General features: G+C 38.7%; 6 protein-coding genes and 2 long non-coding RNA genes across 14 annotated transcripts; 4 read left to right on the plus strand and 4 right to left on the minus strand.

Annotated features, from left to right (window-relative positions):
* The first annotated feature begins 17,325 nt into the window (after positions 1-17,325).
* LOC117221517 (protein SCAI) lies at positions 17,326-70,770 on the plus strand. 2 transcript variants are annotated; one of them, XR_013033731.1, is made up of 5 exons: positions 17,326-17,666; positions 29,126-29,976; positions 45,978-46,391; positions 57,300-57,617; positions 69,971-70,770. XR_013033731.1 is itself a non-coding variant. In XM_033472548.2 (4 exons), the coding sequence occupies exons 1-4, from the start codon at positions 17,473-17,475 to the stop codon at positions 57,542-57,544; spliced, it is 1,704 nt and encodes a 567-aa protein (XP_033328439.1). In that variant the 5' UTR covers positions 17,326-17,472; the 3' UTR covers positions 57,545-57,876. The 2 variants fall into 2 exon arrangements, 1 of the variants encoding a protein (XP_033328439.1); XM_033472548.2 differs by lacking the exon at positions 69,971-70,770 and having other exon boundaries at positions 57,300-57,876.
* On the minus strand, positions 53,027-74,744 carry LOC117221519 (uncharacterized). 2 transcript variants are annotated; one of them, XR_013033755.1, is made up of 6 exons: positions 74,616-74,744; positions 57,278-57,621; positions 56,533-57,084; positions 55,908-56,001; positions 55,731-55,828; positions 53,027-54,753 (listed from the first exon to the last, which is right to left on the minus strand). It is a non-coding gene; the product is annotated as an uncharacterized LOC117221519 (long non-coding RNA). The 2 variants fall into 2 exon arrangements; XR_004490519.2 differs by lacking the exon at positions 74,616-74,744 and having other exon boundaries at positions 56,540-57,084; positions 57,278-57,417.
* LOC143259734 (uncharacterized) lies at positions 68,790-74,424 on the minus strand. Its single transcript, XR_013033756.1, has 2 exons — positions 74,199-74,424; positions 68,790-70,205 (listed from the first exon to the last, which is right to left on the minus strand). It is a non-coding gene; the product is annotated as an uncharacterized LOC143259734 (long non-coding RNA).
* On the plus strand, positions 74,444-92,926 carry LOC117221516 (uncharacterized). 2 transcript variants are annotated; one of them, XM_033472546.2, is made up of 3 exons: positions 74,444-75,074; positions 79,506-79,851; positions 87,503-92,926. In XM_033472546.2, exons 1-3 carry the CDS (start codon positions 74,899-74,901, stop codon positions 91,781-91,783), a joined length of 4,803 nt encoding a protein of 1,600 aa, XP_033328437.2. In that variant the 5' UTR covers positions 74,444-74,898; the 3' UTR covers positions 91,784-92,926. The 2 variants fall into 2 exon arrangements, with proteins under 2 accessions (XP_033328437.2, XP_033328438.2); XM_033472547.2 differs by lacking the exon at positions 74,444-75,074 and adding an exon at positions 75,472-77,011.
* Nelf-E (negative elongation factor E) lies at positions 92,502-94,839 on the minus strand. The gene is made up of 3 exons (XM_033472551.2): positions 93,577-94,839; positions 92,937-93,430; positions 92,502-92,857 (listed from the first exon to the last, which is right to left on the minus strand). The coding sequence occupies exons 1-3, from the start codon at positions 93,664-93,666 to the stop codon at positions 92,614-92,616; spliced, it is 828 nt and encodes a 275-aa protein (XP_033328442.1). The 5' UTR covers positions 93,667-94,839; the 3' UTR covers positions 92,502-92,613.
* Positions 94,840-96,594: 1,755 nt separating this feature from the next.
* LOC117221493 (peptidoglycan-recognition protein LC) lies at positions 96,595-107,012 on the plus strand. Its single transcript, XM_033472509.2, has 4 exons — positions 96,595-97,394; positions 101,025-101,607; positions 105,557-105,715; positions 105,804-107,012. The coding sequence occupies exons 2-4, from the start codon at positions 101,034-101,036 to the stop codon at positions 106,331-106,333; spliced, it is 1,263 nt and encodes a 420-aa protein (XP_033328400.2). The 5' UTR covers positions 96,595-97,394; positions 101,025-101,033; the 3' UTR covers positions 106,334-107,012.
* A 1,170-nt stretch (positions 107,013-108,182) lies between these two features.
* LOC117221470 (TBP-associated factor 4) lies at positions 108,183-118,884 on the plus strand. Of its 3 annotated transcripts, none has more exons than XM_033472484.2 (10): positions 108,183-109,682; positions 109,905-110,180; positions 112,346-112,462; positions 112,591-112,923; positions 113,097-113,243; positions 113,510-113,772; positions 113,844-114,010; positions 114,117-114,247; positions 114,528-114,710; positions 114,787-118,884. In XM_033472484.2, the coding sequence occupies exons 1-10, from the start codon at positions 108,702-108,704 to the stop codon at positions 115,063-115,065; spliced, it is 2,877 nt and encodes a 958-aa protein (XP_033328375.1). In that variant the 5' UTR covers positions 108,183-108,701; the 3' UTR covers positions 115,066-118,884. The 3 variants fall into 3 exon arrangements, with proteins under 3 accessions (XP_033328375.1, XP_033328374.1, XP_033328376.1); XM_033472483.2 differs by having other exon boundaries at positions 108,184-109,682; positions 113,094-113,243; XM_033472485.2 differs by having other exon boundaries at positions 108,185-109,682; positions 109,905-110,117; positions 113,094-113,243.
* Positions 118,885-125,963: 7,079 nt separating this feature from the next.
* On the minus strand, positions 125,964-218,732 carry twz (BTB/POZ domain-containing protein twz). 2 transcript variants are annotated; one of them, XM_033472537.2, is made up of 5 exons: positions 218,435-218,732; positions 164,619-164,702; positions 162,493-162,696; positions 133,754-133,959; positions 125,964-131,445 (listed from the first exon to the last, which is right to left on the minus strand). In XM_033472537.2, exons 1-5 carry the CDS (start codon positions 218,611-218,613, stop codon positions 130,946-130,948), a joined length of 1,173 nt encoding a protein of 390 aa, XP_033328428.1. In that variant the 5' UTR covers positions 218,614-218,732; the 3' UTR covers positions 125,964-130,945. The 2 variants fall into 2 exon arrangements, with proteins under 2 accessions (XP_033328428.1, XP_076379287.1); XM_076523172.1 differs by lacking the exons at positions 164,619-164,702; positions 218,435-218,732 and adding an exon at positions 163,218-163,318.
* Between the last annotated feature and the right edge of the window lie 49,016 nt (positions 218,733-267,748).

Here is a 267,748-nt window from a genome sequence, read left to right on the forward strand (position 1 = left end):
AGAGATGACATCCGCGGAGGCCACTATAGTGGCGCGTCGTTCTGAAAGATGACATCCGCGGAAGCCACTATAGTGGCGCGTCGTGGTTAAAAGGTTAACTGTGGCGCCTCCTTTTCAGAGCACGCACCTATGTGTGTCGCAAGAATCGAGCGATGACGATTATACTCGTCAAACACAGGTAACTGGTTAAGTTGTTATGATTTGAGTTAGCCTTTCGAAATCAAACGGACCGAAAAAATGAAGTATAAGAGGGATTAACCTCTTGCCATATCATGAAATAACCTTGATGCTCAGATATTAACACTATGCCATCCGGTGGCACCGCGCTGGTGCCATGCAAAAACTATCTGTTGTATGCCGGTGGTACCACATTGGTGCCATTTTAAAAAACTGAAATAACACTTGAACTATATTGCTTGGGTGTTAAAAGGCAGCAAAGAATTAAGTACGAAAATTCTTGGATGACATATCTTAATTTTAGGAATTTATATTACCGCCATCTTCGACATGTTTTTTTAAATCTAAAACTTCCAAGCTATTATGCCGGCGTCGAACAAAAGAATCGTATCTAAGATCTGCGGACGGCATAGTGTTAATAATCAGGAAATGGAATTTTATTCCGATTTGAAAGAATGGAATGATGTTCAGACTTAACAGGTTCAGTACCAGATGTCAAACATCACGAGCCAGACTCGTCAAAAAACGCCAATGGACTAATATCAAAGTAAGAAGAAGATTTCTACAATACTCGTTATCGCTGTTTGCAGGAGATATGTAAATTTTTCCCCCTAGTTTTATTTTCATACCTCGTCGAATTATTCGCAATTGTTCGTTTTCATTTCAAGCGCAGTCTATTAGAAGCGATATAAACAGGGAATACCATAAAAATACCAATTAGATGAACACGCTGCAAGGAAAGTGTATAATTTGAAATGGCTGTTTCTGTCATAATGCTTATTTTGTTGCAGGCAGTAATAAAAGATTAGTCGATACGCACGGGAAACAGTTAAGGCCAGTTGTTGAGGACGATAGATATCGATACGAAAAAGTTACGCTCCTGAACGATCGATTTTATTAACTACTCTTGCGGTTTTCATTATTGCCTCTTATTTTGATTTTTCTTTGGCTTTCGTTGAGCGGAAACCAGGTTTATCGAGGAAACACGCGATCAGAGTTCTCGTATCCGAAGGGAACCTTGAGTATCGAGATAACTGATAGAAGCTTGGCGAGGATTCAAGATGGTGGGATTGACCCCGTGTTGACTTCGCGAGGATACTGGCCGGAGAGAATAATAATAATCAGAATATAACTTTCGCACATTTGTGGCTTGCGTGATCATGCGAAACAAAATTAAAGCTTTAAATTAGATATTATGATATTAAAGCTTTAAAATTAGTTAAATCTAAAGCCGCGTTATACACACATTTTGCATAAAGGAAACCATTTTATTCGAAATATTATCATTGCAGGCTCACAGCGTGTTGCACTAAATCGATGAACTTAACAACTGAAATCATCGGCGACCTTCGAACATTCATGAAAAAGTTTTCTTTCATTTTCTAAAGGAAATTTCACGACAGTGTTGTGTAGAACAACTTGTCGATTTACAGACAAAATTGCTAGTCGTTCTTGAAAAATTGATCGAAAATATTCATCTTTAAACATAATAAAACTACGAAGTCATTCGTTACATTTCAAGTGTAAAAAGTAAAAATGTATAACCGTTCAGTATTTTTCAAAAAGACGGAATAGCAACGAAATCCGAACAGCAAAAAGTGCTCTAAATCTTTGGACTCCATAAATGAGCAAAGAGAAGCTTAATCAAGGACACAAAACGAATTAGCCTTCCCTAGATGATAGGTCAACATCGAAAAACAATCATAATCGTAGTAGAATCTGCTTTGCTTTCAGATTGTCCGAGAGAAAGCATTTCTCTCGGTATCTCGGGTCGACCGTAAATAATCGACTAAGGGGATCAGAATTAAGAACCGGCACCGGGCGAACAATTCTCGTAGCTCGAGCGATCGTTCCCGAAGGGGTCAGTCCGTTTCCTGTGGAAATCATGAGCCATGTCTACCCGTAGCTTCTCGTTCATGCGTGAAGCTTCCGATCGCGTAGAGCAAGGAGCGGTGTCAATCGTGCGAGAAACATCAAACCTTTTGTATCCCGACGGTGAGTGCGTTTTCGTGTCTGGATTCGGTGGATCCGTGCTTCTTCCGGTCACGGCGATCGTGAATCGTTCGCCGGAATCTCTCTATCTCTCTTCCACTCTTCAGTGTTCGTCCGATAATAATTGCAACGATCGTACCGCTAACAGCTGGAAATGAAAAATGAAGAATCGAGGTCGAAAGTGTCGAGTGAGAATTAAGGACGAAACGAACAGCAAAATGGTATCGCTTGATGAGTGTACAGTAGATGTAAAGTAAAATGGACAATTTTGGAAGAGAAGGTACCATTATTTCAGCCTTGCACCTTGTCTTTATAGTTGTTGACAATCGGTACCTCGCGAAATTCGAATTCGCTCTCCTCAATTTTTAGAAATTGAGGAGAGCGCGGTCTTCGATTTTTACAAATTTGTAGTCCCTAATATTGGTAAATTTGCAGTTTCGAAGTTTAGCTCTTAACTAGCTCTTAACTGTTACAAATTTCCCGTTCTGAAATTTTGGGAATTCACAGTTCCCAGTTTTTAGAAATAAAACCTGGAAAATTCAATTTTCGGGAATTCGCAGCCCTCGTTTTTCGCACATTCGTAGTCTTCAACTTCTGGAAATTCACTGTTCACAATGTTTAACAATTCGCAGTCTTCAAGTTTTGCAAATTCCTAGTTCTCAGTTTTTGACATTCTTTGTCCGCCAAATTTTTGTCAGTTTACGGTTCTAACGGGGTCGAACCGAAATAATAGCAAGCAAAATTTTCTGTACCCAGCGTTCTAGAAAAATTGAAAGTTTTCTCAGCGAATATTTGGATTTAAAACTTTAATGCAGTAAATTCTTCCTAATTGACCCTCGGCTTGGAAACAAAAATGGACAATTTGTGAAGAGGAGATACGATTGCTCGAACCTTGCACCTCGTTTTTATAATTGTTGACAATCAGCAAATCCTCCATTTTTCTGTACAAGTTGAGCATCAGTTAGGGAGGATTTACTGTAATCACTATTTTCGTAGTCGAACAATAGTATTGTATTCTTTATGAATTGCAAAACATAGTCACAATGTTTGGAATTCTCCAATCAGTTTCGCTTAAAACAGTTCTAAAAATTAACCATTAAGCTCGAAAGGAATATTTCTGAAACAATCGGCAATACACGTGTGAACAATAAAAAAAATTTATGATCTCACAGTACTCTGGCTGAAAAATTCGAAACTTTGTGTCTATGGTTAGCAATTCATGAGGAATATAATAAAATTATTTTTACTTGAAAATAATGATTATATTGCAGGCCGCAGTGCGTCGAACAATTTACGCGCAACCATAATAACTGCTAGAATGCAAATCTTTATGCACTTCCGATACATAAGGGTCTCCAACATGAATAAAAACGCATACAATCATAAAAGTTAATTTTTTTGTAGCTTTTACCACCGGATACCTCCTATTCTACGAAAGAATAATTTCTTTTCATCGATTCCAACTATCTAAAACAAAAATATAATTAAAAGAAAATAAAAACATTTATCATCTTTATGCATAAGATAATAAAATATATATTACAGAATAAATCAGCGAGAGCTTTTTCAATTCGCTCAAATCATGATATGATTGTAAAATTGCAAGAAAATAAAGCGACATCATAATATATATTCCAGAATAAATCAGCGAGAGCTTTTTTAATTCGCTCAAATCATGATATGATTGTAAAATTGCAAGAAAATACAGCGAGACATCATAATATATATTATAGAATAAATCAGCGAGAGCTTTTTTAATTCGCTCAAATCATGATATGATTGTAAAATTGCAAGAAAATACAGCGACATCATAATATATATTACAGAATAAATCAGCGAGGGCTTTTTTAATTCGCTCAAATCATGATATGATTGTAAAATTGCAAGAAAATAAAGCGACATCATAATATATATTCCAGAATAAATCAGCGAGGGCTTTTTTAATTCGCTCAAATCATGATATGATCGTAAAATTGCAAGAAAATACAGCGAGACATAATAATATATATTCCAGAATAAATCAGCGAGAGCTTTTTTAATTCGCTCAAATCATGATATGATCGTAAAATTGCAAGAAAATACAGCGACATAATTGAAAACTGCAGCAGCCTGTAGCAAGTAGAACAATAGAAGTAGAAATATAAGAAGCAATCGCTTCGACCAACATTCCAATCTCACTGTCACCGAACCAAATGTACTTGTTGTCGGGATCTTTCGTGGTCGTGATTCGGGATTATATCGAATTAAAAATCGCTAGAAACTAGCGGCGGCCACAGAACGCATTGTTACGCGTGCACGCAATACACGTGTCGGGAGATAATATTCCGCCGCGAGGGTTACTCGCGGGACCGCGACGATGATGATGGCGGCCCCGTTTCGCCGGACCCGGCATCGATGGCATCGCGAATTCCCGTCGATCAGTTCGGTTAACGAATACGACGATAACGATATATTGTTATCGCGACGCGTATGAATATACAGCGGCGCGGCTGGCCGCTACCCTTTGGAAACCGTGGCCCCGGCCACGTGTCCGACGTGTCGCGCCCCCGTTGTTACCGCGCGTCCTGGATCAGATAAATTTCGTACAGGGCAGATATAGCCCCGGACGGTGCACCGTGCGGGGCGTACACGCACCGTGACCTTGCATAAAGATCGACCGATACTATTGATATATTAATCGAATGTACCCGACCGCTGTCCTAGGAATATTATTAGCGGCCGCGAATTTCTGTGCGCCGTACCAGTTAGCATTTCTGCTGACCGTACCAGACTTTTTTGGTAACTTTTTGCCGTTTCAACGTTTTTACTGATACAGCAATTTCTCCCGGAAATGCCATATTTCGAGTTGCTGTGAATTTCCGTGTGCTACGTCTGACTAATTTATTGCTACATCGATGCCAAGGATCGGCGTGTGATAATGCAAAATGATCTGTTTAGGTGTGTTAGATAAGAAGAAACGCGTATACGCACCGTAACCTTGTATAAAGATCGACCGATACTATTGATATATTAATCGAATGTACCCGACCGCTGTCCTAGGAATATTATTAGCGGCCGCGAATTTCTGCGCGCCGTACCAGTTAGCATTTCTGCTGACCGTACCAGACTTTTTTGGTAACTTTTTGCCGTTTCAACGTTTTTACTGATACAGCAATTTCTCCCGGAAATGCCATATTTCGAGTTGCTGTGAATTTCCGTGTGCCACGTCTGTGTAATTTATTGCTACGTCGATGCTAAGGATCGGTGTGTGACAATACAAAATGCGTACCAGATTTTTTTGATAACTTTTTGCCGTTTCAACGTCTTTACTTATACAGTAATTTCTCCCGGAAATGCCATATTTTGAATTGCTGTGAATTTCCGTATGCTACGTCTCTGTGTAATTTATTGCTACGTCGATGCTAAGGATCGGTGTGTGACAATACAAAATGCGTACCAGATCTTTTTGATAACTTTTTGCCGTTTCAACGTCTTTACTGATACAGCAATTTCTCCCGGAAATGCCATATTTCGAGTTGCTGTGAATTTCCGTGTGCCACGTCTGTGTAATTTATTGCTACGTCGATGCTAAGGATCGGTGTGTGACAATACAAAATGCGTACCAGATTTTTTTGATAACTTTTTGCCGTTCAACGTCTTTACTGATACAGTAATTTCTCTCGGAAATGCCATATTTTGAGTTGCTGTGAATTTCCGTGTGCTACGTCTGTGTAATTTATTGCTACGTCGATGCTAAGATTGCTAAGTCGATGAATTCTTGCGTTTTTTTAATAACTGTATTATATTTGTATTCTATTATTAGCAAATAAACAATTACAAATTCCAACAGAAAAGACAGAAAGAGGACGCGAGGAGTGATTCGTTTTACAAGAAAAAGATTTTGTTGCACAGTAAAGCGTTAACACGCGAGAACACCGAGTTCGATTTTTTTTCTTTCGTGTGTACACTTGCAATACTCTTCGGGATCTTCCCGGAGCATCCCCTAACATCTGAGAAAGGTTTTTTTGTCGAGTGTAGAACTGTATGTGTGTGTGTGTGTGTAAGAGAAAGAAAAAGAGAGAAAGAGAGAGAGAGAGAGAGAGAGAGAGAGACAGAGAGAGAGAGAGGTAAAAAGGGAAAATCGACGGGGGAGAAGTTCGAAAAGCCTGGAGGGAACGTGGAAGGAAGAAGAAGAAGTAGAAGAAGAAGAAGAAGAAAAAGGAGGAAAGGGAGGGAAAAAGATTGGGGATGGGAAAACTAAAAAGTATGGTAGCGGAGACGACTTTTGATATTTCCTGGCCTTACCATTAGCCAAGCACGGGACTTGAAGCCGGTGAGGGTGGTTCGTTGGATGCGAGGAAAGCCTCAGGAAGCTCTAACTCACGGGCAAAAGGGGGCAGCCCACCCCGTTCAACCGAGCCAGCCCCTGCCATTAACATTAACCGAGCACATACAGGGTGTTTGCAATGGCATTATCGATCGGCCCGCTGAAAAAAGACCAGCGAATCGAGCACTTTGTACGATACGTGCAGGAAACGCCTAGTTTACATTCACGAAACCCGGCTAAATGCCGATAGACTCGTTTTCGGCTTGGTATCCGGACGGATGCCGGCCTGTTTGCGATAGCCACCGAATACCTGCAACTATTTTCTTGCCCGATTACCGGCTTCGTTTCACCCAAGAAGGAACGCTATTCTTTAACGTCGAATCTACCGCGTCGATCAAATTGATCGGTCTCGCATGTTTTTATTCGAAAAATTTTTCAAAATTATTAAAGACTCTTCACAGGCAATAATTTGCACTCTCTGTAGGTTTTGCGTTAAATAAGCCAGGAATCTGCAGTGTTTCGACGAAGATGTTTTTACTAATGAAAGTTCACGAAGTCAAAGTGATTTGATTAATAACGCCCAAATATTAGATAGTTAAACTTTGACGTTAGTTAAACTTAAACGTTGACATCCTACGAATCCTAATTAATAGATTGCGAATCTTCGTGCGAGATCAAAATTTTTTAGTAACTTCGAGATCGAATGATAGTGTTCTCAACTTCTTTTGAAAATCAAAGTTAATGTTAACCAAATTGTATCTTCATTGTATAGTGAATTTTTCTTAAATACCGTTTAAATTGTACACAAAAATGGACAGTTTGGGAAGAGGAAATACGATTATTCGAGCCTTGTCCTTTCGTGTATAATCTGAGCATCAATTAGGGAAAATTTACGGTAGTTAACCCTTTGCACTCGAAGCCAAATCAACGCAAAATTTGAAATAGTTCTTCTGATAGTATTTCCATTTTATATAACATAATGCATTTTGAACGTATGCAATTGAATGTTGTGACTTATGCAACAGTTACGTTTTCAACAGTTCTTTAAGTATAAACAAATTTGATTAATAAAATTATTTTGAAATGTGACAACAATTTTTAATGGCGCCTCGGATCGCCACTCGTGTGCGCAAAAGGTTATATTTTACTCTCAAAATTAGTTTCTTAGGTTATTATTACTATTATTATTATATTATTATTATTATATATATATATATATATATATATATATATACATATATATATATATATATGAAAATGATATAATAATAATATATATATATATTATATATATATATTATATATATATTATTATTATTATTATTATTATTATTATTATTATTATTATTATTATCATATCATTTTACACATTAGGGAATCTTCTAACAATTTATAATATATTTGTAAGATCATCAAGTAACATTGAGATCTGTGGTAGCAACTAGGAGGTACGCGTACTGGGAGGAGCCGAAGAATCTCAGTGGGAAAGCCGAAATGGATCTCGCAGTAGCACATCGGTAAGACTGTTCAATAAATCTTTCTAAAATGTAAATTCCACGAACTATTTTTCACATCTACATTTAAAAAGATCCTACATAGAAATTTCAAACTATGCGTAACGTGAATTAATGTTTCCGGAGTCCCATAGTTCCTCAAATTCCCGTAAAAACCGTTCCTTTAGCCTGTTACAAATTCGCAGTTAATTCTGTAACAATTGATTTATCCTCCAATATTTCTTTTGCCGCTGTACAACATTGCGCAAGGATATAGTGGAGTAAAAGTGATTGAAAAAACTGTTGAATTTGAATATACTCGTCGTTTGAAAACCGTGCGTTTCCTGTTTGTTTCTGTTCCATTGATTTATTCCACGGTTGTAACAGGAGAGAGAGGGGCGGGGGCGGGGAAAAAAGGAGAACTGCAAAAGTGACAAATCGTCCGATTGCGGTTCACGAATTTCCGTGTGTCCCTTTTGTTTCTTTTCCACGGTGGCCGTTCTACCTGCGAGGCCAGAAAGTAATATATTAGAGCGACCTTGATCTACAGCGATCCCGAGCAGCGGTTAACGCGGTTATCATCGGCAACACGATCGTCGGAATGATAAAAAATGTATCTAACTCCGGAGAACAAATGTAATCACTGCTTGTCACGAACACAATGCATTCAACAGGTTAGCGCTGCATATTAAAAAGAGTTTATTCGCATGCTTGTAAATCCCGTCGACGCTCTATCGAGAAGTTCCTTTCAAACCGTCGCCGTTGGCCAGAAATAAAATCGTTCGCGGTAAAACAAAAAAAAACAAAACACAAAAAAAACAGCAAAGTATCCCTGTTTTTTTTCTCTGCGCAGAACAATAAATAATCGCGCGAAATGAAATTCGTGCGCGGACGAAAAATGAGTTCGAGAGGAAACGGGGTGATCGAACATGAAAAAGGAGCTTTTGTGAAGGAAATAATGGGTTTATTTAGAGTGCGCCGAAAAAAAAAACATTGCAGATTCTCATTTATCAGATGTAAAAATTGAGCAATATTTCGCGTCGAATGTCTCTAGAGCTGTCCGAATATATTGGGTTGGCAACTAAGTAATTGCCGATTTGTTCGATGAAATAAAAAATTTTGTTTTTACTTGGAACGAAGTTTAATCTGTAATGTATTTTCCATTTTGTTCGACGACCTTTTGCCATCTCTCCGACAACTTGAAAATTCCACGCTCGTAGAAAGTCTGATCCTTTTCGGCCAAAAACTGAGTTAAGTGAGATTTTACAGCGTCATCGTCATTAAAAGTTTTACCACGAAGGGAGTTGACCAGGGATCGAAATAAGTGGTGATCCGATGGCGCGAGATCAGGGCTATATGGTGGGTGTAACATCAATTCCCAAGCAATATCCATCAATTTTTGCCGAGTGGACAAAGACGTGTGCGGCCTAGCATTGTCCTGCTGGAAAATGACATCTTTACGATCGACCAATCCTGGTCGCTTTTCCTTGACCGCTGCATTCAATTTGTCCAGTTGCTAACATTCACGGATAATAAAAAATAACATAATAATAATAATAATAATTTTATAATATAACATTTACGGATATCATAAAAATGGGAGTGAGAGACATCTATATAACTGAAATCGGCAATTACTTAGTTGCCAACCCAATAGAAATCATGACAAGATATACATAACATAATAATAATAATAATAATAATAATTTTATAATATAACATTTACGGATATCATAAAAATGGGAGTGAGAGAGAGAGAGAGACATATATAACTGAAATCGGCAATTTCTTAGTTACCAACCCAATAGAAATCATGACAAGATATACATAACATAATAATAATAATAATAATTTTATAATATAACATTTACGGATATCATAAAAATGGGAGTGAGATACATCTATAACTGAAATCGGCAATTTCTTAGTTGCCAACCTAATAGAAATCATGACAAGATATAGATAATATAATAATAATAATAATAATAATAATTTTATAATATAACATTTACGGATATCATAAAAATGGGAGTGAGAGAGAGAGACATATATAACTGAAATCGGCAATTACTTAGTTGCCAACCCAATAGAAATCATGACAAGATAATTCTTCTTTTACCCGGACAATTTTGGCTTACGAAGATAGCATGGCAACGTTATTCTTCTTTCAACCAGGCATTATCGTTTAGCGTAGATGCCCGCATAATTTTAGTTTATTCAAGAATCACTGCAAGGTGATTGTTCTGTTATCTGGGCACCTCGTCCGGTTCATCGCAAATTGATTTTTCTTCTACCTACTCAATTCTTGTTTATCTAGGAATCATGCTAAGATGATTTTCTTTTACCCGGGCACCTGATCCAGTTCAGGTGCCCAAGTTGTTTCGACTTATCTAAGAATCATGATATTTTCGTCGAACGTGTATCGGCCCTCCCGGTTCGTTTTCGAAAAATTTCGACCGTGTATCATCGAACATTTTCACGAATATCGCGTGTAACGTCTTTTCGATCGTTGCGACTAAGTTATATTAGACGCTGCGACGGTTCAAACGACTCGATAAAAAGAGACACTTTCATTCGTGGCGCGGTCGTTTTAAAAGCAGTCACATATCTGTCAGAAACTAGAGAGAAAAAAAGAAGATAAAAAGAGGACACACTCTGTACAGCGAGACAAAGAACCAAGGACGCAATGGAAATCTCAGCTAAACCGTTCCGAACGTTCCGAAGAACAATGAATAAGATAATCAGCCGGAGCGAACGTATCGAGCAGAGGGTTCTATCTGGTTCTTTTTGTGTGTGTGTGTGTGTGTGTGTGTCAGAGGCTCGGTCCTATCGGGTACGGGTCGCCTTAATTGGCAACAATAGCCGGTAAAGATAGATTAAAGCGTTGAAAAGGCGTGCACAATCGCGGCACGCTTCGGCCGCTTGTTCATTTCACCCGAGGGAATCGTCGATATCGCGTGATTTAATTTGTTACAATTAGGGCAAGGGTCTCTTCGTCGGCGGAGGGGCGGGGGAGAGAGACAGAGAAAGAGAGGCGAGAGGGAGGAGAGAAACCGGAGAGCGTGAGCACCGAGCTAGTTCACCGCGCCCTGCTATTAATATCAGTTAACGACCCGATATGATCGCTTGTCTATACCCGGACAGGCCACACGACCGGCTGCCACTGGTTGGGTTCGAGTCATGGGCACGGGCCATGTGCACAGGGCACGGTTTCGACTACGATTCACCGACAGCCGATGGTATTTGAGCTGACTCACCGATTGAAATTCATACGCGATTTCCGGTCCCATCGATCCTCCTTGCGATGGGATTCTTTGAGCGAACGAGGCTGATTGCATTTGCAAATAAACCGCCGATCACCGTTCTCTTCTGCTCGACATGCTGCAATTGCGATGCTACGCTGCGGTTGAAACGCCTTTTGTTGCGGTTTATTTTAGTTTCCGCGATTTTACGAACGGTCGATCGTATTCAGCGTGGCGAATAATTATTGTTAAACAATTATCCCGGTGGAGAAATAATTTATGTAAATATTATAAGATTCGACGTCGCTGGTTGTACTTCTTACGAACAGATACACGGCTTTGTTCGGACACCACTGATCCATTCTACATTCCAAATTGGTTGGTAGTTGATTGTTTAATATCTGTTTCGTGTCCTGGAGTGTGTCTTTTATACAAATGTTTTCGAATTTCGTGGCGTCTTTCGCAGCTATAAATAGAAGTACTAATGCCTCAAGATTTTCAGCAATTATTTATCGTCGACGCAACCTGTTGAAAAATAGTCCCATTAACGCAACTTTCGTGCAGAATGAATTATCTAGTCGTAAATCTAGATCGTAGTGTATCAAACTTATGTATCGATCAAATCAGCCATGCTTTTTTGCACGGTGATAGCAAACTTCGTTTGACCTGTGTCTTTAAAGAGGCTCTGGGAAAAGATTGATGCTGCAATTTACCAAATGTCCCGATGATTCCAAAACCTTATCGATCAAAATTCTACAGGTACCAGGATATTAAGAAAAAAGGAAAAGATACGATCTCTGTTGCAAATCCGCTGCTTCCTTCCCAACGAGACCGACACGACCGAGGGATCCGTAACATTTTCGTCGGCCGATTGCTCGCGTAATATGTTTTCTCGTCGGCTCCGTTCGGGCCCGAAAAATTAGGGGCGAGCCGTTGATCGTGTGTAGCCTCGTAGCCGATAGGAAAAGCGGCTTGGGGCACCGGTGCCGATAACAATGGGCGGCGGGGGCCGCGGTCTATCTAGCAGGCATCCGGGCCAACGTCGAAACGAGGCTGCCACCGCGCGCGGATTACCATAAGCATTCATATATGCAGCGGCGCATTATACTTGCATACCCGGCATATAAAGGTGGCCGTGTCGGCGGTCGTATTAGGTAGCGGCGCACAGGTATATCTATGGCCGGCTGGCCGGCTGGCTGGCCAGCGGGCCAGCTACTTACTTACGTGTACCAGCCGCCTTCACGAGTCGCTGGCACGCGAGCCTGATTGACTTGTAGATGAGGCGACACAGTCGATATACGCCGCGAGCCGGCCGTCCGACTCCGAAACACCCCCGTCATGGCTACCAGAGGCCGGTCAATTCTCTCGCTGTCCCCTATCGCACGGCTCTCTATGTCTTGCCGGGGCTATCCAACGGGAGGTGTGAACGTTCAGGTATCTCTGATAGAGAGGACGGCGGGCCGAGATGCTCTCGCAATTGATTCCTTATGGAAACATCCACCCTCCGAGTAAGCGTGGCATTCCAACGCGATTAAGGGAACTGCGTAACGCAGCGTTTCCTGTGAAACGCGCACGGGGATTTTTTACCTTATGTAGTTAGGGTTCTTCGACCAGTTAGCTGTGTTTGACGAGTATACTTGTCATGGAGAATATAACCTTGACATAACCTTGACGAGTATACTCGTCGCGGAGAAGTGGCGTAAAAAAGCTCGTCGTGCGTAACAAGTAGTGACCATTGGCTGAATATTAAATTTAAATTGTAATTTTAGAGAAAACGAAAACATATTCTGAGGTTTCAAGATGTTTCGGATATTTTGAGGCCAGGCCAGAATAAAACGAATAAATAGAAAATATGAATGATTATGTGAATAATTCACGATATCGGTGTTCGACGTGCAAAGTGCCATTATGTATTATTATATTGTATAAAATTGTTAATTTTATAAAATAAAACCGTCTTTTTGAACTAATATTTTCATTCTCGCGACACATTTAGATGCGCGGTCTGAAAAGGAGGCGCCACAGTTAACTGGTTAAATCGGTATGAAAGATTTTTAGTATCTCGAAACTAGTAAATACCAATCTTTCGACAAAAATTAACAACTGATTGAAGATTTATAAATGAATTGAATTCACGGTGTGCAATCTCGTTGACTGCTAAATGACAGAATATATCTATGTCTGACTTCAAAGTTAGATTGCGTTATAGATTGTTAAATAGTAAGGGAATTGTAGTTATTAATTAATTATAGTTATTAATTTCTTAGATGAAAAAGATAATATATACATTTATTGAGTCTCTACAATTACTTGAATGCTTAAATCGGTCTTGTAAGAATAGGACAAAGGGTAATTTCGTACTTCTTATGGACTCGGTGATTAATTTGCGAGAAGACAATCCTTTCTTGTAACACGCTTGAAATTGAATGAAAGAAAACAGTTTTGGTAATTTTCAAATTGTGAAATACACTCGTATCAATGAATAATATATTATATATTATGTTATATTATATTATTATATATATTTCATTATATAATATATTATATAATGAATATATACGAATTCAAGAATGATTATTGTAGCAATTACTCTCCTTAATTTTCAGCTTGTAAACAAAAATGGACAATTTGGGGAGAGAAGATATCGTATCCCCTCTTCCCAAATTATCCATTTTTATTTAAAAGCTGAAGGAAAATTGGGGAGAATTTACTGTATATCGAACTAGCTTCAGGAATTAATTTACAATATATTTGACATTAAATATAACTTGGGGTTTTTGGGAATGAAATCATTCGGGGCCCGAGTAGTATGTAACCTATTTCAACCCTTGGAAGCAATCTTGATTATTATCATCCCAGTGAGGAAATAACTTAATAAATATTCCAAGAATTATCGCCATAAGTTGGACACTTTCTTGATATTACTAGGACAAAATGACGAAGAATTTCACTTGTGACTGTCTCCGAGGGTTCAATCAATTCCGCCCCTAGTTGCGAAGGTACTGGAAAGTGTTCCCAAACTTCCGTCGGCCTGTTCTTGAGCCCATCGCTACTCATGGGGTTCACCGGAATGGTTGCTCGGTCTCCTCTGAACCGTTCCACCCCCCACGGGGGTTGTTCCTCTCTCCGTCCGACCGTGGCCGACCCTCCTCTTTCGACGTTCCCTCGCAGCCACCGAACGTTATCTAGTTAATTAATCTCCGCCGACGGCGGCGGCCGACCAGCAGGGCGGCAAAACTCCCACCGTTTCTGCAGCCGTAACGAGCCACGACAACGAAAGTGTCGAGCGCCACCCCCTTCGTTCACCCCAGATTCGCAACTACCGCTCCCCCCCCCCCCCCACCTTCCTCTCTCGACTATGAAATTTTAATTATTGAGAAAAAGGAACGATACAGGGCCCCTGGACGGTCATTACGGTACAAGAGCTGTCGATGACCGGGGGTGAAAGTGAACGATTTGCTGTAATAGAATTAAACGTGCTTGTAGTACGAATCCGTGTATCATTCTGTGTACACACATTCAATCTTTTGGTTCAGCAGACGAAGATAGCGATAAGGAAAGTCATAATAATCAATACGAATCAGTAATGTCTTACCAATCGACGCTCAGATTGTGCAGAAAAATGGACAATTTGAGAAAAGGAGATACGATTATTCGAGCCTTGCAGTTAGTTTTCATAGTTACCGATTGTCAACAATTATAAAAACGAGTTGTAAAGCTCGAATAATCGTATCTCCTCTACCCAAATTGTCTATTTTTGTGCACAATTTTTTTTGGGCGATAATTAGGGAGACATTACTGTAACTCGAAATATGCAAGAGAGTCTTTTAGTTTCTTAATCTCTCAGGTTACGGAGGAAATTTAAACTTTCCCGTCCTATCGGCCGGGCTGATTTTTTCGTAAGCGGACCCAACATTTTTTATATACCATCGAATTTTTAGGATTAGCTCTGAAGACGGACTGCGCACGTGGCATGTGCACAACACCGATACGTCGACCTCGATACTTCTTTTTTAGTCAATTTTCACTTATGATCTATTTCAAACTCCTTGAAACCCAGGGGACCTATGACGTCTGGTTGAGAATTAAGTCGGACGTCCATCTGAGAGTAAAACTCTCGACAGTTGCTCCATAGTTTCGTATACGCGGGACTCTCCAGGCCCCTTAGCCTTCCCCGCGCCTTGCCTAGCTGTATATGGGAGTCTCGAGGCTCGAGTCGTACTATTGGGTTGGCAACTAAGTAATTGCCGATTTCAGTTATAGATGTCTCTCACTCCCATTTTTATGATATCCGTAAATGTTATATTATAAAATTATTATTATTATTATTATTATGTTATGTATATCTTGTCATGATTTCTATTGGGTTGGCAACTAAGTAATTGCCGATTTCAGTTATAGATATCTCTCACTCCCATTTTTATGATATGCGTAAATGTTATATTATAAAATTATTATTATTATTATGTTATGTATATCTTGTCATGATTTCTATTGGGTTGGCAACTAAGTAATTGCCGATTTCAGTTATAGATGTCACTCTCTCACTCCCATTTTTATGATATCCGTAAATGTTATATTATAAAATTATTATTATTATTATCCGTGAATGTTAGCAACTGGACAAATTGAATGCAGCGGTCAAGGAAAAGCGACCAGAATTGGTCGATCGTAAAGGTGTCATTTTCCAGCAGGACAATGCTAGGCCGCACACGTTTGTCCACTCGGCAAAAATTCATGGATATTGGTTGGGAATCGATGTTACACCCACCATATAGCCCTGATCTCGCGCCATCGGATTACCACTTATTTCGATCCCTGGACAACTCCCTTCGTGGTAAAACTTTTAATGATGACGATGCTGTAAAATCTCACTTAACTCAGTTTTTGGCCGAAAAGGATCAGACTTTCTACGAGCGTGGAATTTTCAAGTTGTCGGAGAGATGGCAAAAGGTCATCGAACAAAATGGAAAATACATTACAGATTAAACTTCATCCCAAGTAAAAAAAAATTTGTTATTCCATTGAACAAATCGGCGATTACTTAGTTTCCAACCCAATAGGACCACTGTCAGATTAACTACTCTCACAAAACGAATCGCTTTCGTACTGTGAGAGTAGCTATTTGACAGTGGCCCCAGTACGACTCGAACCACGAGACCCCATAGCACAGCTAGGCAAGGCGCGGGTAGGGGTAAAGGACCTGGCGGGTCCCGCATATACTAAACTATAGAGCAACTGTCCCTTTTACCAGGTGTTCACCTATTGCCCCCTTTCAATTCATCGAGGTACCAAGGATCCACGCGGCCTTCGATTGGAAATCACAGTTCCAGTCTCATGTCATCAATTCCCATTTGCCCGATTTTCATACGCGACCTTCGGATTCTTCGGATTTACCTTCGAATTTACGAGCACCATTCGAGCCGTTTATTTTGAAAGTGGCACAAGTCACTTTACCGTAATGAAAAGTGGTGATTTTTTTAATGTTTACACGTAATTATTTATATCGAGAAAAATATCAGTATCCTAAGATAACAAATACAAGTAAATCTTCTCGAAAGTTAGCATCCATATTTTGAAACGTGTTAAAACGCAAACCCTCAAATATATCGACTTAAAAACAAAGTGACTTATGCCACTTTCAAAATAAACGGCTCATTTGAGAACCATAGTCATAGTTCGGACCCACTTTACCCAATCTTCTCCCGCAGTCCCCTCCGCGTTCCCTAAAGAAAAAAGCTTCAGAAGCTTCTAACTCCGAAATAGAAGAATCCCACAACCAGACGACGCAAGTTTCAGTGGCGACATCGCAGCCAACCAACCCTCAACCAGCAGCTACCCCTAGCAGCGCGGCGAAATCAACCCCCGATAACCAACCATCCAGGCATCATCCCGCGTTACCTCCCGTCAGGCCTGGCATCGATCGCAACCCCCTAAGCTCGTTGCAAGTCCTTCAGGGTGCCGCACAGATGTCCCCTGCGGACGTTGCGGCGCGTCCGGACGCCGGTGGCGGCGGCGGCGTCGCTCGGCGTCGCTCGGCGGCGTCGGCGGCATCGGGTGGCGCGCACGGTGCGCCCCCTGATGCGGGATGGGCAAGTATTGATTGGGTCGGCGCGGCGCGGCGCGTTCGTCGGCGTCGTGCGGCCACAGAGTGCAAAGAGAGGGTGGCGGAATCGGCAGGCGCCATCACGCGGGGCCACCGCGACCGTCGTCTGAAGGGCCGTCGTCCAGCCAGTGGCCGCGATCTCGATACACCGAAAAGATGGTCATGATGGCTGGCATGGACGACCACGAGCGCAAAGTCGTCCTCGAGTTCTGCCACCTGCTCGAGAAGAGCAAGCAGCTGTTCAACGGGCTACGGGATCTCCCACAGTACGGGCACAAGCAGTGGCAGGGCTACTTCGGGCGCACCTTTGACATCTACACGAAGCTCTGGAAGTTCCAGCAGCAGCACAGGTGAGTCAGAGAAACAGAGATAGCGAGGAGAGAGAAAGAGAGAGAGAGAGAGCAAGAGCGAGCGAGTGAGCGAGCGAGAAAGAGAGAAAAAGAGAGAGAACGGGAGAGAGAAAGAGTGTGAGAGAGAGTCGGCGAGAAAGAGTGCTAGAGAGACAGTGCGAAAGAGAGAGACAGAGAGAGAGAGAGAGAGAGAGAGAGAGCCGAAGGGAAGAGACACAACGGTTAGGGGTGAGTCATCGAGTGGCTGCGCCCCCACGGAGGATCGATTCGCGATCGGCCACGAGGTCCTGTCCGATCCTTCCTCTGGATCCGAGACTCGCCACGGGATGCTGTCCAGCCTTGTCCTCCCCACGCTGCAACCCTCTCGGGATCGCCAGGCTGACGGAGTCCTCGCGCGCCGGAAAAACGCGTGGCTCCTCGCGAGCCTCGCACGCCGGATCATCCCTCTCCGCTCGAGGAATTCCCGATGATCCTCCTCGCGCTCCGGGACACCATGTGACGAGTGGACGGGGACTGTGCGCGCGAGTGAACCATGCACACTGGGTGGAGGGAACGGAGTGAACTACTTGAGACGAACTCGAGTGATGTTCCACGGGGACACCCTTCGGGAGACAAGACCGCGGGAATGTGTTCTCTCGCCGATCGTCGCGGGATCGTGCACGGATCCTCTCCCGTTCACGAGGAGAGGACACCGATCCGCCCAGTGTGCAGTGTCTGCCAGTCGTGCACGCTTCGTGAATGGTCGCTAGTAACGGTGACCGGGAATGCTAGGTCGCCGAGGTGTGTACGGGGATGATCGTTCGAGAGGCATGGATCTTCTTCTCGAAGATTGTGTTCAGTGCCCGAAGCAATCGTGGATATATATTAGGCTTGGAAAGTTTTGTTCGTCGGACGGGTTGTGATTCCGGAGGATGTCGCATTCGGCTGTAGGGGCTCGGATTTGTGGAAGAGGATGCTATTTATAATACTTAAACGGCATTGGGTCGAGGTATATTAATAATTAACCATTATTCCGGGGACGGTTTTTTAGTCGACGCCAGGGATCGCACGGTTCTGTGTTTTATTCGGGAAATGTTTGGCCGCTCCGCGGTTAATCACGTTAAAGTCGTTAAAATCTCGTTATTGTGATACACGTTCAAGCAAATTCATCTCGAATGCTGTTTCAAAGTTCGTGCTTCCCGCATTTTCGGCCCCAGAGCTTTTTGTTCGGCTCGAAAACACCGCCAGGCCGGTGATTAAGCTTTATTAAAATTGTTCGCTTCGTTATATGTTCTTGAAATTTGAATTTTCGCCGGCTAGAAAGTTTACGAACCGTTTTCATTTTCGTGCAACCATTTTTAAAACACGCTTTCGATACACGAGGGACACTTCAAACCGATACAAAATCGTACAAAATTATCTGGTACGAATATGAACAAATTCAACTGACAATTACCATGTATACTCGTTCCACAATTATTAGAATATGCGCAACACAATTATTCCACAATTATCAGAATATGCACAACACAATTATTCCACAATTATTAGAATATGCTCCACAATTATATAATATATACTTGTAACACATACACAAAGCCATTAATCTATAAAACGAACAGTATCGATGCTCGCAAATTATATTATACTAAGCAGACCGTAGATTCTCGTGCAAATGATTTTTCAGCGCGATTTTAGCATCTTTATGAATAAAATACAGAATCCGATAACGAGAACACAGAGCCGACGACAATTAAATTACAAGAATGAACAATTTTTGAACTTGCGCATGATTCATATAATAAAAATAATATAAAATAAATAAATAAAGATAATAATAATATAAAATAAATAATATAATATAAAATATATAACAAAAATAACCTTGGCAGAACCGTGCAGAAAGTTGACAAAACGGTTTGAACATTCGTTTGGGACGTCGAAGGGGCGCGAAGAGGCCGGCGAAATAGTCTCGAATGATACTAAATTGTTACGAGCAAGGTGTACACTTCTGGCGCAAGCTGTACGTATTAGTCACGGTTAACGGTCTGCCAATTCTGCCGATCGATTTTTTGTTATTCTTGTTTCTTCTTTTCCCCGCGTCCGTGTGCAACGGCGGTCAGTTTCTTCGTTAAAATAAAAGTTGGAAAGCGTGCGCTTAATTGCGCGGTCACAGAGATTCTTGGGGGAGGGGGGAGGGGGGGTGGCCACGTGACCGAGCCCTCGTGTACTGCGGACACACGATCCCAGGTTTCCGTACCTCCGTTGAACCGTATCGACGCCCCGTAATTTCACGGCGAGAACCACCCCGTAACACGTTCCGTGTATCGCAGAGAGACACTTAAACGTGTCCCACCACTCTTCCAACGGCAACCATTCGCACCCGCCCCTCGCGCCCCAGCAAAGACTGATCGTGAGACACGAACCGTCACGCCGAAGACGAGACTGGTCGGGGACAATGCTCGAACTTGTTTCACTCGAATATTTAGATTTTTACTACATAATGAACTATGTTATATATAATTTACTGCTATAGTGAACGCGGAGCTTTTGAATGATAAGCTCGGAAAACTACCCTCGAGCCTTTTCTTAAATTAAAATAAAAAGCTATGACTTTGCTAAGTTGCAATGTAATTGAATTTTTTAAATACTTGGTTCGAAATGTCAGCTCTTGGTACTTTTAGGATTGTAATTTAGGATTGTCAGTTCTTGGTACTATTAGATTGAAATATAAATTAATTTTATGAATACTTGACTCGAAACATTGCACTTTAGTCCATCTAGGATTATAATGAAAAATTATGTTTTTATTGCATTCTAACACGATAGAATTTTATAAGTAGTAAACTCGAGAGAACAGCCTCTAGTTCTGCTGGAATTAATATTAGAAGATTAAACTAGGGTTGGACGTTATTGTAAAAAAGACAATAGTATTTTGAGGCAATAATATTCTTATTAGATGAATATTCATAATTTTTACACCTGGCTTTATAGTTTTATAAGTAGTAAACTCAAGAAAACAGCCTCTAGTTCTGCTGGAATTAATATTAGAAGATTAAACTAGGGTTGGACGTTATTGTAAAAAAGACAATAGTATTTTGAGACAATAATATTCTTATTAGATGAATATTCATAATTTTTACATCTGGTTTTATAGTTTTATAAGTAGTAAACTCGAGAAAACAGCCTCTAGTTCTGCTGGAATTAATATTAAAAGATTAAACTAGGGTTGGGCGTTATTGTAAAAAAGACAATAGTATTTTGAGACAATAATATTCTTATTAGATGAATATTCATAATTTTTACATCTGGCTTTATAGTTTTATAAGTAGTAAACTCGAGGAAACAGCCTCTAGTTCTGCTGGAATTAATATTAAAAGATTAAACTAGGGTTGGACGTTATTGTAAAAAAGACAATAGTATTTTGAGACAATAATATTCTTATTAGATGAATATTCATAATTTTTACATCTGGCTTTATAGTTTTATAAGTAGTAAACTCGAGGAAACAGCCTCTAGTTCTGCTAGAATTAATATTAAAAGATTAAACTAGGGTTGGATGTTATTGCAAAAAAAACAATAGCATTCTCATTGGATGAATATTCATAATTTTTACATCTGGCTTTATAGTTTTATGCTTATTGGACTGTGTTATAATCAACATATTGCTAAGACTCTCTGTCGATTGCAAAATCCAACAAATAAGTAGAAGATACTTGATGACTTCGTCGATTTAAAAGGTTTCCATGTTACATTTCTCAAAATCATGTAATAATGATGCAATCTGCGAATAGGATTCACGTTGCCTAATCAGTTTATGTTGCATAAGCATGCGATATGGCTCATTTTGCATTACAATTATTGTCAGTTAAATCACATTCTGCGACAATGTATTGTCTCTCACAATATTCGATGTTAATATATTTAGAATCTCTTACCATTTATAAATCGATACAATTATTTGTACGTAGGGTTCATTAATGCTTTGGGTTCATTAACACTGCAAACACGAGCACTTGACTTCGATCGGTTCACAGAAGTAGAATAAATTAATAATAATTATCCTAATAGTTACCGACATAATGTACAATATTTGCCTTCATGATAAGGGAAACATAGTGTCATTATAATTGTTCCCTTTAATCGATTGAAATACCAAAAATGAATGTTTGATTCTTTGCAAAAGTAAATTGGTTGGATATTTATTTGAAGCAGAAAATTTGCGAATCATTTTCTTCCGGAAGAAGAAACTTGCCATTATCAAAATTGTATAAAAATTGACAAACAATATTCTTCGTGTTCATAAGACTAATTAACAATATATCATATTATCGTGTTCATAGATACATACTACGTTGTCTCAACACGTATACAAAGACAATGGAACCTCCATTGAATGAACCTACGATGCCTGAATTTTTTATTAAGCAGAACCTCAGTGAGTTGTCTATGTATGAACGTCAATTATTCAAACTGATCAGATGGCTTGAATGTTGGTATAATAGGGGAGTTACTTAATTTACAAGGCTAAATGAAACTCTTACCCATGTGTCCAGAAATCGTATCGCATTTGGTTCGTTTTAGATTGAATTATTCACCTGTTCACGTAATAAAAAATGCAGACATCGTAGGTTCGGATAATCGACATTCTATTGTATTAGGTCTACCGGAAAGTTCTGTCCGTTTTTGAATTGAAATATAACACAATTTTCATACATTTAATAATATTTATCGTAGAATATACTTTCCATAGTTGCTTATAACTTCTTGCCAGCGTGATGGCAACTTGTAAATACCATTTTTAAAGAATAGTTGCCGATTGTCAACAATTATAAAACGAGGTGCAAGGCTCAAATCTCCTCTTTCCAAATGGTCCATTTTTGTTTACAAGCTGAAAGAAAATTGAGGAGAATTTACTATATTTGACAATGTTGCTTTTACTATCCATAATGTTCAAAAGAATGAACGCAAAGTAAGTATTGATCTGTAAAAATAACAATTCTTTTCGTATTGTATTTGGCAGAATATTTGATTTGTTGAAGAGAACGTCTCACATATATTAGGTCTACCGGAAAGTTCTGTCCGTTTTTGAATTGAAATGTAACACAATTTTCATACATTTAATAATATTTATCGTAGAATATACTTTCCATCGTTGCTTATGACTTCTTGCCAGCGTGATGGCAACTTGTGAATGCCATTTTTAAAAAATGATTTATTTTTAGAGGCGAAGAACTCGACTAGTGCTTGCTTGACATCAGCTTCGGTTTTGAATTTTTTTTCCTGTAAAAAGTTTTGCAAAGAGAGAAACAAGTGATAATCGGAGGGTGCTAGGTCTGGGGAGTACGGTGGATGCGACAGAATTTCCCAGCCTAGCTCTGCGATTTTCTGACGAGTCGCCAAAGCAGCATGTGGTCCGGCATTATCATCGGTAGCCATGTTTTCACGATCGCGTCTCGCTTAATAATGACACGAGACATCTTTGTTTCAGTTTATTTAGGAGAGTACATGTGTGTAAATGCAATGATAAAGAGAGGTAGTCATATATGTCTCGAATCAACATGTGCATATGGATTGAAACTTGAAGTGACACTATCGAACAGAACTTTCCGGTAGACCTAATACTTGTGTGTAATTCGCCACAGTGTAATATGTATTTTTGAACACGATTATTGGCGGACACCTAGTTTTTATTTATTTTCTGTTTATTTATTTGACGATATCAACGGGGAAAACGCTTTGTTATACAAGACGAAGAAGTAAAATTTTGACTAAACTAATAAACTTAGACTAAGAACTCGATACTAAGACTATTAAAATGTTGAGATAACTCACGAACCGCAGTAAAGTTTCCGAACGAAGTAAAAGCAGTATACCCAAAAATAAGAAAGTTGTCCAATAAATGTTTGAGTAACAACATCAGCTCAGCGATCCAGGTGAGACAGCTCGAACAGGCCTCGAAGATGCGCGACGTTCACTTTCGCCAGGTTGGTCCGGCTCGGTTCGCGGCACATCTTTCATTTACCCATTCGATTCCGTAATCTTCGACCCTTTGTCCCCTTCCTTTTGATGGTAAAGTGGCGTCGGCTGGGTAACTCGACAAAGAGCCGATTGTCTATTCAGGCATTCACGCGGCCGTGTCGTTCGAAACCGCCTCTCGCCCTGCCTCGCATCGCCTCGCATCGGCTCGCCTCGCCTCGCTTCGACTCGCATCAACTTGTATCGGCCTCGCGACACCTGCCTCCTGAAAACGACCTCGCCTCGCGTCCGACTGTTAATAAATATCGGGAACGGACGCGCGGGCTCATTCAGGGGATCGCATCGGTTCCGCGCGCGCGGAAACAATGCGGGCAAAAGTTTTTCGCGGGCTTGTGTACCGTTTGAAAAGTATCGCCGCCCGCGGGACCGCCGCGGCTCCTCTGTGTCTCCTCTATCGCGTTGTCGACATCTGCCGCGGCACAGACAACGACGTCCCCCGCCATTGTTTCCCTCTTCCCGCGGCTTCTTCCAACGCCGCGACACGACGCGGCGCGGCGCGGCGCGGATTCCGCGAGTTTTCACGCGGACGAATTTTATCCCGAGGAAACTCGCCCACGCAGAAATCGTTAAACGTTTTCCGCAGGCACGCATCTCGGCTCCCGTTTCTTCCTTCGCGCCTCTCGCTTATTATCGACACACTAAGGGGATAGAAAGCGCCGAAAAGCGGGAAAAATGTTTTTCTCATCGAAATTACATATTTATGCCGGATTCTTTTTTATTTTTTACGACGAGCCTTTATAACTGTATATATATACTATACTATATACTATATATATACTATACTATATACTATATATATACTATACTATATACTATATATATACTATACTATATACTATATATATACTATACTATATACTATATATATACTATACTATATACTATATACTATACTATATACTATATATATATACTATACTATATACTATATATGTAGTATATATACTATATGTATACTTAAATAAAATTACTTTTTTGATAACACTTATGAACGACAATATAAGCATAAAATGCAAATATTACGCGTGTACAAGAATAAATACGCAGTGTAAAATCTAAATGAATTTTGAGAAAACTTAATTACAGTGTTGCAAGCCATTTTCGTATGAGACTCTTGCACCGATAAAGCGATTTCGATAATTATAAAAATCATTTTAAGCAATCATTAGTATCCAATCACAGTATTCGACATAATGGCACCGATTAAATCATTGAATGCCCTTAATAAATATGTGTTACAAATCAAGAATGAATGTAAAAATAATAAATGACATATCAATCAATAAAAATGAATATTATCAAAATGCATAATATATAATACTTAGTTCCAAGAGTAATTAGTTAAATTAAGTAAATAACAGCACTGTAAATAATCATTTTATGTTTCAGTCATTTTAAGGTGGACTTTTTTGTAATCGTGTAGACGTGTCAATGATTAATTAAAATTATACCACATTTTGAATCGAATGTTCAATTTACCGTCTGTATAACTTTGTTTTTTAATTTGTGGACACTTATGAAACGGAATATTCTTTAATATAATATTCTTTATAATAATATATATTATATAATATTATAATAATGAAACGGAATATTCTTTAATATAATATTCTTTATAATAATACATTATATAATAATATATTATATAATATTCTTTAACGGAATATTCCGCTTTTGGTCAAAATTTGTTAAAAGTTTAAACGTGTCGCTAGGTTCAATCTCGTATGCATAAAATGCAATAAATCATATAACAAGGAAATATTCTAGGTCAGAAAAATTATTTTGTACTTAAAGTTAAAATGGCTACGAGTGCAAAGAGTTAATACTCGAACAGCGAACCTTTTCGACATGTAACTAAGTATTTATGAATGTATTATATGTATCAATTTTTTCAACATATTTTTTAAGGCGTTATTTCTGGGCACGTTAGCTCCTTCGTGGATCCTGACGAATCGTGCGAAAATCAAAATTAATTGTCAGAAACTAGATACTCGAATAACAATGTTTACACGGTGGGTCCAAATGTACCCGAGCCATGCCGTCCAAGTTTTAAGGAAGCCGTGTACACCGGTACACAATACGATGTATTAGAATGATTGTAGATTGCATTGTTGTTGGGCTGCTTCTGCAAGGTTATGTATGCAAATTGTTTGTGCAAAGATAGTTCCTGTCTGTACTGTACGTGTAGCTTTAGTGTTATGAATTAGGCGACATGTAGCAGTCTCTGTCATTGTATAACAGCTTTCATTATTGTATTACATGTTTTTTCTCTTAAATGAATTCGATGTATCCTGAACTCTTGTCGTTTTTCATCCTTTTTTGTATATGAACCAAGTCTCGGCGGAAGTCTTCGTGCAGCTTTACAATGGGGAAATATTATACCGTAGTTTACATATGTATATTTTATGCATTATGTTTTATACAGAGTTAGTACGTAGTTTCGGTACATTGTTCATCGATATATTTATTTGTCTATGTTTACCATTAGCACCGACGAAACAAGCTACAGAAACTAAAGCTTAAAAAGGACAAAATCACCCTCGGAAAATTGCCAACCTCGAGACTCTACCTTTGAAACTATATCACAGCTAAATATAATATATACTTCGTCAAAGTCTTACGATTCGGTATGCATAGTATTGTAATAATCGTAACTTTTTGTTGCGCACAGAAATTAAAATAAAAATCAGGCGAGGGTAGCAACCCTTGTAATGAAGTTCGCTCGTTTATAACTAAAAATAACGTGTATTTAATTCTGAATTGGAGGATATAAATGCCTCTCGTAAGGAATCCTGCGGATATTATGGATAGGTTGGCTGTAATAAATAGGCTGTAGACTATTAATAAAAAATAAAGATCGCGTTATTTCTCGATAGTGCTTTGGATTGAAACGTCTCTAAAAGTATTAGGAAACTGGTTTCTTAATTAAATCTGTCGTGATCTCGAATATTGAAGCTTTCTCTTCATAACGGTCCCTTAAACTTTAATGTATGATTTTGTTCATTGTTTTCTTTTTTGCACCGCACAATCATTTCTGTATCAACGAAGCAACTCAAAAATATCGTATATTAAGGTACCAGAACAATGGTAGCTTCCATTCCGAAAACAATTTCTCAATGTTTCTAGAGACGTTTTACCAACTGCTGTAACATTTCAAGAAACAAAGTGTTTCCCAAATCGATCTATATACAGGGTGTCCCAAAAATGTCTCGCAACCGAAAGTAGGGGATTCCTGAGGTGATTTGAAGCAACTTTCTCCTTAGTGAAAATGCAATTCGCGGCTTCGTTTACGAGTTATTAACGAAAAACAGTGACCAATCAGTGGCGAGATCATTTGGCGCGAGACGGCCGAGCCAAGGAGCGGAACCGTGCATCGTGCACTAGTTGGCTGGGCCGCCGCGCGCCAGCCGAGCTCGCCTCTTATTGGTCAGTGTTTTCCGTTAATAACTCGTAAACGAAGTCTCGGGGAAAATGTTCGCAAAGGAAAAAGTTGCTTCAAATGACCTCGGGAACCTCCCATTTCCGGATTGTGAGACATTTTCGAGACACCCTGTATAATTCTGCATTATGTAAAAGAAGGTACCCGGAATTTCGCATTCTAAAATCTCGCGAAGAATTTATTAAAATTTACCATTAATTTATAGCATTGTGTTTACTTCAGCCGTTTATTTGTTCAGTTGATCTCAAACGTATTCTGCTATTTTTACTATGGGCAAAGCTGTGTCGAGTAAAGAATTTGTCTTTAATTTTTGCATTTATAATGACATTTCTCGAGCCAATTTCTAGTGACCCTGAAATGCCACTTAACTCGTGATGAAACATGAGATGAAATATATAAGAACAACTTGCGAACGCGTCAACAATCGTCGGAACATTTCGATGCTCGCAAAGCTTGCGTTAAAGTCGATCAAAAATCAACGTCATGCTCACTGTTTTCTCCGATTGCAGCGGCGTTGTTCGTTCGAAAAATATTCGTCGGAAGCGGTCAGATCTGTGCAAAGACAATTCGATAATAATGCTCGATCGCACACGTCGAACTTTGTACGCGAATTCTTGGGGAAATCTCGTCAAGGTTTATCAATCTAGCTTCGTATTTACCGGATATGGCCCCGTGTAACATTTTTCTATTTGGCAAGCTGAAATTAGTACAGTAATTTCTGCCAGAAATGTTCATAGATCGGAATCGAAACCGCAGATCTGAGGATACTAAGTCGCGATTCTTCGGGCCTCGCGGCTCGTTTTTATAGAAACTCGGGCCAATCGGCAAAAAAGGCAGCGACCAGCATGCCGGTGTATATTAACACATTGACAGCCGGCGACCTAAGAGACATTTAAAGCCTGAGCGCCGAACGCGGGTCTTATTCGCTTGTTTCTGATCACTGAATATATTTTCGTAAAATAGTACATTTTATGTGCATATTCTTCATATACAAATTAAGGGTAATTAAAAATTTAAACAACATCGAAATTTTTAATTTGTAATTATAAAAAGAATACAGTTTCTCATTTCATGGTAGATTATTACATATATTTATTACAGACTCCGAAATCCGCGTTTTCGCGGGGTCGGCGCTCAAGCGACAGACTCAAAAACCCGCGTTTTCGCGGGGCCGGCTGTCAATGTGTTAACACTAAACCAACCGAGCGGTAATGACGACTAGCATGCATCGACTCATAAGAGTGAAAAGATAGAATTCATTTGGATTTTGTAAAGTTTTAATTACGAGACCTGTTTCAATAATATAATTTGTTCAATCATTTCCTACGAAGAAGTCTCCAAAGTTCGTAGTATCGTAAAATAAAAAATCGGTCATTTTGACCGTGGTAGGTTTAGTGTTAATATACTAGAATTTTATACTTTATTTTATATTTTATACTTTAATTTTCTTATTTCTAATTATCTGCCACGATTCAAAGGCAATTCGGAGGCCACGTGCCGCGATTCGAAGGCAATTCGCAGGCCACATGCCACGATTCTACGGTGACGTACCTAGTACCTACCACATACCTTATAACTTCGCGGTTTTTTCTTATCTGACTCTTACCCAAACAGACCATTTTGTTTTTATCTTCCAAGAATTCATCGACTTAGCAATCTTAGCATCGACGTAGCAATAAATTACATAATCGTGTGTCTAGCACAGGTAAATTCACAGCAGCTCGAAATTCGGCATTTCCGAGAGAAATTACTGTACTTCGAGGAAATCGTTTCGAGCCGAAAAAAGCACGAATTCGCAGGAGTTGAAAGCTGTTACGTACGCGAGAAACTAAGTATCGACGAATAAACAATTAGTTCGTTGAAGAAATTCCGGGTACCTTCGTTCACATGACGTACACCATCGGTCGTTGGAGAATCGAAAAGCGTGCGCGACCTTTCTTTCGCGGGGCCAGCGGATCCCCCGGGTGTGGTCCCGATCTGAAACTCGTTCCCCTACTTTCAGGACGATACTGGACACGAAGTACGGCCTGAAGAGATGGCAGATCGGCGAGATAGCGAGCAAGATCGGCCAGCTCTACTACCACTATTACCTCCGCACGAGCGAGACCAGCTACCTGCACGAGGCCTACTCGTTCTACGCGGCGATCCGTGGCCGCGCGTACTACAGCCGGGCCGCGAAGGAGGACCGTAGCGACCTGATGGTGAAGAAGCTCAGGTACTACGCCCGGTTCATCGTGGTCTGTCTGCTGCTGAATCGCATGAAGCTGGTCCGCGAGCTTGTCCAGGAGCTCGACGCGCAGATCGTCGACTACACGAGCACCTACGAGCCGGACGACCAGCTCGAGTGGAACCTGGTGCTCGACGAGATCAAGGCGTTCGTGAAGGCCGAGTCGGCGGTCGGTGTCGTTCACACGGACTCGAACCCGGTGATACTGACCCACAGGCTCGGCCCGCAGACCTCGCCGCCCGTCGAACGTACGCCACCCATGTGCCTATCACTGCAGGAGATCCTGATCGTCGGGAACTGCGCCGACCAGGTCAAGTTCAGCGAGCTCTCGATGGACATGTTCAGGATGCTGCAGACCCTCGAGAGGGAACCGAGGGACGACCCGAACCACCTGCACGACGCCTCGCCGGCCGGACGGATGCCGTTCAGGCCCGGGCCCTATCCCGGTGCGGAGAACGGCGCCGCGAGACGCGACAATCCACACAAGTACCTGCTGTACAAGCCCACCTACAGCCAGGTGCAGGTGTTCCTCGCGAGCGGGTTCAAGGAGCTGCCCGCGAACGGGGCGCTACTGCTCTACCTGTCCGCGGACGGCTGCTTCTCCACCGTCAAGCATCCGGAAAAAAGTGAGTCTTAGCTTTGATCGTTACCCCAGCCGGCTTCCCGTGATCTTAGAGCCTTGACTGCCAGTCGTCGCTGCGACAAGGGAATCGTGGCGCATAGCCTGGCCTGCCTAAAGTCGGACGAGAGCTCCGTGGTAGTTCGAGGAAGTTTCGGGGAGATCGCGCTGTGACGATGGACGCTTTTTTTCTTCTTTTTGGTATACGATATCGATTTTTGGATTACAGTTGCTCGATTGTTGTGCGAAAAGAAATCACAGCTTTCGAGGGATTGTACTCGGAATAGCGACTGCGAAGCTTGCGTTGATGTTGATTTTTGAGAGTAGATTTCTTTTTCTTAGCACGGAGATGTCAAATTTGGTTATAATAGCTTTGTTTGCTATTTAGCTTTGGCTATAATAGCTGGGGAACATATTTGGCTGACACTGTAGTAGTTTGATTGGACGACAGTTATGGTATAGAATGAAGGGCTCGAAGCGATCTTTTGTCTCCGTAAGCGTAGCTATTAACTTGCACTGGAATAAAAAAGATTAGCGTGTAAAGAACGTGGGAAAACTTTTACCCAATCGAGTGGCAATCTTCCGAAATTTTTTATTAGCCGATCGCAATTATTATAATTCCTGCATAATATTTCCAGGCACTGTGTGTAAAAATGATAAAATCCTACGAGAAAATAAAGCCAAAAAGAATAGAGTCCATTTGAAGCTGTCACAGCAGGGAATCCCCTAAACGCTCGAGCTGTGCAGCTAACAAAAAAGCAGGCCGAATGACAATCGTTCAACGAAATGTAGAATCTTACAAATGTACTCCAATTGTTACATGAAAATATTTGATAAAACATATTTCGTACAAGTTAACTTCGAGGGCTTTTGTCATCTCCTCAACAGAAATGTCGGCGAATTATTCTACCAGAGTTATGCGATTGTCACTTCGGTATGTTTCCCGTTGCTTGTTAGTTGTTCACGCACACTACCACGGACAGAATTGTCCAACTCGAAAATCGTGACATTAACGAAAGTTCGTGTGCATGCAGTTGATTATATGTTGATGTTGAGTCTACCACGATTCCCGAGTCATCGTGTGATCTTGCCTTCAGGTGTGCTGGTCGTAGATTTCTGCGTCGTTGTTGCTCTTAGGCTACTCGTCTTTCTCATTTCTGCTTCGATGGTTGTGAAATATATGGTGTATTGCCCATTTGTCGCTTATTTGGTAACGGTAGATGAGAGATGGCAGTCTTTCGCAGATTGATTAGATCGTCGATCGGTGTATCAAGTAGGATAACGCTGCCTTTCATTTGAACACTGTGTGTTCTGCCATAGATTTGGCATATGCGATACTCATTGAGCGAGGGTTTTTAATCTTTTACCAAAAGTAATGTTTAGACTTGTTAAAAAGTAGAAATAGTTATGCTTTATGTTACAAAACAGTGCGGTAATTGAAATTTCTACCAACTGTTGAATGAGTCGAAATGATTTCTTCCAAATTGTTCATTTTGCAATGATTAAACTCGTTACATCCTCGTGGGAAGCAGATTACAGATAATAAAAGAGAGACAGATAAAATCTGTGCTCTCATTTTTGCCAACACATTTTTACACGATAATCCAGACGGCTGTGATAATCTCTACACGCACTTTCCCCAAGCAAAACGACACAGTCGAATAAACGAAAGCTCGTAAACCAGGAAAAAAGCAACAAGATCAGTGTACATATGCACAAATCGCCGACGCGTCGAGCGTATAACTAAAGGAACTCCTGCAGCAACCCGGTACAACGTCTATCAGAGGGCTGGAAGGGCGTTTAACGGTTTGACTAAATAACTCGGTGTTTTTTGGGGGGAGAAACCGGCTATAGAGACAGTTTTCGATGGCGAGCGAGAACGATCAAAGCCTCGAAACGTTCTTCCACGGTGTGAGACTCCCACGAGAATAGCTCGCTATAAAAATACGCGGATGACGGGGACGCTGAAAGATGGGATCTGGGGGACTGGACAGGAAAGGGGGGTCTGCCAGATGGGCCCGGGGAACGCTGATCGGCCGAAAATTACTTATCACGGTAGAGGGCAGCCACTGATGCACGGATAAACCGAATCACTCGCTCGGTGAAGCCGAAGGCGGACGCGTGTCGGTGTTTTCGGTCAGTTTCCTCGCCGGCCGGGTAATCCGGACGCTTTGCCCGTCGATCTGGGGAACGGGTTTTCCGTGTTCCCTGGATCGGAACAGCCGCCAACAGATAAGCCGATGTCGCAGCGGTGTTACGCGGGCCCGCTACACCGATCGCGGATCCGTGAACGTCCACGGGTCGGGATCTTCCCCGCTAATTGGATCAGAGAGTCGGACTATCGCCTTTCTCCCATAACCCAGCCTCAAGGGCTTCGTGGCCGTGGCTACCCTCCCGGGCTAGCCAAGACTTCTCGCAACCCCTGATACCCTTAACCTTTCAAGTACGGCTGAATTCTGCGCGAGGCTATTTCTCTGGACGACAGAGTCTGATATGTATTGTACAGAGTGTCTGTATATTGTTAACCGTTTGCGTACCAGATGGTTCTGAAAAAGACAGGATCGAAAAGCGCCGAAGAGCGCGATAGCGCTCCTTCGATTATGTGTCAAAAAAAGCCGTAAAATATAAGATAAAACGTTATGAATGAAAATATATATACTATTAATTTAGAATAGGTAACAACAAAATGCAAATTGGATTACTGACAGCGATGCGACGCGCGACGTATACATGCGTCTGAAAGACCGAGCACGTTTCGACAAATTTCGGGTGGGCCGTAAGTCGTCTGTTTCGGCCAAATGCCCTGGCTTTTCTCGACACAAAATCTGAAGAGCGTAAAAGTGGCTCGTGATACGCAAACGGTTAACCAGTTAGCCTTTTAACTAGTTAGTCTTTTCTGCGCGAGGCAATTTCTCTGGACGGCAGAGTCTGATATGTACTATACAAAGTCTGATACTGTATATTCTGTCTGTATATCGTTAAGACTGTTCTAAATCGATGCGAAGACAAAAGAAGTGTGAAAACAATGCATATGAAGACGATTATTTGATTCAAACGATGATCGAGTGAGCTACTAAAGCAAGCCACTATAGTGGCGCGTCGCTCAGAGAGATGACATCCGCGGAGGCCACTATAGTGGCGCGTTGTTCTGAAAGATGACATCCGCGAAAGCCACTATAGTGGCGCGTCGTTCAGAGAGATGACATCCGTGGAAGCCACTATAGTGGCGCGTCGTTCAGAGAGATGACATCCGCGAAAGCCACTATAGTGACGCGTCGTTCAGAGAGATGGCATCCGCGATAGCGACTATAGTGGCGCGTCGTCCAGAGAGATGGCATCCGCGAAAGCTACTATAGTGACGCAACGTTCAGAGAGATGGCATCCGCGAAAGCCACTATAGTGACGCAATGTTCAGAGAGATGGCATCCGCGAAAGCTACTATAGTGACGCGTCGTCCAGAGAGATGGCATCCGCGAAAGCCACTATAGTGACGCGTCGTCCAGAGAGATGGCATCCGCGAAAGCCACTATAGTGACGCGTCGTTCAGAGAGATGACATCCGCGGAAGCCACTATAGTGGCGCGTCGTGCCTAAAAGGTTAAGGGACCATTCTAGCGTGAAACGCGCCTATTCTAGCTTTTCTTCTTTTCCCCCGGGTTCAAAACCTAGAGGTTTCATCATTATCTTCGGAATTGCATTGCGGCACGGCCTTGATCGTCCGAATTAAGCGCTGCGATTTCGTTCGCAGCTGTTGTTTAGCACTTATTCGGTCTCGACACTGTCCCTAAAGGACGAGACGACCTTTGATCGACAGGAAAATACGTTTATACAAGCGAAAAGCGAAGGAGCGAAATAAGCGAAGGGATTTTTTCAATGCTGAACCCACCGTGTCGGTCGAAATGAACGGTTTTCATTTTTGTTTTTGGGCTTGTTGGGATTACGAATACATAATTCGAATTAATCGAATAATTACATACAATATACTCTCCCTAATCGACGCTCAGCTTAGAAATAAAAATGGACAATTTGGGAATAATTGTATTTCCTCTTCTCAAATTGTCCACTTTTGTGTGCAAGCTGAGGCGTCGATTGTGGAGAATTTACTGTAACGAGTAAAAGAGAGTGCAATTGTTTAGTATGATACAAAAATTACGGTTTCCCAACTTGTTCGTATGAAAATTGTTATAACACGTTCCAAAATAAATTTTACCTCATCGGTTCGTATTTAAGAAAAAAAACTGTTGTATTTAAAAAAGAAAATGGGCATAATCGTCGTTCATCGACAGCTCCGTGCGATCTCATAAACCGTACGAAAGTTTAGTGGCCACCCGTCATCCTTCATCGAATCCACTTAAAATACCTTGGCGCTAACAGGTTGATGATATCGGAGTAAACTTTTTAGGGACGTAAGGAGACACTCTTGACGGTTTACCCGCCAGGTTATTTAACCCAACGGCGTACAATTTTGCTTCGAGTATCGAAGGCGGTGTAGTCAGATTTTCGTGGATTTTCAGGTCGTGCCATAAACTGTGCGTGGGCGGATTGAACGTAATTGCGACGAAATGCCGATGTGTATAACGGTGTGCATTACGTGGGCGTATACGTGACGTCGTTCTCTCAAATTCCGCCTACTTCTCCGCTTCGCTCTACCCGTCCAGTAGGGAGCGCGAGTGTGACCTTCGAGTGACCTCGGACTCTAAAATCTTCAAATTAGACTTTTCAAATGATACATATTTTGGTTGAGATTTCACGTTCTAGAGACACTTGTAGGATTGCAGTTGGAAAAGATAATTAGGCGGCGCGTGCATACTCTTTCCTTAATTAGTATGATGCTCTACATTTAATTTTAGTTAATTTTAATAGTAGATAAAATTATGTTTTCACGTGGAGTATTTATAAATGGGGGGGTATTATATAATAATAATTTTATTATTTATTTTTACTATTTTATTATATATTTTTTTATTAATTAAATTATTATGTAATAAATATATGGGGTATTATATAAATTCCATTATTCCGCATTTATCAGATTGTAAACTTTACTTTCACGGTATTCTTTTTATTTCGCTTAAGAAATCAGACAAATGGACAATATGTATACAACAAATTATAAAACGTACATGTATACTTTCTACATTATACTATATGAGCCGTTTATTTTGAAAGTGGCATAAGTCACTTTGTTTTTAAGTCGATAATATCGACTTAATATTATCGACTTAATATTATCGACTTATATTATCGACTTATATTATCGACTTAAAAACAAAGTGACTTATATCACTTTCAAAATATCATATAATATAATGTAGAAAGTATACATGTACGTTTCTTATAATTTATTATATTTTATATATATTATATATTTATTATATATATTTTATATATATTATATATATAATATATATAATATTATATATATATTTATATCATATATATTATATATATTTATATTATATATATTATATATATTTATTATATATATTTATATTATATATATTATATATATTTATTACATATTATATTTATTTTGACTTATGCCACTTTCAAAATAAACGGCTCATATTTACGTTAGTTTCACAGCTTCTGCGAATAGTTTCGACTCCAGAATTTCTCCTGCGCACCATCCTAACGGCCGAGTCAGTTCATTCGCGCGCAGTTCCTTCGCGAAAACCGTGTGTCAGAAATCTGGACGCGATTCCTCCCCCGCGGGATTAGCTTATTGTTCCGCGAAAGAAAGATTTGATAGCGCTAAACTGTGGAGAAACGAATGTTTCTTAATTGGATCCACTAAAAGATCAGTGTCTCGCGCGAGAGCTGCCACGGGATACAGCGCGACTCTCCTTTCTTTCGTTCTCTCTCTTTCTTTTTTTCTTTTTGCTCTCTCCCCTCTTTAATTAGCGGCCATCCTCGTGCAAGTTTCATGCGGATTGAAAGGGGACATCTCGAGAGTGACCTCGCGGGGATGCACTGCTGCGTGACCGTGACCTCTTATCGCGATGGCCGCCGTATTAACTAAACAGAAAATCCAGGTCGTTTAGATGGTTTCCTAATATTCCACGTGTCCCGATATCCGGCCGCCCCCGCAGCGCGCTATCTTTCGATCAATCTCTGATCACTGTCTCCTTCGTTTCACGCGGGGGGGACACAGACGGTTCCCGGGCGGTGCGACATTTATTCGATACTTTTCTGATTACGGAACAGTTGATTCGTGCCGCCGGCGCCGTACGCAGCCTCGCTATCGGCGGCACGGATCATTTAGGTCATAGGGAACGCTCCGAAATGTGAACAACGCTCATAGCGACGCTTGATTAAAAAGCTCCAGCAAACTGTGAATTGCAACGGGAACGAAACAATATTCGGTTAATCCCGTTGATCCCTCCCGTCGAGCCGTGGCTCGTAATGAAGATTTCTGTCGCGTCGAATAAAAATTCCACCTTCCTGTTGTTATCGCTGCGGATGATCGTCGCGCGTTTGTGGCATATATTTGTGACACGAGAGGATGAATCATCGGTAGACCGCGGTTTTCTTTATGCAAATTGTCATTTTTATGAATTCTTTTGTAACAGTCCGGAGAAGGAAATGATTTCTTACATCGACTGGAATATTCGTTATGGTGAACGTAGAATGATAATGCGATTAGTTTTCGTTAATATGCGCGTTTTTAATTGCATTTGAACGACTTGCATGTACCATAAATGCATAAAAATTCGCAGTCTAATAATCAGTTTGTTTGATTTATTTGGAATTTTGTATTCATTTCGGAATCTTATATATTATTATAGCGTGTAGGACATAAAAAATAGGATATAAATAATAGGATATAAAATAGGATATAGGATATAATATTATATTATATTATTATATTACTATATTTTGCTATATATATATTATACTATATATAGTATAAGTATATATAGTATATATAATATAGTAATAATAGGATATAAAAAATAAAAATGATATATAAATTATATAAATTATATTGTTATGTAAATTGTGTAATGATCCATAGTCTAGTTATCAATATTTAGCTATTAGTGTAAATGTAACGCTAGGTTTACGGAGCACTGAAGATAGCTTTTTTATGTTGTTTTATAAAAATAACAAGCATACATTTCTTCAGATTCATTTAGTCATTTTTATTATAACTTCATTTAATAATAATAATTAATATATATATAATATAAGTAATAATATAATAATAAAATAATAATAATATATAAATAATAATATATATATAAACTTTATTTAATAATAAATTCCTGATAAATGAATCTTTATAGTTTCAATCATCATAAATTAAAAAATTATTGCTACCTGTCAAAATGACGTGTTCCGTGAACCTAACATCAATATTAAAAAAGTTACAATCGCCAGAAATAGTAATCTCAGTAAACTGAATCTAAACGGGTCCATAGTTGTCACGTTTTCAATGATTTCTAAGGAGAAGGTCAAATTGAAGTAGCAGGGGTCATCCGCGATGCACCGAAACAAGACTTGTTTCAGCAATGAAATGTCGAAAAAATTTTTCCGCCGCAAATTTTCCGACAATTTCGCGTGGGTAGCACGTGGAGCCGCGGCATCAAACAAAATGTTACGGGCACAATACTGTTTTAAACACTCGAGTTTAACATTGCATGCATCATCCGCTGAAAGCTGGAAATGCAGGGGTTCGAGTGCATACGTGGGCGGCGGTGTGCGCCGGTCGTCTTCCCCGACTGCTTTTTCGTTTCGCGTTGCAGCCTCGCGCGCGATCGCTATATAGCGCTCACTTTCCATTCTTCGTGTTCCATAGTTCACGTTATTATCTCGGACATTGCAGTTCGCGATTTCGGTGCGCGCTGCATCGGGCGACCTTGCCGCTCGAAATTCTTTTTCCGCGTGGAGCGCGACGCGTGGAAGATCGTTTCCCGATGCAAAGGGGACCGAGAACGAAAAGAGGAAAGGATCGGCAAACGGAGGGTGGGGGAGGGGGGTGGGTTCAGGGAAGAAAAGAAAGAAGAAGAATTTCATCGAGACCGAAGGTCGCTGGGCGTTGAAAAATTCACCGGATGACCACCGAAAAGGAACGTTCCCGACCGCTATTCAGAGCGGTGAGGTTACAACCCGGCCGGGACGGCGAAAACGGTCTTTCAACGAAAGTAGAGTAGTGCATCCGTGTCAAGGTCATCCGGCGATAGAGGATTCCAACACGCCGGTGGATTCTAAGTTCGCAATCAATATCGAAATGCGAGCCGCGGGCGTCGATATCGTCGGGACCAGGTGTCTGCGGGCACGTTTCCCTCTTTAAAACCGTTGTCTAGCCTCGTTAGGGTCCCGATACAGTTGCCGAGCGGGACAATGAAATGCCTTTGATCGCGGCAGCGCGTAGAAATCCGCCGCTTAACGCGCTGACGAAACGGTACACGGGCCTCAGACAATCGACTGGCTGGCTCGATCCTACCGGACTCGCAATTTTGTCACTTCTCCACGACGTTTCGGGTCTATGTACAGTAATTTCTCCCGAATTCGCGCACGAAATTGGACAATTTGGGAACAGGGGGTACAATTATCCGAGCCTTGCGTCTCATTTTTGACAATCAAGCAATTGGACATTCAAGCCGCAAAAATCGAATAATCGTGTCTCCTCTTCTCAAATTGTCCATTTTCGTGCGCAATCCGAGCGCGAATTAGGGAGAAATTACTGTGTAGGTGCCAGATCTTTTATTAGGCCTGTATAAAGTTTTTATTTACCACCTTGCCGAGTGAAATTTATTGAATTCTGCAAATCAATTTTTACTTTCTTCTGCATTCGATCCTACTGGACACGCAATTTTGTCACTTTTCCACGATGTTTCGCGTCTATGTACAGTAATTTCTCCCGAATTCGCGCACGAAATTGGACAATTTGGGAAGAGGGGGTACAATTATCCGAGCCTTGCGTCTCATTTTTGACAATCAAGCAATTGGACATTCAAGCCGCAAAAATCGAATAATCGTGTCTCCTCTTCTCAAATTGTCCATTCTCGTGCGCAATCCGAGCGCGAATTAGGGAGAAATTACTGTGTAGGTGCCAGATCTTTTATTAGGCCTGTATAAAGTTTTTATTTACCACCTTGCCGAGTGAAATTTATTGAATTCTGCAAATCAATTTTTACTTTCTTCTGCATTCGATCCTACCGGACACGCAATTTTGTCACTTTTCCACGATGTTTCGGGTCGATGTACAGTAATTTCTCCCTAATTCGCGCTCGAATTGCGCACGAGATTGGACAATTTGGGAAGAGGGAGTACAATTATTCGAGCATTGCGTCTCATTTTTGACAATCAAGCAATTGAACATTCGAGCCGCAAAAATCGAATAATCGTGTCTCCTCTTCTTGAACTTTCTTGGGGTGTTACACCGATTAGTTTACTAAACAATGAGTGCACAAAATTTTACAAAAATTGTTAACGGTTGGAATGATAAATAAAAGTGTTAAAATGATTTCGCGTGAGGCTAAAGACTTAAGACACTGAAATTACGTGAATATGATAATGCAGAAGAAAGTAAAATTTGATTTGCAGAATTCAGTAAATTTCATTCGGCAAGGTGGTAAATAAAAACTTTATACAGGCCTAATAAAAGGTCTGGCACCTACACGGTAATTTCTCCCTAATTCGCGCATAGATTGCGCACAAAAATGGACAATTTGGGAAGAGGGGGTACAATTATTCGAGCATTGCGTTTCATTTTTATAGTTGCTGACTATCGAGCAATTGGACATTCGAGCTGCAAAGATCGAATAATCGTGTCTCCTCTTCTCAAATTGTCCAATTTTGTGCGAGTGTTATCATAATCCAAGAATTGAAGTAAATAAAGAAAGTCAGATATGGGTAACACTAATTCTTAACTGAGTTTTGAAATTCATTTTTATTGTAATATGTTGAACAAACAGAATAGTACTTCTTAAATACAAGAGAATCAATTATTATAATAATAAGAATATATAATATAAGTATAATATTATATAAAAATATATAATATAATATAATATAATAATTATTATATAAAATATAATATATAAGAATCAATTATTATATATAATATTTTCTGTGGTAAATTCTAACTTTTTGGCTTCGGTGTCATTAATTAAATAATTTTAAAAGAATAGCAAAGAATAGCTTTCAACAAGACACATTTTATTAAATTCAATTCAAAATAATTTTGTTTAACAATCGAGTGAAAAGAAACATGAAAAATAATTCTCACACTTCTCCAACGGCGCGTCTAAATGCAAACCCAAACACATTTGGAATTGATGCAATTTCGACTCTTTTAATAATTCTAAAATTCAGCTTACGTTCAAGTAATTTCACAAACAACCTCCGATACCTCTGATACATACGAAGTTCGATTGAATCCAACGCGTAACCCTTCGCCGGTTCTCTCGTAAGTGGATTAAGGTTTTTAGTAGAATATGCTGTCAATGGTCGGACACAAGAATCGAATCGCCAGTGGGGGATGAAAAAAAAAAGGGACGAGTTTATAATCGATCGGGGATCGTAGTCACCTGTGGCGAGCCAGAGAATAATTTCTCGAAGGATGCCGCGAACGATTTTGGTAGCTTTCCAATTTGGTAGCGCCGCCTCGAAAACCGGCACGCTCCGACGAGCTTCTCATTGTTCCGTCGAAGCGGAGCTCGGCTTTCAGCTCGTTCGAGCATGAAGTCGATGCAACCGATCGTCGCTATTCATAGGGAACGTCGGGCGCGAAAATGGACCTAACGAAAGCGCGGGACAATTGACAGGTATCCGCGGATAGTTGCGTTCCTAGCATTATGTAACTAAACAATAAACTGCGCTAACTGAAAATCCCAACCTTAATCGGGTACAATTTATCGTTGAGAAACCTACTTACGATTTCGAGCATTCGACGTCGTTTCCACCGTTGAATTCAACTAATATAATATTAATAATATAATAATAATATATAATAATATAATATTAATAATATCATAATAATAATATATAATAATATAATATTAATAATATCATAATAATAATATATAATAATATAATATTAATAATATAATAATAATGATAATATAATATAATATTATAATAATAATAATATATAATAATATAATAATAATAATATAATATATATATTAATATTAATATATTTATTATATAAATAATACTAATAATTATTAGCTCGCGAAGCCGCTAGATTGCTCGAAACATTTTACACAATATAGTAAATTCTCCCTAATTGATGCTCAGCTTGGAAACAAAAATGGACGATTTAGGAAGAGGATGTACGATTGTTCCAGCTTTACGGCTCGTTTTTATAGTTATTGACAATCGATAACAGTAGAAACGAGTCCAACGAGTTTTGTTTGCAAGCCGAAGGAAAATTAGGGAAAATTTTTACTGTATCTCTTAATTTTTGTTTCTACTCATTTTTCAAATTTGAACAAATGGAGTTCCGGTTGCTATTGTTTAATCGTTTTGCTACCACTTGGAAAAGTGTCCTACGACTTTATCATTTTTTACAATTTCTGCTTCTCATCCGAAAGTCTCAACAGCTATACAACACTAATCTCTGCATAGTCATGATGGTCTATTTTTGTGTTTAAGCTGATTGTCAATTGGGGAGAAATTACTGTAGATATTTTCAGGATATTCTCACTACCAGAACCCTAACAGTGGAATTATAGATTATATATATTATAATATAATTCATATATATTATATTATATTATATTATATATATAAATCTATATCTATTATTATAGATTGTCTATTTTTATTTATATATATAATATAATATATAATATTATATATTATTATATATATATATATATATATATATATATATATATTATATTATATATATAAATAAAAATAGACAATCTATAATAATAATAATAGATAGAATAATATGATAAAAATAATAATAGACAATCTATATATATCATACATATCATATATATATATATATATAGAGAGAGAGAGATATTATACATATAAATGCATTAGCTTCAAGCTTAGGTTCAAAGGCTGGTCGTCGTTTTCATTATCTAAGTGTTGCTTGTGCATCAACTATGTCTTCTTTTCTTCAAACACTCCTTTAAACAGATGAACAAACATTTTTACTCTCGACAACAAGTCAGGCGAGGTCTACATTAAACATTTAGCTGCATGATCTGATTAACGAAGGAAATCTTCAAAAAGTGGCAGTAAGAAGGCTACATTCGAAGCATTTACTTTTGAGAAATTATTGAGACGTTCGGAAAGTTGTTTTGTTCTTTCGCGAGAATATGAAAGACGGTATTTTTTAATGTTTAGAATGAAGAAGAAACCTTTTCGACATTCTCCTGGGAACTTTGAAATCTTATGCTCGTGAAAGCTCTGTTTTTATAAAAAAATCACTTTATCTTCCACGTTATTTTGTGCTAAATTACTTTTGCCTAGAATACGAGATTTTGCTACGCTATTTTTATTGAACTGGTTAATTGAATAGTAAAGCAAACGGTGTTGATGAGAACATAATTGTACGCGTTTCTTGCATATCGTCGAATTGAAAAGATTATACCTGATTATTTTACATGACTATTGTTATTATACGAATCAATGGATATTGAAGCAAGCAATGTTACTTATCGACATAATTTTATGAAATTATTGTAGATAATAAATTATTGTGTTAGTCGGAATTTCGTTCTTCCACAAGAAAATGAAAGACGATTTTTTAACGTTTTAAGTAAACATTATTCAACGATGCATTGTTCTATCACTTGTTGATAGTTTTCTGGTAATTTTGAAATCTTATGCTCGCAGAAGTCCTGTTTCTTATTGGTAAATTACCGAATCAAGTGATTTTTTTTTAACACCGTTGTGAAACGAATTTTTTTATCAAAAGCGAAACAACTTTCCGAAAGGCGCGATATTTTTCATCAAGTGATCTTGTTGACATAAATGTGTGCATTTTTAACTACTCTTTGTAAAGTTTTATTTCAGAATATTGTTAGTTTGAGTAACATAGTTTGAAGATAAAAGGGGAACACTTTTTATAAATACAGAGATATACAGCCCAAATCAAGTTAAATGTATGTATAATTGTAAATAACATTCCTTTCATCATCAACAATTAAATAACAAATACATGTTTATACATGATTATACATATGATATATATGTATATATATTATATTAATAATATATATTAATATAATTAATATTTATATTATAATAATATATATATAATAATAATAATAATATATATGTATATATATTATATTAATAATATTAATAATATATATTAATATAATTAATATTTATATTATAATAATATATATAATAATAATAATAATAATAATATATATATACATTATATACATGATTATACGTATATTACATGTTTTGATGATGTTTTGCATGAGCGGATCTGAGATGCGAATAATCATAATAATTCTCAGTTATGACTCGACCCTACACTAAATCGAGCAAGCTTTTTCGGTCTCGTGCCTTTCGTTATCTATAAAAAAAAAAGTATTCAAAGTAAAGAGCATCTTACCATCTTCTCGAGACACGCGAAGTATTACTATCTTAATTACTATTCATCAAGTGCAATGGTATAACGGTGTACCCTCGGTCCGACATCCGAGCAGTGATGGCTGTGAAAGCATCCCTAAAGCTTCATCTTCGCATTCTTAAAATGACGGGAGATCGCGACAGTTTATAATACAACTTAACACTATGCCGTCCGCAGATCTTAGAAGCACAAACAACCTTCTTTACTTAACCGCCCAACAAAGCTTCCAAGAATACAGTAAATTCTCCCTAATTTCCTTTCAGCTGGTAAACAAAAATAGACAATTTGGTAAGGGGGGATACGATTATTCGAGCTACGCGGCTCGTTTTTATAGTTATCGATTTCCAGCAATTATGATAATGAATAATCTTATCTTATCTTCCCAAAGTGTCCATTTTTGTTTATATGCTGAAGAAAAATTGGGGAGAATTCACTGCATTACAATCGAAATATTAACACTATGCCGTCCGCAGATCTTAGATACGATTCTTTTGTTCGACGCCGGCATAATAGCTTGGAAATTTTAGATTTAACAAAAAATTTCGAAGATGGCGGTAATATAAATTCCTAAAATTAAGATAAGTCATCTAAGAATCTTCGTACTTAATTCTTAGTTAAATAAGCACAATGCTATAGTTAGTTTGCTGCGTTTTAACACCCAAGAAATATAGTTCAAATGTTATTTCAGTTTTTTAAAATGGCACCAAAGTGGTGCCACCGGCATACAACAGATGAGCCGTTTATTTTGAAAGTGGCATAAATCACTTTTTCTTTTCTTTTCTTTTTTTTAAATGAAAAGATACCCTTCAACTGTAATTAGTGTTACCATTAACTCGATTTTTTTGAAAAAGTGACTTATGCCACTTTCGAAATAAACGGCACAGATAGTTTTTGCATGGCACCAGCGTGGTGCCACCGGACGGCATAGTGTTAACATCATCTCATTAACATCTGGTACCTCCAGATCGACGTTTTCCACGTAATCTTCACATCGGAGCTCCTTCAACTCGTCAAACGTTCTGCGTTGAGGAAAAAGCGAAAGAACATACCGATTCACAAATATTCCTATAAAAACATCCTTAATGCAAAACTAAAACTTGCGAACAATTTCACATCTTATCGGTAAACCATCAAATCAAGTGATTTTTCAACACCGTTCCGAAACGAAATTTTGTTGAAAAACGAAAGAACTTTCTAAAAGACGCAACAATTTTCATCCAACGATGAAAACATCCTCTTGGGCCTGCGTCCCCTAGGGTATCGAATATCCCCTAAGTCAGGGGTGTCAAACTCAAAAGCTAACTTGGGCCAAATAAACAATGCTTAACTTTAGGTGGGCCGCAAAAAACAAATCAATTTTCATAGAAACAAATATCTTTATTTTGACTAGCACATTGTAATAAACATATATAAAGTTAAATTATTGTTTACGTCCTGATACTTGACATCTCTTCTCTGACACTATCTTTCCTATTTCGGGAGAAATTTTATTTGGCCGAGACTACTTTCAAAATTTCTAATTCACATTTCTATTTTATTTTTACTTTGCGTCGGATATATTGACTGGGCCGCAAAAAAAATCAATGTTCATAGGAACAAATATTTTTATTTTGACTAGCACATTGTAATAAACATATATAAAGTTAAATTATTGTTTACGTCCTGATACTTGACATCTCTTCTCTGACACTATCTTTCCCATTTCGGGAGAAATTTGATTGGCCGAGACTACTTTCAAAATTTCTAGTTCACATTTCTATTTTATTTTTACTTTGCGTCGGATGTATTGACTGGGCCGCAAAAAAAATCAATGTTCATAGAAACAAATATCTTTATTTTGACTAGCACATTGTAATAAACATATATAAAGATAAATTATTGTTTACGTCCTGATACTTGACATCTCTTCTCTGACACTATTTTTCCTGTTTCGGGAGAAATTTTATTGGCCGAGACTACTTTCAAAATTTCTAATTCACATTTCTATTTTATTTTTACCTTGCGTCGGATATATTGACTGGGCCGCAAAAAAAATCAATGTTCATAGAAACAAATATTTTTATTTTGACTAGTACATTGTAATAAATATATATAAAGTTAAATTATTGTTTACGTCCTGATACTTGACATCTCTTCTCTGACACTATCTTTCCTACTTCGGGAGAAATTTCATTGGCCGAGACTACTTTCAAAATTTCTAGTTCACATTTCTATTTTATTTTTACTTCGCGTCGGATATATTGACTGGACCGCAAAAATCTTCATCTCGGGCCGCGAGTTCGACACCTCTGCCCTAAGTCCTCCATCGAGCGTCCTCCGCGTCCAGTAACCCTGTTCCCAAAGCCAACCGTGTCCCACCACGGCGATTTTTCCAAGGCATCACTGTATCGGAACGATCGGCGAAACCGGAATTGCACGATGTTGATAAACGTTGCGGTGTTCCAGTGGGGTACGACCTGGGCGGCGTGTCGACCTGCAGCAAGAGGGACCCGGAGCACGGGAAGAGGCCGACAGGTGGCAAGGAGCCGCACTGCCTGTACCCAGGCGACCTGTACCCGTTCACCAGGAAACCGCTGTTCGTGGTGGTCGACTCGGACAACAGCTTCGTGTTCCAGCAGATACCGCGCTACTTCGGCCAGCCGTTGATGGTGCTGATGTCGCCGCAGGACACGCCGCCGACCCTACGGGACGTCCGACACGGCGGCAGCCTGTTCACCCTGTTCCTCCACGCCCCCCTCGCCGCCTTCTGCCTTATATGCAACATCGGTAGCCTGGCCGTGCACCACTGGGAGCGGTGCCAGCGTTACATCGAGCGATTCCTCATCGAGGCCTGTCAGCTCGTCACGCGCTCCAGATGTGGTAAGGACTCTAGCACCGTTTGTTCGCGCCTTTCTCCAGCTTTCTTCATCCTTAGCGACGGTAACTAAAATTGCGTTAGGAAACGACGATATATCGTCGTTCCGCACTGTAAGGGTTAACCGCTCGCCACTTCTTGACCCAGTGTAGGTTCGTGAAATGATTTAGTCGCACAGATATATTTCGATATACAGGATGTTCCACAATTATTTTAACAGCCGGAAATGAGGGGTAGCTGAGGTCATTTGAAGTAACTTTTTCCTTTGCGAAAATGCGATCTGCGGCTTTGTTTACGAGTTATTAACGGAAAACGATGACCAATGAGAGGTGACGGCGCGAAGTTCGAGAGCCCGCAGCAACGAGGCCTTGACAGATGGTCGGGACGGACTCGAGCCGCGTTCGAAGTATTGAACAAATCACGAAGCGAGAACTTTCCGGATTTTTTTTTACTACGTGACAGTGATATTTTTAAGAAGAACGCTGTTCGCCTTTACTTTAGAACGTCTGAAGAATATTTACTAATTTTTCGGACACGAAATAGTAAGTGATTTAACCGTGACGGCCGATTTAATTTTCTAGTGTGCATGACACCTTGTGTGTAACATATGAAATTTTTAAGCAAGGTGTACAGTGAAGATTAACAAAGCACGTAAATGATATTTTAATTGAAATAATTCCGTGTCCGAACACAGTTGAACGAATGATTCGGAAAGCTAATTTAATAAAGAATAATCGTGTTAAAGGACGTAAGAGATATGTTTGTTAGAGAAATATGAATTTAGTCGCACAGACATCCAATCCAGACTCTTCTTCGTGTACTAAACCATTTAGTAGTAAGTGGTTTTAGTAGTAGATGGTCTATTAAACCACTGACCGTTTCTAAACCGGCCTTTAACCCTTTGCCGTAATTTGACGAGCCCGACTCGTCGTGAAAGTATCGAGTATAGATGTTGTTCTGTCCGTTAAAATTGGAATAAAATTCTGATCTTTCGTCATCAATATTTAAGCGTTCGAGCAAATTTAGGCACACGATAAACATCAATTTTCTTTCCCTTCTAAGAAATTATTGCAATCGGATAGGGGTTAATGTTCCGATCGTCAATTCTTCGTATTAATAGCGTTTCCTTGGTCTCTTTCGTTTCTCTGAGGCTATCGAATCTGTTATGTGATTTTTTCCTGATAGATACGTAAATTACACTCGTTTCACTGCGTTCTACATTTTACGGTTCAATTACGATTTGTACCAGACTTCGATGAGGGAACTGCGCTGACTTACTGAAATTCTTTAACACGTTCCGTGCCGAGCTTTTTTTACTCGAATCTTCACGCTTTGATATTTTACTAAAACTTGATGTATTACGTGCAATTATTAATTCTCGTACACATAACAACGTAACAAAAACTTATCAACGCCCATTCTTGCGGTGGAAATTGATTCTTCGGTTCTAAATTTCTTGTAAACAATTTGTTCAGTTCACTAAGTAAACATGCAAGCGTGTACCATCGATGGTACACGTGGCACGGAACGTGTTAAGAAAGGAATAAGCTTCCATCTTGGCAGATGCTTCTTGAAACTGCTCCAGAACGTTCCGATTTTTGTAGAATGATCCGCAGTTTCGCGATTGATGGACTGCGGATTCGAGCCTGCAGCTACAAAAATCATGAACCGATTCTGACGAATTCTAAGAGAATCTGATTTCTTCTTTCAGCATTTCCGCCTTTTCTTTCCTTTCGCGCGTCGTTATTTGGATGTCGCAAGGAATCAGTCTCATCGCTATTGTATAGCAAGTTCTTTCTCTCTGTGATAATTTTAATAAATTAAAGGTATTGACGTCTTTTAATTCTCTCAATCTTACTGCTATTTTAAATTGCGACTGCTCAGTCTCGCAATAAATGCGTATATTAATTAATTACACAACAAAATGCGACAAGTGAACACAGTAGATTCTCTGCAGCTACAAAAATCATGAACCGATTCTGACGAATTCTAACGGAATCTGATTTCTTCTTTCAGCATTTCCGCCTTTTCTTTCCTTTCGCGCGTCGTTATTTGGATGTCGCAAGGAATCGGTCTCATCGCTATTGTATAGCAAGTTCTTTCTCTCTGTGATAATTTTAATAAATTAAAGGTATTGACGTCTTTTAATTCTCTCAATCTTACTGCTATTTTAAATTGCGACTGCTCAGTCTCGCAATAAATGCGTATATTAATTACTTACACAACAAAATGCGACAAGTGAACACAGTAGATTCTCTGCAGCTACAAAAATCATGAACCGATTCTGACGAATTCTAACAGAATCTGATCTCATCTTTCAGCATTTCCGCCTTTTCATTTCGCGCGTCGTCATTCGAATGTCTCAAGGAATCAGTCTTATAATCCTGCAATCAATTCGAATGTTACGAGCTGCGTATAATAATGCAATAAACGAACAGCAGAGTCGCTGCATTTAGAGAAAAATCCTAAAGTCTCGGAACGTAACGTAGAAAACAGACGGATTCAAGGACAAAAGTCCGCAGTCTAGTGACACATAGACACGGTGCCTCGTCCAGGCCTGTCGGCTCGTCGCGCGCTCCAGATGCGGTAAGGACTCCTAGCGCCGTTTGTTTTCTCCTTTCGCCTCCTTTCTTTTTTGTCCGACTGTCGTCATTTGAATGTCGCGAGAAGTCCGTCTTCTTAGGCGAGAGAGGGTCGGGGCCGAGAGATCCGGGAGTTCTAATTGGCTCGCGACGACGGTGGGACGAGCGATATCAGAGAGACACGGGATCCGTGTCGGTGAAACTTTCTTGGCTCCGGCATGCTGATTTCGAGGGCTGGTCCAGTTGGAACCGTTTTTTGGAAAGCCCGCGTATTGATCTCGGCGCCGGAAACGGGAACGGCAGCCACGAAAGTCTATCGATTGCTTGGCGGGAAAAATTATTCGGTGTGACCATCGTCGAATCGGTCTTTTCAATATTGACCACGTGTTGCGGGATACCGTGTATAAATAAATGGGCAGCAGGCTCGATATGTTAAACATGAACTGCAGTCGAAGTCAAAGGATTAGTATCACTGAGAGAAAAATAAGTTTTGAAATTGTTAGACGAAACACGGTTTCTAAGTTAATCGTAGAAAACGCAAGGATGTAATGTTTATCGTTGGAAAATTTCCTGCTAAATTGCAATAGCTATTTATATATATTATTGAAATTATATTAATATATATATTATTGCAATATATATTGCACTATAACAATATATATATGTCATTATATATATTTCAATAATATATATTATTGCAATATATATTGCACTATAACAATATATATATATATATATATATATATTTCAATAATATATATTGCACTATAACAATATATATATATATATATATTTCAATAATATATATTGCACTATAACAATATATATATATATATATATATATATATTTCAATAATATATATTGTGTTGTTATAGTGAAATATATATTGCACTATAACAACGAGTCGGATGAAGATTTCATGCATGATCTACTGAATATAAATGTTATTCGTTCTTCCTAAATCGAAAGAAAAGATTCTTTTGTTACCATAGGTCTCGAAGGAAAGTATTGTTTTGACGAGTCCGACTCGCTATAGAAATTTCTAGTAATAACTTATTGAGTATAGATGTTATTCTATCCTTAAAAATTTGAATAAAATTCTAATCTCTTGTCACATCAATATTTAAGCATTCGAGTAAATTTAGGCACACGATAAACATCAATTTTCTTTCTCTTCTAAGAAATTATCGCAATCGAAGAATTTTGAATCGCAGTAACTGCGAAGAAAATGGTACGTTAAGTGATTAATTTTAAAATGTTTGAATTCAATAGTAATTATTGTTATCAGCGCATAAATATTTAAACCTTTCGTTTAAAATTTCGTCAAAATAACCTCAACGAAATAGTATTAGTAAGTGTATTATTAGTATATTATTAGTAAACTGCGATTGTTTATGCAAAATAAAAATTTTCCAAGACCATTGTAAGAAAAAGATATTAAATAAAAATAAATTGTTTCTTTTAATCATTTTGACTAGTTGAACACAACGTAATAATATTATCAAATTCTTCCGATGTCTTCGCTATTTTATGTTTCGGCTACTCATTTTTGCCATAAGTGCATAAAATCCGCTGTCTAGTTATTAAATTTAACGAATCAAAGTAAATGAACACATACAAGGAACAAAAGTTGTCTTATCAGACAAATTATCAGACAAATTATTATATATAATTATTATTATATATAAAGATAAAGATGTTAATTAATGCAATTTTGAAATAAATCCTAGCGCAAGGAGTTAAATAAACACAAATCGGACACACTAGCGAAAAAATTGCTATTACGTAAAAACACAAACTCCAAATTCGTTCTCAGCAAAAAACAGCGATATCATGCATGGGTCTTTCTCCTTATACATCGCCGGGTTATAAGATAGTGCAACCGGTTATAGTGAGGCGACCAATTGCTGTGCCTTTGGTTTGATTTCGGGCATGATTAACTTATATTTATCAAACAAAATATATGAAAATTTTGTATTCTCTTATTCTGTTTATTTCTGAATAAAACGATAACTGAATAAAACTGTAAATATAATATAAAGATAATTACACTCGAAAGTAAGTCGAAGGCACAGCAATTGGTAACCAAACAGTAACCGGCCCAGCGGGGCGACCCTAGTAAGCGATCCTAGTAAGGAGAATGAACCGGACACGCACAAGGCGAGAGAATGAACGTAAGGAAAAGATGCTTTGTCGCAGGGGTTACTACGACGGTTTATATAAAATAATCCGAGAGAGTTTTTCTGGTTTTTATATAACGAGAACTTTAATATAACTTGTAACAAAAGGCGATGAGGTACAGTGTGTAGAAGGTAAAGGTAAACGAGTGACGGATGAGACAGAAATATGGACACGTCGAGAGTCGGAGGAAAACTTGCTAACTGACTTCTCGGTCGAGAGGTCCTCGTATTTATCGGGGAGAACGTATTGAAATTGGTAAGGGAAAGTCCTTGGGAAGGGCGAAGGCCTTTCCCGAAGATTTTCCGACCGGGGTGATCCGGGACCTATGGTCCGAAGCTGTGTCCCAACGTTTTTATTGTTTTATTGCGGTGTGTACGCCTTGCGTCGGGAAAACCCGAAAAAGGCATATGCACACCCCGCTTTTGAAGGACGTGTCTTTTTATGTCTGGTCCGCCACAATGCTCCATCGAGTTGTAAGAAAGAATCGCGTCCCGGTCACCATCTAACGGGACGAAAAGGAGATTCATGATTGCGTTACAACGATAAACAGAGTCTGGCCTAGATCCAGTCCGTGTTTATCGCTGAACCGGCAATCTCGTCTCGTAGACGCGTGATCTAGGGTCGGCCACAAAGGGGCTCCCTATTGTTCCTCCCGCGACAGCGATATGTCGTACGAGTTTTGAACGTACGAGTGGCTCCCTTTGTCGAGTATCTGATAGTGGGGGCCCTCCCTCGCCTCGCCCCTCCCCCCAGGCCCCCTTGAGTAACGCTTCGCGATACGTTTCGAGCCGAGGCTCAAGAAAGTTTCACCGAATCGATCGGAGCGGCCGAACCTCCGGCTAACCGATACGATAATTCGCTTCGGAGAGTGTAGAGAAGAGCGAATCGACGATTTTTGGTCCGATGTTCCGACAATTTTCTAACAATGGCTCGGCAAGCATCGAGGAATTAGGGAGGCTTAGTGATCTCGCGTGAGTATCATCCGATATTTCAAAAGATCGACAATATTCCAATGAGGATGCAAGATGAATGGTTTCTCTTGTTTTACGTGATTGCAACTCTACAGCGATGTTTCAAATGTCAATTTGAACTTGAAAATGTTTGATTAACGCGCCTCATTTTTTGTAAATGAGAATTTTCGTTGAATACTCCTCCCTATAATACATAATACTCCTCCCTAGAATAGTTCTCCCTAATTGACGCTCAGCTTGTAAACAAAAATGGGCAATTTCGGAAGAGGAGATACGATTATTCGAGCCTGTATTTATTTTTATTTCTATTTATTTTTACTTATACTTTATACTTTTTTTATTGTCCATTTTTGTCGTACAATCTGAGCGTCAATTAGGGAGAATTTACTGTACTATGAAAATGAACTAGCTGTTAGGGTAAATGTTTTACTTATTATCTGTGTTTCTGAGTTTCTTACATTAGTTAGCTGACAATGCTGACTTTTCTCCCTAATAACTATGACCGACGCCAATTATATGTGATTAGTGGGCGACTACCTTCGCTATTTTTGCGGCGTACAATTTTGTCCACTGAAGAAAATTTCATCCTGTTCATTAGGTAATCTATTGGGTTGCCAACTAAGTAATTTCCGAGTTCAGTTATAGATGTCTCCCACTCCCATTTTTATGATATCCGTAAATGTTATATTATAAAATTATTATTATTATTATTATTATTTTACACAATGACAGACATCTTTCCCACTTCTTCATTCCGACAAAATTTAACGACGACTGGAATTAGCATAAACATCTTTAACACGTTGGATGCCATGAGGGTCACCGGTGACCGGCACTTAACACTAAACCTACCAAGCAGTAATACTAACTGGCATGGACTGCTTCACAAAAGTAAGAAGACCGAATTTATTTGGAATTTGTAAAGTTTTTATTATAAAACTTGCTTCAATAATATTGGCTTGGCAACTAAGTAATTGCCGATTTCAGTTATAGATGTCTCTCACTCCCATTTTTATGATATCCGTAAATGTTATATTATAAAATTATTATTATTATTATTATTATTATGTTATGTATATCTTGTCATGATTTCTATTGGGTTGCCAACTAAGTAATTGCCGATTTCAGTTATAGATATCTCTCACTCCCATTTTTATGATATGCGTAAATGTTATATTATAAAATTATTATTATTATTATGTTATGTATATCTAGTCATGATTTCTATTGGGTTGGCAACTAAGTAATTGCCGATTTCAGTTATAGATGTCACTCTCTCACTCCCATTTTTATGATATCCGTAAATATTATATTATAAAATTATTATTATTATTATGTTATTTTTTATTATCCGTGAATGTTAGCAACTGGACAAATTGAATGCAGCGGTCAAGGAAAAGCAACCAGAATTGGTCAATCGTAAAGGTGTCATTTTCCAGCAGGACAATGCTAGGCCGCATACGTCTTTGTCCACTCGGCAAAAATTGATGGATATTGGTTGGGAATTGATGTTACACCCACCATATAGCCCTGATCTCGCACCATCGGATCACCACTTATTTCGATCCCTGGACAACTCCCTTCGTGGTAAAACTTTTAATGACGACGACGCTGTAAAATCTCACTTAACTCAGTTTTTGGCCGAAAAGGATCAGACTTTCTACGAGCGTGGAATTTTCAAGTTGTCGGAGAGATGGCGAAAGGTCATCGAACAAAATGGAAAATACATTACAGATTAAACTTCGTTCCAAGTAAAACAAAATTTTTTATTTCATTGAACAAATCGGCAATTACTTAGTTGCCAACCTGATAGTATTACACGACCAGGAAACTTCGCACTGAAATTCACAGTCTATAGCGCAGAAGTTTATGTTTTCGTGTCTATCGCTTTGGTTCCAACTTTCGTCTTATGTTAGGTAACTAATGTGATCAATTATTCCAGAATTCTATAGGTCTTATACGTAGACTTATTCAATGAAATGTTTAGCATCGAAGAAACGTAGAGTTGACCATTTCTCTACTTCTGAGTATCGACTGAACTTTGTCGAGCAGCTAACGTGAAAAGTTCCCTCATTATGTGCACTGGGCGCGACCGAAATAACGACAGAAAAATGTATTGTAGAATAATGAAATATTAGGACAAATATTGTTTTACTCGTCCATTACTATTTTACTCATTACCAGTCCTCGGAATTAGAGTATTCTTGCGCCAAGTAGAAACAGTATGCAGTAGTCAGACGATCCCATTAGATATCCAGGTTTTCAGATCGAGGACTTTCGAGATAAAATTGTCCGAGTTTACTTAACATAAATAAATCTTTCGTCTCGCTTGTTCAGCTATTTCTAAGCCATATCCTATTCACACTCGGATCAGAGTTGTCCCTTCGCCGACAGCTGGAGACGTCAGCCGCCGACAATGATTTCGTTAGGCCGCGGCGAGAGTGTTCGCGAGTCGCAAACTCGCGCGTTTATGCGGCGAGATTCTCGACGCCGCCTCTCGCAAAATCTGGAGCAAGGGTTTATCAACGCTTGCGTAATCTCTGGCAGATTTTGCTCGACCCTTTCGTTGCGACATCGATGCCAGACTTCGAGAGTTATCCATGCTTGTGGCTCGGTTCCATCTTTCAGGCTCCTGAAAAATAGGAAGATCGTTCAAATACGATTTTTATTTTGTATCTTAAAATATTCAAGAGCATTACCATTTTTATTCTTTTCTTTAACTGCCGCATTGAAAAATATACATATATATTGAATGGTATTGCACAATACTGCATATACACATTATGTATCGCATAATTCGTTAATGTTCGTAGCGACCACCTTGATGATTATTATGTTAAAAATTAAAAATGCGACTCTTCCGACCACGAGAACAACATAATATAATTATTAAACACACATTTTACAATGAGGTGAATGCTGTACGATAAATATTTCTCAATGAGAAAATTAATCAAATAAAAACAGTAGTATTCCTCAATATTTTTTAACAGGTAAATAACAAAATATAATAACATAATCAGAATCGTTAATGCTCTGTATATTTTTCTCGACATTTTGTGTAGCCCATGAGATAATATTACAAAAGACCAATTAATTAAAATTATATTTTTCTATTTCACCTTCGGATAACATTAGAGAAAAGTTACGTTACTTATGGTGCAATGTTTAACACGCACACGCGCGCACACACCTTGCTGAATAAAAATTATGCTATCGATCAGTTAATAATTCCTATCTGCCGCACGTATCTCCGATACGAGCGAAGAAAATAATACTTATGTAAACCGTGTAACATACACGTGGCAGTCAACGTGTTAAAGCCCTACTTTTGCGGGAACTGGTTGGTCCGAGTATAACCCCTATAGTCTAACCGCGCTATAGTCTAATCAACGAACGGAGTCGGTGCAGGTAAACAAAACATCGGCGTGCTAAGCACGTGATAGATTCAGCGGCGGTAGCTATTGGTTCTGTCCGACTAATCCGACCTTGTTCCACCTAAATGCTCCGACCAAAATGCTCCCACGAAAGTGTTCATCTCCGTGCATTTGTTTACAACCACTGACTCGACTTACCGTCGTACCGTAGTTGCTATTAAATTGCACCTACCATCAGGAGGTCTAAGCTGACGCCTCGGTAGAGCACTATAGTGCAACCGTAAGCGCGCTTTTCTTCGCCTAATGAAATTTCCCGTCCGATCTACGGAACTGGCGACAAACAGAAATCCAAATTATCACGTGACGGAAAATCATATGCACTCGATAAAAAAGTGAATATTGTTCTTACTTTTGACACGTCGCGTGGTCTTCAATTTTACTTCGTTTCTCTTCAATTTTACTTGAATTCGAAGCAAACAAAGGATGAGCATATTTAGTAAATTCTGTTTGAGAAAAGTTTATAATTACATTGCGGGTTTTTGTGGAAAATAAACATTGACTGTATTAATTGTAAGAGACAGTAGCCAGTTAGAAGCATTATCGTTTCTTCGCGGATCTTGGTAACTTGATAATAATCCTGAGACATTCTCGAATTCCTTGAATATTTCATTATATATTATATATAATATAAATTACATAATTATGGAACACCCTGTAGAACGGTAGAAATATTCAAGGAATTTGAGAATGTCTCAGGATTATTATTATTAAAGTGATTTCACAAATGATTTCAGGAATCATCCCTTTCCGAGTGTTAACATAATTATACTTTATATTTCTTCTACTCACTTTTGTTATAAATGCATAAAATGCGCAATCTAGTAAAAATAACATGGCAATGAAACGATGTTATAGGGTAAGTCACAAAGGCACTAACATTATTAATACATTTGTACGATGTTCCAAAACTGTCTAAAATAATTTCTTTCGACGACACCCGATAAACTATGTCAAATAATTTGTGTAATATGTGCAATTCACTTTTGGTCCAAGTTGGTAGTCGCACGTGTGTGACATTCTTCTTCTTAGACAGACAGGGCCAGCTAGATAGTATATACAGGGTGTCCCAAAAATGTCTCGCAACCCGAAAGTGGCGGGTTCCTCGGGTCATTCGAAGCAACTTTTTCGTTTACAAAAATGTTCTCCGAGGCACCGTTAACGAGTTATTAACGAGAAACAGTGACCAATGAGAGGCGAGCTCGGCTGGCGCGAGGCGACCGAGCCGATGAGCGGAACTGGGCTTCGCGCGCTGGCTGGCTGGGCCGCCGCGCGTCAGCCGTACTCGATTCTTATTGGTCACTGTTTTTCGTTGATAACTCGTTAACGGTGCCTCGGAGAACATTTTTGTAAAGGAAGAAGTTGCTTCAAATGAACCGAGGAACCCGCCATTTCCGGATTGCGAGACATTTTCGGGACACCCTGTACAGATAGCCCTCTATTGAGATCAGGACAGCTTCTCTTCGTTGGCTTCTCTTTCCTAGCTCGTTACAGAGCTAGCACAGTGTTAGTTACACTACCAGAGTGTCCTGAAAGGATTAAGAACACAATAGCGTAATTGTTTTCAAATTGGCTACGTAAATTAACATGTTCACAGACATCTTTCAGAAATCTGTCAGAACAGATCTTTGAAAAATGCGGTAAAAATGGACCCGGGCCTGGGTCATATGGATGATGATCCGGAGTAGGAGACTAATAATAAGTGTTGAGACTGCAGCTAACACTGTTCTCGTTGTGTTGACAGAGACCAGCGTGTTGCAATTCTTCGGTGACGATTTCCTACGGCTGTTGCTGGTGCGCTACGTGTTCTGCGACGTGGTGCTGAACCTGCACCGGTCGTTCAGGGGTCGACAGCAGAGACCCCGGTGCCATCCACCGCTACCCGACGCGGAGGTGCTCGAGCACCCGACGCTCCATCACCTGGTGCTCGACCTGGCCGCGTGTCTCGACTGCCGCGACCACTTCCCGGACAGCAACGAGCTCGCCTGACCCCGGCATCTTCCCTGCCAGGCCACCGAGTCGACGTCCCTGCTGCCGCCGTATGACTACGATTACGATTACTGTAACTATAATTGCAAAAATAGAATCGTTACACTGAGACCTCATTAAAAGAAAAGAAAAAGAAACAAAAAAAGAGAACAAGATCCGCAACGTCTAACGGCGAGTAATCCGCGTGCTCGACGAAACCGAGAACAAGAGAGAAAGAGAGTGAGAGAGAGAGAGAGTGTGTGTGTGCGCGTGTGTGTGTATGTATACGAGTGTGTGAGAGAGAGAGAGAGAACGCAAGAAAAACAAAAGAGAGGAAAACACATAAAAAGGAACTGTCGCTCGATCGAACGCCGCGGGCTTCGACGTACACGTACACGCTTGCACGCGCGTGGCCCCGGGTGCAACGTTGAATTTCCGGCGTCACGTCTATAATGTAGGTGGATCGTCGATTGAGCGAATGCGGAAGTTCTGTTTGCCGGTGATCCGTGTAGGAAACACTTCGCGGTGTTTCATTTGGTAGTCCAATGGTGACGTTTTTCACCTCTTCGGGGACGGTACCCTTTGTGTCCTGAATTATGCCATTTTTCGTTCTCGCCGAGTTCGTTTTAGACACTTTGATGTTTGCTGGGAAACGTGCATGCAACATATGCAAACGGTTTTATATCGTTAATGCACACGTTTTTATTTCGGTCCCTTTTTTTCGGTTTTCTCTGTGCAATTACGTGATAAGCTTGCTGTAAGCTAATCTTATGATGAGAATACTGCATTTTTGCTTTAAAGATTATAGAAACTGTTCCACTTATAATCGGACTGCCTAGTTATCTTCTTCAGTTGCTTCGTTATTTGTCAAGGGTTGTAATTTGTAATTTTTTAAGGTCATTCCTTAATCTTTCTTTCGAGGTAATTCACGACGTCTTATTTATTTACATATTATTGATTTTTATATATTATTATTATTATTATTTTATTATCATTATATATATTATATATTATTATATTATTATAATAATATAATACTAATTAATATAATAATAATATATATACTATTATATTATTATTATATTTTTATTATATATGTATATATATAATAAAATAATATATAAATAATAATATAATAATTTTAGTGATATCATACAATAGAGGAAATTATATTCAATATATATATATTGAATATAATTATATTATATTGTAATTATATATTATTATATATTATATTATATTATATTATAATTATATATATATATATTGAATATAATTTCCTCTATTATATGATATCACTAAAATTATTGTTCACTCATTGATTGCAATAGCATGACCCCAAATCGATCTAAAATTTTGGATCTAAGATTTTTAAATGGCCGAGGATCTTATTTTGCATAAGATTTCAAATTCCAGAACCAGCTTCTGCGTGATTGCAACTAGGATTGATAACTAGGTGGTCTGATTTTGGTGAAACACCCTGTATATCGTTGAGAGAACAATGCTATCTAAATTCTGTTTAAAATCCTCGTCACGATATCATAAGGACAGGGGTTGAAAATTTAAAAATATCTAACCACGTTTAGTTCTCCGCAACATTTCAATGGCATTTCATAATAATTCCAGGTCACGAAGGGTCAATCGTCGTTTCACTAGACGCAGTATCTGCTAATTAATTAATTTGGGCCGAGAAATATTCCAGCTTAACATCCGACGTTCTTCTTAATTAATAGATATTTATCAAGATACTCTTAGTTGCAATAATTTGACATACCGTACATTCAATATTAGATATTAGAGTTCTAATGTTGCGTGCATGGACAATGTCTATTTTGTTCAATTCGTATATATATATTTATATTGTATAAAGTGTAAATAACTGAAACGATCTATCTGTTTCTTAAAATTTCGTTCACGAAGAGGTTGATAACGTGGTAGTAAACGCTAAAACGTCACGCAAAGATCAAGTAACGGAATCGAATGATTTGGTGGAATGAACACTCGATATTGAATGACTAATCTGAGTGAAGAGCTCTTTTTTAAAATCAGATTTACAGTTTTTCAACGACTATAATATTATTCTTTCGGGTGTTACAACTCTTCTTACACTGAAGCATGAAATAATTTGCTGAATTATATTCGAAGAATGAAAATGTTTCAAAACGTTTCTAAATCCATTTTTACATACTTTAACATAATTCTCAAGTTATCACTCCACTATACGCTCTATGCGTTTAAGATAAGAATAATTAAATGATGCATAGAACACTACAGAAAAATTAAGAATTACAAGATATATGTACATTATTTTTGCAATGAATGAGAATGATTAAAGCAAGAGAAAACTTTCTATTCGTTACGATTAATACCGAAAGCGTTTATTTCAGTTCTAATTTCAAATTTTAATGTTGTCATAACGAACATAGAAAAACATAGAATTACAAGATGCATGTACATTATTCTTACAACTCACTAGAATGATTAAAGCAAGAGAAAACTTTCTATTCGTTACGATTAATACCGAAAGCGTTTATTTCAGTTCTAATTCCAAATTTTAATGTTGTCATAACGAACATAGAAAAATGTAGAATTACAAGATGCATGTACATTATTCTTACAACTCACTAGAATGATTAAAGCAAGAGAAAACTTTATATTCGTTATACGATTAATACCGAAAGCGTTTATTTCAGTTCTAATTCCAAATTTTAACGCTATCACAACGAACATCGATAGATAGTTGAAAAATCGTGAACTGTACAGTTTCGAGTAGAGCCACGATGTCTCGAAGGATTGGAAAAAAAAGATCGGGAAATCGAAGATCTCGCTTCGGAAAGAATCATATCGAACTATAGCGCTCCTCCATATCAAATAACTTCTAAGAAACAGAACTTTCGCGGTGTTCAGGCTCGATCCGTTTCGGAGTTTCCGACAGCGCGTTCGTATTCATCGTTCCACCCGGTGTACACGTAACAAGTGGTTAATATAAATGATCGACGCCGTGTCTCAGGGTAACCCGGCGTCGGATGGAGGCGTCAAAAAGAATCTCGCGGCGCCGGGGACGCGTTTCTCCGCGTGAACAGTAAACAAACAAACAAAAATATGGAGAACACAGAATGAATGAGGAGAGAGAGCGAGAGAGCGAGAGAGAACGAGAGAGAGAGAGAGAGAGCGAGAGAGCGAGAGAAAACGGAAGAAAGGAAGAGCGAGAGCGAGAGAAAGAGAGAGAATACTCTGAACATTCTATGTAACCGCGACACACCGCTGCCAGTTTTTTGCTACGGACTAGTAATGAAACACAAGAATAAAAATGAATAAAAGAAGAAAAAAATCTATATGTGTGCACAGTGAGCGACGAAAGTGTTCGAACGTCGGGCCGGGATCAATGGGCCGTTATGTAAAAGTTGTGTGAAGAGAAGCCGTGAATTACTTGAAAACGCGCTGCTCGATCGTAGGAAAACCGAAGCACGTGTGTTTCGACAGTTTCGCGAAAATGAAAAACAAAAAATAGAAAAGAACCGAGCGGGATTGTTGTCTCGAAACGCATCGGAATAACCAGAATATAATAAGAAATTCTCGACGAAGCTCAGTACAGATTCTGTGTTACGCTTTTCTTAACACGAGCACTCTTCTATCGTGATATATACATATGTACATAAGTCTTACTTTAATCGAGGATATTTTGTAACCTTTATGTTAGTATAAACGACTGAAAAATCGATTCTCTGTCCGAGACATCATCTGCCAACTCAACCTGTACTTGCTCCAGAAGAAAAAAAAAAAAGAAAAGTATTCTATACACAGATTACCTGATCTGAATTTTTTATATGCATTTTTAACGGATAGACTGCGAACGCCATTGCCGTGAACGATGTAATAATAATTTCAACCGACGAACGGTTTTTCGTGACGGCGAAAGGAATCTTGCTTTCGACTCTCTGATCTTTGTAGATTGATTTTGCGAAAATTACTATCTGTCCGCATAAAGACACGCGATCTATTTAACAATCGTCCGCTCCGTACCACGTGGTAGGATTCATCGAAGAGCGGTGGCAACGTGGCGTTCAATTTTTGCATAATAAACGTTCGATTGTCCCCTCGTTGGAACACTTCCGTCACTCATTGTACATAAATATAAATATAAATAAATATATATATACAAATATATATATATATATATATAAATATAAATATAAATATAAATATAATATATTCTGTCACTGCGTCGATGGTAATTATACGTATGAAAGAAAGACATTGTGATTCTGCATGTGAACGAGATGATGAGTGATTTGTACGCACTGGTGCTTTGTACGATTTAAGCTTTAGCGTGTTGTTGGTTCGGTTCGACTCGATTCGGTACGGTTCCGGATATCCAACGCAGATAGCACGCTCGATCCCCTATCCCGTTTCCGTTCACGGCGATTGCTCTCGATCACTATACTCGAACTTCTGCAACGCCTCTCGAGCGAATCGAACTGCTGCACTCGTCGCTAAATATTTTCACCGGATACTTTCCACCCCCCCCCGCCCCCTCCCCCAAGTATAACACACGATAGTTATCTTTTCTACTTTTCTATCATAGATCCCCTTTCTGTCAGTGAAACGTTTCGATTGCCCCCTGTACCAAAGACAGTAAGCCGATCATTTTGCTCTCTATAAGTGCAATACTATTGTAAACGAAATTACAATATGTTCCTTTCGTACACAAACGTCTTTTTCACTTCTAGATTCCAATTTTTTTAGTCGATTTATTTCAAGAACGTGAGAGGAGTCGCCGTTATATTTCGTTCGAGCGATCTGTATATAAGCGAGCAAGCTGAAAAAGATGTTCCAAGACAGAAGTACTTAACGACGAGTGTAGAACGATGTCCACAAGGGGCGAGGGCTCGGTGGCAAAACGAATCGTCGAGAGGTCTTGTCCAACGTTCAGCGAACATGGAGGATCGGATGTTGGCACCGACATGCCGGACTCGATCGTACTTTGTTGCGCGCGTCCGTCGGATTTACGCGTTTCTATTTTCGTTGACGCGTCGATTTTCCGGCTCCTCTGCGCTCCGTCTCTCTTTCTCTGATCGTTCCCGCTTGCAATCGGCCGAACGTCACCCACGCACCAAACTCCCACCCACGTCTCACCGTCTTCTCGCTCGATTCTGTTCACCCCCGTTCGCCATGTCTCTCCCGTTCTACAAGGTGATTCATTCGAACTCGACGATCCCGAATTGAACGCGTTACTCGTTCCGTGTCGGGGCTGTTGGTTTCACGGGATATTCGACGCGTACCTGGTTAAATGCTTCTCTTGGTTGCCTGGGTCACCTGTTGAACTAAATTTGTCCGATTATAGAATTACGGTAATTTCATCCCTAATTCGCGCACGGATTGCGTACGAAACTGGGCTTTTTTGGGAAGAGAAGGTAGGATTATTCGAGCCTTGCGTCTTTTGTTTTTATAGTTGTTGATAATTCGGTGACTATGAAAACGGTAAATAATCGTATCTCGTCTTCCCAAATTGACTATTTTTGTGAGCGATCTGGCCGCGAATTAGAAAGAAATTACTCTGGAATATAATGCATAGGGGTATCGAACGGACAAAGACTATCTCTTTAGGGTCTGTTTAGCTAGACGAAAATCATCCGAAAAGAAAAATAATCTTGTCATGATTCTTAGATAAGTCGAAACAACTTGGGCACCTAAACTGGATCAGGTGCCCGGGTAAAAAAATAATCATCTTAGCATGATTCCTAGATAAGCAAGAATTGCGTAGGTAGAAGAAAAATCATTTCGCGGTGATTCCTAGATGGGCAAAATTCACTGGGTACCTGAACCGGACCAGGTGCCTAGGTAACAGAAAAATCACCTATTGCCGTGATTCTTAGATAAACTAAAATTACGCGAGTATCTACGCTAAACGATAATGCCTGGTTGAAAGAAGAATAACGTTGCCATACTATTTTCGTGAGCCAAAATTTCCCGGGTAAAAGAAGAATTATTTTGTCATGATTTCTATTGGGTTGGCAACTAAGTAATTGCCGATATCAATTACAGATGTCTCTCACTCCTATTTTTATGATATCCGTAAATGTTATTTTATAAAATTATTATTATTATTATTATGTTCTGTATATCTTGTCATGATTTCTATTGGGTTGGCAACTAAGTAATTGTCGATTTCAGTTATAGATGTCTCTCACTCCCAATTTTGTGATATCCGTAAATGTTATATTATAAAATTATTCTTATTATTATTATGTTCTGTATATCTTGTCATGATTTCTATTGGGTTGGCAACTAAGTAATCGCCGATTTCAGTTATAGATGTCTCTCACTCCCATTTTTATGATATCCGTAAATGTTATATTATAAAATTATTATTATTATTATTATTATTATTATTATTATTATTATGTTATGTACATCTTGTCATGATTTCTATTGGGTTGGCAACTAAGTAATCGCCGATTTCAGTTATAGATGTCTCTCACTCCCATTTTTATGATATCCGTAAATGTTATATTATAAAATTATTATTATTATTATTATTATTATTATTATTATTATGTTATGTATATCTTGTCATGATTTCTATTGGGTTGACAACTAAGTAATCGCCGATTTCAGTTATAGATGTCTCTCACTCCCATTTTTATGATATCCGTAAATGTTATATTATAAAATTATTATTATTGTTATTATTATGTTATTTTTTATTATCCGTGAATGTTAGCAACTGGACAAATTTAATGCAGCGGTCAAGGAAAAGCGACCAGAATCGGTCGATCGTAAAGGTGTCATTTTCCAGCAGGACAATGCTAGGCCGCACACGTCTTTGTCCACTCGGCAAAAATTCATGGATATTGGTTGGGAATCGATGTTACACCCACCATATAACCCTGATCTCGCGCCATCGGATCACCACTTATTTCGATCCCTGGACAACTCCCTTCGTGGTAAAACTTTTAATGACGATGACGCTGTAAAATCTCGCTTAACTCAGTTTTTGGCCGAAAAGGATCAGACTTTCTACGAGCGTGGAATTTTCAAGTTGTCGGAGAGATGGCGAAAGGTCATCGAACAAAATGGAAAATACATTACAGATTAAACTTCGTTCCAAGTAAAAAGAAATTTTTTATTTCTTTGAACAAATCGGCGATTACTTAGTTGCCAACCCAATAGATAAGCGGACATTAATTTGGACACCCGAACTAGACCAGGTGCCTGGGTAACAGAAACATCGTGTTTGCCACGATGAAACGAGGACCTGGGTCCTAGGTAGACAACAATTCTCTGGGTATCTGGGTCCCAGGTGATTCCAAGGAGGTTGTTCCGATCGTCGTGTCACTGAAAGATGCCCTGTCGAATAGGCAAGATAGATAGTCGGGTATCTTCTCTTAACGTCGACGTATCGCGCTGGTGCCAGACTTAGCCGGGTGTCTCGGAAATCAGCGGCTCTGTTTGATGTACAATGAAACCGTTGAAACGGGAATTAGATAATTTCGAGGGGCGACAGTGCCCGGATTTTCGAAAGTCACTGGTGTATAGCCCCTTGGTCGCGAGAACGTTGTACCTTCTCGCGGGGGGGTCGGAGACGTGTAGGATTCGTGTCTAGATAGGACGAATAGAAGATTTCAGTTGTAAGGGAACGGCGTCGTGACTTTTACAGCGACCCAATATATTGTGATATATTTATTTTTATACACGTAACGTCACGAGATAGAAAAGGGAAACGTACGTCTTAAGTCACTGTACAGTATTAGTTCGTGTGTTTCAATCGTCATTTCGAAGGACAATTATAAATTCATCGTACTTGTTCTATTGTTCATTCGTCGTAGCCGATTAGTTTAGAGATCGGGGAGGCTCGTGCAGCTAGGTTTATCACGCGACGCGGGATCGTCGGGTTGTATCGTCGACGGTGGTTGTATCCGCATATTCGTAGACCCGGAAGCACTTCTGATCAGTTCATGCGATACAGTCAGAGGAACAATATATTTCTATGCAACTGAATGATTCGTATAGACACACCGTCGATCCTTCTACCGTTAGGGGCTGTTAAATTTGCAATTTAAATTGCGAACCGATTAAACGAATTTGAAAATGTCAATGTATTATTTCCAATCTCCTAAAGTTATCTAAAAAAAAAGAAAAAGAAAAAGAAGAAACATACTACATAGCTTCTATTTTTTTGTAAACCGACGTAGACAATTTTCATTTAGCATAAAAGTCCGAATCCGCGATCCGTTAATAAATATTTCAAATATGTCAACTGTTCGAGACGAAAGCATTTACAAAATCGTGAGAGCTATAGTTTGAGGACAGAACGGCTTTCTGTCGAATACGTTGGCTAATGTTACATACGAAAATAAATACTACATACTGACGAATGCTCAGAAAGATGTCATAACATTTTCAAATAAAATCGTCGATATTCATAATTAAATTGTAAGTTTAATTAAATGAAATGAATGTTGCCTTCGACTAGTCAAATGTATAATGTAATCTGACACGCTTCTGAGAACCATTCCGATACTATTCAGACTGTAAAAAATTGCGGGACACAGTCGTCGCGGTCCAAGAACACTGTCACACGTGTCGAATCCAGTGCAACAACTTTTCGCTCCGCTGTATTTCTATGAACGATTTCGGAAAGTGATACGCGTGATCTGGTGCAAGCGATTCGAAAAGACACGAATGCTTCGTAACTGGGCGCAGATGAATCCTCTTGTAGGCCGTCCTCATTATCCTCCAAGTTCCCGTCATTCTCGAAACGCGCCGCCATTTTGCTTGTGAGCCCGTTCCCCCAGCGGTTTGCCGAAGCGTCATAAAGGCCCAACCGAGGCTCGTTTATTTATAAACAAAGAAGAAAAAATGGAACGCTCGCGCGAGCCGGCAGCCGCGTCTCTCATCGACTCCGAGATCACGGATGACGATGTTCGTCGAATTGAACGAAGTTACCCCGTAAAAGAGAAAACGCGCTCGCGACCGCCATTACGTCGGTAATCGGCCCGGCGGTGTGAGGAGAGGCATGATACGAGGACAGACAAACGATCAGACACAAGGAAAAGTATAATAACAACAAAGGATCGAATAAGAGTTCAACTGTGTTCGTGTGTACATACAATACGATTATGTAAAACGTAGTCTTTATAAAAACGAGAAAAAGACAAGGAAGGAACGGAAAGGGGGATACTAAGGTAACGAGAGAGCGGAGTAATCGATTTACAGTATTGTCGGACGAAAGTTCGCGCAGCATCGTTGTTAAGGGATTATCACACGCATTCGTTCAAATCGCGACAATTGTTGTTGGAGGAATACTTGAAGAAATTTTGAGGAACGAGAATATATTTAATGTTTATATATATATTAAATATATATAATGTTTATATATATTTAATGTTTAAGGGATCGGGTTAACATGAAATCAGATACTGTCCAGGAAGACTGTTAACGAAATCGAATGTGCTTTTAAATTGGAAATAAGTTTTCCACGCGGAACCGTATTTTAATTTAGTATAAGTTATTAGTAGACAGCGGATTTTATGCATTCGTGACAAAAATGAGTACAGTAAATTCTCCCTAATTTTGATGGAAAATTCTCCTTAAATCACGGCTCGTTTTTACAGTTGTTGACAACCGGTAACTATAAAAACGAGCCGCAAGGCTCGAATAATCGCATCTCCTAGTCCCAAATTGTCCATTTTTGTGTACAATCTGAGCATGAATTAGGGAGAATTTATTGTAGGACGAATCTAAAATGATAAAAGGAGTAAAGAAAAATTTAAATATGTCAATATATTATTCTATTGATCTATTAGTATCGTTAGCGGCAGAATGAAACTTCTAATTAGCAATTCTTATTTTGCATACAGATGCGCTGTCTGGTTACTAGGAATATATGAGCCGTTTATTTTGAAAGTGGCATAAGTCACTTTGTTTTTAAGTCGATATATTCAAGGATTTACGTTTTAACACGTTTAAAAATATGGATGTTAACTTTCGAGAAGATTTGCTTGTATTTGTTATCTCAGGATACTGATATTTTTCTCAGTATAAATAATATATATTATATTATATATTATTTATTTATATTAATATATATTATATATATTATAATATATATATTGATATATTAATATTTATTTATATTATAAATATATTAATATATATATATATATATTATATAATATTATATAATATATATTATAATATAATATAAAATCACCACTTTTCATTACGGTAAAGTGACTTATGCCACCTTCAAAATAAACGGCTGATATTTTGCGAATATCGTCTCGTTCGTTCAGAATTTCTATCTCTGATGATCTTTACCTTCGAAGTAGCATAAAACTCGGGTGTTCGCCTCGGAAGTGTGATAACCCCTTGAAGAAATTACACGCGGCACAGTGTATTATAACACATGTCCTGTACATTCTCTATGTTTTGTAAGAGCCCGCAATCTTCGAACGCGATAATAATACGCTGTGCGTGACCTAACCATCCGACATCGCGGTTACGCGACGCGTACGCAAGACGATCGTTCTATATTTACTGTTTATAATGTCCAGCGAAGTTATAGTCGGCAGAGGAGACGCAACGAACTCGTCGATCTAGTCCGCAGAGGAGCGTGGATGAGGCTAGATCCGACCGGACCTTGCACTTGCTGCGAGCAAAACCCAGACCTGCATACCTCACATCTGAACCCGTTCTGGGATTCCGAGGATTCTGCTGCGGGTCTTTATGTATTCACTTTCCACGTGATCAGGCGAAAAAACTGCACAGATAAACTATGGATTTTGGGCATTCGCGAGGAAAATTAACAGACAAAATAGAAATCTTTAAAATCGTTAGTAGAGTTCTATCGTAATGTTACTAAAAAAAAAAAAACAAAAGGAGAAATACAGTCACGGACAAATATATGAGCCGTTTATTTTGAAAGTGGCCTAAGTCCATTTATTTGAAAATCCAGATATTTAAGGTTTTTACGTTTTATTAAATTTAAAAATATTAATTATTATAATATTATATTATATTATTATATATTATAATTGATAACTTGATGGTATAATGCTTTTGTGTTCCTAAGGGTCACCGCGTTGCCGACATGAAATTATATGTATAACGTAGAAATGTGAATATTAAAATAGCTAGCTCGGTGTGTTTTTGAAAAATGAACTTAGGCCACTTTCAAAATAAACGGCTCACATATGTGGACAACTTTTCTAAAGTTGAATCAAACGAATCGGATTTTTTCTTGAAATGACAGAAAAGCTAGTTCTCTGGAACAGTGTCAATTTATTTTACATAAATTGCAATCAGGTGGAATGACAACAAAGAAAAGAAAACTTGAACGTCGATTTCGATGCTCGAATAAAAAGTTAGAAAACGTGATTTCCATAATTTTCTTGTCACTCCAACCAATTACAATATTTGCAACAATTTTTTGGACGTTGTCTAGTGAACTAATTCTTAGCGTCCCAAAAAAGACTCAACTCGTTTGATCTAATTGCGAAAGGAAGTTAGACCATTTTGAAGGAGCTGCACACTTCTGTCGAACTTCAAAAAAATCCGCAGTCTATACCATGGACTAACAAACAAAATTTTAAATAAAATCCTCGCTAAAATTTCGTCTTTCTATTAACGTCTAGAGAGCCAAAAGGCAATTATCAGAGACGCGAGGAGCCTGCAAAAAAGGGAATTCGATGAACGAAGCCACGAAACAAATATTCGAAATAGCAATAGAAAATATTCGAAAGAGCTGAAATGTTTATAAATGTGTGCGCGGGGTTCACTGATCACGCGCAAATTGTCTGTGCGAACATTTATAAACGGGTTTTCAAATAGAATGCGTCGGACGAACGGGCAGCCGGGAGGCCGATCGAGGTCGCCGGAAACGAATTAGGCGAGTTCGTTGCGGAATCTTGTCCGTTGATTATAAAACGAGGAAACGCCGACGGAGACGCCGCGGCCGGTGCTCGGAGACCATGCGGCGACTATGGTCGCCGATTCTTAACCGTGACCGATCCGTCCGGCTCGCGGGGGCGTCGCGTCGGCCGTTTCCGGTTCTGGAGTCGATTCCTGGGCCACGTTTCGCCGACGTCTCGAAAGCAATTTTAGTTAGAACCGGGTGAATACAGTTAAGAGACACTTTGTGATATTCTGTCCTCCTCTGGCGCGTTCCCTCGCAGCTCTGCGATCTATAGTCGGATCGAAATATAGCTCAAGGTCACTACCCCCGACGACGTTCACTTGGAATTTTTTATTGACTTGGAAAGATACTTTGAAAAAAGGACAACAGAGGCACTTTGATACAGTTCTTTGGGATATTCTGTTTTTTTTTTGTTACCGCGTGTCGGTCTCTGCGAGCACTCAGATCCATCCATCCCGCCCCACCCGCCCCACACTCTTACGAATCATGCGACATCCGGCGCCCCCGTCTGATTCTGTTCTTTGCAGATTCGCTCGTCACTGCTGGATCATCGTTCATTAACTCCTCCTGCTCCGACTGCGCAACTGTCAAGGTAACATTTTCTCCGTGGTCGATTTAGGGGATGCTGCGTGCTCTCGCGCTGATTAGGGTGGACGCTTGAATCGTCGTTGCGCGTGAAATGTCGAATTCCATTTTCGGTCGGAGCTTGCGAAGAGCTGCCGAAGATCTTCGAGCATCGATCGACGCCCAAGTTTCGGGGATCTAGAAGGTTTCAATGTTTTGATTTGCACCGAAAAATTAGATCGGTCGATATATATATAATTAGCAAAAACGAATTTATATTTTCCGCGAGGTTTTAACGATGTCGCGAGACAACCGATGGAGGACCGATTCGGAATGGAACATTTCACGCGCAGGCAAACGAATGAACATCGTACCAGACGCGGCACACGCGACAACATAGAGGTTTAAACAATCGAGGGGCAGGCTATAGACGACGGAATGAGAAATTCATGGATTCCTTTAGCAACTAAAATTCGAACGCAAGTTGATTCTATAAACGTTGGACAATTATAAATGAATCTCGTTATTTATTATTAGGTCTTTAGCCAATAAAGTTCAATACGTTTTTTCCTAAAGACTCGACGTTCTCTGGAATTGTGATATATATAGAGAAGTGAAGCCGCCGTTCCATTCGATAAAGGGAAACCAAAAGTAATTGTCCTTTGAAGGGAACGCCTCCGTCAGTACAAAGAGTAATTACATTGTAGAAGAGTAACCATAAAAAAAAAAGAAACGGCAAGAGAAATAAATTTTGAAGAACTTATGGACATTCGTTCATTTATTAGCTGTTAAGCGAGCAAACTTCGAAAGTGCTGGAACTGTATATGTTTTCGAAATTCACAAGAGTCTACACGATAGTCACGTCGAAGCGATGAAAAATTTGTTATTCGAACGCGACGCGGTTGCAACAACAAATTTTCCATACTTAAAAATATATCTTTCTGTAGTATACACATCTCGTGTGCTGTGTATCCGTTTGTATCGTTCGAACTAAATAAAATTCAAGATACGCTACTTATTAGCTCTGATTAATAATTGAATCAATGTTCATAAAACGTTCAGAACGATCGCTTATTTTTATTCGAACACGTAGACTGTTGTGACTGTGACTATATTTGATACGATCGCGTTCAAAATCCGCAGTCTAATCGCGAGGGTAGATCGATCAACGAACATCGCCGACGCAGCGTGGCACGATTCGAGAGTCGTGTTTTGTCTAGTCGCGTTGTAAAAAGCTTGTTCGCAATTCGCTTAGGGACGTTAGCCGCGATGCGTTCGGAAACCCGGTCATTCTCTGCTATATTTCGGCCATCGACGGATGATAGCGTTTTCTTGTGGCGCGCCGTGCCGTGTTCGTTGCATGGTCGAGTGCCAAGCCGTGACATAATCGACGAATTCGTGGTCGGTCGAAGTATCCGTTCGGTTCCGCTCGATCGTGCGCTCATCATCCCGAGCAACGTTCTCCCGCTGTTACGTAAACCGATCTAGCAACGAGCAAGGCGTTATGTTCCTATGAACGGCCATCTTGGAGATCCGACGCGGAGGACCGCTTCCGGTGCCAGCTGAAGACGCCATCGATCGCCCCGGATTCCAACGTCCGATGATTTTTAAGCGATACGATTCGATCGGATCGTTGCTGATATAATTAATCATTGGCGATATATAATTAATATAATTAATATAATTATGTAATTAGTCCAACGGGATTAATTATAACTATATAATTATATAATTATAATATAATTATAATATATATTATAATTATATTATATTATATTATATTATATTATATTATATTATATTATATTATATTATACTATATTATATTATATTATATTATATTATATTATATTATATTATATTATATTATATTATATTATATTATATTATATTATATTATATTATATTATATTATATTATATTATATTATATTATATTATATTATATTATATTATATTATATTATATTATAATATAATTATATAATTATAATTAATCCCATTGGCGACAGTTTGTCATTTTTCTATTCATTCGTTCGAGCATTCTCGTGCCCGCTTGTATCGAGATGTTTGTAGAAGTTACGTTTGCATATTTGAATTGTTGTTGAATATTACGGCACTGCGGATCTTTAGGCTCGATAAACGATTTCTTTCGATTCGAGTGTACATAGTAGCGATCATTTCTTGCAGTTTATAAAGTAGTCGTTAATACATAAAGATCCGTGGTCCGATTATTATTATTATTACTATTATTATTTCTATTATTATTATTATTATTGTTATTATTGTTGTTAATTATTAATGTTATTATTATTGTTACTATTATTATTATTATTATTATTATTACTATTACTATGATTATTATTATAGTTATTGATCCTTTTTTCCTGTATTTCTCGACTTCGATCATTTTTAAACACAGTGTAAAAATATAAACAGAGAGAAATATTTATTCTTCCATTCAACTGCGCGTTCTTGCAAGTTACATAACTCTATGAACGATAGAAAGTACGATAGAAAGTATATTCGAAATACTTTGAGAAATTCACGAGTCTTGAACAAATGGAACGCAAGTAAATCAATTATAAAGAGATCTGAATTTTCGGTTTAAGTTCACAAAGGGTTTTATCCGAATTCGGGGCATTGCACCTCAATGTAAACAGTCCTGAATCGATTTCGCGATTAAAATAGACGCAGTCTCGCAGGAAAATCAACGGCTCGAAATTTTCTCCGTTCTCTACGGGACACGAAAATTCACGCGATTGAAACATCATCGAAATCTCTAATTTATTGCACGCTTTATTGAATATGTTACACGTTCAAATATGCAATGTCTACGCGAATCTTCGATAACGATGAGCGTTCGACACTTTTGGAAGGCAATCTAAATTCCGTGAAATCAGAATAATTTATCGAATAAATCTGTACGATCTTATAAATACTTTCTCAACCTTCTTCGTAGAACCTAATAGAACACGGCACACTGAATACAACAGCGCAAAAGTCTCTAAATCTGGCTAAACTATTCCGCCCGTCAAACAAAACCGTTAACCCCTGGCCATCTACATAAAAGCGTTTCGAAAAGCTTCTGATGTATTGTTGGCGCCTATCGGTGTCCGGTAAATTTAAGCGAATTTTTGGCGCCTACAGAGAGACTGGTTCGAACATGCCCAGCAATTTGATAGAATAGCGAGTAATTTAGTAACTTTCTGCGCGTGAGTAATATGCGAGTAGACAGCTAGTCTAACAGTTTATTAAAATAATTTAGTCAAGCAGATCCATTCCGATAGATCAACTGATTACTAATTCGGACACTTCTGTATGCAGTGAGTCATTTAGTAGTGAGTATTCGCTACTAAAATACAGTAAATTCTCCCTAACTGACACTTAGATTGTGCACAGAAATAGTCTAACAGTTTATTAAAATAATTTAGTCAAGCAGATCCATTCCGATAGATCAACTAATTACTAATTCGGACACTTCTGTATGCATTAATCATCATTTAGTAGTGAGCATTCATTACTAAAATACAGTAAATTCTCCCTAATTGACACCTAGATTGTGCACAGAAATAGTCTAGCAGTTTATTAAAATAATTTAGTCAAGCAGATCCATTCCGATAGATCAGCTGTACTAATTCGGACACTTCTATATGCATTAAGCCATTTAGTAGTGAGTATTCGCTACTAAAATATAGTAAATTCTCCCTAATTGACACTTAGATTGCGCACAGAAATGGACAGTTTGGGAAGGCTCGAATAATCGAATCTTCTCTTCCCAAATTGTCCACTTTTTGTGTATAATCTGAGCATCGATTAGGGAGAATTTACAGCAGCCACTGGCCACTACTATATATATATATACTATACTAAAGTGCTGAGCATGTCTGAACCGGCCTTAAGCGGCAAATTTTATCAGAAACTATTATTATTATTATTATATTTTATTTTTATCATTGTTATTATTATATTTTATCATTATGATTATTATTATATACTACCGAAAGTGTGTGAGACAGTTCATTGTCTCAACCATTTCGGTGTAGATCTGAAAAACACACGACCCCCGTTCGTCATACGCCTAAAATCGACCGTAAAAAAGAATCTACCGTATCCAGTCTAAAATCCACCGTAGCCAAAGGTTTAGAGCAGCAACATCCAATTACCGGAGCACGATGTCGAACGAAGATTACCTTGTGCTATGATATCGCGGCGTCAAATAATACCACGTCGAGTGCCTCTGGAAACGAGAGAGGCACGGTTATCGCGCCGATACGGAACAAAAATCGAAGATTCCCGCCCTATCGCACCCCGTCGCGTCGCGCCGCGCGGCGCCGCGCCGTTTCGCCAAGCACGCGGCCAGGTGGTGCGAGGATCCGGCGTCGCAGCGGCAGGTGAGACGGAATTCTGGCCGGCACGGTCTCGATACGCGGCCGACACGAAAACTTTCTATAAATAATCCGATGTCCGGTCCGGTTCGGTCTTGTGCACGGCCAGAGGGTAGAGAGTCGGCTAGAAGTCGCTGCAGCGGGCTGCTCTCTCGGACCGAATCTCTCCTCTCGCTCTCTCTCTCGCTCACTCTCTCTCCCTCTCTCTCTCTCTTTCTCTACCTTTCGGTTTCTCTGGGGTCGTCGGGAGCTTGCGTTGCAACGTGGTCGGTTCACGGAGCTCGTGGAACTGCGACGACGACGAAGACGAAAGCAACGAAGACGACAGCAACGAGAACCGCAACAACAACGACAACGACGACGACGACGACGACGACGACGGAGGAACGACGGCTGACACTGGAGGAGGGAACGACGCGATCGTGAATATAGCCGACGTGGTCCCGTCAGGTAGGCAGAGGAAGAGGAGACTGGAGGTGGACAAGTGGAATCTAGGGGGGTGGGGATGGAGTCGGATCAACGAGGACGCGCTTCGCGAGCCTCGTCGACGTCGAGCCTCGGCCGCGAGGTCCGTTGCGGCTGTCAGTACTACCAGAGCGACTCGCTTCTGCCGGAACGACGTGCTCTCATCAGTAGGCCGCCGTCCAGGACGATGCAGCAGCCACCTGCGGTCCGCTGCAGGTCAGTAATCACCGGTAGCTAGACCCTCCGCCTTTATCGCCGCGCGTCCTCTCGCTCCGAATCCGTCGATTCGCGCCCTACTTTGGCACCCTATTTTAACGCGATCCACTACCACCCGGTGCCGTCGACCTTCGCCGCTCGAGGATCGCGTAGACAGAGCCCCGATCGAACCTTTAATTCGCTAGCTGGCTCGCAACCCGGCTTTAATCCGCAGTGCCACGCTAATCCGCCAGAAGATGCGACATCTGCGCCGTGCAAGGTAGTATAGGTTACGCGGCTCGAACTATGCTCGCGGACTGCCGCAGCTATTTAAGGTTCGCCCGGCTGGCTATACATAGAATCCTCGGTCAGCTCGCTCGGTTCCGCGTCCAGACATCCGAACGCGGACGCGACACACGATGCTTTCTCGCCGGTGTGAATGTGTTTGTCGCGCACCGCCGCGTGGGAACGCCTGATCGGCGTGGGCGGGGGTGGGAATGATCGACCGTGGCGCTCGCGCTGCCGTGTCGCCTCCCTTTAGGGAGGAGGGAAGGATGGTAAAAGTTTATGGGTGGACGAGGGAGAAAGTGATGGGAGATGGAAGAGGACGGAGCATCGGGGAGAGTGAGAGGGAAATCGTTAGGGAGACGAAAGAGGATGGATCATTGTGGAGGGTGAAAGAGAGAGAGAACGTTTGGTGGTATGAGTGGGAAAGTGAGAGCGAGATGTAGGAGAGATACGATGTTCATGAGAGAGAAAGTGAGTGGAAGATGAAACGCGGTGGAGCATTTTTTGGGGAGCATTTTTGGGGATGAGACGGAAAGATAGAGTGAGAGAAAGCGGGAAGGGAAAGAGAATGTTTGGGAGAGTGAGGGAAAGTGAGTGGAAGATGAATCGCAATGGAGCATTTTTGGGGATGAGACGGAAAGATAGAGTGAGAGAAAGCGGAAAGGAAAAGAGAATATTTGGGAGAGTGAGAGAAAGTGAGTGGAAAATGAAACGCGATGGAGCATTTTAGGGGATGAGACTGAGAGATAGAGTGAGGAAGGAAAAGGGAATATTTGGGAGAGTGGGAGAAAGTGAGTGGAAAATGAAACGCGATGGAGCATTTTAGGGGATGAGACTGAGAGATAGAGCGAGGAAGAAAAAGGGAATATTTGGAAGTGTGAGAGAAAGTGAGTGGAAGATGAAACGCGATGGAGCATTTTTTGGAGAGCATTTTTTGGGATGAGATGGAAAGATAGAGTGAGAAAGCGGAAATGAAAAGAGAATATTTGGGAGAGTGGGAGAAAGTGAGTGGAAGATGAATCGCGATGGAGCATTTTAGGGGATGAGACTGAGAGATAGAGCGAGGAAGAAAAAGGAATATTTGAAAGTGTGAGAGAAACTGAGTGGAAGATGCAAAGTGATGACGCGATTAAGGGATCAGGGAGAAGGAGCTGGACTGAGATGGAACGAGAGGGAGAAGCAGCATTTGGAAGAGCAAGGGAAAATGAGTGGAAGATGAAAGGTGATGGAGCGTTTTAGGCGATGAGAGGGGGAAGAAGGGTGACATAGAACGAGATAATGAGAGAGAGAGAGAGAGAGAGAGAGAGAGAGAGAGGAGAGAGTGAGATAGAGGGAACATTCGGAAAAGAGCGAGAGAAAAAGTAAAGAGGACAGAGAGCATCGAGGAGGGCGAGGGAGAAAGTGGGGAGGGGTGAAAGTAAAAGGGCGAAGGAGGAGAGGCCGAAGATAGAAAGGGACGACGAGAGAACGAAGAGAGCGAGAGTGAGGCGAGAGAGAAAGTGAAAGAAAGAGGGAGAGAAAGTGAACGGACGGATAGGCACGATCGAGTGAGCATGTTATTGTATCGCGATAATGGGAACACCGGTGTCGATGATCGACGCTCGGCGATCGGGGATGATGACGGCGACCGGCGCTGAGTGGGCTGCGAGGATTCTTAAGATTGATCGAGGGTAGTCGCTCGTAGATCGTTGTCTTCGTTCGTTAACCCCAGTGCAACGCGTTACGACGAGAAATGAAACGTTGCGAATTAATAAGCTTCTAGTCTGTGTTATGCACGGCGTCTGTTCATAATTCACGCTTCTTGTAGATAATAGGATGTTTGTGAATTATTAAAACATTAAGTTTATTACTCGGTCATCTTTGAATGCGTTGCGGAATCCTCTCTAGACTGCGGAGATTTTGTGCATTTACAATAGAAATGAACAACTCAGAATTGTAACGAGATTATGAGAATTTAAGGATATTGTTGCAGTGTCTACGATTAGTTACGATTATTAAAACCAAGAAAAATGAATAACTCACATGCAGAACTGTAACGAGATCAGAAGAATTTAAGGATATCGTTACAGTGTCTTCGATTAATAACGATTATTAAAAATGAAAAGACATTTCCAAGTAATTTAGATTTCTTGCGATTAACGTGAGCAATTTTTATTTTCCGCAAAGATCCACAGTCTATTCCTGTCCTACCAAAAATAACAGTTGATACATGACTGCTCAATCTGTTCTTTAGTACGTTCACTGTCTTTATGCATCGCCACGCACGGTACATTGTTTTTTGGAATAATATTGATTCAGAATGAAGCTTGTATTCGCAATGAAACAACGTCGTCGGATAATAATTTCGAATTGCTAAAGCGATTATTTTAATGTTCTATACAATAACGATAACGTGGACAATGAACGTATTCACTATACGTTATATACTATATATACTATATATGGAATATAATATTTATTCATAATGAAGCTTGTATTCGCAACGAAGAAACGTCGTCGGATAATAATTATGAATTGCTAAGAAACGAATATTTTAATGTTCTATACAATAACGATAACGTGGACAATGAACGTATTCACTATACGTTATATACTATATATACTATATATGGAATATAATATTGATTCAGAATGAAGCTTGTATTCGCAACGAAGAAACGTCGTCAGATAATAATTTCGAAATGCTAAAGCGATTATTTTAATGTTCTATACAATAACGATAACGTGGACAATGAACGTATTCACTATACGTTATATACTATATATACTATATATGGAATATAATATTTATTCAGAATGAAGCTTGTATTCGCAACGAAGAAACGTCGTCGGATAATAATTTCGAATTGCTAAAGCGATTATTTTAATGTTCTATACAATAACGATAACGTGGACAATGAACGTATTCACTATACCCCGATATTAGCCGCCTCTTTATTTTAGTTTTGCAACCAATGTAATTGTCAGTAGCCTGTTAAAAAATTAATCAATTTTTAACATTGGAACAGTACTCCACTAGGACCAGAGAAACTTACGCGAACAATGGAAGCTGAAACTTTGTCTTCCTCGAACACTGCCCTCCCGTTACGCCGTCTTCAAACTAACAATGCGTCCAGACAGCAAAAGACTAACCTGCTAATATCATCGATGAAACACCGCTGGAGTCCCCGTCCGACTAATGCCTGCTTTCTCTACTGAAACGTCCGACTCCGGTGATACGATCACGCGACGATCAGCCACTTGTCATGGCTGCTGGATCATGATCCCGTATGATCGCGTCGGGATACTATCCCTAGATCGACAATAACGATTGTTCCGATTGTTCAAAATATCGAAATATCATTCGAGCCACTTAACGTGTTGGCCGGAGTGGTCCGCGATGACCTTGACTTGTCAGTGACTATTGGAGGTCACCGGTGACCGGTAAACAAAAAATTAGTCTACACGATTCGATCATTTTATATGTCTCGTTAGTGGTAAAGAAGTCCGAAACATAATCTATTAGATCGCGGACGCACGATTTTTACTATATTGTTACGTTACTATCACTTGGGTTGTGATTGACAAGACTGCAAAAAGAACTGGTTGTATTAGACTGAATCGCGCAGAACGAGCAAATCGAGCATTTTATCAAGAGCTCAAAATTCGAATCGCGATCGACGAGATTACTACATAATTGATTAGTTAAGTTATCATTTATAAGACTGAATGAAGAATCGGCATTACTCGAGTACAGTCGAGCATTAATCTTCGACACTAAGTCGCGAATAAGAAGACTGAGACCATAACGATCGGTTGATAAGACGCCGCGAAATCGAGAACTCTGCACAAAGTTGAACCCTTGACTTAATTGTCATTAACAAATGGCGCAAGATATCCGCGAAACTGTTGAAAGCACGGAACGCTTCCACGATCGCACATCGGAAAATGTACGTAACTAACAATGTTCCCAAAACTAACGACGCTAGTCAATTCTCCCGCCATCAGTAACCTACTGACGAAGATCAAACACGGCACCTTGAACGTGCGGGATCGCTGGCACAGGCGGACCTTCCTCCGATTTTTGACTAAGATAGCTAACAAAGGCACGTTGAAAGAAGACGGACTAACCGAGACGGAAATGCCGGTCAGAGCGAGAAAGAAACGGGTGACTTTTTACAACAGCGAGCACGAGTACGAACCGATCGCGGCGCCGTCGCCGAAACCGGCGGTGGCACCGGTCGTCCGGATCACCGACACGGATGTGGTGCCCGTCGCTGACAGCGACGACAGCATCGACGACCGAGGACGATTGCCGCCTGAGCTGACACAGGCCGGCGATGTCCGGCTGCCCTTGGACGGCAAGATCGAGGACAGCGCGATGGAGGGCCGGGAACTCGTCGAGACCGGCGACACCTCCGAGGAGATCGAGACCCCGCAGCAGCTGCAGGATCGGCTGGAGGAACGATTCCTCAGCACTGCCACGCCTGGTGCCGAGTCGAGGACCGACGCCGAGGTTAACACTAGTCAGGTGAGATCTTTGAAGATTTATTTTCGTTGTATTGGGTTGGCAACTAAGTAATTGCCGATTTGTTCGATGAAATAACAAATTTTTTTTTACTTGGAACGAAGTTCAATCTGTAACGTATTTTCCATTTTGTTCGATGACCTTTTGCCATCTCTCTATTATTCCAACGTTCATGCTCTCGTAATTAATTCGTATAACGATGGATCTATCGTAATTCTAAATAAAAGTAAGAAATAGAAATGGAAAAAATTATATGAAGATTATATAAATTATATGAAAAATTATGAATTATTAATCTATTTCCACATCAAGACCAAAAGTTAATACGAAGACTAGCCTTAGAACGTAATCAAAAGATCCAAAAGACTCTATGTTAACCGTAAAAGACAACTAACAAGATCAAACGAAACAATTAACCATCTCGATTTTAATCACCGCGATGCATCGCAGCGAATGCAAACCCGCAACCAGGCACCATCTTTTTCATTCGACTCGCTATTGACTACGAAACAGGGTAAACAACCGCCGCGTACCAAACAGAATCGAACCATTGCTGATTGAAAAAACAGGGCTTCTGGTGTTTCGCCATAACATAATAATAATAATAATAATCATTTTATAATATAACATTTACGGATATCATAAAAATGGGAGTGAAAGACATCTATAACTGAAATCGGCAATTACTTAGTTGCCAACCCAATAGAAATCATGACAAGATATACATAACATAATAATAATAATAATAATTTTATAATATAACATTTACGCATCAACCCAATACAATAGAACCTCGTTTCGCCGAACAGGTCGGAGAACAAGGCAGTTCGGATAACCGAGGTGCAGTAAATTTTCCTCAATTTTCTTTCGGCTTGTAAACAAAAATGGACAATTTGGGAAGAGGAGATACGATTATTCGAGTCTTGCACCTTGTTTTTATAATTGTTGACAATCACATAAACATTATTTATTTAATGGTGGTAGCTTTGTAGCATGGTTTTCTGGTAGCTTCGAAATCTTATGCTCGTGGAAGACCTGTTTCTTATTGGCAAACTACTGAACCAAGTGATTTTTGACAGCCATACAGAACGAATTTTTTTTTTGGAAGAACGAAATTACTTTCTAAATAAACTTTCTTTCTATTTTCGAGAAATTACTTTCCATAGTACCTGTAGATACTAATCATTAGATCGTTAAGTATGAAATGCATACTTCGCTCTATACTATAAAATCTCTGCGTTTTATACTTAATGATACTGGCAAGTACAGTAAATTCTGCCTAATTTTCCTTCAGTTTGTAAATAAAAATGGACAATTTGGGAAAAGAAGATACGATGATTCCCGAGCCTTGCGGTTCATTTTTGTGTCAACAATATCGTAGAAACGAGATGCGAGGCTCAAATAATCATATCATCTGTTCCCAAATTCTCCATTTTTGTTTATAAGCTGAAGAAAGATTAGGGAGAATTTACTGTATTCCGATAATAAAGGTTCACTAATCATCTCTACCACCGTGTTTCTACTGGTCTGAATGATCGAGGCTGCAGATCGGATAACCGAAATTTAAACGTTGCGTAAAACAGTTCGAATAATGCCCAATTCTGCTTCCTTCCAATGGTCCTCGCAATTCTGCGAAAGCTCTTCATTCCGAAATATTTTCATAAGTTCAAACATTGTTCAACTTATCCATTCCTTATTCCCATATACCACATTCATCATCGAAAAATCCACGACACGGGCGTTCAGCGGAATGAAACCAGATCCGGGCAGTTATTTTCACGCGTTGCGTGTCACTCGCCTCGGGTAGACAATCGCGGGAGTACGAGAACATAATTTGGAGCACATTCGCAAAATAAACTTCAGAGATCACCGAAGTTATTTCATTGTCGCGCGGCGCGCAGAAGAGATTCTTCGATCGTATTTCGTTGTTCCTGTTGCAATCGCGAAGTATATCGGATCGCGCGTACCGTTCGGACGGAAAAAACTGGCAAGGTGTACGTTCCTGGGACGCCGCGCGATGCTTAATCAAGGTGGCGGCTGAACAGTCGGATGACAACATTGTACAAAAACGAACGGGGAGAACCATTGGCGGCGGTTGCACGTAGCGCGAGGCGTTTTCCGTTTGTTGCCCACCGGGCCTATATTTAGCAAAACGCGCGTATAAAAAGCATTGGAGCCAACGTGTCACTGTCCGGAGGGATTGTGCAACCGCGTCGCAACGTTCCAGAATGCTCCCGGGCTTTTCCCATCGATTGCACCACACCCTCGAAAATATCCGATCCCTGTGGAAACGGCGATCGGCCGTGAACTGAGCGCGAGCGATCGATCCAGGAGGATCGTTGGATCGATCGGCGCTCGCGTTACACGTAAACCCATGAAAAGTCGAACCCGGCTCGGCTGTACCGCTCGCGAAAAAAAACAGGTAATACACTGGCATAAGTAATCGATGGAGAGCAATCCGCGGCTATTTCTGGCCACGATGCTTTCGTGGCGGGCACAACCGGCCGCAGAAGTGTCGCTCTGGCCCATTAAACTCTGCGCCGCTTGCGATACACCCGATGCTTCTGCGAAATCTAGATCATGCTCCTAATCACGTCTTTCTGACTACAAGTCGAATCACCGACACCGCCGAACCACCGAAACCCAGCTTTCGCCGCTTAATTTTGTCGTGGCTCGGAAGAAAATACGGTTTCTCGGATGCGTACACGTGATTTATTTGTGCTGTTTGTTGTCCGACATTGTTTGGGCGTGCAGTAAATTCTCCCGAATTTCCCAACAGCTTGTGAATGAAAATGGACAATTTGGGAGGAGAAGATGCGATTGTTCGAGGCTACGCGGCTCGTTTTTATAGTTGCCGATTGTCAAACGAGGTTCGCCGACGATTGTAAAAACGAGGCGCAAGGCTCGAATAATTGTACCTTCTCTTTTCAAATTGTCCATTTTTGTGTACAATCTGGAGGAAAATTAGGGAGAATTTACTGCGCTCATTTTTTTTTGTCATAAACACATAAAATCCGCTGTCTACTAATAACTTATCCTAAATTAAAATGTTGTTCTGTGGGAAACTTATTCCTAAATTAAAAGTTATATTTCCTTTGTCGCATTCAATTTCGTTAACAGTCTTCCTGGACAGTATCTTTGGAAATTCAAGCTCAATTTCACGTTAACCCGATCCCTTGGACGTTAAATATAACAATATTCTCGTTCTTCATTTCTGTTTACAAGCTGAAGGAAAATTAGGGAGAATTTACTGTATTTAGACGGATAGGAGATCCATGAAAGCGACAATCTTCGCGATCCTAATTTAGGTGAACGAAGTTTATTGGAATAATAAATTGGAATAAAATCCGCTGTCTACTAATAACTCATCCTAAATTAAAATGTTGTTCTGTGGGAAACTTATTCCCAAATTAAAAGTTATATTTCCTTTGTCACATTCAATTTCGTTAACAGTCTTCCTGGACAGTATCTTTGGAAGTTCAAGCCCGATTTCACGTTAACCCGATCCCTTGAACGTTAAATATAACAATATTCTCGTTCCTCATTTCTGTTTACAAGCTGAAGGAAAATTAGGGAGAATTTACTGCATTTAGACGGATAGGAGATCCATGAAAGCGACAATCTTCGCGATCCTAATTTAGGTGAACGAAGTTTATTGGAACGCATTTGTCTTTCCATTACTTCGGATAGCGAAGGCTTCACGGCGTTCATTTAGGACATTTATTTCTGCAAAATCTTAGCCAAGTGAGACCTCGATTATCCGGGTTTAGCAGAGTAACATGAACTTTCGGGCGATGAAACAGTTACTTGCAGTGAGAAATGTTATCTTTATCGATTTATAACGTAAATCGTTCTGCATATGGATTACCCAAAATTCGGCTGATCATACATGTAATGTATTTGGACAATAGAAAAATCTTAAATTGGAGGACTTGATAATCGCGGTTCTACTGTATCTACAAATATAATTCCACGTGGAAAAATGAACCGAAACGGAAAATTTTATCGAATACCTAAAGAATAATCCTTTCCACGCGAATGGCGACTCTGTGTCGCCACTAAAAAATTGCCACATCATTTTTGAAAGTAATGCTTACATTATTAAATTTATTTATATTTAAAGAGTCGTTAAAATTGTATGTACTGTACGTGCAAATGAGCCCAATTTCATATGCATGCCATACGAAAATGATCCAAATGAAAATACTGTACTGTTGAAAGAAATATATTAACCCTTTGCACTCGAAGCTATATTAACTGTAAATATAAAATCATTTTTCGAACTTATAGTATTTCTACTATACGTGACAAAATGCATGTTATGCGCATGAAACTGACTCTTGGGACTCGCGCAATAATTGCACTCTTAGCAATCTTTTAAATCTGAAGTTTGTTAATTACAAATAATCTTGAAACATGATATAACAAATTTTAGTGGTGCCTCAGAGTCACCACTCGAGCGCAAAGGGTTAAAGTCGAAAAATAGCTTCGTGTGCAAGGTAGATAATCTGTATACATAATCTGTAAATAAAAAAGATTAATCATGAAGTTCTACTGTGATCATTCCGTGATGTTGTACAAGATCAAAGGTCATCCCTAAATATACATATATGTATACATGCAATGCCAGTGTGCTAGTTCTGTTTAGTGTTTTTGGAATCTGGAATCTCAGTTGATACTATTAACCCTTTGCACTCGAGTGGTGACTCTGAGGCACCACTAAAATTGTTCTATCGCGTTCCAAGATAATTTTTATATTATCAAAGTTTAGATTTTAAACATTATCGAAAGTGTAACCGTTGTACGAATCACGAGACTAAATTTCGTACGCATAAAATGCGCTTTATCTTGTAAAACGAAATAACTGTAAATCAGAAAAATGATCTTAGATTTACAGTCGAAATGGCTTCGAGTGCAAAGGGTTAAGCGATTTTCGCCGATGACTTTATCTTAATTTATCTTAATTAGTTAATACTTCAACTCTAACTATCGACTTTTCTATTGTTTCCTTATTTTGGAGGCGAAACTCTGAACAATAAGCCTACGGTATAGATCTTTCTATTGTACCGTGCTAAACAATTTACGGTTTACTTATAACGAATAAAAGAAGAAAACTGTAAAAAAGAATTAAATATCTAGAATCTCAAACTGTGCGACTCCCTACATTTTTCCTAACGACGAGCACCTCCGTGGCTACTGTAATGGACAAAAACTGCCGATATAGCATTTGTAGAATATTTTTGCATTGAGCACGCAATAACCGCGCGGCGTAAATCAAGATAGTAATACATATCAGCTGACCTACTCTGTATACATTTGTGACACGAAATGCTCGCGGATGGGATGAGACGCTAATGACTCGAGGCTGACAAACGGAATGCTTTATTGCTCGCGTCGCATCTGTGTTCTCCTCCGTCCAAAAATAAAGGCACGTATTGTCGAAAATCGATTGTTTCATGGTAGCCAAGTACGACGCGCATTCCTCTGTATTGTTCAGGTCTCGGCTGACAACCGCACACGTTATGCACCGAGAGTGTAAAAATAAATGTAACACAGCGAGCACGTTTACGTGGTTCTCTCTCTCGTAAATGGGTGACCACTTTGAAGTTGAGTATACAGAATGCTCCGCGTCGGACAATAGGATCAAGTATCTTCGGCATTTCTGGATGCAGGGAAAAATTGTTTGGAGCGTGGAACAGTGTTCTAAAAATCCACAATTTTAGGGAGCGAGGTCTTGCTGCTTGCAAGTAGATAAACTTTCCATTAGGATGTTAACAATTTTTCATTTTCTTTACTGAATTGCACAGAAAAATACTGTAAAAAAAGATTAGCATACTAATATTACATGTATATTAGGCGATGATCTCTGATCTTGTACAACACCAGAGAATGATCTCAATAGAACGACTGTTCATGATTAATTCGTTCTATTTGTACTGATTATCTACTTTGCACTCGCAGCTATTTTTCAACTTTAATATATTTTTTTCAATGTACGGTATTTTCATTTGGATCATTTTCGTATCGCATGCATATGAAATTGGGCTCATTTGCACGTACAGTACATACAATTTTAACGACTCTTTAAATATAAATAAATTTAATAATGTAAGCATTACTTTCAAAAATGATGTGGCAATTTTTTAGTGGCGACACAGAGTTGCCATTCGCGTGGAAAGGATTATTCTTTAGGTATTCGATAAAATTTCCCGTTTCGGTTCATTTTTCCACGTGGAATTATATTTGCAGATACAGTAGAACCGCGATTATCAAGTCCTCCAATTTAAGATTTTTCTATTGTCCAAATACGTTACATGTATGATCAGCCAAATTTTGGGTGATCCATATGCAGAACGATTTACGTTATAAATCGATGAAGATAACATTTCTCACTGTAAGTAACTGTTTCATCGTCCGAACGTTCATGTTACTCTGCTAAACCCGGATAATCGAGGTCTCACTTGGCTAAGATTTTGCAGAAATAAATGTCCTAAATGAACACCGTGAAGCCTTCGCTATCCGAAGTAATGGAAAGACAAATGCGTTCCAATAAACTTCGTTCACCTAAATTAGGATCGCGAAGATTGTCGCTTTCATGGATCTCCTATCCGTCTAAATGCAGTAAATTCTCCCTAATTTTCCTTCAGCTTGTAAACAGAAATGAGGAACGAGAATATTGTTATATTTAACGTTCAAGGGATCGGATTAACGTGAAACCAGGCTTGAACTTCCAAAGATACTGTCCAGGAAGACTGTTAACGAAATTGAATGTGACAAAGGAAATATAACTTTTAATTTAGGAATAAGTTTTCCACAGAACAACATTTTAATTTAGGATAAGTTATTAGTAGACAGCGGATTTTATGTGTTTATGAGAAAAAAAACGAGAGCAGTAAATTCTCCCTAATTTTCCTTCAGTTCGTAAACAGAAATGAGGAACGAGAATATTGTTATATTTAACGTTCAAGGGATCGGGTTAACGTGAAATCGGGCTTGAACTTCCAAAGATACTGTCCATGAAGACTGTTAACGAAATTGAATGTGACAGAGGAAATATAACTTTTAATTTAGGAATAAGTTTCCCACAGAACAACATTTTAATTTAGGATGAGTTATTAGTAGACAGCGGATTTTATTCCAATAAACTTCGTTCACCTAAATTAGGATCACGAAGATTGTCGCTTTCATGGATCTCTTATCCGTCTAAATACAGTAAATTCTCCCTAATTTTCCTTCAGCTTTCCTCAGCTCCATTGTCCAAATACGTTACACAATCAGCTGAATTTTGATTAACCCATATGCAAAACAATTTGCGTTATAAATCGATAAAGATGAAATCTCATTTATTCTCGTTCCTTCCTATTATTCAATCCAAAAATGGTCAACGTTGCAATAACATTTCTGTTCGCCGTAATCGATGAAAAAAAGAATGTCTGTTCCGAATTTAAGATCCACAGTTTCGGAGCGATACCTCTATCTAGCAGACGCGAGCGCGCAAAGAAACAAACAAACCGTCTCGTGACTGCCGAAGCCATTTAGAAAGCACCTTTGTTATGTTACGAACCGCGTTCCTTCCTCGTATAATTAACCAGCGATGATCCACGTATGTCAGCGACGCTCACCGAATTGATCCATGCCAATTCTTTTATTTCAGGTAGACTCGTTGGCATTGGAAGAGCTGCCGCTGCGCCGCGGTGCTCGCGGTCTGCCTCAGCGGTTGAAGTCGCAGGCCGGCAAGCTGCGTTCACGTTTGAAGAACATTCATCGGCCGTCGTTCCCATTCGCGGACCGACCGAAGCCCGAGAAAGTCAAATCATCTGTCAGCAGCCGATCGGACAGGTCGCGATCCGAGAGGAGACCGAGCCGTATGGAGCGCATCAGATCGTCGTTCTCGGAACGTCCGAGATTCTCGTTGCCGGATCGCCCGAGATTCTCGTTGCCGGACCGGTCCGCGTTCCATCTACCGGAACGACCGAAGTTCAATATAAAGAAACCGAACATACGTCTGCCGAACGCTCTGACGCGCGCGAAGAAGACGCCGTCCGACGAGCAGCCGTCGACGGAGTCGGCCGGTTCCCGCAAGAACATCTTCCACTTCGCCACGTATCCGCGCATCTTCGACAAGAAATCGAAGGCCAAGCCCGAGTATGCGACATCGACGCCGAAGGACTCGCGGGCGCAATCCGCGGAAAACGCGACGTTCCCCAGAACGCGGAAGAGGCGGCCGAGCTGGGCGCAAAGGTTCGAGGAGACCACGCCGTACATCGACGACGACGATGACCGACCGAACACGGAGACGGCTGTGCAGAGGTCGCGCCCTTGGCGGCACCCTTCGATCGAAGACCCCAGACTGTCCATCAGTATGACGGAGGAGGGACTGGCCGGGTTGCCCTGGGAAGAGAAGCGCAGATTGGAGCAAATCCGGTACATGGACTACGAAGAATCCACAGAGAGATCCGACCGGCAGGATGCTCCGCGATCGGAGACACCTAGAACCGAGGAAGAGTCCTACGAAAGAGAACGAGCCGAGCTGGAGCAGAGATACAAGGACACGAAGAAGGATATCGAGGAAGAGGTCGAGGAGGATTGGATACCGGAGGAAGAGCCGATCGAAGAGTTCAAACCCATTCCACGGTCACGGTCGTTGGAAGAGATGATGCGGGCCCGGCAGGACGGTCGTTTCGAAGGCTTCGCGACGGTCGACCCGAGGCGGTACGGGGTGCACAAGACACCGTCGGAGGAGGAGGAGGAAGAGTACGACGACGAGATGGAGGAAGAAGAAGAGCCGGAGGCTTCGTCCGCTCAGTCGGACCGGGAGCAGCAGCACTCGAGCGGCAGCTCCTGCGACCGGCGGCGTCGCGGGGTCATCGAGGAGATCGACTTCGACGTGTACTTCGTCCAAGCTGGGGGAATCAGACCGGAGGATTTGAACCTGCGCAAGTATCTGACGCACGAGATCAGAGACGATCTCGGAGCTGGCGCCGGGAACGCGCTAGCGGACGAAGACCTGGTGCCCGTTCCCCCGGCGCGTCTTAACCGGAACAGAGCGCTGCGGAAGCGACTGAAGGAGGAGTTCTTCGAGGAGAAGCCGCCGGTCAGGCCGGAAAGGGACCCGAACAGAGTGCGCAGAAGCGAGTCCGCGGACGAGCAGTTCCGCGAACGGACCCGAAGCGACTCCCGACACCGCATAGTGTACCAAGCGGAGGGCCTGCAAGATGTTCCGCTCGAGCCGTTGGACGACATCGTGGTGGTGAAGCCGGTACGCAGGAAGTCGAAGTCCTCTCAACGCAGCCAGTCCCAGGGGCCACTGGAGCCCCCACGACCTCCTTCGCCTACGCCGCCTCCGCCGGTGGTCCCCACTCGTCGGAAACGTTCGCGCAAGGACCCGTTCGCTACCGAGGAACGGATAAACGGCGAGCCGATTTGCAACGGTCACAGAGAATGGGCCGAAGCGGACGGAGCACGCGGAAAGTCGCTGCCGCCTGTATCCACCGAGCACCTGCTGGCCGAGGAGGAGGTGTACACTGCTGAAGAGATCCTAGCAGCCAGCGTGGACAATATCGAAATGCGTCTGCGAGAGGAGGAGGAGTACATACCACCGGTCCCGGTTCCGCCGAAGAGAAGGTCCAGGTCTAGAGGGACCTCCGTGGCTCAGGACGAGGACAGAACCTCGCACGGGGCTGAATCGCTGCCGGAAGCCGGCTACGTGGAAGAGGACATCCCGCCGGACGACATGGACTACGGGCGAGACTTGTCTGGCTACGCGATCATCGAGAAGCGCGAGAAACCACCCAGACCTCCGCCACCGAGGCGGAAAAAGGACAAGTTTGCCACCGCGCCGAAACCTGTTCCTCCGAAACGACCTCTACGCGCTTATAGTACACTGGGTCCTGGGAGGACCAAAGACACCGAGATGCTGTCGGAGACCTTTGTCGTGGGCCTGGAGCCAACCGAGTCCGCGCCCTACATCGAGATAGACTCCGACGGCGGGGAGCACAAGGACCTGCGCAGCACAGAGGTGCTCAGCAAGATGCAAAGGCGACCTTTGCCCGCTCCGCCAAGGCCCCCTAGAACCAGGAAAGAGAAATCGCTCGATCGGTCCGTGCCCCTCAGTCAAGACTTCTCCATGGAGACCACGACGGCCACGCAGACGGACCCATTGCCCGACGACATGATCATCGAGGAGGAGGTCACGCAGGCGAAGCTGGTCGTCGCGCCGTCCAGCTCCGGCTCCCAGATCATGGTGTCCACCGAAAGAATACCAACCCCTTTGAGCATAACCGCTCCGCCTGTTCCTCCGTTGCCGTTGCCACAACGCTCGCGCAAAGAGGACATACCCAGTTCCGGCTTCGAGACCGTTTCGTTGAAGGCCCCATCCCCCGCGAGAGAGCTGGAGAGCTTAGAGGACAGACACTTGTCCGCGCCGGATCTGGAACCAAGTCGCGAGACAATGACGAGGGACGAAGAGGCGCTGATACGGTCGATCCGCTCTGCTTTACTGTCCGACGAGCCTGTCAGGATCAGCAACCTCGAGGTGGGTGACTTGCGAGTGGATCGACTGAGCGTGTCGCAGATTGACGCGGGCAAGATCGTCGCGTCCGAGGTGGACGCGTTGGTGGTCACCACCTCCGAGTTGAAGAACATCGGGGCTGGGCTGGAGGAGAGCTTGTCCCCGTCGATCGTGAAGGAACTGATCGCCATAAGAAGCCACTTGGAGACCGTGGCGGCAGCTCGGGCCCAGGAGGACTCGGTAGAGAGGAAAACGGCCGTGGCAGAGGCCAAGGCAGACATTCCCGTTACAGAGAGGCAGAGCGCTCCTCGGGAACCGGAGGACCCGGCGAGCATCCGTCAGCGGAGCCCCGAGGACGCCGACAGACCGGCGTCGATCGAGGATCAAAAGGTTGTTAACAGAGAGATAGTCGAGCCAGGGGACAGCATGTCATCCATAACACATACACTAACGGTCGCGCAGGTAGAGGTCAGGGAGTTGCCGGTAACACATCATACATTGACAGTCTCTCGTGTAGGACCGAGGGACGGAGCCATCCATACTCCTAGCTCACAATCACCCCAAGCCCTAGAGAACGTCGAAGATAAGCAGTTACGAATTTCTGATTCAGAAACCCCCCTTTCTTTGAGCTCGGCCACAGCCAAGCAACCCACCGTGGAAGAATCCCGCCCGCCCCCCCTCTCGTCCACAGAGACCACGGGAGAGAAGACCTGGGAGGAGCGAGTCGAAGCAACGGATTCGGTGCCGCCCCCGGAATTCGAGAGACTGGACGCGGAACCCAAGGACAAGGAGGGCTCTCCCGACCTGATACAGCCGAAGCGCCGCAAGTCCAGGTCGCGGTCACCGTCTCCCATCAGTATCTCCCGGACCAGGCAGACCGCGTCACCCGTGAGGTCCCTCCCACCTGCCATTTCCGTCACACCCGACACACCGGACACCGTGACGAGTCATGGTCACGGTCATGGCATATCGAGCAACGAGGTGCAACCGCAACGCGCCGTCATCTCTTACTCCTCCTACAGGGAGCTTTCCGACAGGGAAAGCCACAGAGAGTCCTCCATGTCCCCCACACCCTCGTTCCCGTTAGGCGGCACCCATCTGATAGCGTTCCCGGTGTCGGACGTCCCGGCCCACTTTCTTTCTCTGACGAATCACCGGCAATCGAGTGTCGAGCCCAGTGTTACCGACAGCGTAAGACAATTGATCAGAGTCCTCCGTGTGGCGGTCTTGAAATGGACCAGGCGATTCGTGGATCATTTGTCGTCCGTGGTGGGCGTCGACGAGGCCAGGGAGAAAGTTCGCGAGTTAGAGCTGGTGTTGTGCGCTCTGATGGTCCTGATCGCGGGCATGCTGATATTCTTCTTCAGCAACACGAGATCGGTCACCCATCATCATCACTGGGATTACTTCAATCCGCCCAAATAGCAGGAGTAATATGGGAATTACCGCGGACGTTTCACGCGATCTCCAGGAACCGATGGGAGATTAGTGTCCCCAACGAACGACAAATGTGGATGACATTGCCGACAGTATATTATGGATATAAAGTAGCCGTGAATAGCTCTACGTTCTATATTTATTGAAATTCCTTATTCTTGTAAATCGATTTTATATATTCACGATTCAAGCTCCGAGAGAAAGTGTAATACGTAGAACTAGGACCATGGTAAAATGGTGACGATTAAGCACGTCTGAAATTGAATAGATTCTTGACGAACAAATGGGAACAGTCAATTGTTGAACATCTTATCACACCGTTGACGATCAAGGAACACTTGATAATGCTACACATGACGACGAGAGTGACTGATATCGGTGAGAACATGATTTCGAATATAATTTGTTACGAGAATACTTGTACTTAATGATTAAGAGCCAAATATGTATAAAAACAGTATGTTAATTACAAGTACCTAATACCGAAACCACAGACATATGGATCGTTTTTCTTTCTTTCTTTTTTTTTTTGTATACGATCGAAACGTTACGCTGTCCAACGCATATTTAATGTTAGAACGTGCCAGAAAAGTTATAAGCGACACAATAATCTGCACCAATCGACTACACGACTAGATTACGAATGCACGATACTAACGCAGTATCGTAAGGTTTACATAATGCGAAAAGAATATTTTTTGAATCGTTATAAACATTAAAGACTATGTATAATTTATTTTGGAAGGAGACTTAAATGTTACAACTGGATAATAACAACATCCATCAACAAGAACTATAGGACTGAAAAAATATTGTGTTCACACAAAAAGATCTTCTTCGTATACTTTTAGGTCTCTCCTGTCTTTGTGTGCACTTTTTTGGGAGTAATTCGCTGCAATAGGCGACCACATCGAGCTGGATGTAACATCGTTCATAGGTTCTATTATAGGTTGTCTCCTTGCTAAAGACACTTTCAACTGAACAGAGGACACCATACTACCATCCATTTCACTTATCGCCCTTTCAGCTGCTTCAGATTTCTCAAATGTCACAAATCCTCTACTAAAAAAGTGAATTTACACATTGTTACATCTCTGTATTGTCATATCCAGTAAATTATTTGTACCCTAAGTATACATACTTTTTCTCCGCTTCCATTGAAATATTAATTATATTTCCAAACGTTGCAAAATGCTTCTTCAAGAAATCCTCGGATATTTTATAACCGCAGACAAATATCGTGTTCCCAGCACGTGGTTTCGTTTCTGGTTTTAATGGTGATTGTACATCGCCGCTAGCACGATCTTCTGTGTCCTGTGCACTTACAAAACTATCGTACAAATCTTTAACTCTTGGTCGCACAGTTTCTGTCTCTTCCTCTTCCATTTGTGTCGCAGAGAATGGCTGATAAGAGCTAACCGTTTTCTCCGTGCTATTTAACTTTCTCACTAAACCACGTGGCCTTTTAAACGATTGTTCTGGTCTTTTGGGAGTCTTCGGAGCCGTGATTACTCCAGATTTTATCAATTTTTTAGCAACTTCTCTGGCATCCCTTGCCTCTGTTGGTCGTTTCGGTGCTTGCGGTATCCTTTCGACTTCTTGTTTCGGTGCTTTCAGATCTTGCAGAGCCTTTTTCTTGAGAAATTAAAGAGGAGAAGTTAATGAAAGTTATGAAAAAAGTAATAATCTATGATAATAATCTAGATATATAACTTTTAAATTCGGTAATTAATGCAGTCTCATCAACATATCCATTTTTGTAAACATAACCTTCCGCTTACCTTTCTTTTGAGTTTGTTGTACTTCGCTTGTAACATCAACTCCTCCTCTGTTAAATTCGACGGGAAGTGTAAGTACACCATGTTTTGCATGTAACGAAAGCAAGTATATAAATCTCTTCTTTCCTCTACAAATATATCACAGAAACATTCACACTTTATGTTTACGTACACTTCGACGCTTCAACACGCCTCGTAACATATATACACAGCAACACTTCCCATTACCAAACACAGTTTAACATTAATCACAATGTTTATAATATAGACTCTAAAACTGTTTATACACAACTTTTATGCGTAAAATAAATACTACGATGCCTGTTATGTACTTTTGTAAACAAGGTAGTGATCACAGCGCTGCACGGTGAGATCGTACTGGAAGAAAGAGTGACGCGACGCGTACAAAAAGATGAAATTCTCTTGGAAGGGGAAGGAAGGAGAGGTCCGTGCGAGTCGAGATGTGCGAAGGTTCGGGTAATTGTTTTATTGGGGGTGCTTTTAAGGGGGTTTCTCGAGGGTTAGGGAAGGACAGGAGTTCCGATGCACATTTGTTGTTTATTAGGGCTGTCGTAAAGGTGAAGTTTACGAGAGAACATTAGGAAGGTAAATGATTCATTGCTAGCGGCCGCGCTCAGGTAGCTGGTGGGCAGTGGCGAGCGATGCGACGCTGCACAGCTGTTAGCTCGGTATCATCCTCGACTGAAAACTCATTGCAATTCGCAAAATTTTCTGAACCGAGGATGATACCGATATTGCCCAGGTCTCGCTGCGAGATCAAAGTTAATTAATTTTCTATTTAATTCGAATCACAATGCGAATTTCCAAGTGGTTTTCAATAATTTCTAAATCTTTAAAATTATTATTAGTAGTTATTTGGCAAAATTGTATCTCTAATCACAATGCGAATTTCCAAGTGGTTTTCAATCATTTCTAAATCTTTAAAATTATTATTAGTAGTTATTTGGCAAAATTGTATCTCTAATCACAATGCGAATTTCCAAGTGGTTTTCAATCATTTCTAAATCTTTTCCAAATGCAAATTAATATTTTCGATTAAAGTCTTAAATCGGACCTGATGTCCGAGTTATGGAAACTTGTGCACTTCTTACTGTTGCTTCCTTTCTCCTACTGCTGTCTTCTTTTGCTGCTGCTGTTGCTGCTCCTCTCCAACTTTCGTTTATTTCTTCCTACTACAATGCCTACTACAGTGCCTTTTGCTCTGATTCATTTTGGTCCCCATGAATCAGAGACTTCTTCTTTGATCATCCACTTTGGTCCGCAAATAGTGCGTGACATATGAACCGTTTATTTTGAAAGTGGCATAAGTCACTTTGTTTTTAATATAATATATAATATATAATATATAATATATAATATATAATACATAATATATAATATATAATATATAATATATAATATATAATATATAATATAATATTTAATATATAATATATATATAATAATATATAATATAATATTTAATATTTAAGGGTTTGCGTTTTAACACGTTTAAAAATATGGATGCTAACTTTCGAGAAGATTTACTTGTATTTGTTATCTCAGGATACTGATATTTTTCTCGGTATAAATAATTTCGTACAAACATTAAAAAAATCACCACTTTTCATTACGGTAAAGTGACCTCAAATGTCACTGCATTTCTCGATCCGGAGAATATATTTGAATTGAGTTTCCTAATAGAAAACGCCGGTGGCTCCATCTCGTATTCATCGAACAGCTACGCAGAAATCTGCAGAGCAGATACCGACCAGCTGAATCCGTAAAATCACGTGACTACCCTAGCCCTTTAACATTTCTTTAAAAGACTTTAGTTTCAAAAGTGATCACAAGCATGGGAATAATTATGAAATGGAATACATGTTATTTAGAATAATATTTAATAAATATTTATAATATATATAATATAAATATATATTAATTAATATTATAAATATATAAATATTTATAATATTAAATAAATATTTCGAATAACGTTATTTCAAAAGTGGTAACAGGTCTGGAACTAATTATAAATTAGAATGTACACAGAATAGAATGCACAAATAACGTTATTTCAAATGTGCCCAGGTCTGCTTGCAGTATCTGTATGCATCTTAAGTATGTATTCAATCTGCAAACTTAATACAGATTTAATATAAGTCTGTGAACTTAAGATAAGTGGAATTTACAACGTTTAGTTTGTACACAAGTTCGCACAATCTCGTACCCTCTTTGTTGCTGGACAGATTTAAAAACTATGTGCAATTTCATATAAAAATATTCAATAATAATCTAATAATTTTTCTCGATTTTTAATCTGGAATATAGAATAATAATACATATATAGAATTGTGTTTCGAATTAGAATATAATAATATATAGAATAATAATACATATATAAAATTGTGTTTCGAATTAGAATAATAATATATAGAATAATAATAATATATAAAATAATAACATACCATTACAACATAAATGATCATAAAGCAACATTACAGCACTGCACTCTCGATGGCTATTGCATTAAAATCTGAAACTCAAGTATATAACACACTTTCTGCGGTTTAAATGATATTGCTCATTTCCTGGAAGTTCTTCCCAAGATCTACTATTTCTCATCTGCTTATGCATGCATGCGCATGTACGTATATACATACCGTGCATCGTGCGTTCAGATATAATTTCCCACAAACACTAATGCAATTCTTATCAGTGCGCTACAAACGCTAATCATGACTTCAGAATTCCCCAACTGAACCATCGTTTTTGAACAGCCGATCTGTTTTACAGAAAATTGGGAAAGCCAACGTCGCGCAACCGGAGACGGATCATCGTCGTCTACCATTGCGGTCACAATGAAAGCCGGTGGGATCCCTGGAGCAACAATCAATGTGTTCCGCGACCACGATCGGCGTTACGTTGCAATACTAATCGGCCGATCACGAGCAGAATTTCCAGTTGCATGCGAGGAAAAGCCTGCAGAGTGGGGCGCACAGGATTTCGCGGCATCGTCGTCGCGTAGGCATCAGTCTGCCGCCGCGACGAACCGCGGATAGATAAAATCGTGTCGACCCGATCGCAGTACCCGCGAGAAATTAAAATCCTCTTTATCGCGGATATCGTAGAGGGATAGCTCGCGGGGCGTGTGCCTTTCTCCGAGACAGCGTGTCCCATTTGACTGTCGACTGCGGCGACGACCGATCTCGAACAGATTTCGAGGAATTCTATTTCTTCCTATAGGCGCCAGTCAACAAAGTCTTCCATGAGACTCATCGCACGTCACGGAGTAGTGACGCAGAGTCGACGTGCCACGACGGTGCTCATCGTCCGTGGGGAAACGCTTTTGGAGGATGTTATGGCCGCGGATCGGCCGTTAATTCGCGCGTAATTATCTTTAGCCGCGTCCCCCGGGCGGTTTTCCTCGATTCCAGTTTCTTCGCCGTCAATTTCGTCTTCTTACTTCCAACGCGACGAATTGGCGTCGGAGGAGAGGAAACCAGTTCAGGCTTTGGCAACGACCTTCGCGATGCGCGTTGCCATCGCCGACAGTGCGAGCGACAGTGCCGTCGTGTCGTGATGAAATCGTTAACGTAGATCCCGTGATCGCGTGGTAATAATCCGTCGAACACGACACCCGGTATCGTGTACGCGCTGTGCGCGACCAGTTTCGATAATTGCGGTATTTTTTTTTTAATGATTATCCGAGAGTCTTCTTTCCTGCGAACAACGACGGAGGAGATGCCATGCCCGTAGCCTGATGACCGTCGAACGCTGACGAACTGAATCCAACGAACGAATGCGATGATCCGTGCGAGGTAATTTGTTTCTCGTCGTGTGCATTGTTAATGGAGAAACGCGACCTGGTTGATTAACGTGCTGTGTTTCGTTACGCTTCTTCGTGTCGTTGTTGCGATCATTTTTTTCATCCACGGTATCATCATCTTCGAGGCGTTGTTCGATGCGCGCCGATTTCGTTTCCGAGTTTTCTCGATTTCAGTGTCTAGGCGTGTTCGTTAATCGCGGGGCACACGATGAACTTTAGCCCGTGGAAGCGCGATAAACGTGCTAGACGATACTCGAAATGAGACGAGATCGACGGAGAAGAAAATGGTTTCGATATTCTTGATCGTGGTTTTGTTAAAATTCTAAAGCATGTTGATCGATTTTTAATTCTCGAAACGTTTCAGCTTGTTAACTGAATGCCACGAGCGATTATACCGAACTCCGGCTGAAATTTCTGACTTTCTAAACGAATTCTCCGAATTGAGCACGTTAATGAGTTCCTGGAATATTCCCGACAGTTTACTGAATAAATCAGCGGGGTTTCCTTGATACGCGCGTGTATGTTCGTATAATCTAAATTTTAGTAAAGATAAAAAAGAACACGAAGGTGACGGACGTATTGGAAGTTTTGTGTTTTCACTTTTCTCGTGTTCCGTTGTTTGTTAACAAAGTCATGTCACGTAGCTGTGTAGATACGTAATATGCAAAATAGACGAGAAGATACGCGAAATGTCCTAGAATGCTCGAGTACGGGCTGCACGTAATAGAAGTAATCGTGTAGTTTGCTAAAGGTTAGTAGGAATTATTAGCCTAATATGCCGGAATATCTTATCTCAATGTAAAGGTCCACCGAATTTGAATGAAGTTATATATAATGTTATATATAACTATTTTATATAAGTTATAATTTTATATAAATATTTTATATAAATTATATAGAATTATATAATAATAATAATTATATATATATAATATATAATAATAATAATTATATTTAATTATATATAATAATAATAATTATATATAATTTATATAAAATATTTATATAAAATTGTAACTTATATAAAATAGTTATATAATAATTATATATGATTATATATAATTTTATATATTTTATATATTTTATATATAACTATTTTATAACTCTCTTCTCTCTTCTTATCAAAATTATATATAACTTATTAAAATTACAACTTATTAAAATTATAACTTATTAAAATAACTTATAAAATTATATAATTTATTAAAACTTATAACCTATTAAAATTTGTTTATCATCTAAATTTTGCAAATCATGCATCAAGAAAGTGCATCTATTTGGAATATCGATCACACATAATTAGCTTATGCGTTTATTACAAATCACTTCCAAGTACCGAAATAGCGCTTAGGAAACAATAAAATCAAGTGTACAAAGTAAATGCACTTTATCGTATCTGCAATTTCGTAACTTCTCGTCGTATTTGATTTAAACGCACGTGTACGTACACGTGCTCAAAAGACTGATTATAATTTCTGACAAAGGAGCCCACGCGATCGAATGTTTATATTGAAACAAAAAGTAGCCATTGGAAATTCCCAATGTGAAAGTAAGCAGATACAGGTCAAATAAACGACCGGTATATTTTTTAACTACACGATCAGCGCTTCAATTCGGTTTTAACTCTTAAATTTATTTTTAAAGCGTGCTTAGTACGCCATTAAGCAGTATAAGAATCGTCGAAGAACGGAAATATTGAAATTACAATCGAGTTACACCAGAAAGAATCACGTCAGCTCTTTCAAGTCATATACATCATTTCTACGTTCTAACAATTAACAAATTCTTCATTAGCGAGCTCAAATAATTCATTCATCTAACAGAATAATCTCACGAATCTAATCTTTATTCCATAAATATCTTAATCTTTAATTATTAATTATATATCTTAATAATATATATAATAATATAATAATATATAATATATATATATATTATATTATAATATATTATATTATTATAATATATAATATTATATATAATTATATATTAAATATATATTATATATATATATATATATCTTATATTATATTATATAGATATTATATAAGATAATATCTTAATCTTTAATAATTAATTATTAATTTAATAAATTAATAATAACCTTTATTCCTCTGAGTACCATTTTTGGTACAATTAATTACGTTCAATATTGAGTGTCAATGAATTGGTGTAGGTTCGATTTGATCATCCATTAACAATCCTAACTGGTGAGTTTATAACTTCAATTTTTTAGCGTTGCGTTTTCTGGGTGAACGGTGTCCTTACACACAGCATAACTGCTTCAACGTTTGATCGATAGTAGGATACAATGATTCACTACTGAAAAGTCTCGTTTTTAGTGACACGTGATCACTAGACTACGTATCAGTATACGACACAATAATGTTCGGTATCAATCAGTTACAAGAAACAGAGCCGAGCAAAAATCAATTTCTGTGTTCAAAACAGTATAATGGTACAGTAAATTCTCCCTAATCTTCCTTCAGCTTGTAAACAAAGATGGACGATTTGGGAAGAGAGATTCATTTTTACAGTCGCCGATTATCAACAATTATAAAAACGAGCTGCAAGGCTCGTGTAATCTTATCTTCCTCTTCCGGAATCGTCCGTTTCTATTTACAAGCCGAAGGAAAATTATCGTGAGTTTACTGTACTTCTTAATTTCTGTTTCTACTAATTCTTCAAATTTGAGAAAACGGAGTGCCGGTTGCTATTGTTTAATTGTATTGCCACTACTTGGAAAAGTGTCCTTTGAATTTATCATTTTTTGCAATTTCTCCTTCTCACCCGGAAGTCTCAACAGCTATGCACCAATACTAATCTCTGAATATTGCGCACTAATTTGTAATTATTGCGCACTACAGTAATTTCTCCCTAATTCGCGCTCAGATCGCGCACAGAAAATGGACAATTTGGGAAGAGGAGATGCGATTATTCGTGCCTTGCGTCTCGTTTTTACAGTTGTTCACAATCGGTAACTATAAAAACGAGGTGCAAGGCTCGCGTAATCCTATCTCCACTTCACAAATTTTCTATCTTTTTGTGCGCAATCTGAGCGCGAATTAGGGAGAAATTACTGTAGTTAAAGAAGTATAGTATAAGTTATATATATATATATATATATTATGTATATATTATTATTTTTATTATTATATATATAATAATAAATTATTATTAATTTATTATTATTATTATTATTATTATATATATATAGTATATATATTATTATAAATATTAGGGGGACCGGAAAGTTATGTCATTTGTTTACATTAAATTCAAACAGATAAATTTTTAACTAGTTTTTATTTTCAATCACACACACACAATGATGCAATCACCCTCATTATCCACAACCTTTTTTCATTTAGTATGCAAATTTTTAGTATGCAAAAATTAGTATGCAAAAAAAAGGAGTACTGACATGCGCAGAAACGACATTACTTCCCGGTCCCCCTAATATATATAATATATATATATATATATATTATTATTATATATTATTATATTTATTATTATTATTATTATATATATATATATATATATATATATATATATATATATATATATATCACTATAGTATAAGTTATTTCCGAAGCTGAAGCATTCCTTTCTTGCGCAGCGCGTTGGCATGGTGACATTGGTGCAGCAACATCAGCAAACAGACGGGAACCGGTGCCAAACGGACATCCAGGAGCCGACAAACTGTGATATCGTGATCGAGTACCACGAACCTGAAGATTGCTGCGAGGAGACTACGACCCCGAAAGATATCGCGCTCGTAATCCCTGGGGGTGGTAGCGTCGCCAGTTCCTCTACACAGTGTAGTGAGGTAGGAAACGAGGACGATGAAGAAGAAGAAGCGGATACCGAAGAAGAAACGGACACCGAAGATGACGAGTGGATACCCGAGATATCCGTACCGGTAGTGCTCCAGCAACAGCAGCAAGTGGCCACTGCAGATGGTAACTTGGTGCTGCCAAGTGCTGATCCGTCGAGCTTCGGTGAAGTGCGCGTAAAGAACTCGACCAACGTGCATCTCGGTAACAAAACGTTTTACAAGGGACCGGTGACCATAAAGCAGTTTGTTTACAACAATCCGATTTCAATACAGGAGAATGGCACTTCTTCCAAGTGTAATACTAGTCCAAACGCAAACAACTCGACGGATGCACCTAACGTCACGCTCACCTTGCGCCAGAAAGGTACATAATTATCATTGGTGTCTACTATAAGCTAGGATTTAATACCTTATCGGTGTTGATTTAACGTTTTTTGAAAATCTCAGAGATTAGCGAATCAACTGCGGACGGATTTCGTGTGAGATACAAGTTGCCTGTGCTAAGGCGAAAGAGAGTTTTAAATGTGTTACGAAATTAGAAATGCAGAATACTTAATTTGACAGGAGGATTTTAACATGAATGACATGCACAGTAAATTCCCCCTAATTGACGCTCAGATGGGAAACAAAAATGGGCAATTTGGGAAGAGGAGATACGATTATACTCCAGTCTTGCGGCTCGTTTTTATGATTGTTGACAATTGATAACTATATCGTATCTCTTCTTCCCAAAATGATTCATTTTTGTGTACAAGCTGAGCGTCAATTAGGGAGAATTTACTGTATATTAGGATCACGACAGACCCGAAGTTACAAGTGCAAAAAGATGTGTTTATTTAATTCTAGACAAATGATTTGTATTTTATTCTGAGCTAGCTGTGTAAAATAATAAAAACATAAAAAATGAAACTTTTACTCTGAAATAGAATAGAAATACGATGTTGAGGCACTCGTAGCCCCAACAATTCTCATATAAATTCTTCCGTTATTTGGGTGTCGTGCGTACAGTGTGCGGTCTACTAACAATTACGGGTTTCCCGTAATTGCTATTATATTACATTATATTATATAATATATATTATATTATATTATATTATATTATATTATATTATATTATATTATATTATATTGTATATAATAATAATATAGATAATAATATTATATATATATATATATATATATATATATATATATATATATATAATATATAATAGATAATAATATATATATATATAATATTATTATCTATATTATTATTATATTTAAAAAACTTCTTCTAACAAGCAACTCTGAGGATTCTAACAAGCAAGACTTGTCGATTTACGAATAAAATTGCTATATTATATATAATATATATTATATTATATTATATTATATTGTATATAATAATAATATAGATAATAATATTATATATATATTATTATCTATATTATTATTATATATAATATAATATAATATAATATATATTATATAATATATAATATATTATATATAATATAGCAATTTTATTCGTAAATCGAGAAGTTTTGCTTGTTAGAATCCTCCGAGTTGCTTGTTAGAAGAAGTTTTTTAAATACAACATAATTATTTAAAAAAAGTATAAATCGTCCTCCGATGAGTAAATCATGAATATTTTTGACTAGCTACAAATTGTTTCGAGTCTAGTACTTAAATCTATCTATATAGAGGCTCCTCAGGAATTCGAAGACCTAAGTTTCTCAATAGGTTGAGTACCGTTAGTCGTTTCATGGAATGAGTAAAGCACTGTCTATTTACTGTTATCGGAACGAAATTCTATGTTACATGAAAGCAAAAATTCGACTGCTTGTTTACCGACTCTTATCACATTTACCTTGACTTACCTCGCGGATATTGTATTGGGTTGGCAAAGAAGTAATTTCTGTTTTGAAGCGACAATTACAACGTTCTCTACGCGTGCCAACCAAAAATACTCTCTTGCCTAACCAATAGTTATTAGTTGTGCATTTATGAAGCCTTATCATGAAGATCGTTTTCCAATTACGGACTCGTTAAACTAATTCGATCATTCCCGTTAATCCGTATTATTTCGTGGCGGGCCAGACATAAGAAAGCCACGTCCTCCAAAAGCGGGGTGTGCAGATGCCTTTTTCGGGTTTTCCCGACGCAAGGCGTACACACCGCCATAAAACAATAAAAACGACGAGACACAGAGCTTCGGACCTTAGGTCCCGGATCACCCCGGTCGGAAAATCTTCGGGAAAGGCCTTCGCCCTTCCCAAGGACTTTCCCTTACAGATTTCAATACGCTCTCCCCAATAAATTACGAGGACCTCTCGACCGGGAGACGTTAATTAGCTAGTTTTCCTCCGACCCTCGACGTGTTCGTATTTCTGTCTCATCCGTCACTCGCTTACCTTTACCTTTTACACACTGTACCCCATCGCCTTTTTGTTACAAGTTGTATTAAAGTTCTCGTTATATAAAACCAAACAACTCTCTCTCGGATTATTTCATATAAACCGTCGCAGTAACCCCTGCGACAAAATTTTATGGAGATAATGTAAAACATTCTGTTTAAAAAATATAAATTATAAATTCTAATATATTCTAATCCTAATTCTAATCAAAATAATCAAAATGTAGGTGAATTTTTACGTTTTTACTCGGAGTAAAAATTATAATATAGTTCTTTGAACTTTTTAACAGATATCGATTAAAATATGCATATTAACCCTTTCGCTACTACGGACCACTATAGTGGCTTTCCATATGATGCCACTGAGGTACTACGGACCACTATAGTGGCTTTCCATTTGGTGCCACTGAGGTAATACGGACCACTATAGTGGCTTTCCATAAGATGCATTATATTGCATAATGTTATTTCCTCTCATACTGTAAATTAAAGAGCGCATGCTAAGACGTTATAAAATACCCTGGAATACCCTTTATTTATAAATACCCTTTGGAGAAAAATTTTTTCGTTCGAAAAATTCATTCAATTCAAGCAGCTTAGGTTCTCCGCTGATCGCCGCGGAGTACCGACTTCCGCTGACGATCGCGTAGCGTGCAGTGATGTCGCAGCGCTCGGTTCAGCAGGAGTACCGCGACGGAGAATCCGCCCGTAGTGAAAGGGTTAATAGCACACGTAATAAAATATTTGATTTGCCACGCTCGTGCATGTGATCCAGAATAAATCAATACAGCAAATCTTATCAATCGTGTTCCAACAGCTTGCAGAATATTAGAACGGTTTATCTAGGTCGCTCATTATTGAATCGGCGGATGTAAAACTCCTGGATTTGTGTTAATTAATCTCTTTTCTTATCAAATTCGTAAAGCTTCTGCAATAATTGAATTTTTATCTCGGTATGATTGTTTAATGGAGTCGATAACAGATCAGAGGAAGTATAACGATAGCTAACATCCTCTCTCGAAATCTCTGTGACGAACCATTGATTGATAAAGCCATTAACCACTTGCGCTGGAAGGACGTGCCACGCACGTCGTAATGCTTTCGTCACAGAATCGCCAACAACGTGGTATGTACGTCGTCATGCGATTGTCACAGAAACAAACGACGTGCATGGCACGATGGGTGGGATTGTTTGCCAGAGCACAAATTATCATTGCACAGCATAGCGCACAATTGTCAATATTTAACCCATATTCTAAAATGGAAAATAAATTAGTTTAGAAAATATAAATCTTTTTCCGATTTCTGTGACGCCTCCCAGCAAGTTACACTGGACCGTTCTAGTACACGCGTCGGTGAATTTTTTGCCAGCGCAAGTGGTTAATGTGGCATTTGGTAGTATGTACTGTGCCACGGCTGATGAAGGCAAATGGACGTTTCGGAGAACTCGAAAAAATTTTATTCAGCCTTTAATTGCCTTAATTTTACAAGTTGTATTTTTCGTGCACCAACACAATGTGTTGCAATTACGATTTTTGTATCGGTTGTCTTCGTGTCAGAATAAACCGTACGTATGTTTCACAAATTAATTGTATTTGCATTCGAATATCTAAACAAATTAATCTAAGTTATTCTTACAATCCTTTAATTTAACGATTAAAACTATTTGCACGTATTTTTATTCTGGCACAGATCGGTGGAACTGCGTGAGGCATAATTGCGACACAATAATAGATCTCAATGAGACAAGATATTCAACCGAGACACAAAAAATATCTAAAAAGGGGTTAATATTTCTTTTTATAAAAAGAAATTCTACATATCTTGTACAATTTAACTTGCGACAGATAATTATCTCTATTTAACCTGTATCGCAAATAGTAATTCATTAATTAACGCTGTAACGTTATTTTAGTGCTAAACTGGATATGGAGTTGGAGATGTGCAGCGTTCTCCTGTATTTTAGCCGTATTTATCGTTCTTATTGTGACCACCGCTTGCGTGTACGTCGCGCACAATGCTGCGGGTAACGAGGACATAATCGGCGATAATTCGGACAACTCTGTATCCGAAGGTAATTATATACGTCTATAATATTCCTTACTCAACAATTATCTTTACGATTCGAATTGTTGTCACAAACATTCATGTGTGCATTCAAGGTCCAATAGTGGAGAACATACGGTTCATCGAACGGAACGAATGGGGTGCTCAGCCACCGTCGCACCCGCTGGCTAAATTGACGCTTCCAGTACCGTACGTGATTATCAGTCACACGGCGACCGAGGGATGCATCAAACAATCGGAATGTACGCATCGCGTACGGTTCGCTCAAACTTTTCACATCGAGTCTCGTCATTGGTCGGACATCGCGTACAACTTTCTGGTGGGCGGCGATGGTTACGTGTACATTGGCCGGGACTGGGATCATATCGGCGCCCATGCTTTCGGCTACAACAACATCAGTATAGGCATATCTTTTATCGGCACATTCAATAATATCAAACCGAACAACAGGCAGCTACACGCCGCCAAAAAGTTGATCGAGCTGGGAGTAAAGAAGGGTAAAATAACGAAGAATTATAAATTGCTGGGGCACCGGCAAGTTTCCGCGACCTTGAGCCCGGGCGATGTTTTGTTTAGCATAATTAAAACGTGGCCTCACTGGTCGTCTGATCCGTCAGAATCGTGAACAACATTCGATTACTATTTTGTGATACACTTGAATTTACATATTCTACACTTATGTACTCAATTATTTTTCTTCTCGACTGAAGTCTCGTCTAAACTTTACACAACCATTGGAAGCTACACGAACAAGACATACTTATTTCACAATTTTTATATTTCTTCTGTGTAACAATCGACGTGATTCGTTTAACTCTTGAATTGGCGGAAGTATCTGTTGAAATATAACAAAAAATGACGCTATTATTTGGAATGGAAGGAGAATATTGAGAAAACTGCGATAAAAACTGATCTGTTTTGTAGGTTAGTTTAAGCACGTCATGTAAGGATTTCACATTCTCGATAACAAATGTGATATACAAATATTTTCATAAGATACTGATAATTACTGTACCTCATACCGTGCTAAGTATAATAATTTTGTATGTATATGATTTAACAAATGTTAAAAATAATATTTTATATATTGTAAAGATATAAAAGAAATTATAAGATAGACACGGAAAAAGAACGTGTGATTTTAATAGTCAAATAGAATGCACACTGCGTTTTGAATTTTCTTGAAGATATTATAATTTATATGTACGATAAATGTGTACATAAAAATATTTTGGATGAAAATAGAATTACAGTTCTGTGCACACATATCTGTCTTACATAAAATATACAGTAGTGCCTCCTCATCGTGAGCGGTTTTCTACCTCTTCTTTCCAAGCGTTTTTATCCCCACCATTTTTATGCGCATCCAGCTCGCGCAGTTGATTTAGAAAGAGAACGGGAGATGATCGAGAGAGACAGAACGAAATCAGCCAGCTCTATGTGTGAGTATCCACATAGACGATAAACCTAGGCCGTCTCACTTTACCGTGCTTGCGGTCTCACTCTTTTCGCGCATCCGTACTCCTGACGCCCCATTTGAAACCCGGCGCGATATTCGATATATTATATTCGATTATATATATTATATTATATTATATTATATTATATTATATTTTGTCGCAGAGGTTACTGCGACGGTTTATATGAAATAATACGAGAGAGAGTTGTTTGGTTTTATATAACGAGAACTTTAATACAACTTGTAACAAAAAGGCTGTAAAAGGTAAAGGTAAGCGAGTGACGGATGAGACAGAAATACAAACACGTCGAGAGTCGGAGGAAAACTAGCTAATTAACGTCTCCCGGTCGAGAGGTCCTCGTAATTTATTGGGGAGAGCGTATTGAAATCTGTAAGGGAAGGTCCTTGGGAAGGGCGAAGGCCTTACCCGAAAATTTTCCGGCCGGGGTGATCCGGGACCTATGGTCCGAAGCTGTGTCCCAACGTTTTTATTGTTTTATTGCGGTGTGTACGCCTTGCGTCGGGAAATCCCGAAAAGGGCATATGCACACCGCGTTTTTGAAGGACGTGTCTTTTTATGTCTGGTCCGCCACAATATTATATTATATTCGATATAATATAGTCATTAGATAATACTCTTTAGTTTATGAATCAACAAAATTTTGATAATTTAGCTATCCCAGTACTTATCAACCGAGCTACTTCCTCTCTTCGTCTAAAGCTGTGAGAGCAGCACTGTTTAGCTGTGAAGCGACAACCAATCAGAGGAAAAGAGCAGTTTATCTACTTGTTTCATAATACTAAGTCGGTTGCCCCCGCATGGGCTTATTATGGTGAAGCATTATTTAGTGTAAATAATATGTGCTACGAAACAGAAAGAAGTGTTTAATGCATATTATTCACGCTGGTATAGGGCGCGTTATGTGTTGATCTATATTAAGTTTCGTTTACAACGAGCTCTCGCTATCACTACGATGCGTTGCGGAACACGGCTAACAGTATTAACTCGCATAGTCGGAAATGTAATTGATTGCGGAACACGTATTGCTTAAAGCAACTGTTACTATACGATATCCTTAAAGGAAGCAAACATAAAGCGTACTCAGGAAACGAGGATTTTTACAAATTTTTTAATAATTTTCCGAATTATATGTCAATATGATATCATTGTTAAACATACGAACCGTGCACGAATCTACAGTTTCGAGGATAGCCATTTTGGCGGGTGACGTGTTTGCAAGCCGAGTATTGACAGCCATAACATAAATGACCAACGTTATGCGTAATATGGCGGTAATCGTTTTCTCGATGTTCAGAGAGAAGAGAGCATGGTAATCCGTCGCTTTGGTGAGAGAGGACAGCGAAAAGATTTTTACAATGATGGAAAATATTAATGAATTCGTATACCGCCGGATGGTAAACAGAAGAAAGGCCGCGTATAATTTTCAGCTGCGCTAGGGGGGGCAATGCACCATGGGAACAATTTGCGACAGGCGCATGCGCAGATCAGTTTACAGTTGGAGCTTGGAAGAAAATGGCGTCAGCTAAGTTTCTGGAGGAAGCTCTGAGCACGGACGTCGATGAATCGGCAGTGAACGCGATACTAGGCTCTCTTGAAACGCATCTGGTAACATCGACGCCGGCTGCCTCTGGCCATCAAGTGAGTTCTGCGTCAGTCAGCCAACAGAATCATCAGGTGAACAGTAGTATTTCCAACGGGGGCACCATCACCGCGGTACAGCCACAGAAACATGGGGTTTCGAACGGCGGCGGTGCTACTACAGTGAATAGTCTGATGACTCAAGAAGTTGCGAAGTCCATTACCACGAGCACTCTTCTGCCAGTAAACGTGGTTACCTCAAACACAGTGGCGCCACAGGTTACTACACAACAGCAGCAACAGCATACACAATCAGCAGTCCCCCCTGCTGCTTATATCAATCAAGTTACTACAAATCAGGTGACCAGTAATCAAACAACACATATACCAAGCCTTACTAAAGCACACGAGCCTGTTAAGATTATTTATCCGACTGTTGGCCAAGTAATAGCAACCACGGGGGTGGCAAATGTCAATAATAAACTTTCTTTCCCTGCACAAACTGTTGGGCAACTAGCCAATGGTACTTTGGGAATAACGTCACAGGCAGTGTTACAAACAACATCAAATGTTGTTACCAATGTTAGCTCTGTTAGTGAAACAGGTAGTCAAACAGTGGCTAGTGTGAATAAGCCGACAGGTACAGCTTTAGTGATAAAGACTAGTGTAGCACCCAGTGGCATGGTTTCCGTTCCAATGTCTGTTCCTGTTTCTGTTGCTGGCAATGCTGTCAGCACAGCGTTACAGGGTAAAGCTGGAGTTACATCCACGATAGTACCCAGTAATGTGCAAATTCTTAACGTTAATGCTATGCGTCCTGGCACGCCAGTGGCAGGACAGCAAGGAGGAAAACAAGTTGCATCCAGAGTAGTAATTGGTCAACATATGATAGGAACAAGACCTGGAGCTCCAGGGGTAAGATATCGACAATTTATAGATAAATAAATATGTATACACGTTTCAGAATTATATTATAAATGTATATATCAGCTTATTCGATTAATTTGCTCAATTCCATGGCGATTTAACGTATTTTATCCAAAGTAATTTGTACAGCTGAAATTATTTCCATTACTACGTTAGAATGTAGTATATACATTTTCTTGTTTAATTTGACACACTTTTTAATCTTTTTAGATAACATTACAAACACTACACGGTCTTCAACCTGGAACTCAGGGTCATATATTACTAAAAACAGAAACTGGACAGTATCAACTAATTAGGGTAGGACCGCCTCCAACTGGTGCTCCTGCTGGTACTGCAGTCACACCAAATAGTATAGCAGGAAATGCAGTGGTTGCTGCACCATCTCCAGGCACTACCTATCGCTTAGCCTCAGTGCCGGCTGTAAGTAGGCTGAACACACAGTTCACTGGTCCACCACTCGCCACGTTAAGAAAAACGGTTCAGGTGACGCACTCTTATACCTCTTACAAGACTCGATGTAGTGCTGTAGTAGACTTTAGTTTATGACATTAGTTGGAATGGTGTTATTGGTAAGGCTATGTATTACGTTATATTCTTTTTAGTCTATATTTATTTTCACTCTTATTCAAATTTTCTTTAAATTGTAACTTGATTTTAATGCATACTATTTCTTGTTTGATTTCAAAAATTGCTAATGCGTACTGCACATTTCCTAATATATGCAACAGATACAATTTTGTATTAGTTCTTTCATTATCTTCCAAAATTTTATTGAAATTCTCATATTTAATACTAAACCTTCAGTTGCCACGAATGGATGATGAAGGTTTTCCGTAGTAAACAGAGAGTTTTGTTGTTTTACTGGTTTATTTGCTGTGGGATGCCTTTTTAATGTAGAATTTCTAAGTTTTTTCAAAATTGCAATCGTTTTAAAGTCAATTACTTCATCATATATACACATATTGCATGTTATATTGGTTAAGGGTGCTGTAAAGTAATATTTGAAAAAATTGAGTTTGTATGCATACAATTTGAAATGATAAAATCTCTTTTATGTATCTATAAAATACAAAATGTGAGTATTTAAATCATTGGATATCATGAAAAGTAAACACTTTTTAAGTATTATTTAGCCTGATAAATATTTATTTAAATAATGTGAAAGCAATTGCTTATAATGAATATGATTTTTACATTCTAATTTGCCATTAAGTTTTTAGAAAAACGACAATTTATGTATTGAATGCGTAAGTTGTTAATTTAATACAAATGTTGTCTATAATAAATATGTGACATATTTTATGAAAAAGTGGAAGTTTCAAATTTAAGCAGTTGTTACAAAATGTAAAATATTCCGAGTCTGTACAAGGTACAAGTGCGTCTTTAATGTGTAACATAATTATCAGTTAAAATCAATTTATTATAATTATTAATAATGTCATTGTAATAGTTTATTTTAAATTATTTAAATTGATTCAAAATTGGTTAATACTCAGATTCTTTCTTTAATGAGTCTGAAGTTCAGCATGCATTTAGATTATTTGTAGGTAATCTTATTAGCAGGACTATAGAATTGAATACAAATATGAGTATTCCTAAAAAACATAAAAGAATGCATGTGGGAAAATTATTACTACATTTAGTCGTGTTTGCTTAACATGTTCGCTACCAGACTCTTTGAAACAAATTTCGCACCAAGATCATTTCTGGCTAAAATATATATATTTCAGGATATATTTTTAACATTCCAAGAACGCAGAATAAACAATTAAATGTAAATATCTCCAAATCAAGGCTATCTTACAATCTGATGTATTGTTTTTACCTGGACAATTCAGTCCATTTCCAAATTTGTTAAAATACTGTATCATAAACAAAATAGAACATGTGCCACACGTCTGGGGCGCTGAGCTGAGGATGAGTGGTTTCGGAATGTCGCATATATGGTAGCATACGTGTTAATACTGAGCTTCAGAATTAAGCACAATGTAATTTTCTTTGGCTTTAAATTACACTTGTGATAAGTATTGTCTTTGATGTATCAATATTGTTTATGTCTCTGTTAAGACAATATTTCTTAAGAAGAAGATTACATATATGCAGATAGAGCTATACTGAATATCAGAGTTTTTAAACCCAAACAATTAGAATTATTTATCTTCAAGCGAAAAGCATGGCATAAATTAAATCGTGACTGTCATGTTATCATATAAAATTTGTAGTTTCTATTTTATTTTTGGCAGTGCTGCAAAGTGTTTTTATTTTTGAGTGATATTGCAATTTTATGAGTCATATAAAACACTGTAAAAATAACGGCAATAAAATTTTTCAAGTTTTTAAGAAAATTGTCAAATCATTTTAATCCTTTGCACTCGAGTGGTGACTCTGAGGCACCACTAAAATTTGTTATATCACCTTTTAAGATAATTTTGATATTAACAAAATTTAGATTTTAAAAATTGTTAAGAGTGTAACTGTTGTGCGAGTTCCAAGAGTCAATCTCATATGCATAAAATGCATTTTGTCATATAAAGTAGAAATACTATAAGTTAGAAAAATGATTTTATATTTTTAGTTAAAATAGCTTCAAGTGCAAAGGGTTAAACTTACAGAATGTTTATAACATCCGTTTTTATTTATTGAAACAGACTGTGGCTGCGACTATTACAACAGGAACAACTACACCAGTTACAGTAACTGCTGCTGCCACGACAGCACCTACTCCGCCTGTTTCTACTGTTCAAACATCTCAGACACCTACACCTGTACGTATTATTTATAAATTGTTACTAAACACTGCTAACTTGCAGTAGCTAATAATTGAGCATTCATATAATATCATTACTACTGTGTGCACATATAATATTCGTATGTTCTGCCTTTTCATTTTTAGCGTCAAACTACAGATAATACCAAAGAAAAGTGCCGTAAATTTTTAGCAAACTTATTAGAGTTGTCTAGTCGAGAACCTAAAGCAGTGGAGCGAAATGTTCGAACTTTGATACAAGAGTTAATTGATACTAAAGTCGAACCCGAGGAATTCTGTGATAGACTTGAAAGATTGTTAAATGCGTCACCTCAACCATGCCTGATTGGATTCCTCAAAAAGAGTCTGCCACTTTTACGGCAATCGCTTGTTACAAAAGAATTAGTTATAGAAGGTATAAAACCACCTCCAGCCAACGTTGTTTTCCCTGTAACGGCTGCCACTCCTATCGTTACACAGGTAAGGATAATCGTTTAGTTAAATAACACATTAACATAATGAGTTCACTCGTGTTAGTTCACAATATGTAATAAAGTAATTCGCTTTAACAACGTAGTAAAGAGTAGGCTATATAATTTAGACTATTTGCTAGATATATGTCTCACATAAAATTTTATAACGCTATGTAGCAGAATCAGATTAGACCAACCATTGCTGTGACAGCAGCAACAATCCCTGTAACCGCAGTTACTGCGACTACGCAAATAAGAGTAATGACTCCAATACCTGCAGCTACAACCACTGTCCCTAGACCTGCTCAGCCAGTTCAGCAAAGGCTGGTAAGATACTACAACAATTTTAATCTTACACCGTTATTACGACTATGTTATATTTTCTTTAATGCAATAAGCGACAGAGTAGAATAAAGTATTATTGCAAACAAAGGATGTTTCCAAAGGCTACTGCAAATATATTAACACTTTCAGATAGATAGCGACCGATAGTTTTCATATTTGTAATTGATTCATTAGGGAAACCATTTGCGGCGCCCCTTTTTCCTGTATTGCTTCTGTGACAAGCCATAAAAGATAGCACATGTTTTTAGATACGACCTGTCACAACAGTAGTTCGTAGCCCTGCAGCGTATACCGTGAAGTCAACGGTAGCGGTAAGCGGAATCCGACCTACTGCTCCCACAGTCCAAAAACCACCTGTTACCACAACAGTTGTTAAAACAATTACAACTACAACACAAGGCAAAACAGTTAACACAACCACTACTGTTAATAAAGCCGTAGTGCCTTCTTTTATTCCAAAGCCAACTACAAAGGAGAAAGAGAAAAAGACATTTTCATCTGCAGGATACACGTGAGTATCCTCTCGCAATATAAGTATACAATAATTGTTTTCTATAATTAAAATTGAATATCTGGCGACAGGGGAGATGACGATATTAACGATGTGGCGGCTATGGGTGGTGTTAATCTCGCAGAAGAATCTCAGAGGATTCTCGGGTCTACGGAATTTGTTGGGACACAAATAAGATCCTGTAAAGATGAAGTATTTTTACATATGACACCATTACAGCAAAGAATTAAACAAATTGGTAATTAGTAATTATTTATCCAGCGTTTATCTAATGTGATTTTCCATGTAAACGCATGATAATGTCGTACAATACATCATGTTCAAATCATACGCTTGTTTTGCAGTTTCTAATTATGGGTTAGAGGAACCTAATCAAGAAGTTGCGGCGCTAATTTCACACGCTGCACAAGAAAGGTTAAAGAATTTAGTAGAAAAATTAGCAGTAGTCGCGGAACACAGGATAGATTTGATAAAGGTGAGCTTTTGAAATTGATTTAAAGCAGACTGAACAGAATGTGGATCTTTATGCATTTTCATCATAGAACAAAATAGACAAAATTAATACAGTACAAGATTCCATAGAACTTTAATGTGACTTTACGTTATTTTTAAGTTTGCATCTTATCTTCAGATCATATAAATTTATTCTTGATATTATTAATTCGAATAAATATCCACAGTCGAATCGTCAGAAATATTTCCTAATTGTTGCGTGATATATTGCAGTCTTGTACAATGCGTGATATTGTTTTTAGGTTGATCCGCGTTATGAAGTAACGCAGGATGTCAGGGCACAGTTAAAATTCTTGGAAGATTTAGACAAAGTTGAACGTAGGAGACACGAAGAACAGGAAAGGGAGTTGCTCTTGCGCGCGGCTAAAAGTCGCGCAAAAACCGAAGATCCAGAGCAAGCCAAGCTCAAGGCAAAAGCTAAAGAGGTACATTTTCGAATCCGTAGATCTATATAGTTCTGTTATAGAAACGTAGAGATTATTAGAGAATATTTTATTATAGATGCAGCGTGCTGAAATGGAAGAATTAAGGCAAAGAGAAGCGAACCTAACGGCTTTACAAGCGATCGGTCCACGTAAAAAGCCTAAACTCGACGTAGGAGGATCGGCCAGTAGTCCAGGAAGTAATTCCGGTCTGAACACATCGGCGACTGGTATTAACAGACAAATGCCGATGAGACCTCGGTTGAAGAGGGTGAATTTCAGAGACTTGTTGTTTCTTCTTGAGCAAGAGAAAGAAACGTGTAGGAGCTCAACGCTGTATAAATCGTATTTGAAGTGATGTTCTGTGAAGGGCAGGAACTTCAGTGACCCGCCCGATATCTGGCGCCCTATCTGCATGATGGTCTCCTGTGAGCTGGCCTCAATGGACCTTGATGGATCATGCGACGTCGGTGTACGTTGCTTTGTACAGTGTTTCATAAGTTGCATACAATGAAGTTCATTGCGAATCACGTCGGGATTCCACATACATTCAGAATAAGATTATTTCTACCATGTCGATAAGCTTCCCTACTGTAAATGACTGAAAGTTTTTTAAATGTAATATAAATAGATTGTTCTTTATTTTTCAACACGAAAAAAAAACTACATCATTGAAGATAAGAAGAAAGCAATGTGTATGAGCACATATGCCTGATGTTCAGTCTTTGGGTAGTCTCATTATGGCAAGGATGTCGTGTGACCATATATAAATGTTGTTATATGGTGTGTATGCATGACATGCTGGATGAATGCGTTGTACATTGTCATTTATGTATATGCCCGCTGCATTGTAACACTTGACCTATACTTTTGGACACTGTAGCGCTAGTGTAAAGGAGTGCAGGTTTTGTTATCATAGTAAATCGTATTTTTGCAAATTGTATTGTAATTAATATACTGTGAGAGCACACTGTCCAAAAAGTATGGAATAATTTGTACAATATCTTACACATTAAAGAAAAAAAATACTACTAAATAGTGATAATTTCAATGTTGGTACAACAAAATATAGCTACTCTCCACCATATGATGGAATTGTTATCAGTATATTATGTTGTAATCTACATTTTCAGTGTTTATAAAAGAATTAGCTGTTACGTTTTTTATTAAAGAAATATTTACAAAAGTACAGAATTACGGATATTTTTTCGATCAATGTTAATTTAATTATTTATATTTCCTCGCCGAAATTGGTGCAGTTCTTTGCTGTATGATTATTCAAAGAGAAAAAAAAGAAAGAAAAGAAAGTGTGCTTCGCATATATAAATATATCTATACAAAATTATTTATATATATACACCCAGACGCATGTATATGTATAAATAATCCGATTGAAAGACGAAGAAGAAAGGGGAAAAAATGATGAGAATTCAAAGCGTGTACCTGATTTATATGTGTAAAAGAATTTGCTGCAGATGTACGTGGGTGCCTATTATCGTACAGAGAGTAATAATCGAAATGAAAAAGAAGATAACGATCTTTCCTAATTTGCTCATTACATGAGTATCTATACGTAACACGTGCCCAACAGAGATTTTTTTTCGTTGCAAAAAAGAAACGAGATCAGATATACCACCAACCGTGTACATACCGATTTATAGGGATATCAAAAGTAGCCGAGTATGCGTAAATGTATCATTTATTGCGTTTAGAGTTTCAGTTCTTTTAGTGCAACGTTAGAACAGCTCAGACGATCTTCATTGTAACAGCTTCTGTTTCTTATCTAGGAAATGGCTCGTGTGTGTTTAGTTTCCACGATTTTTCCATACCGAACATCAATCATTCGACTCGCGAGAATAATTCGACAACGGGAGAAGCCACGATCCTCCACCGACCGTTTTTATAGTCTGTAATATAATAAGTCTTGAGAGACAGTGCAAAAAAGAAAACGAAAAAAAAAATCTTTTTCTATTGAAAAAACACCACCGTTGTGGTTCGACCGGAGTTAACAGAAACGATTCGAGAACGAGTTACGGCCATTTATTTTTGCTCGACAGACAGTTGGAAAGTTAACGGGTTACTTCAGATTAATCAATTGTAAAGATAAACAATAGAGGAATGGTAAACGAGTTTTCCGAGAATATATATATATATATATATATAGAGAGAGAGAGAGACGCGTGTCTTCTTGGTAATCTGGATTAACCATCCGTTCGCTGAACGAATTTTTCATTCGTGCTTCCATCGTTCGCTGGAGAGCACGATCAAACGAATTTCCTGACCGGCGTTCGCAATTACTTATTGCACAGGGCACGTACACCTGTGAGTCTTCTGATGTAAATATACTGATGTATATTAAAAGAGCGAGCGAGCGAGCGAGAGAGAGAGAGAGAGAGAGAGAGAGAGTGAGAGAAAGAAAGAAAGAAAGAGAAAAGCAGAGAGAGAGAGAGCGAATCTATGTAACGTTTCAGTTACAAATCACGGTGAGACGTAACAGCTTCAACGGTTCAATATTTAATTCAAAGAAGAAAAAAAGCAGATAGAAAGGAAGAGTTATAAATACGCGCACAAGACTGATGAACATGTAAAAAAAAAAAAAAGAAAAGAAACAGAAAACTATTAAGTTGTACTGAACCTTCTTATCATTGAATATGCGTAGCGTCGATTAATTGCGAGACGAGGGCGGTACAAAACGAAACGGGAATTATTTAATAGGTGCGAGGGTATATTTGCAATATTGATCTCAGCTAGGATTCTATTTGTTATAGCGTGCACCGAGAAGCGATTGCCTTTTTATATAAACGCGATTGATACGATAAGACCCTTTCTTTTCCTTGAAATTAGTAAAATGAGCCTGAGAGAAAAAGACAGTGAGAGAGCGAGAGAGAGAGAGAGAGAGAGAGAGAAAGCGCGCGCGAGAGAGAAAAATGGTAAAAATATTGTAAACGCGGATCGTTGAAGCAAAATTATCGGAGTAAAGTGTAAATACCATTCACTTCTTTTTTTTTTTAGTAGCCGTGTATAATTTCATCGACCGAAAGGCGCACATACCATTACTTGTACCATACTCATTGCCGCGCACTTCATATGTACGAAAAGAAAATTTTTACTTAGCTGCGTGTTCCTCTTCGCGATGATAAGGATGATGATAATGATGATGATGATGGTAATGATGGTGATGATGATGATAATGATATAATGATGATGACGACGAGGACGACGACGACGACGAATAATGACGATCAACGTCATCAGTTCTTTTTTTTTTCTACGAGAACTCGGCGAAAGAAAGCAAATCGAAACGCGAGTTAGGATTTATAACGTTCTCCTTACTGCCACTAGGTGGGATTATTAATATAAATATAAAATAGAGGAATGTGTAAAGAAATGGAAAAAAAATCAACAAGGAAAAAACTAATGGTACATAGCAGTTTTGGTACAGTATGATATTTTTACAAATTGTAATCGGATAAGCCGTAACCGAAAGATAATAAAACAGAAGAATAAGATACACCAAAGAATAGCTCGAATCTGTATTTTTTTTTTTCGTTTAACTTAAATTAATTCTCTTAGGCTTTCTGTTTGTGTTCTTCATTTCGTTCGAGACGTGCGACAACTCGCATTCATTATAAGTTTATTGGTAGCGACCACGTTTCTTTTTGTTCGTTCTATTCCTATCTAGTTCTACGTTAGGCGTAAATCATCGTCACGATACTATCGAGCCCCCGCAAAGTGTCGGGAGGGTAGTGTATCTACAAAATTAAACGATAAAAGTGATGAAAGTAAACGATGTCTCAGTGTGAACGTTATTCCCTGTCGCTTTCTTTTACACCGTGATCCGTTATTGGGCGATACTCGAATTTTCCCGATGAAAACGAAGTTCGAAATATAGATTTTAAACTTGGAAAGTTACATTTTTCCGAACATTCGATATTTCATTTTTATATTTGATCTTTTAATTTTACGTTTGATTTTTTAATTTCAGATTTTTTGATATTTCGTACAAAGAGCCTTTCTCTGATTGTATCAACGATAATGTATCAACGTGTGTATAGGACAGACGTATTTTACGTAGTGATATAAGAATCTATGAGATTAATTTTCTTGTTGGATACTATCTTTTGGTAACGACTGCGTTAATAAAGAAGCAATAACTGGTTTACTTTTATTTAACGAATCAATATATTGTTTTCTTTTCCGAACCGTAAAGATCAAGATAAAATATGCAGACGGAAGTTGTTCATAGAATGGATTACGTAATGGAAGTAGTTTTAGCGGTATCACACTGCGATTGCATATCGTCTGAGCTGCTGCTCCACACGGTAACCGTAACACCCAATTGAACCCGTTTTTTTTTCGATTACAATCAAGCGCAGGAGTTATATTACTTGGAGAAGAAAATAGAAATTCACCGACTAATCGAGTAGAAATCCTCCCCGAATGAGATGCTATAAATTATGTTTTTCGAATGAGATCCATTTGGATCGATCAACTGAGAGAAAAGTTACAAAAGCATGAGATAACATTTATCGTTGTTTAGATTTTATTTTCGTTAACGAATGTTGTTAACAAATCTTGCGAGTAAACCTACTAATTTTTTGTGCATTAGTCTGATATCTAAAACCAAATGCAGTAAATTCTCTCTAACCGACCCTCAGCTTGGATACAAAAATGGACAATTTTGGGAAGAGGAGATACGATTATTCGAGTCTCACGGCTCGCTTTTATCGTTGTTGACAATCGGTAGCCATAAAAGCGAGCCGCTGTGACAAAGGAAATACAGCTTTTAAATTGGATATAAGTTTTCCACAGAACCGTATTTTAATTTAGAATTAAATTAGTAGACAGCGAAAAATTCTCCCTAATTGATGGAAAATTCTCCTTAAATTACGGCTCGCTTTTATAGTTGTTGACAATCGGTAACCATAAAAGCGAGCCGCTGTGACAAAGGAAATACAGCTTTTAAATTGGAAATAAGTTTTCCACAGAACCGTATTTTAATTTAGAATTAAATTAGTAGACAGCGAAAAATTCTCCCTAATTGATGGAAAATTCTCCTTAAATTACGGCTCGCTTTTATAGTTGTAGACAATCGGTAACCATAAAAGCGAGCCGCCGTGACAAAGGAAATACAGCTTTTAAATTGGAAATAAGTTTTCCACAGAACCGTATTTTAATTTAGAATTAAATTAGTAGACAGCGAAAGATTCTCCCTAATTGATGGAAAATTCTCCTTAAATTACGGCTCGCTTTTATAGTTGTTGACAATCGGTAACCATAAAAGCGAGCCGCCGTTACAAAGGAAATACAGCTTTTAAATTGGAAATAAGTTTTCCACAGAACCGTATTTTAATTTAGAATTAAATTAGTAGACAGCGAAAAATTCTCCCTAATTGATGGAAAATTCTCCTTAAATTACGGCTCGCTTTTATAGTTGTTGACAATCGGTAACCATAAAAGCGAGCCGCTGTGACAAAGGAAATACAGCTTTTAAATTGGAAATAAGTTTTCCACAGAACCGTATTTTAATTTAGAATTAAATTAGTAGACAGCGAAAGATTCTCCCTAATTGATGGAAAATTCTCCTTAAATTACGGCTCGCTTTTATAGTTGTTGACAATCGGTAACCATAAAAGCGAGCCGCAAGGGTTGAATAATCGTATCTCCTCGTCCCAAATTGTCCATTTTTGTGTACAATCTGAACATCAATTAGGGAGAATTTATTGTAGGACGAATCTAAAATGATAAAAAGAGTAAAGAAATCTGAATATGTCAATATATTATTCTATTGATCTATTAGTATTGTTAGCGGCAGAATGAAACTTCTAATTAGCAATTCTTACTTTGCATACAGTTGCGCTGCCTGGTTACCAGGAATATATGAGCCGTTTATTTTGAAATTGCGTCTCATTTTTATAGTTGCTGGCAATCAAGCAATTAGACATTCGAGCCGCAAAGATCGAACAATCGTGTCTCCTCTTCCCGAATTGTCCATTTTTGTGTACAAGCTGAATTTATTGTATTTACCAAGAACTCCAGTTTATTTAAATACGCTCGTCTTCTTTCGTAAGTTTCACGATTTCCTTAGTGACCAAAGAAATGTTTTATTTATTTACTACTAAAAACATAGAACTCTTCGGTCAGAACTCGACACGTTCAAATGTGACTGTGGCCTGAAGATATTTTTAAAAAGCTACCATGTGAAATAGCCTTGTAAAAACAAATGCAAGGCCGCATAGATTTGTCTCGAAAGATAAACACCAAGTTTAAAAAAGAAAAGAAAACATGAATCTGAAGAAGATAAATCCGATCTCGCGGATCACCTCGGAGTCTTCACAATCATCTCACGCGTTCCGATTTTAATAACCCCCGGTGCAGCGTGGGCACAAAGGTTGGCCGGTGTCTCAAAAGAAATTTCGCCGGTCGAGTGTTCGCGTAGACAATAGTAGCGTGACGGTGATATCCTCGAATTTCAAGCCCGTCTTCGTTGTTGACGCCAAAGGCTACTTCGTCTCGTGTCGTGTATTGAAGGACCTGGGACCGAGGTGGCCCCGGGGTGATACAGAAATGGAATATAATCAAGCCAGTGCTTGACGGAGACGGAGAATGCGTCGAGAGCCGGGTGGTAAAATGTGCAATAGGGGGGGAAGAAGGAGCAAGAGTGCAGAGAGGGAGGTTTCAGAGACGAATGGACGAGAGAAAGGATGGAAGAAGGAAACTGGGAACGTAGAACAGGCGTAGGAATGGTCGTCTGGTGGCACGAAAAGGTAACAGAAAAGTTCCGACGATTTATTTAACGAAACAGTATTATTCTAAAATTATCAATTTTTACTTATGTATCGGCTGGAAAAGTTTGTTAATCCTGTGCAGTTGAAGCTTGCTTTAAATTCTAGAAATAAAACATTAGTATTTTCGGGCACAAAAAATAGAATTCATAGGATCTATGGAGATACTGTCCATTTGAAATGATTATTATTTAAAAAGTGACAGGCTTGGGAGAATGTTTGAAATGATAAATCTTGGTTTTTTAGTTGATGCTGTGTTAAACAGACTGCTCCCATTTTGTAGCATTTTTGTAACCACAGCAGTTCACATATTAATCTTTATTTTATGAAGATTGATATTAATTAATTATTATATAATAATATTAATATATATAATAATATATATAATATATATAATAATAATAATATTAATTAATTATTAAGATTAATATTAATATTCATTTTATGAAGATTAATATTATTACTATTATTATTATTTTAATAATATAATTATTATATTACTATTACTATTATTATAATTATTAGCTATCATGATTTATAATTATTATCTAACTGCTGTGTTATATTTTTTCTCGGTATTAGGATGCATACTTGAAACATTGTGTGAGTGTTACCTCAGTTTATGAAGCCTCCTTTAACACTAAATTCACCGATGATCGGTCTCACACATTTTATTTGAAGGTTGTTGAAATTGTGAGGAATCTTTCATAGGAAATGATTGAATGAACCTCTTAACACTGGAACTACTGAGCGGTAAACGCAACCAATGTTTTATAACAATGTTTCAAAAAAATGACAAAATTAGATATATCTAAACTTTGGCCGATTACCGTTATAATGTAATGGTTCTATATAACCTGTTGTAATATAAGATAAATCCATATAATAATCTATATTATTATTATTATATATTATATATTGTTATTATATATTATATATTATTATTATATATTATATATTATTATTATATATTATATATTATTATTATATATTATATATTATCATTATATTATTATTATATATATACAATAATCTATATAATAATAAAAGAAAAAATCAGAGATCAGTCGAATTAGAATTCTGATTGGTTTGGTTCTTTCAGTGTTAGTGGGAAAAGTGTGAAAAGTCTAATGAAATGTAGTTTTGAAATTGTTACAAAGCAAGCCACGCCAGTCACCTTTAACGGTCGATTTAGTGCTAATAAAACATCCTTGTCCACAGAGTGTCAACACTTTGTTTATCAGAAGCCTATTAATAGCCTTTTCAACAACTGAACTGTGTTATTAGACACGGCTTATATTTAATACATCGATAATCTTCTTCTAAATAATAATTTCAAAAGCATTGTTCACTTTACATTGAACTAAATAAATAATTTGACGTATTATGGACGAAACATAGTTCGCGCACAATTTTTGCTCTTCGATTTTGAAAGAATGATCGAAAGCCTGCCATAAATAGAGTGTCAAAGAAAGAAAGATCGTCGCAACTTTTGCACCGAGTTACACCGAAACCGTGTCGCTGAAGCGCCGTGTGTTACAAATAACAAATAACAATCAGCGTGTTAATAAATCGCAGAAAATCTCACCCGCGTACACAGCGACGCAATAGAAAAGAGAAGTAGGAAACGATGAGATAGAATGATCCTGGGAAAGAAGCGGAGGGTTGCCGGTGGAAAGAGGCGGTCATAAAGAATATGACGGAAACAATAAGGTAGAAAAGTAGAAAAGATAAAGAGAGAAAGAGTATGGAAGTGCAGAGAGAAAAGAGGGGGAGAGCAAGAGAGAGAGAGAGACAAAGGAGAGGCAGAGAAGAGAGAGGGAGAGAGAGGAGGACGGAATCGGAGCGGCCGACGATTCGCTCGGCAGGTTCGAGGGATGACAGCCCGCGGCCTATGCTAGCCCCGGGCTTCGCGGATATTGAGTTCACGGTAACCATGGAAACGGGGCCCGAGGCAATGACGTTTGTGCGCTTTATCCCTTATTCCCGCGGTTACGTGATCAACGCGGTTCCGAGCTCTTTTGCTCTCTCTCCCTCTCCCCCTCTCCCTCTCTCTTCCTCTCCCTCTCCCCCTCTCCCTCTCTCTTCCTCTCCCTCTCCCTCTCCCTCTCTCTCTCTCTCTCTCTCTCTCTCTCATGTTCTTCCAACCAACCCACCAGCTCTTCCCACCTTTCTTCCTCTTGTCCTTCGTGTATCTACGCTGTACGCTACTTTCTTCCACTTTTTCATCCAGCCTGTAAAGATTTGTTATTAATTAATCCGCCAACTAGTCGACCTTTCGCTTCACTCATTAACCGTTGCGAAGCTTCTCACAATTTCATGGACAGTTCTATTCAAATTTGCAGGGACCAATGTATTTTTACTGTACCTATGGAAGTCTCTCTATGACAGCAACGGTGGTCTTTTTATTCAACGAAATAGAAATAGGAGATGGTTTGTAGTAGGTGATAAAAGAAGTCGGAATTAGAGGCGAGGTTTGTAACTTTGGGTTGAAATGGATACAGTCTGGTCATTCGAGGATCAACCCTTGGTCGACAGAGTGCTTCTTCACTTTAATTTTAGAATTTGTTGTAGTATTATGGAATTCGATTATGTCGAATGTGACATTTGTCACTTTGAAATCTATTTGGAACAGCTGAGAAATATTAGAATTATTCTCACGCACTATGTAATTGCGAGATTATTCACACAAATATAATTGTGTAAATGTTCCATGTAAATTCACAGAATGCGTAACTGTTAGTGCTAAAGTTGATGTCGAGTCTGGCTCGACGTAGGATTACTGAGGGTTGAAGAGTGCAATTACGGTTAATTTAATGAACAGGTTCAAGGTTCTGTCCTAATTCACACAAGTTCTAGAGTAGACATTAGGGCGTTAGGTAAATGTACAGTGGCGAAAGCTTCTCACAAGATGTCTTCCACTGGTTTGACCGATTTAGGGGATAAGGTGGTTGTTGCTTATTCAAGCTTCAAGCTTTGAAATCAATATAATGAACTACGTTGAATAATAAAATTCTATAGAAAAGATATAAATTAAAACAGAGAAATAGTATATAATTACTAAAGTGCAGTTTTTGTGTATTTGACAAAAATATATGACAAAAATGTGTGAATGCAAAACAGTAAACATATTTAAAGATTTTATAGGCACTGCTGTATTCCCTTCAGCTCATTAAAATGATTAAGAAGAGAACTGAATGTGTTTGAAGCAGTCTAATCCGCGGTCTAATAATTATTATTGTACTGTGGATTTTCATGCAAATTCTGGTTTTTGCCTACTATTTGGTAGAAAGAGGAGGAAATCGAATTTCGTCATCAAAAATATTCTCGATCGGTAAAATAAATTAGAGGTGCCATTAATATTTGTTTGAATTGTTTGTAAATTCCAGAAATGCATAAAAATCTGCATTTTATTGCAAACGTGACAATTCAGCACACTTTTTAGTATCAAATTTTTAGAGATCAAAGTACAAAATGGATACTATCGAAGATAGTATTTTGATCAGCCATAATATACAAAATTATGTGGTATTCCTACGAACAAATGAAATCGGTTCGATAATTTTTCGCTGAATTAGATACGATAGTTGGACATCCAACGGTGGAAGAACCGAATGGACGCCGCGAACGTTTCAGTCGAGTTATCGCGAGCGTGGCGATTTTTGTTGTCATCGTTCCTTTCGTGTCTAGGAGGAGATAACGAACTGCCAGCAATTATACGGCTGAGATATGCGATTGCGAAAGTCATCGGAGGGAAAGGTTGTCGGACGGGATGTACGGCTCGCATGCGGCTGACGAGAAAAGTCGAAAGCAGCCGTTGCGTAACTCGTTTCAGGCCTATCAAATTTTTCCGCCGGAAAAACTCGCGGAAACTGCATTGTCCGGCTAATGATTTCATTCCGGCCGTTGCGCGGCAAATTTTATTTCGCGTTCCAGAGTCCTAGCCGAACCGTTCCCGCCCCACGGCGATTGCGTTGTTCTCTTTTGCGTTTTTCGCAAACTGATGCTTCCCCGGAACAATATTTAAACGCGGTCTTCGCTCCGGACCTTTGTCCTAATAACACGAATATTAACGCGCGTCCGCTACCAGCGTTTGCTTCGGAAACAGCCTGTATGGTTTTTTTAATTTTACAAACACTCAACAAATTCGTACAAGTAAAGCGTGTTTATATGATCGAATTAAAATTACGAAAACAACGTTTAAACGATTTAAACGTTTCACGAAGTTGTTACGAAAAGAAATGACACGAAATTAATTTAATCTTCTCCGCGTAAAATAGAAAATCGCGAATGCTAGCAGCGAACGTGCTAGACTTTAATTCCCATCGTAACCAATTATTACTAACATGCGATTTTTTTCTGCATTCCATACTGCGCATTATCTCCGTTTTGACAACTGCTTGCTTGTCGACTGTCTGGTGGAAGGAGCTCGAGACGGTTATGCAAAGAGAAATAACGTTCCCCACTTCGCTTTCAAGTAATAAACATTTTTATTAGATCAATCGAAACGGTACTTATTGTAGCAAGTGTCTTGTGTGATCAGAAACTATCCTTCTTCGTCGAACTCGTACCGCAATCGGAACAGTCACGTCGCTGACAATGAGCGACGGAAGCGGCGCGAGTCGTCCACCGAGCTTCGAATCGGAAGAATCGTTCGAAGGACGTTTCTTATTCGAATGATTTTTCCACGCTCGATCGGTTTGTTTCGTGATTCGTTAGCGATACAACTTTCACACTTTCTTCTTCTATTGGGTTGGCAACTGAGTAATTGCCGATTTCAGTTATAGATGTCTCTCGCTCCCATTTTTATGATATTCGTAAATGTTATATTATAAAATTAATTAATCGTATCTCCTCTTCCCAAATTGTCCATTTTTGTTTACAAGTCAAAAAAAATTGAGGAGAATTTACTTCACCCCTGGTTATCCGAACTGCCTTGTTCTCCGACCTGTTAGGCTAAACGAGGTTCTATTGTATTGAGTTGGCAACTAAGTAATTGCCGATTTCAGTTATAGATGTCTCTCACTCCCATTTTTATGATATCCGTAAATGTTATATTATAAAATTATAATAATAATAATAATTATTATTATTATTATGTTATATTTTATTATCCGTGAATGTTAGCAACTGGACAAATTGAATGCAGCGGTCAAGGAAAAGCGACCAGAATTGGTCGATCGTAAAGGTGTCATTTTCCAGCAGGACAATGCTAGGCCGCACACGTCTTTGTCCACTCGGCAAAAATTGATGGATATTGCTTGGGAATTCATGTTACACCCACCATATTAGCCCTGATCTCGCGCCATCGGATCACCACTTATTTCGATCCCTGGACAACTCCCTTCGTGGTAAAACTTTGAATGACGATGACGCTGTAAAATTTCACTTAACTCAGTTTTTGGCCGAAAAGGATCAGACTTTCTACGGGCGTGGAATTTTCAAGTTGTCGGAGAGATGGCAAAAGGTCATCGAACAAAATGGAAAATACATTACAGATTAAACTTCGTTCCAAGTAAAACAAAATTTTTTATTTCATTGAACAAATCGGCAATTACTTAGTTGCCAACCCAATATTTTCTGTTGTTGTTTTTGTTGTTGTTATTGTTGTTACAGGTGAGATCAACGCGAGTGGTTTTCGTTGATGGTTGCCTCGTATTCGAATGTCGGCGAATTTTAAGTACATAGAATATTTATATTTATATATATATAATATATATAGATATAGATACACGTTTGTTCGCGGTATTTACAGTAATTAGTATGGCATTTAAATACATATAGGTACACCTTATTAAATAAAAGCAAAGTGAAGACCGGCGCACCCGTGCGGCTCTTAAGCAAATGTGGGTCACGAGTGTGCGTAATGATACCGTTCCGACGACACGTACTACGTAACCGCGACGATTATGTTCCGGGATCCAATGTTCGCCGAGATATTGAAACAATTTTAACGGTGATTCTGTAATTACCAATTGCAGACCTTCGCAAATTACGGCGCTTCGGGGACTCGCGCGAATCTCGCGCCGATGTTCTGTATTCGATGCTGCATTCATTTTTCGTTCGTTCCTGCAGACGTAATCTGACTCCTTAAATCTATTTACTTGGTAATCTACTTTATATTTTTTCCGAGGGATTTTATTTTCGAAAGAGGATTTAGAAACTTCCTTCTCCATGGCAGTTTATATTTTACAACAGTTTAGGATGTTAACACTATGCCGTCCGCAGATCTTAGATACGATTCTTTCGTTTGACGCCGGCATAATAGCTTGGAAATTTTAGATTTTAAACAAAATTTCGAAGATGGCGGTAATATAAATTCCTAAAATTAAGATATGTCGTTCAAGAATTTTCGTACTTAATTCTTAGTTAAATAAGCACAATGCTATAGTTAGTTTGCTGCCTTTTAACACCCAAGCAATATAGTTCTGGTGCATGGCACCAGCGTGGTGCCACCGGACGGCATAGTGTTAATTAGCAATGTAGAACAATTGGGTCTGCAATACTTGTAATCATTCGAACGAACAGTGGAGGATCTTTCGAATTCTGAATCGTAGGATGTTTCTTCGTCGTCTTGGTGTTCCCCACGTGCCACGTTTCTGCAGTTCGCTGGAGGTAGCACATCGTCACTCGGACAAACATTTTCGCGTGTAAACGATACTCAAGAACCCAGTCCAAAAAAAGAAGAAAAAACGCAGTAGTTCAATCTGAAAATCAAGCTTCCAAATTGTGGCGTGAACCGTGTAACAAGAGCCGCATAATTGTTTTTCATTGCACCTTCGTGAAAATTGTTTTCCGCGTCTACCGAAAAATAATTAAATAATTTATAATTGATCTTCTCCACTGTTCCAAGAGTGCTCCGCAGCTGCGAGCTAAAGAGATTTCACGAAACGAAATGAGAAGATCCAATTAAAAGAGAGGCGACCAAGTTGGATCGAGTTACGCGGTTCACCCGGCATTCTCTGATTACATTGTCATCTCTTTTACTCTGTCACCGGATAGTTAAACGTTACGGGTAATATAAAAAAATAATTTTATAGCTAACGGGGCTAACAAGAAACGTCTACGAACCTCACAATATCACGAGACGGTATAGTAGAACAAAATACGGGAAATATAATGTAACAATTCGTTTCGCTCCATTCTACGATCAAGATCACGGCGTTGTAAAAAAATGTATACGAAGCTAATGGCGCAAGAAATGTTCGGGAGTTGACACTTCGCGTAGATGCTCTTTCGTACCATTAGTTATCTCACCCTGGTCGTAACGAATGCGGGAATCAAGCGAATCATTACCCACACGACGCGAATGCACGCGAGTTCATGCCACGGTAATGTCGTATCTTAGAATGCAACGAGCTGTCGCCACGAGTAACTAAACTGTTCATTAATAATTCCATAGTAGCTGCATCGTGTTTCTTTTAAATCCTTCCGTATCGTCGATTAACTTTTACAAATATGTCGCAGTTTTTCGAAGTCGATACCGATTATCCAGAATCAAATTGTTGATCTTAAATTAATTAATTTATTTTCATAAGAATGCTCGTAATTATACACAGGAAGCAGAGTACCGGTGTTAGGTCAGGCTTAACCGAATGCTACACCAGGACTTAGTCGAATAAGTCGTTCACGATCGAAAGCCAAATACAGTAATTTCTCCCGGAAATGCCAAATTTCGGGTTGCTGTGAATTTCCCCGTGCTATAATTTTCCCTACGCCTATGGAATTACCGGAAGACAACACAGAATGGTTCGTCGGGTGTGTCAGGTACAAAAATCCGCGGAGTTACAAGATACGTGATAGGTATTAGGTACGCGACCGTCGAATTTTCAATTCCGATCTCCGAAAATCTCTGAGAGAAATTATTGTATAAGTTTACATGTTCCTTACGACCTTGGGTGAGCACCTAAGTTGAACAAGTCTTCGTAACTTCCCCGCATCCAGGAACTGTACAGCTAGCTTCTCGAAACAGCGCGACCCAAAGTACTTCGAGCGCCATGATATTGGGTTGGCAACTAAGTAATTGCCGATTTCAGTTATAGATGTCTCTCAATCCCATTTTTATGATATCCGTAAATGTTATATTATAAAATTATTATTATTATTATTATGTTATTTTTTATTATCCGTGAATGTTAGCAACTGGACAAATTTAATGCAGCGGTTAAGGAAAAGCGACCAGAATTGGTCAATCGTAAAGGTGCCATTTTCCAGCAGGACAATGCTAGGCCGCACACGTCTTTGTCCACTCGGCAAAAATTCATGGATATTGGTTGGGAATTGATGTTACACCCACCATATTAGCCCTGATCTCGCGCCATCGGATTACCACTTATTTCGATCCCTGGACAACTCCCTTCGTGGTAAAACTTTGAATGACGATGACGCTGTAAAATCTCACTTAACTCAGTTTTTGGCCGAAAAGGATTAGACTTTCTACGAGCGTGGAATTTTCAAGTTGTCGGAGAGATGGCGAAAGGTCGTCGAACAAAATGGAAAATACATTACAGATTAAACTTCGTTCCGAGTAAACAAAAATTTTTTATTTCATTGAACAAATCGGCAATTACTTAGTTGCCAACCCAATAGTTGTCCATGTTTCGGTAGCTCGAAGCCCTAGATAATTGAGCGCACGGCTACGATGATCGCAGGTTTTGTACTAAAAATTAGTCTTTTCGCGGATCATATTCACCATTTTCTACTTAAAGCGAATTCTTTTCGTATTTCACGTTAATTCTTTTGCGAATCAATCCATATCCTTTTGCAATCCGAATTGATTCTTTAGTAAATTTACCTTTTCTGCATTCAACATTAGCTCTTTCACGAATCAAATCGCCTTCATGCGAATCCAAATGAATTCTTTCGTACAACGTGCCAATCTTCAGGCGAATCACGTTAACTTTTTTGCAGATTCCGTTCATACTTTTGCAAATCAAACTCAACTTTTTGCAAAAGAAATCAACCCTTTCGCAGATCGTATTTCATACAATTTTCAAATTTAACACGAACTTCTATTACTTATTCATAAAATAATACAAACGTCAGTACAAATAATCGATCGTCCTTCGACAATTATTTACAAAGAACCGTTCAATTTTTATATTCGATCCGAGTTTCGTCGATCGAAGAATTAATTTCAAATGCAAAACCTGCATCGACGTATCCCGCGAAGTCCTCGCTCGGCGAGGCCCGGCTATTCAGAAAATTTTCAGAACCCTACGCCCGAAGCGGGGCGCAGGTTAGAGAGGTTCGAATCAACGCGCTCGACGTACGAAAATCTCCCGAACGATCCTCGGAAGCTGAAGCAGCGCGCGGTGCTCCGCTGGATCAGACGATCATCCGTGACACAGTCTTCGATATTCTTCTCCTGGAGACAACTCACTCGTGGTCCAGATCCTGCTGCAGGCAGCGGACCGTCCTCGAGCTCGTTTTGCGCTGGTGCGCGGTGCTCCGTCAGGTGTTGACGGCCTGTCGCACGAACAGGTACTCCGAGAACTGTTGCTCCTCGACGCCGCCGCCGTTGCTGGCGACCACGCGGAACCCTGCGTTCAGCAGCCTGGTGATCGCCTGCACGGAGTTCAGCTTGCAGAAACCGTTCAACGGGAACCTGATCACGTAGCGGGCGTCCTGCTGGTGCCAGGCGACGCCGGAACGAGCGTCGATCACCGCTTGCGTCGTCTCCGGGAACACCTCGTCCAAAAGCGCGCTACCACCCGACAGCATCACCCGTTCACCCAAGTCCGGGCTGACGTGCAAGGCGACGCACTCGTAGCTGCAGTTGCCCTCGTTGCCCCGCACTTTATCGGAGTCCCGGTTGCAGGGCACCGTCGTGCAACCGGAGCCACGGTTGCTGAACTGGCTGGCTGGAGGCGGACTCGGGGATGACGTCGACGTGGTCGTCGAACCGTTTTTTATACGCTCCTTCTTCATCTGTTCGAGCTGCCTGCACATCGCTGCAACAGGGTCACTGGTTAGATCTAGATCATTGGCTTCGCGAATTTTGGGGCGGGTTCTAACTTTAGCGTTTTTATTACAGTTCGTTTTTATTCTATTCGAATTGCCTTCGAATTGTTTTTATTATAGCATTACTATGTATTCATATTAATATACAGGGTGTCTTAAAAATGTCTCGCAATCCGAAAGTGGCGGGTTCCTCGGGTCATTTGAAGCAACTTTTTGCTTTACAAAAATTTTCTCCGAGGCACCGTTAACGAGTTATTAACGAAAAACAGTGACCAATGAGAGGCGAGCTCGGCTGGCGCGAGGCGATCGAGCCAATGAGCGGAACTGGGCTTCGCGCGCTGGTTGGCTGGGCCGCTTCGCGTTGGCCGTACTCGATTCTTATTGGTCACTGCTTTTTCGTTAATAACTCATCAATGGTTCCTCGGAGAACATTTTTGTAAAGGAAGAAGTTGTTTCGAATGATCCGAGGAACCCGCCATTTCCGGATTGCGAGACATTTTTGGGACACCCTGTATACCGGTATGCTGGCCGCTGCATTTTTTTTGCCGACTGCTCTGAGTTTCTATAGAAACGGTCGCGAAGCTCGAAGAATCGTGTCTTAGCGCGACTTAGCATTCTTAGATCTGCGTGTTTCGATTCCGACTCCAAATATTTCTGGGAGAAATTACTGTACTTTGATTGGACACTCACAGGAGACACTATTTAATTGATGACAAAATCGCACAGATTTCTTTGGCTTGGTCTGACTTTGAGAAATCAATGAAAAAGGAAAGAATGAAAGGATGCTGACTTTTCTTTAGAGTTTAGTTTATTTTTGAGCTGACTTTTATATAATATTATCTATTTGTTATCGTTAACCTCTGTCAATTATTATTTCTGGTCATTTATTAATTTATTATCACTTATGTTGTATAATTTAATTTCGTGTTAAGAAATAGTCACTTTAGCTTCCTTTTCCTCCCATTTCAGTCCAAGTCTTGGTAGCATTTTTAATTTACACTTTTTCTTTAAGTATTTGTAAGTTGTTGACAAATAGAACATTATTGAGAAAACTAACAGTACCGAACTAATATTAACAAAAGATGAAGAATATAAGCAGCGAGGAGGAACAGAGATGACGTCACCATGATGCAACTAACAATAAATCTAGCTTCGCAAATGGCAAATATCAACAAACATGAATCGTTTTAATTTAAATTATATTTTTTCTAAATACAAATTATTTTCTGTACTATCTCCTTACAACATCTCTTCGATTCACTTAATTTAAGTCTTTTCTGCAACTATTTCTGCAACCAAAAATTTTATTCAGAACTTAAATTTATTCTAATTTAAACATATTCAAGCCTAAGATACAGAGCAAAGAGAATAAATAGGTTATCCGAATATTTTTAGCAGTAATGCCTAATAATATTATAATAAAATATATTAAATAAATTAATGTTATAATAAAAATATATTAAATATATTAAAATATATTAAACATATTAAAGCCCAAGATATAGATCAAAGAGAATAAATAGGTTATCCGAATGTTAATGCCTAATAATAGTAATGCCTAATAATATTATAATAAAATATACTAAATAAATTAATATTATAATAAAAATATATTAAACATATTAAAGCCCAAGATACAGAGCAAAGAGAATAAATAGGTTATCTGAATATTTTTAGCAGTAATGCCTAATAATATTATAACAATATTACCGGTATTAACTTATTAAAATTAAGTTTCCAGTTTGTTAAACAATTTCGATAACAATTGAGATTAGCGCGGCAGAAGGTTAAACATACATCGAGGCGAGATAAAGCGATAACGAAGCCAGGAGAGGAATTTTGAGAGGCTCGAGTTTTTCTCGTGTCCCGTGGTTATCAAGATATCGCCGTTTAATGCAGCATAATACGAACTTTCTGCGCTGCCGGTATTGGCAGTTAATGGGAGGAAAAATGATCTGAGGAGAGATTCTGCGGCTCAGATAGCATGATTTATCGTCGATACACGGTGATCTTTCGCCTCGGCACAGAAGCCGGCGAAGAGCTGTCTGTCTGGTGTATTCACGGTGTCCGGCAACCGTTCAGATTTTCGACGGAGATTAAGTAATACCGGCTCTCGTGCATTTCAGTGCCTTCTTCTTGTTTAATTTAACGGTATTGCTTGCTTTCATAATATTGATTAAGAGCCAATAAAAGAGAACCGAGCAAACGGTCCGCGGGAGGTGGGGCAAACGGCACGAAAAATAGACGACAGAGAGAAAGAGTGAGAGAGAGAGAGAGAGAGAGAGATGCATCTCTTACGTGCAATGTCGAAGTATCGCGCTTCCTCTAGCAGCAAATCCAAATCAGCGAAATTATCTGGTATCAGCAGTCGGGAGTTTCTCATAAAATTCAATATGTGTCTGAACATGCCGCCGTCCCTGTCGATGAAATAGTGCTGCTTCAGGGAGTCCAGAACGATGGGGATGTTGCCGTTGAATAATTTCGCTAGCCTCGACTCTGGATACCTGCGAACAGACGATTCAAAAATTCTCGTTTACCCAATCTGAAGTTTCAATCGTTTTCACGAGCTTCTTCACCGCGCCATTCTACAGCTAGCAGTTCGTTCAAGCATTAGTTTGTGATCGTTTTACGTTCCGTTAATACCCGGTTATTATTTTCACCTCGATAAAGGTCCTGAAGGTATAACACGTATATCTCTACTTCCATTCATTTTCTTTTCCAATACTTTCAAACTGTTTTGACTCGAAACGAAGATCGACAGTTTAATCTTGAATCGGTATAATACGTTGTATAGTATAGACATACTATGTCTGACATTAATTTCTTTTATGCGCGAAGATAACGTCTTTCTTCGAGAATGTTAACATGTAACATGAGACAGTCTTCTTTATCATAGTAATTAAGCAAGTTAAATTTTCAATGTTGTTAGCAAGTTTATCAAATTTGGTTACCAAAGTTTATTGAATCGAACACGCGGCATGCCTGAAATACAGTTTTGCTTATTATGTCATTAATTTTTAAGATATTTTTATTCAGAAATTTTTGTTAATTTCTTTCGGTCCCTTTAGATTGAGAAGATTATTTTTGTCGCGAAATACTCAAATGCGATTTATGTAATTTGAGATTAATATATGTATAATATTAGAATGCATAAAAAAACAGTACTATATGTTACCAATATATATGTATACCGATCTTATATTATTTTGTTACACTGTTGAACTGAATTATTAAACTACACTGTTGTGTAGTTATTATTATATTATATATATTATATTATATATATATATATATATATATATATATATATATATATATTATATTTTATATATAATTATATTATAATATATATATAATATAATAATAACTAATAAAGTAATATACTATAATAATAACTACACAACAGTGTAGTTTAATAATTCAGTTTAACAGTGCAGTTTAATAATAACTATTATATTAATAATAACTATATAATATAGTATTATAATAAATATATATATATATATATTATAGTATTATATAATATAGTATTATAATAAATATATATGTTATAATACTATATTATATAGTTATTATTAAACTGCACTGTCAAACTAAATTAAAAATAAAGCGGATAAATGCGGGAAAAACACATCGACGCTGCTCACTCTTATAATAAAAGCAACGGACAATTCGAACGTTTCAAATTAGGATTAGACAGGTCGTCTAGATTTTTTATTATCTTATTCGAAATGAATCGATTGTCAGATCCGAGCAAGTAATTCAAGTCGCTCACGTATGTCAATAGGTACCGACGATGTTGGCACGCGAAAATCGATACCGGTAATTGCGTCGACGTCGTTTTTACAGTTCTTCAAACAAACCGATATTCATTGACGAGCTTGTACGCCTGTCGGGCTTTCTGTATCTTCTTTAAATCTCGCTGATCGATTCGCCCGATGAATCGTTAAGCAGTTCGCTCGCCCGGGATCAGATATACATATATATATTCGGCGGTAGCGACATTATAAACTAGGCGGCGTTATCGACGAGACTCTCGTTGGTTTCGAGCAGGTGTCGATGCTCCCGGTCACCTGCCAAAATCGCTTCGAGTTACCCGCACACCGTCGCAGCTGTTCCGGCGAACCGAAATTTCTTTAACGAAGTCACCGTATACGCTCCGGCCCGCTTTAATTGACGATCACCGACGCGCCGGATCGATTAACGTCACGTCGTAAATGCACATTTTGTCGTGACCCGACGCGCCGCTAAGTAGAGGGTATGCACGGGCCGCCCCGTCGCCTTATTATTTTATTAGATTAATGGAAATCTAATGGAAATTTCTTCAGGGAACCGAGCAGTGTTCGCGGCACTGTCGTAAACCGGATATCATCGTTCGAGTCACGGTCTCCACCTGTGCGAGACGTTTCGTTGCCGTTCTTTTTCTTTCTTTTCTTCAGCCGATTCAGTGGCGAACACACCGTGGCATTACTAATATTATTACGATCACCGTTATTACCAGTATACTTCGGTATATTCGAAAATATGCGAATATTGATTAAAATAGCAATTTTTTCGACGCCGCGAGAAGATGTAATCCGTAATAATTGTACCGAGTATGGTAATAATTTTGGTAACTCTTTCAAAACGCCGGAGAAAATGACGGTGCAATTGTGCGCGCCCCTTCCGCCCGCCAACTTGGGCAGCGGTACACACCGATCGGTAGAAATAATGTTAATGATTACATCGACGTTTTAGAAGTAACGGAACGATGTTACATTGTGGCAGCCTTATTGCAGACACACGAAAATCACTCGCGACCGAACATTCGATAATTGTGCACTGACAAATTCGATAATCGCTTATATTCGATTAACCGTTTACAAATGTTTTTATCTATAATGTTTCATATCAGACCTTTGAAATTATTAAACTTCTTTTTACTTGATTGTGAGAAGATAATTGACGTCATTCGATTCCCTAGTGGCAGAAGCTCGCGCGCGTGCGTAGAAAATGAAACGTAGCTTCGAATTTAATTAATTTTATACGGTTTAAAATTATTCTATTATTATTCTCTATTATATTTTAAAATTAAAATTATTCTCTAATATATATATATATATATATACATAACTTTAACATAGAATAATAATATTATATTATAACAATATATAATATATAATATATAATATATAATATATAATATATAATATATAATATATAATATATAATATATAATATATAATATATAATATATAATATATAATATATAATATATAATATATAATATATAATAAATAATATTATAATATTATAATATTATTTATATATTATATATAATGTTAACTTAGGCTGTTTTGTTTCTAGACTCTTTTGCCTCAGACTTTATTCTAATTTTCGATCTGATTCTTGATATCGAAAACATTGATTTTACCATACTATAATTTCATGATTCGATAAAACGTAGATTTTTGTGCCAGTTGCCTCGCGATTCAATAAAATACGATGATCGAACAATTTCGAAGAACGCTGGGGTCGAGAATAAAGACACAAAATGAAACATAGCTTCGAATTTAATTAATTTTATACGCTTTAAAATCATTCTACGTTAACTTAGGCTGTTGTTTTGTTTCTAGACTCTTTTGCCTCAGACTTTATTCTGATTTTCCGTCTGATTCTTGACATCGAAAACATTGATTTTACCATACTATAATTTCATGATTCGATAGAACGTAGATTTTTGTGCCAGTTGCCTCGCGATTCAATAAAATACGATCGTCGAACAACGTCGAAGAGCGCTGGGGTCGAGAATGAAGACACAAAATGGACCGCTAGATACGATCAGCCGGTGCACGCACAACTATTGCATTAAAATAACTTCGCAGCGTCGCTTATTACGCGGCCGATTTCGATCGCTCAATTCCGTGGCAACGATCGATTATCGTCATCGCCGGCTTCGAATTTCATCGCTTTATTGTAGCTACTATGCCGCAGGAGAGGCGCGGCCGCTATCATTTTCGTGAAAGCCGGATGCCTTCTGGAGGATCGAAGGCGGAAAAAGGATCGGCGCCAGAAATAAGGAGAAACGCTCGCGGAACCAGAACGTATTAATCGAAACTACATTGGTTTCACTTTGCTAAATTATTCAAGGAACTACAGTGAATTTTCCCTAATTTTCCTGCAGCTTGTAAACAAAAATGAACCGTTTGGGAAGAGGAGATGCGATTGTTCGAGCATTGTACTTCATTTTTATAATTGTTGACAATCGACAGTTCTGAAAATGAGTCGCGAATAATTGTATCTCCTCTTCCCAAATTGTCCATTTTTGTTTAGAAGTTGAAGGAAAATCGGGAGAATTTGCTGTAATTGGCTCCTGTGTTTCTGCAATTCATGCAAACAATTTTTATTTATTTTATTCTCGAACAAGTTACGACAACTGCTTCTTCAAAGTGCGTGAAAAGGTACAAAATTTGATATCGTACTCAAAAATATTGCACACAGAAAATGGTACTATTTTTTACTATACAAAGCTGCTTCCATTGGAATTTTTCGAATATTATTAATATTATTATTATTATTATTATTATTATTATTATTATTACTATTATTATTATTATTATTACTATTATTATTAATATTATTAATATTATTATTAATATTATTATTAATATAGTGAGAAATTTAAGTAAATTGATTCTTCGTCAAAATACGTGAGAAATTTAAGTAAATTGATTCTTATCATCGTTCTATGGTGACACATATCAGACACTTTTAAACTAAACAGCACGTTTAATGTTAAAAAAGTTTCCAATATTTTTATATTACATCAATTTTCGCGTACGCTATTTGCAAATGAGATAAAACTGATACGAAACGAAACTACGGTTGATCCTTGTGTTTTCCATAGTCATTGTTCCTTGCGGGTAGACATTAGAGATTGTAAAGACGTGCCGTTACCTTTAGAAACGCGTTGTACGAGCAGTTTTGAAGAATCCGGAACAGAAATCACGGTCGAAACGTGCCGGTAACATAATTCAAGCCTCAAAGGGATAAAGTCGTGTCCGATTGAAAGCGATTACGATCGGCGAGCAAATAAGTGGTTGTTCGACGACGAAATCCAACGGATACGGATATGTAGATGACCGTCGTTAAACGGTGCCACCTTTTCCGGCTCCATTAGAAAGTGCTCGTGACATTTCCATGCACGTTTCGTGTCACGTTGCATCGCCGATCGAACCCGGCTGGTCTTCATAAACAACGTTCACTTGAACCCGACACGTCGTCGTGTGTCGCGAAGAAATAGCGGCTGAATATTGTCTTCGGATAAACACGGTAAATTCTCCCTAATCTTTTTTTTTCAGCTTTGAAAACCAAAATGGACAATTTGGGAAGAGAGAGGCTCGTTTTTATAGTTGCCGATTGTCAACAATTATAAGAACGAGGTGCAAGGCTGAAATAATCGTATCTCTGCTTTCTAAATTGTCCATTTTTATTTAGAAGTTGGAGGAACATTAGGGAGAATTTACTGTACACATATGAGCCGTTTATTTTGAAAGTGGCATAAGTCACTTTATCGTAATGAAAATTGGTGATTTTTTAATGTTTATACGAAATTATTTATACCGAGAAAAATATCAGTATCCTGTTGAAGACTACAAATATGCGAAAAATAAGGGCTGCGAATTCTCCAAAATTGAATTTTCCAGGTTTTATTTCTAAAAATTGGGAACTGTGAATTCCGAAAATTTCAAAACGGGAAATTTGTAACAGTTAAGAGCTAGGAGTTGTTAAAACTTCGAAACTGCAAATTTACAAATATTAGGGACCACAAATTTGCAACGATCGAAGACTGCGAATTTCTAAAAATTGAGGAGAGCGAATTCGAATTTCGCGAGGTATCGATTGTCAACAACTGTAAAGACAAGGTGCAAGGCTGAAATAATCGTACCTTCTCTTCCCAAATTGTCCATTTTACTTTACATTTACTGTATGCTCATCAAGCGATACCATTTTGCTGTTCGTTTCGTCCTTAATTGAGCCGTTTATTTTGAAAGTGGCATAAGTCACTTTACCGTAATGAAAAGTGGTGATTTTTTCAAGTTTATACGAAATTATTTATACCGAGAAAAATATCAGTATCCTGAGATAACAAATACAAGTAAATCTTCTCGAAAGTTAGCATCCATATTTTTAAACGTGTTAAAACGCAAATCCTTAAATATTAAATATTATATTATATATTATTATATTATATTATATATTATATATTTATATATTATATATTATATATTTATATATTATATATTATATATTATATATTATATATTATATATTATATATTAATATCAGTATCCTGAGATAACAAATACAAGTAAATCTTCTCGAAAGTTAGCATCTGTATTTTTAAACGTGTTAAAACGCAAACCCTTAAATATGTCGACTTGAATACAAAGTGACTTATGCCACTTTCAAAATAAACGGTTCATATAATAACGACACGCTTCGGATTTTTTTGAGAAATTCTCTTTTATTTGGATCTTTATCTAAACATATCTAATCGAAACGTATAAGTAAACAATGTTGCGATCGCATGTGATCCTATGTGATCGCATCGATGAAGTCACCGTAATGCAAAACAGCTTTGCGACGATCCACCCATGAGAAATCATAGAAGAGTGACATAGAAGAGTTGATCTGTGTCTAATGTCGGAGACGAAGTATACAGGGTGTCCCAAAAATGTCTCGCAATTCAGAAATAGGGAGTTTCTGAGGTCATTTGAAGTAACTTTTTCCTTAGGAAAAATACAATCCGCGGCTTTGATGACGAGTTATTAACAAAAAAAACACTGACCAATAAGAGGCGAGCTCGGCTGGCACGAGGTGGCCCAGTCAACGAGCGCACGTCTCGCGCCAGCTGATCTCGCCTCTGATTTGTCACCGTTTTTCGTTAATAACTCGCCAACAAAGCCGCGGATTGCATTTTCTCTAAGGAAAAAGTTACCTCAAATGACCTCAGGAACCTCCCATTTCTGGATTGCGAGATACTTTTTGGGCAGCCTGTATAATAGTAACGCATAATTGTACACAATAATGCAATAATGTATCCATAAGCATGCGGATACTTACCATTTCTAACGAACAAATGATATACAATATGAATGAATGCTATAGAACGATGTATGTTGGCAAATTCTATTTCGGAAGACGAATAATTGGTCCTAATTACATTTTTATGCAAGACAATGATCTCGAGCACGCTGCTAGAATATGTCAAAATTATCTACGAAAAGTAAGACAAACTTCTGATGTAAAAACAACGTCGAATGGCAAGCCCAATCTCGCGACTAGAATCCCATAGAGAAACGACAGGATCGTTTAGATAGAGAAGTTAGGAAAAAAGTATCCAAAATCTGAGAACAAGGTGTATGGAATTGTTACAAATTTGAATGGTAGAATAGTTTTTCAGTTGTAATGAAAAGATGGATAACCGCGGTCTAGTAATAACTCCTAGACCCGCTTATGGTAGAAGCAATAAGCAATAAATATGATACAGTAGAGTCTGTCAGACTGCGTGCCCCTCGGTTAAAGGTTAAAGACGCGACGATAATTTAGGGAATCGGTTCGGAAACTTTTCGATTGCATTCCGTGCAACCTCGTTGAACGTTGGTGGAACCGTTCCAGCATCCCGCGATTCCCATGTACCCTTCACCCGGCCGTGTCAATGGTAACGAGGGGAACATATATCGATGCGTCTTTCGATAGAAGGCACGTTCTTCGTGGCCGGTGCCGAAGGTCGTTGTAATTTAGCATATAATAGACGAGTGCCCTGGAAAAAGGACGAGCGGGACAGTGCGGAGGATGAGGAGGAAGAGCCGCTAAAGAGGAAGGCAGCCGAGAGAGGATACAAGCAAGAGCGTAGAGGGAGAGAACAAGAGAACCAACCGGGGAGAGAGAGTCGGTTCTTCGTGTACCTCGACGGTGCGTTATGGCACAACGAGGGGGAAATACCGACGTAGGTATCCGGTGCCCCCTCGGGCCGGTTCCCATACCTTCCACGGCGATAACATATAATAACGACGGCCTCGTGGAGCCCGTGGGCGATCTGACTTCACCGGGGAGAAGAGAAAGAGAAGACACCGCGGGGTAGGTACGACGCTATACGTGTATACAGGTTGCGAGAGGGGATATATCGGCGCCTCTTCCACTTTCGGTCTTCCCGACGGAACCGCGAAAGTCGACCCACACCGAGCCAGAACAGAGACTAAGAGAGATGGGGGAGATCGAGACTAAGAGCGAGAGAGAGAGAGAGAGAGAGAGAGAGAGAGAGAGGGAGAGAGAGAGAGGGAGAGAGAGAGAGAGGGTGTGGGAGAGGGAGAGGGAGAGAGAGAGGGAGGAACCGCGGGCACCGACGAGAAAATGAAAATTCTGCGAATCTCGTTTCGAAAAGCCTCCGCTCTACGAAAACACCGGGGATATTAATTGCCTTCGAGACTGCGCCAGCTGTATTTCCGGTTCGGCCTCGTCCCGTTCATCTTGGGAATAAGATGGAGTTTAATGTTACAGTAAGTATGCGGGGGTGGGAACCAGCACCGCCGATATTAACCTCTTAGCTATGGTACATATTTTATCGATCGCGCTTTGTTTAGGAATGATAGTAAGCTTTCTTAGCACGGTTTACAGTTAAGAACCGCTCAATAAAATGTATTGGGTTGGCAACTAAGTAATTGCCGATTTCAGTTATAGATGTCTCTCACTCCCATTTTTATGATATCCGTAAATGTTATATTATAAAATTATTATTATTATTATTATGTTATTTTTTATTATCCGCGAAAAATGCTATCGAGTAAGAGAGTCCATTAGTCGAATTTAATAGTAACATAATGAGATCTATATGTTTCGTGGGATAATGAAGTAAGTCCAGAATTTGAATTTAAGCCACTATTCCAGATAATACAGTCACTATACAGTAAATTCTACCTAGTTGACGCTCAGATTGTACACAAAAATGGACAATCTGATCGTCAATTAGGGAGAACTGACTATATTTACTACATATTGGGTTGGCAACTAAGTAATTGCTGATTTTAGTTATAGATGTGTCTCACTCCCATTTTTACGATATCCGTAAATGTTATATTATAAAATTATTATTATTATTATTATGTTATTTGTTATTATCCGTGAATGTTAGCAACTGGACTTTCTACGAGCGTGGAATTTTCAAGTTGTCAGAGAGATGGCAAAAGGTCATCGAACAAAATGGAAAATACATTACAGATTAAACTTCGTTCCAAGTAAACAAAATTTTTTATTTCATTGAACAAATCGGCAATTACTTAGTTGCCAACCCAATATTTGATGACTGCGAAATTTGATTTCTGTGTCGATGCATTGAAATTGTTGCTAGCAGAAGTACTTTGTCGTCGATTTTGGATTAGGCTTGAGCTTATAGTTCGCAATGTCGTTTTAATGTCTGGCGAAATTTGCATACGAAGGATGTTTAATCACACTAAGAAGTACAGTATATTTCTTCTGGAAAAGCCAAATTTCGGATAATCAAGTAAAAAAAATTTTTATTTCATTGAACAAATCGACAATTATTTAGTTGCCAACCCAATACAATGGCAATATCAACTTCAATCGAGCGTCAATAAATCAGCCCGGTGACATGAATAATTTTGGTTAGGATTATTATGTGGACGGAGATGTTTACGATTCCTCTTAATATACAGTATAATAATTGAAAATCTTATCCATAGGCTTCCGACAGATAATGTGTTGCTATCAGTAAAGAATTTTCTCATTCTGCACGCTCTGAAAGAAACATATTTCTGTATTAATATTTCCTTCGCGTTTGACGAGCTTCATTATTAAATTGGAAGAACTCGTGCGATAAATATATGAACAATTCAGTTTCGTTCATCGCCCAATTTCATTCATCGTTAACTGTTGCTTAAGCTCTAATCCGAGTAAAATCATGCGCCGTTTGAGTCTTTGTGACCGTATTTTGAAAAGCGCACGAACAATGATCGTCCGATAAAATACTGTCACTGATCAATATTACTATTTAATGTGTACAAATCATTTTTAATTTCTACCTATAATTTCATAAATTCACGCTCACGTAATATTAACTCGTTTAGGACCAACATCGACGTACTAGAACATCGAAACTGTATTTTACGTTTCAGAAGTTGTAGACATGCGATGTGATCATGTTCGCGTCAAATAATCCTATTATTTAATCCCATGCACTATGATTTCTTTCGCAACCGATAACCGAAGAATCTGTTCCGATTTAGAAGAAACGAATAACATTCATATTTAGCCTTAGCTTACGCATGAAATGTGTATAGAGTTAAGTTGATGGTACGTAAATCTGCTTCGTTAAGGAAAATATTCTTGATACTTTACGAAAATCATCGTCCGCTAACGATTAAATGTTACGGTGCCGGGATTTAAGTATTTCAAAAGTAACAATAAGCTTTATCGTTGCTTGCATCGATGCATCGAGCTAACTACAGTAAATTCTCCCTAATTAACTCTCAGATTCTACACAAAAATGGACAATTTGGGAATAGGAGATACGATTATTACGATACATTTTTATAGTTATTATAATTATTATATTATATTACTATATTATAGTTATTATTTTATGTTATTCGCGTCCTATAAATTCAAACAAAATACAATAAATCCTCCTCAATCGTAAATCCTCCAAATTCTCCCAACTATAAAAACGAATCACAAGGCTCGAATAATCGTATCTCCTCTTCCCAAATCGTCCATCTTTGTGCACAATCTGAGCGCCAATTAGGGAGAATTCACTGTAATTAGTCCCGTCGAATCCGGTGTCGTTAACTTTAAGAACACAGAATCGTAAAGACGACTACATCTGCATCTAGTGCAGACCGTAGCTATTTTTACCGAAGATCCGAAGATTCTCGCATCCTCCACGGAGGAACGTCCTCCCTGTCGTTCTAGAGTCTTTATTAGGTCGTTCGCGAAACGATTATTGGAACAGGTTTCGGGTAGAATCGGGCCCCCGTATAGAGACAGTTACGAGCGTGGTTGGTATACATGTGTACGAAAAGCAGAGCAGGAATCTGAGTGATGTGAGCCGATCGTTTAGCGTTTTCCCATAGCGAGCGGATCTGACCCGGGATCGGACCCCGGTCGGTCGGTCGGTGGGCCCAAGAAATCGCCCGGGGTAATCACGGCGCTCGTCCTCCGCCCCTGGTACCGTTTCCTCCCCCGCACACCCACCCTTTTTCGCGCCGGGATGCCCACAAACAACGCGCTGGCCAGTTGCTCGCGAGCATACAATACATACATCCTGCTCTTCTTTCCCTTTTCCCTCCTCGCTTCGTGTGTCTGCTTTCTCGCTTTTTTTTTCGCCTCTCAACGCCTCGCGCCACATCTATCCACCGCCATCGGCTTGCCCTTCTCGTTCCTCTTCTTGTTCTCCTTGTTTCTCGTCATTGAGTTTATTTTCAGAGCACACTTCGATCTCGCTCCGACGGCATTATTTATTGCTCGGCGAGGGGGGACGGGATGATCGATGTCTGATTGTTAACTTGTTAACGGGCCCGATTCTTCGATCGTAAATATTCAAGCGAGCGATTCAAGGCGAGGAACGTTCTTCTCGAAATTCTGACAGTGCAGGTTCCGCTGGAATCTGATTTTGCTTTGTAATACTGTTAGGGAGAGTATGGGTATTGCTGCGGACGTCCCAAATACTGCGTTATTTTATAAAAGTAATCGAATTTATTGTGTGTAATTTTCTGAAAATGAATCTCATTATTTTTTATATGTTTAATATTGATAATTTATGACGCAGTACAAGCAACAGCGATCGCAGTTTTAGTTAATTTATTGACCTTTAATATTCGGATGTTCACTTGGGGACTTGCGCTGGTTAGTATGACCAACCCGAATCTTTCTCACAGGTATAGGGTAGGCGTCGGTATTACTGCGGACGTCCCAAATACTGCGTTATTTTATAAAAGAAATCAAATTTATTGTGTGTAATTTTCTGAAAATGAATCTCATTATTTTTTATATGTTTAATATTGATAATTTATGACGCAGTACAAGCAACAGCGATCGCAGTTTTAGTTAATTTATTGACCTTTGATATTCGGATCTTCACTTGGGGACCTGCGCTGGTTAGTATGACCAACCCGAACCTTTCTCACAGGTATAGGGTAGGCGTGGGTATTACTGCGGACGTCCCAAATACTGCGTTATTTTATAAAAGTAATCAAATTTTTGTGTGTAATCTTCTAAAAATGAATCTCATTATTTTTTTATATGTTTAATATTGATAATTTATGACGCAGTACAAGTAACAGCGATCGCAGTTTTAATTAATTTATTGACCTTTGATATTCGGATCTTCACTTGGGGACCTGCGCTGGTTAGTATGACCAACCCGAACCTTTCTCACAGGTATAGGGTAGGCGTGGGTATTACTGCGGACGTCCCAAATACTGCGTTATTTTATAAAAGTAATCAAATTTTTGTGTGTAATCTTCTAAAAATGAATCTCATTATTTTTTATATGTTTAATATTGATAATTTATGACGCAGTACAAGCAACAGTGATCGCAGTTTTAATTAATTTATTGACCTTTGATATTCGGATCTTCACTTGGGGACCTGCGCTGGTTAGTATGACCAACCCGTTATTTTATAAAAGTATATGATCAATCTTCTGGATCAGTTTTTTCAAAATATACAGAGTGTCCCGAAAATGTCTCACAATCCGAAAATGGCGGGTTCCTCGGATCATTTGAAGCAACTTCTTCCCTTACAAAAATGTTCTCCGAGGCACCGTTAACGAGTTATTAACGAAAAACAGTGACCAATAAGAATCGAGTACGGCCGACGCGAGGCGGCCCAGTCAACCAGCGCGCGAAGCCCAGTTCCGCTCAATTTGGCTCGGTCGCCTCGCGCCAGCCGAGCTCGCCTCTCATTGGTCACTGTTTTTCGTTAATAACTCGTTAACGGTGCCTCGGAGAACATTTTTGTAAAGGAAAAAGTTGCTTCAAACGATCCGAGGAACTCGCCACTTTCGGATATTTTGAAAAAACTGATCCAGAAGATTGATTTACTTCGTTTTAAAGGTGCTATCGTATATCCCGATACAGTCGGCTGCTTCGAATTCGTAGGCCGGCTGCTCCGATCAGCGTAACATTGTTCTCGAATATCGTCTTGGACACAGTTAACGACTCCGGATTGCTCGACTCGGTAATTTCGAGCGCGTAGTTTCCGCACGAGCGATGCATAAAATATACGTCGTTGTACCGTCGCCCCCACCCCCTCCCCACCTCTCTGTGCAACAAAAGATGCGTGTGTGAGAACGGGACGGGCCCGGCCAATACAAAACCGCTTTGTCAGAGTCGGGCAAATTGCACGTGCCGGACTGAAGGGCGAGGAAATGAGGACTCGGGTGGATCTCCGCGGTATACCCGCGGGCTCTTGCTAAGTCTTTGCCCAGGACTCGGTGGCCCGGGCAGGATGATCGACGATGTTTTAGGGATCACGTGATACCGGAAGCACTAACTAATGATCGGCGGGTTACGTCATTCCTGAAAACCTCTCCCGTGGAAAACGCGCGGCGGCGCCCGCGCGCATGATTAATTCCACCGTGGAATTGCTTGAAAAGCCGGTTAATACGATGATTTGACATTGTTGGGTCTTATTAATGGCGTTCGGACGAGCCTCGCGGTCCTTCTCCGTGAAGCAGCACGAAATGAATAGACCGGGAAGCTGCCAACACTGGAATTTTTATCAATGCTCCGCGTTTCTTCGAAACGAATCCCCGTGAGTAATGATTCCCGATGCAATTTGAAATACGGAACATGATATTTGTTCGCAAAAAGGGCAAGGGTTCTTGGCCGTTACACCTTTGCACTCGAATCCATTTCAACTCTGAATCCAAAATTACAATAGTTTTTGTGATCCACGATATTTCCATTTTATATACGGCTTGAAATTGAATCCACCGACTCGTACTTTTTTTTCGAAACTGTAAAAATGATTTTGGAACATGGTATAAATTGATTAACGATTCTATTCCGTCGACCCTTCTTAAAATTCCAAAAGGAATCGGTGAAAACCGATCTGAAAGAAACTTATGAAGTGCTCTCCTTAATACTGTTACGAATTACACCATTTCTCTCGCGTCGCGACAATTTATTTACAATACAGAATATTAACTGTAACACAATTCGATACAATAACAATTCAGATCTTTCAGAAGTGGGATGTTGATCGTTCGACGGTCCGATCTCGACTCTTCGATTGTCCGTTGGTAACACACCTCCGTGGCAACCCCTATCTTCTATTATTCTTTAAGGAGTTGTTCACAACAGGGCAGTTTTACATTACAGCGACTTGATTTGGACAAGTCGCCGTAACAATATTAATGATCATGTTGTTATTGAGGGTTCGTACAAAGATCTTGATTATTTCGAATGTTGTTATAATGCTAGGAAGAAATCATGGTTCAGTAATCCCGTGAAATGATCGCCATGGTTAGCAGGATTAGTTAAAATGATCTATGTAAGATAGCAACTATACGCTTTGTATACTTTCGTAACTGTTTTTGCAAAATAATCTCTTCGTAGAAGTTCAGCTGCTCAAATAAAGAAGAAAATTAAACTGATCCTTGAGATGCATTCGTATTAACATATTTTTATAAAATTATATAAGAACAAAACCGATCAATAATTTATTCACATTATTATTCGAATAATTTTGTGATCTCTATTCGAATAATTTGTTCGAAAAAAATTGCTAGAATAATGTATGATGAATAAAATATACATAATAATGTACATGTATATATGCATATGAATGTATATATACATATATACGTACAATATAAATATACATATATATGTATAAATATACATACGAATGTGTGACGAATAAAATAAATATTCGAATATTTAATAATTTAATATTATATTATATTATATATTATATATTATTATATATTTTTAATATTTAAATTTAAAATAAAATATTCGACTAAAATAATCGATCGAAAAGAATTTATTTGGATAGTTATCTTAGATAAATATTTATTCGAAACAATCCGAATAATACCCAACTCTGTTTCACACTAAACCTACCGTGCCGGTCGTAAAATGGCCGATAACGCACTTTTCATTTTAAAACGATTAATCGAGATTGACCGAGTTGTCTCAATTCAAGTACACACCCTAAAAAAAGAAAAATGGGGGGAGGTCTTTGTTGAGGGGGTTATTTGAAATAAAAGGGTGTAGAATGAGACACACGTAAATAACTATATTTAAGAAAGAAGTGAAGGAGACACGGTGAACAAGCGCACAGTATGAGAGTACGGAAGAATCTGAGAGGCCTGGGCGACAATGCATGTTTTTATACCTGTGTACTCTCAGGTATATGGAAAGCCTGCATTTCAGGATGTGGAGGCTTTCCAAGACTCAAGAAATTACTTCTTGCTTCAACAGTCTTAACCTTCTCAGCTCTGAATACTCCCGGCCGAAACAGTTCGTAGGGACGGAGCGCGGCTATCGCTGACCATCGCTGGGGGCGGAATACTTTTTTGCCACACCGAAGTGACTATTCAAGGCGCAAACAGTAATCAATTATAGTGATTCTTTTGCAGAAGGTTAAATAATTAACCTTCTGATTCAATGTCCGATGATGGTGATTCACTATACTCTATTTCACTGTCGTCCCTTGTGAAATATCCCTCAAGATTTGACATTTTGTAGGGCGTCACGAATAAAAAAAAAATCGAACAAGTTATATTCCGCACTATCGTTGTTGCCGCGAGCGAGACCGTGAGGTTCTTACATTCGCAAGACGATACTGCTGACCGAGTCGTTTCGAGTGCTTCGAGTCGCGAAAAGGCGACAGTGCAGATAATTATTTTGAAATCTAATTGGTTAGAGAGTAGGACATAAAATGGCATTTCCGTTTCGGAAATTCCCGGGGATTTTTATGACCCTAATATTGTCCAACCGCTACCTAAGGAAGGCAAATTACTAACGAGTGCCCCTGTATTAATTTTACACGAAAATAACTGCATACCGATTGAAAAAATCGACAAACGCATATATGCGCCCTTAGTCCAGGCCGACGACTTAGAGAAAACACATAAACGCGGCCTTAGGCTACACGGATGACTTTCGCCAAACGCGTATATGCGTCCATAGAGCTCTAAGGGTTAACACGTTCCGTGCCGAGCTTTTTTTACTCGAATCTTCACACTTTGATATTTTACTAAAACTTGATGTATTACGTGCAATTATTAATTCTCGTACACATAACAACGTAACAAAAACTTATCAACGCCCATTCTTGTGGCGGAAATTGATTCTTCGGTTCTAAATTTCTTGTAAACAATTTGTTCAGTTCACTAAGTAAACATGCAAGCGTGTACCATCGATGGTACACGTGGCACGGAACGTGTTAATGAATTCAGTCTTGCCATTCTCATAAAGCAACACAAGTCGGTTACTTTTAGAGCCCGGTGTGTTCAGCGTAAAGTGCCTCTACTGTTCCTAGTAGAATCTTTCTCTCAGATTTCCGTAAAACGCCGAAAAAAATAATACTCGGCATCCTCTCTGAGGAGTCCGCTGCAACCCTGGTGGTCGCACGGGATCGCAACTTTGCAGAAATCCTCTTATACCGCATTTTATCGCCGGATTCGTTCGTTTCCTCGGAGCAGCTCGAGCGCGACCGACTCTGCAGAGAAATATTTCCGCGGTTGCTTATTCGCGCGGCTCGTTGCCGTCTCTGCCCACGTCACACGATTGCGCGGGCCCACCGTCATTATTATTATTTCTGTCCATTGTCGTTCGTTCCTCGGCAACGGTGTATAAATCCACGTAGGTGTCTCGGCTCGCGGTGCGGTTATCCGCGATGCGATCTCCGCCGATGTTGTTACGCGTCGGCGATGATTTAACCGGCGTAAATCAATTTCGCGAGTAACACGGGTGAACGCGAGGGTTGGGCACCGTTTTCCACCGTTCCGATCTATCGGCCTCCGAGCCCGATACACGGCGCGGCGCCTCTGCTTCTAATTAAATCGACGATTCCTATCGCTCGGGCGAATCGCGCGCGCGATAACCGTCTCTCGCCGCGGAGAACTTATTATTCGCGAGATATCTCGGTCGCCACGGTGATTAGGGACGATTAAATACCGCGCGGCTGCGGCTTGTAAAATTTTCTATTTATTGGCCGGCAGGTCGGTATTCCGAGCTGATTAGACCTCTCGGTGTAATTCAACGGATCCAGTCATGCGAGAACGTCGCTTTAGAGCCCGCGCCCCAACCGTTTCAGATGCAATTTGTTTCGCGTCTATCGGGTGAAAGGTGTAACTCACTTATCATACAATACGTTACACATTGCAATGGTCGCGACGCCATCACTTTTACCACCTTTCTCTAATGCGTGTCTCGCGGGATAGGAGGAAGTGGCTGCTGTTGAGAAATTTGGGTCGTGAAAAATATATCACGGTGTTTCTTTTTTACTTGCAAGAGTGACAGCGGTCTGTACGGAAGGAGCTCGGATATCGGTCGATTTGTAGGCGAGTTTCGTCGAAATCTCGAAGTCTGCACGAAAATATTTGTATAATAATAATATATATATAATAATATATAATATATATATATATACATATATATATAATATAATTATATATTATATTATATAATATATATATACATATATATAATATAATTATATATTATATTATATAATATATATATACATATATAATATAATAATATATTATTATATAATATATAATAATTATATATAAATATATTAAATTAAATAAAAGTAAAAATACACGATTGCTTAAACTCGATTTTGTATCTTACAAATGTAAAAGTAATGCTTATTCATTTTATATCAGGATTTTCTTGACGTACGTTTTTGATAAATGTATCGTTGTCACCATTGTAAATGAAAATAATCTCCACGTCGTATACGAATAGTCTACGATGACAGATTCGCATTACGAGCTGGTATTGTACAATATATTCGCAACATTATCAACTTGTTTGAAATCGAATATTTTCCTTATACCACGTCTATTTCTTAATCTCTCATTCACATTCGTGTTTAAACTACAGACATTTTTACAAGGTCTCCATTGGACAACAATTCCTACAAACTTCTTTAAATAAGTAGAGTTTGAATATTTAATTATTCTTTATTATTCTTTATTATTTACTATTATTTATTATTATATTTATTATTATTTATTGCTCATTAATTACTTATTTATTAACGGGCATGTTGTCCTTTATGTGCATTAACAGTAATAATACAGCGATATATAAGAATACATTAAACATCACAGAGAAGATAACAAGATAACAACAAAATAAGATGTATATATAAATATTATATAAATAAATAATATATATAATATAATAATATAATAATATAATAATATAATATAATAATAATAATAATAATATATATATATATAATATAATATATAAATAAATAAATAAATATATGAATAATGTTATTCCGCAGTCAGACATGTGTTTAATAAATTGCAGAAATTCGGAATATCAAAATCAGAAATTATTACTACTATTCGACAGAGAGCAATTTTCATCAGTCTTTGAAAAACAGAATGTAAATGAATGAATGCACGAAGAACCGCAAATATCTTCATCGTAGATGAAGAACATGGTATAAAAACACGATCACAAGAAATTTTGTAAGCAGCAAAACTGTACCGTGTAACACGGTGGCCGCGGCCGACATGAAATCTTCGCCGACGTCTTCCTATGTCGATTTTCCTCGTGCTCGATCCGATCGAGAGCAGAGATCTGCGGTACAGTAATATCACGATACTTTCGACAAAACAATAAGGTCGACCGTGGGTAATGAGGGAGGAAGGTGCAATCGAGCGTGGCGAAGCAGACAGAGCGGCTGACCAGGCCCGGTTTTCTACAATAACCACGTCGTCGTCTGGTCGTTCTCCTCTTTTATCTTGATACGTTAGCGACACTTACGTGTCCCGTTCTGTTAATCTATTTGCAGTAAAGTTCAACCGAAGCCGAACTGAAATTCAATCGAGATTCTTCTGGTTCGCAATCGTGATTAACACTTTTGTAATGTTATATTGTATATTGTATATATTATATATTGTATATTGTATATATTGTATATATTGTATATATTGTATATATTGTATATTGTATATATTATATATTGTATATTGTATATATTATATATTGTATATTGTATATATTGTATATTGTATGTTATATTGTAACACAATATAATAACATGTGATATAATACAAAGTCATAAAAATAATATGCAATGTAAGTGTTCTACATAATATAAAGTTATAGATTAATATAAAATGCAGATATTTCTTCTATATAATATAAAGTCATGGATTAATATAAAATGTATATATTTCTCCTACATAATATAAAGCCATAAATGAATATGAAAAGTAGATATTTCTTCTACAGAATATAAAGTCATAAATTAGTATAAAAAGTAGTTATTTCTTCTACTATACTTCTTCAATTTCGTCGGGGCACTGAAAGGGATAAATTTATCAAATTGAAAATTACATACACAGAGTTAAGAAATCGCTGCAAACATCATGTTGGGACACACACACATCAGTTTTATAAGAAAAGATGATATTTAACCGAGATTATACAATCTTTCATGGTTTTTTCGTCGAATGCTGGCAAAAACATGTATTTATTACATGTCAGAGTTGTTTACATAATCAATCTTTGAATATATTGTGCCTAGGAATATTAAAAATGTCAGCCGTGTCCGCAGCGTTGCGTAACATCGATTCGGTTCGTCTCTATAGGTCAATTCCATGAATACAATAAGTTTTTATTATATATTGTAGAAATCTCTGCTTCTCCGCTATATGAAGATCGCTGTTACTAGACTGTGAAATTTAGTATTCCTTCTTTGCATACTTTTAATTAAACCAAATCTTAGACAAAAGATTAAATTACACGAATTATTTACCAAAACAATACGAGTTGCCATTATTTAAAAACGAGAAATGTCTTAAAATCGAATACGATGTACATTTTGTAAGTTTAATGGGACGAAACATACGTAATCAACTTTCTAATTTCATTTAAATATACTGTTCTGCATAATTATTAATTATAACTTATTTACCAGCCTATAATAGACACAGTATGTTATTATATTAAGTATCTCATTTATTAAAATAATATTAAAGAAACCCATTCGCTGCTGGATTCCTTATCACTTGCAGGGACTTTCAGCAAATACAGCATGTCCTTCTTTTCAGCGGGTGAACAGAAATTTACTTGATGAAATTACATAATAGAAAAAGGCTATCGCGTAAGAGAGTCCATTAGTCGAATTTAATAGTAACGTAATGAAATCTATACGTTTCGTGGAATAATGAAGTAAGTCCAGAATTTGAACTTAAGCTAATATTCTCCCTAGGTGACGCTCAGATTGTACACAAAAATAGACAATCTGATCGTCAATTAGGGAGAGCCGACTGTATTTACTATGTATTGGGTTGGCAACTAAGTAATTGCCGATTTCTGTTATTTCTATTAGTTCTTGTTGCTAGTTGTAAGCAGTAAAATTGTTATAGGCTTCTACTTTCTCGAATGGTGTAAATTAATTCACGTTCCACTAGGAGAAATGTACGCCGGAGCTAATAGAACATAAAAATCTGCAGCCACTGCAGTTTTTAATTAGTGCTTTGTTAAATGAAATATCCGCATTTTAATATTTAAGAAAAATCAAAAAGAAAATGTAGCGAAAGTTTGCGAAAGGACAGAGAAAAATTTGTAAATGTTTTGTAATTTGTATTGGATTGGCGACTAAGTAATTGCCGATTTCAGTTATAGATATCTCTCACTCCCATTTTTATGATATGCGTAAATGTTATATTATAAAATTATTATTATTATTATGTTATGTATATCTTGTCATGATTTCTATTGGGTTGGCAACTAAGTAATTGCCGATTTCAGTTATAGATGTCACTCTCTCACTCCCATTTTTATGATATCCGTAAATGTTATATTATAAAATTATTATTATTATTATCCGTGAATGTTAGCAACTGTACAAATTGAATGCAGCGGTCAAGGAAAAGCGACCAGAATTGGTCAATCGTAAAGGTGTCATTTTCCAGCAGGACAATGCTAGGCCGCACACGTCTTTGTCCACTCGGCAAAAATTGATGGATATTGCTTGGGAATTGATGTTACACCCACCATATAGCCCTGATCTTGCGCCATCGGATTACCACTTATTTCGATCCCTGGACAATTCCCTTCGTGGTAAAACTTTGAATGACGATGACGCTGTAAAATCTCTCTTAACTCAGTTTTTGGCCGAAAAGGATCAGACTTTCTACGAGCGTGGAATTTTCAAGTTGTCGGATAGATGGCAAAAGGTCATCGAACAAAATGGAAAATACGTTACAGATTAAACTTCGTTCCAAGTAAAAAAAATTTTTTATTTCATTGAACAAATCGGCAATTATTTAGTTGCCAACCCAATAAATCTCACTCTCATTTCATGTCAAGATAAAAGAAAATATTAATTTCCACCATAAACTTTATTTGGCCCGGTCGGTGTAATAAAGCTCTAGCTGGAGAAAGGTTAGATATACCAGAGGCGCTATTAAGCCTCGGAGAGTATCGGAGGAGTTATTTACACGCGGCGTATTTTTCTGAAATTTATCCGTACCATAATGGCGAAATGTCGGGTGAAAGCGCGCGCTCGTGTTAAAATCGAAACGCACGAAGAACGATCGTCAACGGATCTACGGTTCGGTGCCCTCCATTAAACAACAACGTAGACTCTCTGGATAGAGGAATCACAGCGTGCTCCGAACCGTTCGAATCCGCCGCTGTTGCTTTTATCTTCGTACTTTATTAGCCGCATTATCGCGTAATTGATATAAATTGCGGCGAACCGATCGCGGCATAGAGGCGGCTGCTAATTGATTCTAACGCCGGCTGCTAGCCGGCGCAGAACACCCACTGAACTTGTTAGCGCAATTCCAGCGATTCTTACTCGGCGAAGAATGCACGATGTTGCACGATACGTTCTTGTGCAACCTGGACGCTAGATGGTTTATGCGAACGCGAGATACAAATCGAAGGCACGCCGCTGATACTGGAGCTGATACCGTTGGTCTTCGTGAAAAACTGGGAAGCATCCTTGTGCATTCTCTTCCATCGTTTTGTCACCATGAGTTTGTAATACAATAATATATATAATATAATATAATATAATATAATATAATATAATATAATATAATATAATATAATATAATATAATATAATATAATATAATATAATATAATATAATATAATATAATATAATATAATATAATATAATATAATACAATAAATTCTCCTCAATTTTCCTTCAGCTTGTAAACGAAGATGGACAATTCGGGAAGGGGAGATACGATTCTTCGATCCTCGCGGCTTATTTTTGTATAATTTCCGACTGCCAACGATTATAAAAACGAGGTGTAAGGCTCGAATAATCGTATCTTCTCTTCCCAAATTGTCCTTCTTCCTTTACAAGTTAAAGAAAAACTAGGGAGAATTTACTGTACTTGAATTGATCAGGCGGCGCGATCACTAGATTTATATATATATTATTATATATTACATATATATATTATTGTTAGAATTGTTACTTTATCAGAATCTTTGTAAAAATTGTTTACAACAAATATATCTTCCATTATCAAGTCGGATATTCAATGACAGTTAGGCCTCGAAGAATAGCCTGCATCGAATTGCAAGGATGAGGGACGAGCAGTGCTCGATCAGAAATGGCTGACTGCTGACCATCCCCCCCCCCCCCCCGTGAAGATCGTAACAGAGTCGTATTACAGTATTCTATAGTCCGGCGTAGGTGGATCATTGGCGAATGGTTATCTCGCGTTGCTAATCCATTGTTTCGCGCGGTCAGTTCGCCTAACGGGATTCCGGTATAAATCTTCGTAAGCTCGTCGTGCCCGGAAACGAAGCCGATGCCTAACCCAGTGACTCAGTTGGCGATTTCGTTAACGTACGTCGGTAACGGACCTCCGCATGTCAATTAGAATTAGCTTTCCCATGGATGATCTCTGTTCCGCTCACGATCCTCCTGCGATCCTCCCGTGCTGCTAACGATTCTCTTAGCCGTCGGGAGCACCAGATATCCATCCACGTCGAAGTTAGTTAGCGTATGTATGCTCGATGGTAACGAGCACCGGCATGAATATCGTCGGATAGCTAACTGTATCGTTGTGACATTCTGCGTACCGAGGTACGCGAGCCTGCTTGCGGACCTTGCGGTAGCTACCGCGGAGGTTCGCGATGGAAGCTACCGCAGGAGACAAAATGGCTGCTGCTGGTCACGAGCGAGATTGACCTATTAACTACTGAATTTTTTTTCTGAATTTTTCACGGAGATTTTTGTTACGTAAATGCACAAAAAAGTTGTGCAACGATACAATTATATTGAAATTATATTTTGTTGGTAAAATATTTTGTATTATTTAAAACGTGCCAAATGGGGATTGTGATAGATTGCACGAATAAAGAAAAAGAAATAAAATTTTTGTATTGTATGAAATAACAAAAGACTGAGTAAACAACGCATAGCTGTTATAACCTCTAAATTACATATTTATGTATGATATTAAATTATAATATCAATATATTATAATATCATATATATAAAAGCCAAAGCAAAAATATCATTCTTTTTTATTGGAAATATCGAGCTGTATGAATTCATCTATAAAAGAGTATACGATTCTATTTAAAGAAGAGAGTGACTTCGAAAATTATTGTCGACATATTATAGACGTCTTTAATATTAAAATATTTCTGTTAATAAAGTTAAAGACCAAAAGTAACAGAGATATTTCTTTATATATTATAAGGAAAAAAATATTATGTATTATTATAGGAGAAATGTTATATATTATTATATTATATTATATTAATTATATTTCCTTATAATATATAAGGATGTTGAGGACTCATCAGATGGATGACGGAGATCCTCTGAATATTGCACTTGGTGCCGACTACCTCGAAGGACCACCCACTGTAGTGGGACTATTTGTAACGCGCAACCTAACCGTTACGCGTATCTCACTATGTGTTCTGTTCTGTTCTGTACTCTAAGAATGTTCTGTCTGTCTGTACTCTCTGTATGTTCTGTCTATCTGCTGAGAATGTTCTGACTGTACTGTTGAGAATGTTCTGAAGTTGTTCTGTTGAGAATGTTCTGTCTGTACTGTTGAGAATGTTCTATCTGTACTGTTCTGAAGTTCTGTGTGTCTAAGCGTATTCTGTCTATCGCTCTAAGAATGTTCTGTGTTGTAAGAATGTTCTGTGTGTCTAAGAGTGTTCTGTACTTCTGAGAATGTTCTGTCTAACCCTCTAGAGGACCGGAGTCATGTCTCATATCACCTCGGTCCTCCCTACTTCTCTTAACCTAGGGTGGGCGGCAAGGAATTACGGTCCAATCACGGCAATCCCAAATCCAGCGAGACTGCCCCAAAACGGTGGGCCGGGAGTTAGGAGGGAGAGTGACAAAATCTGCTCCTGCGAGACATCCCGCGCTGATGGGCCTACGTGCCCGAACAATGCCAGACCCAACCGTCATTGACTGGACCGTAATCAAGGACCAGGAGACGTTATGACGGTGCCACATGTGCCCGGGAACGGCCCGGGACAGACCCATACCGTCCGGGTACCCAAGCACATGGCCCCTGCCATAAATCCTGGCCACTTGGCCCTAACAAAGGAAATATTATGTATTATTATATTATATTATATTAATTATATTTCCTTATAATATATAAGGAAATATTATGTATTATTATAGAAGAAATATTATATAATATAATATAATAATATATAATTTATATTTCATATATATTATAAGTTCCAATTGTGATGCTGGATCTGTTTGTATATATTATACAAACTGAATTTGTTTATCGACAGAAAAACAGACGTTTCTGTCGACTTCGCACTTAAGATTGATCAGATTTATTTAATGCTACGAGAATTATATTGAATAGTTTCTATGAAATATGTCATTTCATAGCTGAGAGATTTTAACAGCGATAATAACGATATTATTCATTCGCCAATTTACGAAGTATCGGCTATTAAAGATATTAATTGAACTGCCCCACTTTTGAATTTTACTTTGATATTAGATTAGAGTGGATAATCGTCGCTTTAGAAGCATTAGTTCTCTTTGTGTCCAAACCTAACGAAAAAATAACCTAATTAAGACCTAACGTCGGTCGGACGAAAAAAGTCTTGTACAATTTTATTAGTCGATTAATAGAATGGCGAACAGTGATACGGGTATCGATCGGAAGAAAAATGGATACAGTGCTTGGTATAAAGTTTCTAATATCAGTAACGCGGGGAGATATTACTATGGAGGTTTTACCTTTAGCCTTAATAACATTTTAATGTCCCATTATTTCTCTATATGAAAGGGATTTAATTGTCTTCGTTTGAGTAAATTATAACGAGCTCCGTTTCATTTCGGAATCCAAAATGACGTAGGAAACTCATCATTTGAAGCACCGCCGTAGGAAACGGGTAGAACAGATACATCTATGATCTTTTAAATTCGACAGTGCAGGAATTGTATTGTACGATTAAATAATTGATTTAGTAAAAATAGTGTAGCAAAATAAATATGGACGAGCTTCTAAATTCGAGAGTACGCAAGAATTGCAGTGTAAAATTGTCTTGCCAGTAACGTTAAGTGTGACATGCATAGATTTTACAGTGTAAAGTAAAATATGCATTTCATACTTAACAATTTTTAATAGTTAATATTTAGTTAATAATATAATATTTAGTTAATATTATACTTAATTTTTATAATATATAATAGTATAATAATATATATAATTTAGTTAATATTATACGATAATATTTAGTTAATATTATACTGTTGGATTGTCTAGAAAGTAATTTCGTTCTTCCAAGAAAATTTCATTTTGTGTGTTCAAAATCACTTGACACAGTAGTTTGCCGATAAGAAACAGGATTTCCACGAGCATTAGATTTCAAAGCTGCCAGAAAGCCACCAAAAAGTTATAGAACAATACATCATTTGAAACATTAGAATTATTTGGAACATTATTTGAAACATTGAAAAATCGTCTTTCATTTTTCTTTTAAAGAACGAAATTACCTTCCGAATACCCTAATAATTCATTATCTACACCAATTTCACAAAATTACGTTGATAAGTATCATTGTTTGCTCCGATATTCATTGATTCGTATAATAATTTAGCCTTGTAAAACAATCGCGTACGATCTTTCCAATTCGATTATGTTTTCAGTGACATCGTTTGCTTCACTATTCGATTGACCAGTTCAATCAAAATAGCGTGGTGAAACCTCGTCTTCTAGGCAAAAGTAATTCAACACAAAAATAACATGGACGATCGAGCGATCCTTTTTATTTAGAATTCACGCGTTTGCCATTGTTTCCGCAATCGCAGATCCAGAAAATGTCGCCCGGGTGGCTGCGGGGGGATCATTCGCTGAGATTAGAGACTTACCGCGGTGCAAAGTGCAGTTGTGCTTTCACGTTACGTCTCTTTTATGCATAAAGTACACGAGTATACCGCAAATAGCCTTTGGACACTGTCGGGCATGGTAACGGTGTGCCTGATTGCGAGCGATATGTTCTGTGAGATATTGCCCGCTACGAACATCCTGGAGCGTTGTCGATGGTCACGTTTCCGCGATCCGGACATCACGCTCCCTTTCTACTCTCTCGCGTCGAAATTCTTTGCACCGCGAATATATATGCTGTTTCCATGAAAATCTCCGACCTCGTTGCCGGTTCACGCGAACTCGTAAAATTACGTCGCGTATAAACGCACGGCAGACCGTATTCGCGCGACGTTAATCGAGCTTTACGTTTATTTAACGCTCGTGATTAACGAGTTTAATGTCGGACGCGGATCATCAATTTATGACATGCATCTGACAAAAACGACGCGAACGTTCCGGGTCCACCGGTTTCGAAAGAACTTAACCCTTTGCACTCGGATATCCCCTCTCGTGGGACATCGTAATTCTAGCATATCACTCGGATGTCCCCTCTCGCGGGACATTAACCCTTTGCAGTCGAAGCTATTTGAATTCGGAATCTAAAACATGATCTCTGATCTACAGTATTTCTATTTTATATAATTTATTGCAATTTATGCATATGAAATTGAGTCTGTTGGCAAGTACAATGCAATTTTAATAGTTTTTTTTTTAAATATAAACGAGTCTGATGCTCTTAGAATGATTTTGAAAAATAGTATACCAATATTTAGTGGCGCCTCAGAGTCGCCATTCGAGTGCAAAGGGTTAAAGTTTATTAGTGATTACGGGGAATTGAGTTATTTCAGCGCAACTTTTTTAGACATGCATGTTTCCCTGTAGTTTTCTCTTGAAATGGCACAAGAAATCAAATCAAAATATAGTAAAATTACTAAGATATATACAAGAAATGTCAGCGGGTTTCGACGAGAACGTGAGAGGCGTGCTCACGACGATCCGAGCACTTCAAAGGCGCCATTTGAAAAGAGCGATAAGGCAAGTTTGTAGAAGAAAGATCGGTATGCGAACATAGCACGCGCTGTATAGTGAGATTTATAATCGTAAAATCTGGAGGAAAAGATTTTCAAAGCTGAACTCGGTCTGGTTTGAAGCGTCGAGCGGTATAGATAGATCTAACGAGTGAGAAAATCGGAAAAGTGATTCTTCTCTCGGTAAATAAATTGTTTGGTAAAAGTTTTTTCGGTAAATATCATCTTGTGAGTTAGTAATAACAATTAGAAATTTTCAACCTATGTATTTATTCATATTTTTTATTAGAACAATGGCAAAACGTTCAAACACGAATGAGTCTCATGACACAAGTAGTAGCGAAGACGAGCTCCGGATAGACGTTTATACAGATATGTTAGAAAGACTAACTGTAGAAGGTTTTCTTCTACAGTTAGTCTATCGTTTTGATAGCAGCGACAGCAATATCGTCCGAGCAACAAGGCGACGAGAGAAAGAGTTCGCATAGATAGCGATTACAACAACAAAACAAAATTATAAAACAAACAATAACAAAATTATAAAAAATAAAATATTGATTTTTTTGCAAATTTCTCGATTTCAGCCAATTCATATAAGTCCAATATCATTATAATATGTTAGTTAGTTCCAAAACCATACTAAACAATACGAGGATCTGTGAATGCCCGTTTCTGCCGAAAAGTGGCGCCGAATAGCTGGTAGCCAACGTCCAGAATGGTTCGGAGTGCTAATGGTTAATAATCCCGATTCCGCAGCGAACATAAATCAAACGTGAAACACAACACTCTTTCGAAACGGAATTCGTCGTTCGACAGCTTCCACGTCGACGCTTCCACATTTCTCAAGCAAACGGACACAGCGGACAATCTGAACGATCCCGTTGGAATTCCAGCGTGTGTGTCTCGCGTGTCCCGCGACCGGTCGCAAAAATCGCCGATCCTATCTCGCATTCATTATCGTAGATTTCACTTTCCTGCGCATAATAAATTAGAATGACAGTCGCGTGGTCGTTCGCGGAGCAGGATCAACGAGCTTTCCACGGAGCCGCGGAACCGCGTGCGAACTTCTCGCGTCCGCAACAGCGTCCGAATCGGTTTCTCGCGTGCTGTAAACGCATTGCGCGTGCTGTAAACGCATTACACGTGCATCCGCGAGTTGTCGTACTGTTAGACGAATCGGCACGTACTGCTTCACGAAAGTGAGAAGACCGAATTTATTTAGAGTTCGTACAGTTTTTATTATAAAACTTGCTCCAATAATATATAACTTATTCAAGCGTTTTCCACGAAAGAGTCCCGGAACTTTGCAGAATTGCAAAATAAGAAAGCGCGGTCACTTTTGACCGCGGTAGATTTTTAGCGTTGAGTGAAAAATTGGGAAATCTGCTTACTTGGTCAGTGTTTCCAGCGAGGACGTGTATATCGTGCCACCTACGTCGATGTGAACTGGAGCTGTGTACCTGGAAGCAGCGGCCACGCAAGGTATCCCGGTCATCTTCTGATTGTAAGTCGGTGTAGCCGGCGTCGGCGGCGTCGGCGACGAGGAATTCGACATTGTGGGCGACGTGGCCGGCGAACTGCTTGGCGACAGCAATCTGACAGAGATACTTTCGACATTAGCCGTGGTCAGGCACTGTTCCATTCGCGAGGCGGCGAAGTCTACACCTCGATGCTTCGACGCAAGTATTCGTTAACGAAAAACGGAAGATCGGCGAAACTAATGTCCGAGAGCGATTAAATGAAAAATTAAATGAAAAAGCGAAAAATTAATTAAATCAGTTCGTATGAGTAAGTGAACGTGGATTGAGAAACTTTATGCACCTATAGCGAACAAAAGCATCATGAAGGAGTTATAAGATGAAAATTTGATAAAATTTAGTTACTTAAAAGTTACTGTTGAGGACTCATCAGATGGATGACGGAGATCCTCTGAATATTGCACTTGGTGCCGACTACCTCGAAGGACCACCCACTGTAGTGGGACTATTTGTAACGCGCAACCTAACCGTTACGCGTATCTCTCTATGTTTTCTGTTCTATTCTGTCTGTCTGTTCTTTATGTTCTGTCTAGCTGTACTCTAAGACTGTTCTGTGTTTCTGAATGTTCTGTCTATACCTTTGAGAATGTTCTGTGCGTCTAAGAGTGTTCTGTCTGTACTGTTGAGAATGTTCTGTCCCTAGAGGACCGGAGTCATGTCTCATATCACCTCGGTCCTCCCTACTTCTCTTAACTTAGGGTGGGCGGCAAGGAATTACGGTCCAATCACTGCAATCCCAAATCCAGGAGACTGCCCCAAAACGGTGGGCCGGGAGTTAGGAGGGAGAGTGACAAAATAACTCCTGCGAGACATCCCGCGCTGATGGGCCTACGTGCCCGAACAATGCCAGACCCAACCGTCATTGACTGGACCGTAATCAAGGACCAGGAGACGTTATGACGGTGCCACATGTGCCCGGGAACGGCCCGGGACAGACCCATACCGTCCGGGTACCCAAGCACATGGCCCCTGCCATAAATCCTGGCCACTTGGCCCTAACAGTTACTTGTCACAAAAATAGGATTTTATTTGTATTTAATTATCATTCCTTTAATCTTGCAAAATTACCATTTGCCACCGTTCAAATTGATATATATATAATTGATACGATAGTGATTGAATAATATTACATATATATAATATTATTCAATCACTCTATATCGTATCAATTATATATATATATAATTATATAATAATTATATATATAATTATATATATATAATTGATACGATATAGAGTGATTGAATAATATTATATATATGTAATATTATTATTATATATATATTATATTATATATAATATTATATATTATTATTCAATCAATTATATATATATAATTGATACGATAGTGATTGAAATCATGCTTCTTCATTTTGCAACAATTTCGGTCTTTTTTACTTCTTCGCATTTTGGTTTGCACAATCGTTTACGTTCACACGACAAACGCGGAAAGAATTTTCACGTATCATTGAAAATTATTTACGCCGGTCAAACTTCTGTCCAACCGGCAAGGTTATGATAATTAAATTTATTCTTTACTACCTGTTATCAATATTACGTCATTCAGTAATAAACATCATTGGACTCCGGATCTTTATGCAAATATCTATTTTCATAGATTATTTAGAAAAAAGATGGAAGTAGAAACGAACTTTGTTTCGTTGAATACAAATTTCCTTGCATTGCGAATGAAATAGAAATGTAATTACCGCATGATGTCTGCGTTTTCTTGTATTTTACTAATTCACGAACAGCATTAATGCATAAAAATCCTAAACAGTTCAAATGCGACGTTTTTCAATCGAAGTTTTTCCGCAGTCCGCGCAATATGTCGCACTTTTCTATGAAACAAGTGGAACGAAATAAGCGAGTTCCGTTTTGCGGTTACATCGAGGGTCACAAAGAAATACCGCGACTCTTAAGATGTTGCAATACACCTCAGTTTTTTATGAATGTACCGTGAATAAGCCTCTATTTACCTCATTTTAATTTGAGCGCTAGGGAACATATTGCGTTGTGCCAGCTCCGGCTTCGCCTCCTTTCCGTCGGCCTCACATTTCCGTCTGCAATTAAAAGTCCACGTTATCTTGCGCACGTATAATGCAATGCTGCAAAGAAATACATCACATTTCTTTAAATACACAGGTCCCCGTAAAAACACGGATTCTCGTGGAACGTGGGTTCGCGGTAACGTGGTGGACAGTTTCGCGAGAACTACTATATCATTTCATTTCTGTCCGAATCTTATACGTTTATAGTACTACTTTCGTAAAAAGTATCATATAATCTGGGTTACTGAAAAATTTTAATTGTATTTTCATCAGCGTCTAGCAATTCTTCATTAATTCTCTACGTACTGCTGGCAAAAATCCCAAGATCAAATTCAAAATTATGGATTAATTGGAAATTTTATATATATGTGCATTATTTTATTATATTATATCACAATTATTATTATTATTACATTATTATATATATTATATATTATAATATTGTATATATAATATATAAGATAAAGATCAAATTCAAAATTATCGATTAATTAGAAAATTTTATATATATGTACATTATTTTATTATATTATATCACAATTATTATTATTATATTATTATATATATATTGTATATATATAATATAATAATATATTATAATATTATATTATTATATAATATATAATATAATAAATATAATGATATATAATATATATTATACATAATTATATTTATTATATTATATATTATATATATTATATAATAATATTATTATTATATCACAATTTATTGAAATCGCTAACACTCGAAACTGCTACGACAAAAATATAACCGAGCGAGCTTAGAACCATTTATAATTTATGTTTATTAATTTTTTCGACATATTTTTTAATATACTTCTGGACACGTTAGTTTCACTATGAACGTTAATGAAACACGAGAACGTTTAAATGAATTGTCCGAAACCGAACAGCCGAATAATTACATTCATATTCTGATTCGAAAAATATTTTCATCTGACGTTTCGTTTCTCGCAATCAACTCGGCACGATTTTTCTTTTGCACAAAAATCCACAGTGGTATAGTGCCAACAATTCTTGTCACGAACTCGTAAGTCCGTTTAAGAGCATAATTTCAGAAAGCGTTTCACACAATTCCCATTATTCTCTTGATTTATTATTCTCGTTCGTATCTCGCGCGCATAAAGCACGGACCAAACGTCGCCAAAACGGGCTGAACTAATTTCCGTCCGCTTCGGTGGCCGAGATAGAAAAAGGACCCCCAGATCGCGTAACTAACACCTTTCCGGCAGCTTTCTCTGGCGGTATCAGTGTCACGTTCCTCTCCTGTTTCTACGCTCCCCTCGACATCGCGACAATTGGCTTTCCATAGCGTCGCCGATACAACGGTCGCCGGGGAAAGCTCGAACACGCTCGCTGCATAAGAGAGCAATGTTTATACAAATAAGCCGGAGATCACGGCTTGTGATCGAGCACCCGTATTTTTCAGAATTTTTCGTTATCCGTACCGTCGATGTACAGGAAACAGAAAAATCTGGACAAAATTCGTATCTCTGTTGACATCAATTGAATATAATGAATTAAATAATAATAATCATCAAATGAGGGCCTACGTTGTATGTGTCGTAACGCTTTCACTATTCACCGATGAATGAAAAAAGATATGATATAATGAAATATACATATAATATAATGATATAATATAATATAATAATATAATATATATAATATTAATAATATAATAATATAATATATATAATATTAATAATATTAATAATATAATAATATAATATATATAATATTAAGATATTAATAATATAATAATATAATATATATAATATTAATGATATTAATAATATTAATAATATTAATAATATAATAATATAATAATATAATATATATATAGTATAATGAAATATCCAGTGATTGTATTATTAATATGGCTTTAAATTATACGCGTATCATACAGGGTGTCCCAAAATTATTGTACAAGAAAGAAATGAGGGGTTCCCGAGGTCATTTGAAGTAACTTTTTCCTTAGCGAAAATGCAATCTGCGGCTTCGTTTATGAGTTATGAACGAAAAACAGTGACCAATCAGAGGCGAGAACAGTTAGCGCGAGGTGGCTGAGCCAATGAGCGGAATTGGTCTTCGTCCGCTCGTTGGCTCGGTCGCTTGCGCTAGTCGAGCTGACTTCTCATTGGTCACTGTTTTTCGTTGATAACTCTTAAACGAAGCCGCGGATTGCATTTTCGCTAAGGAAAAATTTACTTCAAATGACACCAGGGATTCCTTATTTTCCGCTTGTATACTAATTTTGGGACATTCTGTACGAATAATATAATATATAGTATAATAATATAATATAGTATTATATTATTATACTATAATATTATTATATATTATTATACTATATATTATTATTCTATAATATAATACTATAAAGATAATATAATATTATAATTCATGTAATTCATATAAAACTATAATTTATATTATTAATTTATAATATATACAATATAATATATATATATATATATATAATATATAATAATTATATTATATTATATTATTATATATAATAATAATATAAATAACTATATAATAATTTATAATATATTTATTCATATCTACCTCATATATTCATATAATACAATATTCTATTCATGTTATACAGTTTTTACTGCTCATGGTATAACAATTTTTTTACGAATACCACAAATTATAGAATGTGACTGTGAAATCGGAACTCTGCCAGTTGATTTAGAACAATCATATCGTTCTGAAGAGCTAGCAAAGAGGGTGACAGGACTCGAGAAATTAAGCGCGCGCGATCATTAAAAATGATAGTTGAATACGGAGTTCGAGGTGAAAAGTTCGTTTGTCCATCAACTTCTGGCCCACTTGCATCACCTGGTCCGCCGGACAACACAGTGATCCAGCCGCCATTTATAAGTCAAAACAGTGTTCAGCCACGGCGGCTGACATTAGCGCGGAACTTTCCCCTGTAACGAGGTCGCGCTCGCGCCGATTGAAATCGGCGGGGAGCTCGATTTAATTTATCGATCCTCACAGTTGGTCGCGGGCGACAATAACGCTGATTTAACGGGGCATTGTTTGCGGCCGAGCCGGCGATCCGGAACGGACCGAGCCCGCCCGCGCCCTTTTTCACCATAAGCGGAACATTAACTCGTAATTTTCATATATATTAATAAGCCAATTAACGCCGGGATAATATTTAACGGTTCGGCCCGGGAAGAATGGGGATGCTCGGGCTCGGACAACGGTCTAAAGAGATTCCGGACTCTTTTCCGGACCTGTGTACACACGGCGCTTCCGCGCTTTGTTTCTTCGGCTGGACGGTTACGGCGTTTTCCGGCTCGAATCGCGGGGACGGATTGTTTGGCCAGGCGGATGAATTTAAGCTTGTTTGGAAGAGGAATCGGGAGAATGAATAGGGTACAGGTATCGGACCGTACAATTCAAATAAAGCTTGTCAAATAATCTCTTCAATTTAGGGTACATTGTGTGGCAGCTGCTTTTCTCGACCACTAGGCCGTACTCGCGAATTCTGCTAATTATTCTGGCACTGCGAGAAAACAACCTTCGAATTGAACTTCGAAAGCAACCATCGAAATGAACTCTAAAAATCAACCCTCGAAATGAACATCAAGAATCAATTTTCAAAAGGAATTCTCAAAATCAACATTCGAAATGAACCCTTAAAATGAATTCTCAAAATCAAGGATTTTTGCGATCCTTAAAAATAATTTTACAAAACCTCCCTTTATGGTTTTTTTAAAAATCATTTTCGTTTCGTCGATTGTGTTCCTAATTACTGTCTCATAAAGCGCCACCCAAAAGATCGTAATACACTTTGAAGCCACTATACATATTTATATTAGACGTACTATATGTACTGAAATGCTATTGTATACCATCTGTAATATTGTAAACCATCTACATGGCAAACAAAATTGTAAAAGTCTCTCGAAAGGTGTTCACGTCTTCTCAACAAGATTAGCAATTCATCTTGTCAACCCTTTGCATTCGAGACTCTAATTTAACTCCAAAATGATACCTACAGTATTTCCATTTTGTACGATCGTTTTTATTTAACACATACGAAATTGAGCGCATACGCTTATAGAAGACTTCTATTATTTGATGATTTATCGAACGGAGACGAATTTAATAACGTGAAAATTCTTTTGAAAATGCAGCAATTTTTAGCGTCGCCTCAGAGTCGCCATTCCAGTGCAAAGAGAGAGAATTATATAAATATAATCTAGAGTGTAAGGTAGGAATACCTTAAAAAATTCGTTTGAAAATGCAGCAATTTTTAGCGTCGCCTCAGAGTCGCCATTCCAGTGCAAAGAATTATATAAATATAATATAAATGTAGGAATACCTTAAAAAATGTTTCTAAGATTCGAAATGATCCCAGCATGCTCTCACTTATATTTTTCTGAATAAAATCCGCTATTCATCTTCTTGATCAAGAAGCAACGGGCAACGAATAGCAGTCTTTCTCTTAACTGAGACAACAAAACCGCGAAGTCCGGAATACTTTAAATTCCAGAAGATGTTCCACGTCCGATAAAGGAGCCATTCCCGTGTAGCATACAGATTCGTTACAAGAAAATCGCGAGAGTATCGTTTGATTAGACTCCGGGAGGACGATGTAACCCCCTAAACGGATGCAACCCCGTAACTGCAGCCGCAAACCATCGCGTCGAGGAGACGCGTTGCTCGTCGAGCTCTCTCAGCTCAGCCATGAAAAGAGTTTGCATCGCGTCTCGCGCGGTCCTCACGGCAATCTACGTTGGCGTACCGCGGATCAGGACGGGAAGAAGAAGAAGAAGAAGCAGGAGAAGAAGAACAAGAAGGAGAAGAAGAACAAAAAGAAGAAGAAGAAGAACAACAACAAGAAAACGAAGGAGCCAGCGGTGGAAGAGGGGCAAAGAGAAACCGGAGACCCCCCGTCCGCCTTTCTCCTCCTCGTCGACGTCGCAGGAACTCTGGCTCACAGACTGAAAATAAATATCGCGGCGACCCGACGACGAGAACCTTCTTTCCTTCTCGAGTTTCGTGGTCGATGGTACTTCGGCTTGGTTCTTTAATACCCTCGCGATACACACAGCCGCGTATTTATAGATGTTTATACGGTGGAGGCTAACGTTACCGCGTCCAGAAATGATTTATACCCTCGGCAGATTAACCCTGGCACACGGAACCGATTTCCCGCTGGCCGGCGATCGGACCTTTCGGGTGGGCTTCATTGATTTAGCGCGCTCACTATACATATTGCATGTACATCATCATGCGTGACTCAGAGTGACGATCGGTATTCAACCCCCTCTATATATTGTCTAAATTTTGCGTGCGAGTGTAAAAAGAAGTTGATGTGTAACTCGAAACCAATTTTTGTTTCAAATATTTCGTCTTGAAGGTGCAGAAATTATTAGGTCTACCGGAAAGTTCTGTCCGTTTTTTAATTGAAATGAAACACAATTTTCATAGATTTAATGATATTTATTGTAGAATATACTTTCCATCGTTACTTATGACTTCTTGCCAGCGTGATGGCAACTTGTAAATACCATTTTTAAAGAATAGTTGCCGATTGTCAACAATTATAAAACGAGGTGCAAGGCTCAAATCTCCTCTTTCCAAATTGTCCATTTTCGTTTACAAGCTGAAAGAAAATTGGGGAGACTTTACTATATTTGACAATGTTGCTTTTACTATCCATAATGTTCAAAAGAATGAACGCAAAGTAAGTATTGATCTGTAAAAATAACAATTCTTTTCGTATTGTATTTGGCAGAATATTTGATTTGTTGAAGAGAACGTCTCACATATATTAGGTCTACCGGAAAGTTCTGTCCGTTTTTGAATTGAAATGTGTAATACAATTTTCATACATTTAATGATATTTATTGTAGAATATACTTTCCATCGTTGCTTATGACTTCTTGCCAGCGTGATGGCAACTTGTCAATGCCATTTTTAAAAAATGATTTATTTTTAGAGGCGAAGAACTCAACTAGTGCTTGCTTGACATCAGCTTCGGTTTTGAATTTTTTTCCTGTAAAAAGTTTTGCAAAGAGAGAAAGAAGTGATAATCGGAGGGTGCTAGGTCCGGGGAGTATGGTGGATGCGACAGAATTTCCCAGCCTAGCTCTGCGATTTTCTGACGAGTCGCCAAAGCAGCATGTGGTCTGGCATTATCATCGGTAGCCATGTTTTCACGATCGCGTCTCGCTTAATAATGACACGAGACATCTTCGTTTCAGTTTATTTAGGAGAATACACGTGTGCAAATGCAATGATAAAGAGAGATAGTCATATATGTCTCGAATCAACATGTGCATATGAATTGAAACTTGAAGTGACACTATCGGACAGAACTTTCTGGTAGACCTAATATTTTTCGCTCGTGTCAGTTTCACTCAGGGCTGGTTCTGACCCAGTAAATTCAGCGGGCTAATATAATGCCTTTTTCATAGAAAATCAAATTCTTAATCCGTGTATAGTAGATTATAATAAAAATGACGGCAGGTCTAAATAAATATAGCATTTTCATCGTTGTGAAGCACCATACGTTAGTTACTTTTTGGAAGAATGAAAAGATTAGATTTTTTCTGAGGCGTGAGATAAAAGTTGAAAATCGTGATGCATATTCTCCGCGATTATGCAAGAGAAATAACGGAACAAGATATTTTTGCAACTTCGTGGCTGAGAATTGAATGAGGTCGAAAAATATGATAAACAGATATGCGATTTTACAGTTTCACCGAGACGCAGAGGGTTGATAACGTTCGAATAAAACATGCAAGACTAGTATGATAAATAAAGTCGTATTAGGTCGAGGACGATTAGGTATCGCCTTTCATCGCTTTTTTTCAGAATGTAGAACTTCGATTGTAAAAGCTTAACCCTCGAGTGTCTTCGCTGTTTAGATTTACGTAAGTGGCTTCGTTCGCCGCCGTGAGCCAACCGAGCTGGCCTCTCAATGGTCACTGTTTTTCGTTAATAACTCGTAAACAAAGCCGCGGATTACATTTTCGCTAAGGAAAAAGTTACTTCAAATATCTTCAGGAATCTCTCATTCTTCGGAAGTACCATAACTTTGGGACACCCTGTATATTGTTTTAGGGAAAATAAAAAACTGATTTATTGTAACCGAAATCTTACTTCTCTATCGCAATCTAAATTTTGCAGAGTTTCGAAACTCGTCTAAATTAAGCCTACGTGAGGTAGAAATCTACCCTATGGAACACGAGTGTTTAGATAGTGTATAACTGCAGCGCTAGATTGAACATGCATTGATTAATATAACAATTAATATTATATATAAACCGTCTTAGATATCAGAAATTCGGATAACCGAATTTCTCAAAACGAAAATCAACGGAAGAACATTGACCTGTTGCTAAAGATTCGACATTCCCACAATCTCGAAAGTGCGATCCCGAAAGTGCATTCTTAGAAATCACTGCAATCTTCTCCCCGCTTCCTGTTTACCATAACCTGGACATTGGAAAAACTATATCTAACTACTGCCTGTCCCAGCGGAGTCTAATCAATGGAACCATAAAGGCCGACCCAATTGGCGCGCATCCTAATCCCGGCCGCGAACTGCAACCCGCCTACCGCATCGAATAACTCCGATCTAAATGCACGCGGGAAAACATGTGCGCGGTGAAACGTCTGATAAATAGTCGAATCACGACGACACCGGGCTCAAGGAATCGTCCCGGTAACGATCGTCACGATTCAATCGCCTCCGGGCAATTGAATCGGCGCGCATGCAATGTCTCTCTAATAAAGATCGCACGCGCAATTAACCTGTATCGCGATTGCGCAGTAAACCACGTTCGAAAACGTTCTGAAATAGGTTAATTATCGAAACACGATGCACCAGATTTCATTCGTACACGGCTTCCGGTCTAATGTATTCGAAAGGAGGATTGGATATCGTCTCGCGGCTTCGTACGCATAGAAATTCATTTAACTACTCTTACTTCGTCGACATGCCAATGATATTGGCCGGCTGGCAATAAATTACGAACATGCAGGGGAAAAAAAGAGCGGTCGGAGAAAGTAGAGGAGAATCGCGACGGACTTCGGTAATGGCTGTTGCAGTTTAGCGTTTCGCGTTTCATCGGACTGCTGGCGTTTATGCATTTGTGTTTATATTGGCTTAGCAACTAAGTAATTGCCGATTTCAGTTATAGATGTCTCTCACTCCCATTTTTATGATATCCGTAAATGTTATATTATAAAATTATTATTATTATTATTATGTTATTTTTTATTATTCGCGAAAAATGCTATCGAGTAATGCTAAAGTAAGTAATGCTAATAGTAACATAATGAAATCTATATGTTTCGTTCGATAATGAAGTCCAGAATTTGAATTTAGGCTTTTATTCCAGATAATACAGTCACTATACAGTAAATTCTCCCTAGTTGACGCTCAGATTGTACACAAAAATGGACAATCTGATCGTCAATTAGGGAGAACTGACTATATTTACTATGTACTGGGTTGGCAACTAAGTAATTGCCGATTTCAGTTATAGATGTCTCTCACTCCCATTTTTATGATATCCGTAAATGTTATATTATAAAATTATTATTATTATTATTATGTTATATTTTATTATCTGTGAATGTTAGCAACTGGACAAATTGAATGCAGCGGTCAAGGAAAAGCGACCAGAATTGGTCGATCGTAAAGGTGTCATTTTCCAGCAGGACAATGCTAGGCCGCACACGTCTTTGTCCACTCGGCAAAAATTCATGGATATTGGTTGGGAATCGATGTTACACCCACCATATAGTCCTGATCTCGCGCCATCGGATTACCACTTATTTCGATCCCTGGACAACTCCCTTCGTGGTAAAACTTTGAATGACGATGACGCTGTAAAATCTCACTTAACTCAGTTTTTGGCCGAAAAGGATCAGACTTTTTACGAGCGCGGAATTTTAAAGTTGTCAGAGAGATGGCAAAAGGTCATCGAACAAAATGGAAAATATATTACAGATTAAACTTCGTTCCAAGTAAAAAGAAATTTGTTATTTCATTGGACAAATCGGCAATTACTTAGTTGCCAACCCAATATTTGATGACTGCGAAATTTGATTTCTGTGTCGATGCATTGAAATTGTTGCTAGCAGAAATACTTTGTCGTCGATTTTGGATTAGGCTTGAGCTTATAGTTCGCAATGTTGTTTTAATGTCTGGCGAAATTTGCATACGAAGGATGTTTAATCACACTAAGGAGTACAGTATATTTCTTCTGGAAAAGCCAAATTTCGGATAATCAAGTAAACAAATTTTTTTATTTCATTGGACAAATCGGCAATTACTTAGTTGCCAACCCAATATAATTTGATTTCAAACTGCGGATTTTCCGGCCATGATTCCAGCACCGCCGATCACTGTGCCTGATCGACCTAGCTGGAATAATATTTGTAATGGAACGGTGTTTTCACTCGCGAACCCGCGTCGCAGTCGCAACATTGCCCAGAAAATTGTTTGCCGCGTTTAACCAAGCAGGGAATTATTGAATGGAACCGAACGGGGTTCGACCTGACCGCTGCCGTATTATTATTTATCCTGCGACGTCGGAGCAACTTTGTACTTGCCAAGCACAGCTTTTTAAATGTACATTCTAAAATGTAAAAATACAAACGTCGGTCGAAAGAATAGGAAAACATTTCTTCATTTAAGGCTGTGTTCTCGAGAAAACTGAGTTGGCACATGCGTCAAGTCCGCGAGAATTGTATAATATTATAGTATGACGAGAAGTAGAAATGGTATGTCATGGCCAGACGCGCCACTTGATTCTTATTCAACGGTATTACTTTTCCATCTTAATTTTTCTTCGAAACTGAGTCTCGAACGTAAAAATATTACTCTACATTTTCGTCTTATATTCGAAAAGCACTTGATTCGGCATTTTATAGCGTAGCACAGTAATTTCTCCCAGAAATGTTCGGAGATCAGAATTGAAACCGGCAGATCTGGGAATACTATGTCACGATTCATCGAGCCTCGCGGACAATTACAGAAACTCGGGACAATCGGCAAAAAGGCAACGGCCAGCATGCCGGTGTACATTAACACGTTCCGTGCCGAGCTTTTTTTACTCGAATCTTCACACTTTGATATTTTACTAAAACTTGATGTATTACGTGCAATTATTAATTCTCGTACACATAACAACGTAACAAAAACTTATCAACGCCCATTCTTGCGGTGGAAATTGATTCTTCGGTTCTAAATTTCTTGTAAACAATTTGTTCAGTTCACTAAGTAAACATGCAAGCGTGTACCATCGATGGTACACGTGGCACGGAACGTGTTAATGTGAATACATAGTAATGCTAGAATAAGAACGATACTTAACTTTTTCATTCCTAATTTTTTGCCATGATTCGAAGGCAATTCGGCGGCCACATGCCACGATTCGACGGTCACATGCCTAATACAGTAACGTGTGAAGTCTCTAAGCACAGGAAAATTCACAGCAGCCCGAAATTTGGAATTCCCTGGAGAAATTTCTGTATTTTTCAAGCTACACAAGAGAGAAAAATATCAAGGTTTCTTTTTACTCTGAACATTAAAAAATTGTCCTCAATGCACGCTTCTTTTGTTCCACGAAAGAAGAATTCAGCGAATGTCAGACAGAGTCAACGTTTGCCTCAGTTCCGTCGAATATTCATCACCGCTTAACAAGATTGATTAGCGCCGATGAAATATGCACGAAGTAATATTCGCTTGGACAAAAGGGATCCGCGAAGCCGAGGAGTCCGATGCCCGGAAGCCGGGTCAACCGTATCCGAGGACTCGGCCAATGCTTCAGGGTCAACGTCACACGTGCACGCGAGCCGTTCACACAGGTTTATAAATTCAGGAAACTCGTTCACGTACGGCTCACGCGCGCACACTCGTGCCGGATTCATTGCGGCGGGAATGGTACAAGAAAAGGAGCCGTAGCCCGAGACCACTGAGGACACCGGTGGCCCGCGGCCTCTCCGCGAATGCAAATTCGAAAATGCCTCATTTTCTTTCGCGAATAGTATTATTTAAATCGCCCCGGGCGACGTTAATGCCAGAAGTCGAGACTCCTCGTGGCGGCTACCGTGCTGAAGGCTTTTTTTCGTTGCGAGCACCGAGGATAATCAGCCTGCTCGCTGGCGAGAACACGAGGATCTTCATACCGCCTTTCGGTGTACGGTTGCTCGGCGTTCCTCGCGCGCGTTCATTATTCCTTTTGATCGTAATTAAGTCGTAAAGTCTGCGAAATTTTCGAAATCAAGCCTTCCGGTTGTCGAACTACACTTGAATCGGCCGGTAGTCGTTGATCAATCGACACCGCGGAATTCGTTGGAATGCGTTCATTCTCCAAGTTATACGGCGCACTTGATACTATCGGGTTGGCAACTAAGTAATTGCCGATTTGTTCAATGAAATAAAAAATTTGTTTTTACTTGGCACTGATAATTCTAGAAGAATGCTTAACGGTAGAACTATCGAGCCCTAAACGCGACTAATGTATATTGTTTGACAGCTACAAGATTGAATTTATATAAAATTAGAAGTATAAATAAGATTTCTATATTTTATCCAACAATTTCTAGTATTGGGTTGGCAACTAAGTAATTGCCGATTTGTTCAATGAAATAAAAAATTTCTTTTTACTTGGAACGAAGTTTAATCTGTAATGTATTTTCCATTTTGTTCGACGACCTTTTGCCATCTCTCCGACAGCTTGAAAATTCCACGCTCGTAGAAAGTCTGATCCTTTTCGGCCAAAAACTGAGTTAAGTGAGATTTTACAGCGTCATCGTCATTAAAAGTTTTACCACGAAGGGAGTTGTCCAGGGATCGAAATAAGTGGTGATGGCGCGAGATCAGGGCTATATGGTGGGTGTAACATCGATTTCCAACCAATATCCATCAATTTTTGCCGAGTGGACAAAGACGTGTGCGGCCTAGCATTGTCCTGCTGGAAAATGACACCTTTACGATTGACCAATTCTGCTCGCTTTTCCTTGACCGCTGCATTCAATTTGTCCAGTTGCTAACATTCACGGATAATAAAATATAACATAATAATAATAATAATAATTTTATAATATAACATTTACGGATATCATAAAAATGGGAGTGAGAGACATCTGTAACTGAAATCGGCAATTACTTAGTTGTCAACCCAATAAATCTGCGAAAAGGCCAATTTCGCGTTGTTTCTTCTAAAATTGTTGAAACTGTGAACACTCTTTCATAAGAAATGATTGAGAAAACTTTTTAATTTTTATGCATATATATGCGTATATATATATATTATATTTATATATTATATTATATATTATTATTGTATATTATATTATATATTATTATTATATATTATATTATATTATATATATTATGCGTATTGTGACACAAGCGGAGAACAATCTGAACGAATTCTATCTTGTCGTTCTTCGTAGGAAAACATACGTCGATCGCTTTTAGCATACCCGATAAAATTTTGCGCAAATTCGGAATTGCTTCGCTAACATTTCATTCGGAAGTATTTCTTGATCCTCCGCAAACTTCGCTGGATCTTGCGGACAATCTTAAGCATCGATGTCGGTCGGCGTTTCAAATGTCTTGCGACTAATTCACTGATAAGCTCCTTGTAATTCTTCGCGCGAAGATGTTGTTCCGAATCTTTTCAATTCTAAGCGGTCCACGAACATCCACTCTTTGAGAATTCACCTTCAAGCAGTCGGAAAAGCGTTTACCATGCAAGGTTTAATCTCTTGCATCACAATAACGAGTCAAACTTGTGACAAAAATTTGATAGGGCAATTGTCGGTATTAAGAAAATAAGACCTTTTACGCCAATAAATTGACAACTTGAGCCATACCTATTATTCTTTAACTTGATCATTTACTTTTCTCGAAATATTGGATCTCTGAAAGCATAAATTTCATTGAAAAGCTTCATGTAAAGAATGCGGTTATGTGTCTATCGAAATGAATTAAAACTAGGATTGCTGTTACTTGCATGTCATAAATTATCAATATTAAACGCATACAAAATTATGAGATTCATTTTTAGAAGATTACCCACTACAGAATGTTCGATTTTATTACTCTTATAAAATACCGCAGTAATTGGGGCGTTTGCAGTAACACCCCCACTTACCCTACATGGTATATTAACGTAAACGTTATTCGTTTCTTGTAAATCGAAACGAAATTTGATTCTTCTGTTATCGAAATGTAGAAACGAAAGCAAATGACGACATATAAAAAAACAGAAATCGTCTCGTTCTGTCAGGGGAGATCAATCCTATTAGGATTGATAAAGTCCTGATCACTGTAACAGCGAAGATAATGGTACGCCAAGAGATTAAGGTCGAAGAAGTGTCAATCAACGTACGCCTCTTTAATCATTTCCATGACAGAGAGCAAGACAATTTTTGTTTCTCGTACGCTAATCAACGCAGTACATCTCAGCACAATGAGTTGAAGTACGTTTGAAAGACAAGTGTCTAATTGGATCGTCCAGCAAGAGCCGCGTTTATCTTTCTAGCAGAGAGAGTGTACGAGTGCAAACGAGCTTGTTGTTCGTTCGCTGGGAGCTTAGCGAGGTCCGCGAGGTTCTTTCGAGCCGGCGACGATGGTTCGTTCGTTCGGTTTTCACGCGCAACGACACGTTTTCCGGAAACGCGTAGCCGATCGGCCGACAAGAGGAGCATTTGCATACGACGAGGGCCCCGAGGCGGTCGGTCGAACGTCCACGTAAACTTAGCAGCCGGGACTTCTAGCCCGCGACGTCGTACACGCGCGCTGAGGACACGCGCGTGTCCTCAGAACGTGTTAGACGCCTTCTCGTCGGGCCCCCGGGCGACGCTCATCTCGCCGAGCACACGTGCATGCAGCTGGTCACTTGGAAACACGTTGCTGCACCGCGGCTGTGCACACAACTGTCGCGGGGAACACGACAAAGTGACTGCGACCGGCCTCGCAATAAGAATACTTTAGAATACGCGTTCTTCCGCTACACGCTACTATGTCGCTGGTTGTTCGGTGCCGGCCGCTTCCATTTCCGTGTATCCTAAGGGTCCGCTTTGACCTCGGACACTCGGGCGATCCTCCGAGCAAGGATCGAAAGAGTTGAGAACTTTTTAGCCGATTCTGCTTAGGGCTTAGAGTGCTCCCTAAGTGTAACTTCGACTTTTTGATCAGCCTCTGCTCAACGGGAGAGCTTCAACCTTTTAGGCACGACGCGCCACTATAGTGGCTTTCGCGGATGTCATCTCTCTGAACGACGCGCCACTATAGTGGCTTTCGCGGATGTCATCTCTCTGGACGACGCGCCACTATAGTGGCTTCCGCGGATGTCATATTTCAGACCGACGCGCCACTATAGTGGCTTTCGCGGATGTCATCTCTCTGATCGACGCGCCACTATAGTGGCTTCTGTGGATGTCATCTCTCAGAACGACGCGCCACTATAGTCGCTTACTCTAGTAGCTCATTCGGTCATCGTTTGAATCAAATAATCGTCTTCATATGCATTGTTTGCATATACAGACTTATCTTAACAATATCACTGTTAACGATATAACTGCATCTTAACAATATACAGGCAGAATCTACAGACACTCTGTACAGTACATATCAGACTCCGCCGTCCAGAGAAATAGGCTCGCGCAGAATTCAGCCGTACCTAAAGGATTAAAATATCGAAGCTAATGGCACGCGCTTTTGGGGTTTTTGAGATATTTGACGTCAAAGTTTTCTTCTTGTTTTTTGGAAAAACACGTGTATATAGCTGATTGTTTTAAAGTTACCACTGAATTAAGATTAATAAAAGTAGTATGAAATTTAATAAATTATTGCATGTATTCAGAAATGTTGTACCTAGTTCTATTATAGTTACGAGAAGTGCACGAAACAATATGGTACTTTATTGGTAGGCGATACTTCATTGAGGTTGTTTCGTTGCCAGTAGAGGTGTTAAAGTAGAATCACTTGTCTGAATTACTATTGGGTTGGCAACTAAGTAATTGCCGATTTCAGTTACAGAAGTCTCTCACTCCCATTTTTATGATATTCGTAAATATTATATTATAAAATTATTATTATTATTATGTTATTTTTTATTATCCGCGAAAAATGCTATCGAGTAATGCTAAAGTAAGTAATGCTAATAGTAACATAATGAAATCTATATGTTTCGTGGGATAATGAAGTAAGTCCAGAATTTGAATTTAAGCTTTTATTCCAGATAATACAGTCACTATACAGTAAATTCTCCCTAGTTGACGCTCAGATTGTACACAAAAATGGACAATCTGATCGTCAATTAGGGAGAGCTGACTATATTTACTATGTATTGGGTTGGCAACTAAGTAATTGCCGATTTCAGTTATTTCTATTAGTTCTTGTTGCTAGTTGTAAGCAGTAAAATTGTTATTGGCTTCTACTTTCTCGAATGGTGTAAATTAATTCACATTCCACTAGGAGAAATGTACGCCGGAGCTAATAGAACATAAAAATTTGCAGCCACTGCAGTTTTTAATTAGTGCTTTGTTAAATGAAATATTCTGTTCCGTCACGTAGAACCTCCCGCAGACCTCTCTCGTGAAGGGTTTATGGCACGGACCAGCGTGGGTCATCTGAGGAGACGGAGACCTTTTTTGGCAGCTGCCGAACATCCGGGCAGTATCTCCGTCTTTTCAAATGATCGCGACGTGTCGTAAATCCAAAAGGCCCGAAAAAACCTCCCTCAAAACACTTGAGATTTTTGAACGTGTCTTGGGAAAGTTAGTCCCAACCGTCGCGGGGATGACATCTCAAGGCCCGGAGGACCTCCCCAACCACGCAATTACGTGTCGCACCCCTCTTCAAGACAAGGCCCGTGCAGGACGGTACGAGAGGGTGGTGACGAAACGTTCGGAGGACGCTGATTGGGAAATCGTAATTTTCGAGAAAACCAATCAGCGCATCCAGGCATGGAGGTGGAGGTTCCTTCAAGAATCTCAAGTGGGGAAAAGGGCATAAAAAACGCGAGCAGTCGAGGCGATATATATTCAGTCGTAATTCCATGCGAGTAGTGGTTCAAGAGTGGTTCGGTAGTTTTCAAGCAATATTATTATACATTCTCGATAACGGAGTCTCACCCGTGCGTCGAACAGTCTCAATCGTTCGGAGACTCACTCGTCGCAACCGGAGACTCATTCGACTCGGGAATTCAATCGATCATTCACTCAAAATCGGTCAATCGGACCGATAACCATTACAAAACCGACGCGTCTTCAGATAAGTGAAGCCCGGGCCTTACAACCCCGGTAGGGTTGACGTTCGATCCCCGCGCGTCAAAAAGGCGTCGTAAAACCACGGCGCTACATATTCCCATTTTAATATTTAAGAAAAATCAAAAAGAAACTGTAGCGAAAGTTTGCGAAAGGACAGAGAAAAATTTGTAACTGTTTAGTCATTTGTATTGTACATTTTATTGAGCGGTTCTTAACTGTAAACTGTGCTAAGAAAGCTTACTATCATTCCTAAACAAAGCGCGATCGATAAAATATGTACCATATAATAATAATAATAATAATAATAATAATAATAATAATAATGATGATGATAATAATAATTTTATAATATAACATTTACGGATATCATAAAAATGGGAGTGAGAGACATTTATAACCGAAATCGGCAGTTACTTAGTTGCCAACCCAATATTTTCTATTGTTCTATCAATTCACGCGGAGCCGGACGCGTTACTTTCATCCGGGAACGGTATTGTAAAAACGAGATGAATGCGCCGGCCGATCGATGCATCGCCCTCTCGCTAAATTATGGAGCGTAATTACCTTTGGTTCTTTCATTATTTCCATTCAATGGTATCCGCGAAACGCGCACCGGTAGACATAATTACATACGTACGCAGACGATGTAGTAAAAATTCTGCAGGCTCTGGTACCGTACGTAACTTATAACACCGTTCTTTTTATCAACATGTTAGACGATAGACATAACGATAATGAATTGCTTCCATATACATATTCGGTATCTATTTATGGGAGAGCGAACGGCTAAACGAAGTTAATTAATTCTCCGATGCGTTGAAATGGAATTACTTTGCCGTTTGATCGAAGAGAATAATGGACAATCGACTGAAGCACATGTGATTACGCCAGACTAAGATTCTATAAATATGATTACGTTAAGATTTGTTACGATAACAGAGACAATGAATGGTATTTGAAATATTTTCTCTTCCATATACATATGCGTCCAGGTGTTGACTTTCTGCTATTCTCAGCAATGGAAACGTAACTAGTTACACCGCAAATAATTAATTCAACAATTAAATTGTCCTGTTGTAATTATTACTCGCAATCTAGAGAGGGAGCAGAAGAAAGGGAAAGGAGAAGGAAATCATCGATGCGATAGGTAGTCGCCTATTCCAATCAGTATAATTAAAGGTCTCTCGTATCGAAACACCACGATCATGCATACGCGCGTACAAACGCATCGCAAAAGGGAAGTTAATGAGGCGCGAGGCTATTCTGCTCACCGCGTAGCGTTAAGTACGCGTTTCTGGTTGCTTTACGATCGTCGACCATTAATGAAACTCCATAATGATCAACAGATGCGGTCTTGCCATTGGATACTTCGATTTTAGTAGCCTCAATATCAGCAAACAAAATCACGTGACGTTATATGAATTATAATTAGAGCAACGGCTGGCCAATTGGATACTGGCGAACATGCGTAATTAATTTTATTGCGAAAATATGGGTGTTTCGAACGTCGATAAATCCGTCAATGAATAATCCACACGCGGTTGTGCGTGTCGTGTCCAACTTCGTTTTAATTGAACCCTTTCGATTTTGCGTGAAGTTAATTAGACGCATGCTACTCCGTGTTGACCGAACTCGAGCAGATACTCAAGAATCGTTGTTACATCTTCGTAGAAGAAATCATAGCCAAGCTGCGATTATAATGTTACAGAAACGTACAAGGTTTCTCATTTTCTCTTCTTCCAACGAACTGTGAATATCTGGCGAACGCGTGCCGCATAAGTGGATCAAACATTTTTGATGCGACGGCGCACATACGACCTCGTATTTCTTCGAACGTGCAGCCTCTTACCGACGTCCACGTGAAATTACGCTATTCTGTATTAAGATTCATCACTCATGTTCACCCGTAACTGCGTGGCGCGTGAATTTTACACAGCCATAAACTTTCAAGATGCAGCCAACTGTGCAGTTGGCTATCTGATATACACGCGGAAGCATTAACGATCGAGAGCCGACAGCTTGGTGCCATAACAATTTTTTCAGAGAAACTAGTCCACAGTCCCTGGCTCGATAATACTTAGTCGATCGAGCGTTTCGAATTCGTCAGCGTTGCACGGTAGACTGACATATACAGTACATTCTCCCTAATTGACGTTTTCAGTATTTCGAAATTGAATCTGTATTGATAGCAATGTTTATTGGATCCTGACGTCCACGTAGATGCTCATGGAAACATCGTTTCGTGTAATTCATAAATATTGAAGTCACATGAATTGTACTTATATTAGTTCAATTCGATCGAACAACTATGATTTTTAGGCAAATTCTTTAATTTTTGTATTTTCTTTCGAAGGGATGCAAAATAAGCTTACATTAGTTTGAAGTTATAGTTGAACCTATTCAAACAACCATGATTCAAGACAGACTTGATATTGTTTTGAAGCAATAGTTCAACTTCGCTAAACAATTATAATAATAACATTACGCTTGTTCGATTAATTTGTGCTCTGATTTCAAATCGACAGAATCTATAAATTCCATTTTCGGAAATGAAAAATAATGACAGGATGAAACAAATTCGCTAGCTCTTACGAATTATAAATCGACATACAGGACGCACCTCGGCAAATTTGGCAGACACTGAATATAATTTTGTGATAACAATTGAAGCGTGTGCATTGCAAAAACGATGTCACGCCGAGAAGAGGCTCCCGAGAGATTTTACGATTTATGTCTTCGAAAGAAGACGTTGAAGTTTTCGTTCTAGAATGTCTCGCCTTTCAACTACCACGACTGGACCCGAAAGTTTTAATAATGAAGATAGTTCTTAAGTTAAGCAGAAAAAGCTTCGAAGCTGCTCGTACATTGAAACGGGAAGAAAAAACTTGGAAGCTGGGATGGAACAAGGACGCCGAAGGATTTTCGCAAGCCAGTCTAGTCGCCACGGAAACTAGACCGACCAGATTGAATTGTTTGTATTTTATACGCCTCCATATTGTTCAGCGACGCGTGAAAATGACCGCGATCCTTCCATTTTTATAGTCCTCGATCCCTGTCTCTGTTTCGTCGTCGTCTTTGGAATGCACACCGCCGATTCAAACGAATTTATCGTCTGTTAACCGTACTATCCAACGGCGGCTATATAGGAAACGATCTCGAAAGGATCGAACATTCCGTTCACCGAACGGCGGATTTCTCCTTTTGACTTGCCGTACTCGAAATAATATATAAGTTTATCGTAATAAACTGACTCGTTCGGGCTGTTTAGATTTATTTTTAGGCTCGTTTTATCGGAATTCGTTTTTACGATCTAGGCAGCGCGAGTTTATACGGTGGTTTTTGCAGTTATTCGTATGGCAGCGTTGATATCCGGCATGTCCCTGTTCTACTTCCGTAAGAAGTTCATTAAGAAATTATTTCTGTGTTATATTCAAGTTCGTGGTAAATTCATTAAACTGCGAACATTTCTGCGGATACACATTTGACGATCTTTACAGGCTTGCTTGTATTTAAGACAGTAATTATTCGAGGTTTATCAATGAACGATTCTAGCACGATTTTCCTAATATTATGTTGGAAATAATTATAACTAATTACTCATATAACTACTCGCATAGAACTTCGTATAAAATTGTGTCCGTGCGTACTGTACAATACAAATAATATTATAATATAATAGTATTATACTATTCTATTCTATACTATACTATACTATACTATACTATACTAATTATACTATACTAACTATACTATACTAATTATACTATACTAACTATACTATACTATACTATACTATACTATACTATACTATACTATACTATACTATACTATACTATAGTATTCTATTCTATACTATACTATACTATACTATACTATACTATATAATACACTATAATATTATATTATAATATTATATATTAATATTGTGTTATATAATATTGTGTTATATAATATTAATATATAATATTATAATATAATATTATAGTGTATTATATAGTATAGTATAGTATAGTATAGTATAGTATAGTATAGAATAGTATAGTATAGTATAGTATAGTATAGTATAGTATAGTATAGTATAGTATAGTTAGTATAGTATAGTATAGTTAGTATAGTATAGTATAGTATAGTATAGTATAGTATAGTATAGTATAGTATAGTATAGTATAGTATAGTATAGTATAGTATAGTATAGTATAGTATAGAATAGTATAGTATAGTATAGTATATATAGTATAGTATATATAGTATATATAGTATAGTATATATAATATAGTATATTATAATATAATATAATAATAATAATATTATATAATATAATACAAATATTATCCTAATTATCAGCAGTCTTGTTGCATCTTTTGTAAGGATACATTCGACTGCAAAGGGTTGGATAAACGAAGGACTACAATAAACTATAAACGGTCTTTAAGATTCTTTCATAAGGAAAAAAAATGAATTAGCTATGCAATTTCGTTTGGGATCCTCGAGCTTTTCACAGCTAGTGTATGAAATACGTTGGAAAATTTACGATCGAAAATGGTAAATAAGCACAAAGCATAGCTTAATGAATTACCGATGATGATGATGATGCTGATGATGATGATGATGATGATGATGATGATGGCGAACCTATCGATCGACGAAATAATTTTGAAGAGGAAACACGCGTCGCGCAGGCCGACCTCGTTCTACAATTTATCATCCGGCTGACTACGCTTGTGCGGATGAAACGCGATACGGGCACAAGCATTTTCGTAACGTAATATTCCGCGTTTACATCCTGGCCAATGTGTCGCGGAAAATTAGGTCGATCGGGTAAAATCGATCGCCACGGGACCAGCGGACCAGGCTGCTGCCGGCCGGCCATCCGCCATTTTTCTGGCCGTTCTCCGAGCACGGTACCGCCGAAGAACGTCCTTGGCTAGCAAGAGAGGAGGACACGGCAGTTCCTCCGAGTAACTCGTTAGATCCGGTGATTGAAGATTGGTCGGAGAACGGGCACGGTAGTTATTACCGGGTTTAATAAGCGGCGGTGCTTTCGCGAGATAGATGAAGCCTTCTTGCTCCACCTTAGCGCATGCCAGAAGGATATGGTTTAACGGAGAAGAAGCAGCGGATGGGAATGAAGAAGAACGGGATGGGAGGTAGCTGTCGCGTGTAGGTCGTGATGGTGGGTCCGCGAAGAGAGAGAGGGAGAGGGACTGAGGGACAGAGAGAGACCGAGAGAAAGAGAGATATAGATGCTCGGTGAAAGGGAGAGAGAGAGAGAGAGAGAGAGAGAGAGAGAGAGAGAGAGAAAGAGAGAAGGAGAGAGGGAGAGAGACCGAGAGACAGAGAGAGACCGTGAGAGAGAGAGAGAGACCGAGAGAAAGAGAGGGAAAGATGCTCGGTGAAAGGGAGAGAGAGAGAAGGAGAGAGACAGAGAGAAAGAGAGAGAGAGAGAAGGATGCTCGGTGAAAGGGAGAGAGAGAGAGGGAGAGAGGGGGGGATATAAAACGACGACAACGGTAGTGGTCGGATTAAAGTTATCTTTAGCGAAGTAATTGGACGTAAACTGTCTTCTTGAATTAACGCCGGAAATTTTCGAACCGACGTACTTTGTTAGGATATTTGAAATTATTATAGCAAGAGATGCTGTGCGATTTTGAATGATGCAAGCCCTCGACTAGGCGCGATATAAAGTCCTTCGAAGCGTCCTCATTAGCGATGAGTTATTTCAGAAAATCGATACGGGATCAGAATATATTCGTTATAAGTCACTTCCAAGATGAATTGATAAGCTTCTGTTGCTCATCTCGATGTACTTTCCACCGTTATCGGAACGGTGTGTCCTACACGTTAATTTATAATTTGTAAGAGCTAGCGAAATTTGTTATCCTACCATTATTTTTCATTTCCAAAAGCGGAATTTATAAATTGAAAACAGGGCACAAATTAATTCAACAAACCTGATATGTTATCGAATAAAAATAGGAACGAAGCCTATACTTTATAATATAGCTGACAATTTTGCACATTAACATTATAAACTCATCACGGTCACTTAACCGACTCCTCATTTTACAATTACGAAGATCACAACATATTAGTGGGACCGGAAAGTAATGTCGTTTCTGCGCATATTTATCTGTTCGAATTTAATGTAAACAAACGACATAACTTTCCGGTCTCCCTAATAAATTCGATTTTCTCACTTTTATCAGGCAACGCGCGCCTATTATTACTGCTCGATAGATTCAACGTTGACGTAAGAGTCGCACTGTTCAACCTTGGCGCTTCGAACGTCGTATTTATACTGTTCAAATGTTTGCACCTTCGTTACTTTTGCAAATCCGAGCACAAAAGTTCTCAATCGTAATATTTCGAATCCCACACTGTCGACTCAGGCTGTAAATAATCAACAAATCAACAATGAAAATCATCCTCCAGTGCGAACGTACCATCGCATACCTATCGCAACAAAATTCTGAGGAATGACAATTTTGCATACTAACGGTAAACTCATCACGGTCACTTAACCGACTCCTCATTTTACAATTACGAAGATTACAACATAAATCCGATTTTCTCACTTTTATCAGGCAATGCGCGCCTGTTATTACTTCTTTTTTTAAAACGATTTAACGTTGACGTAAGAGTCGCACTGTTCAATCTTGGCGCTTCAAACTATGTATTTATGTATTTATCATTTAAACTATGTAAACTACGTATTTATACTGTTCAAATGTTTGCACCTTCGTTACTTTTGCAAATCCGAGCACAAAAATTCTCAATCGTAATATTTCGAATCCCACACTGTCGACTCAAGTTATTAAATAAGGGTAAATAAAATAATGTATTTATGTATTAATACAATGAAATATGTATTAAACAATGAAAATCATCCTCGAGTGCAAACGTACCATCGCATACCTATCGCAACAAAATTCTTTAACCCTAGAAAGATAACCATATGACAACGTACGTAAAAGATAACCATACGCTTCAGAGGCGCATGCTTTTCTAAGGCGTCAATGTTATACTAACAATGGATATTTATTTAAGTTAATCTAGTCATTTTAAAGGTTTGGCATTATTGTCAAAATAAAATGCATTTATATTATATTTTTTTATATTTTAAGTAATTTTAAACTTAAATCACTAGACCTCTATGAAAAATTAACAAAAATCAACAGTCTTCGCAGGCGCCTCTGCGACGTAGGTTATCTTTCTCGGGTTAAGGACACAAAATGCGCAACCTACAGCACGATATAAAGCAAAACAGACGGCGCTCAGTACATTAAAGCCCAGAGGAACGTGGAGAAAAAGTTGAACACAAGAGGGGAACACGATGTCACCGAAGGTGTAAGGCAAAGAAACATCACACGGAAGAGGATCGCGTGTTCATTGTCTCTCGGTGAGCCGCGATTGCCTATACGGTTGCGCGAAAAAAGGAAAAAGAATAGACAGTGGCTGTGGCCGACGAGGGAGAGAGTAGGGAGGAAGCAGGCCAGGAGAATAAAAGGAAAAAGCTGCGGAAGAGGAGAGTGGCTCCTTTCTTTGGTGCATGCACGGGCTTCAATAGCGGATGGCCGAAGCGCGTGCCGACCGGTTTGGCTTGCGCTCGCAGTTACCACGAACACTTACGTAGGTAGCCTGAAATTTATCGATGCCGTGGCCTGGCACGTATAGTCCTGGGCGCATCCTTTCAGGGCACCGGGAGTGCTGTCGCTTAATTCTCGTTTAGAGGAGCTTCAATTAAGCGGCGATCCATCACGGTGCGGCTATTCCGCACGGTTTAGCAATCGTTCGCCCGTTAATGACACTCGGAAACCTTCCTTTTAATTGACGCGCCACGAATCCGACACGAAACTTAGCCCTTTGTACGCGAAGCCATTTTAACTGCAAATCCAAAAAATAGTTTCGCTGACCACCGGTGATTTCATTTTATATGATTTACTCGGCCTATTTTATGCATACGAAGTTGAATCTTGTGATCATCCATACAATAGTCACACTTTTAACAGTCTTTTGAATATAAATACATTTGACTTTTTTAGCAATCGTTCGCCCGTTAATGACGCTCGGAAACCTTCCTTTTAATTGACGCGCCACGAATCCGACACGAAAGTTAGCTCTTTGTACGCGAAGCCATTTTAACTCCAAATCCAAAAAATAGTTTCGCTGACCACCGGTGATTTCATTTCATATGATTTACTCGGCCTATTTTATGCATACGAAGTTGAATCTTGTGATCACCCATACAATAGTCACACTTTTAACAGTCTTTTGAATATAAATACATTTGATTTTTTTAGCAATCGTTCGCCCGCTAATGACACTCGGAAACCTTCCTTTTAATTGACGCGCCACGAATCCGACAAGAAAGTTAGCTCTTTGTACGCGAAGCCATTTTAACTCCAAATCCAAAAAATAGTTTCGCTGACCACCGGTGATTTCATTTTATATGATTTACTCGGCTTATTTTATGCATACGAAGTTGAATCTTGTGATCATCCATACAATAGTCACACTTTTAACACAGTCTTTTAAATATAAATACATTTGATTTTTTTAGCAATCGTTCGCCCGTTAATGACACTCGGAAACCTTCCTTTTAATTGACGCGCCACGAATCCGACACGAAACTTAGCCCTTTGTACGCGAAGCCATTTTAACTGCAAATCCAAAAAATAGTTTCGCTGACCACCGGTGATTTCATTTTATATGATTTACTCGGCTTATTTTATGCATACGAAGTTGAATCTTGTGATCATCCATACAATAGTCACACTTTTAACAGTCTTTTGAATATAAATACGTTTGATTTTTTTAGCAATTGTTCGCCCATTAATGACACTCGGAAACCTTCGCTACGAATCCGACACGAAACTTAACCCTTTGTACGCGAAGCCATTTTAACTGCAAATCCAAAAAATAGTTTCGCCGACCACCAGTAATTTCATTTCATATGATTGACTCGGCCTATTTTGTGCATACGAAGTTGAATCTTGTGATGATCCATACAACAGTCGCACTTTTAACAGTCTTTTGAATATAAATACATTTGATTTTTTGTAGGTCTAACCACGAGTTCGAGATCGGCCTTAAACACCGTGTCACCTACGATGCACTTTCTTCCTTTCGATGTAATTTCTCCGTGAAATATTTGGAATTGAAACTGGCAGATCTGAAAATACTAGGTCACAATTCTTCCGACCTCGCGGCTCGTTTTTATAGAAATGCGGGACAGTTGACAAAAAAGGACAGCTACCAGCATGCCGGTATACATTAATATGATTGCATATGAATAATGCTGGAATAAAAACGATAACTCAACTTTTTTATTTCGAATATCTTGTCTGGTTCGAAGGCAATTCGAAGGCCGAATGCCACGATTTCCGGGAGAAATTACTGTGTAATTAACTTTATGTACCAAAAGGTTTATACCTGTTAATAAATAAGTGAATTAATAAATATTAATACCGTAAAAATAAAAACCTGAATATATAAAACTAAAACCTGATATATATATCATTGTTCTATCAGGTTTTATTTATATATATATATAAATAAATAAATATAAATATATATAAATATATAAATAATATATATTTATATAATAATATATATATATATATATATTATTTATATATATTTATATTTATTATATATATATATTTATATATATTATTATATATATTTATATATTTATATATATATAAATATATATAAAATATAAAATATAATAAATAAATAAATAAATAAAAAAAAAATATATATATATATAAATAAAACCTGATATAACAATTTTTAGTGCAGAGGGTTAATCGTATCAATCTTCAAGTCTTGAGCTATACGATATCTGGCGATGCGAATTTTCTTTCCGATGTTGTGCTAAAAGTTTCCCGACGTATCATGTTGTTGACGTTAATAGAGATAAACGGCAAATTGGCGGTTGCAATTAGAGACATAGAGTGTACTATACAGCGCGAGTATGCCTGATTTCTACGAGTTTCTCGTTTCTCTCTGCCAAATGATCTATAGTTATTTTGCATGCAATGATGTAAAGCTGTTACTAGCAACCATAAGCGTATTTATAAAAAAACTGCGAATTTTGTGCACTTACGGCAAAAATCGATAAAATATAAAACAGTGGACAGACTAAAAGAATTCAAGAATGTTGAAATATTGGGCTAAAATTAAAATTAACGAACGAAGATTAGGAAATGTTTGAAAACTGAATAATAATAACAATAAAATCAGGCAACTTAATTATTTGTTCATTTTTGTCTGTTTTAGCTGGGATAATCAGTTCGTCCATCTTCGATTAACGTTCGATACTCGGTACAACAATTTAACACGTTCCGTGCCACGTGTACCATCGATGGTACACGCTTGCATGTTTACTTAGTGAACTGAACAAATTGTTTACAAGAAATTTAGAACCGAAGAATCAATTTCCACCGCAAGAATGGGCGTTGATAAGTTTTTGTTACGTTGTTATGTGTACGAGAATTAATAATTGCACGTAATACATCAAGTTTTAGTAAAATATCAAAATGTGAAGATTCGAGTAAAAAAAGCTCGGCACGGAACGTGTTAATTCAACAGTATCTTCGCACTCATGATTTCTTCCATCGCTGAAACACACAAATGATCGCACCGTGCGCCGCGCACAGATCGAGTGGGAGGAAATGATAAGGATACGTTTAATAATAAGCACATTCACGGTGTTTTCGATGTAACAGCGAAGGCGGTTTAGCAAGTTATACGACTATTAGCACACATGCGTAACCACCAGCGGCCGGAGTTATTTTAATGGCTGGCTGGCTGTGTACGATAAAACAAATTACAACACTCGACCCTTAACTTCCAATGAATTGTTACAAGGTAATTAGATCTCGCCGCGCGAAAGCCGACTTCTCCGAACGATACTTTTACAGCGGAACATTGTTTTCGAGTTTCATTAAACTTTCCAATGTACTGCGCGGTTCCCTGCGTGTTGTACTTCCTCGTACTCCAAAGTATACTTCATTATGTTAACGGAATCGCGTGGCGAAGCATGAAGTTCCACTATTATTAAGTTTACCGTGTAATATAGGCGAAGAGTCGAAGCAATTAGCCGCAACTGATTCGATGAATGTAGTTGAAGTTAAGTCTGCGGAGTTAAAATAGGATTTAAAATAGGAATGAGTGATGAGTAGACTGCTGATTTTTGTGCCTGCATCAATTGTGAAGAAATCGAAACTACGTAAACAGCAAGTTTATTCGTTCTTCAATCATTTCGTTAGATTAAAAATAATACATTGACATTTTTTAATTCTTCTAATCTTTCTACTGTTTTAAATTGCAACCACCCAATTTCGCCAGAAATGCGTAAGTCTAGCGTTGAGACACAAAATTCTATACATTAATATAATATTATATAAATTATATTATAATATAATATTAATTATATATTATATTATAATATAATATTAATTATATATTATATTACATATAATATTATTAATATAATATTTTAATTATATATTATATTACATATAATATTATATAATATATAATCAATTATATATAATTAATATAATATAATATTATTTGCTATTTAACCATTGAATGTTAGAACGAAGCAATACTGTCGATAATTATGGTACTTTCAAATTAAGAAATTTTTGTTTTATAAACTGTGTGCCAAATTCTATTAAACATTCGAACCAGCAAACTTGTCAAAATGACTGGTTTCTGCCTGCTCTTTTTTACAACTCCTGATATCATAAAAATCAATAAAGTTATAATATAAATCGTACGAAGTTTAAATTAATCGAATCTCATCGTTGTTACAAGATAATAGCTCCAGCGTTAAATACAGTAATTATTTGCAACGTTATAGTATCTTATACCGACTTACTACTACCTAACGGATAAACAAATCGCTAAAAAGTGATCAAAAAAAAAAATTGCGCGAGTGCAAAGGTTAAAGCAAAAGATTCTAAAACAGAACAAAATTATCTTTCCTTAATTCCAGTTATTCGCAATCGACGCAGAAAATTTGTTGGAACTTATTGCTACCGCAGATTGCCAACCAAACGTTTCCCGAACAGTTAAACCTCGTGCAGCTATCACGCAATCCAATTGGCTTTAATTTCTTATAATTATAATCCTTCTGCAAATTAGCTGCGCGTCGCAGCACTTTCTAATTCCTGTCGGTCGCATCTCGCACGGCTCAGTGGCGTGTCCTTATCTCGATGTCCTTATCAATTAAAGAGCAACCGGCTAACGGTGTCTCGGACGTTAGCTTCGTTTCGATAAGATCGCCGATGCCCAGATCCCGACGAGAGCCATGAAACCTCCGCACGCACGTACATCAGATTCGCCCGATCCGCCCGCGCGCAAAAACCCGCGACGCCTCCGATAACTTTAATCACGGCGACTTTATCAAACGGTCAGCACTCCCCGATGAAAATTTATCCCCGTCACCGGGGCTCCGTATTTTTGCCCGAAATCCGGCATCCTAACTGTCCGGCTCGCCTACGGGATGTCCATTTTATTGGCGAATAAATTCCACGGGGTCTTCTCTATTTTTCATCGACCACGCACGGGCCGCCATGTGTGCATAAACCGGCCTCGATGTATATCTTTCGACGCGACGACGGTGTCCCGAAGAAACCTTATCCATCGAGAACGTCCGGCGCGTAATTCGTTCGATCCAACGTTTATGCGACGATCTTTAAATGGATTCTGGCTTCGGAACTGTTACCTGATCAACTTGATTAGACGAATTTTAGAACCATTGTGAATTGATGGCAAGCCTATGGCGCTGCTCAAAATAACCGGTTTCACCGTGTTTCGTTTGAAATCGTTGACGGAACGATCCTTTCGCAGGAATTGTTCGAATAAATCAGTTATTTCCAGCATACGCTGTAATTGGACCGAGGATTTTATGCATTTGTGGCGAGAACGAATAGGCGATATACAAGCCAAATTATAATAATTTTAAATTATAATAACAAGCCAAAGTATAATACCAAAAATGTCTCGCGATCCGGAAACGGCGGGTTCCTCGGATCATTTGAAGCAACTTCTTCCTTTACAAAAATTTTCTTCGAGGTACCGTTAACGAGTTATTAACGAAAAACAGTGACCAATAAGAATCGAGTACGGCCGACGCGAGGCGGCCCAGCCAACCAGCGCGCGAAGCCCAGTTCCGCTCATTGGCTCGGTCGCCTCGCGCCAGCTGAGTTCGCCTCTCATTAGTCACTGTTTTTCGTTAATAACTCGTAAATGATGCCTCGGAGAAAATTTTTGTAAAGGAAGAAGTTGCTTCAAATGACCTGAGGAACCCGCCACTTTCAGATTGCGAGAAATTTTTGGGACACCCTTATATTAGGTTGGGAAATAAGTTCGTAGCGTTTTTATGTTTTCTTTTATTTTACAACGATTTTTTGCTATTTGACAAAGTGTATAATATTCATTCGATAGAGCTCTTTCTGCTCTACAAAACTGTGCTAATCGTCTTTTTGAGTAATTTAATTTTTTATTACTTTTGAGGCTTAGAAATGGAATATCCAGGAGGTAAAAAGCAACATTTTCGACACCTTCTCTTCTTCGCTTTTCATCGAGGCCGAAAAGCTGCCGAAGCAGCCCGGGACATTTGTAACGTATACGGAGAAGGTGTCATAGGCGAGTCTACAGCACGGAAATGGTTTGCGAAGTTCAAAAATGGCGATTCTGACGTCGACGACACGCTCCGCAGCGGAAGACCTTCGGAATTCGACGAAGAGCGCCTCAAAGCACTTTCGAAGGAGGACGGTCACGAAACAAGTCGTGAATTGGCCGAAAAAAATGAACTGCGATCATACAACGATTCTCAATCATCTTCATTCAATGGGATTTGCCGAAAAATTGGGAGCCTGGGTGCCTTACGAGCTTAACGAGAACAACGAAGAAAATCGTCCTCGATAAAAACGCTACGAACTTATTCCCCAACCCAATACAAATATAATAACAAGGAAATGCTATGCATTGTAATTAGACTGCGGATTTGATGCGTTTGTGGCGAAAATGGCTAAACAAAGCAGAGAGCAGAGAGGACGTAAGAAGAGTTTCAAAATCCTGTTGCATTACTTTCACTGTATCAACATCGTTAAGACAAGATATACTTCGTCACCTAACTTCTGTTTTATGCGATAATCGACGTGGAAAATTCAACTCAATAAAATAGTGGAAAGATCGAAAGAAACTAAGAACATCGATGTTTCAATTTCAACATAATAAAAATTATTTAACACAAAAAGAAAATGCACTCGTCTCTCATGTCTCGCTATTATCGCACATTTCTCAATTTGCACAAAGATTTGCAGTGTCATTACATACAACACAAACATGAAAAGCGTAAACAAATTTATTTACAATCTATAATAAGAGACCAATGTTTCGCGAACACAGAAGATTCCAATGCCACAACAATTTACCATCATTAATCTGTCACGAAAATAAGGCGCTAAAGGGATTGGATCGCAATTAAATTCCGCCTAAGTGCCTAAGTGGCCAGCACGACCAGAAATCGCGTCGAATGCGCAAAAGGTTAACAGAAACTTTCTCGTTTATAATCGATTAGCAGTGCGCGAAGATCTTCCTGGTGAACGTGCGAATCGCGTTCCAAACCGATGGTTTCTCGGCGGAAACACCGTGTCCGCCGTCGTCCTATAAACTGCGCTAATTATCACGCAATTGTACCGTCTCGCCGAGAACGGAGTTCTCTGCTCCGAGGCAATCCGAGCAATCGAACACACGGTCCCCGCAAGAAGAGAACACATTCCGCGGCGCATACCAACCCCCGCAATGAACTTTATCGCTCGAATCAGGCATAACTCTGGCGAGGAGGAGCGGGTTCTCTCTCTCTCGCGTGCCTAGCCGGCTCACAAAAGCGTCCTAAACGCTTGTCGCGTCCAGCCGTAACGTTCGCTTTTATCGTCGAATAAATCTTGTCGTTCGATTTTTCGTCGTTTAAGGCGCGCGCGCGCGCGCGATACCGGGTCGCGTTCTCTCTTTCACGCGTTCCGAGTCCTCGTGTAAATCTCTCTACGCCCCTGTTATGCCTGGTGGCGATACGTCGCGACGAATCGACTGTGTACAGGCTATACAGGATATACCAGTAATCATGGCACAACCCTGAAGGGGGTGATTTCTAATGCGACCGTGCTGTGGAATGGATGCGCGCCGCTTATGAGAAATCGCCGGCGAACAGTAATCCCGAAGTTTAGGAACGTTAACGAATCGACGATAAGATGTTCCGTGTTTTTCGGTTTTCTGTGAACACAAGCATGAGAGCTGGCTGATCGCTGAGGCAAACGTCTGAACAATCGAGTGAAATCGGAACTATTTATTTAGCTAATTGAAACAGTGTCCCTAGATTTGTTCAATTTCTCAGTTAATTTCTGTAATAGATTTTTGAAATATTGGTGGTTCGTTTTCGGAGCTATTTATTTAGCTAATTGAAACAGTGTCCCTAGATTTGTTCAATTTCTCAGTTAATTCCTGTAATAGATTTTTGAAATATTGCATGATGGTTCGTTTTCACGATCACACGGTTGACGATGTTTATGGTCAATTTTGGCTGTATTCATTAATTTTTTAAGATACTTCTTGTAGGTCAATTAGTGAGAAATATTTGTTTGATTTGACAGTCAAAAAATCGGTAGTTTGCTGAACATTTAAATATACATTGGTTAAAGTGACTTGGTTACTTGAGTCAAATAGTGTACACAATAGTGTACATAACGTGTTGAAGTGGCTGCTAGAAATCAGTATTGAGTTGGGTGTTCGAATGTATGTGAACAACGGGCTCGAAGTCATAGTGGTGTAAGTCACATTTTTCTCATTGTCAGAAACAAGTCCATTGTTTACTAACCAAAAATCTAATGAAATCGTGATAGTTTCGATGAAATAATTTCAAACCTTTTTAACTTTAAAGAATTATAATCATATCTTTATGTATCAAATGAGATTGTTTATCGAAAATAAGTAGATAAATTAGCATAATATTTTTGGAGAGTTCATACCGATGAAAATGTTTGTGACCTCGACGTTGAATTAAGAATTAGATTAAGTGTAGCAGCTTGATTATTAAGTTTGTTCGACTTTTATGCTGATTCGAATGTATGTCAAATTCCTAAAACATGCAATACAAACAAAATGCAAATAATATAGTATATGAACAAAGAAGAAAAAGAAAGCGAAGTATTTGGTTATCACATCATATCGTCGAAAAAGTCACGATATTGATAATAATTCGCGTAAACAGATTTTCTTTACAAATCCTGAAGCGGTAGATCAGTTTTGCGACCGGATTTGAGATCAGAGTGTCACAATTTACGGAAAATATTGTATAAAATATATATTTGTATAACAAAATCGAACTGTACATCGTGTTTGATAAATCACAAATTTGTTGCAATATTTCAAGTTTAAGATCAATTTTCAAGGTTAACGGATGTTCCCACTGTGTTTCCCTTATTCTGCGACATTTCAGCTTTAACCCTTTCGGTACATACACTTTCGGACATATTAGAAACTATTCTAATAACCGTTTGAGTCCCAAGCAGTGCTATCACGCTGTTTTTGGCATTTTTCGACCGTGTTTTCTAAATAATCCCTGGGACTCAAACGGATAAAGTCTTTTCTTACAAGGATTCCAAAAAAAAAACAGCTACAGGTATAATTGTCGTTTGATCTGAATTGATTTAAAAAATTTCAGGTTGTATTTTTCTTCGAAACTTGTTCATAGATTTTAACATATTGTAGGCCCTTTACAGAATGTTTACAGGAAACAAAAGATTTAGAAACGGATTAAGTACAGTCATTACTTAACGCTTAAGAAAATCTTCGTACAAATGTGGGCTGACCCTGCGTTATGTGCTCATTTTCGGCGCGGCACCCCGTACAGTGGGAGTGTCACGGCGGACAACGCGCTCGTACCGAAAGGGTTAACGTGAAAAAAGGAATTGTCGCTTTAGCACATTTCTGATACAGACTTGATCGCTTGTAACACACTATGCGTCGTCCGAGCGTGAACGCGTCCGCGGTACAAAAGAGGGCAGAATCTTGCGAGCGCGATTCCGTCGATAACGAAGCGTGCCGGTCCACGGGGAGATTAGGAGAGCACCCAGTAGATTCAAAGGAACCTGCGAGCTGTTGCACGCGTCGTCGTTACTTAGGCCGGTCGCAGCCAAGTATTCAGGTACGTAGCGGCCCACGTAACACAGCTCGGCCAGAACGGGCTCACGGAGAGCCGAGGAGGCACTCCCGACACGCACCAATGCATGTCTTGCTCCATTTCATCCTTGCCCATTCCCACTTACTCTCACCTACTTACCCTCCGAGACGGAAACTCTGACCGAGACGTGGCGCGTTTTCTATATACGTGTAGAAACGTGGTGCCGGCCGAGATAGGAATTTCATGGGGCGCAACACGTCCGTTGCGACACGCGTGCTCCACCGATATATCTGGGAGGCCAGGTGTGCGCGTTTTCCGCGGCCGATCTCCGACGCTTTTGTTTCGCTGGATTTTCATTCAGACCGTTCCAGCCGTGACACCTACGGTTGCTCGGGCGTTTTCAACATTTCCGCGAACGCGCGCCTTCATCCTCGGACAGCGGATGTTTCTGACGTTTGGGAATTTTTATAGTAACTTTATGTTAATTTTATATTTTTAACCGTTTCCATTCGAAGCCATTTTAAGTCTGAATTCAAAGTAGCTTTTAGCTTGCATTGTTCTCATTTAATATGGCTCAGTGCATTTTATGCAAGTGAAATTAAATCTTGTGTAACAGTATTTATTTATTTATTTATATATTTTATTTATTTATTAACAGGTATCAACCCTTTGGTATATAAAGTTAGTTACACATCATAGGTGATATAATGTTTAATGTTTTTTAACCTCATGCAATTCCTGATTTTATAAAAATGTTTTTATGAGATATTTTTAGATAAACTTCTTGAGATATATATATATATATATATATATATCTTTATTACAGAAATTAAATTAATGCTTGAATCAAGAAGTTTATCTAAAAATATCTCATAAAAACATTTTTATAAAATCAGGAATTGCATGAGGTTGAAAAACATTAAACATTATATCACCATATATATTTATATATATATTTATATATATATAATAAAGATATTTAAATCTGTTGTTTATGACAACTGAATTCTTATGAAATTCTAAGTAAACTCAGAAAAGTGTAAAAATCGTAAAAGAGATCTCGAATAAATGCTGATTTAATGAGGATCGGGTAAGAATAAAATACGATAATAATTGAATTGTTAATTAAATGTAAAAACTGCGTAATTGGAATGCACGATTATCTCCGAGTTGCAATATGACGGTCATGTCCTTGTATGTAGACTTAGTGGAGTAGAAATCTTTATTCAAAGGGAGCGATAAATATGAAAATTGTATTCGAGGACGCTTTCAAGCTGTGCAAAGAGTTAACAGGACTAAAAGTGATTTTTAGTATTATTATACTTCATCTAATCTGAATCGGATAACGGATAACTTCCTGCAGCGGCAGGTGGTACGCCATACCTGAGAATTATTTTCCAATTTCCAGTTATCTTCACAATTTTAGTCAGTAACTATCGGGTTGGCAACTAAGTAATTGCCGATTTCAGTTATAGATGTTTCTCACTCCCATTTTTATGATATCCGTAAATGTTATATTATAAAATTATTATTATTATTATTATTATGTTATTTTTTATTATCCGTGAATGTTAGCAACTGGACGAATTGAATGCAGCGGTCAAGGAAAAGCGACCAGAATTGATCGATCGTAAAGGTGTCATTTTCCAGCAGGACAATGCTAGGCCGCACACGTCTTTGTCCACTCGGCAAAAATTGATGGATATTGGTTGGGAATCGATGTTACACCCACCATATAGTCCTGATCTCGCGCCATCGGATTACCACTTATTTCGATCCCTGGACAACTCCCTTCGTGGTAAAACTTTGAATGACGACGACGCTGTAAAATCTCACTTAACTCAGTTTTTGGCCGAAAAGGATCAGACTTTCCACGAGCGTGGAATTTTCAAGTTGTCGGAGAGATGGCAAAAGGTCATCGAACAAAATGGAAAATACATTACAGATTAAACTTCGTTCCAAGTAAAAAAAATTTTTTATTTCATTGAACAAAGCGGCAATTACTTAGTTGTCAACCCAATACAAGTACTGGTAAATTGTTTTTAAATGATCCATCGCTTTTGTCACTTACTTCTCGCATTTCGAATCAAATGTGTCATTATTATAATGAATTTGTCTCAGTTGTTAATCAAAATAACAATTGCTCTATAACATACGTAAAGTAAAGCTTCACCGTTAATAGCCAATCGGTTAATTTGTCAAGCATGAATCAGAATTCACTCGTCCAGCGTGAACGTACCGATAGAATTTAATTTGTATTGCAACTGCACTTGCATTATGCATTAAGGTTGTTCACCTGGAGGTGGATTAAAGTGATTAAGTAACATGTGCATTATTAATTATTAGGCAAATTACATTATAACTGCACGACAATTGCGTGCAGTAATTTAATTATACCATTTGTATTATATTCTATAAGAGCGCGCGCGCGCGGCTCGCGTGGCCACGTTTCAATTACACCGATTTTAATCGCCGAGTTTAATTAATGCAAGAAGGGAAAATCGAGTCTTGCTGAATCGATAATTTAAAAAAAAAAATGAACGGCAAAATTACGGTTCTTGAACTGTGTGTACTTGTGATATTCCTTGTTACAATCGAAGAACTGTTATTTCTAATTCGTTTTTCTTGGCCAATTATATCGGTCAGTGACGATGCCATAATAGAGATTGCTCAATGTGTCGTTTAATATTCGGAGGATATTTCTTAATCTGTATCATATGTTACATCACTTCTCGCCTCGTCACTAACTGTTCGAATTCTTAATTGGCTGACATGTAATCAGAACTTGTCAGCAGAACGTTTGCATCGATTTCTGAAGTGACAAGACTTTTTTAACTGTCGCGTGCAGCAAAAACATCGATAGAAACAAACGAACAATTAATTATTGATGCAAATAAAGTCAGTTGGACGTTATATAAATATGTAGATAAATATGTAAATATGCAGCCACTAATCAATTATGCATTAGTTTCGACATCTTCGGCGATAAGAATTTGATGAAACGAATCGGTTACGTATCGTTATTGAACTGCAGATTTTATGCATTTATGACAAAGACGAATAGGTCAAATACAAGATATTAAAATATTAGTATTATTAAATATTATATTTATATTTTTATATTTATATTATTTTATATTATATTATCAAATATTAATATTATTAAATACAAAATATTAAAGACATTAGAAAAATCGAAAGATATTGTTACATTATTATCGACTTGTTACAACTATTACAAGAAGTAAGATCTTACGTTTCTTGCAATTAACATAGACAATTTCTGTTTTGCATAAACACTCCCTGTCTAATTACTATAATTACTCTTACATTCAATGTATCGTAGATAAATACGAGCTATAATAGCAAATATTTGCACGAACAATAAATCTAAATGCTATGATAAAACTCCTCGTGTATAAAGTCAATATCAAAATAAAAATCAGTTTACGTACATCTGTTGCAAATGAACGCCTGAGAATCGTAGTTGTGCAAATCATTCTTGATCCTCTGCCATAGCATTTTTCAAATTAACAATTTTTGTTTCATAGAATCTGTATGAATACAATCTTTTGACAAATGTTCTTTCGTCCAACGTTTTATCATTTTATGTTCTTTCGTCCAACGTTTTATCATTTTATGTTCTTTTGTCCAAAGTTTTATCATTTTATGTTCTTTTTTTCTATTGTTACTTACTACTTTGCGAATGAATACGTCCGAGCTTTTGACAAGTGACCCGAGTAAATTCAACGACGTCTAAAAAAGAAACGTAATTAACTCAAACGATACAAATTTTTCACTTGTAACAAGTGAAGGATTAACACTGTGACGACGAAGCTTGGGTCCATTATAACTCCAAGAGTAAACATTGTTATTCGACTGCCTAGTTTCGTGCAATTAACATAAATTTTCATATATTTCATTAAGCTCTATAGAACAACTAACGAGTCTCAGAAAATATATCGAAAAAAATGTACAAACAAATTCATAAATGATTGCAAACACACTCAATCATATTTTCGTCAAATAGATCCACCAATACGAGCGTCGAGAATCGCAGCTCTGTAAATAAATCTAATTAAACGCAGAGAATTCCCGACTCGGGAAGCGTTATCGAGAGAACTCATAAAAATTTGGCCCGGTCTTCAGCTTTTGGTAAAGCAGCGTAAGCGCGGAGGAAGGAAGGCTCGGTACGCGGCTAACGAACACAAGTATAAATTTTTCAATGGGAGATCCATTTCATTTGTAATAACATCTGGAAATTCGCGATAGCGGCCGGCCGGCCGGCCGGCCGAAAATCGGAAAACACCGGAGATGATGGAAAACTTTTGAAACCGGTTACCGGTGTGCGGCGGTTCCCGGCGCTGCGCTGGTCGACGTACACTGATAGCAGAAGAAGGAGGACAGGGTGGAAAGGTGGAGAGAAGAGGAGAGAGAAGAGAGGAGAGAGGAGAGGCGAAGGCAGGGGCGCGCAGAGCGCTGCTAGCATTTCAGAACGGATGTGGAAGGGATGTGGACTCTGTGGAAATTGTGCTGGGGTAGGAAAACGGGGGGGTTGGAAACTGACCCGAGGGATCGCCGGCGGCGCAGACGAGCTCTGCAGTTGCCGTAATTAGAACCGAGCGCCTGGGGCACCTAGCCGACGGCTGACGAGTCTCCTGCGGACCGAAATTATTCATGAAGCCGCGCCACCCACGGCGAAATTTTCCCGTAAATATTTTGCCTTGTCCGAGATATCGGGACCACGGTAGAAACGCGTGTATGGATAGACGCTCGCGATCTATCGGGACGGCTGGATCTCTTTGAAATCATCCCTTAACAGATCGGCTGCCACCCCAGCGCGTCGGATTAAAGGGGCCGCTTGGCGCCCAAGTGCTACGCGCGTGTCCGTTTCACGATGCCTTCGAACTGCGAGAGCTCTCCGTATTATTCGACGTTTCGCATTCATCGATTTCAATTGAAATTAACTTTCCGCCGGTATTACGGCTCGTTTATTTTATTATTTAGGCGAGCATTTCATCGTTTAATCCTTTCGGGGCTGGATAAAGTTAGAAAGTTAGTAATGTATTGGGTTGGCAACTAAGTAATTGCCGATTTCAGTTATCGATGTCTCTCACTTCCATTTTTATGATATCCGTAAATGTTATATTATAAAATTATTATTATTACGTTCCGCATAAAATAGAAAATCGCGAATGCTAGCAGCGAACGTGCTAGACTTTAATTCCCATCGTAACCAATTATTACTAACATGCGATTCTTTTCTGCATTTCATACTGCACATTATCTCCGTTTTGACAACTGCTTGCTTGTCGACTGTCTGGTGGAAGGAGCCCGAGACGGTTATGCAAAGAGAAATAACGTTCCCCACTTCACTTTCAAGTAATAAACATTTTTATTAGATCAAACGAAACGGTACTTATTGTAGCAAGTGTCTTGTGTGATCAGAAACTATCCTTCTTCGTCGAACTCGTACCGCAATCGGAACAGTCACGTCACTGACAATGAGCGACGGAAGCGGCGCGAGTCGTCCACCGAGCTTCGAATCGGAAGAATCGTTCGAAGGACGTTTCTTATTCGAATGATTTTTCCACGCTCGATCGGTTTGTTTCGTGATTCGTTAGCGATACAACTTTCACACTTTCTTCTTCTATTAGGTTGGCAACTGAGTAATTGCCGATTTCAGTTATAGATGTCTCTCGCTCCCATTTTTATGATATCCGTAAATCTTATATTATAAAATTATTATTATTATTATTATTATGTTATTTTTTATTATCCGCGAATGTTAGCAACTGGACAAATTGAATGCAGCGGTCAAGGAAAAGCGACCAGAATTGGTCACACTCCTATTGGATTGGCAACTAAGTAATCGCCGATTTCAGTTATAGATGTCTCTCACTCCCATTTTTATGATATTCGTAAAAGTTATATTATAAAATTATTATTATTATTATTATGTTATTTTTTATTATCCGTGAATGTTAGCAACTGGACAAATTGAATGCAGCGATCAAGGAAAAGCGACCAGAATCGGTCAATCGTAAAGGTGTCATTTTCCAGCAGAACAATGCTAGGCCGCACACGTCTTTGTCCACTCGGCAAAAATTGATGGATATTGCTTGGGAATCTATGTTACACCCACCATATAGCCCTGATCTCGCGCCATCGGATTACCACTTATTTCGATCCCTGGACAACTCCCTTCGTGGTAAAACTTTTAACGACGATGACGCTGTAAAATCTCACTTAACTCAGTTTTTGGCCGAAAAGGATCAGACTTTCTACGATCGTGGAATTTTCAAGTTGTCGGAGAGATGGCAAAAGGTCATCGAACAAAATGGAAAATACATTACAGACTAAACTTCGTTCCAAGTAAAAAAGAATTTTTTATTTCATTGAACAAATCGGCAATTACTTAGTTGCCAACCCAAGGTTGGCAACTAAGTAATTGCCGAAACATGCAATACAAATAAAATGCAAATAATATAGTATATGAACAAAGAAGATAAAGAAAGCGAAGTATTTGGTTATCACATCATATCATCGAAAAAGTCACGATTTTGATAATAATTCGCGTAAACAGATTTTCTTTACAAATCCTGAAGCGGTAGATCAGTTTTGCGACCGGATTTGAGATCAGTGTGTCACAATTTACGGAAAATATTGTATAAAATATATATTTGTATAACAAAATCGAACTGTACATCGTGTTTGATAAATCACAAATTTGTTGCAATATTTCAAGTTTAAGATAAATTTTCAAGGTTAACGGATGTTCGTACTATTGTAGAAGAAATAAACTGTTGCTTCTATTATTTTTATGGCTTGACATTGTATTCGTGTTTTATGAATGTCGCTCGGATTGTACTACTTGTATAATACTTGTATTCGTATCATAAATGATACAAACATAGCGGGTTTCTATTGTATTCGTATTACATGAATGTTACTCAGATCATTGCTCGTACTTATATTGTATTCCTGTTATAAATGTAACGAAGATCGGATCATGGCTTTACATTACATTCATATTATAAACAATCGAAATGTCATCACGTCCACCATTATCGTGAAATTTTGTATTGATCTGGAAATGTTGCGACTATGGAAATAAATGGTAACTCGAGAGAACGGGGAGAGAGGCAGCGGTATAATGCGCAGATACGGACTCGCCAGAGTCCCTTGTATTTGTCTTGTATTTGTCTGGTCCCGTATGCTCGCGGACAATGGCGATGGCGAGCGGGTTTAGGATCAACGGATCATCGATCGTGAATCCACGCGGGCCGCCGGAATACACGTACGTAAGAAGTGAAAGGCGGAATCGAGGGGAACTAGGCTTTGTGTGCCGCGAATGCTGGAATCGTTGCGAACGGAAGTCGCGTCATTTCCCATCGCCGGCTGCTAATTAGAGATCGGGATCCTGTCGCGACGATCATCCGGCAGATGTTTCACCGCCATTCCGACAGGATGACGCAGGATCGAACGCATCGATGAGAAAAAAAAAAGAAATGAGACTGGAGCCGCGCTGACGTTACCGTTACCCTGTCCTTTATTCGCTACCGCGAGCCTTATTTTGCGAAAGTAGCAGTCACTTGTAACTCATTAGAAATACAAGGAAGGAGGAAGCTTATTTCATCGTTCGACGAACTGTACAAAGAAGCAGTGTTGGCGATAGCCATATGATTCATGAAAGACTTAAGAAAGTGTCATTATATCATACATTTAAATTATAATGAAGAAACAGTGGAAGAATATAGAGAATTCGACGACGTCCATGTATGAGCCGTTTATTTTGAAAGTGGCATAAGTCACTTTGTTTTTAAGTCGATATATTTAAGGGTTTGCGTTTTAACACGTTTAAAAATATGGATGCTAACTTTCGAGAAGATTTACTTGTATTTGTTATCTCAGGATACTGATATTTTTCTCGGTATAAATAATTTCGTATAAATATTAAAAAATCACTACTTTTCATTACGGTAAAGTGACTTATGCCACTTTCAAAATAAACGGCTCATATGTGTGGTTATAAAGATGAATAGAGCGCATGCCGCATGTTTTTACTTTCGAGATATTGTCGCCTGAAGTCCTGATCTCACCGATTGTAATCAGTGATCGTGCAGATAATATCGCGACAATATGTATCTCGTTCTACTCTCTTCAGCCTATCCGTATGTTTTTTCTTGATTTGGTCCGATGAATACGTGAATTCTACATTCAACAGCTTAATTATAGCAATATCTTTATACTGGTCGGTTCTTAGCTCCGATGATACTAATCAGATAAATATATTAAATAATATATTTATTATATATGTATATTATTATCTATATATTATTATTATATATATTATTATATATATTATATTATATATATATATATATATATATATATATATTATTATATATATTATATATTATATATATATTAAATAATAATAAATAAATTTCGAAATCGTGACACGCGGCGTTTTCCTTGCCCCAACAGGCAATACTTTCAAGTTAATAAAACCAATTAGAAGAAACGAAACTTGCATTCGGTTCCAGTTTCCTGCAAATGAAGCAGAAAATGTTGCTTAAAAATCTGCCGACTATCTATAAGAAACGATATTCACTTTCTATAAAATATTAGTATCCAGAACCGCGCTGCATACATATATATGTCGACACTTAGCTTGCAAATGAATATCTTTAATGGTCTCTAAATTGTACTTTAACGCCGCAACCAGGGAATAAACAACAATTAGAGATCCCTTATTTGTAACGTTGTACAACCGGTATGCCCTCGAAGCTGCCCTTTTTAACGTTATCTTCTTGATCTTCGAAGATACCGCGATAATCACGAGATTAGAATTAGCGTTTAGTACACTCGAGCGCCGAAGTTTACACGTCCCCGGTCCGCGGAGCTAATAACGTTCGAACAAGCCGACAATTACTTTGAAAAACCAGTCCGTAAACTCGGACACGCCGTGTCGCCAGAAACAAAACCGGATTTTCTCCAATGGAAATGATCTTCCCATGGTTCCAGCTGGAAATTAATCGGTCGGAACGTCGTGTCGTAGAAAAGAACCTGAATTTAATCGCGTTTCCTGGTCGCGAGGATATTAATGGGCGAAGGGACACGCGCGTTGTCCGACGCGGAAACCGCGTCGATCCTCGCGTCGATCCTCGAGTGTCGATCCTCGCGCGTCCGAAGATAAATCGCGTTTCGTCATTTTCTGCGAGGAGGATCAAGAACCGCGTCTCCTTCGCGTGGGCTTCCATCGCGGGACCGTTACCTCGGTTTGTCGCGGTTGCCCGTGTCCGCGGTGACAGGCTAATAATTATATCAGGCGCGCCGTGTCTTAACGAACTGGAACGATCCCGTGGATCGTGTCGATCGTTCGGCGACCCGGTGTCTTGATACGCTTCGATCGTTCCCCTCGTAACTCCCGGCAACGGTCTCACGCGAGAAAATTTAAGAGGCTCGATCCTGCTAAGTAAGTAACTCGCGACGATCACGAAACATTGTCGACGAGCATCGCGAACGATACGAATATCTCACGTCGTCGTCCTTCGTTTCGCTAACAAGCTCTAGAATTTTATCAGCAGTGCGGGATTTTGTACTCTTCTGGAAAATACAGTGAATTTTACATGATCGACGCTCGGATTGTGCGCAGAAATGGATAATTTGGGGAGAGGAGATACGATTATTCGAGTCTCGCGGTTCATTTTTATGGTTGTCGACAATTAATAACTCGCGAAATTCGAATTCGCTCTCCTCAATTTTTGGAAATTCGCAGCCTTCGACTTTTGTAAATTTTTGTAGTCCCTAATGTTTGGAAATTCGCGGTTTCGATGTTTCAACGACTCCCAGTCCTCAACTGTTACAAATTTCCAGTTTTGAATTTTTGGAAATTCACGGTCCTCAGTTTTTAGAGATTTTTCAATTTTTTGGAATTCACGGCCCCCATTTCTCGCATATTTGCAGTCTTCAATTTTTGGAAATTCGCAGCCTTCGACTTTTGTAAATTTTTGTAGTCCCTAATGTTTGGAAATTCGCGGTTTCGACGTTTCAACGACTCCCAGTCCTCAACTGTTACAAATTTCCAGTTTTGAATTTTTGGAAATTCACGGTCCTCAGTTTTTAGAGATTTTCAAATTTTTGGGAATTCACGGCCCCCATTTCTCGCATGTTTGCAGTCTTCAATTTTTGGAAATTCGCAGCCTTCGACTTTTGTAAATTTTTGTAGTCCCTAATGTTTGGAAATTCGCGGTTTCGACGTTTCAACGACTCTCAGTCCTCAACTGTCACAAATTTCCAGTTTTGAATTTTTGGAAATTCACGGTCCTCAGTTTTTAGAGATTTTCAAATTTTTGGGAATTCACGGCCCCCATTTCTCGCATGTTTGCAGTCTTCAATTTTTGGAAATTCGCAGCCTTCGACTTTTGTAAATTTTTGTAGTCCCTAATGTTTGGAAATTCGCGGTTTCGACGTTTCAACGACTCCCAGTCCTCAACTGTCACAAATTTCCAGTTTTGAATTTTTGGAAATTCACGGTCCTCAGTTTTTAGAGATTTTCAAATTTTTGGGAATTCACGGCCCCCATTTCTCGCATGTTTGCAGTCTTCAATTTTTGGAAATTCGCAGCCTTCGACTTTTGTAAATTTTTGTAGTCCCTAATGTTTGGAAATTCGCGGTTTCGACGTTTCAACGACTCCCAGTCCTCAACTGTCACAAATTTCCAGTTTTGAAATTTTGGAAATTCACGATCCTCAGTTTTTAGAGATTTTTCAATTTTTTGGAATTCACGGCCCTCGTTTCTCGCATATTTGCAGTCTTCAATTTTTGGAAATTCGCTGTTCTCTTTGTTTTAGTAAATCAGTAAATTGTCCTTAATCGACGCTCTGATTGCACATACAAATAGACAATTTGGGAAAAGGAGATATTATTATTCGATTTATTTATAGTTACCGATTGTCAACGATTATAAGAACGAGGTGCAAGGCGCGAATAATCGCATCTCCTACGATATCAAATTTTGTACTTTTTCGCGCACTTTGAAGAAGCGGTTCTCATAACTTGTTCGAGAATAAATGCTACCACAGATAAGAATGTAAAATAAAAATTGTTTGCATGAATTGCAGAAACACAGGAGCCAATTACAGCAAATTCTCCTGATTTTCCTTCAACTTCTGAACAAAAATGGACAATTTGGGAAGAGGAGATACGATTATTCGCGACTCATTTTTAGAACTATCGATTGTCAACAATTATAAAAATGAAGTGCAATGCTCGAACAATCGCATCTGCTCTTCCCAAATGGTTCATTTTTGTTTAGAAGCTGCAGGAAAATTAGGGAGAATTTACTGTAGTTCCTTGAATAATTTAGCAAGGTGAAACCAATGTAGTTTCGATTAATACGTTCTGGTTCCGCGAGCGTTTCTCCTTATTTCTGGCGCCGATCCTTTTTCCGTCTTCGATCCTCCAGAAGGCATCCGGCTTTCACGAAAATGATAGCGGCCGCGCCTCTCCTGCGGCATAGTAGCTACAATAAAGCGATGAAATTCTTCCCAAATTGTCCATTTTTGTGCAAAATCTGAGCGTCGATTAGGCAGAATTTACTGTATTTGAAACGTCTGACGAGATTGACTTTCTGAATGCGAGATCAAGCATTGCACGTTTTAACAGCACTGTATATAATTTTATTCCGATTTACTTGATTTCATCGTAAGATAAACGAAGGTCTTTTAAGTTAATGGTATGAGAAATGGAACATGATCATCGAGTTTGTATAGGTACGATAGAGAAACGATATTTTTGTGTAATATATGTGCAGAAAAATGTACATAAAATTAATGTAGGAAATTCGTTTGAAGAGAATGTTAAAATTGATGCAGGAAATTCATTTCATTCGAAAGAATGTCAAAACTGATTTAGGGAATTCAGTTATTTGAAAAGAATGTCAAAGTTGATTCAGGAAATTCATTCGCGACTTTCGTGACATTCCTGTTGGTTTTTTAAACATTTCTTTAACAATTTCGTTCAAAGTAACATTCTGCAATTTCACGAAATTTCAAATTTATAATATTAATTTGGCTCTCCCGTCGCTTGTAAAGGTGGCGTTACATGTACGGTCATTGCAGGAAATCCGGACAAGCCGGGACACGATTTATCCGTGGCATACTCGCGCGCGACAAGAATTGCGCGCCGGGAAGAATGCCGCACCATAATTTCAGAATTACAATGTCTCCAGCGTCTTCTTGGAAAACTGGCATTCAATATTTGTCAAGCGAAGAGGCGACATCGTTGCTAGATACGCCGGGGAATGAAATTATGAGGCACTCTTCGATGACATTTACTGCCCGCAGACTGTCCCAGGAAAAGAATTACTGGCTGTGTAGAGAAATCATGCGCAAGTAAATACGAACTGACACTGTCAATTTGTCGGTGTGCAATAACGATTCTCCTGCGATGAACACCTCAATCTTGAAAACATTTTAATCCTCTGCAGAACTTTATATAACATCGGAGTTACAGTGCTCAATCTATTTAGTTCTGTTCCTTTTGCATTAATGCTGTTCCTTTTACATAAATTCTGGTTCGCAGTATGAACAACCTGTTTCTGTAACAAGTTTGATCTTTAAAACTTTTAAATGTTTTTCATGAAACATCAAAGTCCAAGGGAATAATATGAGATGACAGTAACGAATGAAAGTAAACTGAATAACTAGTTTAGATAAACAAAATTTGTTCGCCTGGAACGCATACTAACTTTCTAAGATAACGAAATGATGGAATTGTAATGATTGGCTGGTGATTTTTATGCAAAGTAAAAGTTGCTTATACGAACCGCAAGGAAAAGAAAGCAAATAGACAATTGCTTCTTCCTTTGGTGATTTTAACAAGCTGAAACTAACACGTTGACAGTCTGAAATACTTTTAATCTGTTCGCTACTTCAAATGGAAACTATTCATTTTTATCGTAAATGCATAAAATTCGCAGTCGAAAAGACTGGTTTCTGAATTTTTGCTTTACAATACTTGATATTACAAAAATGTTTGTATTGGGCTGGCAACTAAGTAATTGCCGATTTCAGTTATAGATGTCTCTCACTCCCATTTTTATGATATCCGTATATAAATATTATACTATATATAATATTATATATTATATACTAATATTATATACTATATACTAATATTATATACTATATATAATATTATATATTATATACTAATATTATATACTATATATAATATTACATATTATATACTAATATTATATACTAATATTACATACTATATATAATATTATATATAATATATTATACTATAATAATATAAAATATAAAAATCTTATTTATACTTCTAATTTTATATAAATTCAATCCTGTAGCTGTCAAACAACATACATTAGTCGCGTTTAGGGCTCGACACAGTTCTACCATTAAACATTCTTCTAGAATTATCAGTGCTCCCATTGTCACGTCACGCGACAAACGGCAGTGCCTCTAAAAAAAGGAAAAAAATCAGAGAAAATAGCTGTTCTGTACAAGGAATGTCATCTTCTGTTAGTCGGAGCACGTTGATTCTCGAAAGCGGATTCCGTGTGTCGCGGCATTATATGTCACCGCGTGCAATAGGAGGTGCATAATTGATCATAAGCATTATTCGATGACGTCGGTATGCAGCCTCGGATTGAGCAATATCATTGTCTTCGAGATTCTGCGAACGCGAGGCCACCGGGGGCGGCCACAAACATTACATGCGAACATCGAGCATGTGCTCTTTTCCCCTGAGCGAGATCGTGCTTTCTGTCAGTTAAACGAGCACTCGTCTCGAATCCGCACAGTACTCTCGATTTTTTTTCTATGCTTTCTTTTCTTTAGTCATCGAGGTATTTTTCAGAAGTCACATGATTATCGTGCGGATACCGTGGAATACAAATTTCATTTGTGTCTGCAGCGAACGCAAGATCCGTCGTCCTCAAGTAAATAATGGCAATCGTACACGCGATTATAGCGACGTTCCCGATGTAATTACGTACGTCTCGTTGTTCGGTTAATATATATACGCGGCCGACTCTTTGCAACCGGCATTTACCATTTAACCTGTTATTACCGGGAACATTTGAAATCCCGAATCACTGTCGAGTTAAGTAGAAAGTATTCCGTTTCCATTTCTATTCTGTTGTAATTCATCTGCGGCGGCCACTTCTGACGCTCGCCAGTAGATGGATACCTTTCCCGCTTCCATTTGACATTCGTCACCGATTCGTATTATACAGGCTGTACCAAAATCACGTTACTTCCGGAAAATGACAGGCTCCCGAGGACGTTCGAAGTAACTTTTTCCTTGGCGAAAATGCAATCCGCGGCATTGTTCACGATTTATTGACGAAAAATTATGTTATTTTTGGGAAATGAAGGGTTCCTGAGATCGTTTGAAGTAACTTTTTCCTTTGCAAAAATTTCTTCCGAGGCATCGATAACGTGTTATTAACGAAAAACACTGACCAATGAGAAACGAGTTCGGCTGGCACAAGTCAGCTGAGTCAACGAGTGGACGAAGTCCAGATCCGCGCATTGGTTCAGGTATGGTTCGGTACAGTATTTTTAGCATAAAGCTGTACAGCTTTGCGTGGAATAAGTTACATACGTCAGCAAGTGTTTTTTTTATGAGTACTCGTACCCATTTATCATGGCAGACGAAGGAGAAGACACTGTTATTTACGAGGAATGCGCGGACGACTTGTCCGACGTTCCAATCGACATTGCGGATTGGGAAGAAGACATTGCAGATCCGACAAATTGAAATCAATTGAAATCAATCCGACGGATTGAAAACTCGCGAGAACTACCGAGTTTGAGATTAGAGAAACTTGAAATTTATCATCTCCCAATAACACCTCAAAAACAGCCGGCGACAAGCGAAGTAACAGAGTTAGCGGTGCCGGCGCCAAGCGAAGAAATGTTTAAAAACAGTGCGGCCGGCGAAGTGTTAACATGTCTAAAAAAGAGAATCTTAAAAATGATGTTTCAAAAAGACGGTCAGTATTCATTGTACGCGCATCGCGATACAGGAATCCTCGTGTGAAACGGGACCTACCTAATGATGATCTTCGCGGTGTCAGAGGTTATACCGGCGTGGCGAAATCCCATATCTACGATACAGAACTATAGTTCTGAATCTTAGGGGTCGAATTCCGGGACGCGCACTCCAATACGTTCGTAGACGTTTGCTGTAGCCATTCCTGTAGTCCAGAGCTGTTCAGCAGCTGCCCTGGGCATAAACAGAACGGCGGGCTGCAAGCCACGTCCTTACGGCCAACGTCGCGTGTATTTGTCACACGGACTGTTGCTATTGGCCGAAGACGGTGATAGAGATCGACTTCGGGTTACGTCGAGATCGAGTGAAATATTGGGTTGGCAACTAAGTAATTGCCGATTTGTTTAATGAAATAAAAAATTTGTTTTTACTTGGCACTGATAATTCTAGAAGAATGCTTAACGGTAGAACTATCGAGCCCTAAACGCGACTAATGTATATTGTTTGACAGCTACAAGATCGAATTTATATAAAATTAGAAGTATAAATAAGATTTCTATATTTTATCCAACAATTTCTAGTATTGGGTTGGCAACTAAGTAATTGCCGATTTGTTCAATGAAATAAACAATTTCTTTTTACTTGGAACGAAGTTTAATCAGTAATGTATTTTCCATTTTGTTCGACGACCTTTTGCCATCTCTCCGACAACTTGAAAATTCCACGCTCGTAGAAAGTCTGATCCTTTTCGGCCAAAAACTGAGTTAAAAGTAAGATTTTACAGCGTCATCGTCATTCAAAGTTTTACCACGATGGGAGTTGTCCAGGGATCGAAATAAGTGGTAATCCGATGGCGCGAGATCAGGGCTATATGGTGGGTGTAACATCGATTCCCAAGCAATATCCATCAATTTTTGCCGAGTGGACAAAGACGTGTGCGGCCTAGCATTGTCCTGCTGGAAAATGACACCTTCACGATTGACCAATTCTGGTTGCTTTTCCTTGACCGCTGCATTCAATTTGTCCAGTTGCTAACATTCACGGATAATAAAAAATAACATAATAATAATAATAATTATTATTATTATTATAATTTTATAATATAACATTTACGGATATCATAAAAATGGGAGTGAGAGACATCTATAACTGAAATCGGCAATTACTTAGTTGCCAACTCAATACAATAGAACCTCGTTTAGCCTAACAGGTCGGAGAACAAGGCAGTTCGGATAACCAGGGGTGTAGTAAATTCTCCTCAATTTTTTTTTGACTTGTAAACAAAAATGGAGACAATTTGGGAAGAGGAGATACGATTAATTAATTTTATAATATAACATTTACAGATATCATAAAAATGGGAGTGAGAGACATCTATAACTGAAATCGGCAATTACTTAGTTGCCAACCCAATAGAAATCATGACAAGATATACATAACGTAATAATAATAATAATAATAATAATAATTTTATAATATAACATTTACGGATATCGTAAAAATGGGAGTGAGAGACATCTATAACTGAAATCGGCAATCACTTAGTTGCCAGCCCAATACAAACATTTTTGTAATATCAAGTATTGTAGAGCAAAAATTCAGAAACCAGTCTTTTCTACTGCGAATTTTATGCATTTACGACAAAAATGAATAGATTCCATTTGAAGTGGCGAACAGATTAAAAGTATTTCAGACTGTCAACGTGTTAGTTTCAGCTTGTTAAAATCACCAAAGGAAGAAGGAATTGTCTATTTGCTTTCTTTTCCTTGCAATTCGTATAAGCAACTTTTACTTTGCATAAAAATCACCAGCCAATCATTACAATTCCATTATTTCGTTGCACTTGTTGTGTCCTGTTAGTACGATGAATTGTACATATTGCTTTCGTCGAATTTGAGCTCTGAACGTCGCGCGGAGGATCCGCAGTTGCTTTATCGCTGTCACGTGTTCCAAGTAATTCCGTCTGTCACTGTTGTTAGTTATAGTACTTTTGTCATTTTTACCCTATGTCCGGTACGAGCCTGCTTATGATGTGTACTTTGACACATCTGGCAGCCAAACTCGCCCGGGTCAATACCGTCTCGCCAGCGAGAGTCCTTGGTTCCTTGGTACCAGACAGCCAGCCACGCAGGATCAAGGAACTTTTCGCTGAACGATTTCGCGTCCAGCGGGTTTTATAAATTTTATTTAAAATACATTACAGATTAAACTTCATTCCAAGTAAAAAAGAATTTTTTATTTCATTGAAGAAATCGGCGATTACTTAGTTGCCAACCCAATATGATTGTAACATGATCAATTCAATTTATCACAATCATCTTTCTCGCAATAAGGGGTAACGTTCCGAAAAGGAACAAATCGAAGTAAAACCGCGGGAAAAGGAAAAACCGTTGTTGTTGCACGCGGATCCGTTGTAAGTTCTGCAATGAATTATTTATAGAAGCGTATATTTGCATAATCATGTTTTGTTTCTGCTCATTGAATATGCTGACACCATTCCGCGGAAGAAACTCGCGGGATGCTGTGTATCGGAGTAGCTCGCTTAATGTAGCGATCTCTGCTGAGACCGGAAGTAGTTTCACGAAGCAGAATCAGCGGATTATATTAAAATCGAGGAATTTTCGAGCCGTGAAAGCTGCGCGTTGCATAAAATTTCACTAAAGACGCGTTTTATCCTGGTTAAACGGGTATTTAAGCTGCTGCGGCTGACGAGGAGAGTGGCACGCACCACGTGTTATCTGCTCGCTGCGTCTAGCCGCGATAAATTGTTCGCCAGCCCGTTAATTACCGTGCGATCGCGCGAAAGTAAAACGACTGATTAGATAAATCATAGAGCGAACGATCGTTCTTGTAACTCTTTTAATTGCATCCATACTTCTTCGAGGTATTCGCAAGTTGCGTTTCGCCTTCTCCGCGAATGTCCGGTTTGACCGCAGAAAATTCACTATACCGTATCCCGTGATACCAGAATGCACCGGGAGAACAAAATCAAAAATTCTATTTCCCGAAAGAATTCTGCTAAAAATTCTTGTAATAATTCTGCTCTTCTGTTTTCGTAATAATGCCGATGTTTGCGATTAAATGAACCGAAATAAAACCGCAAACCGCTGGTTCGGGTTTTTTTCTGACCCAATTCTTCGCGTTAATTACTTGCCATTTACATTTCTAGACGCATGGAACTTCAGGTTCCAAGAATGCGATAAAAAGTTTCGGGATATACTTTTATTTTTAACGAGGTCTTTAAATGGAGCTATACTTGTTATAATGATGTCTCAGTTCTGCTGCATTTAAATCGTGAAAGGTGTTTCGCTCGAGATTCACATCTCGCCTTATTCAACAGATTCATTATCGTAGCTCAATTTCGCGGATCTTTATGCGAAATGAACATTCTCTGCGCTATTTGCAACGGAATGGAAGTTAAACAGAAATTCGTTTTCCTTTTTAATAAATTTTAGAAAGTCGGGAACGCGGTATGGTAGTATTTTTACATTCTCCTGATGTTCTTACAGTGTTTCACCTGTCCGATTTCGTTTTAAACGACACAAGAATAATAATAAACGATCATTAAAATTCATACTTTCATAGTTTAATTGGTAACTTTCCTGTCAACAATTCGCTCAGTCCACTCCGTTAACGAACAAAGTTTACGACACGATGCGGAATTTCTTTCCACGATCAATTATTTTCTATCTATTTCGACAAATTTTTCAACGTGTCATTTTACAGAATTTGTTGATCACGTTCTAACGATCACCATCACCGGCCCACAATTATATTATTAAAATATTTCTATCGATAGAGATCAAAAAGAGATTATTATGACAAGCTCTTATTCTGCAGTTCGATTTCATCGAATTTGCAGTAGCACCTCGACCGTCCGACTTCTCCGACATCTAAATTCGCTATCATTCATACACGTTCATACCTAACAAATAAATCTAAGACAATCCATATGTAACCCTATTTATTGTAAAGTTCAATAAGCATTTCAACTAGCACTGATATCTGGGCAATTGTTCTCTAACCTGAACGGTCGTGTTCTCCAGTTTAATTCATTTTTCAAACTCCGACGTTTTTACTGGAACGATTAGGTTACAGCAGGACCCCTCTTATCCGAATGTCTGAATTCTCGTCATCAAAACACATTTCATATGGCTCGATTTATATCAATCCATTCGCGACACTATTGTACAAAGGATCATGTCCCCTCCATCGATTCCGATAACTCAAGTGTCATGGCACTTTATGGGTTAATAATAGACCGCAGATTCACGCAAAACAAAACCACCAGAAGAAGCGAAGTAACGTGAAATAATCGCTTTTAATGCTCCGTAAATTCGGTGTAAAAAAACCTCGCAGAATCTGTCTGCGACTGGTGATAAGTTTCAATAAACGAGCCGTTTATTTTGAAAGTGGGCATAAGTCACTTTGTTTTTTAGTCGATATATTGAAGGGTTTGCGTTTTAACACGTTCAAAAATATGGATGCTAACTTTCGAGAAGATTTACTTGCATTTGTTATCTCAGGATACTGATATTTTTCTCGGTATAAATAATTTCGTATAAACATTAAAAAATCACTACTTTTCATTACGGTAAAATGACTTATGCCACTTTCAAAATAAACGGTTCAATTGGTTAACGCTGGTCATTGTCAAGTTTGATGATGTGTTTAATTTTGATTTTGTTATGATCTCTAGATAGATATCTCTATGATCTTGTTATTTTTCTCGGTATAAATAATTTCGTATAAACATGAAAAAATCACCACTTTTCATTACGGTCCAGTGACTTATGCCACTTTCAAAATAAACGGCTCAATTGAGTCAAATAGTGTACAAGGGTTGACAGTGGCTGCTCATTACGGTAAAGTGAAAAGTTTAAAGTTTTCTCGGTATAAATAATTTCGTATAAACATTAAAACATCACCCCTTTTCATCACGGTAAAGTGACTTATGCCACTTTCAAAATAAACGGCTCAAACGCAGAGTTTTATAAACCGCGTTCACGGACGTTCCCGTACGAAAAAAAAGAACAATATTAACGACAACTGAACGAAAACACATTTGAAACACTCACACTTCTCGTCATTCATACAAAACGTACCTATTACACACACGCGCGCGTCCCACCGATTATTTTCATCAAGTAGCAAGGAGAACAATTCCCGACACACAGATGGGGAACAAGATAGAAAGACAGATTCGCACTCACCGTTTCTGACACGTGGGCTCCAGGTTGACGGTTGTTTTGGTGTCCACGGTTGACGATTTCGAATCCGCCGAGCGATCACCAGGGAACAGAACACAACTCGGCCCGAGCCAGCGTGAAGCGTTCGCGGGAAAGTTCTCTCGCGTGTGTCGCGCACAGGTGTCCACGTGGTCACCGTTCATGTGTCTTCTTACGAGAGGTGGAAAGAGCGCGAGCCGCGCGCCACCGCAGCCTTAATGGGACTGAAGTGTCTTCTCCGGTGTCAGAGCGTTCGCGCTGGCTGCTACCACCACTACTGGCCTCCGATCACCACACAACCACCGCCGGCTCTGCCACTACCACCACCACCATCGCCCGCTGCCAACTGCCTCGACGTCGCGTCGTCCTTCTCCCCTCCACAATGCCACCTTCCCGGTCTGACAGCTCGCGGCGTTTTGGTAAGCGCCCTGAGCTTGCAATCCTCTTTGCCCAGCCCTCGAGGTCACCCCTCTGTGCCTGTGTGTCAACTGGCTCCAATCCCCATCCCGATGGCCCGCGGCCAATTTGATTCACGTTTATCATCTTCATCGTCATCATCATTATTATTGTTATTTGCAACTGTCCCTTTCCCGATTTTCATTCTTCTTTGTCAACCCGGTCGTTGGCTGCCACACTCTGATACGCACCAAGCATTCGGCTCGAATTTTCATTGTTCCTTTTCTCTGAAAGGACGATGTTCCAGCGATAATTAATTAAATATTAGTTTTTTTAAATTAATCAATTTAACAGCCGAGGATTCGGTAGTTCGTTGGAGATTTAGATATACGTAAAGTGACTTGATTAATTGAGCCGTTTATTTTGAAAGTGGCATAAGTCACTTTGTTTTTAAGTCGATATATTTGAGGGTTTGTGTTTTAACACGTTTAAAAGTATGGATGCTAACTTTCGACTAACCATGAGTCCAGTATCTTACGTATAACTATATCTGAGGACTATATGACTATTTAATAATTAAATGATCGAAAATTGAAGAAAATGATCGGAACCAAAGGTAGATCACTTCTCAATGTCTCTCGAACACCGTAAATACATCTTCGACAATGTGTTGTTTTGATTCAATTAACACTAGAGCTACCAAACCAGTCGAAGTGGTTTCTGATATTTTCTTTTACAATTCCTGATATTATATGAGCCGTTTATTTTGAAAGTGGCATAAGTCACTTTGTTTTTAAGTCGATATATTTAAGGGTTCGCGTTTTAACACGTTTAAAAGTATGGATGCTAACTTTCGAGAAGATTTACTTGTATTTGTTATCTCAGGATATTGATATTTTTCTCGGTATAAATAATTTCGTATAAACATTAAAAAATCACCACTTTTCATTATGGTAAAGTGACTTATGCCACTTTCAAAATAAACGGCTCAATTGGTTAATGCTGGTCATTGCCAAGTTTGACGATGTGTGTGTTTAATTTTTGTCAAATATATTCTCTACGATCCATTGGATTTTATACATCTGTCATGCAAAACGACTAAAAAGATATACTAGATACTGCCAGTTCGTTGAAATTGTTAAGACGAAATGTGCATAATTTGTGAACAACGATGGTGGCGACAGTGTTCAGCGAACTACGAATTTTCAACAAGTCTCAACTTCCGCAAACTTTCTTACGAAAACAGCAGAGATATTAGAATCTCGTTCATTCGCTATTCTCTAAACCAAGTGGATCGTTTATCGTCGCAAAATAACATGAATCATTATTTCGAAAAATAAAATAGAAGATGAATAAAAATGTCTATAATACTTAAATACATCAATCGAAAATTGGTCTGTACGTAAAAATTGGCCTAAACGAAAATCGGACGAGTGGAAATAAATGTTTTCAAGAAATCTGAAACTCCTCCTCGTCTCGTTTTTGCGATATTTCACGAATAGTTTTCTTTAACACACCATCGTAACTGTTGCGACTGCTACGAAAACGAGCGCAATTGAAAACGGTCGACATTGTTTGCAACTCTCTGTTTATTTATCTGTCTATAATACTTAAATACATCTGCATATCTTTAAACGTGTTAAAACGCGAACCCTTAAATATATCGACTTAAAAACAAAGTGACTTGTGCCACTTTCAAAATAAACGGCTCGTTTATTGAAACTTATCACCAGTCGCAGACAGTTTCTGCGAGGTTTTTTACACCGAATTTACGGAGCATTAAAAGCGATTATTTCACGTTACTTCGCTTCTTCTGGTGGTTTTGTTTTGCGTAAATCTGCGGTCTATTATTAACCCATAAAGTGCCATGACACTTGAGTTATCGAAACCGATGGAGGGAACGTGATCCTTTGTACAATAGTGTCGCGTATGGATTGATATAAATCGAGCCATATGAAATGTGTTTTGATGACGAGAATTCAGACATTCGGATAAGAGGGGTCCTGCTGTAACCTAATCGTTCCAGTAAAAACGTTGGAGTTTGAAAAATGAATTAAACTGGAGAACACGAGCGTTCAGGTTAGAGAACAATTGCCCAGATATCAGTGCTAGTTGAAATGCTTATTGAACTTTACAATAAATAGGGTTACATATGGATTGTCTTAGATTTATTTGTTAGGTATGAACGTGTTTGAATGATAGCGAATTTAGATGTCGGAGAAGTCGGACAGTCGAGGTGCTACTGCAAATTCGATGAAATCGAACTGCAGAATAAGAGCTTGTCATAATAATCTCTCTCTGATCTCTGTCGATAGAAATATTTTAATAATATAATTGTGGGCCGGTGATGGTGATCGTTAGAACGTGATCGACAAATTCTGTAAAATGGCACGTTGAAAAATTTGTCGAAATAGATAGAAAAGAATTGATCGTGAAAAGAAATTCCGCATCGTGTCGTAAACTTTGTTCGTTAACGGAGCGGACAGAGCGAATTGTTGACAGGAAAGTTACCAATTGAACTATGAAAGTGTGAATTTTAATGATCGTACATTATTATTCTTGTGTCGTTTAAAACGAAATCGGACAGGTGAAACACTGTAAGAACATCAGGAGAATGTAAAAATACTACCATATCGTCAAAAATGCTAACATGAGCGTTCAGGTTAGAGAACAATTACCCAGATATCGGTGCTAGATGAAATCCTTATTTGTAACAGTGCGATATGTCTGCTCTGTTAGCGACATAAATAGCATTAGCAACATATAGGATTGTTTCAGCGAAAGCCTCCGAAACGTGGCCGCGATTCATGTGAAAAATGACGGCAGGAAGTTAGCGGGGGCGCGTCCGTTCGATTTGCTCGGAACATTTTGCAAGAACTTTTCGCCGGCATCGTGTACGCGTGCAATTTCGATGTTACTCGGCCTCCCTCGGTTGTCTACATAGCTAAGCTAGTGGAGCTAGATCGCCGGGCAACTTTGTTGAAATGCAAATGAAATTTAATCAACGATACAACTTCATCGTTGCCCGCCCGAGGTATCGCGGCATCCCCGATTCGATCCCTTAATCCGATGTCTAGCTTCTTTAATTTAGATTATCACGTTCGTCATCCTCTTCCTCTTTCTATGCCGTTGCACACCGTTGCATCGTCCCGCGGGCTTTTGATAAGCGCCCGGAGCGTCCTTCGGGTTTCTCGGGCGTACGCGAACAGCCTAGATCTTCATCGGCGTGTACGCGTCGGTTTTGCTTCTTTTTCAGCGCGCCGGTTCTCCATTACGTCGGCCTTTTAGATCGCGCGTCACTATTTGCCCTTCGATGACCCTAATTGCCGAAGCACTCGAATTTTTTCACGGATCGACTCTCGCCCGATCCTCCGTTCCCCCCTCTTTTTCCTGGTCGCGTTATCTGCACGCCCACTTCTGAAACGACGAGAAATCAGCTGAAAGTGTTCGATCGAATAAATTATTATATAAATATAAATATAGATATAAATATAAATATAAATATAAATATAAATATAAATATAAATATAAATATAAATATAAATATAAATATAAATATAAATATAAATATAAATATAAATATAAATATAAATATAAATATAAATATAAATATAAATATAAATATAAATATAAATATAAATATAAATATAAATATAAATATAAATATAAATATAAATATAAATATAAATATAAATATAAATATAAATATAAATATAAATATAAATATAAATATAAATATAAATATAAATATAAATATAAATATAAATATAAATATAAATATAAATATAAATATAAATATAAATATAAATATAAATATAAATATAAATATAAATAAATAATAAATATAATAAAAATAATAATAAATATAATATAAATTATTATATAGATTATTTATTATATTAATTATTTATTTATATATTTATTAATAATATAAATATTATTTTGTCAACACGTTCGCTGCTATCAATACATTCGGTGTACGAAATTTCGTTAGGATGTACAAAATGCTTGAGGATCGAGAGAGTATATTCATTGTCATATATTTTAACCCTTTGCACTCGAGTGATGACTCTCAGGCACCGCTAAAATTGTTATATCACGTTCCAAGATCATTTTTGTATTAACAAAGTTTAGATTTTTTAAAAATTGCTAAAAGTGTAACTGCAACTACGGATCACCACAAGACACAATTTCATATGCATAAAATGCACTTTGTCATATAGAACGGAAATACTATATAAGTCAGAGAAATTATTTATGATTTACAGTTGAAGTGGCTTCGAGTGCAAAAGGTTAATGCGTCGATTTTATTTGTACGTTAAATAAATTACTTTGATATAGTAGGAATTTCGAGATTGTTGAATTGACAATCAGAACGTTGATGTCTAGCGAAATTATAAAATTTGTTGTATATAAAGAAAATGTTGTTAGACTGCGGTCGTTTATGCAAAATAAAAATTGCATATATTAACTGCAAAATGCGAGAATTTCGTGGACATTTATTTCTTTTCATTATCATTTTAATGAGTTGACGGTTATACGATAATATTTTCAAATTGTTAAATATTGTTGCCATTTCACCGATTTGTTATTCATTTTCATTCAAATGTTATTCATTTACCTATCTGATTTTGTATTATTTGGGCTTTCGACAAATCTGAAACAGCCAGATGTTTAAACGTTTTTATAATATTATATAAAAATATCTGACAGAGAGGATCTTGAAGAAATCAGAAAAAATTTCAGTAGAAAATATAAATGCAAAATTAATATTTAAAGATACGATTATCCTCAAACGTTTTAGAAATATTTTTGTAGTAATCTAAATCGTTATCTTTATCGTTCGAGGTTGGTATTAAAATTGATCCACTGCTTCGTCATACTGTTTAAGTATTATTATTTTATATTATATTATTATTTTATTATATTATTATTTTATTATATTATTATATTATTATATTATTATATTATTATATTATTATATTATTATATTATTATATTATTATATTATTATATTATTATATTACTATATTACTATATTATTATATTATTATATTATTATATTATTATATTATTATATTATTATATTATTATATTATTATATTATTATATTATTATATTATTATATTATTATACTATTATATTATTATATTATTATTTTATTATATTATTATTTTATTATATTATTTATATGTATTTTCCATTTGATGAAAAAACAAGAGAAATATTTTAACATATACGTAGTATTATATTCGCAATAAATGGTCAAATAAACCTTTTCGATTCTGATCGAATATTTTCCAGGCGCGAGTAGTATTAAACATTCAGTTAGAATTACGATTCCATCAGATTCCACTAGAAATCATTTTCTCGATGAGCGATTTAGATAAACGTCATGCTTACTGCTATAGTAATAACAATGCTCCGTAAGTTCTCGTTCGAATGGACTAGTCGGATGATTAGTATGTACAGTTCGCTGTGGTTTCATACTTTCCCATTTGTCTACCTTTTACATCCTCTATGGGAGCGCTATGTAATTGCGCATTCTATAAATTGTTCAGGTTCAAGAACGAGATTACTGTACTCCCGTAGACAAGCAGCTTTTAATCGAATGCTATAACATCTCAAAGTTATATCAGCTTACCATTCTGTTATGCAAACAGTATGTTTCTTACGTTGAATTGGCGTTCTCTCGCGTCGGATGATTACCGTGAAGCATTCATCGAAGAGTATTGTTTAACCGTTTGCGTGCCACGAGCCACTTTTGCGATCTTCAGATTTTGTGTCGAGAAAAGCCAGGGCATTTGGCCGAAACAGACGACTTACGGCCCACCCGAAATTTGTCGAAACGTGCTCGGTCTTTCGGACGCGTGTATACGTCGCGCGTCGCATCGCTGTCAGTAATCCAATTTGCATTTTGTTGTTACCTATTCTAAATTAATAGTATATATATTTTCATTCATAACGTTTTATTTTATGTTTTACGGCTTTTCTCGACACATAATCGAAGGAGTGCTATTGCGCTCTTCGGCGCTTTTCGACACATAATCGAAGGAGCGCTATTACGCTCTTCGGTTTTTTTCGACACATAATCGAAGGAGCGCTATTGCGCTCTTCGGCTTTTTTCGACACATAATCGAAGAAGCGCTATTGCGCTCTTCGGCTTTCTTCGAAACATAATCGAAGGAGTGCTATTGCGCTCTTCGGCGCTTTTCGACACATAATCGAAGGAGCGCTATTACGCTCTTCGATTTTTTTCGACACATAATCGAAGGAGCGCTATTGCGCTCTTCGGCTTTTTTCGACACGTAATCGAAGGAGCGCTATTGCGCTCTTCGGCGCTTTTCGATCCTGTTTTTTCAGAACCACCTGGTACGCGAACGGTTAAGGTGTGAATCGATTTCAGAAGCAGACGATTCGCTAAAATAAATCTGACCGCAGTGAAGAATTCGGACCAATCGAAAATTGGACAGTACGTAAAAATTGACCTAAACGAAAATCGGACGAATGGAAATAAATGTTTTTAAGAAATCTGAAACTTCTCCTCGTCTCGTTTTTGCGATATTTCACGAATAGTTTTCTTTAACACACCATCGTAACTGTTGCGACTGCTACGAAAACGAGCGCAATTGAAAACGGTCGACATTGTTTGCAACTCTCTGTTTATTTATTGAGATATAACGTCGCAGCTTGACCGGCGAAACCAGATTTTTTCTCTACGCGTTGTCATATCGAAATGTATTCGTGTGTATTGTTAAGCTTGCACATATTTGCACCTCCGCAGATAGAATTCACGTCATCGCTTCGTTTATTTTTTTTTTCACGTCCGTGATTGTGAACGACGTATCTAAAGCATATTTGAAACATGTAAAAGAAAAGCTAATAACAATGCGGGCCAGAGAATGCTTCGAACCGTTAATAATTATAAATTATATATTGCAATAATAATCCATCGATACCTTAACACATTGTAAATACCTCGAATAATTTGAATACATGATAGAATGCTGACTTCGATCCCGTCCAAAAATGGCTAACCAAATGTAGACCGTCTAAAAAGAAAATGGCAAAAGTTTGCGATGCAAACGAGAGCGTTGAAACATATTCTTACTACTAGATTTATCTGCGACAAAAATAAGTAGCTGCAATTAAAAAGGACACGCATTCTATTTTAAGTTATAATGACTATAATTATAGTAGCAATATTAATTATAATTATAGTGCTACTATAATTAGATACATATAATAATAAATATATAAGGAAAAAAATAGCAATATATATATTTATATTATCTATTATATATTTTTTCAATATTGTAAAATTTGCACTTTCGCGTAATATGGCGCAAGAAATTAAGCACAAAATGTAACTTTATTGTAACAAGACAAAGCGAAGGAATAGCAATATATATATATATATATATATATATATATATATATATATATATATATATATATATATATATATGAGATAGCATTATATATATATTAGAAATTAAGTACAAAATGTAACTTTATTGTAACAAGACAAAGCGAAGGAATAGCAATATATATATATGAGATAGCATTATATATATATATATATATATATATATATATATTAGAAATTAAGTACAAAATGTAACTTTATTGTAACAAGCCCGCTTACGATAATCTCGTTCAGGAGCATAAATAACGATAATAATGGCTAATAGCAATATAATTGCTATTCCTTCGCCTTGTCTTGTTACAATAAAGTTACATTTTGTGCTTAATTTCTTGCGCCATATTGCGCGAAAGTGCAAATTCTACAGTATTAAGAAAATGGACTAAATTCTCTTGTCAACTAAGAAAAGCTCGATCGTAAAACAGCCCGCTTACGATGATCTCGTTCAGGAGCATAAATAACGACGATTTCGGCAGGATTGCGGCGTACCAATCGCCGCCGACGCGTCCAATCAGAGTGAAAGAATAACCTCCGTCTCCGTAAAATCCTAATTCCTGAAAAAATACGCGACGAGAGATGGCGACGATAAGTCGCCCAGCCTGGAGGTCCAATCTTTCTAACGCTAAACCTTGTTCCTTTCTCCGGGTGAATCCGAGAAACGAGTCCGTAGGAATGGAAGAAAAACAGAGAACAAATAATCCGCGGGTGGGTCGCGGGACGCGCACGGAGGGCTTTTAATAGTGATTCTCGAGGCGGTCTCCGGCCGCGCGGATCGGAGCGGATCGGAGCGGAGCGCGTCGGCGCGCACCTGGAGCTTTTCCAAACAGTGTCTGCACGTCGCGGCGAGTCTTCGTCCTCGTAAAGTTACAGTTGGTACTTCGCCGATACGATTGGCCATCGGCCATCGAGAATAATGGGGCAGTTGGCGAGGGCCGATATAAAGGGAACCCAAGCCTCGGCTCGGCTTCGGTGTCTGTCGTATTCGAGCCGCCCGGGGCTAAAACGGCCACGGCCGACAACATCGTTCCAGAATGCCCGCGGCACTTCCAAACCCACCGGACGATGCTGCTCGCATACGTAAACGCTAACTTCGTCAGGGACAAAGTGACGCTCGTGTACGTTCGGCCCCGTGTGGTCCGCTGCTCGAGGAGGTGCCCGGCGAGAGGCGAGCAGCCCGGGAGAGAGAGAGGGTTACTTTGCCATTTCGAGGCTCATTTCAAATGTTCGCTGATCAACGTCCCCTGCCCTCGTTTTTGTCGTCGGCTTTTTGCGACCAGCGGCCGGCCCTGATTATCCAGTCACGCGTCTTCCGACCAAGTCCCCGATCAAATTGAACGAATGCATTAAGGGAACCCATGGGCAACTGATTCGCCGTGCCGCGACAGCGACAGCTCGCTCGCTCGCTCGCTCGACGCTCGTACCTGACGGACACCGAGCCGGCGACATTATAATTTTCGATGCTTTTCGTCGCCCACCGTCATTTTCTGAATTGAATGTTCCTTTCCGGAGAGCATACGTAGATCGTTGCGATAAAGTTACATTTTGTGCTGAATTTCTTGCGCCATATTACGCGAAAGTGCAAATTTTACAATATTGAGAAAAGGGACTGAATTCTCTGGTCAACTAAGGAAAGCTCGATTGAGCATAAATAACGATAATAATGGCTAATAGCAATATAATTGCTATTCCTTCGCTTTGTCTTGTTACAATAATGTTACATTTTGTGCTGAATTTCTCGCGCCATATTACGCGAAAGTGCAAATTTTAAGAATATTGAGAAAAGGAACTGAATTCTCTTGTCAACTAAGTGAAGCTCAATTGTAAAATAGCCCGCTTATGATAATCTCGTTCAGAAGCATAAATAACGATAATAATGGCTAATAGCAATATGATTGCTATTCCTTCGCTTTGTCTTGTTACAATAAAGTTACATTTTGTGCTTAATTTCCTGTGCCATATTACGCGAAAGTGCAAATTTTAACAATATTGAGAAAAGGGACTGAATTCTCTTGTGAACTAAGGAAAGCTCAATTGTAAAATGAATTTTGACCCTGTATAAATGAATTTTTAATGGATCAACTCCGATCAACTGTTATCTAAATAAATTTATTCGATAACGCCAAATAAAATTCTATTCGTTAGTCTATATCTTCTTATCCGTCATCCGGATAAAATCTTGCCCAACTCTGTAATGTAGTAGCAATAATAAGTAGCAATAAGTAGTGATAAGTAGCAGTAATAAATTCTGCTACAAAAGATACAATTGCCTTCGAATGAAAGAGTGTCGCTGAATCTATCGAAGTCACGCTGTAAAAAATACTTATAGGAAGGCAACTGATTAGCTTAAGAAGAAGGTTCGTCCTAATCAGATTTCTCCTCGTTATTCCGGCTGAGTCAGTGCGATCCCGCAGCGAATAGTTCGAAGTAGATCTAGCACACTATGAGCAGGCGCAACCGTCTCCCATGTGTCTAATTTTACGAACCGTGAAACGCGCGTCTCATCATCGCCTCACTCGGGTGCTACCTTCGGCGTGATTTCGCTCGATTGATTGATAGCCACGGCCGTAAAAACATACAAACGGCATCAACGGGATAATTTAGTCGTCCGAAATTTCTTCCGCGAGAAAAGACGACCGTGCCTGAAACTATCGACTACTGTCTATAATGAGTCATTATAATGACTAATGGCTTTGTTCCATGACGGATTTCAGTCGCAGATGAAGCAGGGGGGAAAAAAGGAAGACGATGCTCGAGGTCCGGTTGACTGCATCGTGCTTTCACTCCTAGCGTTATCTTTCTAATGGACACGAAAGAACGGCGCTCTCGTCGCCGGTTTAATGGAATCGAGAAAATCCGTGGAGGATTTATTGGACGCTTCGATATTCAGTTTCTTATTTCGATAGATTGCACGTTCTTGGAAACTATCATTTATCTCACGGATCTAACTACACGTGAAACCTTTGGAAAATATCGAAAGCCATTCAAAGAAATTATTTATGGTCCGAAGTTAATGTGCCCGTGGAATCCGTGGTTCTAACGCGACTTGTAGGGAAAGGTCATTGAGATACAAACCTTTGATTGAGAACAATATTATCGAGAAGGTAAGATGGCTAATGCAGACAATACGGTACATAACGGATCTTCTTCAGGAATTGTCTAAAGCCACCAGTTTGTACAAAGTTAATATAATATTGGGTTGGCAACTAAGTAATTGCCGATTTCAGTTATAGATGTCTCTCACTTCCATTTTTATGATATCCGTAAATGTTATATTATACAATTATTATTATTATTATTATGTTATTTTTTATTATCCGCGAATGTTAGCAACTGGACAAATTGAATGCAGCGATCAAGGAAAAGCGACCAGAATCGGTCAATCGTAAAGGTGTCATTTTCCAGTAGAACAATGCTAGGCCGCACACGTCTTTGTCCACTCGGCAAAAATTGATGGGTATTGGTTGGGAATTCATGTTACATCCACCATATTAGCCCTGATCTCGCGCCATCGGATCACCACTTATTTCGATCCCTGGACAACTCCCTTCGTGGTAAAACTTTTAACGATGACGACGCTGTAAAATCTCACTTAACTCAGTTTTTGGCCGAAAAGGATCAGACTTTCTACGAGCGTGGAATTTTCAAGTTGTCGGAGAGATGGCAAAAGGTCATCGAACAAAATGGAAAATACATTACTGATTAAACTTCGTTCCAAGTAAAAAGAAATTTTTTATTTCATTAAACAAATCGGCAATTACTTAGTTGCCAACCCAATATTTGATGACTGCGAAATTTGATTTCTGTGTCGATGCATTGAAATTGTTGCTAGCAGAAATACTTTGTCGTCGATTTTGGATTAGGCTTGAGCTTATAGTTCGCAATGTTGTTTTAATGTCTGGCGAAATTTGCATACGAAGGATGTTTAATCATACTAAGGAGTACAGTATATTTCTTCTGGAAAAGCCAAATTTCGGATAATCAAGTAAACAAATTTTTTTATTTCATTGAACAAATCGGCAATTACTTAGTTGCCAACCCAATACAATGGCAATATCAACTTCAATCGAGTGCCAATAAGTCAGCCCGGTGACATGAATAATTTTGGTTAGGATATTATGTGGACGGAGATGTTTACGATTCCTCTTAATATACAGTACAATAATTGAAAATCTTATCCATAGGCTTCCGACAGATAATGTGTTGCTATCAGTAAAGAATTTTCTCATTCTGCACGCTCTGAAAGAAACATATTTCTGTATTAATATTTCCTTCGCGTTTGACGAGCTTCATTATTAAATTGGAAGAACTCTTACGATAAATATATGAACAATTCAGTTTCGTTCATCGCCCAGTTTCATCCATCGTTAACTGTTGCAAACCCAATACTTCATCAAATGGTAGTTTTCTATAATAGGCTTTCTAGAAGTCGAAAATCAACAGAGAGAGAGAGAGAGAGAGAGAGAGAGAGAGAGAGAGAGAGAGAAGGGAGTTTCTTAAAAATTGATTCTCAAGCGAGAGCAATTACATTTATAATTGAACAAACCACTTTTTCTGAAATTGTTATTTAAAAGAAAATTATCGAGCTTCTTATACGTACAGGCCAGCGATCGATAGGCTTACGGTAAATAAAATGTTAAAAAGATTGTGTAACATCAATTTAATTGTCTCGATCTTTTTAGCTAAAAAGTAGACGTAATTTATCTTCTTCGTCTCGGTATTAGCTGAACTATACTCGCAAGCAACATATGCAACTTATGCATTAAAATGTTTGATGTACCAAAATGTTAAAAAACAAGTAAAATAAATTATAAAGTTACTATAAATTAACTTTTATTTATCAAAAAATTAAGAAAAAACAAAATATTAAGATGAAAAGGCGGAAAGAAAGAAATTGTGTCTATTTCTTACATGGTATTCGTGCTCTTAATTAAAATTGTTGCAACTATCTTCTAACTGTTCCAACATTCATTTTTCTATTTTCATTTAAATTCTTGTTCAAATTAAAATGTTCTATTAAGTCACAATAAAATTGTGTTCTCCCCTCACGAATATATCAGCGTTCAAGTAAACGTTAACAAACAATAAATATAAATTTATTGGATTATATAATTGGATTATATTAACAATATATAACATTATATAACATTATATAATTGGATTATTATATTGTATTATATAACAATAAATATAAATTTTCTTCTTCTTTCAAGAAATTATTACAATTGAAACAATCACGCTCATTGTAACTGTGCATGGTATAAAAAGGGGTTACATTTCGCAGCCCTCTGTCTCAGCTCAAGAAAGCGAAATGCGCATCTGTCGATTTCAAACCAACAACAATCTAACTAAACAGGTAACAATAACACGATATCCGTACAAACGAAATAAAAATTCGTCGATCTGGCGGCCGCTAACGTAACGTCACGCTTCATAATCGACAGCTGGATCGAAACGATTTGCAATTCGATCGTAGTCGCGGTTTCGAGAAAAGGAAGAACGAAAAATAAGGAATTCTCGGAGACACGATCGTCGAAGGTCGTCGGCCACGGGGTCCCTGCATCCACGTGATCCGGCGCTTATGCAAAACCGTTTCTAGAAACCTCGATCTGGCTGCGGAGCCGTTTTAGAAGCGTCTCGTGTCGTGGGCATAATTAATCGGCGCGTTCGCGACGAGCGTTTAACGAATGCGTAACCCGACGATGCTCGTTGGCATCGCGAGCGAATTGGAAGAACGAGACGACCCGGAGAGGAGAGGAGAGAACAAGGAAGGAAGGAAGGAAGGAAGGAAGGAAGAAAGGAAGGAAGGAAGGAAGGAAGAAAGGAAGGAGGCAGAGAAGGAGACCGAGAAAGAGTAGGAAGGTAGGAAGGCATAATGGTGGTCACATGCCCCGAGGGGTTCTCGCTTCGTCCGCGGCGAACAGCAAGAAAAGAGAGGAGGACAGCGGCATCGGCCGCGATCCCGGCTGAACGAAGACGAAAATAATGTGATGTTTTTGTATCATACGATATACAGACTGCCGGCATGGCGGACCAGTATACGCCCGGGGGCGTCCAGCAGGATGTAACGAGGAGAGTCCAAGTGTTGCCCGTGGGTCCACATATTTTAGGGAGAAGACTTTCTCCCTCCTCCCCTTTGCCCTCTGGTTTGGCCCTACGTGTCTTTGAAACGGGTCGTGTCGTGCCCAAGGCGAGAGTCTCGCTTGCCCACTTCTCTCTCTCTCTCTCTCTCTCTCTCTCTCTCACGATCCTTCTCTCTTTGCTTCCCTCCTTTTTTCATCCTCCGTGTCTCTTTTTTCCGTCCTCTCTCGCAGGCAAAGCTTTATTGTGCGAATCGGAGCCAAAGTGATCCGCGAGCTGCGACGATCAACGCGTCCACGGATCTTCACTCGGGGACCTGCGCTGGTTAGTATGACCAACCCGAACCTTTCTCACAGGTATAGGGTAAGCGTGGGTATTACCGCGGACGTCCCAAATATTGCGGTATTTTATAAAAGTAATAATCTCATAATTATTTATATGTTTAATATATAATTATTGCTGCGGACGTCCCAAATACTGCGGTATTTTGTAAAAGTAATAAAATCTAACATTTCATAGCGTGTAATCTTCTAATAATGAATCTCATAATTATTTATATGTTTGATATATAATTATTACTGCGGACGCCTCAAATACTGCGGTATTTTGTAAAAGTAATAAAATCTAACATTTCATAGCGTGTAATTTTCTAATACTGAATCTCATAATTATTTGTATGTTTAATATATAATTATTACTGCGGACGCCCCAAATACTGCGGTATTTGTTAAAAGTAATAAAATATAACATTTCATAGGGTGTAATCTTCTAATAATGAATTTCATAATTATTTATATGTTTAATATATAATTATTGCTGCGGACGCCCCAGATACTGCGGTATTTTATAAAAGTAATAAAATCTTACATTTCATAGCGTGTAATCTTCTAATACTGAATTTCATAATTATTTATATGTTTAATATGTAATTATTACTGCGGACGCCCCAAATACTCTCTCTCTCTCTCTCTCTGCGGTATTTTATAAAAGTAATAAAATCTAACATTTTATAGCGTGTAATCTTCTAATAATGAATCTCATAATTATTTATATGTTTAATATTGATAATTTATGACATGCAAGTAACAGCAATCGCAGTTTCAATTCATCTATTAACTTTTCATATTCGGATGCTTATGAAAACCTTGGGTCTTATGAAATGCTCGTAATGGCAGCTGTGAACACTGATTCGAAGGGCATTTATATTTTGGTAATTAATATATATTATAATAATATATATTAATATATAATATATAATATGTATTATATTATATTATATATTATATTATATATGATATATATTAATATATATTATAATTATAATTAATATATAATATTTTCGTTTTAGCGTTATTTTTAGATGAAGTAATCATTATTTTGATAAAAAATTGACGTACACCGTCGCTATCATCTATCCTCGAATATTATACCTACACTTTTACCCTACAAACAACTTGCTTTTATACGGAACGCATCGAGTGATTCCAATTCAAAATTGGTATGCGAACGATACCCAGAAAAATCGGCCACGTTGGTCAATTTACCAAACAGATCGAGACACGCGATTGTAAAGAGACAAACTTGAACCCACTGTTAACCCTTTGCACTCGAAGCTATTTTAACTGTAAATACAAAATTATTTTTCTAGCTTATAGTGTTTTTATTTTATATGGCAAAATGCATTTTATGCATATGAAATTGTCTCTTGGGAGTCACGCAACAATTACTCTCTTAAATCTCCTAAATCTCTTAAATCTATCTTTTAAATCTAAACTTTGTTCGTATAAAAATTATCTTAAAACGTAATGCAACAAATTTTAGTGGTGCCTCAGAGTCACCACTCGAGTTGCAAAGGGTTAACCCACTTTAACCCACAGAGGCCCGTTGAAACTGATACTTCGGTCGACGCTTGGCGAAGCGTCTTAATGAGACACGGCAGTTGCCTCTACGAGGTTCTGGAGTTACACTGATTGCGCGTCTTACCAAAAAGACGTCGGTAAAAAGCGTAATTGATGATCGCTCATAGGCGAGATTCTTTGTTCCAGCTAAACAGGCAGGTTTGTTACCGCGCCGGTGTACATTACCGCGTCCATCCTCGCCGTTAATTGCGGATTACCGAGTGTCCCACCGCTTCCCGTTTCAATGCCGCATAATGATCGTCATTATTCTCTGATGAAGTTGCTCGATCTCTGAACCCTTGCTCTTCCCCCGACCGAGGAACAGAGTTTAATGTTGCAGCGAAGATGTAATTAAATGGACAGCGATATATGCGTGAAAGTCGTGTGGAAATAGGCGCGATATGCGATGCACGTAAGATGCAACCGATTCATCCGTTCGGACAGGACGATAAATCGCGACTTCCGTTTTAGTCAATTTCTAACGATATTTTTCTGAATTATTTGGTAACACTAGGATCCATTGATTCAAATATAATTATAAGCATAATACGTATTCGAACTTGTTAATTCGATAGTGGTTCACATTCTTACGATACTTGCATTCGTATATTAAATGCTTCGCTTCTTAAAGCAGGGGTGTCAAACTCAAAAGCCAACTTGGGCCGTAATAATAAATAAACAATGCTTAACTTCAGATGGATCGCAAAAAAAATCAATGTTCATAGAAACAAATATTTTTATTTCGACTAGTACATTGTAATAAACACATATATAAAGTTAAATTATTGTTTACGTCCTGACACTTGACATCAAAAATGTTCATCTCGGGCCGCGAGTTTGACACCCCTGTCTTAAAGTATTGGATTTTAAAATCGCATGCGCGCTATCGTAAATGAAAAATGTTACTCAATTACGCTCGAAGAACTTCCGACTTTTCAGTAGAAATTCGCGCAAGATAATGTACAAACACGTGTCGCGTTTCGGTAAATTATTATATTTACGATGGCTATAATTAAAACAAACGTTACTAGTGCTAAAGAATGTCCTTCCGCATGATTCTCCACAGGAAGACCGCGCGTTCATAGAGTAGAATGAGCAATTACAGAAAATGATATTTATTCATATAACAATATTGGTCGATAATGTGGCCGTTCTTAATTTGCATTTCACGATAATTAATTTGAATGTGTATCTGATCGAGCGACCCAGGAGATTAAGCATAAACGTATCGAAACGCATATCGCTTAATAATCCACCGTACTTCCTGTGCACCGACAACCATGGCGACTTATACCGCCGTTCACGAGTACCCAAACAATTTTATAAATTACACAAATATTAATTATAATATATTATTAATATATTATTATAATATATATAATATATATATTATTATTATATATTATATATATTATTATATTATTATATATTATATATTTTATAATTATATTATTATATATTATATATTATTATTATATTATTATATTATTATATATATTTTATTATATTAATATATATATATATATATTAATAATATATATATAATATATATAATAATATATTATTAATTATTAAGATTTGCTTTCACATATGCGATAAACTTCATCGATGCATCTGCCTTAATTTCTCTTCGTTCGTACTCGATTGTCCGCAAAACTGTTCTTTATTGTTTCGACAGATGATTCTAATATTCCTATCTCATTTCCTCTACATTTTCAATTTGTTAATCTCGAAAGCCACGAACTTACACAAATGGACGTGTAAAAAGTTACCGTATGAAATACACTGTGACGAGGAGAAAGAACAGAGTGAGATGAAAAGTCGTTTTCAACAACGTGATCTGTCAGAGAATAATGCTCGTGTCCAACAATGGAACGACACACAGGAAAGGACATATTCACCCACATCCCTGCTTCATTTTTACAGACTCGTTTAACAGTAAATTTCTCCGTTGGGAATGAACATTCAAGATGAAGCGGGACAAGCGTCAACGGAGAGTTATTCGCGTTGTTGTAACAGCGTTGAGTTATTAACAATGTTGAGTTATTGTAACCGCGAAAACTGTGTCAAATCGACACAAGGAACGGAGAAGGATGTTAAGTAAGCGAACGAAGAATTGTCGGCGAGTCGTTTCGTTGGTATCCACGCGTCCGGAAGGTGTAACAATCAATTAGAATTCCGGTCCGCGGCGCGTTTCGCGCATCTTCAGCGAGCGGCGCGATCCAAGTGTCTCGTCGATTTGAATGCAGCAGCCGGGATCGGCGAAGAGGACTCTGCAAGATTCTCGAGTGGAGAGACCCCCTCGAACTCGCCGCGGCATGAATCGCCGTGAACGTAAAGGGGAGAAAAAAAGAGAAAAACCGGGGAATTATACGGGAGAATAATTTCCATGGTTCGAGGATAGCCGGGGTCTCGGGATCACAGGATGCAGCTACCCTTCCTCTTCTTGTCTCCTGGTCTCGTATGTAACGCAGCGTGCTGCACATGCACCGGCCCGCGCATGTATGCCACCGTCGAAGGGAAAGGAAGGGAGGTAAACTCGAACGGTCTTTCTCTTCGCTGGTTACGTGACCTCTTGTGGGTGTATGTTTAACCTTTTCGATGGCAGTCGGCAAAGAGAAGAGTATGGCCGGCGGCCTCCACCTCCGCCACCACCACCTTCCACCACCTACCCACCACCTTCGACCACCTTCCACCTTCCAGCTCGCCCCGCTCTCTCTCTCTCCGCCGTTGGCCACCCCTCGTCCCCGATCCCCCGACGATCACCCACGCAAGCGAATGTAAATTACCGGAGGCTGTGAATCATTTTGAGAAGATTCCAGACAGCCCCCGGGCACCTTCTCTTCGTCTGCGATGCCCGTTTTTCTCTCTTTGGCCCGCGCTTTCTTCCTCTTTCTTCGACGCGATTGTCCTCGTCCCGCCCGATCCCTTCGTCCTTCTTCATCTCGCTCTCGTACGGCCGCTTACGTAAGCCGAGAGAACGCTCCCTGAGAAAGGCAGGCGGCTCCCATAGATGGCCGTGGGATGTGCTCTGGGCCTTAACTCCCACCTAACGCGACCGGGTCCCGCCAATAACGTTTATTAAGCGCCTTCGGGGTCCTTCTGCCTTCACGAAACCCATTGCCTCGGTATCGTTCGCGGGGAAAATCGCGCGCGGTCTATCCTTGGCTGCCCGATCGGAGACCTCCGTCGGGCTACCCGACGGTTAGGCTACGAGCAGTGAAACTAACGAGGGAACCCCGGCGACTGATACGCATTCTTATGGAACATTGCGTAAACGTTCATTGGATCTACCTAAAGGTAGGATTTCCTATAAACGTTCGGGGACGTAAATCACTGGACGTATATGCGTTCGCCGCGTTGCGATTTGGCGAACCGTGCGCACGCATATGATTGTTTCTATTAGCGTCGGAACCGCGCGCGACCGGACGCATGCTTCGCATAAGGTGAAACAGCTTTTTCAGGCCGATCGAAATATACTTGCGCTTTTGTTGCTGTTAACCTTTTAGGCCCGACGCGCCACTATAGTGGCTTCCGCGGATATCATCTTTTAGAACGACACGCCACTATAGTGGCTTTCGCGGATGTCATCTCTCTGGACGATGCGCCACTATAGTGGCTTGTTCTCTAGTAGCTCACTCGCTCATCGTTTGAATCAAATAATCGTCTTCATATGCATTGTTTCACACTTCTTTTGTCTTCACATCGATTTACAACAGTCTACAGGGTGTCCCAGAAATGTCTCGCAATCCGAAAATGGCAGGTTCCTCGGATCATTTGAAGCAATTTCTTCCTTTACAAAAATGTTCTCCGAGGCACCGTTAACGAGTTATTAACGAAAAACAGTGACCAATAAGAATCGAGTACGGCTGACGCGAGGCGGCCCAGCCAACCAGCGCGCGAAGCCCAGTTCCGCTCATCGGCTCGATCGCCTCGCGCAAGCTGAGCTCGCCTCTCATTGGCCACTGTTTTTCGTTAATAACTCGTTAACGGTGCCTCGGAGAAAATTTTTGTAAAGGAAAAAGTTGCTCCAAATGGCCTGAGGAACCCGCCACTTTCGGATTGCGAGACATTTTTGGGTCATCCTGTATATACAGTATCAGACTCTGTACAGTACATATCAGACTAATAGAGGAAGACGACGAAGAAACTGTGCTGAGAATGTTGAAAAAAGGAGAAGGGAAGAATATTAAAGATGTATACAAGAGGAGAGATGAAGAGGGTTATTGTAGCATTTCAATCAGAAAACGTTCACTAAATAACGAGGAGACATGTAGGCAGCTTTTTAGGTCGAGTAAAGAACGAGTAATTTTTATCGTAACTGTCACTGGCAATAATATCATTTTATACGTAAACATTTAAATTAACCACAATGCGTCACGTGTGCAGGAAATTGCGTATAGGATTTCAACGGGGACTTTTCTTGTACCTTTTGTCTGCTGATATTGTTGCACTTTTCTTCGGAAGAATTAGTCTTGCCACTTCGGGAAATAGTTAATTTGTGAGAATGTTGTCGCGAAGGGATTTTTGAAACGTTCTCGACAAGGAAAAACTTCATTTGGTCCACTTTATGCTTCCCCCGAAACTACGTAACTTTACTTGCAGCCATTTTACTCTAAAGATAATAATATGCACGTAAATCAAGACGATAATATCTGGTGACCCATTCTGTATAATAAGAACTAGTGCTCTTGCTCTTCTATAGGAAGTATTATAACCAGATTGCGGATTTATGCGTTCGTGGCTGAAATTGTATAGGTGTAACGTAAAACCGTGAAGACGCACTGTATTTCAGAAAATGATCAAAAGGAGGATTATATTTTTATTTCGTTTCGTCGCCTACTGTCTTCGGCAACTTCGCTACTGTCGCCTACAAATCTACCAAAATAATAGTAGCAAATAAATAGTAGCAAACAAATAGTAACAAATAAATAGTGGTAAACAAATAGTAACAAATAAATAGTAGCAAACAAATAGTAACGAATAAATAGTAGCAAACAAATAGTAGCAAACAAATAGTAGCAAACAAATAGTAACAAATAAATAGTAGCAAACAAATAGTAACAAATAAATAGTAGCAAACAAATAGTAACAAATAAATAGTAGCAAACAAATAGTAACAAATAAATAGTAGCAAACAAATAGTAACAAATAAATAGTAGCAAACAAATAGTAACGAATAAATAGTAGCAAACAAATAGTAACAAATAAATAGTAGCAAACAAATAGTAACGAATAAATAGTAGCAAACAAATAGTAACGAATAAATAGTAGCAAACAAATAGTAACGAATAAATAGTAGCATACAAATAGTAATAAACAAATAGCAGTAGCAAAAAAATGTGCACGATGCTATCGAGATAATGTCAGATCATTGTAAAATGCAAATTGGGCGGATAATTAATTTTTCGGCACTGATCCCATTACCGTTTGGATAGACGAAGAGAGCTGTACATTATTTGTCGGCAGACATTTCTTTTTCCACTCCGCAGAACAAATTTCGCAGAAGTCTCGGGCGGTCACTAGCGTGAGAAATAGTCTCGAGCATTAATCCTAAATGGACACACAGCACGAGATCGTTAAAGTTCGAGCGTTGCAACCGGTTTATGACAGAGCTGTCTACGAGTGGGTCACCTCCCTCACCTTATGCTCCTCCTGCGCATCGTTGCTAATAGAGCGGTAGTCCAGTGGCAGTAGCAACACAGAGAGCCAAGGAGGCAAGGAAATTCAATGATTCTTGTAATTGATATCGACGATTAAGAGAGTAGTATCACTTTTCTATCAATCAAAATAGCTTTAACACTAAAATACCAATGAATGCTTTAACATGTCTTTTATGACAGGTGTTGAACGATAATTAAACTGCGGATGTCTTAAGACAACAAAAATTGTGCGCATAATTTAATATATATATATATATATTCTCTCTCTCTATATATATATAGAGAGAGAGATATATAAGAAAGAATATATAGATATATATAGATCTATATATGTATACATATATTCTCTATATATTCTCTATATATATGTAATTCTTATACATATATCTATCTATATATATATATATATATATATATATATATATATATATATATATATATAGAGAGAGAGAGAGAGAGAGAGAGAGACATATCAATATATATTGATATGTCTCCCAAATTATATACAATTCTTCTTTATATATAATTCTTATACACATATCTCTTAATAAATTATATATATGTATAATTTATTAAGAGATATATGTATAAGAATTATATATATAGAGAAGAATTATATGAAGAATTATATATAATTTGTCAGAGGAAGATACGGTAATCGTCATAAATGTCATAAATTATCTGCAGTATAATATTAATGTATTTCTATTACCGCAATTATGTTTACAAGTTGAAAATATTAGGACAGCATTTTGAAATTCTTCTAATATTTGCGCTGTTTTCTATTTTACGTAATAATCCTTATCATGAATGCATAAAATCCACAATCACTTCTATGTTATAAAACTGTATATCAACTGTAATTATAAATTGGATTTGTGCTTAATGGCTATTAGAAACAGTAAGTATAGTTGAATAATTTGGATTATTTGTTAGTACGTTGTAAACTATTTTTTTAAAATCAAGTTTAATGCTTATTTATAGCTAGACCACGGATTTATATGCATGATAAAAATTATCTATATTAATAGCAAGATAGATTGTACAGATTACACAGACATTTATTTCTTATCGTATCAATTTTAATCGATTAAAAATATTAGAGCCAGCATTTTTCAATTCTTTGGATTATTTTACTGGAGCACATAAAATGTAGCACATAATTGCACATCACCCGCAGTCTATTTACGACAATTAGTTATAAGGTCTTCCAACGCGATCATCTCGAATCATGAGTCGTCGTAAGTTGAAATAATAAAAGGAACGATTCAAATTACGAGTGCAATGAATAGACGAAATATTCAAGTAGGGCAGCAATATTAGGGCAGCATTTTTCAATTCTTTGGATTATTTTACTGGAGCATATAAAATGTAGCACATAATTGCACATCACGTCTATTTACGACAATTAGTTATAAGATCTTCCAACGCGATCATCTCGAATCATGAGTCGTCGTAAGTTGAAATAATAAAAGGAACGATTCAAATTACGAGTGCAATGAATAGACGAAATATTCAAGCGCATACTGGACAAAAACATTGTCTTCTTGGTGCGCGCATGAAATAATGAATAAAATGTTGAAAAACGAGAATCGCCATGAAAATTACGATTCCTGCATCGACAGAAATAACCGTTAATTGAATTCCAATTAAGAAAATAGCCGGCTCGCGAGTGCCTAAGTGGAACTGGTGAACCTTTATAGAGGTCTTATAGTGTTCCAGATGGCCTTTCCACGAACATAAGCGTTATCGTGCAACCAGAAGATTGCTCAACTGTCGAAGGCGCCGTCGCCGTCGCGAATGTGGAATCTGTATGCAGGATTTGAGACACGCCATGAGAAGGGAATGATAATGACCTGTCAAGACGATCATGATTATGCCATTATGCTGGAAGAGAATAATCGTGCTCGATTCTCGAGTTACGGGAGCTCGTGAGGCGCGTGTTCCGAGATAAAAGCGAATCTTGGCTAGCGGAGCGCATGGCTCGCTGACGATCAGCGGGAGTCTATCAAAAATCTCATCGTTTCGATGATCAGCATGGGAGCCTGTTCCTTCTCTCTCACATTCTCGCTCTCTCTCTCTCTTTCTCTCTGCCTCTTTCTCTTTTCGGAGAGAAATCGATCGCTCCTGTTCCGCGAAGAGTCGTCACGATCGACGAGCGCGTCGATTCGATATAAAAATTCGGATCGAAGCTTGCGCACGCGGATCGCCGGAAAGGACCGTATAATTATATTATTATAGCGATCGGGGCGTTCAAAGTATAATCTGCGTGTTTACGAGATTTTTTGTTCGCGCGTCGCATTAACAATTTACCGGCCATTATATAGAACGAATATAAATATAATTGTTCGCGCGGAACCGCGCCGCGCCGCACCGCGCCGCTGCATATTGTTATTCGCATGCAAGGACCGGGGCTAATGACCCCCATGAATTTCAATAACTCCCGTTCGATATCGGCCGCATATTAAGTGACGGCTGCCGCCTGCCGGCTCGATCGAATTTCCAATAATCCACGACGGCATGAGCGCGCGGCCCAGCGCGGAATCACACGAACGACCATCCTCTGCCGCCTGCTGATCCCGTTGTTTCAGCCGGCTTCAAGGGTTAAAGTTACCGGAGAAAGGCAGAAAGTTCGCTCGAGGTCAGACCGTTCGAAAGTCGGGGAGCACCGGTCTTTCTTTCTCTACATTCCAAGGCTTCCACGTTCGATCTTCCGCCGCGAAACTTCCATCGACGTTACTTTCTTCCATGATCCCGATCGCCGATACCGCTACCGATTCGCCGATAAGCTATCGATAACTGGACCGTGGAACTCTGTGCGAAATAATTCGATGGTTTGTGCGACGCAAGAAATACATTTCATTTGGAGAATATTGTTGGATCACCTGTGCGAAGTAGCGAGTAACGAGTAAAACATAAAATGACATAACTGTTGGAAATCGTTACTCTGTTTAAAGAGAATTTGGTATCAAGCTGAATTGGCACAGATTTTGTGCAACAAAAATTTAGTTATTATTGTTGTTTATCGTGTACGGGTAATCAAACCCGTTACTCTTTACAAAGGTACGAATTGTGTTGAACGAAGGTAGCAGAGAAGAAAGAGGTAGAGAAAAAAGAATACATAAAAAGGGAAAGAAGAAAGCAGGAAAAAGAAACAGATATATATAAATATTATATAAATATATATTATATGAATTATATATTTTATTATATATTTTATTTATTATATATTATAAATTATATATTTTATTACATATTTTTATCATATAAATATATATAAATATTACCAGAAGAGCGAGTGGTATAATAAACTTTTTATATAATTTGACTTGAGTCCCCTAACAGAGAACATCCGGATGGAAAGAATCAAGAATGGACAATGAATAATTATCGGTTTCATCTCTAAACCAAAGGGATCGCGCCAGTCATATGATCTACCGAGATCCTTTAAGCTTATTGTTTAAACGGAACTTGTTAAAACCCTTTAACACATGATACAGTTATTGAAAACCTGACTAATAAACTTCCGATAGCTGAAGTGTTAAAAATCGCGATACAGTGAAAACAATAGTACCGTGGTCTCTAACAGAGAAGGCAGAATGACTAATTCCAAATTCGTTATTACGTTTTTCGTGATTTATAATCTTTCATAATTGAGAGCACGAAGAAGCCTGCGGGGAAAATTGCAAAATCGATGGAAGTCTACGTCTCTAGGAGCTCCGTCGAGAGCATCGTTAGTTTCGGAACAGAATGATCCTAATTACCCTTTAATCAACCGCCCCGTTAATCTTAATGCATTGAATCTTGCCCGGCATTATACCAGCAACAGAATTTTCAAATTCATTTCGCGAAATGGCTAACGATTTCACACCCCGCAGCGATAAAAAGAGATCTACGCGGATCCGCAGAGAGGAGCGTGTACCCTTTTGTTTTCAATTTATTCCCGCGGCTCGCTCGAAGCCACTCATGAGTACGGAATGCGCGGCGTTGTGTTTTCCGTACGGGCAGTTTTTCATGAAACCAGAATCAAACGACCCGAAATTATCACGGCGCATTCTTCTGCGTGAACGAACTCCGGCGAGCGGGATGAAACTGCAATAAAATATCAAATGGAACGCTTCTCTCCACTGACACGTTGTCAGCGACTTTCGTCGGTATATTCTGCCGATCTCTGTTGTCCTATCTCTTTTCTGACACTTTTCATTTATTGGGTTGGCAACTAAGTAATTGCCGATTTGTTCAATAAAATAAAAAATTTCTTTTTACTTGGAACGAAGTTTAATCTGTAATGTATTTTCCATTTTGTTCGACGACCTTTTGCCATCTCTCCGACAACTTGAAAATTCCACGCTCGTAGAAAGTCTGATCCTTTTCGGCCAAAAACTGAGTTAAGTGAGATTTTACAGCGTCATCGTCATTAAAAGTTTTACCACGAAGGAAGTTGTCCAGGGATCGAAATAAGTGGCATCCGATGGCGCGAGATCAGGGCTATATGGTGGGTGTAACATCAATTTCCAAGCAATATCCATCAATTTTTGTCGAGCGGACAAAGACGTGTGCGGCCTAGCATTGTCCTGCTGGAAAATGACACCTTTACGATCGACCAATTCTGGTCGCTTTTCCTTGACCGCTGCATTCAATTTGTCCAGTTGCTAACATTCACGGATAATAAAGTAACATAATAATAATAATAATTTTATAATATAACATTTACGGACATCATAAAAATGGGAGTGAGAGACATCTATAACTGAAATCGGCAATTACTTAGTTGCCAAGCCAATAAAAACACGCCCGACTTTCGAACACGCGACGTTATACAAGCCACTTTAACACAACTTTGTTATACATATGCTGAACTATTTGTGGTGTGGAAAAAGGGTCGACCTTAATTACACCACAAACTGTGAATATCCTGATAACTAGACTGCAGATCTTTATGCATTTATGGCATATGCAGATATTTTAAATGCAAAGGATGATATAAATTAACGAGATGTAATAATATTTTTATTTTCTTTACACGATAAGTAACCGTTTAGTTAACAAAGGAAACCTTTGCATACAATTTTTATTTCCGTAAAACATTGTATATAAATGAGAATTTGCATAAATTCGCATGTCTGCTGCAAATCCGCAGTCTGTTGTTGACCAAGGACCTATTTTGTGTAGTGGCGAGTTAAATGTTACAATTATATAACGGTAATTTGAATATAATCAAATTTTAGGTTTAATTTCACCTCTCTGCGTTATAATAATCAATAATCGTAGTAATCAAATCAAATGTAATCGGTGGACATGGTAAGCTCAATTAATCACGAAATGATCACGATTCTCATTACGATGAACACCGAAATTATAAAAATAACATAATTCTAATAATTCTAATAATAATAATTTTATAATATAACATTTACGGATATCATAAAAATGGGAGTGAGAGACATCTATAACTGAAATCGGCGATTACTTAGTTGCCAACCCAATACAAATTACAAAACATTTACAAATTTTTCTCTGTCCTTTCGCAAACTTTCGCTACATTTTCTTTTTGATTTTTCTTAAATATTAAAATGAGAATATTTCATTTAACAAAGCACTAATTAAGAACTGCAATGGCTGCAGATTTTTATGTTCTATTAGAATTCGTAGCTCCGGCGTACATTTCTCCTACTGGAATGTGAATGAATTTACACCATTCGAGAAAGTAGAAGCCTATAACAATTTTACTGTTTACAACTAGCAACAAGAACTAATAGAAATTGTAAAGGCAATTCGAGGTTAATAAAATCATTGATCAACGAATTAAAATCCTATTTGAATCGTTTTTCTATCTCCGTTTACAAAACTGTAAACTGTGTCGAGTGCACATTAGTGGTCTAATTACAATCACGCCGAACCTTTTCTGCAAATCGCTATCTGAAACGCATTTGCATAAATAACCGCGGTGAGGCAATAACAGCGGACACAATTGCGAATGAACGTTTCTACACGAGTAGACGATAATCGTTCCGTCCCGTTCGTTGACATCGATAGAACCGCGCGAACACGCTCGAACAGCTCGATCAGGTCGCGATACCAATTAAATTAACGAGATTGTTGCCGGGAACGTTTGCGCTTTCCTCGGAAGACAGCTAACGGAGTGCAATAATTGCTCGGCGCAACGAGCGTAATTACCGGAGAGGAGCGATTAGAAAAACGCCGAGAAGTGCGGGGGCGTTAACGCGGCGCGAAGCCCCGTGTAATAAGTTGGCAAAACGTTTCTGCCGATTATGATCACCGCAATATTTCTAATGAAATGCAGAATTTCTGTGCTGCGGATCTTTGTGCATTCACCGCGTGTTTAACGCTAAACGTACCATGACCGGTTGTAAACTTTGATTAGAAAATTCGCATAAAATGTTGTCGCTTTTTCACATTTGACTTCGTGAGTTTTTCCATTAAATATATACAAGTAATTTTACAGCATTTACTTTTATTTGTTAAATCTGATAAACACGCGTTGCCCAGCGTTATTTGCTAGGCTAGATCATGTGCACGGCAGGTCATTTGACCGAAAGAAATATTTACTGCTTTAGAAGAGCACCTCGTTCTTATAATTGTTGACAATCGGTAACTATAAATAAATCGAATAATATCTCCTTTTCCCAAATTGTCGATTGATTGTCAATTTACTGATTTACTTAAACAAAGAGAACAGCGAATTTCCAAAAATTGAAGACTGCAAATATGCGAGAAACGAGGGCCGCGAATTCCCAAAAATTGAAAAATCTCTAAAAACTGAGGACCGTAAATTTCCAAAAATTCAAAACTGGAAATTTGTAAAAGTTGAGGACTGGAAGTCGTTGAAACATCGAAACCGCGAATTTCCAAACATTAGGTACTACAAAAATTTACAAAAGTCGAAGGCTGCGAATTTCCAAAAATTGAAGACTGCAAATATGCGAGAAACGAGGGCCGCGAATTCCCAAAAATTGAAAAATCTCTAAAAACTGAGGACCGTGAATTTCCAAAAATTCAAAACTGGAAATTTGTAAAAGTTGAGGACTGGAAGTCGTTGAAACATCGAAACCGCGAATTTCCAAATATTAGGTACTACAAAAATTTACAAAAGTCGAAGGCTGCGAATTTCCAAAAATTGAAGACTGCAAATATGCGAGAAACGAGGGCCGCGAATTCCCAAAAATTGAAAAATCTCTAAAAACTGAGGACCGTGAATTTCCAAAAATTCAAAACTGGAAATTTGTAAAAGTTGAGGACTGGAAGTCGTTGAAACATCGAAACCGCGAATTTCCAAATATTAGGTACTACAAAAATTTACAAAAGTCGAAGGCTGCGAATTTCCAAAAATTGAAGACTGCAAATATGCGAGAAACGAGGGCCGCGAATTCCCAAAAATTGAAAAATCTCTAAAAACTGAGGACCGTGAATTTCCAAAAATTCAAAACTGAAAATTTGTAAAAGTTGAGGACTGGAAGTCGTTGAAACATCGAAACCGCGAATTTCCAAATATTAGGGACTACAAAAATGTGCAAAAATCGAAGGGTGCGAATTTCCAAAAATTGAGGAGAGCGAATTCGAATTTCGCGAGTTACTAATTGTCGACGACCATAAAAATGAACCGCGAGACTCGAATAATCGTATCTCCTCTTCCAAAATTGTCCATTTTTGTTTACAAACTGAAGGAAAATTAGGGAGAATTTAATTTAATTTTTAAATATGTATGCCACATATATATCTTCGGCTCTCACGCTAACAAAATCATGATTTACGCGTTCTCTCTCTATTTTTTACGCTACCACGTTTCTGTTTCATTTCGAATTACGAATGGTAAAATCCTAGATCGCAACTGATCGTGACCCGACTGCACCGTGATTGTCTAGCGTGAATGCGGTTTCATTCCCGCGAAGGAACGCAGGAAAAGTATACTGGGCGTGTGCGCGAACGCGAAGGCGGCGCGGCGCGCCGGTTTAAAAGCTCGGCGTGGCCCGCCGGTGCCGGTTAATGGAGTGGTTATGGGAGAATTATTAGACGAGTGCGCGAGATTAATTGCGGTTAAGCCTCCTCGTTAAACTCGCCGGACGGATTGAAATATAGCCGTCGGTGACGATAAAATAAACCGGACGTTATTACACCGTAATTTTCGCCGGCCGCAGATAGATTGTTGCTCCGCCGAAAATTCGCCTCGTCCCATAATGTTGGCGTCTTTTTATCACTTTCGACCGCCGTTCCGCGCCGATCTTACTGCTACCTGACGACCGCGCTTCCTATAATTCGACCGTGAGTTTATTGACGTGTTAAACACAGAGAGATATTGGACCTGTGGATATATCTGTATTAGCGGTGAGAACTATACAGGGTGTCCCAGGTTTTAATGTTCGAACTTTGTCAGTGTATTCTATGGCACGAAGTGAGAGAAAAATGTTATGTAAACATAGGTCATATAGAGCTTTATTAACCCTAGAAAGATAACCATATGACAAGGTACGTAAAAGATAACCATACGCTTCAGAGGCGCATGCTTTTCTAAGGCGTCAATTTTATACTAACAATGGATATTTATTTAAGTTAATCTAGTCATTTTAAAGGTTTGGCATTATTGTAAAAATAAAATGCATTTATATTATATCTTTTTATATTTTAAGTAATTTTAAACTTAAATCACTAGACCTCTATGAAAAATTAACAAAAATCAACAGTCTTCGCAGGCGCCTCTGCGACGTAGGTTATCTTTCTCGGGTTAAGAAGTTATAACAAAAATTCAGAAAAAAAAAAAAAAAAATCTTCGATCGATGTCAATCATGTATTGTCAACAACGGTTATTAATACGTTTCGAAATGTATTAATAATCACAGCTTACATAAACACACGGCATGTGCTGATCTATTCAAGCCAATGCTCGCAGTAACAGCAAGTTGATTACTATTCCTATTCTGAATTTTTGTTATAACTTCTTAATAAAGTTCTATATGACCTATGTGTACATAACATTTTTTTCTTACTTCGTGCCATAGAATATACTGACAAAGTTTGAACATTAAAACCTGGGACACCCAGTATTTCGTGGTGCTCGTATTCGGACAGAGCCGGGAGGTCGGCGATTATTTTCTGATTAACATCTGAATCGATAGTTAAAAATCTTTTTAATTGGATATGGACAATGATCGGACAATTTCTCGGGTAGATCGGTAGATCATGATTACATTTAGTAATTTGTAGTAATTTCTGAGTAAATCATGGCTTGTAACATTTTCTTGAATTTCATTAAATACGGGAATTCATTATGATCATAATGATTATACACATCATCATAATTTCGGCGTTCATCGTAATGAGAATCGTGATCATTTCGTGATTAATTGAGCTTACCATGTCCACCGATTACATTTGATTTGATTACTACGGTTATTGATTATTATAACGCAGAGAGGTGAAATTAAACCTAAAATTTGATTATATTCAAATTACCGTTATATAATTGTAACATTTAACTCGCTACTACACAAAATAGGTCCTTGGTCAACAACAGACTGCGGATTTGCAGCAGACATGCGAATTTATGCAAATTCTCATTTATATACAATGTTTTACGGAAATAAAAATTGTATGCAAAGGTTTCCTTCGTTAACTAAACGGTTACTTATCGTGTAAAGAAAATAAAAATATTATTACATCTCGTTAATTTATACCTTCTTTTGCATTTAAAATATCTGCATATGCCATAAATGCATTAAGATCTGCAGTCTAGTTATCAGGATGTTTTATACGTTCTGTAGCAATATCCGTATGTTCACAGTTTGTGGTGTAATTAAGTTCGACCCTTTTTCCACACCACAAATAGTTCAGCATATGTACAACAAAGTTGTGTTAAAGTGGCTTGTATAACGTTGCGTGTTTGAAAGTCGGGCGTGTTTTTATTGGCTTGGCAACTAAGTAATTGCCGATTTCAGTTATAGGTGACTCTCACTCTCATTTTTATGATATCCGTAAATGTTATATTATAAAATTATTATTATTATTATTATTATCTTATTTTTTATTATCCGTGAACGTTAGATATTGAAAATCTTGATGTGGAGTATCGACACGAAAATGGTAATGAGAAAACAAGTACATATTTGAATTACATTAAAACTTTTGATTATCGAGATAAGCGTTATCAGAGTTCATAAGTTGGTCGACAGAAGAAGCAGAAAATATTGGGTTGGCAACTAAGTAATTGCCGATTTCAGTTATAGATGTCTCTCACTCCCATTTTTATGATATCCGTAAATGTTATATTATAAAATTATTATTATTATTATGTTATTTTTTATTATCCGTGAATGTTAGCAACTGGACAAATTGAATGCAGCGGTCAAGGAAAAGCGACCAGAATTGGTCGATCGTAAAGGTGTCATTTTCCACCAGGACAATGCTAAGCCGCACACGTCTTCGTCCACTCGGCAAAAATTGATGAATTGAAAACTGAAAAAAATTGTTGGGAATTGATGTTACACCCACCGTATAGCCCTGATCTCGCGCCATCGGATTACCACTTATTTCGATCCCTGGACAACTCCCTTCGTGGTAAAACTTTTAACGACGATGACGCTGTAAAATCTCACTTAACTCAGTTTTTGGCCGAAAAGGATCAGACTTTCTACGAGCGTGGAATTTTCAAGTTGTCGGAGAGATGGCAAAAGGTCGTCGAACAAAATGGAAAATACATTACAGATTAAACTTCGTTCCAAGTAAAAAGAAATTTTTTATTTCATTGAACAAATCGGCAATTACTTAGTTGCCAACCCAATACATTCCAAGTTTATGGAGTGCTCCGTAGAATACTTGCGTTCCCATTGGTTGACGCGCGTTGACGGCGACAGAAAGAAACAGCCAGTTCGCAGAAATAACATTACCAATAGTGCGTGACGCGCAAACGATGTTCAGCTGTATAGGCCGTTCGACTGTGTTTGAAGCTACTCGAATAATTGATCGTTCCGACCTACAGCATTGCCACGAGAGATTACCACTTTCGATCTCGCCACCCATGTACCCATCGCAGCACCGAATGCAGCTGAAATCTCCGAGCCGTGTCAAATATAAGATTCAAGTATAAGAGATCACGCGTAACCTTCCAAAAATGTTCTTTCGAAATCACGCGTCCAGCAAGTCTCGGCAAGAAAATCGCCAAAAACTGGTGGCCGGTCCGGAGGCCCGTGAAGCAACCAGGCGGTCTCATTTCGGGGTTCATCCTTCGCGGCGGAGTGACTTAAACTTCCATTTCGCGCCTGTCCCGCGACACCGGTCTTTTTATCGCGATCAAGAGCATCGTGCGGAACGAGGAAGGGCGGGAGCGGATCGCGACGGAGGCCGGCGCGGATGAAGAGGAGGAAGAGAGGAACGGAGAAAGATGCGGACGAGAGGAGGAGGAGCGGTCGGTAAAAAAAGGGACTCGGCGGGCCGAGGGAGTCGAGGAAACGTTGGTAAAGCAGCCCCGTTCCCTTTTCCTCCGTCCGTGAAGTCTGCTTATAGGCAGTCGGGTCCCGGGGCGACTCGTGAAGATCGTGAAGATCGAGGGAGACGGTGATACACGAAAGAGGCGCTGGCCCGTGTTGGCTCGCGGGGGCGTTCGAGCGGTTCGGAGCGCTTGCACACGTCGCGGAAAGCGGAGACGGAGCGAGAAGCAGGGGATCGGAGCGAGGAAGAGGGTCGGAGCGAGTGCAGCGCGATGCAGACCGCGATGCAGACCGTGATGCTCCGCGGTGCGACGGAGAAAGAGCGTTCCGTAGCGCTCGGAGCGTTGCTGAGAAGAGTTGAGCAGTTCTCTCTCTCTCTATCTCTCTCTCTCTCTCCTTCATCCCCGATCCTCTCGCTCCTTCGCAGCCTCTCCGTTTCTCGTTCGTCCTGACCATCCCTCTCGCTCTCCCACCTTCTGCCCCGTCCCTCCCCCGTTTCGTTTGCCTCTCACTGCAATTAGGGAATTGCCCGGGGTATCTCGCATTCATCGCAATGCAACCACGCTGACATGAACCGCCGTGGTAAAAGTGTGCAATAGGTTATTTTCATACATTGTTCGCGAAACCGTGGCTTCGGTAAATTAGCTCGCTACGGGGCCGGGGCTGGTCCTTGTTGCATCCTGTTTTCGGCAGCGGAAGCACTCCGGGCTCTCCTTTCTCTCTCTCTCTCTCTCTCTCTCTCTCTTTTCGAACTTCCTTTCCGTTTCTTTTTTCTCGTTTGCTCGATGGTGGGACGAGGTGTCAGAGATAAAGGAGGACAGGCGACGCGTGGCGCCCGGCGAGTGACATTTTAAGAGCGACGGGCGTCAAGGTGAAATGTTTCGAGCTCCGAGGAACCCGATCGTTGATCGTTAATTACGAGCTAAAACGGCACGCGGGCAAAAAACGCGTGATCGACGTGCCAGGTGATTGACGTCGCGTCGCGCCGGGCCGGACGCGCGAATGATATATCGCGGTCGATTAACCCTTTCACGAGCGATGCACGTTCGCCTTGACGAGTCCATAGCGATTGCGGCTCCGCGGCGGTCCGGGTAATTGCGAGAAACCGTTGTTACGTACAGAGAGTTCGTTGGATTACATCGAATAAGTGTAGAAGAATTATCCTCTAGGATTCTTCTTCGTCGAGTTCTCGAAACGATGCAGCTTTTCAGCTCTCGATCGGGTCTTCGTCTTAACACTTCCACGACCGCGCTAGAAACCTAAAAAATTTTCATAAAATTAAAATATTTCCTTCGATTAAATTAAAAAATTACGAAACAAACTTATATTGCATCGATTACTTCATCAGCATTCGTACCTTTTGCAGATTTTAATAAAATTAAGCGATCATTTTTAATTTTTCAGTGACCACCCATTCGGTGATCAATCGACTGAATTTATATATAAAACGAGGAGATCTCCCCATTCGGTTGGCTAAGTGTTAACACATTCATATCTGGAAACGAAAATTCTTGTTTTCACTCTAACCTGAAATAAAGATAGCCCGATGCGAATGTGTTAACTCCGATAGGATCTGCGTGCTGGGGCTCGCTTTGGCTCCTCACTCTGGTTCATCTGATCGTACGGTAAAGGTGTGCTTTATATTCGTTGTTTAAAGTGAAGCGATTATACGAAAATTATTCGAAAGTGTTTATTTAATAGTTCAATTTCCAGTAGAGTTTTTATCGATTAAATTTTTTTCGGTAATAAATAAATGAAATAAATAATATATAAATAATAAATAACAAACGAAAATAACAAAATGAAGGAATAAAACAATTCAATGTGTCTTATTCGATAAATTCAAAGTTAATTATGCCCGAAGACAAACGAAAGGCGCAGCAACTGGTCATCCCACAGTAACCGGCTCCACTACCCCCCATATTGTCAACGTGTTTTCGGTTAACCTTTTAAGCACGACGCGCCACTATAGTGGCTTGCTCTAGTAGCTCACTCGGTCATCGTTTGAACCTAATAATCGTCTTCATATGCATTGTTTCACACTTCTTTTGTCTTCACATCGATTTACAACAGTCTGCAGGGTGTCCCAAAAATGTCTCGCGATCCGGAAATGGCGGGTTCCTCGGATCATTTGAAGCAACTTCTTCCTTTACAAAAATTTTCTCCGACGCACCGTTAATGAGTTATTAACGAAAAACAGTGACCAATAAGAATCGACTACGGCTGACGCGAGGCGGCCCAGCTAACCAGCGCGCGAAGCCCAGTTCCGCTCATTGGCTCGATCGCCTCGCGCCAGCCGAGCTCGCCTCTCATTGGTCACTGTTTTTCGTTAATAACTCGTTAACGGTGCCTCGGAGAAAATTTTTGCAAAGGAAAAAGTTGCTTCAAATGGCCTGAGGAACCCGCCACTTTCGGATTGCGAGACATTTTTGGGACACCCTGTATATGCAGTATCAGACTCTGTACAGTACACATCAGACTCTGCCGTCCAGAGAAATAGCCTCGCACAGAATTCAGCCGTACCTAAAAGGTTAACTTTCGTTTCATCTCACGAATGAAATACTCATTAAAGGAATACAATACTAGCATCGGCTAGTCAACAACTGCCTTTGGCCCAGGTCTCGTTACACCGTTGAAGAACGAACGTACCGTTTTTTTTTTGCCAGTCACAGGACGGCTGTTCCGACAACGTCATCCGTGATCCATGTTCGGACATCGAGGAGCGATCGACAAATTTAATCTCTTCTTACACCCCGATCTGCGAACAAAGGTCCCGGACCGCGTCATCAATTATTTTTTATCCGACTGAAACACGCCTCCGTCGGCGGTTTCCAGCCGCGGGCACTCGGTCCGTTCCGGTTTTCCCTCGGTTTCCCATTTCTTCGTGGATGCTCAACCCCTCTCCGCTCCCAGCCACCCTGTACTGGCGACTTATTCTTCGACACCCGGGGCGTCGGTGGTGAGACGGCCGCGAAAAATGGTCGCGCGTTCAGGTACTTCATTAATATTTCATTTCGTTGCCTATCGTTACCGCGGAGCCGCGGCGCGGCGCGGAGCGGAGCAGCGGCCTGGCGCGGCTCCGCTCTGCTCGGCTCAGCTCGACGCGGAGGCCAGCCCCAGGGCATCGTTACTCCCTCCAAGCAAGCATACAAGGCGGACGAAAAGGTGGAGAGCGAGAAAGGGCGAGGACCACGGAAAAGAAGGGAAGGCAAATATAGAGCGGCGCAACGAACGGGAGGAGGAGGAGGCGACCGGCGAGCCATAGTGCACTTTATTACATCGAAAGACGGAGAGACCTTCGCCCCCTGCCGCCTCCGCACCCCCGAGAAACAAGGACAAACTTTCCGCGCTCGTAATCGGAATCCTTGTTACAACCTCCTGTAAAATGACGAACCTCTACCCTCCGCCCCCTTTCGTCCGCGATCCGCGGGGTCCTTACGCTTGCCCTCTTCGAACCGCTTCGTAGTCGAGCGTCGCGTATGTCGGCCGCTTCGGCTGTGATTTTGCGACAAATCGGTTACTTGCTTCGCGACTCGTTGGTAAATACACTTTCGCGGAAATGTCTGCGGCTGTAAGGAAGAACGCCGTATGTCACGATTCTATAAAATTTTAGTTTATTCGTTAATTCAGTATGAAGGATTTATATGTTAAGCAGAAAATAAATCGTGAAAACAAATTCGATGGGCTCGAAAGGATAATCCAATTAGAAACGCTGGTAATACGAGACATTAAGGATCAGAACTTAATGAGAACGTCATTTCGACACGATCCAAATTTTGTAACTTATGGTTTGTTGAAATTTCAATTTATTCGTTAATTCAGCTCTGGAATAAAGGATTTATATATTAAGCAGAAAATAAATCGTGAAAACAAATTCGATGTGCTCGAAAGGATAATCCAATTGGAAACGCTGGTAATACGAGACATTAAGGATCAGAACTTAATGAGAACGTCATTTCGAAACGATCCAAATTTTGTAACTTCGGTTTGTTGAAATTATGACGATACATTTATGGGCATTTTATTCAATATTCATATTTGTTTCGTCGAACATGTGTATAATAATAATAATCTCTACAAATCCGATTAGACGCAATTTAGATCCGAGAAGCGATTACACGCTTGTTTTTTTTTTATAAAGTGATCTAAAATAGTTGCTTTCAGTGCTCCGTAAATCTCGCTAGATTTAAAATCAGAACGAATTTTGTTGAGATATTGGAAGGACGCTTTTACTAAACAATGTGTAAATAAAATTTTTCTGAAATGACATTTGGGTGGAATGACAAGGAAAATGTTTTCAAATCATATACTTCAACGTTTTTTTTATCTGAGCATCTAATGAAAATTCAAACAATGCATTTTGCAACAGGTATTGAAAGATGACAAAAGTTGAAATACGTGATTTTTTAATTTTTGTTTGCCATTTCACCTAATTGCAGTTCTTGCAAAAATTTTTTTATGCATGATCTAATGAACTAGCTCTTAAATCATTTAAAAGAAAAATTCAACTCTTTTGATCCATTTTTAGGAAAGTTATTCCGTTTTTAAAAGGTGTCCACATATATATTTGTTCATGGCTGTAGTTTCTTGGTCTAGCTTCGGAGGGTTGGAGAACTATGGTTGCTGGAACAATTCTAACCCTTTGCAGTCAGAGCGAATTCAAGTTCAGAACTCAGTTTGGTTTCTTTGTGCATGTGAAATTCAGCATACTTAATCATACTGCGCTTAAAGTGTTAGCAATTGAACACGTTGAGTGCCCCAATGACACAAGTTTCGAACACGTTATCGTGTTAACAGAATTTGAAATTCATTTTTATTGTGATATATTGAAACGGATAGAATGTTACTAGAGTTTCAGAATGCAAAATTGTTAAACTAGTAGTTGCTATAGTATATTTCAATTATCTAATTTCGGTTTTTATTAATTAGATAACTTTGATATTGTGGGAATTTTTGGGGATGATAATCAGCATTTGATACGTTAACTACTCAATGCAAACACGCAAAAATTAGTTTGAATTATGGCATGGTAGTATTTAATGGAGTCTCAGCGTTGATTTGCCTTCGAACACGTTATCGAATTTGGAATTTATTTTTATTGTGATATATTGAAACGGATAGAATGTTACTAGAGTATTAGAATGCAAAATTCTTAAACTAATAGTTACTATATTTCAATTATTTAATTTCGGTTTTTATTAATTAGATAACTTTGATATTGTGGGCATTTTTGGGGATGATAATCAGCATTTGATATGTTAACTACTTAATGCAAATACAAAAATTAGTTTGAATTATGGTATGGTAGTATTTAATGGAGTCTCAGTGTTGATTTGCCTTGCACAAAGGGTGCAGTTATGTCCACTTCTGGTTACCATAGGCCGTTATCGTTATAGGGTTTTCATTTCAAATTCACTCTAACACAATTTCACATTGCGTTTCCATCCTTTACGTTAGCAACTAGGTGTTCCAGATGACAATTTATTATAATTTCTATAACAATTTTGACGTTCTTCTTGTGTTCTCCAATTTATAAAAACAAAGATTTATAGAAACTATCTTAACCCTAGCATGTATTTGCCCTACATGTATTTTTGCCCTAATAATGTTCTTTTATAAATTTTGTTCATATTATTTTTGTACACATTATTATTTCAAACATGTATTTTTGCCCTAATAATGTTCTTTTATAAATTTTGTACGTATTATTTTTGCAGGTACCTAGTATCACGTAAATAAATATATCTCGAACAGCGAAAATAATATATTTGCAGCATCTTTCCTTACACGCATACAAAATGTCCCTTGAGCACACCTTAACCCCTTGACATTCACATAAAAGAGAATTTGATGCGTCCGAAAGATACTATTTAATTTGTTTTTATTTATATAATACAGTACCAATAGCAAAATTGCATCCACAAATCAGTAGTCCAAATTTCAATGTATTTTAGGTAATGTATTACATATATATATATGTAATTTATTTATATAAGAATGTTTTATTTTGAAATTTGGACTACTGATTTGTGGATGCAACTTTGCTATTGGTACTGTCGAGAAGATGGGAGGGTGGGGCATCTTGAACATTGTAAACAAACCAAAATCGAAAAAAGCACGAGTGAAATCACTGAGTAAACTCTTGACGAGTTCGACTCATCAAAGTCTACAGTGGCACATGAAACGAATGACGACTCCAACTTGTCATTCTATGTCAAGGGGTTAAGCGTCCTAAGTTTAACGCAACATTTGAATCATGCTTCTCTGCACAATTAAGAACTCCGACTTGTCCACTTCTGCTCGCTTATCAATATCATAGGTTCGCAAATGACAAAATCCGATTTCTACTTCTAAAGTGACGTACACAATTAAAAATCCCGACTTGTCCGCTTCTGCTCGCTTATCAATAACATAAGTTCGCAAATGACAAAATCCGATTTCTACTTCTAAAGTGACGTACACAATTAAGAATCCCGACTTGTCCGCTTCTGCTCGCATATCAATAACATAAGTTCGCAAATAACAAAATCCGATTTCTACTTCTAAAGTGACGTACACAATTAAGAATCCCGACTTGTCCGCTTCTGCTCGCATATCAATAACATAAGTTCGCAAATGACAAAATCCGATTTCTACTTCTAAAATGACGTACACAATTAAGAAAATTCCGACTTGTCCGCTTCTGCTCGCTTATCAATAACATAAGTTCGCAAATAACAAAATCCGATTTCTACTTCTAAAGTGACGTACACAATTAAGAATCCCGACTTGTCCGCTTCTGCTCGCTTATCAATAACATAAGTTCGCAAATAACAAAATCCGATTTCTACTTCTAAAGTGACGTACACAATTAAGAATCCCGACTTGTCCGCTTCTGCTCGCTTATCAATAACATAAGTTCGCAAATGACAAAATCCGATTTCTACTTCTAAAGTGACGTACACAATTAAGAATCCCGACTTGTCTGCTTCTGCTCGCATATCAATAACATAAGTTCGCAAATAACAAAATCCGATTTCTACTTCTAAAGTGACGTACACAATTAAGAATCCCGACTTGTCCGCTTCTGCTCGCATATCAATAACATAAGTTCGCAAATGACAAAATCCGATTTCTACTTCTAAAATGACGTACACAATTAAGAAAATTCCGACTTGTCCGCTTCTGCTCGCTTATCAATAACATAAGTTCGCAAATAACAAAATCCGATTTCTACTTCTAAAGTGACGTACACAATTAAGAATCCCGACTTGTCCGCTTCTGCTCGCTTATCAATAACATAAGTTCGCAAATAACAAAATCCGATTTCTACTTCTAAAGTGACGTACACAATTAAGAATCCCGACTTGTCCACTTCTGCTCGCTTATCAATAACATAAGTTCGCAAATGACAAAATCCGATTTCTACTTCTAAAGTGACGTACGCTACGCGTGACCTCCGTAACAAGCCTAACCAAATATCGCAGAGCAAAGAGTTAGCCTCCGCAGAGTGTCCACACATCTTCTTCACCACCGCGAAAAGTTCATTCCCTCGCCGGCACGCCTCCGCCAAACGGACCTTGGCACCAGGCTAGAAATCCACCCAACACCTCCTCCGCCCCAATTACCGAAAACCATTCCGGACAAGCGTGAAATCTGCCCATTCACGCCGGAACACCCCGGAACTCCGGTGACCCTAAACACCCATTTCTGAAAACAAACATAGCAGTTCGCAGCTCGAGGGAGGTCCGCCTCGCCGCGGCGATTCGCGAGGAAGAAGAAGACCTCGGCCTTCGGCCGAAATGGAAGGGCGGCGGAGGGTCGGCAGGGGGCCTGGCGATGCGCGAGGGTATAAGGCGAGCGGGAAGCAAAAGAGCGGAGAAAGGCGAGAGCAGAAGAAGAGAGCCAGAAGAGAAGCAGGGTCCGCCGTGAAGTCGCCGGAGGGTTCACGAAGCGTATTGTCTCGCTGGATGTCCGCGGGGCACCGTGGATCCGCTCTCCCGTGCCCCACGGACCCCTCGCCGTTCAACTGTCTCCCCGGAGCTAGCCGGAGGGCGACGGGGGACGGCGGGGGTGGCGGAGGACGCTCACGAAGCTCGCCGCTATCTCCTCTCGTTTCCGTGCCCGCAGCGGAACGACCGTTGCTCTGCCTCGCTCCGTGGTGGGGTACACCTCCGCGTCTGCCCCCGGGGGCAACCTCGCACACAGCGGCAAGAAGGGGAACAAGGGGAGCAAGGGGAACGGGGGGAACGGGAGACGAGGGGCCGGAGGGCGGCAGGCCTTCTTCTTCTTCTTCTGCGCTGCATGATTCCGCGCCTCCGCCCCCGGGCTAACCGAAACGGCTCTTACGTGTGTATATGTAAGTACACGTACCAGCGCACTGGCATCTGCCTGCATCGCCCCCGGCAAGGTGTGCCTCTTCTTCATCATCCTCTTTCTCCTCCTCTGCTTCTTCCTTTCTTCGTCCTCTCGTCGCCGACTCTTCTTCTTCTTCTTCTTCTTCTTCGTAGGGGAAGTCCGATAGTAGCGGACACTTTAGGGTTTTTTTTTTGAATACGTAGAAAAATACCAGGGATACGTTTATTCTTGATGCATGGATCGCATGCTAATAATTAGCGGTGTATCGGGTACGGGTCATTCCATGGATCACGCGACCTTTTCCGTAATACCTTGATTACGGTTCCGGACTGGCCGCGAATTAGAAAACTGAATTGGAGAGGGAAGATGCACACAGAAGTCGGAAGCATGATTTTCAAATTTTTCGATGCTTTCGAACCGGAGCTCAGATTTGCGAAACGAAAATATTTGTGTCTTTTGTATGTTGAGATCATATTTTTTAAATATAAACGAAATTCGAAGGAGTACCAGGAACGTGTCACTTTGTGTTGTTAATTGTTTCGAATATACAGGGTGTCCCAGGTTTTTATGTTCAAACTTTGTCAGTATATTCTATGGCACGAAATATGACAAAAATGTTATGTAAACGTAGGTCATATAGAGCTTTATTAAGAAGTTATAATAAAAATTCAGAATAGGAATAGTAATCAACTAAAAAAAAAATAAAAAATAAAAAGAGATCTTCGATCGATGTCAATCATGTATTGTCAACAACGGTTATTAATACATTTCGAAATGTTTGTGCCATAAAATACACTAACAAAGTTTGAACATTAAAACCTGGGACACCCTGTAGATATATGTATATTCAAACATGAAGGCAGATTTCGTAAGAGTCAGAAAAAACTGTAAATTTTGAGGGCTTGTAACTTTTAAACAGAATTCGAAATTAGAGAAATAATGATTTCATCATCTCCCCTAATTGCATATGGACTACAACATGTATTTCGATATCATCGAAATTCCTGTCATCCAGATCGGGTTCTAAAAGTTTGCCATATTCGTATACCTCCGAATCTTTACTCGAGTACGATGAATACCTAAATTATGTATCCTACAGATGAATTATTGCATAAAGTTAAATTGTGTGAAATTCGTCATGCAGCGTTTTTCCATACAACCATAGAAATGTGAATGTTATTCATTTCTTCGAAGTCGAAACAAAATTTGATTCTACTGTTGTCAAAATCTAGTAAGGAACGTAACTGAGGACATACAAGAAACATAAATTATCTCGTTCTCTTAAAATGTGCAGTTCTAATGTCGTCAATATGTTGACATCTGTTCTCAAAGGATTAATTTTCGTTGACTCACGCGTCATTTGAGCCGTTTACTTTGAAAGTGGCATAAGTCACTTTGTTTTTAAGTCGATATATTGAAGGGTTTGCGTTTTAACACGTTTCAAAATATGGATGCTAACTTTCGAGAAGATTTACTTGTATTTGTTATCTCAGGATACTGATATTTTTCTCGGTATAAATAATTTCGTATAAACATTAAAAAATCATCACTTTTCTCTACGGTAAAGTGACTTATGCCACTTTCAAAACAAACGGCTCATTTAACATTTTTATTTTCGTTCTTCATGTTTGAGACATATTTAGTATAATCCAGTAAAACGATTGGTGTTATTATATTATATATTATATTATATTATATTATATATTATATTATATTATATTATATTATATTATATTATATTATATTATATTATATTATATTATATTATATTATATTATATTATATTATATTATATTATATTATATTATATATTATAAAATGATTTTTATAATAATTGACGCGCTGTAGGATACGCGAGTTTCGTAGGAAAATATCTCGAGTGATAACAATGCTGACTTAATGGAGGCTGCGAGTAATTGAAATTGGGGTATTATGTAATTTGAGGAGGGATCTTGCGCTACCCCTAAACCCGTTGATTCTTTGGGGATGCGTGGGGATTAAGGGAGGATCGTGGCTCTGTTTATTCGCTGGGAGCGACCGATTGTGTCTCCCCTTTAGCGTACTTTGTCCGCGACATTGTTGTCGACATAGTTTTTGTGCAGCTTAAATGGGTGTCGGAATGTAAGCTTTAGGGGATGCGTATGTTATTTACTCTCGTCAAGTAGTCGCGTAAAATAACCTTCGTCTAGTTAGGGTTTTAACGAGGACGAACTCTTTATCGCAGTGCCTTTTGTTTTGCATTTTCGATCTTTTTTTATTGATTCTCGTTAGGCATTCGTTCTTATAGTCCCCTCGCACTTGAATGATGACTCCGAGGCACCAATCAAATGTACCATGCTGTAATTTCAAACAATATTTACATTGCTAAATTCGTTAGTATTTAATGAACAACTAAAAATTGAAATCTGTGTGTGTGTCATGGGTAGGTGTTCAATTTTAGTCGGGTGTTAGATTTATTCAATTCGTTCAAATTTCGTTTCAAATGCAAAGGGTTAATATCATTGTTACCTTTGCAGATGAGAACAATGCAAGAAGAAAAAGTGTGGTTAAGAAAGGCGAACACTATGATTCATATATTTTCCTCTCCGTGTCATTTTTGTCCAATATTAATATTGATGCAATTTTATTACTTGTTGTCAATATTTTATACGTTCATCAACGGTCTCTCAATAATAACAATAATAATAACATATTTATCATTCTATTATATTATATATTTTATTATATATATAATATAATATAATATATTATATGTTATATATATATATATTATAGTATATATTATATTATATATATAATAGAATATATAATAGAATGATAAATATGTTATTATTATTATTATTATTATTGAGAGACCGTTGATGAGAGAACGTATAAAATATTATATATATTATATATATATATATATATTATATATTATAATATATATTATTATATATAATATTATATATATACGTTTGAAATCTATTTTATATGAATTATATATATATATATAATATATTATATATATATCTATTATATATATATATATATAATTCATATAAAATAGATTTCAAACATGTAGATGTTACACCTAACATGTCGAGCTTAAAATGATCGTCTGTGGTTACAAGGATCAAGGTTACAACCACCGAAGTTCTTCTCTAATCGATCCGTGACTCGGAGCTTGTGGTGACAATAGATCTTAACGAGCCGTTTGCGTTGGTCAGCACTTCTAACTATGCCATTAATATATTAAACCACCACACCAGTGCATTCCGGATGCAGTAAACTGTCCCACAAAAACAGATATTTACATGAACATCCGCACGCAATGCCAGTTCGTTTAATTGCCAAGAGGAAGTTTCTCGCTAGACGGTTCTTGCGAGTGCACGGAAAGAAATGTTCATTAATTTTATTATATGTACTAAACCGACGGACCAATTAGCGTCTCTGACTCCTCGGCTCGTGCTTCCTCAACTAAAAATGCTCAAGGCAATCTATCGATACGTATCAATAATGCAGAATGCTAGACATGACTAACTAATATTCCTCGTCCCCTCCCAAGTCCTGCCAACTCCGCAGGTTCCTGTGTCTAACAAGTTGTAAGCATAGAAAACCATAATTCATTATTTTACTACTGACAAATTGATACCTTCGCGAGTGATCGATAGTCTATATTATTTCTCGCATAAGAACTACACATTGTCTCGGCGTTCTCGACAGTTGAGAGACCATAACGTTCTGGAAGATAGGACCTGGCTGGAGAAAACTGTATTTTTAAATCGTTGCGTACAATATTAACTTATCAACAGACGATCTAACGATTTTATAAATTTCGCATGTTAATTTACGGTTAATAAACGGTCCAATAGATTGTTTGGTGGCACTAACTATTTCTATAAAAATTTAAAAAAAAGGATATTTTAATCATTGTACAGTGTGTCAAGAGACGTTTTATCGTGACTAACATAGGTGAACTCTGCATCCTTGAATCGGCGGGAATCTGTCAAAAAAAGTTACTACGAAAGTGCTCTTGACCGACTTTTTCAAAGTCAAAATTGTTTGTAATCGTTCTATAGAAACGATTTTAAAAGTAAACATTTAAACGAGTGCAAATTTAAAAAAAAATTTGACCTCAATTCAGGACACTTTTTGCGAGAACGTTTTTTGACAGATCTTCACCGATCCGAGGATGCAGAGTTCACCTAATCTAGTCCCGACGAAACAGCTGATTAGAAGACTAGCGTGGGATGGTGTCGATTAGAGCGGAATAAGAGATTGACTGAAGCAGGCTGAGACTGACTGTGATTAAGAGATAGATTGAAGCAGACTGAGATTGACTGCAATTCAGAGATAGATTGAAGCAGACCGAGTCGAGGCGAATTGGTTTCGGGTTTTTATAATCTTCGAAGACAGCGAACTAGAAACTGATTGGCTAGTAACGAGATGGAATGGGAAGTAAAAAAGTGACTTAGCGCGCAGTGCCGCAGGTACAGTAATCTCTCCCTAATTCGCGCTGAGACTGCGCACAAAAATGGACACTTTTGGAAGAGGAGATGTTATTATTCGAGATTAGAGATATTATATTATTATAATTATAATAATAATAATAATAATGATTATTATTATTATTATTATTATTATTATTAATACTATAATACTATATAATATTAATATAAGACTAATATATGTAATATATATATAATATAATAGTATTATATATAATATACTATATAAGACTAATATAATACTATATAATAATAATTATTATTATTATTATTATATATAATTATTATAATAATTATTATTAGAGCCTTGCGGCCCATTTTTATAGTTACCGATTGTCAACGACTATAAAAACGAGACACAAGGTAATCGCATCTCCTCTTCCCAAATTGTTCATTTTTGTGCACAATCTGAGCGCGAATTAGGGAGAAATTACTGTAGCGAGAAATCCCGAGCGGGTGACCGAGGCGGTGCGAGCTGGCGAGACTGCAGTAAACCGAAAATATGCTGCCGATGAGGTGTGTAGTACTCTATTATGCGGAAGTGCAGCGATCACTTTATTGCCGGAAAGAAGACGGCTCTAAGAAATTATAAACCTAAAAGACCGATAATGAGGCTATGGTTCTACAAACTGAAAACCTAAAAGACGCGACTTTTTGTCAAGTGCATACCATCCGTTGAAGAAATACGAATATTGTCTTGCCAAGTCATTTCGAACTTGAACAAAAAGCAATATGCTCCGAAGAAAATCGGACGGACGATGAATAAATATTCCGTTGAGGAACGGAACAAGTAGCATAATGCTACACAATATTACTATATACTATTGCTATACTACTACAAAATAAACCAGCGAGTATGGGATTATTTTTCGTATTTTTCTTTCCATTTCAACTCGAAGTTATTGAAAGATGTATAATCTTGCTCAGCTATCTGTATACAGGGTGTCCCAAAAATGTCTCGCAGTCCGAAAGTGACGGGTTCCTCAGATCATTCGAAGCAACTTTTTCCTTTACAAAAATTTTCTCCGAGGCACCGTTAACGAGTTATTAACGAAAAACAGTGACTAATGAGAGGCGAGCTCGGCTGGCGCGAGGCGACCGAGCCAATGGGCGGAACTGGGCTTCGCGCGCTGGTTGGCTGGGCCGCCTCGCGTCAGCCGTACTCGATTCTTATTGGTCGCTGTTTTTCGTTAATAACTCGTTAACGGTGCCTCGGAGAACATTTTTGTAAAGGAAGAAGTTGCTTCAAATGATCCGAGGAACCCGCTATTTCCGGATTGCGAGACATTTTTTGGGACACCGTGCATACGAAGAACACTAATACAGCGGTCATGTTCAGCCTGTCAAGGCTGTCTAGAAGTCCGAATCTACTGAGACTGTGTCAATAGAGTGGTTCATCGATTAGATTGCCGTGGCGGCGTGCTGTTTGTCCTCTTTTTATCCGAGTCCCGATTGTGTTAAGAGCGAGATCGTTTATTCAGTCAGGTTTCGGACGAACCGGGTGTCGCGTCTCGAGCCTTAGCGTGTCTCTATATTTAGTGTCACATGTTCGGCGTGTATCGCCCGGGGCAAGGTGTCTCTCTCGTTGCTTCTTTATTCCCTTCTTCGGTCACGGCTGATGCGGCTTTCCGGAGAGATTCATACCAGCATTCTAACGACACGCTCCGCCACGGCCCGGTGTTATTCATTCGCATGCTAACAGTTTATAACATTAATTCGCATCGATGAATGCGTCACTGTCTTCCAGTTTCTTGCCACAGCCACGGCTCTCGGTTAGCCGACGATAGGAGCCCCGCGGGGTTCTCCACCTTTTTCTCCCGTTCACGATTCTACGAGTGACCCTCCAGGGTTAGCCGATACAAGTTCACAGCCGTCTTATGCGTGTGCGCGAGCATTCATGCACCACTGAGCCGAGTCCTGGCTGCAGCGCCTCGAGCTACGCGTGCCCCTTACATGTATTTCTTATATCTTCCTGCTTCTCTTTCGTTTCTTGCGCCCTTCCTGCATTTTTCTTCTCTACATTCTACATTCTACGTGGACCGGCTACAGATTAGATTTCGTGCCGTTTTAGAATTGGCCTTCCCTCCCGCGTCTGCACACCGCCGCTTTTGGCATTCGCTATTGACACGGTTCATGGTCCCGGCTGGAGCTGTCTCGGTAAAGATAATTCGTGGTCAGTTTAGCAATAGTTATAGTTATAGTTTGTAGCTATAGTTTAGCTTTAGTTTTATTTTTTTTTTATATATTTTATATATTTTTTTAGTTTTTTTTATAGCTACAGTTTAGCAACAGTTCTGTGTGCCAATTTTGCGAAGCGAAAATTCTATGTTCAGGTGGAAAACTTTCGTTCGAACGAAATTTATTTTCTAGAACAAGTTAACACTATGCCGTCCGCAGATCTTAGATATGATTCTTTTGTTCGACGCCGGCATAATAGCTTGGAAATCTTAGATTTTAAAAAAATGTTCGGAGATGGTGGTAATGTAAATTCCTAAAATTAAGATATGTCATCCAAGAATTTTCGTACTTAATTCTTAGTTAAATAAGCACAATGCTATAGTTAGTTTGCAGCCTTCTAACACCCAAGAAATATAGTTCAAATGTTATTTCAGTTTTTTAAAATGCCACCAAAGTGGTACCACCGGCATACAACAGATAGTTTTTGCATGGCACCAGCGTGTTGCCACCGGTCGGCATAGTGTTAAGAAGGAACAGAAAGGCATTAGGTTCATTTCATACATTTCCCGACATTCCGTATATTCTGCAAAAGTTTCTGTGCTTCTGAAAGGCACAACAGCTTACGCTATTTTCACAAGTCTGACTCGTGATGAAAATTTCAGGCCAAACTTGAATATCACGAGTCAGACTCGTTGTTTAATTTCATGCCAAACGTGGATATTCACGAGTCGAACTCGTTATCGACATTTCAGGCCGAATATGAATATCTCGAGTCTGACTTGTGGTCTTAATCTTGGACCAAGGTTATTTTATATATAAATAATATAAATAATATATATATAATTTATATTATTATATATAATAATAATATAATTATAATATCATTAATATTAATATAATTAATTAATATAATTATAATATCATTAATATTAATATAATTAATTAATTTATATAAATAATATAATAATAATATAATAATTATTATAAATAATAATATAGCACGGCTTTTTCCAAGTTTCAGCGTAGTGCAAGGGGTTAATTTTGTTTTTAATCGTGTTCCAGACAAATGAGAAACGTAAACATCTTTTAGAACATTGTTTAATAAATCATCGACGAGTTACCACCTCATTTATGAACTTAACGCTAGACTCACCGAGCAATAAAAGCAACTAACGTCTGTTGGTCCGTGCGATTTACGAAACTGAATTTATTTAGACAATTCGCTGTGTTTATTGCAATGTATGCTCGAATTGAGATATCTATTTAGTAAATTTGTACAAAAGAGTCTCTGTAGCAATCTTAATATAAAAAATGTGGAAGCGGTCAAAATGACCGCATGGTGAGTTTAGTGTTGTGGAAAGACACAGAATGTGGTCGTCTTTAGTTTCTTATCAA

This window comes from Megalopta genalis, chromosome 1 (assembly GCF_051020955.1).
Source record: "Megalopta genalis isolate 19385.01 chromosome 1, iyMegGena1_principal, whole genome shotgun sequence".
In the NCBI taxonomy this organism is placed as follows: domain Eukaryota; kingdom Metazoa; phylum Arthropoda; class Insecta; order Hymenoptera; family Halictidae; genus Megalopta; species Megalopta genalis.

What these genes read in the sequence shown, in the direction of transcription:
- LOC117221470 (XM_033472483.2), top strand. Translation starts at nt 108,702, where the DNA reads ATGGCGTCAGCTAAGTTTCTGGAGGAAGCTCTGAGCACGGACGTCGAT. An exon ending in CGTTAAGAAAAACGGTTCAG is followed by an intron (nt 110,181 to 112,345) that starts GTGACGCACTCT and finishes TTATTGAAACAG; the next exon opens with ACTGTGGCTGCGACTATTAC. An exon ending in CATCTCAGACACCTACACCT is followed by an intron (nt 112,463 to 112,590) that starts GTACGTATTATT and finishes TTTCATTTTTAG; the next exon opens with CGTCAAACTACAGATAATAC.
- LOC117221517 (XM_033472548.2), top strand. Translation starts at nt 17,473, where the DNA reads ATGGTCATGATGGCTGGCATGGACGACCACGAGCGCAAAGTCGTCCTC. An exon ending in CGTCAAGCATCCGGAAAAAA is followed by an intron (nt 29,977 to 45,977) that starts GTGAGTCTTAGC and finishes GCGGTGTTCCAG; the next exon opens with TGGGGTACGACCTGGGCGGC. An exon ending in CGTCACGCGCTCCAGATGTG is followed by an intron (nt 46,392 to 57,299) that starts GTAAGGACTCTA and finishes TTGTGTTGACAG; the next exon opens with AGACCAGCGTGTTGCAATTC.
- LOC117221516 (XM_033472546.2), top strand. Translation starts at nt 74,899, where the DNA reads ATGGAGTCGGATCAACGAGGACGCGCTTCGCGAGCCTCGTCGACGTCG. An exon ending in CCACCTGCGGTCCGCTGCAG is followed by an intron (nt 75,075 to 79,505) that starts GTCAGTAATCAC and finishes TTTTTACAACAG; the next exon opens with CGAGCACGAGTACGAACCGA. An exon ending in CCGAGGTTAACACTAGTCAG is followed by an intron (nt 79,852 to 87,502) that starts GTGAGATCTTTG and finishes CTTTTATTTCAG; the next exon opens with GTAGACTCGTTGGCATTGGA.
- twz (XM_033472537.2), bottom strand. Translation starts at nt 218,613, where the DNA reads ATGAACGGTGACCACGTGGACACCTGTGCGCGACACACGCGAGAGAAC. An exon ending in TCGCTGGAAACACTGACCAA is followed by an intron (nt 133,960 to 162,492) that starts GTAAGCAGATTT and finishes GTCTGTTCGCAG; the next exon opens with GTATCCAGAGTCGAGGCTAG. An exon ending in GCGATACTTCGACATTGCAC is followed by an intron (nt 131,446 to 133,753) that starts GTAAGAGATGCA and finishes ACCCTGTTGCAG; the next exon opens with CGATGTGCAGGCAGCTCGAA.
- Nelf-E (XM_033472551.2), bottom strand. Translation starts at nt 93,666, where the DNA reads ATGCAAAACATGGTGTACTTACACTTCCCGTCGAATTTAACAGAGGAG. An exon ending in ACAACAAACTCAAAAGAAAG is followed by an intron (nt 93,431 to 93,576) that starts GTAAGCGGAAGG and finishes TAATTTCTCAAG; the next exon opens with AAAAAGGCTCTGCAAGATCT. An exon ending in TCAATGGAAGCGGAGAAAAA is followed by an intron (nt 92,858 to 92,936) that starts GTATGTATACTT and finishes TCACTTTTTTAG; the next exon opens with TAGAGGATTTGTGACATTTG.
- LOC117221493 (XM_033472509.2), top strand. Translation starts at nt 101,034, where the DNA reads ATGGTGACATTGGTGCAGCAACATCAGCAAACAGACGGGAACCGGTGC. An exon ending in GCTCACCTTGCGCCAGAAAG is followed by an intron (nt 101,608 to 105,556) that starts GTACATAATTAT and finishes ACGTTATTTTAG; the next exon opens with TGCTAAACTGGATATGGAGT. An exon ending in GGACAACTCTGTATCCGAAG is followed by an intron (nt 105,716 to 105,803) that starts GTAATTATATAC and finishes TGTGCATTCAAG; the next exon opens with GTCCAATAGTGGAGAACATA.